The 236979-nt window shown below is 43.3% G+C and overlaps 6 protein-coding genes and 2 long non-coding RNA genes across 9 annotated transcripts; 3 read left to right on the forward strand and 5 right to left on the reverse strand.

The window, feature by feature from the left end:
• Positions 1-1893: 1893 nt before the first annotated feature.
• LOC116653977 (translation initiation factor IF-2-like) lies at positions 1894-9186 on the reverse strand. The gene is made up of 3 exons (XM_032447143.1): positions 9165-9186; positions 2872-3335; positions 1894-2798 (listed from the first exon to the last, which is right to left on the reverse strand). The coding sequence occupies exons 1-3, from the start codon at positions 9184-9186 to the stop codon at positions 2235-2237; spliced, it is 1050 nt and encodes a 349-aa protein (XP_032303034.1). The 3' UTR covers positions 1894-2234.
• Positions 9187-10803: 1617 nt separating this feature from the next.
• Positions 10804-16461, reverse strand: GCSH (glycine cleavage system protein H). Its single transcript, XM_015874133.2, has 5 exons — positions 16300-16461; positions 13741-13820; positions 12838-12901; positions 11529-11660; positions 10804-10939 (listed from the first exon to the last, which is right to left on the reverse strand). Exons 1-5 carry the CDS (start codon positions 16418-16420, stop codon positions 10842-10844), a joined length of 495 nt encoding a protein of 164 aa, XP_015729619.1. The 5' UTR covers positions 16421-16461; the 3' UTR covers positions 10804-10841.
• A 1-nt stretch (position 16462) lies between these two features.
• On the reverse strand, positions 16463-47553 carry PKD1L2 (polycystin 1 like 2). The gene is made up of 44 exons (XM_032447144.1): positions 46949-47553; positions 46232-46396; positions 43348-43533; positions 43082-43192; positions 42505-42652; positions 42061-42290; positions 41006-41410; positions 40313-40411; positions 39667-39716; positions 39275-39392; positions 38460-38667; positions 37642-37762; positions 37266-37407; positions 36588-36788; positions 36224-36369; positions 35185-35379; positions 34233-34358; positions 32771-32953; positions 31919-32043; positions 30959-31096; positions 30875-30884; positions 30214-30348; positions 29344-29569; positions 28780-28973; positions 28142-28372; positions 27842-27943; positions 27465-27643; positions 26850-26996; positions 26167-26366; positions 25808-26034; positions 25007-25223; positions 24119-24347; positions 23105-23333; positions 22590-22686; positions 22124-22264; positions 21548-21733; positions 20437-20764; positions 19901-20034; positions 19460-19587; positions 19004-19164; positions 18391-18601; positions 18054-18155; positions 17394-17525; positions 16463-16908 (listed from the first exon to the last, which is right to left on the reverse strand). Exons 1-44 carry the CDS (start codon positions 47391-47393, stop codon positions 16783-16785), a joined length of 7614 nt encoding a protein of 2537 aa, XP_032303035.1. The 5' UTR covers positions 47394-47553; the 3' UTR covers positions 16463-16782.
• A 4787-nt stretch (positions 47554-52340) lies between these two features.
• BCO1 (beta-carotene oxygenase 1) lies at positions 52341-65067 on the forward strand. 2 transcript variants are annotated; one of them, XM_032447000.1, is made up of 12 exons: positions 52341-52359; positions 52533-52689; positions 54235-54363; positions 55495-55624; positions 55995-56142; positions 57012-57159; positions 57283-57503; positions 58333-58590; positions 59675-59777; positions 60835-60929; positions 62724-62835; positions 63495-65067. In XM_032447000.1, exons 2-12 carry the CDS (start codon positions 52626-52628, stop codon positions 63665-63667), a joined length of 1581 nt encoding a protein of 526 aa, XP_032302891.1. In that variant the 5' UTR covers positions 52341-52359; positions 52533-52625; the 3' UTR covers positions 63668-65067. The 2 variants fall into 2 exon arrangements, with proteins under 2 accessions (XP_032302891.1, XP_015729615.1); XM_015874129.2 differs by lacking the exon at positions 52341-52359 and having other exon boundaries at positions 52517-52689.
• Positions 60925-65872, reverse strand: LOC107319386. The gene is made up of 3 exons (XR_001557799.2): positions 65783-65872; positions 65519-65695; positions 60925-61306 (listed from the first exon to the last, which is right to left on the reverse strand). It is a non-coding gene; the product is annotated as an uncharacterized LOC107319386 (long non-coding RNA).
• A 40-nt stretch (positions 65873-65912) lies between these two features.
• Positions 65913-98754, forward strand: GAN (gigaxonin). Its single transcript, XM_015874128.2, has 11 exons — positions 65913-66103; positions 75774-75888; positions 76728-77078; positions 77884-78101; positions 78420-78541; positions 79017-79129; positions 79762-79911; positions 80169-80305; positions 80692-80820; positions 84715-84824; positions 85757-98754. Exons 1-11 carry the CDS (start codon positions 65937-65939, stop codon positions 85936-85938), a joined length of 1794 nt encoding a protein of 597 aa, XP_015729614.1. The 5' UTR covers positions 65913-65936; the 3' UTR covers positions 85939-98754.
• LOC116653955 lies at positions 95470-116757 on the reverse strand. The gene is made up of 2 exons (XR_004308616.1): positions 115598-116757; positions 95470-99197 (listed from the first exon to the last, which is right to left on the reverse strand). It is a non-coding gene; the product is annotated as an uncharacterized LOC116653955 (long non-coding RNA).
• Positions 116758-117449: 692 nt separating this feature from the next.
• Positions 117450-232655, forward strand: CMIP (c-Maf inducing protein). The gene is made up of 21 exons (XM_015874155.2): positions 117450-118404; positions 179835-179960; positions 188316-188366; positions 202830-202991; positions 204131-204172; positions 206409-206471; positions 207497-207577; positions 210606-210709; positions 211270-211374; positions 212150-212503; positions 219855-219920; positions 220867-220893; positions 221369-221417; positions 222034-222141; positions 223929-224045; positions 225362-225502; positions 226337-226384; positions 227134-227280; positions 228717-228822; positions 229826-229896; positions 232295-232655. Exons 1-21 carry the CDS (start codon positions 118099-118101, stop codon positions 232346-232348), a joined length of 2328 nt encoding a protein of 775 aa, XP_015729641.1. The 5' UTR covers positions 117450-118098; the 3' UTR covers positions 232349-232655.
• The last annotated feature ends 4324 nt before the right edge of the window (positions 232656-236979 follow it).

Genomic DNA, 236979 nt, shown 5'->3' on the forward strand with positions numbered 1-236979 from the left:
AGTCAGGACAACAGCTAAATGCAACAGAAGAGAGCTCAGTTCATTGCCCTCAGTGATTTGGATCAGTTCTGCCTTTTTCCCTCTGAATTGTTTCAATGATAATAAAATAGAGGACTGAATGCAGTTGGGCTGGAAGCTCTCGGGCATTGGTCCGACTTGAAATGCAGCCTGGCACGGTAGAAGTGTCAGGGCCAGGCAATGCCATGCAGCAAAGCAGATGCTTTCTTTATCTGCTTGTGTCAGCTGGAAGGTCTCTAGAAAGTGAGTAGGACAGTGCTATTAGGAGAACATTTTTTTTCCTATGATTGTGCCCCTTAAATGTGTAAAAGGATGCCAACAGTGCCTGACTGATCGCTGTTCCCTATGTCTAACTGTAATGTAAAACCTTTTGCTTTTCTTACAGTATAATAGAGCAACACTGTGTAGCTCCAGCATTTACATGACAACTGGTTCCTGCTGGAACTTTCAAAACTGATTGTACAAATACTGTTTTCCAGCAGAAAAACGATAACTGAAGGGGCTGCAGCAGAACTAATCGTTTTGTTATCTGCTTGTTAACATTCCTATTGAAAGAAGAGCCTTGGCTACATCCGTGGTGTAACTAGCACCGTAAAACAGCAGACAGATCCAACTTCCAAACGTAAGTGTTTGTAACACTGTGAACTAAATTAAGGCACAGAGGGGGTGGTGTATGGCTGCCTACCACTGCATATATTAAGGCACAGTTTCTGTTCATGCTGTAGCACTTGCTCACTTCTAAGAGTTCAAGCGTGGTGCACAAATATTTACAGCAGGCAAAGCCGAAATCGTTTCCTGTTAGACATGAAGGTGTCTGCTGCTTCCCGTTACAAACCCTGAGCACACGTTCCACATCACAGCACAAGGCTGGCTGTACACGAGTGGTAAATTTCAGTGCCCAGCAGAGACAAGGCTGAGGTGTTGGTGAGAGAGCTGAGGTTTGTGGGGGGGGGAACTGCAGGTGAAAAGCTGAGCACTTGCAGGATTAGCTGCTACATGGAGCATGCATATTACATACGTACATTTACATATTCGTGTAATACACGACGTTCTGTTTGGTGGTTTTAAACTGAAATTAACGTTAGGCAATAATAATAATAATAATAACAATAATAATAATAATAATAACAATGGTGTCAAATTTAACACTGCAAGGCATAATTTTTCCTTGCTTACGTGTCATTAAGGAGACTTAGAACCCAGTGGAAGTAACATGGCAATTATTTTCACGCTTCCTAAGAAAGACATTTTAGCTGATAGTCCCGGTTTGAGCCAACAGGGCGCTCTGTCCTGCGTTCTGCTGCCTGTTTGGTTCCTGATGGAAGCAGGCTCGCTGTCCCATCGTTAACCTCATCACCGGACACAGAGCCGCGAGCAGGATGACGAAGGTGGAAAAGCTCAGGAGTTAAACGAGAATTACACGTCGACACAGTTCAGGCTCAGCCCCTGGCAGGATCACTGTTTTTAATGCAATTTACTAATTAAAAACGAGCTCCAGATTACGGAAAGACTGGAGCGAGGCGGCTTGGACGGGCAGGATTTCAGCTCCGTGCATCGCTGCGCCACTGACTGCGCTTCTCAATGCGGCTGCCATTCGTTGGAGCACGGTCCGGCCATGATCAAACCGAATCCCGCACATCTCACGGTTCGTGCCGCTCTTAACGGGGCCGCTCCTGCGCTGCGGCACGGCTGGATGCGTCCGTTCCCATCAGCAGATGCACCGTAACCGCATTATCGCGGATTAGCTCCTTTAAATGTACACTGCGAGAACCGAGCTGGCAGCCAGCTGTTTTCTTATCGGCCCCTTTAATCTGCCCGAGCCCGGCTCTGCTCCTTCCTTTCGCAGCTATTTCTGGCACCGCTCGATGCATCTCCGCGCCTCCACCGGGGAATCCCTGCGTGTGCCGCCTCCTCCATCTCCTCCTCCTCCTCCTCCTCCTCCTGGCTGAGCTCCTCGAGGAAAGACCCAGAAGGCGGCGGCGGAGACGCGGGGCTGGAAATAGGACAGCAACGGGGCGGGATGATTCGGGGCTCGCCCCAACCCGGCCCCGCCGCAGCGCCGCATGGCCCGAGGGGCAGAGCGGCTGCAGGACGGCCCCGAGCTGAGCGCTGAGCGCCGCAGCCCCCATGGATAAGGCGGCCTCGCTGCACAGCGCCGTGCCAGCGCCGCCGCCCCGGCTCTACCTACCGCGGAACTTCAGCTGCAGCGCCTGCCTCTATGGCAGCCTGGCCGAGCGCTGCAGGGGCGGCTGCAGCCCCGACGGCGACGCTCCTCCGCCGCTTCCACCGTCCGCCCCGCGGGACGCGGCCCCCGAGAAGCCGCCGCCTCCTCCCCGCGGCCGGGAGCCCACGGTGCCCGCAGTGCCGCCCAGCCCCACGCAGCGCCGCCGGGCCAAGTCGCTGCCCACGCCCGGGGATCGCAGCCTCCGCCCGGCCCCGCAGCACAGCCCCTCGCGCCGCAAGACCGTACGCTTCGCCGACTCGCTCGGCCTGGAGCTCATCTCCGTGCGGCATTTCTGCGACGCCGACCTGCCGCAGGTGCCGCCGCCCGCCCCTCCTCGCCCCGCCGACCTGTTCAAGACCAGGAAACCTCCGGCGCTGGGTGAGCTCAATCCGGTGCCGTTCGGGCCGCCGCCGCCGCCGCTGGAGCCGCTGTTCCAGCCGCATCCCGGTAACGGCCCCGGCTTCACGGAGCGAGTGCGGCAGCACAAGGTGAGGCTGGAGTGGGTGCGCTGCGAAGCCGCGGTGCTGCGCGGGGCCGTGCGGGTCCTCAACCTGGCCTACGAGAAAGCCGTGTCGGTGCGTTACACGCTGGACCGCTGGGCCAGCTGCAGCGAGGTGCCCGCCGCCTACCAGCCCGCCGGGACGGCCGACGGCATCACCGACCGCTTCGCCTTCCACCTGCCGCTGGGACCCGCCGCCGCCGGCTCCGACGCCGCGCTGGAGTTCGCCGTCCGGTACCGCGTGGCCGGGGCCGAGTATTGGGACAACAACGGCGGCTCCAATTACCGCCTGCGGAGCCGGGCGCGTTCCCCCTCCTCGGGGCCTCCGCAGGACCCCGACAGCAGCGCCTGGATCCACTTCATCTGACGGACGGAGCGGCCCCGGCCTCGCCCCGCTGCGCTGCGCCGTAAGTCGGCGGAGGATGCTCGGAATCGGTTCGCAGATGAGCGCTATGCGCTCTGCGTCCCGACCGCAGGCAGCGGGTGCGGGCTGTGCGTGGTCATTGAAAGGCAGCGCTGTGCGGTGAAGCTCCGTCACGCTGCGGTAGTGCTGCCCCGCACGGAGGCGGCAGGAGCTCAGCCGTGCCGGTGGCTCTCAGCCCTGCGGGTTGATTCCCATTTCCCGTCTGACTGAGGTTCCTGGGCTGAGCTGTGCACTGCTTGCAAAACACTCCTTTCGCCCCCCCCCCCCCCCAACTCCCTAACTCTGGAAAAAAGCAGGTTTCCCAAAGCTGGATGCACTCTGGCCAATTGAAGAAAAGCCATATCTTGCCGTTTAAAAATAAGTGTTCCAATAAAAGCATTGGGATGGCAGAGTTTGTGAGCTTCTGCCTTCAGAGCCGTGCTTTAGATTGGTGTGAGCAGTGAAGGGTTTCCCTTTTCTAGGTTGCTTTTTGAAGCAGTGGATGCGGGTTGTGCTGCTGCCTGGTGCTGCTCCCCGGGAGCTCAGCACGTGTCTGTCTGCAGGACAGGGACCTTCAAAGTGTCACTGCTCTGAGTGGCAACACTCATGTTGTTATCATAGAACACTTTGAGTTGGAATAGACCCTGAGAGGCCATTTGGTGCAGCTCCTCTGCAATGAACAGGGACACCTACAGCTCCAGAGCCCGTCCAGCCTGACCTTGGGTGACTCCAGGGACGGGGCGTTCGGCACCTCTCGGCACAACCTGTGCCATTACCTCACTGCCCTTACTGAGGAAACTTCCTTCTAATATACAGTCTAAATTCCCCCTCTTTTAGTATGAAACCAATTCCTCTTGTCCTGTCACAGCAGATCGTCCTACAGTCTGCCCCCTTCCTGTTTACAGCCCCTTTTAGGTACCAAAGGGCCGCTCTCAGGTCTCCCTGGAGCCTTCTCTTCCCCATGCTGAACAGCCCCAGCTCTCAGCCTGTCCCCATAGGAGAGTTGTCACATCCCTTGGATCATTTTTGTGGCCGTCCTCTGGTACCTGCTCTAACATGACCTCATGCAGGGCTGTGAGGTGACATTACATTGAACATTTTAGATCTCTGGTTTTTCAGGAATGACATTATTTCTGTTAATTCTGATGTGTTTTTGGGTCTCTCGTAAGTATCTTGGACAGCTTGGTTGGTGTCGAGTTCTCATGGAACCTTTTGAGTTTGATGGGAATTGGAAGCACTTTTGTCTCCTGGTTCTGCCAGAATAATTGAACTGAGGAATTCTGGAGAAAACAGTTTGGCAACATGATGGGAAAAGAGCATTTCCTTCAATTCTTCTGGACCTCCTGCTGGTCTAATAGAAAATGACAATGCCAGTAGCTGCTCTATTCTGTCATAGCTTGGTTTTAGCTCCAAGTTTTCCCATCCCTGTGATCTTAAAAGAAACACATTGCCAGGACCCACTGAGTATCTCATACATTAGAATATTAAGGCTTGTAATAACGTAACACTGTATTTGGTGCACATCTATAAAGGTATATCTATAAAGGAGCTAGGTCTTAGTTTGTGATAAAAGCACATTGAGTGGTGTATTTGCTCATGAAAGCCCAAGTGTCTTTTAGTTAACCCTAGCTTTTTGTAAGAGCCTTAATGCTGGAGAGAAGGGAAAGGACTTATCTCCATTTGGAAGCACTTTGAGATATGGTGGGAATACAGCCAAACATCTCTTCAGTTTTGCTGCACCTTTCCTAAATGCTTTTTCTTGGCCTTCTCTGCTCATGTACTGAACCAGCAACTTATTCTGGAGCATCCCAATGCTGTTGCTTGTGGGGAAAAAGCAATTTCCGTGCACTGTAGCTTAACCAGAGCTATAACTTTATTTATGAAGGTTTAACCCCTTTGTCAAATAAATATGTGAATATTAAACCTTTGTGGGATGTAGCGCAACAGAAGAGGGTTCTGCAGAGCAGAGCAGACTCAAGCTTTGAAGCAGCTCAGCCTGTCTTCAAGTCTCAATTTTGTGGGTAGCTTTATGGGCTTGAGTGTGAACAGAGGATATCAGCGGTGTTTGTGTAACTCCAGTAAAAGACCAGGTCTTCTGGAGGCACACGGGGACTTCTGAAAGGCCCAGAGGATGCTACTGGCAAAGTGTGTGTAACAAGTTGGAGGTGTTTAAATAGAAACTCCTCAGCAATATATGCCAAAGCTGCACTGCTTTGCTTGCACGTTTTCACCTCTGTCACATTAGTTTATTGTGAAGTCAGATTTCAAAAAGAAATGACTGCAGGTGACATAGAGATGTCCGTTGTTCATTGTGCAGAGTCGTAGCTTTATGGGATGTGCCATCTCATTTCATGTGCAATACGGTGATCCCATACGGTTGTACTGTATGATGTCCAGACACATTGATGTCTGCTGTTGCACACTTAGTTAAGCTGCTTGATTTTTTTCGCGTGCAATTCCATGCCTCTTACAGCAGTATTTCTGAAATCTACCCAATTAGTAGAAATCCTCACAAGAATCAATCCAATTAAGTGGCTGTAGGATGGATTTCAGCTCGCTGGCTGTATTAGCCTAACAACAAGAGTCAGAAGGTGGTACTCATTGTCAATACATGCAATTTGCAGGTAACTTCTTGATGCATATGCATGTGCCTCAGTGTATCATTCACTAGCAGAGTAAGTGCACACTGTTGTTCCAGCACATGAGGGGGAAGATGGGTCCCTGCAGTGAGCAGATGTCCATTCATGCAAGAGCACGATCTCTTTACACATACATGACGTGTTTCTCATTTGCACCAACAGGCCCACATCTGCTAATTGTGTGTTTTAACATCACCTACAGAAATACTCCAAATCTGCTTTTTAACATGTTATTAAATACCTGTATTGGAATCTTTACGTGCCTTTCTACATCTCCTAGGAAGAAATATTATTTGTTCCTTAACTATCCCACTGAATGTCCAGCCATTCTTATTACAATGAAATGAATACTAAAAATATGATAGTAATTCTATTTCCTGAAGCACTTTCAGCTGTTCTCTGTAGCAGCCAGCAGAATTTGATAGTATCTTCCTGTATGACCACGAAAGAATTTACTGTCTGAACCACATCTTCCTGCTATACCTCTACAATTACATCGTTGGGTAAAAATACTGTGACTAGTTAGTATAATAGAATAGATTTATTGTATATATTCACCACTTATATATTCTAAATATATATTCTGTCAGAGCAGAAGTTCTAGTTTTTTATGAAATGTGGTTGCGTAGACGTGATCATCTTTACAGCTTTTCCTGTGATGCCACGTAACGCTTATAGTTACAGCTTCTAGGTGGACTTAATCTCTGCACGCTCTGTACAATGGGATTTGAGTGCTCACTGTAAGGAGCAGCTGAAGAAAACAGCTTCTACCTTGTGATGCTGCGCTGCTTGGCCTTCCGGCAGACTACCCAGCTCTCTTCCCTTATACACTGTGTGTGCCCATGTGCTGGCTGTGGCAGGATTCCCTACTGCAATGGAAATATGGCTGAGTACCGAAGTTAAGGATCTACGGTCATGTACAGTTTGAGGTAGGAGTTTAATGGTGGCTCTTTCTTTACTCAGTTCTTGAAATTTGCTTTTAATTTATTTTGTGGAGAGTCTTTTTTAACCCCTTTTTTAATCCCATCTTTTCTGAATTATTTTCCATTCCATTCTGGAGGGAGGCAGAAAAACAGCTTTCCTTCCAGTTTTACTCTTTTAATATCAAATAATAGCATGCAGAATAAAAGATGCTTGAAATAACATATGCACTAGCAATTCCAAAGAATATAGCTAAGAAAAACATCACATGTGAGATATTCTTTTAAAAATGTATATGTTTTCGTTTAGCAAGGCAGGAAAAAAACCCCAAGTCCCAGTGCGTTCTACCAAGGAGTTCTTTCTATGCAATATTACGGTGCACTTGCTTTTTTTAGGGGTAAACCTGGTTGGTATCATTGCTGTGTTGGTGCGTTGTGTGTAGAGTATTCTGTTACAAGTGTCATTAGGGAAACTGGGTCTTAAGTAGTGTTGGATTTTGAGGCTCTTTTGTGTCCAATCTGACGTCACTAAACCATAAGCACAGCCTGAGGAGCAGCGGCAGGACAGTATTTCATAGACACGCAATGCTAACACATGTGGTTTTAAAGCCCTTCAACAGCAGTAGGCCCAACACTGTTAGGATTACTGTCAAGTCCCATCTCCAGACTGTAGTATCCCAGGCATTTGTGTGCACCATTAGAACTGGCTCAGTGGGCAGCACCCAGGCACTATATTCTATTACTTTCAGGGGGTCAGGACACCCCAGCTGTGCCTGGGTGCAGACACCTGTATGTGGGGGACAGGAAAACTGCCAGGACACAAAGTTCCTTTTCTTGAAGTGATTCAAACAAACCTGACTCCTCCAGTACAGTGTTAAAGTGCTGCTCTTGGTAACGGGGATGCTGTCTGTTCAGGACAGTGTGTGTAACGTGAAAGCTTCTGTTGTTTCCTTGATTTACACAGGCTTTGTTGACAAAAGAATTTGTTCTAAATGTAACAGCTCTGTTCCTTTTGGTTCCAGTTTCTTTCTGCAGCGTTGATACTTCACTAAGCAATGTTTGTTTCTAATGTTTGTAAAAATAACCTAATATCACCACAAGTTCAAAATCAACCTTTTCTAATAATGCCTTGTAACGTAGCCTTACAGCATTTCAGGTTGTTTTCCACCAAAACAACATCTAATCACTGGTTGTCACCTGTATTTATAAATCTGTAGCTTCTCGATGTCATTAAATGTTAACAAAACAAATTGTGAGCATGTGGTGAATACAAACCTCGTGTTTTAATGGACAGACTGTGAGTTCCTTTGGCTGAGGGTCTGAATTCTGTTCTGTTCTGTCCATGGTGTACGTGGAAAGCAGGGGGTGATGCATTGCCCACCCGGAGACAAGCAGCAATCTCTCCATTCAGAATGTTCTGTGTGTGGAGCTGGGCTGGCAGTCTGCTCTCCTGAAGTATAACCACTTCTCAAGAAGATAAGATGAGATTATCAGTTGGCATAAATGCGTGTAGCTATCTTTATAGTTCTGTATCTTTAGCAGTTGGCTGTAAAGGCATGAACATAAAGGCAGTGTAGCAGTCTGTAGTCCAGAAAGGGATGCCTGTGTTTTAACTGCTTGTGGCTTTAATTCTTCCTAGCTCAGGAAAGGAGGAGGAGGAACTGGCTGTGCCAGCTGTGAAGTCTCTTTTCAAGACTGTTAGATTCTCTATCAGAAAAATAACTTTAGATCACGCAGGATCACATAGGGATGACATGTTATCCTTACTACCACAGTATGGAAAGTAGACACATTCCTTCCACAGCATTAAACATCCTCATTCTCTTCTACATTGGCTAACATTTACACCAAACAGCCTGATTTAAGAAATGCCCCTTAGTCTCATGGAAGGCAGACAAAACATTTCAGTTGTAGCCGAGCTGACTTTGCTTTGGTAGCTGTGGCACAAGTGGGGCAGTTGGAACAGGCAGGAATGGCCAAGAATACAGAGTTCTCTGTCATTTTCTCTTGATCCAGCCCCCTGCGGTGAGGAAGGGAGGGGGTGATTGCTGAAAAGCAGAAGTACTCGTAGGTTCCAAGTGCAAACTCATCCTCCTAACTTGTGGATTGATTTTCATGGCTAGAGAAAGGTAGAAGTGCTGTACCTCCATTAAAATGCATCTCTGAGGGAAGGACACTCAATAGCATGAATAATTGAGCACTATAAACAAATAAAACAGCCTAACAGCAGGGGATGTAGGACAATTGTACTGCATTAAGATAGATTGGGTCTGAAGTGACTGAATTATGCTTTGTCAGGAAGAGAGGGATATCAATATTGTAAGGTAAACTATTCAGTGCAGGTACCACAGACTGCATTCCCCTGCCAAGGAGTGCTGTGTCCCAAGCAGCCTGGGGGAAGTGGAGCAGAATCACACTGAGAACACTCCTAGGCTGCTCTTACAGCTGTCACTGCAGTTACCTGCCCACTTGGAGGGGTCCATTGCCCCATCTCTAACATGCTGAGCGCCACCGTGTGGGTAAATTATACAATTACTTCTTTTAAAACGAGAAAAGATTGAAATCACCGTGTAACCATCTGATAACGTGGAACCCTCCATCTCACCCGCTGGAGAAGCTGTGCTGCCATTCCTCTAAGCACCATTCATAGTTGTCCTTCTCTTCGCCCAGGTTGGCCATGCAGGTGCTGACACTTCCATTAGCTCTTGCACTGCAACAGAAAAGCCTCACATTTTTGGTTGAGGAGCTGAGGGTCGCTCTGGATCAGCTTATTGGTACAGTTCTGAAGAGCCACTGCTACAGGAAGATCCCAATTCCTGATCCATCGGTACAAAACAGCAGCAAAGAGAGTCCTGACCCACCGGACATCAACTCTGGAGACTCCAGTTAAGGGGGAGCATTAGAAACTGAGATCTGCCACACTCCTAATCTAATCATGAGAGGCTTAGGTAATTGTCTTACAGCTAATTTAATGACAGTGAAGTTCACATTGTCCTTATTTTGTGTTCACAACAGGCTCCTGATAAACCAGAATGATATTTTCATAGAAACATGTTTCCAGTGCTTAGGTTAGCACTAGACCCAGCATATTATTTAATCTATCGTCTAAAATTGGATGATGGCTCACTAACAATGCATGATGGTGCTTTGATACATGTCTTTAACATTGCGTGATGTAAAGTCATGATTAACAATCTACACACACAGCAGTACTGGAACATCAACACCTCAAAACCCCAATTATTATTATTTATGTGGTTTTGTTCTTCCCAAATCTTGTTTTTAAGAAAAGCTGTATTCCAGGCCTCTGCCTTGCTATTGTGTTTCTGTAAGGTACAGCTCTATACCACTCAAACTTACCTTTAGATGTCATATCAACTTTGACTGCACGATTGTGGAGTCATTAAATGTCAGGTCTGATATAATCAGTTTATTGGTTTGTAAAATGGAAGTTTTAGTCTCATTCATTCTATGTCCTCATTACAGCAGCGTGCCTATGTGATCTTAAAGGCACACATGGCAACATTATGTACTAAAGTGTTGCTGCTCACATGATTTTCAAAGAGAATCATTCACAATTGCTAGGCACATGATGTAGAATCCTTACCCACCTGTGACACATGTGGTGATTATTTAGTCCAGACAAAAGAAAATACAGACTAAACAGTGCCCTAAAGAACCTCATTGAATGGTCAGGGCATGAGCTTTGCATAGTAAGAAAGCAAAACAAGGAGCATACCTTTATAAAGGCAGAATTATTTGAATTTATTAATTCTTTATGTTTTCCATCTCCATAATACTATGTAAAGAAGTAAAAAACCCAACATAATCATGCAAAGAGGTAGCTGATGTAGTTTTTCTTCTTTTGGTATCATCCTTGTGACTATAACTGAGGTTAGGAGATTAGGGAAGCACTGTTCTTTCGTATCCTAAAGTTATATAAGTCAGGCAGCCTAGAATAAAAATCCCTTACAAGTAGGCACATGTTAGACATTTTACCACTGCAATTATTTATGGCACGTGTATGTGAACATTAGTGATAATTTTCAGCTTGCCAAAACTCAATATTCCTTACTTCAAGTGATCAATGACAGACTGCATTGAAATATTTTATATGGGTTTATTTCATTATTCCAGCTCAGTCCTCAATGGATTTTATGTATTTCTCATAAGCATCTTCACTCATCAGTTCATCAAGTTCAGCAGGCTTTTCCACAGTCATCTTGATAAGCCAACCTGCAATTGGGAAGTTAAAAAGAACAACAGTTGCCAATAGCCTGCACCAAGGGTTCACTCATGTTACCTCCATAGAACAGCACTCAAACAGAGCTCTGTCACACTGTTAGAATTAAGGGCACTTCCTCTGCAGCAAAACAGCACTGCAATACTTTAAAAGCAAACACAAACAACAGCAAAACCAAACAAGTAACCTGAAGGAGCCTTCTGAGTCAGATGGGTTAGTTCAGCACTGTCTCTTACAGTGGCTTTAGGAAGGGACTGTCTAGGAAAAGATCCTGACCACCAGGATCGTGAGTTGTTACAGAATCAAGAATGAAAAATAACATCAGGGGAAAGAGATTCAAACTCAACCTCAGTGCATCTGAAAAGAACACACTGCGATGAAGTTGTCAGCAAAGATAAGACTATAATAGTATTATCATGCAATAAATTTTATTGGGCTTGGACTATGTTCAATATATTCAATTTTAAGCCTCCATACCATTAACTTGGAAGAACTAAGAATCACAGACCTAGATGTGATCATAAGCAACACTGCCAACATCCAGGTGCTGTTTTTTATTGAAAGATAAGAACATCATCTTACCATCTTGATAACAAGATTTATTGACGAGCCCCGGGTTGTCTGTAAGGGCAGCATTAATGTCAGTCACTTCTCCTGTGAGAGGAGAGTAGAGCTCACTGGCAGCTTTCACACTTTCCAGAGCCCCGAATTCATCTGAAATACAGAACAAGATTTCACACTCTTAAGAGGAATTCACAAAGCACTCGAGTTTCAATCAGACATTGTAGTGATGGCTGTAAAGCAGAGCCTTTATACTGAGGGAGGAAAACTATCAAAGAGTGGAAGTAACCATCTCTTCATCACTGACAGCAGCACTGAGCTCCTGCAGGGAAGTAGCACAGCACTGGCTATTACAGGAGGAACAGAAATTTCTTACGTTTGGCTAATCCATTGGCTGTGAGCTGACACAGTTAGGAATCCCATTCAGCTATTGCTGCAAGACTTCTAAATGAGCCTTCTATTTACAGTGTAGACCTTTTTTAGTGCCTAATTTGGTTACAAAATAGAACTTGAGGAGCTCCCTTGTTCTTCAGAAACACTATCAGCTGTTACATTTGCACTCACTGGAAAACACTCATTAGTATTCCAAAGCATCACCCAGCTGCTCTGCTCTCCTTTCTATTTCATATGCAGTTATGGAAACAGGGCCCCCAGCAACATTAGACAAGAGCAGCTCTAAACCATAAACAAACAAAGGGGCTGGGGAATGTGGAGTGGTCAGAAAAGCAGACAGGAGACAGAGAACAGCACGTTCTGAGAAAGCTTGGGATTAGAGCTGCAAGTGGTAGAAAAGAGAAGTGGAAATGAAATTCCTTCGGATAATGCTACAAGTTGGTTAATTAGAACCCGAAACACAAAACTTCTGTAAAGCATTCACCATTCAGTGTGATGTAACAGCTGTGGCCTGAGCAGCCTGATACAGAAGGATGGGGAGAAAAACTCCTGCTGCTTCACCTCAGTACATTTACACTCTTGTTCTGCAATGTGTGAAGCTAATGACAGTCTTTTCACACACCAGTGAGGCAGTGCTCTGTGTATATACAGGGACAGGTGTGCTTTAAAGCAGAATACAGATAGAAGTACCAAAAAACATACCTAAAAATGTTTGATTTTAAATAAAGGTCTTGAAAAGTAGGTACCTTCTACTATCACGCATAGTATACCAGACATGCATTCAGAGACTTGGCAATGAAAGCCATCATCTCCATTCATAGAAATACCTGCTTCTGTTTTGCATCCAGACGTGTAATGGTGTTAACAAACATAAAGATTACTTAATAGAATTTGACTTTGAAAAGAAGCTAGAAGTGGAACTAGAGCTGAAACTTACCATCTTTATTCAATTTTGTCCCAACTTCTGGAAGACTACAGTAAACAACATCTCCTAATGCTTCCTGAAAAGAAAAACAAATGCAAAGTTTACATTAAAGAAACTGTAAGTTGGAGTTATCTGACACAGTAACTCTAGAACCAGCATAAATGTGGTTCTAGAACCCTGTGTAAATGTAGATGTTATTTAAAGATTGTGCATTTTCTACTTTTTAAACACTTAACTTGAAATTAAAACAAAAATGTTAGGTTACCATGACCCAAATGCCAAATTAACTGTTATCCATTATGATGTTAATAACCCTCGGGCTGAGTTGTAAGGCATGTCATCTATAGATTTATTCAGGCAGAATGAGAAAGAGCATCTGCTTATCTTCTCAGCACCAGCCAGCACAGCTAACTGCACAGCCAACACTACTCCAAATCACATGCTTGTATCAGAGCAGAACAAAACTCCAAAGGGTTCCCCCCTACCTCCACTATTTTATATTGAGAAATATAGACTGTGTTACACTTCAGCATGGAATAGGTTTTTTTAGCCAAAGGAATTGCACCACATTCATGTTCAAGTGGAATCTGACTTCACCACAGCCACATACTCCCAAGGCCTACAGTACTGTGGTAATAAATGCAGTTTTGAATTCATTTGAACCATTAAGTTTCCATCACACTCAGCTCCCCACAGGCTCGATCTAAACCGATTAAGAATCTATCAGAATGCTGAAACAGCGCCCACTTCTCAAATAATGTGACGGTGCCAAGTCCAAAAACCTCATTCTGCGTGTATAGGATATGCAATTACAACCATAAAAAAACAGCAGCTATCCAAAGAGCAAGGACAGGAGCAGGTATCTGTAAGTAAATATTGCAGACTTGGGTAGGAAAAGAGAGAGTTGATCAATACCTGTGCAAAATTGCTGATTCCTACTGTTCCAATGCCATTTTCGACTGATATCCATTCATGCTTGTCTGTGAATTTGCGGGCTACAATGAAACAAACTTGATACTTCAGAAATCAGTGGCAAGTTGTTTAAACACAATACACTGGTTACAAACCCTGCTGCTTTGCTTTGCTTTCCCCTGAGGTTCGGTGCTTTGATTCCTCCCCAACCCCCCTTGGAAAATGCTACAAACAGCAAATACAATTTACAGAAGCACTTTGTTCAGCTCAGGACATGCTTAGTGACACAGCAGCAGCTCACTGCAGGGTTCTGCCCCACAGCCAGCCTTAGATCCTATGCAATCATCCAGAAACTTGTCAACCATGGGGGTAAAAGGAATAGTTCAAACGTAAAATACAAATCCAAAGCACACATCTTTACTTTGCTCACAGTAATAACCTTTTCTATGATGCCTTGAGGTCTTCCCAAGCATATTTAGTGTTTCCTTCCCAGGAATAACAAAGTTGCAGGCAGAAGGCCAGCATTAATAACATGATAGTGTCAGCATTGCAGCATCCCATTCAAAACATGAAGCAGAGTGACCAGGTGAAGCTGCAGCCTGCCTGCTCCGGGCAGCTGAATCCCTTCCCTCTCCTCACGTGTTCTCTACTGTCTATTTCTCCCATTCAATGTCATCACTGATATATGTAAAAACAGGCACAATCAATATAGGTAAAATTAATGGGGCCATTCAAACAGGCAAACGTTACTTAAGAGAATTTGATGTTAATACTCTTAGAACAACACAGTACTCATTCTGAATAGTTCTAAGATGTGCGTGTGTAAGACTGTTACATCTCTTCCACAGCAGCCCTAAAATTCCGCATATAGTGTAGGGCTGTGAGACTCAGGGCTGCTCATGTTCTTTTCCCAGCAGCAGTTATTTTTACATTCAAAAGAAGAAATTGAAGCAGTTTTCTTCCTGACATCAAAGCCTTATTTCCTTGGTTCACATATAACAGAAAGCAGAAATCCTCACTACAGGTCTGGTAAAATCCTCATGCTTAGTCAGTAATGTTCTGTTTCAGTTGCTGTGATTCATCTATATGGGCTGAACGTGTGGAAGAGGTCAAATAGTTTCTCTCTTATGGCAGCTCAAGTTTCACAGTTATATTTATTGTGGCAGCACAATATACAGAAGCAGAGCATACAAAACAGACCGAGTATAATGCAAATAAGGCATCTTTCCACACAGCATCACTCAAATAGAGCACAGAATTTCATCTAGCGCTATTAACATCTACATAAATCTCTCAGGACATGTTCTAATGAACAGAAGAAACCAAACTGCTTTAGGTCAATGCATTAACCCCCAGGTAATAGGGATTTCATAGGAAATGAGTAATGAACCATGAGAACAGAACAACGCAAGACCTCAAGCCCCCGCTGAACATTAACGTCATGCACATCACAGAGGAGCCAGCCAGTATCTTTCTATGTTGGACAATGATATTGTGCAAGATTTGTTTAAAAGGTGAGATTATGGGGAAGGAAAAGAGAAAACAAATTTCACTGCTTTGTTAGATACTGATATGTTCTTAATAGCCCCAAATGCTCGTATGCTTCTCATAGGATATATATAGTTTTATTTTTTTTACAAAGATTAAAATGAGAAATTCTAACCATGTGGTAAAGCCCACATATATAAAGTAAATAAAGTCCGGGTCAAATGAGAAGGAGTTAATGAGTAATCTCAAAATCTGAACTTTGAGCTTACATGACCTGCACGTGAAAGAGATCAAAATATAGGGATATCAGACATCAGAGCACAGCAAATCTCTGTGAGCGTCCTTTGCCACAATAGCAGCTTCATGTTCTCCAGCTTCATTCATTGCAGCATGGCTTTGGTTTCAGCTTAACGAGCACATCCTAAACTCACACCTCTAAATGGAACTAAATGGTTCATCCTGCCTCTGTTCAGTGTTTCAGAAATATAGACCTGAAGAGTGAAGGAACACTCACACCTCCACAATCAGCCATACCAAACTTTTTCCTCTCTGCCTAAAACGGAAGCACAGCTCGTGTTATTTCATCAGGTTACATCTAAAGCAGCGGGTACATTAAGCAACTCGATTAGTGATAGAAGCAAATAACGATGGATGCTGTTTCTTGCAGCAGGCATTGAACAGCGAGTTACTGGGCTGTATGGGAGCAAACTTGTCAGTGGTAGCCATCACTTATCCAGCATTTCTGTTGTGCACAGCAGCACATTGCACACACACACACCTTCACAACCTGCACATAACCCGGTCAGACCCATCGGTCCCCGGTGTCAGGGCTCCTCTTTGTGCCCCTGGAATCATACACAGCTCTCCAGCCATCTTGAGAGGCTGCAGCTCCCTACCCGGGCTTCTCAGCCCTTCCATCCTGCACGATGCAGCTCAAACACAACACAAAGCATTTCTGTGTTGTCATTCCTTCCTATTTAAACCTCAGCGCCGTGCCCGGTGCAGGGGATCCCTTGCAGCCCTCCCACCCTGCTGCACTGACACCGGGCCCATAGCGGCCCTTCCAACACTCACCGGACAGCAGCAGCGAGCCGGTGCTCAGCCTCCTCACCGCGGGGACCTGCGGGCGGACAGAGAGGCACGAACAGCGCGGTACCAAGGCCGGCCCGAGCCTCCACAACGCCAACCACGCCATCTTTACCGGGCGGCCTCGGCCGGGGGCGGCGCCGCGTTGAGCTCCCGCCTCTCGATGGAGGCGGCCATTGGAGCGCCGCCATGTCGGTGTGTGTGGTGAGGGTAGGAGCGGTTTGGATGCAGCTCCCTGTGTGCCCTGCTGAGGGAGATAACGCTGGGTGTTGATTAATAACACGTACTGATGCTCATGGGATGCTTTATTTCACGTTTCGTGCGAGTTTTTAGCTACAATTGCATCAATCAGGAAGAGTTTGCAAGGCTACGTACAGCATTCCAGTCAGAAGCACGATAGCCCAAGTCTGGCAGTTACAAAACACGATATTGAGCCAACAAACAAAGCAGCGTTTTCGTTACGGTTAGCCATTAATTGCTGACGGGTTGTTTTGGTTGATCGTTACAGCCCGTCTTCTCTTCCTGCTTGCATTTAATCCCAAAGAAACCAAAAAGTTTCATGAGCATTAAGTCCACGATTTCCTCCTCTTCCGAAGCCTGAAATAAAGACAAGGGACCAGTTAACAGATGAGCCAGGAGCAGATGTTCTTTAACACCTCCATGGTTGGTGACTCCTCCACCTCCCTGCACAGTTGTGCCACTAAATCACTGCTCCTTCTGACAAGGAATGTTTCCTAATGCCCAACGTGGATTTCACACAATGCCATCAATATCTGAACAGACCAGGTGCTCAGTGACACTGTTAAAAGGAGCTGTAAAGGCCTCATCGATTCTGTAGCCATTTTGGTACTGATTTCAATGGAGCTGGGGCTCTGGATTTAGTGTGTGAATGCCAGGCTATGGATCTGAACAGGAATGGACAGAGTAATTCTGGCAAATCTGAAACATGCTTTATGGGAATAGGTTGACTTCTTAAAAGTAATACTGAGTTTACATAGGTCTCATCAGGTGGTGGGATACCTATGTTGTGATTAAGTGCACGACTGATGTTAAAGAACAGCAGGAGAGCTGAGATAACACACCTGATAGTGCTTCTGCTCCTCGCTGAAAGCAACCAGAATCACTGAGATGAAGAGATTCAGCACCACAAACGTCATGAAAATGATGCAGGATCCAATTAAGAAGGAGCCTAAAATCGGGCTGTAGTCCAAGATCTGAAAGATCAATCAGGTAAGACATCACATTCTGATTTTAAAAGGGAGCTTACATACAAGCAGCTATCACGCCATTAGGAGTTTGTCCCTCTGAAAATCATTGTGCGTAATAAATTATGCTATATTTATATATCATACATTTATAAATAGATTTTCTCCTTTAGTTACTTTCGGGCTTTGATATAATATGGTGCAAAGAAGATGAAATATTTCATATAATGTGAAATATTAATATGGGCAATCTCTGTGTTTTGTTCTTGTTTTAAGTGTTTGCATTTGAATGTATTGGTATGGAAGTTTGAGGTGAAAACTGGCAAACCAGCTCAGTTGTGTCCCAGCTATCAAAGCAGACATAACATGTCTGTGGGCTTCTATTTAGGAGTGTCTTTACACAGACTGTCAGGGCACATATCAGGTAAGGGTTGTGTAGGAATTAAAGAGCAGAGGAGTACGTTTTGGGGATTAACTACTTGAATGGATGTAGAGCTGAAAAATATTATGCCAAAACTCAAAATCAAGAGGGAATACCTCCTCGTAGTTGAAGATTCCCAGCTGAAGACTGACCATGGTCTCTGCTGAATCAGAGAGAGTTTTGTAAGAGCAGAGCTTCCAGCCAAATATCAAGTTTGTCTGCAAAGGAAAGAAGACGTATCTTGCATCGTAGTCAGAGTCCTTGCTGCAAATCAACTGCCTTCACATATATGGAGGAATTAGTACCCAGTCTTTTAGCCTAATGTTTAGATGGGCAGCTTTATTCAGTTTTACTTTTCAAAGACACATTGCTTTCCCCATTCAGAAACAATTCATTTAACCTGTCAGTATCTCAGTGCTGACTGAAAACAAGAGAAACCACAGTCATACTCACAGCAATGGAATAGGCGAGGAACATGATTGCAATAACAGTGATGAATCCAGAGATATCACCCCATGCTCTCCTTAGAGTGGAGGTGATCATGTTTAACTTAGGGTTGAGCCTCAGTAGATGCCACAGTTTCACTGTGGAGAGAAGCACGAGGAAAGCAATCAGGTAGCCAAGAACTGCATCAGCTCTTGCTGTTTCATTAAAGCTCACAGAGCTGTTAGAAACAAAGAAAAGATGTATTAGACCATCTCACAGAAACCTGGGAACGCATACGTTCTGGGAAAGCCAGTCACTCTGAACTTGTTTTCAGTGGAGAGCTAACTTGAGTTTTTGCTTGGATGTTTCTGTCTCTGCTCCCTGCTGTGTGCACACAAAAAGCTCAGCTGTACACAACTATGTTTTGTTTCCATGATTTATCCCGTGATTCTGTGTGCTTGCTCTTGTGTGACCATTTTCCAGTAGATGCTATTATTTTCCATTCTGTGTTAAGTATTGCTGTCCTCTGCCCTATGCTTCTTGATGGGAAAGAACAAAGCAGATGATTTACTTGCTTGGATGTCCTGTAGCAGCCAGGGAACTGGGAGCTCAGTTAGTACTTCCTGGGCTTATTACTTACTCCTCTTTGTGTTCCTGGTAGTAGCTGATGTCTCGGCTCCCAAGGATTGTCCTCTTCACAAACACTGACAGTGCACTCCAGCTAATCAGTATAATGGCCATCTCCAGGAGATTCCACTTGCTGTGGAAATATCTCCATTTCAGAGTCTTCATCAGTTTTCCCTGTGGAAACAGGAGCCTTACTTTTCCAGTCCAACACCGTATCATACAGTAAACGTCTCAAGATTAGGGCTATGTCCTCCACAATAAAGCAGACACCATAATTTCTCATCATCTTTGATATTCCTGCCAAACAAAATGTGTCCTTCCTATCATTTAATGAAGATACATGATCTGATTCAGTTTTCCACCAGTGCAAGTCAGCAGCAGCACTACTGGAATCAAGTACCGTCCTAAAGCTTTCACAAGTGAAAGACAGAAGGTAATGCTGTCAGCAGGGTTTTCCAGTGTATCTCACCTGCACGATCATGTAGTACACAATAAAGAGGAAATAAATCACTTCTGCAGCAACAACAAAAATGTGAAGGCTGTTGGTGTATGGGTAGAGCCGGACACTCTGCAGCTCTGCGCTTGTGAAGAAGGCCCCTGGAAAATAGCAATTTTCAACTCAGTGCTGTAATAATTACATCCTTTTGTCTTCGTTCAAATAATTTAATTCGTTAATAAGACCTCCATACACACATCAGTGTCAGTCTGAATCCAGTTATTGTACTGAGATTTAAGCCTGACTGTAGGAGTAGCCCTGTAAGTGTTCTTTGAAAGTAATTTTGGACAGTCAGAGGCTTTGGGGCTGCGAATGCCCCTCTTTGTTGCAGTATGATAGTAATCCCAGCAAGGCTGAGTTTGGATTAGACTACAGATGTTAATTTTGTGCTTTGATACAGGCATAGGTTCTCACCTAAAGCGTTGGTTTCAAACATCAGGCTTACAATGAAGAACAGGTTCACATTGGCATTGTAGACTGTAAATTCAACAAACACTGCTCTTGTGAAGGTGTCTAGCCAAATGTTGTTGAAAAGGTACTGGAGAATTCTGCCAAAAAATATATAGTCAGTGAGATAACTCATACTGTATCATACGCTGTAGCACATGGAGGATGGAAGTGCATCATTTCATAGAGAAGGAGCACACCCAAGGTAAGATGTTTACTATTATTTTGGCATTCTGTATTTCTGCAGCTATGTAAATATGGAATCCATGCATGCAATTAGGAAAAAAAAAAACAGGTTGTAATTTTTGATCTGGTTGTTACCTAACATGGAGAAAAATTATAAGAATATAAAGTCTGAAGTCATCACCATCATATCTACAAATTCGGTGTAATCCACAGTAGCAAAATTCAGAATGCAATCTGATATGAATACTACATAGAGCAAAGAGGACCATTATTACTATAGTGTATTCACTAATATTCTACCAGGATGTAAGCTTTACCTGGAGGCATTCTGAGGGTCAGTTCCCAGGTGAATCACATATCCCCCTCCCCCATAGATGGCCAGTTTGCCCCAGACAGGCTGCCCTCTCAATTTGGACTGGCTCTGATAATGCCAGGCTGAGCTCAGGTCAGAGGAGTTATCAAAGCTCAAAGTGTTCCAGTGTTCTCCATAGTCTGATGTGTCTTCTGTTTGTAGGGAGTATGGAGCATGGCATTCCTCAATCACATGCTGGAGTGTGGGTGAAATAGGGCAGGTGTCTCCTTTCACTCTCACTTGGCGAATTCGAGCGCTGCCCACCAGCTTGGAGTTCCCATCTGTAATGAACCCTAAATGGGAAATGGAAGAGACAGAACTATGACTAATGTTTCTTCATCTCATTTATCATTCTGATATGCATTAATATTTTCCTATACATTAAAAAACCAAACCAAACTTGAATTGATTTAAACGGAATTCTTGGAAAACATCCATAGACAACAGTTTAGTATCATTACCTGTCTGTATGTCATAGAGAAGGAAACAGGTCTGCAGGAGAAAAGCGACCTGCCTGGAGCAGAGTAGCCATATACAGTGTTCACACTTGACCATAGCTGGTTAGTGCCATGTCCAAGCATCAACCACACCATTGTATGCTCATAAGTACTCTAAAACGTGAGTTTGAAAATGGCTAATATTTGTTAATGATTATGGCCAGATAGAAACATGATGTTGTGTAATTATCCTTCACGTTGACCTAAGGCGGAGTGCAGAGACAGAAAGCTTTATAGTGCCATCTATCTGCCGTTCTGCTTTTTTCCTCGGTGACAGAAAGAAGCTGAATTAAACCAGAATGGGCATAGAATGGGTAATGTAAAATGTGAAACATTAAAAAACTCAGTGCAAAACTTAAGCACTGTATTGAAGATAAATGTCAAGCCAGGTGGAACCTGAGGTCGGAATGCAGGAGCTTTTGTTATCCACTAGTATTCAGCTTATGAATATTCACATTAGTCTTACACACTCATAGCGTCTTCCTCCAGTCAAATACGCACATACAAGTTGGAGACAGGTATAAAAGGTCATGTTTCAGAATCTGGCAAGCTGAAGTGATATCAAAACAATCTCTGCACCTTTATATGATCCATAAAGATTTTTGACTAAGGTAGTTTTTGCCCATGTGAAAAAATCCTTATAACTGTAGACATCACGGAATCCTGCTGTAAAGCTGCTCTCAATATGCTTGTTTAAGTAGTAGGAATTGGGATCTCTTTGCCCATAGGCAACCAGTAACAGCATCCATAAAAACCCCAGATAGGCTGTAAAAAAAAAAAAGAAAAACCCACGAGAAGAATCAGTACACGTGACCTCAGAATTAGCACTGCTGTTCAAAATAGATTGTGCGAATGATTACTGCTGTCATCACTTATTAGGTTAAGGGGATGCTTTGCAAGAATCTGACTGACTAGTGCTAATGAATTTACACAACTTACGTCAAAGTGCTGCAGTTTAAGCACATCACATTTGAAATACAAGTAGGAATCTGAGAAGTGATTGAGAAAATAAGCATAGAGGCTGGCTGAACATTAACAGTAATGACAGCTCTAAACAGAAGGAGTAAATTAATTTTGTGTTTAATGTTTTCACTGATGTAAAAGTACTGATGAATACTGCTGAATAAAACAAGATAAACTACATATGAGTAATACCCAGGATTTCTCTGATTAGGGCAAATGCCTTCTGCTCCTTCATGCAGCTGATTTTCATTTTCTCAACATCAGCAGCAGGAGGTGGCCGGTAAATATTGCTTCTGCTGTCCCGTCGGGCTCCAAAGAGAGGATTTGAGTTGCCTGTGGGTGAGAGCAGTGATACCTGGAATCAGTCAATAGATTGTTTGTATCCTGCTTTTCACTTTGGCCATTGTGAGGAAATATTTCTAATTAATGCTTTCCCATAAGAAGTCAGGTGATGTCACTTAAAGAAGCATTGGGGAATGATTCAGGTCCTGAGCAGCACGTCGGGTTTAGGTACAGGTGCCTTTCTCTGCCCATTCAGGTGTATAAAGGTAACCAGTGAAGTCTTCACTGTGAATCACGTATCGGTGCATGAAGCATTCAAAAATCTTAGAGAACATTCCACTTTTTTTTAGTAATTTCTCACTTTACAGACAGTTACCTGGTGCAAGTAAAGGCCCATCAATGGCAGTGTTTTCTTCATCCTCATGTTCCACCTTCTTCAGAACCAGAGCAAAGAAAGCAGCAAACCCCAGCACCTGCAAGAATTAGCTGTAGACTCACTTTGTGCCCATTTAATATACAGGAGCTCAGGGTTTGATGTGTACCACTTTGGATACAGCTACTGCAGAAGAACAACTGTCCTTTGGCTTTGAGGAACTCGTGCAGCTAAAGCTTATAAACAGTGCACAAACCCTAACTCAACTGCTCTTGTTGTATGACTTATCTTCTTTGGTCACCTCATCAGCTATTAAACTGACAAAATGGGGGACGAAACTAATGTAGTTAATGCCAACAAATGACAACAGAACTCTAGTACGTGTTGGCTTTTGTTTTAAGAGCAATAACTCCAATTTTACATGTTAAATCTCATGGTTCTTTAAAAGATATTATTTTCATGTAATCATAGCAGAATAAGTTCATATTGTCCAGTGGTTCCATTTCTGAGGATCTCACCTTTAAGGGCTGTGTGATGAAAAGACTTTCAAAGAAGGAGATGGCCATGGAGATCAGCCATTTGATGGAGTTCTCCTTACCGTAATGCAGCCCATAGAGCATGGTAAAGAACCCAGATACACCACTGGTGGCTGCAACAAGGAACCAAGCAATAAACACAAACCACCAGGGCAGCCCTTTTGAAGAACTTTTCTTTCCATCACCAGAGGAGCTTGGAGTAAGAGACCACCTTCAGAATCAACCAGAAGAGAAAAAAAAAAATCATTCAGCACTGGAACAGAAACCAAATTCACATTCTTCAGGTTCCGTGATCATAGGCAACATTTTATGATTTAAATTCTTTTAGCTAATTTCTTCTTTTAGCTAATGTAACTACTAGTAATTTACATTACTAATGTAATGTAAATTACACAGAATATATGGATGGCAAAAAGTACAGCCATGTGCAGATGCCACCAAAAATAAAAAGAAATATGATGGTCTTACTTGCTTCTCAGTTCATGCATTATTGAACCTCCAGTAGAAACGCTGACCAAAAAACCCCATAACCATGAATGTCTTTTAGCTGCTGGATACGTCTCATGATCATCATAAAGGTCAGAGAGATAATTAGTGGTATTGTTTTCAATTCTTCCTACTTAATTAACGGGTTTCCCAGAAATATATTTTGTCTGCTTATTCATTTTATTTTCTTCATGCATTATTAGAGACCAGGGAGACTTTGGAGCTCAGTGATTATCTTCAGCATTTTATGGCCATGTGGTACTGCACTGTAACATTCAATTTTGGAAGTAAAAATGACAGAGTGAGGATCTGTCATTACTGCTTTTGTCTGTAGTTCACTGCATTGAAATTTCTTTGTTGCTCCAACAATAGAATAATAGTAAGGCATGTTTCTACATCTATTATAATGATTATCTACAACATATTAAGTAGTAATTATTTTCAACTCACCGCTTTAGAATTCATGACCTGAATTTACTTACACTGAAAATGGGGTAAGAATTAGATTACCTCTCACTGATGGACGCTGATGAGCAAATCTGGTTCTGCAGGAGGTTCTTCATGTGCTGAACCTGCCGAACTGCTCGAGTGTAACTCTGAGGCATCTGAAATTTATGGGGCCCCAGTAATTTGAGCTCCATTTCTACATGCTGGAGTTGCATGTACAAGCAACGGTTGTAATCACTGTGCTTCAGTCGCTCACGCATTCCCTTCTCAGGAGTTGGGCTTCTTGTTTTTGCTGCGGGTAAAGAATTTACCTTTGAACTCTGCATCTTGGGATGCTCATGGAAAAGACAAAAAGGAGTATGAAATCATGAAATCAGTGGGATTATTTGCTCATATATTATTATTTAATTGAAATTGAATCAATGCCTAAGTTAAGAGTTGGACTGAAAGGAACAGCACAAGGTCAAGAAGAAAATGGATGGGACAAAAAACTGATACTTATGGGTCTTGATAATAGATGGTAAATAATTAGATACTGATAAGGCTGTTAGCTAACATTCATTCTACAGCAACAGAAACAGAGATTTCAGTGTTTTTACTTAGTTGGGTGGCAGACGGTGCATAGTGAAAGGAGAAGGCAATGGGCACAAATTAAAACTCAGGAAATTCCATTTGAATACGAGAATAACTTTTCTATTGCAAGAGTGATTGGACACCTTGAAGGAGAAGCCATGGAGTTTCCATCCTTGGAGATACTCCACATTCAGCTGGATGTGGTCTTGGGCAACCTGCTGCAGCTGACTCTGCTGGAGGATCCCTTCCAACCTCAACTATTCTGTGATTCTGTAATTGCCTTGGAGTCAGAATGTAAAAACTTGGGTCATCCCATCCAGTGTTGCCATCAAATTCACTACAAAGGTTTCAGTAGGTGTGTCACATTAAACTGTTTACCTTGTATATCCATAGGGCCTAGTGTGACAGTTACAGGGTCATCCTTCTTTTTGTTTTCATCATAAAACTCTTGCCCAGCTCTATTCTGCTGGCAAATGATATCTTCAACCAATGCCAAAAGTGTGTTGATATTAGTTGATTTTCCAAGATCTGATACTGAGGTCAGTGATGGAGCTTTTAAGGCTTTAAAGAGCGAGTTAGCAATTCTTCTTATGTCCTGGAAAAGATAGCAGCAATATGACGGTGACTTGGACTGCAATAACTTAAGCTGATGTGGTCAGGAGGTGCCACTGGCTGGGAGCTGCACCTGTTGCTAAAACCCCTGGAATGGGTAAGTATAGAACATCCTATGGGGCTGGATATGACATCTGGATTTCAATGAATTCAGAAATTTGCTTTTCAAGATTCAGTAATGCAGCTTACCTGTCTGTGGACCTAAGCTGGGGAAGACAGGGTCTATGATACTTTTTCTCTTCACTGTCTTGCTTGATGCTTGCTTTTAACCCAATGGTGATTTGAATCACTGCGCAAGGGACTGAAATGTGCATAGGCTGATCTTGCTGAAGTTGAGGATTCCCTACGTGTGGAATATACTGTGAAAGTGGATAACCCTTTGTTCATCCCGTGACCTTATAGGTGGGTAACTGAGTGTTTACATGAAAGCACACTTGGATCATTGTATCAGACAATTTGAAAGACTTCAGACAGGGAAGGTTTCTGCTGTTAAACTGGAGGCGTCGAGTACTGCATGGCAGCAGAGGGCAGTGCAGGACCCACTGGGAAGCAGCCACATTCACTTACCTTTATCACAGCCTCTGGAGTGAGCGAGACGGCTGGGGTGACCTGTGGGGCAGGGTGTAGGCTTGGGGATACTCGGCCGTTCTTTCCAGGCTTCTTCTCTGTGCCCTGCCTGGCTGGCCGAGGTCGTGTGTTCCTGAAGATCTGCACAATGAGCAGGTTGATGGGGAACATGAGGAGTGAGCTTTCAAAGCCAATCATCACTTCCTGCCATGTGAACTCAATCTTGCCTGTGAAGATCAAACAGGGGAAACAAATAAAAAATAAACTCTGGAACCATCAAATCTGTCTCTCGTGAGAAAGCCCATTTGTTCAACTCTCCCTCTTCTAGATCCTGCCCAAGTAATGAAAACAATTGTTACCCAAATCCATTTTCTGCTCAGCTGGATCCTTTGGCACTCCCCAAAACATGATGCTGGTCAGCATGGTGCAGAGCAGCAGTGAGAAGCAGCATGACACGCGCTGAGCTCGTGTGAAGGAACTTCGTGGGGAGCGGCTGAAAACTGAGTACCAAATGTGCCCATCCTGGAAACCCTTGGAGGTCTTCATGAAAAACAGGTTGCTGGGAAGGAAGAGGAGGAAAACGAATGCTTAGGAAGGAGAGGAAAGAATAAAGCTGTATTTCAGGGTCCTGACCTGTTTGTGCTAGGCACTGTCAGAAGACGTATTAACTGTAAAAAAATATATCAAATATCATGGCTTGATTTACACAGAATGATCATAGCTTCCTATGTGCTTTCCTTCTTGCCACACCATAGTGTTGAACATAATCATGAGCAGTTTCTATATGCATTCTTAGGGAAATTACACTGGAGACAAGATGCTTGGGTTTCCATATGTCTCATCAAAGTATTATTTAACACCAGTATTTCCGGTCTGATGGAATCATTAAGGTAACAGTCAGGCTGCTTCTCCTCATTCAGAGCCCTTTAAGAGCAATGGAAAAACCTCACTGTTTTCTTTTTGTCTAGAGAGTTAATGTTTGCATACTTGCTTCTCTAGACTGATTGTTATTAGGAGCAAAAAGGCATAAAACAGAAGTTACCTGAACTGCTTCATGTCTTGCTCTGTAGCTACTGGGAACACTTTATCTAGCACACATTCTCCAATATCAACTGCTAACCAGGAGTTACAGAGGAAATACCATTTCTGGTCCCATGCAAGGTCATGTACCAATACTCGATTCACATACCTGGTGGGAAAACGTACAGGGCACAGTCATGTGTAACTGAGTGGTATGAAATTCAGGACTCAACAAAACTATGGAGGACAGACTCTGGCCTCTGACTCCTTTGGCTGTGCCCTAAGATAATGTTCTTCTGAGAGCTTAGGTTGGTGACCTGATCCAGAGCACGTTGCAGCTCTCATCTGATCACTGTGCCTTCATTTCATGTAATATTTCCCATAGTGTGTTTGAGGACAGTCTTGCACTAACTCAGAATCAACTTGTAGTATGGGTATAAACTGGATATGGGAAGTATTCCTTGCCCTGCAGTTTAGATTATGATATGATCTGTTCATCTAGGGAAAACAAAAAAAGGCAAAACTAACCCTTAATTTCTAGAACTGTAGGAAGAATAATTTCAAGTGCTAGAAAAGGAAAACAGTTGTCATTACAAACACATATTTGAATCTTTATTATTTCCTTGTGTATACTTACCAGGATGGATTGTCCCCTGAATTATCATGCCACAGTCGAATACTCTGCAATTCCCCTAGAGGAAAGAGGGTACAGAGTAGGAAAACATCCACTCCTCCACGCTCAAACACTGGTGTCTCAGGATCAGTTAGATGATGTGGCTCACTCTCTCCTTCAAGTCCATATAGAGTGAGCGTCACCTGCAGAGTAAGATAGCAAAATGAGGGATCTCTCGTCTCAGAATCTTATATGTGATTATTCCTTTGACATAACTCTGCCCACTTTCTAGCTTAGAAGTTGCATTTGAGCTGTGCTGTTTAAAAGCCTTGGGCGCTACTTTATTGCTCCGGTTCTCTAAATGAGTGCAAAGCTCTTTTACTGCACAGTACAGCTGATACCTTGGAGGTTGTGGCTGCCCCACGGCGATGTCCTGTGAAAACTGTCACAAGATAACGATACTGAGCAAAGGGGTCATTGTCTTCCAGCACTGTGATTTTTGCCTGCAGAGTGACATGATACAAACAGTGCATTAGCAGCCTTGTAAATATAGATACCTTAATGCTGTGGGTAGGAACATAGCATCTTATGAACAGTGAGGATGGAAGGGAGTAGGGCTAGCTGAAGGCTTCTATTAAAACAGGACAGTCAAAAAGGGAATTGGCCTAAATACTTTCACTCTTTATTAATGAAAGACTTACTTTGGCATCATCCTGGATGTCTTTCCTTCGGGCCCAAATAACTACAAGCACATATATCAGAAAGATACATCCTACTGTGGTCACCACCACAGGGTTGTCCACAAATGTAGCAAAGAGCTGTGCAGTTCTGCTAACATCAACAGCATTAGGTATGACAAAGAAGGAGCTCCCAAAGAAGGTCAGATGGTTGCAAAGACACTGAGTGCTTCTAGAATTTGTTTTCGGTCCCACCTGAAAGCCAGAAAAAAACCCAGATAGAACATTTTGCTTTGAAGTATTGGACATCTTACCAAGCAAATGAAAAGGCAGTGCTGAGAATGGTGAGTCAGTATGCAGAATTGCCTTACAGGAATAAATTGTTGTTGGGAATATTAATTCCAATGTCCAGACAGAAAAAGGCATTTACAATGTCATACAAACTTGTCTGAACAGCTCAGTTTCTCTTTATGTAGGAGTACATCCCATGAAGTGTAATGGAAATGCAATTTGAATTTTAGTCGTAGTGGATTAAATTTTGCCTCTTGATTTTACTAAAACATCTGATAATTATCTTATTTTGCGGTATGAATTCAATGGGGATCACAAGGGCTGGATTTGGCATATATACTATAAAGATTTCTCTATTTCTCTCTACTTACCTGACATCCATAGCTGTTCCAGTGCCCCTGCTGCTCATCCCAAAATACACAGCGGGATGCAAAGCAAGTGACAGCAATAGAGAGCTCGTTATAGACAGTGGAATCCATTTCTGTGTCTTGTGAAACCATGAAATAGTAAGTTCCCTCTCCAAAAATGAGTTCTTCAGGGCTAAGAACCCAGGTATTTGCTTCACCTCGAACAAAAATATGCAGAAGTGTGTATTTTGAATACAGCTATATTGCATATAATAAATAAACTGAACAAAATAAAAGAAAGGGGTACCAAATAATCCTTAGCAACTCATTGTTCAGTGCATCCCACTCTTTGCTCCTAAAGAACATTAAAATGAAACTCCTTTGAGAGGATTCTTTCCAATCAGATGTAAGGCTCATTCTGCAAATTTGTGGTCAAAATGACCCTGTAATTTTGGCAGTGAGCACTCCATGATATCCATACCAAATGCCCTTAACTTTCCATGAGTATTGAGCTTGTATAGAGCTAAGTCTTTTGGCTACATAAGCCCAGAATGCAAAAGTTAATTCATCACTAACAGGCTGTCTTACCTCCAGTAGTTTTCTTGTAGAACAGATGACTTTTCACGTCATAGTTAGTTTCATTTGGGCGATAACCATATCCTAAGTAGAGTATTAGTGGAATATCTTGTTCACATTCCAGCTGAATCACTATCGATGTGTCTTCTGAGGTGATGTTGACTTGGAAAATACTAAAATTGCCCAGGTTCAACTGAATCCGGTCTTCCTCAGGTGCAGAATGCCTTGGTAATATTATCTGGTTTTAAACAGAAAGACAAATACAAATACCAAAGAGCATCTTACTTATCTATAAGCACTATAAGTATCTATAGGTACAGCCACACACTAGACAATCTTTTTTATGACATAAGTATGGCTGTCAAAAATATTTTCCTTTAAATTATTTTCACGATACTGTCTTCTAACTTCTGAAAATTCCTTTTCTGGCCTGTATAGATTCACCACAAAATCTGTGATCTTCAGTGCATTATTTAACTGAAAGCTGAGATTATTACTGAAATAGTGGCCACATGAAGTACATAAATGAACTGTCTAGACATCAGTTTATAAATGGGTTAAGAATCCCAAGCAGAAGTAATATGAGCGTGCAGTTGTTGGGTATCAAATCAGACATTACACTGTTATTCAAGATCAATGTAATCTGGAATGGTTTTTCCCAACCATTATCACTGTCAGAACCACTTACATGTCATCTCCTTTCTAAGAAATATTTGTCATTTTCTTCCTCATATCACAAAAATATCCCCATCACAAATGCAGACGCTCATTATATCTTGAAATGAATACAGTACCACCATTTAAGTCAGAGAAGACAGTAATATACATGACAGCTTGTAAACAGAAGGAAGAGAGAAGAGGGATAGAAAATAGCGAGTTTACCTCAATGTTTTCTTTAATGTTGCTGACTGGTATGATCAAGCCATCCAGACCAGTAAGACTTAGACCTCCCACTGTTCCACTGATGTCAAAGCTGGTGTCACTGGAGAAAAAGGGATTCATGGCAAAGCTCACCATCTGTTAGCAAGACATTAATAATAATCTCTGAGTTATTGTTAATATTTCATTATCTTAAAAATTAAATTGGTGAATAGGCCAAATAAACTTGTTGACCTCAGACTCAAACAGTACTCAAAAGAAGTACAAATCCATTGCTCTGGGGGTTAAAAGCAAAATCTCCTAACTCGGATCACAGTTGTGCCATAATCAGGACATTTGCAGGCCTTCTCTGTCTCCTGCAGGATCTGAGTGCCTCAGAGTCATTTACTTCTAGCTGGGATGAAGGAGATCTGCTGTCTATCACTTTGAATGTTGATGAGCACTCTGAGCTGTTTCTTACCCCTCAGGGCATTAGATACAAACAAACAGCAAATAGGTTGGTAGAATTGATTCCATCACCTTCTCTAGCCATACAAGTAGAAAGCAAGAGTGTATGTGGGGGGCTGAGGGGATGGGGAATTTCAGCTTGCTCAGCCAACTTCATGCAATTAAGATAAGTGAAGACTTCTTTGACCAAAAATGAGTGGAGGGATGACTTGAATACTTGCATACTCCTTAAAAGTAAAAGGACTCTAAAATTGCTTGACCAAGAATGTAAGTGGTAGATCAGATTGAGTCAGATAAAAGCTGTTTACTTGCCCTTATATCCACTGTTTCATCATCAACTCCTGAAATACCAAGAGAAGAAGCAGTTGGGAGAGTGAAGCTGGCAGAGCTGGAGCTGGAGGTATTAATGGATGTACCATCCATATTTTCTGTTTGTAATCTATCCAGTCCAGTTGGACACAAATAAAACAGAAAGAAAAAAAAGAAGAAAAAAACAACAACAAAAAAACACAGAAAAACAAGCAAACAAACATACAAACAGTCAATAGTATGAACTTTAAGCATAGGGAAAAACTTCTCTCAATTTGTGAATATAACTTATCTGGAAAATTGTTTTTGACTGCCAGCAACTACCTGAGTACGTTGCCCCTGATGTAGTACTTCATACAACACTACCATGCAGTCATCAGGAAACGGGGTGGAATTGGCATATCTGTATATGAAGTTGCACCCAATTAGCTGTACTTATGCAAAAGGTGCACCTGGTCTTTGTGTGAACATGTTCTTGATTTCTACACACAGTTAAATGTGGATGAAAACCAGATTCTCAGGGAACAATGTGGGGGTGACTGCTGGAAATGCAGAATGCTCATCAGGCTCCTTATGATTATATTTGCTCTTGTCAATCTAGTTACAGCTTTGTATATCATGTCATTATTGGCAGCTTAGCAACTTGGAAAATAAAAAAGAACTTAACCTTTTAAAGGCAAGCAGCTACTAGTAAGTTCTTATTTGGTCAAAGGCGGCACAACATGAGATTTTTTAAGATGATATTACTGGACCTAACTGGGGTCAAAGCCGTTCTTATAATTAATTAGCAACTTCATCATGCTGCTGAAGTTGTCATTATGCTACAATATTAGAGTGGTTGGGTGGTTTCAAGGATAATGCAATGAATATTTGAGGAAAGTTTGAATGCCTATCAGGAACTGGGGAAGATAGACAGACAGACAGACAGAAAGCAGACATTTATTACTGTTACCTCTTTATATACATTGTGGCAGAATGAGTGGTAAGGACCATGGGTTCATCATCAGGCTCCTTCCCAAACAGGAGTGCGCTCTGCAGATTTTCAACTGTATTCAGGAGCTGGTGGGACACCAAACTCTGGACAAGGATTAGAGGAGGTAGCATCTAACAGAGCAGCTCAGAATCAGTAAGTTGCTCATTATTTGCCCTTAATTCCTTTCACTATGAGATACTGTTTTCATCGTGTCTTGTAGTGCTGGCAAACTTGGTGATGTTCTTGTTAATCTCAGAGAAAGTTATTCTTAACAGCAATTCAAGTTCTGTAATTCTCATGAAAACATACTGCAAATAAATATGTCTTACAGTAAATGGAAATCTACTATTTAGAACTTATATGCACTGAAAGACTACAAACACGGCATCAATTTCATGCAAGACATTTATTTATTTGTGTATGTTAATGCCCTTTCACTGCACATTTTAGTGTTTGAAAAGCAAGATCTAATTACCTACTGGTTGTGTAACTGTTGTGTTTTCCTGGGGATAGTCTGAACAGTTCATAACCTTTTTTCTCAGGTTAGATTTATATCATGCCCTACTCCTTCGCAGGGCTGACAGCTAAAGTGCATTCAGTCCAGGAATTACACAAAGGGAACTGTGACAATTCATATATAAATAGGAAGGCCTTGGACAAAATAAACACACTTATTAATCCTGAATTGAAAATCAGAGTGGGCTTTCTGAAAAAATGAAGAAACCTGAGCACTACAGTGCACTGCCCTGTGCTCCACCTGATGCCAATTTAAAAATGTGAGGTAGCAAAACTATTTAAAATCTTCTAAAGCAAATAGATAATCAAAATTACCTGTTCTGCCTCAGGCACTGTGGTGTTGATGTCTCTGTTCTGTATGGAGGCTTGAAGGACATTGCTCACTGCATTAAACAGGTAGCTGGCTGCATCCGTTAGTTTCTGATCATCTCTGTTGTCTTCTGTGTTTACAGTGAGCAAGGAAGCACTGACATCTTTCAGTGTATTGCTAGCTTCCACCTGCATGGGAAGGAAGGGGAAAAGTCTCTGTTTTGTTACTACCAATGACACCAGCCACACATTGTGCCATTGAGTCTTTTACTGAGTATTGCAACATAAGTAATTCCATAGGACTATTTGTGGCTAAAGCTGTTCTACTGTCATTACTTGTGCTGGACTAACACCTCAAACACTAATGAAGATGGTATACTACTAGATTATATACTAATGTGTAATACAGACCTGAAAAGTGCAGTCTGCTTCCACAAATTCAACCCATAAAAACAAGATGAATAATATGTGAAGGAAGCTTATCTTTCAAACACTGGGCCAGGGTACAGTTTAGATGTACAGTAATGCAGTAATGTAGTAATTCAGGTTATACTTTGGACTGGTGAGTCCAAAAATATAACCACAGTCAAATGCATGTGCATTGCAATCTTAATTTCCATAAAGCCTTTTGAGTTACCAGCAAGTCATACTTTTGGGCCTTGTGCTATGCTAAATGCCAAAGGAGAATGAATCTTACAGTTTCTGTTTTGTGCCCAAACACGGCTAATGATTGTTTTGTGATTGTGAAAGCACTGGCCAGCATAATAACCCAGGGTGAGAGAGCCAAGCAAATTCATTGCAAGCTTGTACATGTCCATTCCCACAGTCTACAAATGCATAGCAGCCTCACTGTACAGTGAATGCTGAATCTGAGCTATATTCTTGTCTTGTTGATGTTAACCACATACTGCTGAAATGCTCCCAGCCATTGTCTGGCTACAGCTGTATAACTTACCAGAAATCAGGACAACTCTTCTCATTGCCAGTTTATTTGTGACGTTTCCCTAGTGACAGTTTGTTCTGCCCTCCCATGTGCTTATTCCTTACTCCTTACACACAAATAGAATTATATGTCATATTGCATTCAACATTCAAGAAGCATTTTTGCAAGGCCAATCTAAACATTTGTGCTTGGTTCCTCTGGCTGTGCTGCCGTGTTCCTGCCTCACTGCTTGCTCACTGAAAGTTAAGGTTTCCATCTTAAAGATGTATCAGAGAATGTAACTGGCTGGCCCGTCATAGCCTGGATTGCAAAGGCTGCTGAGTCAGTGTTTGTTGTTTCAGATTTGCTTACTCACAATGGCAAAATGTATTCTCTTCTGGTCAAGATATATTCGCTGGTACAGTTAAAAAAAGAAATGAGCAAAGAACAGATAACTGTAAGGCACGGACACTCTTCCAAGGTTAGTAGGGTTCAAAAGAGTCTGTACTGCTAGTGTAAGGAGGCAGAGGATGAATTGCTCCTTACCTGTGCTGAGACAGACAGCTCTTCAGTCCTGTAAGTGATATCTTTCAGTACTTCTGACATCTTAAGAGCAGTTTGTACTGATGTTACATTAATAGCAGAGAGAGTTGTCAGCATTAGCCCTCGGAGCTTGGGATGGAAAAGGGTAATTAGCCAAAAGAATAAGATACTAATTAAGACTGTGCAAATAGTGCTGTATATTGACAGCCAGGCTTGCTGTGAAATATGTGGTAGAATAAAACTCCGCAAGGATTATGTGAGCTGATGTTAGGTCTGCTGACAAGGTGCCACTTGCCTTAGTAGATGTGTAACCAACTGCATGAGCTTTGTGTTTCCTTCCAACAGAGATAATTTTTACACTTAACATACATCATAAGTGAGCATAGTTACTTCTCTGTGCTAATGTGTGTGAATTACCATGTAAATGCCACTTCCTGAGAAAGCAGAGCCATGTTCAAATAACCAATCATAACTGAAGGATATGTTGCATTTCTCTAGATCTTTTCACTTGAGCATGCAAAGCACAGTACAAATATAAGCTTATAACTGAAACATAAGCTTGTAGCTGGAAGGAATAAATTATCTCATACTCTGGGGGATATTCTTAGAGGATATTTGTCCTGCAGGAAAGGCAATTTTATAAATATTTATTTCTCTTTTTCAAAATCAAATTAACTGTAAGTTTAAAAACACCATCCAAATTAGTTTAAGTGATTGCAGTAAGAATTGAGAATGTGTTCCTTTACTGATGGATGATAAAACAAATTTTTTGCTTGGGCAAGTAGTGAATAATAGCTGAAACCACTGCCAAACACTGAGATGGATACCAGAAACTTGAAACCTCCATTGATTTGAGGAGGTGATATATGAGTTTTTTGTTACTTAAGAGCTGCCAAAGAATAAGAAGAGTCCATTGTATTGCACTGTACTGCAAGAAAACAAGTGTCTGGCTCACCTCTTTTCGAGTGTCTGTCTGTAAAGATCCGTTAAAGTTTTCCTCTTGGGTCTCATGATTAAGTACTGAAGTCACTGACTTAAACAGCTGGAGAAGACTCATGCTGTTGTTCCCACCTTTTAGGATTGTGTTTGCCTTCTCAGATACAATGGTCTGTAGGGTCAGGTTCCCATCGATTGTATCTGCTTGTATTACCTGATGAGGAAATCAGATACGCTCTTAACACAGCTAACAATTATAGTTGTCTTTGAACAGTTTCTGCAATCATGTCATTGGCAGCCTAGATAGACTGGGACAAAAAAACTATGTTACCAGTTTTTCTTTGTGTTTTATTTTGAGTTAAATTCTCCAGACAGCTCTGCTGTCCTCTTGGGTCTTTTGGCTAAGTGCTGAAGTCATGGACTTGGACAGCTGGAACAGATTCATGCTGTTGTTATAACTCTATAGAATATTGTTTGCTTTCTAAAATACAATGGGACATCTTTAGAAATGTCCAAATGTAGGCAAACACCCCAGTTCCATCTCAATCTATGACAAATTTCTGTCATTTTAAGATGTCTGATCTCACCCACTTGGATGACGAATCTGTGCAGAAGACACAGAGCCTAATTCATCCCAGAGTTTTCTAAGCTCCAGTCCATGGATTGCCAAGAAAAATTTGCAGTGAAAAGAAGCTTCACTGAGTGTGAAGCATAGGGAAAGGCATGGACTTCTAGCAGCCTGATAGGAATCTGCTGGGCAGGCGGATAAAGGAATTTTCTGGGACCTACTGGAGAATAACTCCAGACTCTAAATACAGCTTTTGCTACCCAGTGTCCAAATAGGTCATCTTTTAAAATTCTATCCTAGAAAAAGAAGAGTGGAAGTGTTTCTTGACTACTTTGAGTCCACTGAGAATAGTCTGTGTTAGACAGGGAAATGGCGATTATCATACAGTCACAAGCACATAGTAAGTACAAAATGGGAAGAAGTTCCAAAAGAGATTCACAGGTTAACATCAACTTGGAACACCTTGAAATAAAGTATTTCTTGTGTGTACCTTCACCGAAGCATTGGTATGAACTGTATCACCAAAACTGTTGCTAACAGTAATTGTCATGTGTAAAATGAAATCATTTTCCTCTTCTCCAAGTGGAAGATAAACTGGGAAGAGTTCGGGGTCTGGGCCACAGTGCAGGAGAGAATCTGAAATAGGAAAGATGTTGTTACCTACCAGACATCATACAAACACCTCCTGCTATCTAAGAACAGCGCTCTGTGGGTTTGCATTGTGCAGACCTGACTGGCTTACATGTAGATGAAGAGCAGAAGCAGGCTGTGCCTTTGCTCTTACTAGCAGCAGTAAGAGTGCTTGCCAGAAATGTGAGGCAGCACTTAGCCAAACAGATCACCTCAGGACTTACTTGGGTTCAGATAGAAGCAGTAGTTGAGCTTTGTGCTATGACTCAATTGGCACGAATCCACCGAGCATGGAGTGCTGCAGGAGACTGTGAAAGTGGTGAGCACAGATCCCTGCTTGGGAGACACAATGCAGCTGGGGACCTGGGGCGGAGGCACGGTGCTGACAAGGTAGGTTTGTTCCCCGTAACCACGCTGAGTCAGTGCTGGGAGTGGAGGGAGCAGAACATCAGCAGTGATCATGCTGTGGCAGCACTGATCTGCAGACATCTTACTTATTGTGGCAATGGTGTGGTTTATTCAGGCACCACAAACCTAATGGTGGGCCTAATCAGAAGTGAAATCCCACTAGTGAATCAGCCATAAGAAGAGAAGAACTATAAGAGCACAATAGGTTTTGTATTGTTAAACCAAAATTGCATTATTTGATCAAGTATTCAACATAATGTTACTTTCAGATGAGCCTTAATAAAATTATTAAAAGCTTAGAGCAAGAGAGCTGAATTTGTCCTGCCGTGCAATAGCAAACTTAATTCTTAATTACTTTAAGGAACCCATATGTAAAGTAACAGCTCTAAACTTGTAGAATTGCTTGTCAGCAAGGCTATATGTACGTAACATCTGTATGATGTCATGGTGGCAGACTATCTCAAAGCAGCCTAACAAACCCTGCTTGCCCCTACCTGTTACTTTAATCTGGAAAGCTTCTCCATGTGTCTGCAAGAAGGAGCTGTTCATTATCAACCTAGATGTGTTGCTTTGAAGCAAATTCAAGGAGTTCTGACGGAAACCAGTCAGGCTGCAGGCTGGAGGGAGGGGTGTAGACTGGAAAACCAGACAGAAAAGAAAACATGATGACAGAGGCTCTTTGCTGTGATTTTGTTGCAGCTGGGCAGCAGAAGTGGGGTGGCAATTTGATGCTCTCTATTATAGCTGCTCCCAAACATGACACCCCCATGCCAAAGCTCCCCTGTGACAAAGCACCACTCTGAGGCTGTGTGGCTTTTCCTCATAATAGATGCTTATTGGTGGCATTTCTGACAAGCCTGTTGCTCTCACCTTGTTTTGGAATGTGTTATCTAAGTACCAGTTATAGTACATGTCCTGGGAGTCCTTCTGTCCAGAGACACTCAAAACAACTTCCTCACTAACATTCACTGGCTTGCAGTTTGCCTCGCACCTGTAGGGAAGTAAGACAGTAGCTACAGGTAGTAACTGGATGAGAAGTCACAGTCCTTGATGACAGTTGTTTTAACCTTTCTTAATGAACATTTGCAAAATCCCCTTGATATATGTACAAGTGAGCTGTGACTCACAAATACTGAAATAATTCATTTTACAAAAAGAGTATTAGAAACCTTTATCCTTATTTTCAGCACTGACTGAAGTGCAGAATCCACACACTATTTATGTGCAAATCCTACTTCTATTTAACCTCCTGAAAGGATCGTATTAACAAATCACTGAAATGCCACTGATCTTCAGTGAGGCCCCAGATTCCCAAGGACCAGATTTTTTAAAGCATTATAGTGTCTCTGGGTGCCTAGTAGGAATTTCAGACCTATTTTTTACTTTTATTCCCATCATTTCAATTAAGTTTGCATATGGAAATCTCCAGAGCTGATAAAAGGTAGAGGGGGTTAAAATGCCTAAGTGGTTTTGGGAAGAATATTATTCAGTTTATAAAGGGATTATGTTCAGAAATGCCGACTGGAGAATCACAGCTAGTCCCATTGTCTTTAATTACATTGATAGTAATAAATAAGTTTACAACAAACAGTCTATTATCATAATTGTAATTAATAATGATACACATGGTCCTGCACTAGGTTTGTGTAGTGATAATAAGTAGTGAATGCAAGTGCTTGAAAACAGACCTGATTTCTAACTGTAGATCTTGTTTTGCAGTCACATAGAGGCACTGTTCATCCTGCCTCTCTTCATTCCCATGGCTTCTCACTGTCACCCTCACAGTCACTGCTGACTTTGGAGGAGGAAGGCAGGAAGGTGGGATTTGCACCTCTTGTTGGCTGGTAAGGATTATCTGGCGCTGCACACATTCATCCCATTCAGGCCAGCAAGCTCCTGCACGAACATTTCATTTATAGCTTGAATCATTATAACATCCCATGTCACTTACAAAGGTCTTGCCTGGTACAGGTTTCCAATAGCTTTATAGAACCACAGGTTTCCTTAACGCAGTTTATAGAGAGGGTAACCAAAGTTCAGACTGATTTCTTTGAAATAATATATGAGATCAAGGAAAAATGTGAGAACAGAACACAGGTGTTCTAAATCCAGTTTTCCGCCATGAATATTTTTGCATCATGTCTGATGTTAACTACTGCTATTCTATTGAGACATATACCTTTCAAATACCTAACTATGTAAGTCACTTGGAATTAGCTCTTGGCTCTGAGAGTGAGGGCTTAGGATGGGTAGATCTTGACAAATTAAAACCTTTACCTTTGGGAAAAAGACAGAACTGTGTACCATGCAGTATTATATACCATGATTAGTTGGGTGTTAAAATCAGAATTAGGTAGAGGTTCATACACAGTGAATGGTGAACTTTAAAAGCCAGACAGAGACTAAACCATCAGTCAGAGTATGACAACTTGGTCTGGCCTGAATGTGAGTTTGTCACTCATGAAATAAGAACTGGTGGAAAAACTTCAGGAAATTCACATACCACAAGACCAGAGAAAACTGGAATTGTCCTTATTATCTGGCCAGCGAAGAATAATAGTTGTGAAAGGATCCACGTGGCGACTCGGCTTAATATGTATTTTGTTTTTTCTTTGGTGACCCTAAAAAATAAGTAAATGTACCAACTGGGACAGTGGCATGTATAAATACATATGTTATTTCATAAATAAATGAAAAAGGCCTGAAAACTTAGACACTGGATTACTCTATGCGCATCTGTAGTTTAAATGGTCTTTCCTTAACCAGTGGTAGTGTGTTAGTATCAGCTGTAGGAATAGCAACAGGTGGCCCAGAGGAATGATGTGTGGCTAAATATCCCCAAACTCTTATGTAATGCATTTCAATTTTAAAGAAAGATCTTTAAATAATACTTACTTTGGTCATTTGGGTATTTGTTTTAGTGGTGTCTTTTTCCTTAGCAGGGTCTGTTCAATACAAAAAACAATAACAGTGATAAGCAATTTGGTTTCATTAGGTGAAGGTCTAACTTGATAGTCACATACCATAATTAAGATCAGTGTTATTCTTCAGTCATAATGGTGTAAATCAAATTTACACGAAGTGACGAAGTTTAAGTGATATAAAGGGAAAAAAATGAGGGAAAGTACTGGAAAGGTTTCAAGGGGATTAATTCTAAAGTTGCTTTATTTCTGGTATATTTTGCTTTTGTAAATGTAAGGACTTACCATCTAGAAGTGCTTATTGACATCAATTTATGTGATTTGCTGTGATGCAGATATTTCCTAACTTCAGAACCATATCCCAGGACATACACATCGCTAATTAAACTTGAGGACAAACAGCAAATGTGCAATATGTAATACATAGAGAGTGATGCTAATTAATGAGCACTTCAAAGCCTGGGAATCTGCCATCATCAGGAAGAAGCCTCCTCAAATGATTTCAGCACTGTTGTTGGAAAGGAAGAAATTACTGGATGCAAACCATAAACACTCCATGAAAGTGCTCTGATTGCAAAAAGACGTGGTCAAATCCAGCACTGTCAGATTAATGCAATTACCTTCTTTATGAGAACTGTTTGACAGCACATCGATGAACCCAATATCCAGACTCATATTTGAGAAGGCATTCATGGCCATCACTTTCACTAGGAAGGTACCTAGAAATGACAAACGTCCATACGAGAATGTCAGTGGACCAGACCATCATGTTTGTGATATAAAATTCATAAAGAAAATTATATTATTTTCTCCTGGTTACTTTTGTTTGCACTTAGGAGAGCAGCTGTCTTGTTTGAGATTTTCTACCTGAGGGGATGGGATGTTCCAATGGTTATAGGGAGTCCCAATGAAGCTTCTAATGTTGAAAATCTTAAAACATGAAATGAAATCATAATTAGCTTCTGGTGTGTCAGCTTTTGCATGGGATGTGAATAATGCATTAAAGGAGACAATTTCTTTGTCTTCTGCCAGTGAATTATCTCTTAAAGGCAGTCTCGTTAGTCCCATGTTTTAAAGGCTTTGATTGCTTAATAATGGAAAGAAAAAATGCTAAAAAGCTGATTCCTAAGTCCAACACAAACTATGTGCTGGAAACTGATGTGCAGGTGAGGATGGAGCTCCCCTTTTCTTTGTCATCTGTGCTGAGAACTCAAAATTTCTATCACAGTAGTGTGAAATGGGGAATAAACTTGGATATTATATATATGAACAAACAGGAGCACCTTAGAAACACGGAAATCAGCACGCTGTACCTTCAGAGTGCATGGGAATGAGGTATGTTCGAGGCTCCCCTTGCGGACAGTCTTCCTGGTGAGAGTGAGTTTCATTCAATCCAACCACTTCAAACTTCATCTTAGCTGGGGCACCATGAGACACAGAGACATTTATCTCCAAATTCTCCCCCAGCTGCAGAGTGTGAGAAGCTAATACAGCCCAAAGACCAGACACTGGCTCAATCAACTCAATGGTGATGCTCTCCGAGATCTCTGATGCAGTTGTGTTGCTGGACACTCGGATTTCCAGCTGATGCACCCCGGGGCCTAGCAGCTCTTGAGCAGCACTGTCAAGCGTCAGGTTGTGAGAGGCAGTTCCTTCCCGTGCACTGGACTCAATGAGCGTCATGTTGTTTGCTAATACAATATAGATCACTCCACTGCCTGGAAGAAGACAGTTCAGAATTTCTCATAGCTTGCATAATAGGCATTTCCATTCTAGCTGTTTCATACCGCATTTAAGTATTTCTAGTCATAAAAATACTGCAGCAGTGCAGTTATTTTTAATAAAGTCACTTCCAATTGTTTTTGTGCCCATCTGGTCTCCCTATGAAAGTCTGTCACATGTTTTATGCTGTGAGCATTAAGGCAGTCAAGAGAACTCAAATGTATGCTACTGAATTTAACTTTTTAAATGTGCAGATTCCAGGAGCCTGAAGTGAGAACAAAATAGACAGTGGCAAACATGACTTGCTTAGTGTGAAATCCTCTTACCCTCAGCTGGAGAGGCATTTCTGTGGATTCCTAACTTCAAATGCAGAAACATTACTACTGGCTCCATGTAGATTCATATGACTAAAGTTGTGGTCGCGCCTTGTCAGATTTGTGGAGAGGGAAGAAGGGTTTATGTTTATGTTCAAAGTGGTGTAATCCCTCTGAGAAAGAACCCCTCCAATGGAGCTGGGATTGTTCAGTTGCAGAAAGGCAACAATTAGAGGGAAAAAAAATATTTGTTTTCTGTAATGAAAATCCTACTCCTGTTCCATGGGTAGGATAGTATCTAGATTGCTATTTAAACCACACAGACTAATTACCTCCACTGAGTTCAACTTGAATCCATAACAACTCTCCATACAGCGTTCGGCAGTGAGAGCTGTTCCCAGATTCGTGGCGGCTGTAGCACCCAGTAATGCTTAGTTCATCCATCTTGTCCTGAACCAGCACCCACTTCTGTGCTGTCACGTGCCATTCACTGGTGCTGCATTCAACAAATACAACAAACTCCCCGGGAGATGAGTATCTATGTGTGACATTGCTGAGCAGTCTAGAACAGAAAGAGAACGGCCACTTGTGGAAAACTGTCCTGGCAAATCTCCATCCTTATGTGATAACAGTGGTCACAGCTGTCAGATTTCGGACCTAACTCAGCTCTCCTGCAGTCAGGAGGTGAACAAGGCTCTTCACACTATAACAATGCCCTTGACTTTTCTGTTCTATAAAGGGAATTTGTCTAATGATGTATAAAGCAGATATCTTACGTTAGAGGGTAGTAAGGATCCACAGTGTGGCCATCTCCAGTGCTAATGATGCAGGAAAGGTTGCCGGAGTATGGAGAAAGCAGCCAGTTCAAAGTGACTGTGATGTTTTCAAGGACAAAACATGCGTCTGTTACAATCAGCTGCAGACCTGTAAAACACGACAGAATTCAGTGCCATCTTGTCTATATTTCTTGCTTAAGTCAATTGATTTTCATGCACTGGTGAGAACAGGCCTTCTTCAAATCAGGGTTGACACTGCTGTCAATTTAGATGCAGTAATGGAGTGATCACAAGCTGATTCTTCTCCATATCAGTTGGTCAGATTTCATGTTGGAATATAATTTGTGTGTTTTATGTGGATGGATTTCCTGGGTTCCTACCCTATAAAAAAGCCTCTGGAGCTGTCAGCAAGGACAGAGAAATTACACTGATATGTCTTCAATATTTAGAGCAATCACCACTCTTCCAGGTTCTTCCTTGAGGATGGAGCAGAGATTTTTGAGGAAAATATTACTCTCACAGTGTTACAGCCAAGCAAAGATTGGGCTGTTGATACTGACAGCCCTGTTGCACTTACCCTCCTTGCAGTGGTACTGAATAAACAAATAGCTTCCAGAAGCTGGGCATGGATCTCCAAAGAAAGTGCCATCTGCTGCCACCTGGCAGGCCTGAAGACCATGACACTGTCCTGGAAGGAAGTTTATATGGATTAGTGTGTTTGTATGCAGCTGTCATAACTCAGGTGAGAGACAATCACAGAAACAAGGGCAGAGATGCATTAGTATCTTGTTCCTGACTTCTAGACAAAATCCCACAGCAAACTCCCATGACATAAGACACTACCTGCCACTTCATCTGTGACACTAATCCAGCTACAGTCTTCCTCCGTGTCATTCTGGGGAGGAGTCTCCAGTACACAGTAGTGAGGGCTCTTCCGTCCATAGAACGACTCTCCAATTTGAATCACTTCTCCTGATCCACACTGTACGGTGGCATTGTAATTATCACAAGCAATGCTCCGGCCATTTTCTAATAGGGAAATAATAATCTGATTTAACTTTTTGAATTTCAGAAAAAAAACACTTCTAGAGTTCTCCTGCATATTCTTTTTTCCCCCTCTTGTTTCTTTTTCTCTCCTTCTCTCCCTCTTAAATTCACCAATACTGAAAATGGAAAAAAGAATTGCATCAGAGAAGTGTTTGTATATACAGTACAGAACCTGATCCCATTTCTGTTACAAAAACACCTTTATTCCCTTGTGATATTCAGTGGACTCCATTCATCAGGGCTGCTCAAATGAGTAAGGTCGTATTTCTAAAAGCAAACACCTCGTTCTTGGGTTAGTCTGAGGCAGTTCATTACCTTTCAGATTTCTTGGAATCCTTTAGCAATCAGGATATGCAGTACCTGAAGAGGACGATGAAAAGCTCTTGCATGAGATTGTTGCAAAAGAATGTTTTTGTTTCAGCTGCCTCAGGTTTAAAGACATTGTCCTTCAATTGCTGTTTTGATCATTCCCCTTAAGCACCTTGATTAACAGAGCCAGTATTTGCACACTGCAGTAATTGTATGCTACTGTTATTTAAAGCTAAATCTAAGCCTGGCTGTAGCTATAGCAACATGATCAGTTTACAGATTAGAGCTCTCTAAATAAGCTTGGAAAATAATTTGCTGTTAAATTATAATACAGGCTATCATCTCTTCCATTTGTTTGTTTATTACTTGGCATAGAGTGTTCTCATAGTATTTACTGTCTTAGTAAATTTGCATATGAAAATGCATAGAACCAGTTGTGTGTTCCTTTGTACTGGTTCAATACGTGTATTTTTACTACAGTAGTAGGTAAGACTCCTAATTTACAGAGCATCAATTGGTAGGATAAAATAATAAGAGCAGTAAATTGAACTAAGGAAAACCTTTGCTTAAGCTGAGAAGCACAAATCATTCTAGAGTAGAGTCAAAGAAAGGATGAATACAGAATGCTGTCTCTGGTTAGATGCTTCTACAAACATATCTCAGGTCATCAATTGTGCATAGTTATAGAGAATCAGAGAGATTCAGTTCAAATAGTGATATCACTTGGAGCTACCTATACGTTCCATACAAAGTTTCATGCTTGGTGTGAATCAAGCCTCACAGTGCCTGGGTGCGTGGGACTTAAATATCATATGCCCATTTTACGGAGGCAAACTGAAGCAGTGAGGCTGCACAAACTTCTAAACATTCAGCACACAGAGGGATTAATGAGTAGAATGTTGTCCCTGTTTCTTTAGGGTTGTGGTTCAAATTCCTTGCGTGCAAAGCTAGTAAAAGAGGAGTCTACATTATTATTGAAACATGTATGTGCATTAATGGACATGGGCTGTAGATACTATAAACAAGACTATAATTGCCTCAATCTGTTCTCAGTTTCCTGGGTAATGAAAAGATGGATGTAGGGCAGGGCATTGTTGCTCAATAATGCAAACTCTCATTGAATTTAATGGGCTTTAAGTCAGATCCTATGGTAACAGATGGTAGCTTCCTTAAAAACAGATAGTTGTCTACTGTGGTTGTAATGGAAAAAATAATTGTGATGTGTTTTTGCAAGGAAAATCAGCTGAAGGAATTGTACTGTCTGCCAATTCCCACTCCCCCGATCATTTTTAATGTTAGTCATCTTCAGCCAAATTTGATGTATAGATATAAACCTCAAAACACCCTAAAAATTCATGAAAATCAATAGCTAGGCAAAAGGGAAAGAACTACATCAGCACCTCTATTAGGAGTAGAGATTATACCCCAATTAATGACGAGGGCCAGCTTGTGCTTTGAAGCTGCTGCAGAGCCACGGGGATAGAGGGAGAAGGGTTTGGAGAGACAGAAAGTGCTGGGGATGTGAGAGTGAGCAGGGGGACTGAGGAGAAGGATGGAGAGGGGATGTGGAACAGAAGATCAGGACAGGAAACAAAACATTAATTTTGCTGGTTATGGAATGACTCATTTATTATGTCAGACCGTTGCAATAGCCCTGCTATGGCTTGTGGTAACCTGTACTTGTATATTGGATTTGAAGGCCACAGCTAGACTTGCCATCGAGTGCTTGTGACCTCAGTTTAAAATGCTTGGTTTATGTGCAAAATGCAAGGAACACAAATTCCCTTCTTATCTGTATGTCAAACGGGATAATACTGCCAGCATTCCTTTCCAGGACTGTTTGTTCCAAGCAGTTTAAGGGATGCAATGACTGTACTTTTCCTGTCTGAGCACAAGGAAGAACAGGCTCCTGTCTGTATCCTTGGCCCAGGGAAGCCCTTGAACTTCAACTGACGGAAGGATCTGAGAAGAAACAAGAAAAACTTGCTCTCACATTTGCTTACTCCAGACTGCTAGAACAAGTATCACTAGAAGCCTGGCTGTATTTTTGCTTCCTTGACGAATGGGAATTATTTTGATGGTCTTGCTTTGGCCCATATTTATGATTAAAAATTTAAGGGCAGTCATACAGGTAGATGATGTGAGAGTTCATATTTGTAACCATTCTGCAACCCAGTGATTTTAGGATTCTTCTTTCCTCCAGTTCAGATCACCAATGAAGTAGAAAAAGAGCACTGATTGGGCTTGCATGTTTTTTTTTTCTTGTTCACTTTTAATAAACTTCAGGTTATCGCTCAGCCACTTTGAAAGAAGCAAGACAATTTATGCACCATGGTGAATACAGTAAGCTCACTTCTTAGTTCCATCTTACCAAACTCACAAATGAAGTCAAATTCCTGGCTGCAGTTTTCAGTCACGCCCCACTGATACTTGGCATTCTTCAGGATGTATCCACATGTGGTTGAAAAAGGAGATGGCAGGTCCTTGTACCAGTTACTGTAGCTTACTTTTGAGGTGTCCAGCCACATCATTGACCCTGTCAACAAAATATACATTTCCTGAGTGTTTATTTCCCACAGGAAAACAACTAAAGGGTCAGAGCCTGCAGAACAAATCTGCATCCTTTCTCCTACTGAAGGAAAGGCAGTTTTGCCTGAATAGAGATCTTCAGTTTAGTTTTACGTTAAATCTGACATAACCACTAAAAAAGATGCTGCTCCTTCCCCCGAGACTCTCAGCCTCAAGATTCCATCATTTCCCTTGCATCAGATCTTGCAGCATTTCCCAGCATGATGCTTAGCTTGCTTGCCTACTGGAGAACCAGCCCAGCACATATTTCTCACTGGGTTAGCAAGCTGATCTAATGTGTGTTTACACAAGAGGAAGATCAAATGCAAATGGTGACAACATACAACTGAGAAGTGAAGCGGACAATTAAAACATCTTAATATAAATCTAAAGTTACAGCAACAAAAGTCTGTGGCTTTTCAGCAGATATCTATAGTGGGGTAGATTGCATTTGTTGTCATGGTAAGTAAGCATCACAGAATGATAGTTCTAAACAAGACAAGATTTTAAAATCACCTACCGTCAGTAGTTTCATTCAGCAAGGAGTCTGAAATCAGTCCTATCCACCATTCCTGATCCTCAGCAATGTGTTTCTGCAAGAATTCTTGAGTCTCCTCATTTTCAATGAAGACAAGGTGTCCCCCTCCCCTCTCACACCACCTCTGGGCACTTGTGAATGTACGCTGGAGTCTCACAAACTCATAGCATGAGTGGTTGAAAGCTAGCTGATGCTTTGAGCAAGGGATTCCTTCCTCATCAATTGCCTCCTCCATAGCCAAACACACAGCAAGAGAAATTAGAACTGTGATCCCAAGCCACATTCTCAGTTTAGTGCCCGGTGTGGCACTGATGTTGCTTATCACATCACCACTCTTTTTGCTGCCTTCTTCAAAAGCTGGAGTTGTCACATCATCAGTATTCCTCCTTATTCTATTCTGCTTGAAACGACAGCAGCAACAGTACATGGAACAAATGGCTTATATTATATAATGGTGATTGTGTCTGAGGACGCACACAGCAAACATTGATACTAAATCACTGCAATGGCCATTGTGAGGCCCATTGTATAAACGTGTCAATCCATGTGAAGCCAGTTTGAAGATTATAGTATTGCTTTCCTCTTGAGCAGAGAAGATAAAGTTGATGTATGCTGTTACTGGACACATGTGAAAGTGAGATAAAGCTCCTCCATCAAAGGCATCACTGTACGAACATTAAAGCTGGAGGTCTTTACAATGCCAACAAAGAGATATGATAGTAAGAATAAGGAAAATGAGAAACACAATTATTAGATGGGAAAACACACTGTGTTCCTCTAGATAGGTTGTTTTGAATTGCTTTGTTTTTAATCATTATTATTCTTTTAGTGTGATTATTTGAGGTGCTTCTTTTGGAGGCTAATGTGATGCCTATAATTATTGTATCACATTCATCCTGCCCACCTGTTTACATATACCAGGATTAATCTCATCTGTTCCAAGTAGACCTAATTGTGGTGCTTGTTTGGACTTCCACACCCATGTGAAATGTTTCCATCATCCCTTAAAAGCTACGCTGCTTAACTATACAGAGCTAAGTCATACCTGCTAGCAAGTAGATGAGAAGGTTGGAAGTTGATACAGTGATCTGGAAAAATACTGCCTTTATCATCAAAGATAGCTGGGAGCCTGATGTGAACATTGCACCGACTGCTGATGGACTTTGTGAAGCCAGCTCAGCAACACTTAGGAGTTACAATCCCTCAGAGTTCCTGGACTTCCTTACAAAAGATACCTATTGGGTTTATAAGCCCATTGGATTAGCAGAAACACAGCACAAATAAGGATCTTTAGCTATTGTGATCCTCTTGTCCTTGATATCAGCTCCACTGAATTTGATGCTTCTAATATTAATTTTTAACACAATAGCCTGACAGTGAAAGAACGCACACTTATATTTGGACTTAGGAGCTCTATAACAGAGAGCAGTAAGCAGTGATGTCTGTTAGAATTCCCACATTGCAGAAATGCCATCTGCATTGCATTGTCACCCTGAAGGCAATGCACGGATCGCACAGTGTGCCAGTCCAGCTCTATCTCTTACAGGTATCTTGCAGAGTAATGTATGCACACTGTGTCCAAGAAATGTTTAAGAATGATCTTCAGCTGGATCTCACATTAATCTCTGATTAATAAGGAGGGCTGTTTTGGCAGATGAGAAGGGAATATTCAGTCTGGGATTCCCACCTCTGAGGATGGCCTCTCTGCTCTCTGATTGTCTGATGTGTCTGGCCCAGTCACTGTCCACACATCCATCCCTTTTCCTGGGAGGGAAGTGAAATATATCACTACACATTTTCATGACGTTCCCTTTTAGAGTCCTTGATTCTCCTTGGGCCCTGCTGGCTTGCCTGGCTTTGGAGAAGCTGACAGATTGCCCTTCTGTTTTGGCCTCATGGGTGAGAAGCATAAAGATGAAGAAGGAGACTGTACTTAAATGTGTCTGACTCAGTGATACGGACTGCATTGCCAGTAAGCGCCTCTGACTCACATGTGTGGTGGATTAATTCTGTAGCATCATCCAATTCTCACTCTGCAACTGAAAACTTGAATACATGAACATACTGCTAAAAATGCCAGAGGTGTCACGGGCTGCCCCCTGTGGATCTGCTCCAAAGTAACTGAAGTTAATGGAAATCTTGTCTTCCTTAAGGAAAAGCAAGTAAATTTACTTTCTATAGGATATCCCATCTTTACATTCCTGAATATTACTGGGTGTAATGTATAGATTTTATCTGGAATAGAAATGTTTATCTGTTTTATGAACATCGTATTAATAGAAAACCATTTTACACTACCCTGCCATTTAGGTAGAAAAAAAGATGATTTTCAGGTATCACTAACTTGAGCTCAGACTGCGTGTCACATGCAGTTCTACTGTGTGCCAAACTGCTTCTTGAAAAGGTCTGTTTCGTTATTACCCAAGGAGGAAGTAACAAGTATGGAGCAGACTGCCTAGAAAGGTATGGAGAAAAGTACACATAGATCTTCCATATCTATGGAGTGCTTTAGGAAAAGCCATCTATTGACTGCTTTAAGAAGGTGGGTCACAATCAGGCCTCCTTCCTTGCTGCTCTTTGAGCTGCATGTCCTGATAGCAAGACCCACTTGTTTGGTGAATCAAAGGGATTTGTTTTTGTTGTGGTTCTAATGTCTAATTTTCCATGTGGCAACAGTGAACTTCCCAGTGAGCCATGCCAAGCTGCAATTGTGATCTTATCTTGTTAAGAAAAACAGAAAATAGTTCTTATCTTTATAGGGTGCAATAATTAATTTAGATATGCATACCTGGAATGATAGGGTCAGAGTGCAGATAAGCAGGACTACATTCAGGAGCTGCTGAGTCGGCCATAATTTCTGTTTATAGGATGTGTATGGTTACCTTCTGGCATAGCTGGTGTCTGGATAAGTCCTTGGAGATCTTCTGAGGAGGAGTGTCCTTACAGTTCTGTGCCTCAGCACTTGAAGTGGTTTAATGCTCAGTTACAGAATGCTCTTATCTGAATGATTAAATCAGTGTTTCTGCTTATATTTGTACACACTATTGTAAAAGAAAAAATGTTTTATTTATTACAAAAAGTATTGAAGTCTCACAAAAAAAACCTCACCAAAGCCACAACAAATAATTAGTTTGATCCAAACAAAGCCCAATCTGAACAATATATGGAGACTATTGTTGATTGAATTGACACAAACTATTTCAATTACAATTGGACTTGGACAGAACAAGAGGATTATTCCTTTGTGGTGCTGGCCATACGTCCTTTGAAATGAGATGATGTCAATAAGAGAATATTTAACAGAGATAAGTGTTGGAGCTCATGTCCCCTGGTACGGTGAGATAGCAGTCAATATGTTTTCAGCGAGAGCAGCTCTAAGTTCCTATCAGCTTTACTACTGGAGCCTTTATTTGGTAGTAATAGATAACAGTTGTTAGTTGGAAATTCTTAGCACAGCCTAAAGATGTATTCAGGTAACTTGATATTTGTTAATGGGCTTTAACTATAATCTGAATTTTATAATGGAAAGGTTGTGATTAATGTAAATTGAATTAGTACTTCTATTACAATATTGAGATAAGGAATAGGATCTGTCTCTCCCTGATTCAAAAGGCACTGGTTTGCTTCTTGTGTAAGTAAGCCGAAAGTTCAAAGGTAGACACGTGGCAATTACATTATTGTTATAAAATAAGCTTAATTAACTAGCAATTTGAGCTGTACAAAATGTTTAACTATTTGTACAGCCAGAAAATAAGCACTGCTCTCTTCTCACTTGTTTCCTTCAATGCAGACTATTCCATTAAGTGGCTTCAAAAACACGCCAAAAATCTCACACTACAGAAAACCATCTGTTCCTCACACAGACAGCACAGTCTGCCCAAAGTTATGATGGTCTGGAAAATACTGTATGTGTGAGTTATAATGTGTCTGGTAAGCCCAAGATCAGAGATAGTCAGGCAATAGTCAGGCAGTCTCTCCAAAATCCAGGAGGGCTTGTGGTTCTGTAGGCCCTCTAAAGGCAGCAGGTCCCTTTCTGACCTCTTCCTGTTGTTCTGTATAGCAGTTTAGAGCCAAAACCAAAAAGCAGACATGGAAGTATTAATAGCAAACAGTCTTTGATTCATCATAAGGATGCACAGTTTTGTGCTGACGAAGAACTTCAGCTCTTAGGGAAGTTGAACTGAACTTCTTTCTCGTTCAAAATAGATGTGAAGGGTAAGGAGAAGTGGAAAAGGTTTCTATGCTCCCTAGAGCATGGACTTCTATAACCTCCTCCATGCTCTCCCATCAAACACATCTCTGCAAAGGGAGAAGAAAGGCTGTGAAACAATGAAATTAGGGAAGTTGCCTAATCCACATCTACTTCCTCTGACAGTTACACATTATAACTGTAAATAAATACTTGGATATTAATCCATTTCAATGTAAAAAGAGGGAAATCACACAGTTAGCAGTTCTGATTTTTTTAATCACTTGTTTCCATCCGTGCTTTCCTAATGGAGACAAAGGCATGTTGTCCTGGTGATTTCTCAAGGTAAATTGGCAGACGCAGGGTAAGGATGGGATGAGCAATAGATGTGTGTAACAGGAGTCTGAGCAGTGACCTGTAGCAGAAATAGTGTTTTCAATAAAACGAGCACGGATATTTATAAATAATCAATTAGACTTAGGAATGGATGTTAAAACATTTTGGGAACAACGGTGATTTAGTAGGAAAAAAAATCGGATTTTAGGGTAACCTCATATAAAATTGCATAATATGTCATTGTGCAAGGAATCCTTTTATCCTTCATGTTCAATGGAGCCTGTGATTTCCTCTGCAGTCACATGCTTTATATTGAAATAAGTCTTTTCCTAGGGGATTTTAAAATTAACAACACTGAACTCAGTTAAGTACCTTAACTTGAAAGAAATGCATGAAGTTAAAAATCCCCCTTCTTCTTAATTATTCCTGCCATACTTTTGCAGAGACTTCAAGGAGCCGATATCCTGGTGGGATCAGGTCACATGTGGGAGAATGTATAATTGTGTCTATTTGTAAAAAGGTGTTTAATTCAAAGGTGTGCTGCTCAGTTCACTCTGGAACTGCTTGCGCCTAAAGAAAAAAAGCTCATCATTGTTCAGTGGTGAAGCTTTGTTAATAGAAAAGCCCAGGTTAAATTAGACAGAATGGAAAGAAACTGATGATGCTCCATCTGTCCGTCACTCCCAGCAAGAGAAATTCAGAATGGTATGTAGAGCTTTCTTCTGTTTTTCCCTCTGCTCCTGCCAAGTGGGGCAGGCACCCCTACCAACAGCTCCGATGTTCCCTGCAATGCTGAAGGTGATATTTCAGTTTCATTTTACCTTTGGTGTGCCTGGCTGCTTGAACTAACTTTGCACAGAGCAAACAGGTGAGCTATGCTTTTCTTACTCTAACATCAAATTAGTGAAAGAGTTAAAGGGAACGTGTGAGAATTATTGTGTATGTGTTAGGGATTAAAGATCAACTGTTATAAGTTGTCGATCTATAAGCCAGCAACCACTAGCTTGAGTTGCACTTTAACCTCATCCTTCTATGTAACAGGAAAGAGCTGTTCTTAGCCCAGAGAGGAGGGGACCGCTACGCCTGCAGGAGCAGCTGGGTAGAGGACACAGGAACTGTTCAGTTACGTGAACGATGGAAACAATATTTAGCAGAAACAAAGAAGAACATCCAGAGCCCATAAAAGCTGAGGTGCAAGGTAAGTGAATGACAAACTCTTCTGTTTTCAAATATATACAATATTGTGACACTTACTCACTCGAAGCAATGCAGAAGAGGGAAACAGAAAGTGAGAAACGTCAGTGAGTTTTGTTTAGAGGACTGAGCTCAGACCTTATTTGTGTCCCAGACTGTTGGATTTTTCTCATTTTATGGGTATTTCTATGTGCTTTTTCAGAATATCCATCTAAACAGGGTTCACTGAGGTTGGTGGTGAGGAACAGAACCCCAAGATCTAATCTGCTGGCACTCCCTCCCCCATGGCTCCGTACAGACTTTCGTTTTCTCCTCTCTGTAACCCTTCACTACCCTCTCTTGGGTATAAGGCACTCTAGCAAAAAATGCAGAGTGTACTCCAGTGAGACAGCCTGGAGTGGCTTTCTAGACATGAACACTTGATCAATTTAACCTTTTTTCTCCTTTTTTCACCTTGAAGAAGAGGGACTCGAGATTTTTGCTACAGCTACAGGAGAGGTTTGTTGTTGAGTACCTCTTTCTATTAAACATATATACATTATATATATATATAAGTATATAGCAGGCATCTAATACCAGTTTTAGAGTCAGTTCCCAGGTAAGTCATGTCAGGTACATAATTACATGACTGTGTTGTTGTTCAGTTTGGTGGCTGAACTGAAAAAGATTTTGAATTGTACGTGATTTTATACCTTTCAAATGTTTGTCACTCAAAATAAAAGCTTACCATTGACACATATGAATTTGTTTGCAAGCAACAACTTTTACTACAACTTATCTGTGTTATGGAATGATTTATTTGAACAAAAACTGAACAGTTGAGTAAATTAAATTAAGATATTACTTCATTGGTAATGGTTGTTCAGTATTTACCAGGAATGAAAATTAAAGAGGACCCTGACCTCTTTACATATTTAGCAATCCCTGAGTTTTGCCTGTATTTTGTCTCCTTATTACTCAATATGTGCACTGTAAATATGACCCCATAACGCCAACGTCAGACATAACTCTTGCTGTCTGAAAGACTGTACAGCCACATGAACATCTGATCCTCCTCAGCTGTGACAGTTAATAATCCTCCAAATATTTGCAGATTTTACTGGGTCATTTTCATGTCCTCATTTAGTACAGAAAAGCATTATTATTATTTTCACTTCAGATTAAAGCACAAGGAAAAAAAGAGATGCAGTCCAGATTTGTAAAGCTGTTTGTCACTTAAGAATGCTGACTGATACCTACTGTGATTTGCAGACATTGCAGGTTGAAAAGGGCCCAACTGAATTTACTTTCTGGCTTTAAGTAATTTCCAGCAGTCTTTTGCTCAGGTGATAATGTCCTATCACTACATTTATGCAGAGTATGACTAGCAACATTTTTGAGCAGGTTATGCTTTAGTTATCTGAAACTGAAATGTAATTATTTGCTATTACAAATGTGGACATGCACTCACGACCCATCTGCCTATGAAGCCTGTGTCCTTAGTAATATCATCCTGCAGCATGCCCCTTTCCTAAAGGAATGAATGCTGGAATGCTCCTTTCATTCTCAGGTCAGTTGCCCACTTGGTTGCAAGGAGTACTTCTCCGAAATGGCCCAGGGATGCACACAATAGGGGACACTAAATACAACCACTGGTTCGATGGCTTGGCACTGCTGCACAGCTTCACATTTAAAAATGGTAAGTCATTGCATGCCAGATCACAGATAAATGAGCAAACCAAGCATTGGTGTCTTATGTTGTCATTTCTGTTCTGAGTTTGATTAGCATTAAAATGTTCCAGGTGTCTGATTATAACCCGGCAAAAAACAAACAGCCATGTAGGTGCTGTGTGCAGTGAGTCTGTCACAGCCAGCAGTCAGAGCAGGTGAGCTGTTCCTTATAACTTCTTGGTGACAGAGGGCTGTGCACACATCAGAGAGGACAGTCTGCATTGCTGGATCCTGGTGCTGCTCTGGTTTGTGTGTGTCAGGTGTCCAGTCACACCACTGGGCTCTAGAGAGGCTGCTTGATGCCAGGATCTCAGATATAACTGCGTCCTCCAGCTACAGCCCTTCCCTCATGACATAAAAGGAGATGGAGAAGAAACTGTTGTGATGGTTCAGTAGGGCAGTCCTCTCTCTGGAACAATTACATGTTTTAAGACCAACTTCATGACCACAGTTCCTTGGCTGGGGTAACTGGGGGTAAAAGCCACACAGTGTGAGCAAGGGCCAATTTCTGCCTGTTGTCACCAGAACAAAGTGTGTGAAGTGATAACACGCTTTATGGTAAAGTGTCTCCAAACATACCCTCACACCTCACTCTCCATAGCAGCAGCAGAGGTATCTCTCCAGGCAGATTATGTTGTCCTTCCTTCTGAAGTGCCAAAGTTCAGCGCTGTCTGTGCTGTGGGATGGCATGCAGCCAGCTCTGAGCAGGTCACTTCAGGGCAGCAATTGCTTTCCACACACATCACGAGGGCCGTTTCTCATAAACACTGAAGTGAAAGCACTTTCTGTCGCTTCAGGTACTTTTCAGTGTGAGGCAGGATGTTTTACACCTATACTTCCTACAAAAAGTACGGTTCTGTAAAGGAACTGAAACCTCCCCTTGCCGTTATTCATCCTTGTGGTTCCTCTAGGCACCTAGACATCTGGAACAGCCTTCCAAAGCAGGGGTTTGGACAGCCCGACCCATTGCAAACCTTTCTTTGCTAAAGAACATCTGCTTAGCGGATTCTTTATCTTCTATGATTCTATGATTCTTTGTGCCAGTTCTCTAAAAGAACTTAGCATGAAATGTGATTGAAGTCCCTTTGACCTTTGTCAGGTGAAGTTTACTACAGAAGTAAGTACCTCCGAAGTGACACGTACAACTGCAATATAGAAGCAAACCGAATCGTGGTGTCTGAGTTTGGAACCATGGCTTATCCGGATCCATGCAAAAACATATTTGCCAAGTAAGCAATGCTTTTCCCAACAGGGTGCTGCTATCTACCTCTCTCTCCAGCACAGATATCTTTCTGTTTACACTTAACACTTGTATACAAATATGAATTTTGTTTTGTAAATTTACAATTGCCACACAGTGGTAAGGTCAGGAGTGATACCCAGTACTGTATGCTCTGTGGCTTAGTCTAGGGCAAACATTTCAATTCCACTTTGTCAGTAGTGCTGTCTGTTTAATTCACTTGTGCGAGGGGCACAGCAGGGCAGGGACAGAGCCAGCACAGCCTGCTCTGCATGGAGCCACTTCTGCTTTGCACAGGGTACACACAGGTACAGCTTCTGCTCCTCTAATGAGCCCATATGACATTTCTCTCCCCACAGGGCATTCTCATACTTATCTCACACCATTCCTGAGTTCACGGACAACTGCCTGATCAACATTATGAAAACTGGGGATGATTATTATGCTACAAGTGAGACTAACTTCATCAGAAAAATTGATCCACAGACTCTGGAGACACTAGAGAAGGTATAAATGTCTGTGTGTCGTTCTGGTTCCCTGCCTGCTGAGGAAGACAGTTTCAGACTGACTCAGATGAATCCCTTAAATCTGCAGTACACAGAACTGGAAGGGCATGTATTTTCTCCTATTTCCTGCCTAGCAGAGTAGGCTGTTTTGAAATGGTAATAAAATGAAATGGTGAAGATATCTCTTCATGGGAAAACTCAGGGGTTCAAAAGAAAATCCCAAGCAGTTCAGGGGAAAGTGGGGCTTTGGGCAATTGCACAACTGTACACAGTGTAGTGGGGTTGCGGGCATAATACCACATATTGTGCTTGTGATGTGATTATTTTGGATAGTTTCCATTATAATGCTCCTGTAGTTCTCAAGCGATTTACATAATTAACAGTTTAGTAGGCCATTTATATGATGACTTTTCAAGTTGTTTGTGCAAACTATTACTTAATTGTTAAAAGCAAGTGTGGACATATTGTATATTGAGTTTTTCTTGTTATACATTATAGTTTGAGTACAAACCCTTAAAACGAATAGAAATCATTTTGTTCCTGAAAATTGTTAGACTCACTGCCCTGTTAAATAACTGCTCTCAGAATGAGATGGGCATTTGCAGAGTAATGTTAGCCAACCTCCCTGCTCTATTGTGTGGCTGCAACAGAGAGGTGAATTCAGGTTCTGTAGTTTGTTTAGCCTTGAATTGGGAAATGATTTGAGTATCTGCATGAGTTATGTGACTTAAATGATGAATTTTCAAGACCTCTGGGGGGCCCAGTGGAAGGCTACCAGTGCAGAAGGGCTGGTGGATTTGTGGTGTTAAGCTGTGATCAGTTTTAATGTACCTACACATCTCTAAATTCTCCTACGGTATCATCTTCCAGGTAGACTACAGCAAATACGTAGCTGTAAACTTGGCAACTTCTCACCCACACTATGACAGTGCTGGAAATATTCTCAACATGGGTACTTCAATTGTTGATAAAGGGAGAACAAAGTATGTTCTCTTTAAGATCCCTTCCTCTGTACCAGGTAAGATATGGCTTTTATCAGTATTTCTTAGAAACTTGTCATCACTTTCTTTTCTTCTGACATTAAGGGGAGAAATCACAAGATTTTATAAATGTCATTTTACTTTTTCTTATTTCTGTTCAGAAAAAGAAAAGAAGAAATCTTGTTTTAAACAGCTGGAAGTAGTGTGTTCCATCCCTTCTCGCTCCCTGCTCCAACCAAGCTACTACCACAGCTTTGGAATCACAGAAAATTATATTGTGTTCATAGAGCAGCCATTCAAACTGGATATTGTCAAACTGGCAACTGCCTACATCCGAGGTGTGAACTGGGCTTCCTGCCTTTCCTTTCATAAGGAGGATAAGGTATTCTATCTAATGCCAAGCAATGGAGTCAGCCAGGCCAGTAACCTGTTGTTGCTCTTGCTGCTCTGTTTTTCGTCTTCATTAATTTCAGTAACAACCCTCCCTTTCTTTAAAAGCCCTTATTGTCATGTTGCACTTTTTATAAATTAATGTTGTATTTTTTAAATATTATCTCCAGAAAGTTCACAAATAAATACTGATGCTGAGGTAACAGCTCAGAACAGTTAAAATGTTGTGTGCCAGAAGAGAAAATAAAGCTGCTCTTAACATCCCAGCAGCTGCTCCTGCTCCATACAAAATGCTGTATAGTGTGTATGAAATCTGTTCTAGATCCATTTCATCAGATTAATTAGGGACAGGTTGGTGGAAAAAGCCTGAATCCAACAAAAGGACACTCTCTTCTGTTGATGCAATTAAGGGGGGGAAAAAATCCTGAGGACCTTATTTCCATGCTTTGTGGCCCTCAGAATGGAGACAGTGCTGTAGTAAAGGACACCAACAGAGAAGACAGCAGAGACTCTTCACTAGGGCAGAGTTATTTAAATTAAAAACAGTCCAGGGATTTTCCAGGTCTACTGGAAAACTTCAGCTTGGCCTGAACAGCAATTTGCAACAGTGAAGTGAGTTTGGAGCACTTCCACACTCATTTTGGACTGCATTTTTTGGTCTCAAAATTGTCTTCTCGCCTCCTAGTAGCAAATCCCGAGTCTGTAATGTGCTTCAGTAGAAACAGGCAGTGCTTTAGGATGTAATGGCTCTCTGTAGAAAAATAATTTCCTATGTAACTGCTGGTCATTAATGGCTTTACGTAATGTTTGCTGTCTTTCAGACGTGGTTTCACTTTGTAGACAGAAAGACAAAAAAAGAAGTATCCACCAAGTTTTACACTGATGCTCTGGTGCTTTATCACCACATCAATGCTTATGAAGAAGATGGACATGTTGTTTTTGATATCGTTGCCTACAGAGACAATAGCTTGTATGACATGTTTTACTTAAAAAAATTGGACAAAGACTTTGAAGAGAATAACAGACTTACCTCCATCCCAACCTGCAAGCGGTTCGTTGTGCCTCTGCAGCATGACAAGGTAGGAAGAAAAGGGCTTTTAAAACTGTTCTTTGATCAGTAATGTAAAAGTCTAATGAGAAAAGTGGGTGGATGAGCAGTTGCCAGCCCATTTGTGCAAATGTTTTCTTCTTTAAAAATAACATGTTCACAAAGTGTTCAGGAGTTTTGTTTTTTGTATGTGTTGTGAGAAATGGCAACGAGCAGTTGGACGTACTGTTACATGGGTTGAGGTTCTGATGCCATCATTGAGATTTACAGAGGGATACTGAGCATACATCATTTCCTTAACAGTGCAAGGTGCTGTAAGGTGCTGTACAATATGAGCAGATATATCAACTTGATGTTGGTTAGAAAGGTTTTCTTGAGGTTTTGCACAATCTAATTTTTCCACTTTACTGGAAACCTATATGAAATACATTCACACTCCCCACTGTTGCAATAGCTTTATTAAGATGAGACGATTTCAGTTAAGTACAAGATTTAATAGCAAGAGGAATGATCTTATCTTTCAATATAATTTAAAACATCATTTTACATCATTGTTTGCAGTAAAGATTATATACTGGCCAGCAACTTGGGCAAGTTCCTGCTTGATTCATTTGGAACGGATAATGCTTTTTCCTTCAACATCCCAGAATCTTGCTGGCTTTTCATGTCTCAAAAACTCATGCAGTAAGGGCAAAGGATGTGTTGGATCTCAACTATCCTACCTACACTGTAATGTTAAGCATTCAGCTATGGTATATTAAAAACAAGAATGCACCTTAACTTTGTGTGAATTTCATATTTTAAAGCCTGTCTCTGTTAATTAAATACACAAACTGTATCATGTATTTATTGTGCTTCTGGAACACAGCCATCTCTCTCTAAACCTTTCTAAATGCTCAGTGTGATTCAAAGCAGTTACACAATGATATATTCAAACCCTCTGAGTATAATGAGATTTCTAAGGAGAAGGTCAGAATCTAATGTTACAGGATAAATGGAGGAACTTTGTGAACCTGGAATATCTGCTCAATCCCAAATTTGTCAGTGTTAATATCAAGCCTGATGAAAGTTCTAAATTAGAAACACATTACATTTTCAGCATGCCTCTCTTTCAGGATGCAGAATTAGGTTCTAATTTAGTCAAGCTTCCAACTTCTGCAACTGCTGTAAAAGAAAAAGATGGCAGCATCTATTGCCAACCTGAAATATTATGTGAAGGTAAGAAATAGCTGTTATACAGATCTCAAATACGTTCTCTTACACACCTACATTTAGTTGTATTCTAACAATGCCTAGCAGCTGTTTGTGTACATCAGATCTTTATAAAGCTGAAAGTAACCAAAGCTTTAATTAATATGTTTTGCATAATATGGACAATATCTTTCTCTTCCTTATTTCACTCCTTGGAGCCCATCCATTAATATAAGACCCTGAGCCTGCACAGGAATGATTTCAGAGGCAATATTTGGAAGCTGAGTTGTAAAGTTAGGGAATAAGTGAATTATTGTTATTTATAGTGGTACCCTGGCTCTAGAATCATCTATATTTAGAAAGACCAAAATACCACTGTGTCAAAGACAAAGAGCTTCACTTTGCAAGTGTTAGACCTCTGCGTGCTTAATGGAGACCTGCACAGCTTTTTAAGAGGATTACAGAAGATCTCCTAGGTCAGGCACGTCCTGCTTCCCAAACAGCATCCCACAGGAAGGTGAGCATCACAGCAGTCTGAGGAATGGGTTGCTGTCATATTTATCAAGAATGAAGTCTTCTGATGTCTGCAGTTACATCAGTTTCATATTGCTCTAGGGTCCCAAGCCTGATCTTACAGCTATTAATGTGGCTTGCAAGTCTACCTGTTGTGAGGTATAAAATTGGCAACGTCAGTTATGCGCTGTATTTTATGAGTGTTACCTCTGAGGGTGGATAAATTGTATGAAGGGTCATAATAGGAATTTGTAAAGGGTGTGGATGTGCTTAAAGGGAAAGTCGCTTCTTAGAATGTTAACCTCCAGTTGTATCCCAAGAAGCTCACATGTCGTGTGTTTATGAAACAAATGAAGCGATACTTATTATTTCCATTTTGAACGAACTGCCTTGGCTTAATTGTGCTCTGTTAATACCCATCATCAGTGCTCTTTAGAAGTTCAAACATATAAAATCTGTTTTAAATGCTGTCATTTTTTTTTACAGGGTAGCATTAATTGACCTATGTAAATGTTTGCTTGGAATTGTATTTCTTCTTTTGTTCCTAAGTCTTTGGCTTTATTACACCTAGGGATAGAGCTGCCTCGTGTCAACTATGACTACAATGGCAAAAAATACAAGTATGTCTATGCAACAGAAGTCCAGTGGAGTCCAGTTCCTACAAAGGTATCACTAACATTTACAACATTGGGAACTGTGTATATCACACAAATCAGATGTAAGCAGTTATAAGTAGACCGTGCTTCAGTCTGTCCCAAAATACAATGTTGTCTGCAGTCACCAATCCAAACTGAAATGGGGGGTTCTGAGGCCAGAAGTGAAACTTTAGAAACTTAGAACCTTTCCCATATGTCATTCACACACAAAGCAATAGGAAATGGCTGAGTTCTCATGAGGGTAAACTTGTGTTGCATCATTTCCCTTGTGAAATATTGATAAAGTCAGGCTTCTTTATCCAGTTTTTTATTTCCTGTCTTCTGAACACAGCAGTTGCAGAGACCCTCCCTTTTCCATTTGATTGAACTTCCATCATGTGCCAAAACCTACAAAGGAGAGAGCAGCAGAAAGGAATAACATTGGGCAGACACGTATCTGTAATTCTTACTGTTTTTCTTTCCCCTCAGGAAACTCAACTAAAACAAGTAATTATTAAAAAAATACATATTTTTCCAGAAAGCTTTATCCTTTGCTAGTTCTGTGTAACAGGATGGCAAAGGCATCCTTTGTGCACGTGTGATGGCAGCTTCTCAGAAGACAGCCTAGAATTGCCAGCAGATTAAGATGAAAAGTGAAGGAGTATTGCACACACAGACTCCCACTTTATAATTGCTGTCCTGAGAGCAAATTGAGATCACTCTTGGCTCTATATAATTACCACCACTGATTACAAAATAAAGCTGCATTTCTTCACAATGCCAGAAAACATATTGCAGAACATTTGACAGTAGCTCAAGCAAATAAACACATTTGTGATTTCCAGTGCAGATAATTCCTGCCTGTCTTAAAATATAATCTGACAGCAGTTTATATTTATATTGCTGCTTATTCGTGTCAGTTTTTCTTTCATGAATGCAGTCACAGCAACAACCAGGTACAGTCCTTAGGTCAGTGGAGCTGCTGTCCTCTTGGATAGAAGGGAAAATTCTTCTTCCGGTGCTCGAATGCTTTCATTTTGTTTGAAGTTATTTCTCTGAGTGAACTTTGAAGGGGAAAAGAACAAAATTGCATCTGGATGTGTAGAAAAAGCACTTAACAGAACTGAGGTGGAAGTGTGTCCCCAGCGGAAGGTGGTTTGGGCAGGCACTTGAGCCATTAATGAGATGAAAAGCTGTGCCCTGTTCCTTTGGTTAATGCCACTGCCTATGTGGAATTCTTGCCCCATTGGTTTAACCTTTATATCACTATTAATAGCCCTTGTTCTGGCATATATACCCTAGTTAACAATAGAAGGCCTTGAGGAATATTGAGGTCACAACAAAAGGAAAATAATTCACAGGATTAGAAATGGGAAGGTTTAAGTCCTGTTTCCTGCTTTACAACAGAACTGCAGTCATTTGGGGCAAGTCACTTCAAAGTGCTGTGCTATGCACTCTTCTCTGTGGAGGGAGGATGTTATTTACCCATGATGGAGGGTAAGCAAATCTTACCACCTATTAGTACTTGTTAAATACTTCAAGCCCAACCAGGGAAGATGTAATTGCAGCATCATGGAGTGGTATCTCTGCCTTTTTTAACACTACTAGAGTAGTCTCTATAAAATTAAAGAACATCTTATGATTGTGCAGACACCAAATGTGACTCCTAGGTTAAACATTTCCCACGCGCTTCCTGTCTGCGATACCACTTGCCTCGTTGCTCCTTACCCCTCAGCACTGGTCCCCCATAGCAGCCTGTTCATGTCACAGCTTTGGGACTAACCACTGTCACTGACTCTTTTCTTTTCTGGTCACAACAACTTAGATTGCAAAACTGAACGTCCAAACAAAGGAAGTGCTGCACTGGGGAGAAGAGCACTGCTGGCCCTCAGAGCCCATCTTCGTTCCCAGTCCCGATGCAAGAGAAGAGGATGAAGGTAAAACAGTGACAACATTTTGAAAGCTGGGTTATGCATTAAGTCTTCAAAGTCTCACTGTTGTTAGTCAGAATGGGGAAGCCGGGTCAGTGTTTCTGCAGGTCAATTAAAGTTATTGCCAGCCATTTTACTCCTGCAGACTAAAGACAAATCAATGACAGAGCAACAGGAGCTTGAGTAAAGTCCCATGTTATTCATAAGCAGTAAAATCTATGCTTAGGACTTTCTGGATTGCCACTGGGAACTAGATTTATCAATTGAAGAAGCTGGGCTGTGGAAGTCAGTGTCATTACAAATGAGAACACAAAGTGGCATCTTAGGTCTCTCTGTAACCTGGTTCCAGTTCTGTTTTGAGGTGGCTCCTTGCAAAGACAGATGATAAATAGCTGAAAGGATTCATCCCAAGCTTCACTGCTCAGTTGCCCAACAAGACTGTCAGGGACACAACTCAGTGTTTGCTTGCTGCAGGCAGACCAGGTAAAGGAACAGAAGAGAAGCATTCATTAGTTCTTCAGTTCTCCCACTCAGACTTCACCTAGTAAGCACTTCCAGTTTGTGTCCTCAGATTCCTAGCAAACAAGACTCATTTCCTGACAGTGTTATATTTTCAGCTTGGTGTAACCAATGTGAGCTTCTAATTCTCGGCTTGTATGTCACAGGTGTTGTTTTGACCTGTGTTGTGGTGTCTGAGCCAAATAAAGCGCCCTTCCTACTCATCTTGGATGCTAAAACATTCAAAGAATTGGGCCGAGCCACAGTCAATGTAGAAATGCACCTGGACCTGCATGGAATGTTTATACAGCAGAAGGATTTGGAGGCCAAGATGGAATAAAACACTATTAATCCGATCACACAAACTGAGACAACTTTCTACTGAATGTGGGATAACATGCCTTTTATCATTCAAGAACAACCATGTTATGACACAAAATGACTATATGTAATCTTTTTAATAATAGATATAATACTTTTAAGACGCAGCAATGACTTTTACTGCAGGTAACAATATGCACAACTGGCATATAACTATTCCAAAAGAAGAATGATCGGTATTTCAGAAGTGCTAATGTTGTACATAACTGTGGTAGAGGGAACAGGAGAGGAAGGTAATGAGGATATTTAAGTAGAATATGGATTTCTGAGCCAATGAAGTACAGTATTTATAGTGTGATACATGGCATGAATCTCATGGGTCTGCAGCTCATGTATCTTTTAGAGATCATTTCAAGATTGCAGCTTGTGATGCAAGTTTTCTCCAGCCAGAAAACCTCATTTTAAACCACCTGCGACTGGTAATTCATGCCAATGCATTTTCTTGGTGCTTAATTTCCACTATAACCAAAGTTAAGTATTACATTCAGGTGCTACAACTTTCTAATTTACAACCGAAGCAAACAAGCAAACAAAACTTGCTTTGCTAAGAATCCCACAGTGTGTTTTTTCTTCCAAGTACATATGGTTTGATGTAGCATTCTAAATACTAGATAGTGCTCTTCTATCCTAATGCCATAAGCAATTTGTATTTAAATCAGTTTTCCTTGAGAATATCTGACATAATGCTTATTGTAATTAGATGAGTGTGTTGTCGAAAGATGAACAGAAATGTATCTCTTATTAATATTATTAATCGTGTTACTAATGCTATGCATATGAATGAGAGCAATATATTTATAGGAGAACTCAGATGTACATTCAACAGTTTCTTTAGTGTATTTACTGATGGAAGCTGAATCATTAACAAGGGAGAAACCTGGGTATCCATCCATCCATCCATCCATCCATCCATCCATCCATCCATCCATCCATCCGTCCATCCATCTATGCCAGGCGTTCACCCGGTCTGCACGTGTCACCACACCATCTGGGTATCTCCCACTTTAACATTCCTGTTCTCAGTGTTTCTGCTGCTCATTGTATTTTGCAGTAGAGAAACAAAATGAAGTCACTATCATTTACTATTGCCCTGTCACGTGAGAACAACTGGGCTTTGGTGCCTTGTTCTTGAGCAGCAATAGAACCAACGCCATCCACAGTTCTTGCTTGCTCTGTTACGACTCCCTTTGCTGTCTTTGTAGTTTGCTTGTATAAAGAATGCACTGCCTAATTTTAATGTTAAAAAGTCACTTGGGTCAGATCTGGAGCTTAAGTAAGCAGTTTGGGGCTTTCAAATGTTTATATGATCCATAAAATGGAAATAAACACCTCTGCAATATGTGTCTGCAGGAATAGTGACCATCAGTGTTCTCAAGGCGTATCACTACCACCCTGTATGAGAACTTTATAATCTAAAGAAGAAACTGAATTCCATTTCTGTATGTAACATAGAAGCATTACTGAAATGGCAGACAGACTTTTGGTGGTGGGAAAGTGCTCCAAAAGTAATACCTCCTCTATTGTTGGCCCACGACAACAATGTGACGTGTGTGGATGACTGTGAGTCTGGATCCAGGAGTTACAGGATTCTGGGGAGCGAACTCACAGCACAGAGAAGACATAAAAGGGGAATATTGGTCATAAAAACAGATCAGATTGGTTATCTACAGACTAAATCTGGATGTGCTGCTCTCAGCATTTGATCCAGGTCATCCCGCACCGCAGACAATACAGATCAGACCCTACAGCTAATCATACGCTTCTGAGACTATTCTTAGTGGTTGCAATACAGATCTGATGAAACATTTACCACAAGTACAGCAGCACGCAGTGTAATTCTGAGGCTGACAACAGCACGAGGGAATGCACGCGTGCTTTGCCAAGTGGCTGCAAGGCTCGGGGGTGTTTTGTTGTGGTAGCACAGCACATGGAAGGCAAGTCCTTCATTTGCTTTGATTCCCTGACGTCCTTCTCTGTGAATGAGACCCTGAGGGTTATGAGGGTGAAAGAGTCAGGCTGCTGGGACACACATCTCGTCACTCAAAACACATCGATGATGACATCCATCACTGACCGCTGTTATAACACATTACCGCTCCGCTCCACACGGGGCCGCTGTCGTTACCGGGTCTCTCCCTGCCGTCCCTCCGCCACTCCCACCCCGATGGGCGGCGCGGGGTGATGACGGTGCTCCCGGTGCTGGGCACTGATTGAGTTGGCCGTGCAGCATGGCGGCACCGAGCGCCGTGTCGGATCCACAACACCCGGCGCGGTTGCTGCGGGCTCTCAGCTCGTTCCGTGAGGAGAGTCGCTTCTGTGACGCTCACTTGGTGCTGGAAGGAGAAGAGATCCCGGTGCAGAAGAACATCCTGGCGGCCGCCAGCCCCTACATCAGGTGCGGGTTGTGTAACGGGGGGTGTCCCGGCTGTGGGCTCTTCATGCCGCTTTGGGCCGCTCTGTTTGTCCGCCCGCTGTTCGGTTCGGTTCCGGGTTGCGGTTGGGCCTGCTGGGTCCGGCCCATCGTCCGTGCCTGCCTCAATGCGGGTTTGGTGTGGAACATGGGCCGGGTCACCTCATGTCTCTATTTCTGTGCACTGTGGTGTTTTGTGGTACAACCTCGGTGTTTTCAAGTGTGAAAACAAGCGGAGTGTTGAGTTGGTGATTAACTTTGAGCTGGATGTTGGTCCAAAGGAGCAGTTCTCCCTCTCCCTTCCTCTCCCTGTCCCCTATCAGTGGAGACATAGAACTCACAGGGATAGAGGACCAGGAAAAGAACCTCAGACAGACAGAGGCTGCAAAACATCGTTCAAAGCTACTTTAAATATTCTATAGAAGGGCACCTTGTCACAGATGTTCATCTCAATGCATTGCATTTTATACATTTTATTCTTGACCTCTGAAACGCCTGCTGGGAAACACGAGTTTGGTGTTTGTGTGAGTCCTGGTGTTGGACAGAGCTGTATTAGCACCAACATAAACCTGCACTCATTGGAGTTGTGGGTATTTCTGCAACTCGGGGTTGCTCAGGCTCATGTGCATGAAGGAACTCATTAACTATGTGGAAAGTAGGTTACCTGCATTAATATATAAAGATGATGGAGTGTTGGTCATTTTGGTTCTTTTTGGTTGTTTTTTGAGCTTACTCATCTTTTCTCCTTGGGCTCACAAGAGGTGAGAATACATGTACCCAGTTCTGTAGCACATTAAGAAACACGTTTGCCATATCTGCCTTTGCAAAGCTACATTTGTACCCGTGATGCTCGTCTCATCACGGTGGGATCCCTTTTTTACTCCATCTGTTCTTTGTTTTGGGTAGAACAGGTCAGTAATGGCATCAGTACAGCAGGACTGTGCTTCCAGCTGACATGAATATCTCGGTGTCACTGTCTGGTGATAAAATGCAGCTCTATCCGTACCCAAATTCCTGCAAGTCCTCTTTATTCTGAGTGTTTTCCAAATGATTGATTTATGTTTCTATATAAAGAGTTACCAGGAGACGCAAGGATTCAATGTCATGTTATTGTAAAGCTGGCTGATTCCAAAGCATGCTCTGCTACCAGAGCCTGAAAGTCTCCAACTGTCAATTGATTTGAGTTACATTTATTCTAATACATAGCTCCAAAAATCCAATAACTAATTTCAGAAGAACATTTGGAAGAAAAACGAGTGGATACGTGGATCGTAGCAGTGGAAGCATTAGCTGGCGCTGCCTCTCCTGGCTCTGTCATTATATATTGTGGCTGTGGGCAAGTTCAGAAACTTCGTATGGTTTGCATGAATGCTGAATTTAGGGTGTGAGCAGGGAAATAAGTAGGCATGGATGTTCTGAGGGGGTGGTTGGGTGTGAGCAGAGTCTGTGCTGAAGGATTTGTGTAGCCACAGAGAGAGGAGCGTTACCTGTTTGTGAGTTTTGCATGGAAGTTGTTTGGCTGAGTGGTTGTGAGTAGGGCACTTATCCATTGCACTCATGTGGTTTCCCTGTTGTTACTTGGCAGCTTGGCTATCCGCGCAGCTCAGAAATGGCAGCTGAGAAGAGGCAGGAAGATGTGAAGGCAAAGCAGAGACACGTGGATGAGCTGTCAGCCTTTGGGCCAGTGTCACCATGTGTTCCTGTGGTACATTGAGCTCTTGCCCCAGCTGCTTAGTGCCAGGTTGCTCGTAGTGCTGTTATGGGCAGCAGGGCCATGTGTGGCTGTGTGAACTCCTGCAGGATGGCTGTGTTTGGTCAGCCTTATTTCATCCCTTAGTCTGTCCCGGAGCAAATCTTAACATCTATAAAACAAACAAACCCAAGAGTCTCCCTGCATATCTCTGACATCTCGTGGTGTGTTCCCGAGCCTGAGAAAAGGAGCGATCCTAATGAATCTGCCATAGGGTGAAGCACGGCTTTGGCTCGTGGGCACTGCTCTGCTCCCCGCAGAGCTTTGGTTTGAGCCAGGTTGGCTCCTGGATTTCTCTGCTGTCACAAAGCAGCCACAGCTCTGCACTGCTGCTTTTGTGCTTTATGCTTTTATCCTGGCAATTGCTGTAACACATATTGCCCAAGTCGGTTTCCTTTGGCTCAGTTTGTTTGATTTGAGAACCCAGAGTAAATGACGCCATCAGCAGAGTGCTTTAGACAGAATAAACTGCTTACACCAGTGCGGTGTAAGTTGTAGTGTTCATCCAGAACCCTTTTATAGGACAGGTTTGGTCCATGTATCCCTGGTATCCTCAGCAGCAGGTTTCTCATCCAGGCAGGTCTGTCTCCATCTGCCACGAGCAGTTTGAGGCCGGCTGGAACTTGCAGCTCTGCTCCCTGTGTGTCAGGGCGCAGCGAGAGCAAAGGGGATGTAGGAACTCAGTGTTGTGAATGAACTTTGCACTGTTCCGTGGTGATTGTTCTGCTATCTCAATTAAGAGCTGTATTTAACAAATTAGGACTTTTTTTTTTTTGTTATCTCGGCGTGTGTCGTGTTTGGTTTCACACATCTGTGTGAACAGATTGGAGATGGGTGTATGTACGCTGTGCTGTTCCTCAACATTTTTCTGACTCGGTAACAGAGCCGTAACCATCCTTGTGTGTTTTTCCAGATATGCATAAAATAACCAAAATACAAATGAAAGGTGAAGTTCCTGGTACTTTTCCTGTAGATCTGTTTTGACTGCAAGTAACACAACGGCTTTTCCACCTTCTGTGCTGTTCAGCCTTGTGACATCCCTAAAACAAGCAGACCCTGCAAGACCCTTCTACAACCCCCGAACCTCCATGGGCTGCGGTGTTGCTGTGCTGTGACATCCTCCATCACCAGCTCCCTTCCTCCCACTGCTGCTGCTGGTCCATTGGTGTTACCAGCAGGTCTGTGAGCAGGTGGCTGCTAAAACTTCTCCCTTCACAGAACAGCACAGAGTGGCTCCTGCTGCTTATTTCCTGATCCTCTTTTGGTTTCATCTGACATATGTGATGACTCCTTATAGTGTTTTGACCCTGCTGAAGCTGGTTGCTGCTTTAGTGCTGATGACTCTGTTTTCTTAAGCTGTGCTTTAGCTGAATTGCTCTGTGCTCGTTGCAGGTTGAAGGCACATGTCTGCCCATCCCTCTCCATCAGTCTGCTCCCTGCTGCATGCAGAGCGCTGCTGTAGTAAGTGCTGCTACAAGCAGGAGTTTCAAGCCATGCCATAGCCAGGCTTTCGTAGGAGAGATTTGTTTCTGTCGGTCTCCTGGGGGCTTTCAGAGGCTGCCCTGACAGTGTGAACTCTTGCGGTAAGGTAGGAACAGATTGTGACAGGTTTTCCTCACAGACTTTTAAAGCTGCTTTGCAAATTATGCAACACTTCTTTCCAAATGATGCTAAAATGTTACCAGTGATGCTTTAGTGATACCTCAGTTGTAAAGTCTCTGCAACTTTGAGGAACAATGAGTCAAAATTGTGGCTGCATCCAGAGATTCTTTATCTGACGCAGCCTAGAAGTGTCTAAACGTGGGTTGTGTTTGGATAAGGAGCTGAGGGGCAGCAGTGATGTAGTTATATTAAGAGCTTGTGCTTTAAAAAGGGCTACGCCAGCCTTGAGTGGGGAGTTACTAATTGCATTCCTGCTCCAACAAGCCCCTAACAACAGCCCAGAGGGAAGAAGCAATAAGGATCCTGCAGTTCAGTATAGGCAGCCAACACAGCTGGGACACTGCTCCATGTCAGGCAAGGGGGGAGCATGAAATCAGAGCATCCTGTTTACAGAGGAGATCTGGAGGTGGCACTTCGTGGTCTCTGTATTGAAGCAGGTGCTTGGTTTGAGGGAAGGAGGAGTGGCAGAATGCAGCAGTTCAGGATGTCTGGGTCAGTCCCACTGCAGGTTGTGTGTGTTAATTGCTGTTTGCCCAAAGTTTTGTTGTAAACAGGGCTTTTTATATTAACTGTTCTTCCTTACAGCATCCTTGGTGTGGAACAGGGCTGTTCTGATGGTGCTCCCGTGCCTGAGGGAAAAATCCAGAGCTGGGTCTGAACACCGTGTTCTGTTTGCTGTGAACGTGGTGTTCTGTTTGCATTGATCTCAGCTACAGGGAGAGAAGGAACTTTTTCTTCATGTGGGCCGACAGATAATGAAATGAGAAATAACTAATGATCTTAAAGCGTCTGTGTAGACCTTTTATGTCACACATGTACAAAGCTTTCCTTCTCGATCCTGCTTTGCCACATGTGTGTTTCCATGCTGGAGTCTCCCCTGTTCATCTTCCAGCAGTTCCAAGCAAACAAACAGAATTGCTGTTGTGGGCAGCTCTGAAACTACCTGCTGCCTATCAAGGAAATAGCTCTGTAATGCCATGTAGTTAGTGGCTGCCTTATGTCCTTGGGCATGTTGCTTTTACATCTCCTGTACAACAATAAGCTGCCGACTACAGCTCTTGCTATTCTTTATGAATGTGGTGCTTTGACTTGTAGACTTTTGGCTCCTTTTGCTGGCGGAGTCTTTACTTCACTTTCCTTTTTCCTCTTGGCTGTTGTTGCTTTTCATTTCAGCCTTGTACATTGTGGTTTTCCAGCTTCTGGTGTTTTCCAGAGCTCCACTAGGACAAGTGGGTTAAAAAACCCCACCTGAAAGAATCAGGTTTTCTCAGCAGATTCAGTGGTGTTCTCCCAATAAGACCGCACTAAGTCAGAGATATGCGTAGTTTTATTAGTATTTATATACAGAGACGTGTTTAGTTTATTGGTATTTATGTTTCATAAATGTTTTATTGGAAGTTGAATGGCGTGAGTGTGGTGCTGTTCTTGTTCCTCCTTACAAAAAGAAATTACAAGTTTAAAAGCAGAATTAATTTAAAAGAAAGCTGTTTTTTCTTTTTTTTAACTCAGGTAAAGTTCAGTTTGGTTTAAAGCTTTAGAAATGCCTTCCTTTGCTTTTCCAGGGAAACCCTGGCTCCAGGCTGCTTCCTGTTTGGTAGAAACTTAGTGCTGGTGTTCAGCTGATGCTGAATGGAAGTTTCATGAGTCATCTGTTCAGTGGGTGGACTTGAACATGCTCTGGAGTTCTGAAATGATACAGATGTGACACTGAAGTCGCTGAGGAAAAGCCTCGATGAGTGCTGCATGGAGTTCACCTGCTGTGGAGGCTGAATATTTCTTCCCACCTTTTCAATTGAACAAATGACCCATCTAAAACAAATGGCACGGAAATACAATGTTTTTAGAGGTATTTCTGTTATGGGATGGAATGTGATAATCATCTTCCTGTGAGGAGGTGGCAGCCAGGGCTGGTAAAGAGGTTCTTCATTGAGGGAAGCCCACCAGCTGTGATCATGCCCTGTGCTGCTGTTGAAGGATTCACTTTGTGTGTCATTTCATTCTGGTTTTTTTCATATAGAAGGGGAAAAAAGCCTTAAGTTTTTGCCTGACTGAATTTTTCTCTCTGTTGGGAAGTTCAGATTATTCCTCATTGTTCCCCTTTAAACCAAAAGAAGCAACTTGTGCAGATCTGTATGCTGAGCTGTTGGGTGGAATATCTCGCCTTGAGACCAGAAGTTGCAGTTACAGATGATCATAAAAAGAAAGACGTAGCCGAGGCACAGCCAAAACGCACCGAGAGCTGGCACCCATTGCAGGGTGTGGTGAAGACAGTCAGTCTTTTATGTGCACTGCTGAAGGCCAGGGCGCAACCTCCAGGAGAGCCTCTCATTTGGCTGCAAAGTGCCGTGTTGGAGGAGGGCAGTGGGTGGAGTGAACTGCTGCATCATGTTGTTGTGTGTGACCTATTTAACGGTGTAAATTATTATTAAGGTTCTTTGCATGCAAAAAGATCAGCTTAGGTGGAAGAAAAATGTTGCAGGTAGAATGCTTCACACAGAGGGTGGTGGCGCACTGGAACAGGTTGCCCAAGGAGGCTGTGGGTGCCCCATCCCTGCAGGCATTCAAGGCCAGGCTGGATGTGGCTCTGGGCAGCCTGGGCTGGTGGATGGAGACCCTGCACACAGCAGGGGGTTGGAGTTGGATGATCATTGTGGTCCATTTCAACACAGGCTTGTGCTCTCTGGTGTCCCATGGCCACCTCCTGGTGTCCAGGCCACAACTGGCCTGGGATGCAGCTGTGTCAGAGATACAGCTCCATTTGAAACTGCCTTCTCGAGAAGGTCACAGCGCTGGTGCAGATAAAGGATGTGTCAGCAAAAATGGCTTTTATTGTGCTTTGATTTGGAAGGATAGCCTTGTTACTTCAGTGCTGAGATGGAATAGCGTCCATTGGCAGAGGCTGTGCAGTGTAGGCTGGCCCTTGTGATTAATCTGGAGCTAAATCAGTAATTTGGAAAGGCAACTTTTAGAAAGAAGAGTGTTTCCCTCTTGCCTGCTGGGATCTGGCTGCTCACAGCTGTGTAAGCTGCTCTGCAGAGCTGCGTTGTTAACAGTGTGGTGATGTCCAAGTAGGCAAAAGCTTTGTTTTGTTATAACCTCCTATTGCAAAGCACCAAAACCAAACCAACTGGCTTTGTTTCCCAATTTCTAATTGTTCTTCACTACAAATGTCTTAAACCTACTCAAGTAACTGCAGTCTGGGGTGTTCTCTGTGGGGACTGCATTGCTCTCATTTAACTTGCTGGTCTTATTGCTCACATCTCAAGAAGAGGTATTGGGATGGTTTCCTTGCTGTGTGTTATGCAGTGACATCTGAGATGACTCATTAGGATTGTGCTCCTTAAGTGACGTGGACAAGTAGATTCTAAATCTGTCTATGACAGATACACAGCATCAAGCACAGTAGGGCTTGTTCGTATGCATGGAGTCAAGCTGTTCTGAACTGAATTAAGTGAGAAAATAAGGCTAAGAAATTCCCTTGCTTTGTTTTCTGTGCGCATCTGGGCTGTGCTCTGTGCCACGGGGTTTTATTTCCTTCCAAATCTGGATGGTCTGGTCGGTCTTCTGAGCTGAAGAAGAATGAGGCAGCTATTTATGCAATGGTTTGGCAAATCAGAGTGCTTTTAAAGTCATGAGAAATGTTGTCCTTAGCAGGAGGCTCTCACATGCATTGGAAGCAGCCATAGCGCGTTGCTGTCCATTGCTGGTTTCCAGATTTCATCCATGCAGATCATAGGAAGAATGAATCACTATGGAAAGGAGCATCGTGGCATATGGACAGACTGGAAACCTTTGTTCAAACATGGTTTGGAGCTTTTCTTTTAGACTGAGATTTGATGGAGAACCAAGCAGGTTGTGTGTTTTGCACACTGCCGTCTGCTCTGCACCTGAGCTTGGAACAAACATGTTTGGAAACATTCTGGTTCTGAGAGTGGGATGTGCTGTGACCAGGGCACTTGAGCTCTGTTTGCTGGTGAGGAGTGAGTGCAGGTGGTGCAAGAAGAGGAAAGTCCCCTTTCCTTCCTCTTATGTACCCCGTTTTTTTTCCTCTTCTTCCAGTTTTCTCTAAGCTGCTACACTCAGTTTTCTATCTTAGCCTATTCCAGCCCTATGAGCCATCCAGCTGCTGTTTGGGAGTGGTTCTTGTGTCACGGCTCAGACACCTTTGTGCCAAAACAGGGAACCCGGTAGTTCATTAGCGAGCAAATTAAGGCTCTGAGACAGATGGATAACTACTATTCTCAGATGATAGGAGCACAGCGTCGTTGGAAACTGAGTGGGAAGCATTTGCATACTGTGCGTGTTTGTCTGCATACAAGAGACTGTAACTGTACGACTTCTCTCAAGTTTATTTTCTCTCTGCTCTGTTTGTGTTTTGGGGAAGTATCTGCAATTGGTTTGTTTCTTTTCAGGTTAACAACTGTTGTGCCCTGAAGAAACACACAGGAAATAGAACACAGAGCCTGATAAGACCCCAAAGCTCTGGGCAATGCTTCCTTGTTACTAGGAGGTGTCAGTGTAAAGTCCATGCAACAAGGTGATTTAGCTTGGGTGTGGGCTGGTGATGCTGAGATGAAAGTTAGTGATAAGCAGTGCTAGTCCTTTCCCTAATCTCCTCATTAGTGCTGCTATGCAATGTGTTTATTATGTGCTTGCCCTTGGTTTAAAACCCACTGTGCATTGGCTGCCCTGGTTCGGTGTTGGTCCATAGCTGTTACCCGTAGGTTCTTGGTGTGGAATGGATCCCACCTGGCTGCTGTTCCAGGCACTGCTAACGTAGATCTGTTTGGTGTTAATAACAAAAATGCCATTTAATCCCAGGAGAGAAATGTATAGCTTTCATTATCAAACAAGAAACTCCAAACTTAAGTGTAACCAACGAACATGAAATTGAGGTAATTTGGATAGACTTGAAAATCTGCATCTAGAAACCTGACCCTGGAACTGGGAATGGATGTCTGTGTGTGCAGATTCTCCTTCCTTCATTTGGAGCTTGTAGGTTTGGGAAATGCCTGTTCCCCTTGGGCAGGATGGGGTGGGTTGGGATACGAGTTGCACAGCATTGCTTGAGCCCTATATTTGCTATAGAAGTTTCTAGCTGACAGTTCACAGATCAGTGTCTGTTCTTTCAACACACGTGGGCCATTTACAGAAGGTGTTTAATTTTCCTAATCTCATTCCAAGAGTTAGGAAATAAGCAATTTGCTCATCCAAATTATGTTGTTGTTCTGTTACATGCGCTGGGTGCTACACAAACACAGGGCACAGCAGCTTAATGTCAGTGCTGTTGCAGTGATGTGCATGGATTGGAGCAGTTATTGCTGACAGTTCTGCTCACAGCGTAGAAGAGCAGCATGAAAACAAGGCAGCAGATATGGTTGAGAGCTCAAACTGCCATCCTTGTTTGCTCTTCAGACTCTTTATAGACTCAGATTTTATTTGATGCGAGTTGTATGTTTTGAGAAAATGATTTATTCTGAGTGTCAGTGAAGCAGAATCTGGCCGTTGGCGAAGTCATATCTGCTTAGTGTGAGTGTGTGTAACAGAAGACAGTGACAATTTAAGGTGTTTTCCAGTTCTTCTCCATTCTATTCAAAAGCACATCCAAACTTTCCGGGGTTTTTAAAGAAACTTGCTCACCAGAAACGTGTCTGCTGATACAGGTGAATATTTACAGCTTGGCTGAGCAGAACATGGCCTGTTTCCTAGAACTGTGAGCACACAGTGCAGCTGCAGCCAGTCGTAACACCGGGCTGATAACATCATAACCCAGACAGAATGGTCGAGTTGTGCTGCTGGGGTACATTCAGTCACATATGCTCATTCCAGTGTGTTGTTTTGGGAAAGCAATGGGCGCTGTCTGTTAGTTTGTTTCACCTTTACCAAAGGAAATTCTTGTTTCACCTGTCAGCAGAAGTGCCCTTCTGTTTGAAGCTGTGAGTGATGTTTGTGAATGCTTGGGATGAATGAGCCAGGAGAAAATTGCTTTGGCTCTTCAGTGCCATAAGTAGTTTCCAAGGCTAAACCTGCTTTTGTTCGGTCTGCACGTGTGATGAGCAGTACCAGAGTCCACACATATAATCTCTTCGTGCCAATTTTCAGACTATACTGTAAGGTTTTACCATTCCTGTTTTAGCGAATGTGATCCACAGTTTCCTGCTGTCATTTTTCTTTAGAAAGAAATGCTGTGCCCAGCTCTTGAGTGCTGCTTATTTATTGATTCATCTTCCCTTCTTCTCTTAGAACGAAGTTGAATTACAACCCTCCAAAGGATGATGGCTCAACGTACAAGATTGAACTTGAAGGGATATCTGTTGATATCATGAAAGAGATACTAGATTACATCTTCAGTGGGCAGGTATGGTATTAAAAAGAACTAGATGGAAATTGAATTGTTTGACAAAACAACCTGGGTTTTAATGTTACTATAGCAGAAGATAAATCCATTGGGGATCACACTTTAAAGATTAGCGATGAAGAGACTGCAGAGTGGTACATCTCATATAGGTTCTGCCCGTGAAATAGAGGCAGCAAGTTCTGCAAGGAGTTCTCTCTTGTCACACTGTGGAAGAGGACTGAAAAATTCCATTTTAAATACTTGTATTAAACTGTCTTCAGTAGCCTGCTTTAATGTATGAATACTTTCACTACCAGAAAAGCAAACTGCATTGACAGCAGTGGAAGCTGAGACCCCATCACTGACCCCATATATTAAAGAACTGCAGGCATTCTGTCTGGTTCTCTGGCCTCCTGCTGGCCGTGTGCCCACTGTGTCTTTATTCCAGTAGCCTTAGCAGGAGTCAATGTGTGCAGTTCAGAGTGTGATGGCTGAACTACTTGAGCTTTAGGCAAAAGCAAAGAAGCAGATACATCCTGAGGTTCTTTCCTGGATGTGCTGCTTCTTGTTTAAAGGTAATTAATTTATTGCGGAAAAATCCATTGTAGGCTCTTGGATGAGAGCAGCAATTTCATGGTTCCCTCAGGTGCAAAATCCTGCTTTGACACCTTCTGTCAAGTCAATCCCTTCCCCTTCCTTGGTTAATTTATCAGTGTATAGTGGTTGTATTGATTTCTCTTAATTTTTGCAATGCTGTTAATATTCCATTTCCCAGCTGCTGCGAATGATTGTAGTGAATATGGACATGTCATGAAGCAAACGGGTGATAGTAGCGATAACTTCTAAATTAATTCTTGCAGATCAGGCTAAATGAAGAAACTATCCAAGATGTGGTACAGGCAGCTGATCTCCTGCTGCTTACAGACTTAAAAACTCTCTGCTGTGAGTTTTTAGAAGGTTGCATAGCTGCTGAGAACTGTATTGGTATTCGGGACTTTGCACTGCACTATTGTTTGCATCATGTTCACTACCTTGCCTCAGAGTATCTGGAAACTCATTTTCGAGATGTCAGCAGCACAGAGGAATTCTTGGAACTGACTCCTCAAAAACTGAAAGAAGTGCTGTCGATGGAAAAGCTCAACGTTGGAAATGAAAGATACGTCTTTGAAGCAGTGATTAGGTGGATTTCTCATGATTCAGAATCAAGAAAGGTCAGGATGCTAAAAGGGTTATTTTTTAATGTGACTTAAATTATTGTGCTTATTCTGATGGGTGGGAACTTCAGGTAGAACTGTAGAGTCATTTAGTCACGAGATCATTGAGTTCAGACATCATGTAACAGTACCAAGTCTTAAACCCCACCACCCAGCTTGATGTCCACATGACCCTGAAATACCTCCAGGGTTGGGGATGCCACCACCTCCTGGGGCAGCCCGCTCCAATGCCTCCCCACTCCTTTCATAGGAAATTCCTGCTAACATCCATCTCAACCTCCCTTTGAACAACCTCAGGTAGTTTCCTCGTGTCCTGTCGCTTCACTCCTCTTTGCTGTAACCTCTTTTCAGGTGGTTGTAGAGAGCAATGAGTTCTCCCCTCAGCCTCCTTTTCTCCAGACTAAACAGTCCCTGCTCCCTCAGCTGCTCCGTGTATATCTTGTGTTCTAGAAATGCTATTTTCAGAGCTAATCTAATAATAGTTGAATTTTGCCAGAAAAGCAGACCATGTCATTGTAGTAAGAGGGTGAATGAAAGCTGTGTTGATAAATCGTTTCTTGTCTTTATTATTTAATAGGCCTTAAGAGGAAAAAAGAAACCCATTGACACTCAATGATATAATGTTGATCTCAGAGAGAGAAAGCAAGTAGCACATTTGTAGTGAAACTTCAGAGAATTCTTAATTCCGTTCGATTTTGTTACTTATTCCAAACGCTGTGTAAAGTTTTTGTTAGTCTGTGTGTGAATGCATTGGCATCATCCCATGGAGTCTGGGGAATGTTGAGTTGGTCTCTTTCTCTAGGTTCACATGAAGGATGTCATGTCAGCAGTGTGGGTTTCAGGCTTAGATGCGGCGTATTTACGTGAGCAGATGATGAGCGAACCTCTGGTACGGGAGATTGTGAAAGAATGCAACAATATCCCACTCACGCCACCTCAGCAGGGAGAGGCCATGCTGGCCTCATTCAAGCCCCGCGGTTACTCGGAGTGTATCGTGACCGTTGGTGGAGAAGAAAGAGTGTAAGTATTGAGTGGCACTGCGGGTTGATATGAGTGGGCAGATAGAAACATCAGGGTGGAGCATCTGAGAACGCAGCATTTGCACCTCAGTCCTAAAAATAATGCAGGTCAATACAACGTGAATGAGGTGTGCCTGCTTTTTTATGTCTGGTGTGTAGAAAACTAAGCTTCCATTTGGTTTGGAGATTTTCTCCTTATCAGGGGAATGCTGTGCTCTATGAATGTGTGCTGTGGACAAATTGGCTTTAGATACAAGTAGTTAATGGTGAACTTGTAAAACTGTGTTTTGGTTTTGTTTGTTCCCCACCTTGTGTTCAGATCCCGGAAACCAACCTCAGTGATGCGGTGTATGTGTCCTCTTTATGATCCCAATAGACAGCTCTGGATTGAACTTGCTCCTATGAGTATTCCAAGGATCAATCATGGAGTATTGTCAGCAGGTAAAGGGGAACTTTGTTTTTGTAAAGGCAGCGTTATGGAAACATACCAATGCCTCAAAGTGTGAGATACAGTTTACGTATGTTTTTTCTTTAAGATTATGTTGCACTGGGCTTATTTCATGCTTCCCCTTTGTCTGCCCAAAACATCACTTTATTCTGTGAAAATCCCTGTCATATGAGTGTCTTATAGTCGCTATTCCCGCAGTCTCTGTGGGAATCTGCTCATCTGTTTCTCCAGGAGTATTTTGTGTTTTAAGTAAATTCTAGTTGCTGCATCACTGAATATGTTAAAGAGTATCTGTGGCGGTTGGCTTGAGTATGGGTTTGAACATGTGCTTTACTTCTTCCAGTCCCAAGTGTGACCTGTGACCGATCTGAAGCTCTTAGCAAAGCGTAGCGTACAGCTCACCATTCTGATTGCCTTGCTCTGTACATGAGTCCTGTTTTTAAGATCACGTTGCATTTTGTTTTACAGAAGGGTTTTTATTTGTGCTCGGTGGTCAGGATGAAAACAAGGGAACGTTGAGCTCGGGAGAGAAATATGATCCAGACACCAACTCCTGGAGTTCGTTGCCACCGATGAATGAGGTAAAGATCATTGTTTGACTCTTGGAGTTGGTTTTTCTTTTTCCTACTTCAGCAAAACATTCAGTTGTTTCTGCAGGATTATAGTCTGAATCTCTGATCATTTGCATCGTGTGCATTCAGAGTCATGGTAGGGTTTGCTTCCTGCTTATACCCTGTTGTTACCTGCAGCCTGCTAACAGCTGCAGGAGTGGCAAACACAAACTGTTACTGAAGAGCTGCTTCAAAGAGGAACTTGAGGAATTCCTTGCTGTCGAGGGCCTGTACTTGAGCTCAAAGGAAATCCACGTTTGTAGTTGTGATGCACTTTGAGAGTACAGACCTGAAAAGTTTCATTGTGGAGACCACTGCTGTGCAGACTGAAATACGGCCAAGCTCTGTTCTAAGGTTTCTGCAGGGTCTCTTTTGCTTTTGCTGCTCTGTTTGTTTGTTTTTAGTACCCTTTGTATTCTTTAATTGGAGAATATAATAATCTTATTTGTGAGATTCAGACTTCATTGTATTAAAAAATAACAGAAAAACCACTGTAGTAATTGATACCAGTATCACTTGTCTGACAGACACGAGAGAAGATTGTATTGACTGCTCAGTTAGCAGTTATGTTTTACAGTGCTGACCTCATTGATATCCCTTAGGCACGACATAATTTTGGTGTGGTGGAGATTGATGGAATTCTGTATATTCTGGGAGGTGAGGATGGTGAAAGGGAACTAATCTCTATGGAGAGTTACGATATCTATAACCGTACCTGGACCAAGCAGCCGGACTTGACCATGGTTAGAAAGGTAAGAGCTACATTGTATTTTACCACCTTCCTTGCTGTTAAACAGTTTCAACTATCCTGTGTATCATAAGGCTTTGTTTCAATTAGAAACTCTTAACAAGTGGCAGGGAAATGAGAGCAGGTCCCTTGTTAATGTGTATGTTAGAACCATGACTGAATGTTTATGTATAATATACATAAATGTGCAGAAGTGTGTGTATAATCAATTTTCAGCTCTGGATATCGCGTGTTTATGTGCAATTTTCTTTTTTCTTTGAGATTGGCTGCTATGCAGCTATGAAGAAGAAAATCTATGCAATGGGTGGAGGCTCCTATGGGAAGCTCTTTGAGTCTGTTGAATGTTACGACCCCAGGACTCAACAGTGGACAGCCATCTGTCCTCTGAAAGAGAGAAGGTGGGTGAAGGTGAAGCTTGGGGGGAGAGGGATGGATAGATTGCTGGAGTGTATCCAGTCTGAGCCCTCCAAAATGGTTCCTAAAGCACCATTATTATGGTGGCTGAGTAAAGAGAAGAATCCAACCCATCAAAATGTGCTTAGCATGTCACAAGCAATGCTATCCTGAAGCAAAATGAAGAGTAGAGGTTGTCATCCAATTGGAACTTCAGCTTTTTCTCTAGAGATAAATACATTACTGTAGTGGTAAATACATATATTTTTTTTCATCAATACATGTTATATCTAAAAATACATGTAAAAAATGAGAGAACTCAGAAGGATGGAATGTTTTATTTTATCTTCTGATTGTGTTTTTTGCTTCTTTTTCCTTTCTGGATTCCCAGGTTTGGGGCAGTGGCCTGTGGAGTTGCCTCTGAGCTTTATGTGTTTGGGGGGGTCAGGAGTCGTGATGACAGCCAAGCCAGCGAGATGGTGACGTGTAAATCTGAATTTTATCATGATGAATTTAAAAGGTAACTAATTACAGCTATAAACCTGGGGAATGCATACAGATCAGCAGTCACAGTTGGTTGGCTCTGGAAACAGTGTAGATTCTTGTCATAAGAAAAGGTGCTGTGGGTGCTGTTCAGTCCACAGTTGCCTCCAGATGCTACACGTGGCCGATCTCCTCTTGTTTGTTTTGAATTTGTTTCTGGTGATTTCATTTGTTATCTCTTGGCTTTTGTTTTAGAATCTGCTTCGCTGCATGTGGTAACTGCTTTAAACATAGCTTACATTAGGCTGAATTTTATGGATAGTTAATTCATGCTCCGGGTGTCACTGGGAAACTTTTGTACCTGCACTCTTTTCTTTTTGCATTCAACTATAAATGGGATTTCTTTGCTTTTTTTTTTTTTTCTTCTTAACTGAATTGAAATAAGACTCTGCTGTCAGATATCTCAAAGTGAGTTAAATATGGCAGAGAGAACTAAATCTGTTACAAGATTGCATCTTTGAATGTAGCCTATATAAAAGCACATAAAAATCGTATAGCAGTGGGGAATTTATTATATAACTTCAATCTCTGTATGAAATGGACTTTTAGTTGTTCTAAGTCACATCCATGTGAGCCCTGACCAAAAGAAGCTGGAGAGGAAATGCACGTCAAGGTGGTTATGGGAAGCAGACAGATAAGAGTTGCTACTGATCCTCCCTGGTGTTTTTTGTTTCTTTGGGGCCATGGGGAAATGTTATAAGCAAATAAGGCTCAGGACAGGAGGGTTTGCAGAAGAAAAATTCTGGAAATAAATGCTTTCCGACAAACTACCTCCTGGTTTTGGTTGACCTGACGGAAATGTTTCCAGACTGATGCTGTTCCTCAGAAGGTGCTTTGTGGCTCACAGTTCCTTACCAGTGACTGTAAACCTGTCTCACTGGTTGGTGCAGTTTGAGCGCAGGTGAGTTGGTGCCACCTGCTGTCTGTAGCACCGGTTCCTGCCAGGCCTGCGTTTCTCTGTTTTTGCTTAGTGGCATCCTAGGGAGTTACAGGATTCAAGTAAAGGTATGATGCAGTTCCAGTTCAGCTCTTGATTTTGTACCCCATCAGTCATGCGAGTGCCACAAGGGCTGTGCTGGCACAAGGTGAGATAGCAGTAGTCTGAATGTCCAGCTGCAGCTGGAGGCACCTGTAGGGAGCTGCTCAGATTGTCTCTTTGTCCTTCTGCCTTGCCAGTGTGTGTCATTTGTTTGGGAAATTCATCTTGATGTGAACCTGAGTTGGGGCTGTAGGCAGCTCCCGGGTGACCAGGACAGTCACCAGCAGTGCTACCTTTGCACTAAGCACTTCTTTGCTCTCTGGTTTGGGTAGAGCCCGTTTTCCCCCTCTGGAGCAAGAAGTGATGTTACTTACCAGGAGAGGGTGCTGTGATACCATGCTCTGTTACTACATCAGCCAGCAGGGACTGGCAGTTATCCCCAGATCCAGACACAGCCACACTTTGCAGGTTGAGTGCCATCTGTCACAGGCAGGGCAGGGCTTGAGGAGCCTGAGCTGTGTCTGCTTAGGGACAGTTCCTCCTTTTCATTAGTGCATGGCTAATGTGATACATACAGAGACTGATTCGTCATCTTAATGTTTCACAGTTACTACAGGTTATTAATTTATTATTGAAAAGCATGTATATTTCTACAGTGATAGTAGTTGCATATTGTTATCTCATTCTTCCTAACAAGCCACATCGTTTTCTGGCTGGGTTTAATTAACTTCAGAACTCCATTACGTTTGCTTTCTTTATGAGTATAAAAGCACTTCTGGTTGTTTGAGTTCAGCCTTCAGATATTGCTGGTTCACAGCTATGGGCAGCAATGGGCACATCTCATATATGTGTCATATCTCTCATTACCTGTGAGTAGAGGATGTAGCATCATCCTAGGAGCACGCAAGGAACTGAGTTACAAGTTTTGCTTAGTGTGTAAGAATAAGCATATGCAATTACATCAGTGCGTAAATCTGTTTTGGATTGGATGAAAGGAATGAGGCTTGACCTTATTCTGATGGCAACTGAGTCCAAAACAATTCACAGTGCATAGTCTTTCAGAATTGCAGTGCTTAAGTACAATAGAGACTCGTCCAAGGACTGGGAATGTGCGGAGCTCAAACATTGTGAGTCCTGCTACAGAATGCTACATAAACAAGTAGTGAAATAAATGAAGTGAGATGGAATAGTAACATAACATGGAATATAAGCAGAATGCTGTGGTAATTTATATTGTATTTGGCAATAACTGTAACTGAAATGTTTCTGTTAATAAATATTTTGTCAGTTTGTCTTTGGGATTACACGAGTGAGAGCAGGCAGGTAGATCCCAATTGGAGAGCAGCTTCCTTGAGGCTGGAGATGCGGACTTAAAGGCGATGGGTTGAGCTTTGTGTATGCTGTGCTCTTTTAAAATGCTACTCAAGATAGTAGTAGAAGGGTCTCCCATGCAGTATCCAGGAATCTCGTTACAAAGAAATGCTTGATATAAGGGGAAACCTGACCGCTATCAGTTGGCCAGTTAAGAGGAACACAGAAGAGGTTTTCCTTTGTTTGTAGGCTTCCTTTCACAGCTGGTGTGAGCTTATGGTGACGTGCATGGAATACACGGGCCCTGTTTTGTGCCTCTAAGTGCTTCCCATTTGGAAATAAAAGTTACCATCCTGCTTATTGCTTCCAGCAGTTCAGATGGATTTATTTGTCTGTACCGCTTTAAGACAGGGGGGAAAAAAAAAAAGAGGATTCCTTCCCTTTTTAAAAGGTTTCAGTGGAAGCATATTTCAGTTTGATAGTAATTGTTTTTGTCTCTAGTTAGGCGCCGTCTCCTCCGCTGCTCTCGGGTTGGGTTTGAGGAGAGCCATCCTGGAGGAGCATGTGAGAGTTACGTTCCGGAGAGTGTTTGTACATTCCTTTTTTATGGTGTTTTTTCCATACTGTTCCAGCAGTGGGCACAGCCCACATTGAGCTGGAGCTTCGTCAAGTGCTGATGAAATGTGACCCCTTGCCCTTCCTGTCTTTGTTCCTTCCTAGTTCTAACTGTGAAAACTGCTGTAAGCGTTCCTGAAAAGTTGTGGCTGTTCTTTTAAAGGACGTGCAGAGAAAGGTTGAGAGCGATTTTTCACAAGCAACTACAGATACTTTAATTTCTTCTCTTTATTCTGAAGTGCAGCAGTAGTGAAATGGTTGGGTCCCACACTTTTGTCCATTTAAACTGGAGCCCTGTGTTTCTAGTAGAGCCAACCCGTGGAGTTCATTTGATTTCTGAACTTGATGAGTATCTAAACTAACCCATCAAGTGCTGTATTTTTCCTTCCCTTGACACAGTATTTACCACTGAAAAGCAAAACGACCCCTTCTTCCCCAACAAACCTACAGTCTTCCTTCTCCATTTCTCTGCCTTTTATGCACCTTTCTTAGTTTGGGGTTACTTGGTGCTAAAGGTGAAAATACTGAATCTGTCCCCTTCCCATAGTGAGGGGAGCTACTGAAACTTGCTGAAGGGTGTTTTGTGGTGCAGCAGAGCCACAGTGATTGAGAAGAGGATTGCTTTCCTCTCATTATAGTTATGTTCTTGTCCTCTGCGACAGCTACAGAGGACAACATTCCCATGCTTTTCCCATTCCCTTGCTTTTCCTAGAACTCCAATCATTCCTTGTGCAGCACAGACAAAAAAATGGAGGGAGAAACTTTTAAAAGGCAAACTAAGGGATTAGCTGTCCCAAGGCAAATGGTGTGTAACAGCATCTCCTTCAGTGCCAGAAGGGAGACTTACTTCTGAATCATGAAGTAGGACATCATGGGGTTTTCAAAGGTCAGCTGTGAGAATATTTCTGAACTTTTCCCTCAAATTAGCCAGAAATCATATAGCAGTTCTTTGTTATTTTCTTACAGGTGGATTTATCTAAATGACCAGAACCTGTGTATCCCAACGAGCTCTTCTTTCGTGTATGGAGCTGTGCCTATTGGAGCCAGCATTTACGTGATTGGAGATCTTGATACAGGTCAGAATTAGAACTGATATTGTTGTTAGAACTAATTGTTGTTGTTGCTGGACCTCTTCAAAAAGAAATCGTGTACTGTAAACATTCGGTTGTTTAGCTGCTTGAAGACTGGAAGAAATCAAGACCAAGAGATTGTCAATGCTTTCATGTAAATATGAGAACAAAAGTTAGTGCCCGGGCTGTTCATCCTATCTGTATGGGAACTGTTGAGTCCCAGCCTGAACCACTGATTGAGCACCCGGTCAGCCCTGGGAGCACAAATGAAAGCAATTCAACTGTGGGACTGGAAGGGCTGCAGACCCCATATAAGGGCTGACTGCCCCTGGGGAAGGATCTCTGGTTGGAGATCCCTCCTTGGTGAAGCATTCTCTTGTGAACCTGGAATGTTCTGGTACAGGTGAGCTTCCCTTATAGCACCTTTCTATCATGCTGGTCCTTCTGTCATCACACCTTTGTTATAGTGCCTTTCCCACTGTGCTGATCTGTCCAGTTGCTGTACCATCCTTGCAGCGCTAAGCAGATGGTTCTGTGTTTTGGGCCCTCATCATGTGCTTCCCCTGGCTGTGGTGGTGGCCCTTACCTCTCTGTCTTAACCACACTCAGGTGTACTAACAAACACATTCAGTACTCCTCCTTCACAATTGCCAGCACTTGGCCCGACTGTAAAAGACGTGCGGGAGATGTTTTCATAGCTGTGTATCTGTAAAACTGGGCTTTCTAAGGAATATAGAACAGCAAAAGTCCAAGTGATGTGTATCAGAATAGAAGAAATGTCACAGTTTCCTTTTGAGAATGATTTCAGCAGTGTATCCAGAAGTTTTCAGTCCTGTGCATGCTCTTGTTCCCACATCTCCCTTACTAGAGGTGTAACATGCTGGTGGGTCCAACATGTCTTTAAGCATTCTTCTCTCTTTCTCCATGTGTGGGTTTAGGTACGAATTACGACTACGTTAGAGAATTTAAGAGGAGCACAGGGACGTGGCAGCGCACCAAGCCGCTGTTCCCGTCGGACCTTCGCCGTACTGGCTGTGCAGCCTTGCGGATTGCAAACTGCAAGCTCTTTCGACTGCAGCTCCAGCAGGGGTTATTCCGCATCCGCGTACCTTCCCCATGATCCGTGTGCTGACAGTGAGGAGACTGGAAAAGTTCTGCGCAGTCCACCATATGTAGCTCTATTTAAAGGAAAAAGCTGAGAAATTACAGCTGAAACTTACACTGTATGCTGTGCTTTGGTATGGTAACTGTTTTTGTTTTAAATGCTTAAAAAGCTTGAGTCTCAGTTCTTGTTTCGGGAACAAATAACTTACGTAAACATTAAAAAGAAGAGAGGGGGAAAACGAGGGGGGATCGAGGAAACGCCTTCAGTCGTAACCATTTGGACTTTACAGTGTGGGATTGAAGGAGATCAGCTCTGTCTGGAACTGGTGGGAACTGGTATTCCTATGGTGAAGTTTATTGGAAAGAGAGAAAGATTTAAGGTGCGTTTCCCTTGGGGGGGAACCGATAAGAATAAATGCGCTATCTTGGACCAGATAGCTCTAATATGCAGAAGCTCTATGAAAACCAACCTCCCTGGTGTACTGCAAAGACTGCTGCTTGACTGTGATGCCGCAGGAGGCGTTGGTTGTTGCACCTTTCACTTCTAGTCCTTCCTTAAAGCTAAGGTCTGTGCCTAAAAATGGTGGTGGTGTGTACATACGTTTTTTCATTCATTTGCAATGTTTTCATTCCTAAAAATATTTTTAATATATTTTAAATGGACTAATCTAAAATGGATGCAGTATACTACAGAGAAGTAAACTGTGCTGGTTTATTTTATGCTGACATTTGGATAGCCTGATGGACTGGTATATAGGTGGGTGGCATGTGTTTCTGCATGGGGTTTTAGAGGTCATTTCCTTGCAGTCAGAGGAAATGGTTTTTTGGAATGGTTTGGGACAATTGCTGCTCTCAGTAAAAGACAGCAACAAGTAAAGAGAGTAGGTTGTGTTCCTTCTTACTTCGAGGTGCTTGAAAACTAGGAGGATGTTGGGGTTTTTTTTTGTTTATTTTATGTCTGAGGGTTATGGAAAGAAACATTTTATCTCTGGAGCAAAGACAGAATATGGTAAGAATACGTTTGTTTCACAGATATCAGATTTTTGGATTATCACCTGCAGGAAATTTGTACGGCTGTTTTAAACTGGGATCAAAAGTTGGTTTGCTAATGATTTCCATGCTAGGGCACAGAGTCTTGTTTACTGCTGTTTGTCTTTGAGAGCTGGGCTGTGGTTATAGTGAGGAATTCAGTATCTGGCATTTTATTTCCTGTTGAGTCGTGTTCATGTCAGCTGTGATGTTCGACTGACTTCTGTTCTTGGTAGAGATGGGCTGGTAGGACACTTTACCTCACTTCTTGATTTCGCTGTTGTTTGTGATGGGTGGGATGTAACCTGTGGTTATTTAGAAGTTATTTAAAAGGAATAAAATGAGAGAGGTAGAAATAGAAATGAGGCCTCCTGCCCTTCAACAAAAGAGATTTTGTATAATCAGTATTATAACTAAGTACAGTACTTTCCACGCTGCAACTTCATGGACCTCAGACAAGCCAATCTCTGCCCTCGGTTGTGTTAGCATCAACCTTTGTCATAGTTACTGAACCTTCTTAGATCTGCTGCAATGCAATCCTGAACCAGAGTTGTATTCAACTAAACATTCCCCAAGGAGGTGTTCTGAAACTTGCTGTTGCTCAGTCCTTCCACAGTGCTGATGCGTAGTGGGAATTACTCGGATTCTGAGAAAAGGGGTGGGGAAAAAAAGGCCACAAAAGAGGGCAGCAGTCGATCCATTAGCCGTTATTTATTTATTCTTATTTCTTACAGTGCTGAATTGCTGCGAAACTTGAACTATTGACATCAATTTTCTGACCTCTCTTAGTCGGCGTATTAAAAAGTTTATATAATATTTATGCATTGCGGTAAACTTGATGCGTGTGTATATATGTGTCTTTAGGTTTAAAATTTATATATAATGCTTTACTACGGAAATGTGAACCACTATTTCCATCTTCAGCCATCTTGTGAAATAAATCAAGCACTGTTGGCTCATCTATAAAACCTCCCCTTTTCAGAAATTTCATGTTAATTTTGACTCTTAGACAAAGTGCTGAGATCCTGCATTCAAAAGTGATGAGACTGAATGTTTCTAAGTATCTGAACTTTGTCTTCTAAGTGCTTGGAAAACTCTCAGATCCTGTATGCAGACTATTGCAGGCTGCTATCTCCTGAGTCCCTGTAGCTCCCCAGTACACTTGAGGGCATTTAGTGTCCAGAAGGCCTAAGTAATAAATGCACATAATTAATCCAAATCACGTATACATTAGCAGTGTTTTGCAGTTAAAGATATTAAACGGATGTTTACAGTTAAAGTAGAATTAACAGTAGGTATTCTTACGTGTTTTGTTGTTGTTTTTTTTTTAAGGGCAAGTAAAGCAAGCAGTTCTGCTCCAACCGAAGTGTATTGCAAATGTGCTCAGTTAGATTTGGCCAAGAAACTTAAGCCTCTTCACCTGAAGCAGTTAACAGTTGGTCAGGGACCAGCCCTCTGCCAACACCTGTACCTTGAGTTTCAGGTACGTTCTCAAGGCAGAAATGTAGGTGCTCCTGAGATCTCAACATCGTCTTTGTTGGCCTCACCTGAAGATGTTTGTGTTGTGGTTTTGTGTTATGTTAGTGAGCGGCTCCTGGAGAGCTGCTGGGTGCAGGGGAAGGTGGGAGGTGTCAGTTGGGGTCTGTCTGCATGATGAGTGACCAGTGCCTCTCTGGGAATGTGAAATTCCACTCCAGGCTGGAGCTGGGCCTGGAAGACAAGGCCCTGCTTTCCAAGAGAGAGCCCTGCTGTACTGCTAATGGTGTGTGAGATGGATGGCTGGTCTCCGTGCAAGGTGGTTGTCTTGATAGGGAGGATTTGATTCCAGAGGTGCTGAATGGAAGGCACTGACCAGCTTCCTGAGTTATAGGGTTGAATTGGGTTCACTGGTAGGTGCTGTCTCGCAGCTCCCCTTGCTGCCCTGGCATCTGCCTCCCCCTGCACGGGATGACCAAACCACGCCTGAAGCAGCTCCTGCATTTTTTCAGCTTCCAATCCAGGAGTTTTCGAATATCTGTCAGTTTAGTAACTATTGAAGTTGTCCTTGCTTGGCATGGTGCTCTTGATAGCCAGTCCAGCTCAGTTCCTTCCAGCTTGAATCAGCCTTCATAAATCCAGCTGGTTCCCCCACAGGTAACTTGTTGAGTGTGAGCTGCCTGTGCACTGTGCTGCTTTCTAGGGATCAGGGCAGCAGGCAGCTGTAGTGCCAAGGTTCCTGAGGCCAGGATCTGTGTCCCAGAAGTGCCACAGATGCAATGCTCACACTGCGGGTTTGGGGTGGCCATATCCTGGGCTGAACCCTGCACGGTCCTGCACATCCTGCTGGTGTGGCCTTTCCTCCTCGCTGTGATGGGATTGGACAAACTGGTATGGAGTGGAAACTGCAGAAGACAGGAATCATGGTGATGGGTTCTTTCTTTTACCCCTCACTCCAACTTCTACCGCAGTCCCCTCCCGAAAAGTCTTTTATTCTTTTTCCCATGTATAAGAGATTGTTTTTGGAAAGCACAACTCCTGGCCTGGTCCCTGTTCCTCCCCTGTCCTGTGTGGGATGCTCTCCAGAGGGGCCAGCCCTGGGGTTCCAACTCTCGTCCTCTTCCTAAGCTGAAAAAGGGACGTCCTGTGTAGGGCCTTGTGTTCAGCGGTACTGCAGCAAGGTCTGCACATCTTTAGATAATTCATCAGCTGTTCCTCAAGTTTTCTTTGTTGTGGAAATGATGTATCAACTCGACTGCTTGGGTCAAGTGGCTTTCAGTAGCTTTGACAGTGCCTCATCTTTCAATTAAACTCAATGTGAGGTTACATGATAGGCAAACTTAACCAAGCCAGCTCAATGGTGAGTGCAGGCAGGCTTGCATCTCTTGTGTTTGACAGCACAGGACTTGAGTGTCACAGCATCTGCCTTCTGAGTCAGACTGCTTGCAGAAGGCACAAGTGTTTCCATCAGAGCTCCCAAGTGCCTGGCTTCCTTACCAACTCTCCTTCCAGAGAACATCAGGCAGCTTAATTCATTTTTTTTTTGTGCAGTATTTTTTGTGCCTGCATGACTCGGTAAATGCAGAACAAAAAGTGAGGGATATAGGGGCTGTTTTCCCTGCTTTGGCTGCAGCATCTCCGGTGAGCTCAGTAACAGCAGTGTCTGTACTGCCTGCCTGGCTGTTGGTGATGCACGTTTGCCATGCCAAGCGCAGGATGCAATAACAAACAGTAGTTGTTACAAGTGCCAAACTTCTGTTTCCTCTGTATGTAGCAGTAATTCAACTCTTCTGTTATATACGGAGGTGCTGAAAACTCACTGTGCTCCACAAGAGAGTAGCAATTCTTTTCTTTTTTTTTAACGAATGTTACTCAAAACACTAAATCTTTATTTTTTTTAATACTGTTTCTCAGTTTAGTGTTTTTCTCCTCACAGCTGCCTTCAGCCATCACTCCGTGTGGTGCATGAGGACACTGCTCTCTATTAGAGCACCAGTGCCATGCAAGTGCATCATAAATGGCAGCTGACGATAGGTAATAATAAAGTTAGAAATACTTGGATGAAGTACAATTCATTTGAGTTAATCTCATCTGCAGGAGGAAGGGTGTCTCTGGAGCTGTGTGGATATGGCCAAGGACACGGGCGTATCTAAGATTATAACTAAGGAGTGATTTTGTGCTGCTCAGTGATGCCTTTGGAAGACTTCTATTTGGAGTAGGGTATGGATCCTTTCTGCAATAAGCATCAAGGTTTTAGGGTTTGTGTTCTTGTTGCTCCTTGGAGTAGTTAAACAGCCTTTTCAGAGTGTGCTGTTAATTATGTGCATACTTGTTTTTTGAGGCAGAGGCTACTTATTCGGTGTTAACTTAGAGTACTTCCCTGCTGAGGACTGAGCTGGGGCCTGCGCTGCAGTCACTGGTGCTGTGGTGTTTGATGTTTGCTGTCTGCTGTTCTTGTTTGTTATTGGAGCCTAGAGCTGGGTTGGGTGGCACGCTGCTTTGGAAAGAAAAGGAAGGAGAGTTGTCTGAAGGTGGAGAAGCTGGGCCAGTGAAGTTGACTGGGACATATCAGTGTGCAGCCAGCGAGATATGGGTGAAGCACTGCTATGAAGATGACATCTGTGTGCCCTGAATGTTATGGATAGGTCACCGTATGGTTTGGTTCTTTCTTTTTACATTTATTCCAATGGGAGGAATTGCAACCAGGCTTTAAAGCAGCAACTCCAGTCAGCTTTGTCCTGTAAGACACTGCAGCCTGACCATGGCTGTGCTCCGGTAACCAGTTTTCTCAGTTCCTCGTTAACAGATAACCTGAAACAATGCATTAAAACCATTCTAAGTGCCTAATGAATCGGATGAGCATCTGCTAGAAGGTGTTAATGGTAATGGGGGCATCAAACAATAACCTGCTGCCAACAGCTGATTGCGCTGTACAGTGATACAGAATCTTAAAGGATTCTTTAAAATAGCTTATTCTGGGTAGCGGCTCCATTGTTCCAGAGATTATCATCTGTGTGTCAGACTTGTTTCGGAGGAGCTTCTGAAGGTTATTGGAAATAATGCCTTGAAAAATGAGCTGGAAGGCTGGAACTTCTCAGTGCAGACAGTTAAACCTCGCTGCTGCCCAGTATTTGTGCAGGATTTGCGTGTGGCTGATGCACACCTGCCCAGCACATCAGTAAATGAACTTCTCAATGCCATTGCCAACCTGTGCCCTTGAATTTTTGTAATGAAATGAGACTGTACCATACGCTCGTCTAAGCTGATGGATTTGATTACAGTGATAGACAGAAGCATCCCTGCCGTAAGTAACATCTATTATGTTGCTGATAAAAGTCAAAGATGTAATTTTTGTAATGCTCGGTGCTTTTGAATCACCACATGTTGCCCTTAGTTTTTCTTTGCCTTTCTTTTTTCCTGTCTTTTCACTTGCTGCCACGATGTCCTCTGGTTTTGTCAAGGGCGAGTTTCTTCTCTCCGTACTCCTAGCCCCAGTCACAACCCAAGGGATGTCATAAAGGCGGGCTGTACTGCAGGCTGCCTTTACAGACATCATTCCTGCCTGTCTGAATTGTGTCTATGCGCTGCCACCTGCGTGCATTTCAGAACAGAAAACAAAAGCACTGTGGAACAAAATTGCACTCGATTAAAAAGCAAGAGCCACTTTGGAAAGCCTTCTTTTTTTGCATGGGATGGGCAGTATGCTCTAAAGACTTATCACTGTGACTCTTCTTGGTTTTCTCAGCTTAATGATCTCACATGCTACAGCTTCAGCCTGGCAGCATCTGTTCAATTAATTTATGTATGAAAACAGGAAAGCGTTATCATCTGTCACGTGTTTCACCATTTCTTAAAAAGCCAAGTCTGTTTTGATCTTGGAATCAGTGGGACAGTACAGCAGAGGGTATGGCAGGGTGGTTGTGTCGAACAGCCATTCCCTGAAGCTATGTGTAAGTTCTGTTCTGATAGGAAGCCAAGGAGTAGCCCCGCAAGTGGCGCTTTCTCATAAACTCTTTGAGAACTGGTCTTAAATTGCTCCAAAGAACTCTTCAGGATCTCTCACAGTGGCTGTTCAAGCTTCTGTTTGCATGGGCAAGCACCTGCTGAGCTAATTTGGAGCATTTCTTTCCCCTCTCTGGCTCCTCAAACCTCATGTTTTGCTTCTCACAGTTGAAGCTTTCTGTATTTAAGGGTTGGAGGTGACATTTTGCAATTTCAGTCAGTACCTCAGTTTAGTTGATTTAAACAGCGAGCTGTGTTCTTGTGGACATCTGGGGTAGCATTAATACTGCATGGTAAGCAGTGAGGAAAACAAACAATAAAACAGCAAGATTCTTTTTTTAATTGTGCACAGCATTAGCTGTTCTCAGCCGATGGGACAAGAGGCTCTTTGTGGCACAGAGCTGGGGTGGTGCTGCCCAATGCTGCCTCTGGTGCTGGGAAGCGATGCTGGGATGTGGCAGACCTGGTGCCCAGCTGAAGCCTTAACCCAAAACACGTGTGTTCCTGTGCCTGCCCTGCGGTGCAGTTCTGCTTTCTGGCCTCGGTTGTTTTGTCTTTCTGTCTCACTAACATGGCTTTGATTTCACCCTTGTCCCAAATTTCCATCCGAGTCCATTGCTTTTGCTGCTGATCACTCAAATGCTTCTGTGGGTCAGAGAAAAGCTCTGCACAAACTCAGTGTCGCCGTGTGCTGCTTTTTGCACATCTTGGTGTCTTTTGAGGACTGCGCTCAGTGTTGGTGGGGATTGTGCTTAACAGATGATGAAATGGCTTTTCATCAAGCTGGTGCTGTCTGCAGGTTGAACATCACCTGAGCTGCTGTGAGCAACCCTTGATGTGGATCACATGTATCACACCCTGCGCACCCTGTTCCTTCGGGCTGACTTTTACCTTTGGTCCATGGGGGGAAGCCCCCATTCCCAGCTACCTCATTTTTTTGTTCCTGCACTTTGTCATATCTTTCTTTTTTTTACATTGCGTTTTGTCCTTCAATGAAAACCTGGAACCAAACATAAAGAAGCAGAGCTGAGTGATGCCGTTGTCCAAGGACAGTTTACTTTAATTTCATTTTAAATGCATGTTTCTGTAACGAAGAGACCAAGGTTGACCTGCAGCTGCTGTATAAGTAAATAACAATTATGTGACTTGAAAGCAACTATTATACTTGTAAATGGGAGAAGCAATTGAAAGTCCGACCTGGTGATTTTTGTAAAGAGAAAACTCAAAAATAGAGCTGTCAGCTTCTTTTTGGATTGGGTTTTTGCCATGCTGTGCTGATCTGCCTCTGAGCTGGAGCCTCTGTTTTCCTAACAGAGATTCAGGGATTGTTCTGTAACGTCACACGTGGGTTTACATGGAGCTTCCCATTTACTGATCCACAGAGGAAAACTGCCCAAGTGAACACCAAGCTGCCATACCCGAGATTGTATTTTTGTCCATTTCTTTGGGACCTTTTTTGCTTAGCTTGAAGAGTTTTAGGGGGGAAAAAAAACTTCCCCCCCCTCCACCTCCAGCCTTTTGCCTCTGTTTTGACATAGTTTTGAATTCATTATGCTGTGCTTGACTCCGTAAAGCAACAATGTAAGCTGATTTCAGCTTTTGTTTGTGCTGTTATTTTTTGTGTGTATTCAGTGCTTTCTTAACACATAATCGTTTTTCATAGACAGCTTCCTAACTGTAAAAGGCCTTATTAATGCGAGATGTAATGGAAGCTTTGCCTTTCTTTCCTTTCTGTCAAGGCAGAAGGACAAAATGCTTCACAGGATCTCTTCCTGTAGGAATGTTTTGTGGCAGCTCATCCTAACACTGAGTTGAATGTAGCAAGTATTGTACTGAGCACACACAAATAAGCAAAAAGACGGGGCTGTTTGTGCCTCTGACAAATGTGCCAATTAGAAAGCTCTGGAATTAGCAGCTGTTGATGTTGTGCTGGCTGTTCAATAACTTGCAGAATCACAAAGGTTGGGAAAGACCTCCAAGATCCCCCAGTCCAACCATCCACCAGTATTTCCTCACTAACCCATGTCTCTTAGTAATGCAACTGAACGTTTCTTGGACACAAATATGAGGGTTTTTAGGCTGGATCCCGGGAGCTGCGTGCTGCTCTGGCTGGGACACACTGACTCACATGGCCATGGGTGTTGGGCCAGGCCTGAGGCTGGTTTTGGTGCAAACCCAGCAGGCTGGATGGGGTGCCCACGCTGCCCCCACATCACAGGAAGATGGGAAGGCTTTTAGGCTGTGTTAGCAGGGATCCATTGAGTTATCTTAGCTTGCTGAAAGCTGGGAGGCTCTGGAGCCATTCCTGCAGGGTGGATAAGTACAGATCTCAGTAGCCTGGGAGCGCCTGGCTCCCTGTTTTGGTTTTTTTTTTCCTTTTTCTTTTTTAATTAAGTAAACAGAAATGTGTAATTGCTTCCCTCTTTGTATACTTAGCGTTTAATGGCCTGAAGCGGGAGCCTTGACAGCTCGAGATTTTTCTTTTGAAGGCAGAATTAAAACAAAGTAACATTATTCAGATCAGTGCTCTGCCTTCAGAGTTTTGCTTCTGTACTTGGCTTTATTGGGCACTAGGAATCTTGCAGGTTTGGGCTAACAAATTAAAATGCACAGGTGAATGCTGACTAATGCATTCAGTAAAATTTTGTACTGTAAAAATATTTTTATTCTAGCATAGGAGAATGAAATAACCACCTTGATTGATGACTAATGATGCCTGTATTCCATGAGCCAGGCAATAGGAGCATGTTGGGCTGTAATGCTGTTCCAAGCACGTTGCTGCTGCTTGTGGAGGCTCAGCCTTCTGTCAGATCTAAGATATTAGTGACTGTCAGGATGCTGTCAGCATTTACGGCTGCCTTTTCTACAAGAATGTGAGTGTGTTGTGGTTGAAGCTCTCACTTGTTGTTCGCCATTGCTGGCGTGCAGTGGGACGGCTCGGTTTACTGCCATCATCCAGCCGTCACAATTTGATTTCTGTATGATAGATGTTTACTATTACAGGCTTTCTGTATGCATGTTTTCTGTGTGTCTTTCTGTCCTGTGTGGGAACTGAGCTTTTGCTTTTGTTTTTTGTTGTTTATTTTTTACATGCCTACTCCTAAATCTTTACGTTACCTCAAAAATGAACTCATTGATTGCTGAGGGCCAGGCCTTGGGATGCTCTGACCTGAGCATGCAGTGTCTCTTCTGCAAAAAACTGGGGGAAAATAAGAAGTGCTCTTTGGCTTCAGTCAAACTATGCAACATAGAGCACCAGAGAGCGGGATTCCTTATGGTACAGAAGAAGCACGGCTCTTGTGTCCTTCCTAATCCAGTCCTTGGTCCAAGGTTAGAAGAACTTGTACTAAATGGCTGCCCAAGAATCCTTTGTTGCAATCAACTTGTGTTCGCTGGTTTTCCTCCTTCTCCCCTGCCTCTCTCTGTCTGGTTTGTTGGATGTTCTGAATTTGAATGATGTGGTGTCAAAGTGTACCTTCCCCCTTGTCAGTCTTGTGTTGTTGGCAGTTGGAGCTTGTCTTGTGAATCCACCAGTGCATTTTACCCGCTGGGTCAGTTGGGGCCACTTCACAATGTTTGCATCTCTTTGCTGTAGGATTTTTGGTATGCTGCACCCCTCTGGGTAGGTCTGACTTGCTCGTGTCCCCACATTGTCCTGCTGTGGCTCTGGTGCTTATAGTGACAAAGAGCTGTTATGTCTCAAATCCAGTTTAAGTTTTTGTTTCCACTGTTTGTGCATGTAACTGTGCATTAGATTTTGCTGCTTGCGTCACCGTTCAGGGATAAATGCCCGTATGGTCAGGACTGTTGAAAATTCATTGTTCTCCCATTGCATCCATTTTCCAGTGAAGACTGTTCCTTGTGTTCCTCTTCTTCCCCCTGTTAAGTCAATATGTTGTTCCCCTGGTTCTGCATCCCATGAGTCGCTCTTCTCTCTCAGTTGTTCCTCTCTTCTCACCTCTACATGCCTTCTTCTGAGTAGTTCACCTACACGTGTCATTTACTCACCCTACAATGTACTTCATACAGCTTCTCCTTCTTATCTCCACTTACTTTGTCTCTCTCTAATTCAGGTTAACCTCTATTTATTTCACTGATTTCCATCTCTTCCATAACTCGGGAGAGAAAACAGCAAATCTCCCTTCAGACATCTGTGTGTATTCCCTCCCCAGCACATACGGTGTTGAAGGGTCCAGATCTCTCCATCCCTAACCCCAGGCTCTTCATAGCGCTAGGAAGTACCAAGTCTGAAGGTGGTGTTTTATTTCTTTGGGTAACTAAGAATACGTAGAGATTTTCTTCTTTGGAGGTAGCCAATGCAGTGAGCGGTTGGTCTGCGAGAAGTTTGTTATGCTTCCATACTCAGTATTCTTAATTGAGAAACAAATTATTTATTTTGGGGAGGGGGAAAAAAATGTAAATTTTTTTGTATTTGTACGTCAAAGTGGCCTTTATAGGAAAAGCACATAAAATATTTAGATTAAAATTGCTTAGTTGTGTAATTTTAGCGGGGATTTTTGTATTGACAGGGTTTCTATGCATTTTTGAAAATCTGTTTGCTGTTCTGTGTTGAAATAATTGGAAATATTTTTAAAACGTGTATTCCCGCATTTCCCATGGTTGATCCCTTCACAACCATTCCTTTCGAAAATTTTAATTAACCCCATACATTAATTTTTGCCCCATAACTATTTGCGTTAAGTCGATGTAAGGAGTTACAGCATGAGTATGTAGCTGTAAGGGAATAATCCCAGTAACGTAGCTTAATTACGGAGAGACTTTTTTGAGAAGGGCAGCATGTAGTGTTTCGGTTGCACTTAAAAGACCAAGTTTGCAAATCAAGTTCTTGCTGTACCTCACTCGTTTGTTTTTAATTACTGTTATTTTTCCATCCTGTGGTGTTTACACAAGCGTTATTAAATATGCGCTGTTTTATGCAGTATGCAATTCTCCTTCGTTTTGCTGGGATAAAACTGATGTTAATGGATAGGAATAAGTTCTGAATGTGTATGTACCTGATGGATATGGTGTGAGCTTGGGGGCGGGAGGAGGCAAAAGTAGATCCATCAGTATGTTTTTTCATTGAAACTAAAGTAATTAAACTTATAATGGAGTTGTAAGTAATGTTAGTGTATTAACGTGGGGGGAGGGTAGGGGATGAACGAGGGATTTGAGGGTCTGTGGGCAAAAATACCTGTTGAGTTGCACTATGGTGTTTGTGCAATTGCCTTGGCTGCCTATGCAAATCTAGCCTGAGTTGGACACATCAGACCCTCCCATTAGTGCTCTGATTTTACTTTCTTTTCTCGAGGTGTGATTGTAAGGCTCGCTAAGTAGGAACTTCCCAGGAATGTTTGTCATCTGATGCCTCCATTCTGTCATTCTCAATGTGTGTTTTGATTTTTGCTCACTTTAGTTTAATACGGGATCCCACATTGCTCATAGGTGAGCATAAGCGCAAGCTTCTGGGCATAGTTGCAAACAAACACTGCACGCTACTGTATATTTTCATAATTGAAAAAAAAATGTGCAATTTTGATGGCACTTTGACTATTGCTGAAACACTGGGTCTTGAAATGGAACAAACTCAGCAATTGAAAACACTCTGTGTCTATATTAGATGTCATGAAAATGAAGAAAAAGGCAGCTGCTCAAATTGTACCCACTGATAATTCGGCATTGATTTTGGTTTTTTAAGAGATCTATGATTTGTTCTTACAGAAAACAAACAAATAATAAAAAAAAAGCATGTTTATTGATTTGCCTTAGTTGCCATAAATTGCCCATTGCAGAGTCTGGTCCACCTCCACCCGTTTATTTTCATGGAGTGGTCTCACATAAAGCTGTAACAGCAAAGCAGAAAGCTGTTTGGTTACACACCCGTAACATGACTTGCAGAATTGCTTTGTGGCTCAAACATACAAAAAAGGGACGTGAGAATTTTCCTGGATTAAGTAGCACTCGCTTTGTTTACGTGTTCAGTATAATGTTGGGTGACTAAAGGGAGGCTCCCTTTTTAAAGTTTGAATTGTGCTTTGGAGACTTAGTGGCCACTGTGCAAATTGTGCTGTAATATTGTACCAAGGATCAGTGGAAGTGTTTTATCTTTTTTAATGTCGTTTGTATTTGACCGGGTTTTATAAATGTAAGAAAACAGAGTGCTGTATTTTGATCTGAAATTTGCGTATGGTAAAGTAACTTTGCTTTATGTATTGGAGGTTTGTTCAGAACTTGAATTATTTTATAGAAGGGTACAGACCAAAATTAATTGTCTTAAAGGTGTTTAATAAACTAACCAAATAAAACAGTGATGGTTTGAAAAACTTGTCAGCTGCTCATCTGATTTCTTTTTTTCTTTCTATTTTTAAAAGAAAGGAAACAGGTAGTTCAGGATTGTCTCTCGAGGTCTGACGAAGAACGAAAGAAATGCAATAGATCTTATAAATATCATCCATCTCCCATGAGTTATCTGTTTTATTATTAAGTGTGCCTACATACCAGAAATTTAATCAAAGAGGAAAACCCACAGGAAATAAATGAAGGAGGAAAGGCGAGGGAAACAAAGTAGGAGGTGGGAGTGGTTCCTCTGGGTTCTGTGTGGGTAATGAGTGCTCCTGGCTGTGGGTCCTGATGGCTGTTCCAGGGGGAATGCCCGAGGGCAGAGGCTTCTGCTCACCTGTAAAAGCTTGGACAATTGCTTGAAGGTCTTCATCCTCCTCTGCAGTCGCCTTTGTTAGTCCTCTGCCAGCACCGCTGCTTTCATGAGACCTGTGGAAAGCAGAGGAGAAAAATATTTGAAGCAGAACAGCTCCCAAGGACAGGTACAGAGCGCTCATTGCAGGGCTGCCAGATACTTAGCAGCCATCAGTTGTGCTACGGCATGAGTACATAGCCTCATCAAACCTGGAGAGCTGAGCTTTATGAGATGCCAAGAAGCTTCCTGGAAGAACAGAGCCAGAGCAAAGGCTTTGGGCTGAGTAAGAGGGGCACAGCTGTGGTGGCTACAAGTGGAATTGCAATAGAACCAGCAAAATCAGCACTGCAATAACACTGAACTTCAGGAAAAATCACAGCTTTATCAAGAGCTCCACCTGCTTTTTCTTAAATGAAGGGACACTGAGGTAAGGCCAAACATGAGGTAGGTAGGATGGTAGGTCTGAGGTGTGGGGCTGGCTGAGTGGAGGGGAGTGGGAAGGCTCCAAAACACTGCAAAAATGGGTGCTCTACACACTAAAAGGTGGCGAGTGGTTTAGGATAGGGAAGGAAAAGCAAATAGGTTTGCTTTGTGGAAACCTGCTTCTTCTTAGTTCAATAGCCATAGCAAAATGAAGCACAAGTTCTGATGCCACATTGGTTCAGGGAGCCCAAGGCCTCCCATGCAAATTTGATAGGGAAGCTGGTGTTGGTTTATTACTTTTGCTGGTGTTCCTATGGTTATGGCTGTGTAAATGGGCTCTGCCATATCTTGGATTCTTGGAAACAGAGGCTGAACTTGGATTCTGCAGCCTGGAATGCTGTCTGGGTTAGGAAGGGTTCTTGGTTTCCTTTAATTTCTGTGCACAGTGCAAATATGAGATGAAATTTCTCTTTATCCCCATGGACTTTCTTCCTAAAATAACACAAAGCAAATCCAGAAAAACTTCCTTTATCAAAATATTCTCAGAATATTTAGCTGAAGTTGCCAATGCAGGGGAACGAGGCCTCTCTGTACTTCCTCACCTACAAAATATGTTGCAACAGGACCTGGGACTAAGCTGTGTTTCTTATTCAGCCCTATGGCATGATGACCACTGGAAACTGTCGTCTAACCAAAGAATTAATTGCTGTTCAGAATTTATCTCCTTTGCCTTTTGTTAGGAAAAGCTGTTGTAAAGTCAGTCAAAACTAATGCAGATTCCACAGGGAGGGAGGAGGTAACTTGAATGAGTTGCTGCTCCAGGTGAAGGCAATGGCCACTGGATCAGACCTATTATTTTTGCTTTTTCTCCAGTCTGTTTGGACTTACGCAAGCTGGGCTCTGTCACATGCGGCCTCCAAGGCATTGTGAACCCCAACACCATGGGCTGGGCTGAAGGAATTGGCTGATGGAGGATTTACGGTAAGAGCAAATGTATTTTTAACCACCAGGATATGCTTATCGTCAGGAAAGGGCAAGCAGCACTCCTATCTCTCCAGGGAAGGGGAAGTGTTGAGCATGGCTTTAGTTTTTTTTCCAACCCTTTCCAAACTCTGAAAGGTTTTTTCTTCCTGAGACATGTTGTCGGATTAAATCAGGGAGTTAAACAGACATTAGTCTTGGGTCACAGGTGAAAAATGCTAAATGCCGGGCATGCAGTGTTTTTTTCCATTGCATATAATGTGTCTTTATCCCTTTTGTGTTCAGGAAAGACCTTTGGAAAGACTGCTTTGAAACCGATCTTTTATTTATTATTTTTTTTTAACACAGTGTCTGTCCAGAAGCTTTTCAGTTTTTAGGGCAACTTTGATGTTTTTTGACTTAGAGAGGAAAACAGGCTGCCCTCCTTGCAGCCTTCCACCTCACCCTGCGGCCTCTGCAGTGAGCAGTGCACCAGGCAGCCATGATTTCAAGCTGCTTTTTGGCTTGGTTGCTAGACCTGAGCGGGGCTGCTTGCACTCCCCTCACTATGGCTGGGTGTGCCCTGTCCTGTGGCACTCTATTCCTGTGTTTGAGCTTTGCCACCTGGGAAAGCAGCAGCTGTGTGCAGGTGGCTGTGTGTGACACTGTGCTTGGCTCCCTTCCTACCTGCACACAGGGACATGTGGCCCAGCTCGGGGCTCATCTCTCAGCAGTGAGGCCCTGACATTTCCCACTGCTTGTGTTGCTCTCACCAGCCCTAATCCTGCCTCGGGAATAGAAAAGCCTTTAACATGCAATATAATTTACTGTCAGGACCGATGACAATAATGATCCCTTTCAGAGCACCTGGGCAGGAGGGGTATTTATAGCATCAGCAAAACATCAGGTTGGGGTAGGAAGTCACAAAAGGAAGACAGGCTTTGAAGTGCTAAATGCTGCCTGCCTACCAGGTGCCTGGTGCTGCTACTGCCTGTGTTGAGCACTGCTGCCCACCTCCTTGGGGGAGAAATCCAGTCTCATCTCCTACAGTCTGCAGCCTTCACCAGCTCCATGTCCTTCTCCCATCCTACCTACAGCATCCTGCTTTTATTTAGGAGAAGTTCAGGTTGATTGTAAAAAAGAATTTCTTTGAAAGAGCAGTGATGCGGTGGTACAGCTGCCCAGGGAGGTGGTGGAGTCACTGTAGCTGGAGGTGTTAAAGAACCATGGGGATGTGGGTAGCTGGGGGTGGGTTGGGGTTGGACTTGGTGAACACAGCGGTCTTTTCCAACCTTAATGATTCTGTGACATGAGTGAGTGCTGATGGAGGCCTGCGCAATGAAATGAAGGATGACTTCATGGCCTGCTGTCAGTGCCCAGTGTGGTTACACCTGTGTTTTTTCCTTCATGTAGTGACCTCTTAGGGACAGGGAGGGCTGTGCTGCTGCTTGTGAGCAAGTCCTGGAGTGTCTTTGACCTTTATCTCTTGCTAGTAATACCCTTGTGTTGGAGGATCCTTTCAATAGGCAAAGGGCCTGGACACCAGGCGGAGCTGTTCTCTTAGTGCAGGGCTCACTAGATTGCTGTTGAATTTTCTTTCTCATTGGTTTAATTGCCCTTTCAGTTCCCCATCCTACTGAATAATAATACTGCAGAGTCCATTTTCTGCCTCTCAGTCCATCTCTTTGTTTCAGTTATGCCTGTGCTGTTCTCCTTGCTATTGTAGCGTGAATTATTCAGGGAGAAATGTAAAATTCCCTCATCTGAAAGTCTCATACCACATCTTAGAGCTTGCCATGAGGCACAGAACATTCCTGGTTCTACCTGCTTTGAAGAGGAAAGGAGAACTACAAGCATAACGCTGTTTGGTCTCAGCAGAAGCTTTGGAGACTGGCCTGTTTTCATGGAAACTGGGTTGTTACTATTAGCTTGGTTTTATGTCAGGACTTGATTCCTAAATCGTTCTTCTTTTCATAAAGTGGTTTGTGAATCACACAGATGAAGTGACACAGTAAGCAAATCCTGCTTCCCTTTGATGCACAGTCACCTAACCTCGTTTTTGTAACTGTTCCCTGAATTTTCTGGCTTATTATTAATATTTCAATGAAAGTTATTAAAAAAAACAACAACACTGCTACCTTGTTTTCTTGTTTAAAGAGAACAAGAAAGTTGTGTAAGCTAAAATGAAAACAAAACTGGTTTGCAGCTGAGTAATTGTGTAACCAACGCGTTAAGAAATGAGATGAGGAAAGGGCTGAGGAGAAACAGACTGACATGAACCCTGCAGGTACAGGGCATTGGCTGAGGTTAAACAATTGCAGCTCTTTGCTGAACTCGCTACAGCTCGGTTTGGTAACAACGTTATGCCATCGTAATACTTCTTGTAAGTTAGACAGGAGGCTTTAAGTGCAGAAGTGTTCCATCTGTCTCCATTCAGACCTGCAGGGTCGGAACCAAGTTCCCCACGACTTGACAACTTTAATGTCCTTGCAGAAATGATGAAGAACGGTGCATTATGTCCTGCAGGTATTGGTCTGGTGACTGACACAGAAGGAAATCATTACATTTCTCTTTACCCACTTTACCCAGATCTATCTGGACTCTTTTTTCCCCCTTAAGCTAACCTGTTCAGTGAAGCTGATGTAATAGCAATGGCACTGGATCTTGCTTTGAGATGAGAGAGGCTCTTCAGATTTGCACTTTGTTGTGCAAAGATGTATTGTTATGAAGGCCCTGAAGATTAGTGTTTTCTTGCCTTATTAGCTGCTGTGAACAGTTTGGGGGTATTGGAACTGTTGCCTACTTTTGCTTTGAGTTTGTAAAGGAAGGTATAGCATTATCCTGAATGTCTTGCTATCTGTAGAAGCGAGTTGAGCTGAAGTCTTTGCTTTTTCCATTTTTTATTTTATTTTGTACTACCATTAGCAGCACGTTGAGACAACATCTTCCTGTGGGATTTCTTTGGGACATTCAGTTCTGTGGATATAATGTGGATTTGTGATTAAGTAAATAAATGTCCTTTCTCTGCGATTGAATTCGACTCAGTTATCTGAGTTGAAGAGCATCAGAATAGTGTAGTTTAACCGAGAGCTGCCATCATCACAGCTGCAGGCATCTGCACCCCTGTGCTGCTTTCTAGAGAAGGAAGGATTCTTCCTTAAAAGTTCTCATTGTGTTTCCAGCACACAATGCAAGCATTGCTCTTGGGTCTGATTCTGGGTTTGACATGTGGGAGTAGCATTAAATTTGCAAAGCAAAGAGAGGCTCCAGCCCAGCAGATACCTGGGGCTATGGTTAGGTTTTGTATTTGCAGAACTTTTGGTCTGACTTGCAAAGGCCCCTGTGAATGTAGAGGGCTGCTGGGCAAGCAAATGTTGTGTAGACCTGGAATGGCACTCAATTAAAGTCAGTAGAGTTCAGGAAATCTGCAAATTTAGAGAACAAGGGGGAGAGTCTTGTCAGCAGAATTTCCCACAGACTTTACCACCACGCTCCCACTGTACCAGTTCATTAAAGAGACCTGAAAAAAAAACTTACTTCTTGCCAGCCTGGGTGACTCCTATCACAGTTATGACAGGTTTATTCCATTTGCAAGTCAAAACAAGTTTCTGCTCTCTCTTGGAGGTACACAATAATCAAGATAATCCTTATTGCTACACCAGCTACCAATGCCTATAGTGTTTGGTATTCACACTTTCCTGGCACCATCCTGACTGGCAAAGCAAAGCTTGCTTGGGTGATAAGTTTAGCATAAGAGATTCTCCTCATTAGCTTTGGGTGCCATGAATCAGAATGATTAAGTGGTTTGTCCAAAGCAGAAAACAGATTTAGTGTTTCTGCACTGCAGTCTTAATAAATCATGAGTGTCACCAAAAAAAATCATCTGTCAACAGATTCACAAATATTACCTGAAAATATTGCATCCTATCCCATAAATATGATCTGTTTCTATTTATACTATGGGCCTCAGACCTTTACCATTTATTAATTTTTTCTACAGAATGCCTAGGAACTTGAAATTATGGTAGTTTAAATCTTCTGCATGTTGAGCAAATGTCACTGGTGGCCTGAGCTCTGGTCCTTGCTCTTGTCTGCAGTGAGTGACTTGCAGGATAGAGGACAGATCCTTTGAGGTGCCAGACAGTCACTGAAGATTGTCACCTGTCCTCATGACTTCAAAGTCAGTTCATGCCTTGGAGGACTTGCTTTGCTTGTTCCCTGCTTATAGACAGGAGAAACTGCCACACTATAGGCTGCTTGATCTGAGGCGCTAATCCTCTTGGCTGAAACTCTCCCCCTCCTTAGCAGTTTGTGTGGTAAAGAGTTGCTTGGGGAGCTGAGCCCTGTGATGGAGTGTAGAGCAGGGGAAGGAGGAAAGGCTGTCCATGCAGGTGGATTGGAAGGACTCTGTTTAGAGCTTCTTGTATATAGAAGTGCTTGTTGTCAGCTGACTTCAGTGAGGTGAGCTTAACTTTTACTCTATTCCTGCTCAGAAACTTGCTTGGAGTTGCCCCATCCTACCATGCACCAATGCTGAAGTATACCCAAGGCAGCCCACAGACAAGCCATGCAACTCACAAAGTTTGCTGGGCTCAGGCCGACACTCTAAAATCCCTCCCATCTGACTTCCCACCAAGTAGCTGCTGGGTTTCCCAGCATCTGGGGTCAGGGTGACTCCTTTCTGGACAGAGCCATGATGCTAATGTGACAGAACTAATCTTGGTGTGGCTGCTGGCAGAAGTGGCCCTGTTTGCACAGTTTCTGGTAGGCAACATCATTAAGTGGTGCTGACCAAAGCTTAGCCAGGACCAGACGTTCTTAGGGGAGGCAGCTTGCAAACAAGCATGGCCTTGGTCATGTACTGTGGACCAAGCTCATCAGGCTCCCTGCTGCTTGCACACTGTGCCAAATCCTACTTCCTCCAACGCTCTTTCAGTATTAGTACACCAGGTCATATGTCTGATGGGTGCAGGGACAGGGAAGTCTCACCAGAATTTTAAGGTTTGTGGGCATCTGCCTGGGGCCAATTTGGTTCTGTCTCTCCTGGCCCCTGTACACATTATATTATTCTTTTCTCCTTTTTTGAATTCCCTTGAAATGGCTCAACAAAGCCATATCTCCAAACCCACTGTTTACACTGTGTTTGAGCAGATTTACACTCTGTGCATTCAAACCTCAGTTTACTTTGCGCTAACCTCCCTGTGCAGGCAATCCCCAGTCTTGCCCAAAGCAACTTGCCCACTTGAAATGGGATAAGTACGTGCTTCCCAGCTGGTCCATTGTTCTGCTGCTCGGTTACCCTACCATGCCAAGCCTGATTTGTAACTGTGGATTCTGCAAGGCGGGCTGTGGAATGCAAATTATTCCAGTGTATTTGCAGGTCTGCACTGAGGAGGAGTACAGGAGCTCGATCCTTCTATTTCTCAATGGCTCGTTTTTGTTATGTAACTCGTGTTGCCCCACCACTTTGAGATACATTGCTGGGGGTTTGCAGGTCACTATTCTTTTGTCAGAGAGCCCAGGATCACAAAAATGGTGTGCTTATCTAGCAGGGAGCTGGCATTCCAGTGGTGATCACAGCACTTGTATGCAAACCTTTCTTCCAAAATCTCACCCGGAATCTATCTCCAGGCAAAGGTGGTGTCTCCTCAAGCACTTCACAGTGCTCAGTTGCTTAGAGAAGGAACTCTGACAGCAGATAATGCTGTTAGCATAGCAAAGTCTAATGGAAGGCAGGCTGCTTTCCACAAGCTCTTTTATCTCAGGTAAGCAATATAATTTTTTGCTTTCACTTAATAACCCCATCTACCAAGAAGTAGAGGAATAATTTGGTAATTATATGTTCATTTGATGGAGTGCACGTAAATGGCTGCAAATGCTTGCAGATTTTAATAACTCTACGAAGTTACATTCCAGTCATTCTGGTTAGTTGTCCTTTCTGCTCTACTTCTGAACAAAAGAAGCAATTTTATCAGCTGCCCAAGTGAGAGTTTTGGGGGACTTTCTTACACAGAACAAGGCAAGAGTAGGTTAAAAATCCTCCCCCTCACACACACTTGCTCCCTCTCCAGCAGCTATCCCTGTTCTTACAGGCAGGCTGAGTGGATTAGCTGCAGTGCCAGGAAAGAATGATGATCCCACTCAGCACTAAATCGCCCTGTGGGAAGGGATGACCTAGAAGGGAGCTGTGAGGAGGTTTGGGAGAGTGGTGAGAGGAGGCACTTCTGCCTTATGTGTGAATTAAAATGTGTTTGATTACTGGATGGATCTAGGGCATCAGTGTGGCTCCGAGTCCTGCACGTAATGTCTCACAGATGAAAGGACTGTCTGGGTGCAGGGATCTCAGCACTTGTGGCAATCTCATCCTTGCTTTGAGTTAGCTCCTGGGTTAACGCGCACCGCTGCATTGAAACCACTGCTCTGATATCCAGGCCGGTTTTATCACAAGCTTTGGTTTCTAAAGGAAACTCACCTCCGAGTTTCCTCTCTCAGCAGCACTCCATCCCACCTGCCCTCCAGCTGCTGCATGGGGCACGATGGCTGTGCTTTCCTGCAGATATCCAGGCCAGGTTGTTTAGGTGATCTCTGCACCACAGAGACAGGAGCTGATTGTGGATCCCTTTGCTTGCATTTAGGGCTTGTATTATAAAATGCTGGTGCTAGACAACTGAATGCTATCCACTTGAGCAAAGCCAAGGCTCATTTGAATAGGTGCTTTCTCTTCTGTAGTTTTGTGCTCTGAGTGGTTTCTGACTGACTTCCAGCAAGGTAATGGTCAACCTGACTGCTGTTTGTCACCTCCTATCAGCTAAATATAATTTGGATTTTATTTATCTTATGTCTTTAACAAGCTCTCTGATGTGACTTCTTCCTGGAAGAAAAAATTCCACATGTTGCTGTCCTTACACAAAATAAATAAAATCTGTCTGTGTTCTTGCCACGTTTAGCTCTATATATATCCCTGGTACACAGAGGAGATAACAGCTTGGGAATTGGCATGCTGAGAGTAAATAAATGAATTTACAGTAAAGCCTGGTTATTGTTTTTAAAGACCTATTGAAAGGAGAAGACTGTTCTTAATTTTCTCTCGTAATCTCATTTCAAGATGTGCAGCCTCCAACGGTCTGTCGGAGTGGGCCTGTGCTGTTATCTTTGCTCTCCAGTTGGAAACCCAAAGGACGTGGTGGTGCTGGGTCCTGGCTGTGCTCACCAGCAGAAGCCCTTTCTACCATGGGACGGGATCCTGAGGGGTGGTGAAAAGAGCTGTTAATCCCGTGCTGTTTGCTTTGCACACCACACCCCTGCTTATTGCCCACAATCTAAATTACAGGGGCGGCCAAACTTGCTTCCTGTTAAAAACAATAGCCCTGGCTGACACATCGCATTGTAATGCACAGAGTGCGAGGGAATGGTTGGGTGGGTTTTATGGGCAGATGGGTCCTGGCCCTGCTGGGGTCTGTCAACAGGGTTACCACATTGCTGGACAGATAGACGGCAGCTGGGGAAGTATGTAGGGGATATTGCTGGTGGTCCGCCATAACGGGAAGTTGCTTGGAGAATGTTAATCAGAGGAAACGTAGCTGGGAATGTGGGGGAAGCTTCCTGAAAAGGATCATCCAAAGTTTATGAATTCAGTGGGAATTTCTGTAGGGAAGTTAGTGAGTGTCCAGCTGCCTTAAAATCTCAGACGAGCTCTTCTCTGTAAGAAGAAGGGTGCTATTTAAGTGCAGGAAATATTTTCACTAGGCAGCTTTCATCTGAAATATGTTACATGGGGATATTAGACCTAATTTCCTCTGTTTCTTCTACCTCCTCTAGGAAATGTGTGTAACAGTTGGAGCTGATGTTCTTTGTGTCTAACAGCACAATGGGGGAGAGCTGCACGGAGCAGGAGCTGGTCCCTCTGCAAACAGGGGATTTACAGCAGGTCCCAGGTACTTCCCAGGTAACTGTGCTGAATCACAGCCAAAATGTCACAGAGGACATAGGTAACATACCCAGCTCGTTGCGTGCAAACATTTTGCATTCACAATATTTGGCTCACAAAGGCCAGGACAGGCTGGGTGTGATCAGGACTGCTGGCCTTTGAACACTTGGCCACCAGTGCTCAAAAACTGTGGCTTTTTTTCTTTTTTTTTTTTTTCCTGATATATCGAGACACTCCTTGTGAATGTGCTGAAAATCCTTCAGTTTCGTACAGACTTAAGATGTACAGCGCTTTTGGAAATAGGAATTGCATTTTTCTTCTTTGAAATGGACAACATCACTGTCTTGCACACAGGGCCGGGTCACTGCTGCTGCCCCCATGTTTACTCTGGTGAGGAGCCACCGAGGTCGGCTGTTTTTGCTGCAGCTGAGCTGGCCCAGCACCACAGCAAAGGGGCGGTGAGTCAGGCCCACAATTGTTTAAGTGCAGGAAAACGAGTCGTATGTGCAATGAGATCTGGGCACCGGAGCTGGAAAATCCGTAGGAACCCTTTTGCTGTTGGTTGGAGGAGACTTATGTTATGAAAGCGTTCCTGAGCCATTATTGAGGCTTATTTTTCAAGGGATGCTGGCATGTTGGGAAACTGTGCTTATTTTGATTTTAATGTTCTTTTGTTCTTCATTCTGACTCGGAATAATACCTTTCCCCTATGAGCCAGAATTACAGCTGGAACCAGGTTAGGGGTTCAAGATGAATCCAGTTTTCCAGAGATCTGCCTGATTTCTTCCTTAGAAAGGATTTTTCCCTATCTCCACCCACAGTTTCCAAGGGAAAATCCTGAGTATACGCTGGGAATCCTGGGTGTACTTTGGGAAGGTTCTCTCTCCCTGCTTTTATTCTTGCTGTGGGATCAGATGACATCTGGCTCCATTGCTTTGTCAGCCTTTAGGTAATTTACTCTTTCTATCTCTCATCTACCATGATCTATACGATCCTCCCCTGAGACATTCTAATGTCTGGAATGAACTCCCCCTTCTTCTCTGGTGAACACTAAGGCAGATGATGAACTGTACCCAAGTCTACCCCTTTTTCTCTGTAAATTATTCTTCACTGTCTTCCTCCTTCCTTTCCTTGGCTTTCACTAACAACCTCATGAAACGTCTGACTCCTTGGGTTTTTTTTTTCAAGGGAAAAAATTTAAACAAAACCACATTCAGGCACACAGACATACACACGCAGAATACGAACAATGAGCATTCACAGACAACCAACAGCGTGCTCACAGAGATGTGCTTATATAGAGATACGATGACGTAAATCAACACCCAGCAGCATTTATTAAATTACCCAGTTATATACACAGAGGCACAGGCAGATGGGTAAAGGCTGCATTTTTCCTGGTGGATGAATGGAAACATTGCTTCAGTGCCCACAGGAGGATATTTTGGAAAGCAGTGGCAGCACCACATATTGAAGGTGATACTTCTTTATTCACTCTTTTTGGACTAATTGGCTTATCCTAAGACATGGCAGCTCCAGCTGCATAGCAAGTGTGAACCCACACAGTTTCATAATCAAAGTCAGTGTGAAAACAGGGCAGCAGACTTTCCTGAAACCCTCCCTTCTTCCCAGGCATGACTGATACCAGAGACTGCATCCTGAATTCCCTCCTTTGATTGCTCTGGGCAGCCTACCTCTTCCTTTTTTCTTTCTGAAGAACTATGAAAGGAAACTAATGAGACTGCCATGATTTCCATAACTCTCATTTGGATACTCATTTACAGGTGCTAGTAACAGAAAGCTAGTTCTTTGACCCTAAAATGGCTCCCTTCCCAGCTGCTTGTGTGTTGGTGCTTTATGGTACAGGGTTGCTGTAGGCCCTGTGTACAATCAAGGGGAGATTTATTCCCAAAACACAGCTGTACAGTTCCAAATAGGTTTCTTCCTGCATGCCCATTCTTCTCAGAGTGCAGGGCACTGGGAAACACTGAAGTTCATTAATGGCTCATACCTGGCTACCCCCACACCCACTTAAAGAGAGAAGTTAATTCAAACAGCTGCCTGGTGTAAGCTGGTTCTCTAGCTGGATTTTTTTCTTTATGTCTCCCATACAGATATATATTTTTCATTTAAAGATGCTGCTCTGCTGGCTGTAATCTCATTAGATGTCCTTGAACCATGAGATCCACCTGCATCCTCAGTCTATCATTTATATATTATGATGCCTCCAAACATTCCATTAAACCACCCCTATGATCCCTACTTACACTTTCCTGTGCAGTTCACCTCCTGCTAACATCACAAGTGCTATTTCTTGTTTCACTGTCAAAATTCAGATAGCCTTTAGAACTGCTGATGCTCTTTTCTTTTGACAACAGAACTAAAAAGAGGCCCAACTCACACTGTCTGTGCTCACAAACAAGACCTGCTCCACACAATGCCTTTATTCTGCTGCTGTTGATGACAACCCAGCCCAGCTGCACAGTTCCATGGACCACCTCCTGCAGCTCCTCCCTCCCATCACCTGTGTGGATGTGATATGAATTGATATCTCTGTTGCTACAATGTGCTAATGGGGTTAACCAATTTGCAAGTTGTTTTTCAGCTGTGCTCTCCATAGTACTCCCAAGGTCATACCAAAGGATTCAAATGCTGGTGCTAAATAGGTGAATTTTTCCTACAATACCCTTCTTTACCTGTCTTTTAAAACATGCTAGAGCATTAACAAAAACCTCCAACAGTATGTTATAAAAAATAACCTTTTACACTGATAAGACATTGAGAATGCCTCCCTTTTGCAATAGTGGGGTTTCTCAGAATCTCTGATTTCTGTGGTCAGCCTTAGGCACTACAAAATCCATATGCATTGTTATTCTTTTCTATGCTCTTTTCCTTTTTTCCTTCCCCCCCTAGATGTGATATCTGATGCATTTCTTTTAGGTGTATAGTACAGTTTGTCTACGTGGGTGAATCCTACCATTACTGACCATCTGTTCTTTTCATATAAATCTCTGGATTTGTCATCGTGTTGCTCTGTTGCATGTCAGCTGGGGACTGACCTAAGCACATCATTGCTATTCTCTCCTTTTCCCCTTAGATTACCAAGACTACAAGGATATTATGCTTTCAAGAAACCAGCTGATAAAAATAAAAAGGTGTGTAATTACCAAAGCACGCCCCGACAGCTGATTTCATTACTTGTATCTGGGAACCTGTAAATCATGAAAAAATCCAAGTGCATTAAATTGATGCTTGTCTCTGCCCTTTGTATTTGTTTTCATAGAATTCATGGTCCAAGGACAGCCTTTATGTGTATTCAGAAAGTGCTCAGCACAACAAAGGCACCAGCACCAGGTGTGCACTGTTATCAGGTGAGAGTTCATACTTCACATCAGAACCCTGTTCATATGAACGTCACATTAAGAAAGGACTGAGGACCGGTGGGAGAGTTTCAGCTGCATTCTGTGTAACATTGCATTTAAACAGCTGAAACACACTATTTAGTAATAAAAAGATAATAAAAAGAACAATTAAGAACATTTTTTAATCTTTTCTTCCAAGAAACGATTCTCTTCACCAGAGAATCCATGGATACTAATCCTGCTGATACTCTTTTACACTCTGCTTTTTGTTTTATTTTTTCTCATGTCTTTTGAAAACATCCAAGACTTTCAGCATTTCTTCCACTTCTCATTTCACTTCCCCCGTGTGTTGGTTCAGTGACTGAATATACACTTCCCTAATCTGTGAACTACCTTTTTCTTTCTTAGTTGTTCTTCCTCTGTTTTGGGGAAACTTCACCTTACTGTGGCCAGCCCACAGCTCTGCATCATATCCCATTTCCTTTGGACTTTTAATGCTTATTCTGTGTTACAGTGATGTTTTATGGGTGTTAATACCCAACAGTGCATTTTGGATTGATGAGCACTCACAGCTTGGAATAGCTGCTAGGATGTGACCTATTGATGGAATAGGAAGTATTAGCTGGAGGTGGGAAGACGAGGTAACGATAATGCAGTTTAAAGGAAATAGTGACTTTTCACCAAGTCCTGCCAAATAAAAGCTTTTACGTACATCTTAAAGGAAAAAGGCAACAGCCTGATGAATTCTGTTGGAAGCTTTTCTTTTTTTTTCCAGGGCTTTTTCCATGCCTAGATATGCGGGTGACCCTAAAAGAAGGTAGTGAGAAATGAGTAAGGGAGAAGTTTACCACTTAAGGCTGCTGTCACTTAGAATGGTGATGTGGGAGGACAGTAGCTGGTACCTTATTTGTGCTCTCTAATTGGGTGCAGCAAAGCAGAGAAGAAACTTTAGGCTCTTACCTCTTCCTCTGTATCTTCTGCTGATTTCCTTCCTATCTACTTGTCGGTTTATTTTAGTTGCCTTTTTGTTTCTGTTTGTCCCATTCAGACTTAGACTTGAGAATATAGACTTGAGACTTCCTCTTTCCACTTAAATAAATCCCTCACCACAGCAAGTCTGTTAATGCTGGTTCAGCTCAGACAGTTTTTAGCCTTCTTTGTATAGTGCTCCATCCTACTAATACCAGGTAAAAGTCAGACTGGAGCACTGTTCAGATCAGCAGATGGCAGGCTCCTTCTAGCAATTGATACCACCAGCTTCATCCTACATACAGAACGTCTGATGGTGACAGGCAGTAAAAAAGCCATGATTTCTGCAGCATGCACTCAGAAGTGTGTGTTGTGTCAGAGAGGAATCAAAGATACGTTTGTAACCAGAGTCTGCCTGGCACACTGTTAGCCCCATACTGTTATTTGCATCTGCTGGGAAAGCAAGAACACAGTGATGGAGTAAACTTGAGAGAAGCAGAAATGTGAATGGCAGGGATGTCACACTGGACTCTGATTTCCCTCTTATGACTTCACCTGTGGAGGTGTCTCCCAAAATTGACGCTAGGCTTAGAAGTGAGTGCTGAGAAATTAGGGTAAGACATGCTTGTAAATGCAATCTTGATTTTATGCGCTTGTGATTGATGGTGCCTTAATCAAGCCCGTCCTTCCCTCAGAGGCAAATACAGAACTGCTCCTTGCAGGGTGGTTTCTTTTATCGTTATCTAGATAGGTTTTAAATGTCCATCACTCCTTTTGGGAAACAATTCTGTTTTATGACTCGCTGTACCTTCCTAAGGAGCCACTGCAGTGATTAACTCAAACTTCAAATGCAGGATTTCTAGCATTATTGATACAGCATCTCTTTTATGTTTTATATGTTTGCCTGAATGTATTGTATTCCCCAGTTTCACCGAAGAGTGGTTTAAAAGTATTTTTAACAATACAGCATTGTTATGAAAATGAGCTGACTACCGAGTCTGATAGCAGGAATTTGCTCTGAGTCAACAGTGGCAATTTACAAGCATTGACTAACGAATTCCATAATCCACACAGCACCTCTGTGAATAAGGGAAGAAAGCTCCATTATCTCTAGTGTGCATCAAGGATTAAAATATGAGAAGGACAGCTGCTGTGTAAGAGTCTAAATGGATACTGAATACAAGTTGGGAATTCCTGGTGCTTCTCTGTTTGGCAAAAAAAACCAAAACACTTTGCATTTCTGTACTGATATCTCTCAGGGACTTGTTGAGCCTACAATAGCAGTGGGGTTCTTGTTTTGTTTTATTGTGGTTTTTGTTTTCCTATAGCAAGTATGAACGTAGTAGGCCCTTCCAGCCTCCAACAGAAAATTTCAGTGAAACAACAGAAGCAGATTTGATTTCTTTCCTCTTTGACTGGGCTGCAGGAAGATTTTGCCTGATATCATGATATTCTGTAAAACAAATCAGGAATCATGCAAAGGTGGAATAAAGACTTACCTTATTCACCTTTCTAGCTTTCCCTTTGAAATCATAATACGAACCCAGCTAATCCTTTTGGGGAGAGTGCTCTGGCCCCCATTGCAATTGCTTCCTGACTCCCCTCATTTAGCTTGTCACACAGTGCTACTGCATGGGTATACTCTCATACAAGGTGCCTTTAGGCAACAGCTTTTTTCCCTGCTTACATTTTGGCATCTTAAATGTTTTCTCATGGGTTTTCCAGCCCCCCCACTGCTCTACAGCCTGTGTTATTGGCACTGAACAGTATTCACAAATTACCCATCTTCTTTTCCTTCAGAATCACATTGTTTTTGTTCTAACACATTGATGTATCTGCTCATAAAAATTAGATTCCTGAAAGAAAATTTAAAAAACTCCAAACCACAATGACCCCCAAATATCACTTTGCAATACTGTGGTACATGTAAAGCTGAGGTGTCTGCTGGGCTGCATAGAGCCAAAATCATACAGTCACCAAGGTTGGAAAAGACCCCCAAGATCATCCAGTCCATCTGTCCACATACCACCACCATTTCCCCAGTAAATCATGTCACTCAGTACCACATCCAAATGCTTACTGAACACTTTCAAGGATGGTGACTCCACCACTTCCCCTGAGCAGCCTGTTCCATCTCCTGAATACTCTTTTGGAGAATAAATTTTTCCTGATATCCAACATGAACCTCCCCTGGTGTGACTTGAGGCCGTTCCCTCTTGTCCTGTCACTATTACATAGGAGAAGAGGCTAATGCCCCTGGCCACAACCTCTTTTTGGGTAGTTATAGAGCTATAAGGTCTCCCCCGAGCCTCCTCTTCTCCAGACTGAACAATCCCAGCTCCTTCAGCCACTCCACATACAACTTGTGCTCCAGACCCCTCACCAGCTCCATTGCCCTTCTCTGAACACACTGCGGGGCCTTGATGTCTTTTATGTAGTGAGGGGCACACAAGTGAATACAGTTTTGAAGCGTGGCCTTATCATGTACATGTGGACAATCACCTGCCTAGTCCTGATGGCTACACTATTTTTTACATAAGCCAGGATGCCATTGACCTACCTGGGCACGCTGCTATGGCTTGTGTTCAACCGAGTGTTGACCAACACTCCCAGATCTATTTTGTTCACACAGGGAAGGCAAGACATCCAGCTTCTGCTTTGTATAATTTATATGGAATATGAGAAAGGGGTTCAAGTTTTAATGTGCTCAGCTTTGGCTCACATTTGCTTCAGGTTGAATGGCTGAAGCACATTTCAGCGAGCAGCGTGTTTTGATTTCACTCATCAGGGCTTTTGGTTGCCCCATGCTGGCATGCAATGTGAGATTTCCTACCTTGATCTTACTGTTCTGTGCTGAATTTCCTTCAGAGATCACCTGCAGCGTAGGAGCATGGATTCAATGAGCTGCAGACGTGTAGCACCACTGAGTCCTGGAGCTGTGTCCTTGACTTGCTAGCAGTGGTGCTGCCTGATGCGCTGCCCTTTTGCAATATATCTCAGTGAATTTCAACATCAAGCTGCAGATTTTAAGCAAAAGCCTGGATCTTGCCAGCTAAGTCATGCGTTGGCTGCTGTAGACCAGTTGCTTTTTTTGTTTCCTCCCGTAAAACACGAGTTGAAAAACCTCTGCTCTGAATTGCAAGGAAATTCACAGACTCTTTGCATAGTGCCCTTCTATTGGCAGACAGCTGCCAGGGTTGACAATTCTGGTAGATTTAAAGCAGTGGTTTGAGCAGGTGGCTCGTTTGCACGAACCTGCACCAAAATAGTCACATTGGTTACAGTTCTGACTGACAGAAGCGTTGCTGTAGGTGAGTGTATGCAAGTTGTGCAGTTCTGTGCATGGTTCTAGAGCCTGGTACTTAGAATTGCCCTGGTAACTTCCTAGACTTTTCTAGATCATTTCAACACAGACATTCAACAAAAGTATTCATAGAGTTTGCTAGTATCGATAGGTTACAAAACCCTTCCCTGCTGAAAGCGTTTACCCAGCAATTCTGCCGTCAGACGCAAGCCTATTTCAACACAATGGCTTTATAGCAACACTCATGATGGACACACTCAGAACTGTGCACCATGCAGTCAGGAGTTGTCTCTGACAGTCGCCAGCAAAAAAAGGCTGATGGCAAAAGCTCCCAACCCTTCCAGTCACAGCTCGTCTCTCCAGTTTGTAACCGTGTGGCTCCTGATGTGAGTTTCAGATGGGAGTTTTCTCTTGGGCAGGTGATGTGTCTGCTGGAATCACACACCTCCATTAGCAGGGAGTTTCAATGTTTAAGATTTAGATTTCCATTAGCAGGGAGTTTCAACCTTTAAGATTAATATTGACTCTTGTGCTGAAGCAGCCCAGTGCATTTCTCCTCAAGTCCTGACTTTAGATGTTCCCAATGCGATGCATCCCAACATTGAGTAATGCGTGTATTGTTTGAAACACACATGTTACTAGTCATGGTGTGGTGGTTCATTAGATTTCCATTAGCAGGGAGTTTCAACCTTTAAGATTTAGATTTCCTCTGACTGTTGTGCTGAAGCAGCCCAGTGCATTTCTCCTCAAGTCCTGACTTTAGCTGTGCCCAATGTGAAGCATCTCAACATTGAGTAATGTGTGTGTATTGCTTGATACATGTTACTGGTCACGGTGTGGTGGTTCATTAGATTTCCATTAGCAGGGAGTTTCAACCTTTAATATTGACTCTAGCTGAAGCAGCCCAGTGCATTTCTCCTGTCATGACTTCAGCTGTGCCCAATGTGATGCATCCCAACATTGAGTAACACATGTGTATTGCTTGATACATGTTCCTGGTCACAGTGTGGTGGTTCAGGACAGGAATCTGGAAGCAAGATCCACAGCCTGACACTACACTGGCCTTTGGACCGCTGGCTCATCGCACAGCCCCAAGGCTCCATAGGACTGAAGGAGCCGGACGCCTCACCTCGATTAAACACAACACCAGCCTTTCCCTCAGGGCAGAGGGCAGTTCCCAGTCATCCAGGTGTGCCCGCACATCCCCTCCCTTCCCTGGGCGGTTCCCTCATGTCCGCCCCGCCTCGCTCGGTCCCTCTGTGGAGAACAGTGGAGGGAGGGTTGCGCGGGAAGCGCCGCCACCGCCGCTGCCCTCGGCGGCTCCGCAGCCATTGACGTCAGGGAGGGCGGCACGTGATATCGGCGGAACCAATCGGTTCCTCCCGGAGCGGCTTCGGGGAGAGGAGAGAGGCGGTGGGTGGGCAGCGCTCCGTCCTCTCAGCGCCTCCTCCCGCGGTGTCGGCGAGCGGGGACACCACACACACACACACACATACATACATACATACATACATACAACACACATACAACACATAGAGAAACACACGAACACACACACACAGAAAGCCGCCCCTCCTCACATACATACACACACACACGCTCGGGCACCCACGCACCCACCTACATGCACACGCGCACACGCCCCGGTTGGAAGGAAGGAGCCGCGGCCGATCGCCCCGCAGCCCCGCGCCGAGCTCCCACCGCCGCCTCCTTTTGTCTGCAGCCCCCGCCGGGATCCGGCCGTGGATGTGGCGCTGCGGGAGCAACGCGGGGCCCCGCCACGGGGCGGAGGGGGAAGTTTGAATTGGGGTTCTGATCGCTTCCCCTTTACAACCCGCTCCCTCTCCCTGCCCGGCGGGTCGTGTTGCTTCTCTTTTTATTATTATTATTTTTTTTGGTTTAATTTTTTAATTTTTTTATTATTTTTTTTTTCTCGATTTAAATTTCTGAGCCCGCCGCGTGGGGTCGGATCTCGTTTCTTTTTTTTTTTCCTCTCCCCGCCTCCGCCCGCCGCCATCCCCTCAGCCGCGATGGATCGTAGCGGCGGCGGCGGCGGCGGCTCCGGAGACCGCGGTCAACGCGCAGAGGACGGCAGAGCTCTCCCCGCTGAACCGCCGCCGGGCCCCGAGGGCACCCGCCCCGCAGCCGCCCCGTGTCGCCGGGCCCTGCTGCATTGCAACGGCATGAGATACAAACTGCTGCAGGAGGGGGACATCCAGGTGTGCGTCATCCGGCACCCCCGGACGTTTCTCAGCAAGATCCTCACCTCCAAGTTCCTACGGAGGTGGGAGCCGCACCATTTGACCCTGGCGGACAGCGCCGTCGCTTCGGCCACGGTGAGTTAGAACGGAGATTCGGGGTGAAAACGCGATTGCCCACGGCAATCAATGGGCCCGGGGCTCCGTGTCGGTGGGGATGGAGCCCCCGATTCGTGCTATGGCCCTTAGCGCAGCGTTACGCAGGTTCTGACCTGGGGCCGCTTCCATCGTGCCCCCCTCCTGCCTTTTTATTCTTTTCCTTCTTTATTTATTTTTTATTTTTTTTACACGCCTCGTTTTTTCTCAATGGTTTCCTTCTGGCCTTCCTATAGGACACTCGCGGTATCAATGTGCATTGGCTTTTGTGTGGGTTCGCAGGAAGGGTGAATGGAGATAGGCTTCATCTAGTGCAATAAGGATTTTTTCACGTCAATGAATGGTCCCTCTGCATCCCTCTGCAAATTACACATCCCTCATGCATTGCTTTGCAAACGCAGATCCCTTCTGCATCGCTCTGCAATCACAATTCCTTCTGCATCACCCTTACATACACTTCCCCTCCTGCATTGCACTTCAAACAGACGTTCCTTCTGCATCACCCTACAAACACGCGTCCTCCCGCACCTCCTTGCAAATAAATGTCCCTTCTGCATCGCCCTGTAGATGCACATCCTTCCTTCATCACCCTGTAAATACACATCCCTCCTGCCTGGCCCTGCAGACACGCTGTGCCATGCCCACAGTTAGGCCAGCTGCCTGTATTCACTATGGCTCCTCGTGCCATATTGACACCTCCATACAGCCTGCACCGTGCTGCTGAGGCTGTCTGCAAGGGAATGTGGTTCTCTGCTCTGTAGAAGTGCTGTGTGAAGGAGAAGGAAGCCTTGAGTGAGTGTTGCAGGAGGAAGGCCCCAAAAGATGCGGGCATGAGTAGTTCTTTGCAGTTCCTTGTTTTAAGGAGGTTCCGTTTACACTAGGGGAAGTTGGATATGGTGGGGACGGGGTGATTGCCCAGCAGCATCCCCAGCTGGTGGCTGTGTCTGAGCATCTGAGCAAAGAAGTGTGATGGTGCTCCAGCCACAGATCTCTGCGGTGTAGCAATACTTAGGCATGAAGTTGTGTTTGTGCAGGAGACGCCAAGCTCTGCTCGCTGGCACAGCTGCCACCCAAGAAATCATCCCCCAAAAAGATTTCTCAAGTCCTTCAGGGTGGTGCTTTAATTAATGCGATGGCATTGCTAATTGTTGTAGGCGAAGAAGGAGCGAGTAGATAGCAGAGCATTGCGTGTACCATCTCAGGCTCCATTTTGTTGAGCAGGGCTCTCTGTGCTTGGTGTTACGCCTTATCAATTCTATTTTTCCAGTGCTGGGTCTCTGAGTAAGCGCTGCGGTTCACAGGGATATCTGAGCTTTGATATTTGAAATGCTGTGTTTTATAGGAAGTAATTGAGGGAACTGGGGTGCGGTTTGTGTTCACTTGTTACCTGAACGTGTGCATGGTGTGCTCAGCAGGTGGCTTGGTTCCACGCTATCTCCATCTTCCTCTTTTTTGGAGATGGAAAGATGTGACTAAAGCAAAGCGTGTGGAAATGAGGGACAAGACATGGAAATGGGACAAAACGTGTGTTCCCCCTGCAGAAGTGGGGGATGGGCACAAGGCCAGAACCTCCCACAGCCCTTGGTAGATATCACGATTCAATTGATTTGGTCTTAGAGGGCTGAAGAAAAATATCCATCCCTTCCATTGATGCGAGCACAGAGAGCAGCTCTGATAACAAGGTCATTTTTACACATAGGGCTTTCCATAGCCGGGGTGTTTTATGAGCAGCTGCTAATTAATCTTCACATCGTCTCTCTCTGCAAATCCTCTGGCACGACGAGTTTTACTGCATTCCCTATAACATGAATAAAATCGAACAGGAAAATAACATCACTTTGTTTTGCATTTGAAAGCTAGAGCGGTGATGACACCTAAATCCAGATCTGGGAGGTGATGTCTGTGAGTACAGTGAATGGGTGGTTGGGTGATGCCAGGCGTTCTCAGTATCACCTGAAACGTGTGTTTGAATGGAGGTCTCCACGCAGCCTCCTACATGTCAGTGTTAGCTCAAGGGCTGTGGAGCTGCCTCTCGTTTGTGTATGGATTGTTCACTGCTGCTTTTTCTGGTGGATGCAATATATTCCCACATCTCAACATGAATATTGAGACTCTACCTACAGCTTTTTTGGCAAGAGGTGGCTACTTCCCAGCCTCGATTCAGCAGCGACTTGTTTTGTGCCTGACAAAATAGCATTCTTTAAAGGAAGCACCATGCAAGAATGCAGCGGAACAAATGTTTGGGACATCACATTTTAGCAAAGCATTGACAGGAGAAATGAATTTTCTTTACAAAACGTTTTTTTTCTGGTGTTATTACAAGTGTCTTTCAATTAAAATAAGCCCATGCTCATCTACAAGCAGCGCTGACAGTGGATTCTGAATTAGCGGAGGGTTCAGTTACATGGGAACAAATGAGTATGTGGAGTTGAGCAGTGTAGGTGCTGCTACTTGATGTGATTTACATTGTTTCCTTCAGGTTTCTCTTTACTCAAAGAACTGGTTACTTAAAGGCAGGACGGTTTCACCAGCAGCCTTCCATCCTGGCCAAGCTTTCATTCCTGTACTGTTTAAGGGTATTTCTCAGTGTAGGTCAATACAAATCTGCATTGCTTTCTTTTGTCTTGTGCTTTTCTTTTTAAGCCCAGTAGGAAATCTTGATACTTACAAACTTTACGTGCTTGCTTAGGGATGAATCTGACTTTCTTCTCCATGGGACGAATAACGTTTATTTTATAAACACTTCCCAAACCTAAAAGTGTTGCCCTTGCTAATTTTTTTTCCACAAAGATCTGTCCTTGCGCAGCTTGAAGGGCAACGATAATAAAAACAAAGGAATAAAATCCAATTGAATATTTCTTCAGTGCTTTTTTGTTGTTGTTGTTGTAGAAGAGCAAACTACTGCTATCTTCAGCAGCGACGTTAAAATTTAACGTTCACTGGTTTAAAGGTGGCAGGTGAAGCTGAACGTGTGATATCCTTCTGCCCCGTCCCTTTCACGCCTCTCTTCTGTTCTTTTCCATGCTTCTTCTTGTCCCGGCAGGGAAAGATGTTGAGAAAAGATGTTGAGGATGGTGGGTTTTAAGGTGCTGGATTAGCAGGAGGCCCTGAGGTGTGTTTGTATGTGCGGCAGACGAGGAAGGAATAAATAAGCAATTCGCTTTTGCTGGCTAGGGATGACCTCTCTAATTCCCAGCTGGGAAGATAAGACATAATTAAAACCATGAAGTTACTCATTAATGTCCCTCAAGGAGGTGGAAACTTTGGCTTTTCACACTCATTTCAGATTTCCAGGTTTCCCCTTGGCAGGTAAGTTCAGTGTCATGTTCAAAGCTGGTGGCAAACCTGAAAAGACTGGAGTGCCTCTTATATTATTTCCAGGGCAAAGATGATCTATGAGAACAATAGTTTATTGACACGAAACGTACTTGACACAAGAGCATGAGTTAGGGAGCTGCATTTAATGTTTTCTTCTAGAGAAAAGAACACACGCAATTAATATTCAATGAGGCAGGGCAGGATGATCTGTTTCAAATAGGAGAAGTGGAGTAGAAAATCGTCTTCTAATTGTTTTTTAAAATGCAATGATTTTGCTGCTGCCTGCGTTTCATTGTGCTGGTCCACGGCTTTCCTTCCTTCTGTTACAAAGAGAGAGCGAAAATTCCTATCAAGCCCGACTCATTGTTTACTTTAGTGCAGGTTCCCATTAGTTAGAAAAACACGCTTTTTGAAATTAAATTTCCCTTGAAAAACAATTAGCTCAAGTGGGAAGCATTGTGCACAACTCCCGAGTTTCAAAACAGTCTTATAAGGAGAATTCTTTTAAATCTTTCCTGGAAAGGGAATATCGACTATTATCCAGACTGAAAACAGAATGATAATGAATAAGGCAGGGTAAGAATAAAACAAGTAAATGGTCTGTTCTGTAAAGCAAGTGCTGATCTCAGTCATGAGCTATTAATGAGGCTCTGACTTAAAGTGAGCCTGATGGGCCTGCCGTCATTGTAGCAAATATGAGTGCATCAATAACCAAACAGTTTAAAATACTTCATTGCAATCCAGTATAACAATGGAACATTAATTAATATTCTAAGATAATATTTATCGTTGTTTTATACTGGTGGCCGTGTTTGTATTCAATAAGAAGTGGTAGCTGTAGGTTTGGGGTGTAGGTGCTTCTGCCCGATGAGGTTTACCCCGTTGCCATTGCATTGCATTAGCAAACCCCGTGTTTCTCTTGGTGACTTAATGGGGTCTGCTGTGAGAACTCAGTCTACAGCTGGGCATGAGAAAACCTAAAATGGCATTTCTTCAAAGCTGTTTAATGCCTATCAAACACACCTTTGAATGTATCGTTCCTACAGTGGTTAAAAAGCATATTTACATGTCAGTAGTGTTAAGGTTTGTGTTTAAATGTTATAGAACGTATATAAAACATGAAAACAGAAGCTACATTCATTCATAGAGTGAGAGCTCTTGAGGCTGTTGGTGTTAATACACAGCCAGTAAATTTTATGTGTTTAGGGGCATAAATAGAAGGGATACTCAGAAATACTTCTGCCTCACTTTTCTTTATGGCTGGGGAGCAAAGATGTGGTGCTCAGCACCGTGTGGGGTAATGCTGCACACTGGGGACCTCATCCTGCATCTGCAGGGACCAGCAGAGCTCAGCATCCCGCTGTGGGGCTGGGAGATCAGCTTTGCTTGTTTTGTGGTAGCCAGAGGTGGAAAGAGCCTGTGGGATCATCAGAGACTGGGAACGGTCCTTCTAGGAATGGATGTGCAAAGCACCAAAACAGCATGGAGTTTTGCAGAGGTCATAGGCTCAGCCAAGTGCCTGGTCTGTACCAGGCTCCCAAGAGACACTCAGGTTTGTGTTGTTAGAGGCTGAAGCCTTGGTCCCTGTCAAAGTCATGGGTAGAACTGTGTATATTGAGGGAGATTTCAGAGGAAAAAGGTGGCAGGCTTAGTACACAGGGAGGAGTGCTTCTTGGAACTGTTTAATTTACTGTACACTGTGTGTTTATACATCTGAGTTTCCTAAATAACAGGTGAGTTTTAACGTGATACAGTAAAATGGCTTCTCTCATTTCCTTGTGTCTTCTGTGTTAGTAAGCATAACTGGATGAATAGGATTTGCTCAACTTCCCACATAGGATTTATGGAAGACGTGATCTACCTCAAATAGTTCAAGTGTTTTGGATTCTTTAGAAGCAATTAGATTGTGGGTAGGCTGTGGCTTGTTTGTTAGTGTTTTGAGCATTGCCAGTTGCATTGGTTTTGTTCTGCGTCTGTATGTTTATAGATAAGTGTGCTTAGTTCCAGAAGCAATTGCATATCGGAAGATGATTGATACCTTAGTGTGTATAATCCATGTGGAGCACTACTGTACATGTATGCTCCCAGTAAAATAACCATTCCTTGGGGTCATGTCACAGAAATACTGTGAACTGGGTTGGGGAACACTTGCTCTATGGGAACACTTGCTCTATGGGAACTGTTGGGGATTTTCATGTCTTTCTATTTTTTAACTGGGCTGGGGAACTGATCTTTTTCAGTGCAGAGTTCCACTAAACTGCTGAGGAAGAAGAGGGGGAAACATGGCAGGCTGCGGTTGCTGCCAAAAACAATGTATTATTAAATCATTGTGTAAAATGTTCCTGTTTTGCACAATATTTAAGAATGCAGGGGCAATACCAGGAAAAGGAAAAGACAATTGAAAAGCATACATTATAACCGAGCACGTCAGTGGTGAGTGAAGTTTAGCTCTTGTGGTTGCAGAAAAAAACATGAAGTCAGAACCAGATGCTAAACTAAAAGGCCTTCACTTCATGGGCTTAAAAAGAAAAAAAAGAGAATTTAAAAATACCCTCCGTATATGGGAAAAGGGGGGTCCTGTGTCAAAGCTTGGGGACACTTGGAGTTACCAGAGCTGACTTTCCCATATTTACAGTCATTTCTTGACTTTGCCCTTGGGCTGTCTCATGACGGATGGGACAGAGCCATAGAGTGTGAAGTGCAAAAGCAGATGAGATGCCAGACAGCAGATTAAAGTGTGGAGTTTAAAGTGTGTCTAGTAGACATGTACCTGTTTTTAATGGAACATAAGAAGCACAAGAGGTTGTAAGTGACTCAGATCTGAACTGGAAGTATGCTCAGTGATGTACGTTCTTGTCATGCTCTGTTGACTTTGGTGGGGCAACGTGAGGAGGGGGATCAGCTCTCACTGCTTGTAACATCTGTAGTATGATGTAGGGTCCAGGCAGTGTGAGGGACTTAATGAAGTCCATGTGTGACTGTCACATTAAGCTGACTGGGCCAGTGTAGCTCTACAAAATGGAACCCCAGTTCTTTGGCTGATGGATCTGTAGGTGCTGAGCAACTGGAACTTGGGTGGATGGCTCTTTTACAGGAGACAGGCTTACTGCTGATACCTTTGTGAGATAGATCCGTATGGAAACTGCTGCTGTATGAGCCATTTCATGCCACCAACGCTGTCCTGGAGGGAAGCTGGTAACGTGACTCCCTTCTATGGGGAAAAAAATGTGGCTGAGGACATGAGGACTGCTCACTACAATCTAATAGCCCTGACAAGGACAGTAACTGAACACCTCCCTCAAGGTGTAGATCAGAGATTTGTTTTGGACCTTGCAAAGCTGGGGAAGAAAAACATGGAATCTGCTGCAGTGTGTTAACAATTAATTAGTAGGGTTGTGGTGCAATAAACATTGCCTGGAGAAAGGTGAATTTAAGACTTTTTTGAGAATTCATGATTATCTATATATATTTAAGCCTTGAAGTTGTGTCTGCAAGGTATAATTAGAAATGTTTTTTCTCTTATCCATCAGATATCCTCATTCTTGAAGTGTATGTGTATACAAGTAGGTATGCAGATATTCTGGATCAGGTTTCTAGTGATGTCAACCCAAATATAAGGCAAGAATTTTGCCAACAAAGAAGTCATCTCATACTTTATTTGTTTATAAGCATATAAATTAGCTAAATGCATGTGCAGGATGGTTTGAAAGATACTCTTTGTTTGCCTAAAAACTGCTTGAAGTTACCCATGGTGTGTTCCCAACAATACATTTGGAATGATACGGAGCAGAATTTTCTCAGCACTGAAGCTGTGATTTTGCTGTGTTTTGGAAGGCACAGTGCCTTTCCTCCCAGCCTATTTCTGTTTTGGCTATTTAAATATAAGCTTTGGAGGTCACCAGGTGTCTCTTACCAGTCTGGTTCCTGTTGTAATGGGGTTCTGTTGCACCACAAAGGTTTTTGTTTGCTGCTTTAACAGAGTCTGTATTGTGAGCAGGCTGTGTTCTTGCTTTATCTGTACAAGCACCTAAAATAAGACTAGAATGACTTTGTTATCCATTTTCGGGCATGGACATTAATGGTGAAGTAGAAACTGCTATTAAAAAAAAAAAAAGAAAGCACTTCTTTGGATATTGCCCAATGAAATCCAAATCTTCAATCAAAATACGAAGGGTGTGTAAGTTTTCTTTCCCCAAAATATGAATGTTTGACTATCTGTGAACAACGAAAATAAAAAGTAAGGCTTATTTTTGGCCTTTGAAACAATCAGAATATATGATTTTTGGATGTGGTGTAACACTTCAATTCTGCAGATCCTTGCATTTTGGCTTTGCTGTGATTGAATTGTCTCAAAAGGTGTTCTGGTCAATGGGGAAAACAAAGAGTCAAAGATGACACTTCTCAGACATGTCTGCTGCTATCATGCTTATCCTGCAGCTCCTTTGGAGAGGTCCACCTATGGTTGGTCCTGTAGCATCCAAGGTGGGACAACAGGAAAACTGTGGCACCTCCTGCCAGCTTTGACTCAAGAGCCTTGACGTAATGTTTATGATAAATCGGGTGGGGTAGGAACAGCAATGAGGAGTCTTTGGCCACAAGGCCACGTTGTCTTTTCTGATGCTGAAGCCACTCATATTCTTAATGGTTGTAAATGTCATAAAAAAATCAATGGAGGTGAGGGAGAGTGACACCAGAATGTGGCCTACAGGGCTGTGCTTTTCTTAGTGCCTTTCAGGTTTCCTGCAGAGAAAGTACCTGCTGGGGAGCCAGCAGCAATCAGTTCAAGGCTCTTGCTGTGTGTGTGCTTCAGACATTATTGTAGTAGTCTCTTCTGGCAACCTTTTACTTTAGGGGATATTAAGGTTGATTTCAGAAGAGTAAAGAGTAAGTCAGGGAAGCCTCAATTACGCTGATGTTTTTATCATGAGAGTGATCTTGCAAAGTTGCCACAGAATCAGTGTTGTGATCTGTTTGTGACAATGATCAACAGTTTGCCCTCCTGCTCATGCCTAGCATTTAATACACAAACATCCTGAGGTTGAGCTCTTATATCTGGGAGTTGTTTGAGTAGAATATGATTGCGGAGGCATCTCAAAATGTGTTTCCATCTACCATGCTGTAAGCTGGCAACAGATAGGAAACTGAAAGTAGAAAGTTGTGTGGCCTCTTACCTACTGGGTCTATGCACTGGGCTCAGATGGTGCAAACTGATGCAAGTCCGTAGGCTTTTCCCCTCGAGCTGGGGTCTGTTATTCCAGCTGGGGATCTGAGCATTGAGTTGTTCCTGGCAGCTTGGAGGGACTGCTGGACAAGGAAGGCTTTCTTTGCCCTGGTTGTTACGATGCCAAAGCAGGCATTGGTTGTTGGTGACAGAGAGCTGCGAGTGTGTGGCTCCTTAGGATGCTCCATGCCCAGGATGCCCCAATGGTGTCCTGCTATCTGAGCATTCCTTCAGTGTCCCAGCTCTGAGAGACAGTGGGAGGAGGGAACTGACTTTCAAGAACAGCAGCATTTGCTTTTGCAGCAGATTTCCATCTGTTTCGATGGACTTTATTGAAGGAACTCCACCACTGTCTTTGCTGTAGTGCTCAATAGCCAAATGTCTGTATTTTGGGTACGAACTGACTGTTGATGGCTTTTGGAAGATGTAGCAAGTACAGTGTTCCTTATCTGAGAACAACATAGACCAGGGAGGGCTATTTGTATGTCTGGGGAAAGAGAAAGAAGCATCGTGTTACAGACAGAATTCTGTCATTGTTTAAACCAGAAGAAAATCCACGCGGTTGCTGTGAACTGCTGCCTTTAGTGAAGATGTTATGGTGGAATAACAGGATTGAAAAAGGAGCTGCAGCTCATTTATTTTCAGTGCAGGCGGACTGATGTTTCTTCACATCCTTCTTACAAAAGGGCCAGCTGCTCCAGCTGTGTACTAAGGGCTCCACGGACAATTCCTAGTCCTTTCTGTTTCGAAACACAAGCGGGATATTTTCCTTCCCAGTGTGTGGAACTGAGGAGCACTGATGAAAGACGTTATAAAAGAATAAATTGCTAGTCATTACTTTGTTTAGTTCTTCTTTCAGCTCTTTGTTGTTATCTCAGATCCATCTTTTTTTGTCCCTGCTATTGAATGACTTTTGAGGAAAGTTTTAACATTTTTAGTGAAAGACCCTCTGATGTCTATAGGCACAGAAGGGGCTCTTTTTCCTCTCCCAAGGCACAAGAGGCTTGAGTGGAGCCCTGGTGCTGAAAATCACTTCTACTTTGCACCAAAATGATGTGGACGTTGAAAAGAACATATGCTGGCACAGAACTTTGATACTGAAGGTGAAAGTACGGACACAGTCAGCATGTCTGGTCGGACTGAAAATACATTTTCTAAGGTTGGGTAATTAATCTTTTGTGATTGCAGTGAATGAAGCAGGAAATAATGCTGGAAAAGCTTGAAATGAGGAGCAGTGTGCAGGACCAGACATGCACTTTGGTATTAAATATTGACATACCCCTTCTAGGTAACCGCTTTTCCTCTGGAACCCAGCATTTGTCTGAAGACCATAATGGCTTCTTGTCACACGTCTATGGAGAGCAAGTTACTGGCATTTAGAAATATTCCTAATGTCTTCTAATGCTAACGTATGCTTCTTTCAGTGCTACGTCACTGCCTCCCTTGAAATTAATCTCGTCTGATTTATTGCAAGTTATTTCGAATGTCCCCAGTGACTCGGATTGACTAATGTACTTTAAATCTCGGGAAATCAAATCTGCCGTGGGAGTTGACCATGTATGAAGCTGCTTGCTCATGGAGATGGATGACATGGGAAAACACCGAGCCCTTCCTGGTGCTCTCCTGAATAGGGTCATCCTCTGTTGGTTTGAACCCGAGCTTTTTCTAGGACAAGGCCTGGGCTGGTGGGTTTCATACCCAGGCTGAGCTGGGATTGGGACAGTGCTAGCTCTTGTGTAATACCTGTACATTTGCTATGTCCAAGTGGGTTGAAGGTGGAAGAGAATGCAAGGAAAGGTTGATGTGAAGAGGCTTGAAGTAGGGCTGTGATCTGTGCACTCCTGCTGAGAAGCCTCCGAGGTGGTGGCTTTGCCTGGCTGTGGTGGTGGTTGTGACTCACCGTGTGGGGCTGAAGTCCATAGCCCAACTCCTTCCCCTGCTGCACAGCCTGCAGTCTGTGAGGCTCCTACTGTCTGCCAGCCCTTCTGAATGCTGCTGGAAAAATGATGGAAACACTTAAATGTAGTGGATTATGCATTTCCTAGTGCCTCTTCACTTATCGTGCTCACTCCGACTGAGATAAAGATGCAGTGTTGTGTTACATTATCTAGCTTTAACGTCAAGCGTTTGGGAGGTTGTGTCTCTTTACTTGTCAGACTTTCTTAGCAGAAATAGGAAAAATAAAGCACCCTGTGCATCTTCCTGCCTGTACAGCGTGTACCTGCAGATCTTATGAGAGCTTCTGTCTTGAGACCCTTGTGTCTGCTCTGAGGCTCTTGCTGTGCTCAGATTTCATGTTGCCAGATTTTTTTTGCATTGGTAAGAAAATCCTGTACAAACAATGCTCTGCTGTTTCCAAACACTGCAAAGTTTTCCCCTTTGCTTCCTGTTTTTGTAGCGTGTTTGTGAGAAGACCTTGTCTTTGCATTGGAGTTAACATTAATGTAGATGCATTCAGCGTTAGCTACTGTGTTCCAGCACGCGGGGGCCCGAGCTTCTCTTCAGCAAATGTTATTACTCTTTGTTAATGGTAAGACTGGATTAAGAAAGATTCATGCATGTAAAAGTGAAAGCACAGGCAGTGTTAAGTTGTGCAGTCATGAGCTTGTTATTTTCCCCTCCCCCCGAGCGTGCAAGCCAGTTAGTAACCTAGTGATCTATACATGAGGCTTTAATTGGATGTATGCCCAGAGTGCAGATTAATATGGAAAAGCTATAAAGGCATGGGTTCACAAACTTTATTTGACCACATGAGGACCGTCTGCCTGATCCCATGTGGAATGTGCGAGGGATTCTCAAAACAAAGAAATACCTTCATGTACTTGGGCAGAGCTGCATGCGAACCACAGGGTACGGTGGTGATGTCTTGATGTGGAAGTGAATAGGCTGTTGATGAAATAGCGCTTCATCAGCACAGTATTCACTGTGTGCTTCATGCTTTAAACAGGCCAGAGGTGCATCTGGGACCTCGGGACCTCTGTGTCGCTTACCTGCCTTCGCTTTTCAAATTGCTGACGTTTTCTTTTTATGATTGGATATAATCTTGGCCTCCTTTGGAGGCGAGGGGGAGAATCTCCCTGCAGTGAAGCGAAAGCAAGCAGATGTCTTGACTGCAGCTGGCTGGAGATGAATCATTTTGTGTAAACTTGCCTGGAGAACATGATCTTTTTCCTCTGTAAACCTACGCTCCAGAGGGAAGGGAGAATCCTCATTAGTCAGTGACACCCTCCTGGCCTAAAATTCCAGTGATTCTAGTTTGCAGATCACATGCGCAGACTACCAGCTGTATTCAGCGAAGACTTTCTTCAAGTCGTAACACAGATTTTCTGCCTCTTCTGGCAAAAATACTTCTAGGTGAGAATTATGGTATCCTTATGTGTGTGAAAGCGGTGACAGTCCACCTCTGTGACTCCTAGAGCAGTTCAGTAATGAAGAAGCCTGTTTTAAACTGGCATAGCATTGCAGTGAGGAGTTGAGTTGCGTGGGAGAGCCCTGACGTGTGAGTAGCTGATGTTCTGCCCTTCTGTGTGACTGATCAGTAAGATGCATATCGCATATCTCAAAGCTCGCTTCCTCCCTTTTTCCATTTCCCCACGACTTTATGGAAAGGACTGACGTGTTCAGAAACAGCAGCAGTGCCCAGGGTCTCGCTGCAGGATGGTGCTGAGCTTGACTGTGCGTTGGACTCTCAGGATGAATTGGTGATGCTGTCTTCTTCAGCCTTTGCTGTTCCATTTCTCCTTCATCTTAGGATTCATTCTATTCCCTATTCCTGGGCCAGGACAGCTTTGCTGCTGGTTTGAAATGCAGCTGGGTGCTGGGGGTGTGCTGCTCACAGGCCTCCTGCCGTTCAGGAGCCACAGGTTATCTCAGTACTGTTTGTTATTCTCTTTGCCATACTCCCATGCGAAGGACGACACGCTGTTCAGTTGCTCCCTGAAGAAGGTGGGATGGGAGCATTATCTCCTGCTGCGTAAGCCCTAATCAACACAAGGAGTGGAGAGCTGGAGATAACTGTGCTCAAATAGTTGCAGAAAATAAAGTAGCCCTACTTAATGTTGTGTGCAAGTAGTTTCAGCCTTTGATTCCAGCCACTGCCTGACCAACAAAGATTGGGAAGAGTCCTTTGCACTCTGCCCACAGCGAGAGTGTGGGAATTGATCTGATTCATTCTCAGGGACACGGTGGTGGGAATGAGGTGCTGCCGTGGTTGCAGATAATTCCCTGGGAGGCTCCGTTATGCATAACACATTAATTGAAGAGACTCATGAGTTGCCTGATGTCACATCACTTTGTTTCCTCACCCATATAGGTAAAAATGGCTTTGTGTGAGTCTTAAGTTATGTAAAAAGTTCTGTATATTGTCCTCCAAGTGGTTCCATGCTGAACCTGTTGCTTTGCAGCCTGAGTTGTTTCTTGCTGTGCTGCCAGCTAGAAGGGCAGAGGCAGCAGCAGCACAAAGACATGCACTTCTGAGTGGAGATGAGGAGGGAACTGTTTGCTGCTGGTTGCTTCAGTGATGAGCATCAGAAGGTTGGGTGCTTCCTGTTTATAGCCGATAAACATCTGTGACGATTGCACTGGTCTCACAAGTGACATATCTCTATATTCATGTGAGCCTATGTGGCACAGGATACCCATACAGAGTGTGGTCCTTGCCTGTTCTGGGGTGGATAGCAGCATATGTATCACTGGGTAACGCGTTCCTGTAGGTAGTAACGTGTCCCTAGCAGGCAGATCTGACACGTTGTGTAGGCAGCAGAAAACAAACAGTGCAGCCCAGCGCTTGCAGATTTACACTGGAGAAGGGGGGAAGTGGTACATGTTTACAGCCATCAGCCTAGAAAGTGAATCAAAGACTGAGTTTCCGTATGGTGGCTGAGTTTTCCAAGTGTGTTGCTCTGAAGCTGATGACATCTTTTGACTGTTGATCTGATTCTTGACCAAGAGGAGCTGGCTGAGCAGGATATGCCTTTTTTTGTCAGCTATGTGCTTTGAGGCAATGGGAGAACCAGAACATTAGAGCTGGACTCAGACACTAGATGCTTGCTGGCATCTAATTCCACCAGGAGCTCACGGTGGTTTTGGTTGTGTGTCTCAACACTGCGCTTACCAGGAACAGCTGTAACACCCTAGCTACATTCTTTGTGGCATGCTGCTTAAGTAATGAGGAGTACCTTTCAGATCCACTAATAAATGAGTTTTCCTTCATCTATGCCTTTTGGAACATTTCAGTGCTTTCCCTGGCAGTGTATCGCTGCTCTGAATCGTGTGTGGAAAAATAGCTGAGGCAAATTAAACAGAATGACTTGTGAGTAAAAGATGAAGTCAAAACATTGTCAAGACAGAGATCATGGAGGTGATGGCTACGGTCTGTGTGTGACTGGGAAATGCTTAATAATGCCAGGAGGAAAAAGCTGACCGTTGTAGACAAAGTTGTGCTTGAGGTTCCTGTGAGTTTCCAAAACCCTTCTTTATTCCTGTGATTTATTATTTCTATGGTCACGTGGCACATTGTGAACACAAAGAGGCTTAGTGGATGGTCCAGTGAGTTCCCAAGTGCAGCAGAGCCAGCATTAGGACCAGGTCTAAAAAAATAAAGGTGGAGAGAGTGGGAATTGAAAGAAATAAATGTATTTTTCTGGCATTATTTGTGGGTTGGAACATCAACAACCTGGGAGTCTGTTGTGTTTTTAGTCATAGCATCCTTCTCTTTGTTCGGAATCACCAGGAGTGATTTGGTGTTCATACCCTACTAGTAAAAGCAATTATAACTACTTACAATTAATGTGTTCTGTAAGCTGATTTGAGAGGATGGAATAACAAGTCCAGTGTGAATTCTGCATCGACTGGCAGCGTGTGTCAGAGAAAAGAGCTGCTTTATTTATCTGATGCTGAATTGCTTAAATGTGTGGACTTAAAGTGCTGTAAGAAAGTGTATCTTCTTGGGAGTTGAAGCCTGGATCTTCACTGAAAATTTGGCATGATATTCTATCATGTGTGCATCAGGTTATGAAATCTTCATTTCATATCATGCTCTCATTTTTGCCCTGGTGATTTTAGTCGGGGTTTCATCAGAAGGAGGATAAACCATCGGCCACAGCTGCCTATGCTGAAATAACCTTCCTGGGCCTCTCTTTTTCTCTCTCCCCAGTTAGGGAGCTTTAGTGTAAAAACAAAACCACCAGATTGAGATCCAGCAAATGAAAGAGTGATGGTTTTTAAGAGCAGGCATTTGGTTTTGAGTTTTTGTTGTTCTTGATGGCAAGAAAACAGTACTTGTACAGTTCCTTATCAGTAGTTAATCCACAGCAAAGCTTTGAAACACAAACAAAAAAAAAGCTGTTTGGATTCATTTTTGCAAAAAGGGATTTATTTTTATTTTTGGCAGACTTGGTTGGTTCATTCTCTCATGGGTTGGTCATCTCTGAACTGCCTCTTTGGGATGGATGTGTCTGCTTTCTTCAGTCAAGAATGAGGATGATATTGCCTTCAATTCATTTAATTTGTGTTTTGCTTTTCCTTTTTGAGAGCACTCCTCCTTGCTTTGGGATCTTAGAAAAGGCCTCTTCCTCTGTGGGGAGAGGAGCCTTTGGTGCTGAGCTGATGTTGTGGGCATTGCAGCCGGGATGACTGGAGATGGTGGAGCAGGAGAGAGCAGCCTTGGGAACAATGGAGAGGCTGTAAAAAGCTGTTAGATTTGTGCCAAGCTGCTCCTTTTTTTTATTTTTTTGGTTGTCATAGAAATGTGCCAGTCCGTGTCTCTCACAGATGAGCTCACTAAATGAATGGCTGTGCAGGATGAGTCTGGTTTCAATGAAGATGTTTATACTTGAGGGACACAGATGGACTTAAACCACAGCCCAGAATCTAAACACCCCTGAGCTCTTGGGGGAGGGGAGCGATCGGAAATGAAATCTGGGTTTCAGAGCTCGGGCCTGCATCTGTCTTCCTCAGTTTGGCTTTTTTGCTTTCCCAGCATAACTCAAAAAGGAATATTGTCTGCAATAAGGATGTCTTGATGGATGGTGGATGGGGGAGATGATTTTCTTGTGGGCCCAGCTCCTTTGGGTTGGAAGAACTTCACCTCCTGGGTCTGTTGGCAGGAGACTGGTTGGATGCTCTTGTGTGCAATCTTTAGCAGGTATCTGCTTGGTCAAATCTGTACTCCTAGAGCTCTTTGTCTTTTGAAGTAAAATCTTTTGAACGAGAGCTGACAGTTTTAGCTCCTGCACCACGTGTAAAGTGCTCTGATGAGGTCAGGAGGAAGTTTGCATTTAAATTTCACTGTCGCAAATGACTGCAAATGGTAGAAGCAGCATCAGACCTACAAAGGACTACAGAATTTTTAGACGACACAGCTAACAGTGTTCAGTGGGATGTGTCACCGAGTGATGAACAAATGTAATGCCGTCACCACGGGGTGCTGTGTTGGATGGGGTGCTGCTCTGTGTAGGCAAAAATGTCTTTTGCAGGATTTAGTCTCCGTGCTGCTTGCGTATGAGCATAATTCTGTGATTTATCCTTACTTCCAAGAAGCCCATTAATTCTTGATTTTAATCTACATTTGGTATCATAAGAATGCCTCAAAGGAGGTTAGGTGTAAATTGACAATAGCTGCAGTATCTCCAGGGTTTCCAGGTATCCCAGTGATCTGTTTATCTGGCTGCCTTGCTTTCCTTGCTTTTCTATTCCTGGAGCCGGGCTGCCGGAAATGATGCACACAGCTGAATGCAGTGTAGCCCTCGCTGTGCCAAGGCTTGTGCTTGGAAGAATGGGAGACTCTGTCCTATTAATTGGTATAAACAATCAAAGAGTATGGAGCAAAATAAATGCTGGCTAGCTAAAAAAATATACCCCCGACAAGAGGCAGGTAGTATTGAAACCACCCCAGCAGGAGCTTTGACAGTGGGAGAGTCCTTGAAGGATTTTGCACTCAAATCTGGTGTGAGCTGCCATGCAGCGGGGTGGGGAGCTACAGGTGTGCACAGCTGCGTTGTGGTGCATAAACCCAAGCAGCTGATTTATGCAAGGTAACGAAAAGGGCCGGAATGACAGCATCCGCTTTTGCAGTCTGTGGAGCTGTATTTAGGGAGCTCGAAAACGATCAGTGCCACTCCTGCCAAACGCATGCAATTGAGGCGGGAATAGGGAAAGAATCACTCTGCAATGAGATTTGTCATTTATATCCTAGAACCGTGACTGGTATTTCAGCCAGAAGGGAGCCTTTCTGCTAATACCGCTGTTCTTGGTGTTTTCTGGATAGGCCAAACACCGTTCTCAGAGGAAGAATAGCAATGAGCAGAGGCCACGCTTTGCAGCACGCTTGCTATCCTGGCAGCAGAAGCTTGCAGTGGTGCATTATTAGTGGAAATTACCACTTTCACTGCAGGATTTCATCTGAGATCATTACAACCTTGTTTTTAGTTTTGGTAATTGGCTTAGGTCGCCCTTCTTGGGGGAGGGGAGGCTTTGAGGGTTTTGTTGGTTTTATTTTTTAACTTTTAATTTGAAACAGTTTTAGCATTTGGATTGTTTGAAACAAAAACAAGAGAAGTCCCAACACGAAGAGAATATTTTTAAAGGTCTTTATGGCTCTAAGTTCCTAACGCAGTCCAGATGTCTCCTATCTCTGCTCTTTCTGTAGTGTTTTCTGGCTCGGTGTCATTGCGTGCTGAACTTGGTCCAAGCTGCGTGCCAAGTTCTGAAATAAAGTAAATCAGTGAATTGTTCTTGGACGTTTCTCCTTAATCCAAACCAACCCAAATCAAACTTTAGCTCTGACCTCAGGACTGCACATTCAAATATTTTCCTTTGCCTCCTCAGTTTCAAAGTAGCAAAAGCAGGAGATTACCACTTTGCAATATTTAAACAGACGGCTCGTGTGACATCCGTGCAGCTGAAGCAACTGCGTTACTTGGGACCCGGTGCCTCTTAAACACCAGTTGATGTTTGCCAGCGCTGTGATTCTTCGCTGTGATTCCCATTGTTGGGTCAGGATGCACTCGATGGCCACAGTGGAAAAGCATTTCTTCGGAGGCATGCATCATGTCAACAGATAGTAACCAAAGGAACTGTTTTGCAGTGCTCTTCCTTGTGAATGTCTTAGAAATTATTAATAGGAAAAGAAACATCAGAAGTGAGTTTTAAGATAACTGACTGCCATTTATCTTCCCTTATGCAAGCAAGCATCTCCACTGTAATTAAGCACCCTGCTGAAGTTGGCCTGTCATGCACATAAGCTGAATTGGTCACCTATTGTTGTTCTAGTGATTACAAGGCAGCTTGTGCAGAGAGAAAGTAATGGGCAGTAATGTTATCTTTAACAGCGGTACAGTTGCTGGGCATGAGGAGATTAAACTATGTGACACATTTGTGGCAGAACATTGTCAAGTTTGAGATTTGCTAGTTTAATTCTTAGCAGGTTTGAGGTTTGCTACTTTAATTCTTAGCTTTTGTCATCTGGTTGGCCAGGTTCAGGTCACTTAAACTAAACCATATCTGTTGCCCAACCCTTTGTTAAACCCAACTTCCACTGAAAGAAATGTGAAGCTTTCCTTTGACTTAGTATGCCTTGCAGTGGGTCCTCAAGTGTGTGTGATCTACCAGGCCATCTGGTGCGGCAGATACCCTCAGCATGGGTGGTGCTCCCAGGCAGGATGCCATACTGGGGGTGTTCTTCCAGCATGCTCTATGTGGGCCTCCCTTGTTTCCTGCTCTCTGGTCTGTCCCATGCAGGATGCTTTAGGAAGCCTGTCCTGGGCAGAGCCTTCTCCTGCACACATATGTTGGAATCATCATAATTACTTTAATTGCTTCTACCGGTACAAGCTTGCCCCCAGCCATTGGTGGATCAGAGCCTGTGGTGTGGGTGTAGAATACGTGTTCTTTGCCTTCCTGCTGCAGTTGTCCATCATATTTATGAAGGAAATAATAACATAAAGCTTTTCTGTAGAGTAGAATAAAGCTCTTTTTAACAAGGGAGTAGCAATGACTTCATTTGATAGAAATACAGTTAGGAATGTTTGCTTGCCTGATTGCATTGCATATTATCTGGGCTACTGTGATTACTTCCTTTGTTTTTATTAATCAGCTTTGTTCCCTCTGGTCTTCAAGCCTGTATGTGTCTCTCTGGCCAGATTCTGTATAAACATGAACTGGGCAAGTAACAGAACCTGCCTTGGGACCAGACGGCACAAAATTGACCCCTGAGGAGTAGCCTGGACGGCCACGTGCAGAGAAATAATCCATAATTTTTGTGATGAACTCTCTAATCTGAGGTAAATGTTCACCAGCGCTTTCGCTTGCTCTGTGGCAGTAATTGGACACGCAATTATGAAGTTATTATACAGCAGCGAATACCAGGGATGGTAGTAAATGAGATCTTCACAGAGAAATGCCGTAGAAAAGACTGATTTCTGCCCTGGTATGTCTTGTAATTCTTTCATCATTTAGCAGAGCTTTTGTAGACAAATGACTTTATGTTTTCTGTGCACTGCCGTGTTTGGTGCTCGTCTCTTGTTGCTCAGGACTATTTTGCTCCCTCTCTGGGACATAAAGCATGGAGTGACCAGTCACTCTTAGTTTCCCTTGTTTGTGCACTGAGCAAAGGCTTTTCCCCCTGAGCATGGACCTCATCTGAACTCCATGTCAGGGCTTCTCTGCTCTGTTTATTGGCTCCTTGTGCAGGGGTTAGACCTGGTGTTTTGCAGAGTGACCTTTCTGTAAGGCTGGACCATGCAAGCTCACATGGTGCAGGACCAGAAAACTGATTCCATCCAGCCTTCTGCTGCTGGTAACTTCTTGTAGCAACCTCGTCTTAAACTCTGGGAGCTCATAATTGACTCTACATAAGAGATGTCAAAGATATCAAGACAAATGTGAAGGTGGGTTTTGTGCTGTCTGGGGCTGGGCAGCAGTCTGCAGGAGCAGGAGGTGTGTGCCAGGCTCACCAGCAGTTTCTGTCCTTGCTTGGAGCTTCTCACTGCAGACAGCTGAGCAGAGATGCTGGGAGAAAGGCTTCAGCGGGTGCAACCTTTGTGTGTTTGCAGATAGATAAAAACTGCTTAGGACATCTTAAAGGCTTTGGAAAAGGGGTGGTTGGAGATAAAGCTCTGTCAAGGGACAACAATGAAAGAGCTGAGACTGAAAATGAAAGAGCTGCTGGGTGATAAGAGGAAGCTCCTGTGTTTTGAGAGCTGGACTTCAACTAGATAAAAATCTTAAAAGCCCTGTGCAGATCGGCAGAATAATGGACTCGCGGAGGCTTTGCTTAATTTTCCTTCTGCCACCCAGGCTGTAGGAAGCAGTTTTTGAGCGTCCCTGGCAGTGAGATTTTTTGAATGTGGGAAACCTGATAGTGTGTCTGCTTAACTACCAGACGCTGGCCTGGTGCCCTTTCTGGTTTCCTTATGGAGTAAGTGCAGTGATGGGAAGAATGTGCTTCTTACACATGTAGTCATCTCGGTGATAGTAAACTGTAACAGATACCTTGCTTAGCCTACCTCTGCCGTGGTGCCTGGGGTACTGACACGGTAACGAGGATCTGCTCCAGGCTTTGAGTGCAAGACAGAAACCAAAAGGGAAATTAATGCTCTTTTATGTTTTCTTTCTGTGTGATTTTTTTTGGAGAAGTTGCAGATGTTTGAGCTAACCTTCCAGCCCCAAAGCACATCAGTCCGAACTACTACATTGACAGTTCTGCAGTGACTATATGCAATTTGCTTGATTTGATTCAGCATAAACAAGTGAATGTCTTGCTTGTTGGTAAGACACCAACAAAAGGCCTCACTTTACACTAACAGGCTCTAATGTGACCGGTTTGTCTGCAGAAGATAATGTGCTTGGATGTTTAAAAAACTGTGCTACCACTGTGTGAATGACTCGTAGTAGACAAAAAAGCCCAGCAATCTTGGAGGGTTTCACTTGCAGCTTTACTAATGCAATATTGTTTCAATATCATTTTGTGTGATTTTCAGGTCAAATAGGAAGGAATTTAAATAGTAGGAGTAAGGACAGCAACCCACTAGGAAGTCCCAGCCTGCGTATGTGACTGCTGGCGTATCAAATTGAATTTGTAAAGCCTGCCAAGCAAAAGCAAAATGTTTTGAGTTGCAGAAATACAAAGTGAAAATAGGAAGGCGATGAGTTTACAAGGGAGACAAAGGCTCTTCTGAAATAATGAGAAAATGATTTTATTTTGTTTGAATTTTAATGTTCATGTATATACTTTTTACTTCTTTTGGGGTGGGGGATACGTGTTTAGAGCATCTGCTCGCTGTATATGCGTGTTAAATTCAGCCTTGGCTTTCCAGCAGTCCCAAATGGAAATTAAACTGCAGGTATCAAGCGTTCTAAAAATGAGTTTAAGATCCCAAGGAACCAACAGCTGGGACACTTAGCACTTGTCAGTGCAGAATAGGGCATACTCTGAAATCTTGTTGGAAATGCAATGCTCTGCAGTGTGCAGAATCGGAGCCAAAGGAGCTTTCAAGCCAGGTAGGTATGCAGTTGGAAGTGGTTTGGCAAACATGCTTTTCTGTGTGGTTGATGTTCTGCCAGGAATTGGAAGCACCCTCTGGAAGTGCTGTTCCATCCCAGAAGGAGTCTGTTGGCCTGGAAGGGGTCAGTCTTCCAGCAGAACGCCTCAAATGAGATAGTGCTCATCTAGAAGGAGAGCTTCACAAAGATTCTCTTTTCCTTACGACACACTCTGTGATTGGGCAGAAGTACCCATGTAACTGGGGGGGGGGAAATTAAACTCTGTGTTCTCATCCAGAAACAAATCCAAATGTGTGGCAAAGCAAAACGTGGACAAATGGTGATGTCCAAGTTAAACATTATAACTGAGAGAATATTTAAAACAAAGAAACAAACGATATAAAGCTGTATGAACAGGGTGAGCCATTTGTCTTTCTTACAGACACCTTTGGTGATAAAGAGTTTTCAAGCTGAATTACCTTTTAGTTGTACAAAGATTTAAAAAGGAAAAAAAAAAAAAAGCTGATGAGATATTCTGAAAGCAAATTCCATCCTGGGAAGTGGGAAGGCTCAGGGAGTTTTCCTCAATTGTTCCAAATCTCCCCCATGATCCTGAGGGGTTTTTTGAAAACTTAGGTTTCTAATACTTAGTGACAGGTTTATATCTTCAAATCCATGAGCAAACACCAAATGTTTAAGTACGTGCTGGTGGAAAATAAGGGTTGGTGTTTAACTGTAGTGTCTCACTCAGCCTTTTCTCTTTTCGGTTTCACTGACCAAAACACGTTAATAACAGCGTGTTTCTTCTGTTCTGCAGTGGTGAAGGTGTTCTGTGATGCTGTTTGTGTCTTACATGGCATTATTGTTTTCCCACTGTAAAGGTCAGAAAAGTAGGTCTGCCTCAGTCAGCATCTCCGTCTGACGGCTGCTAGCACACCTCAAGTTGTGTAACTTTCTTGTTGCTGCCTGTTCCTTGTTTCTTGATCTCTGGAGATCAGAGATGAATTTCAGAAAGCGGGTTCTTAGCTTACTTGATGAACACGTTGCCACTAGCTTCCATATGGTACTAGGCAAGCGTTGCTTTCATTAACATCGCCATTGCCTGTTTCCTAAAGAGTTGTACTGCTAAGTCAGGGTTTCTGTCCTTCAGGGAATGAGTGAAAGCACCCCTCATAATGGCTAAGTGGAAATGAATAGCATCCAGCACTGAAGGGAGAGCAAGTGTTGCATGTCTACCTGAAATTGCCCAGCTAGGATCAACCACTGCAAGGGATGCAAGAGGCTGGAGCTGTTCTTCGTCTGGTTGGAGAAGTTCTCTAACTCACAGGATAAACATCAAAGTCTATTTCAGTGAGTCAGATTTTAGTTCTGTTTGTCTGGATCTTTCAAACAGATGCAGAGGAATGATAAACATCAGGACTGGGGCTTTCTGAAAACGAAGCCGTTTTTTCTTTGGGAGGAGTTGTACTGCACGGGTAACTGGCTCTGCCCAGAACTGCAGGCACTCATTGGCACTGCATTATTTGAAGAATCGAGGGCATTCATTCTCTTTCACCCTGAACAGGGTTTTGCTGTACTTGTGGTCATCTTGAGCCATTCCATGTGCCTTTATTTGTGTTGTGTATGTATGCTTCTCTGTTTTGCTCCATTAGGCCACTAGCGTTCTAATAAACAATATTAGCTTCATGTAGCTGTTAAATACACTGACCTTTAGTATTGGTTTGCACAAACTGTACACAATGCGGGTCCCACTGAAATATCAAGACTGATTTAAGCAAGTCTCTCTGCTGCAATCAAAATAGGACATTTTTATTACTGAACAGATGCTTCGTCAGCCCCATCTCTAGCATTTCCCAGAACTAGTTCTGTCTTTCCATCTTTTGATGCTTTGATGTGGTACCGTTTTCCTTTCAGCCTCCGTTTCCTCACCTGAAAAACAGAAATAAAAATTCTGCGTCCTCGGGAATAACCAGGTTAATGTTTGCTGAGTGCTTTGAAGCAGTATGGTCCCATGATACGCTGTACGGGGTCAACGTGACTATTGCTAAATCACACTCTAGTCAGAATTACAGTCATTAATAGCTCTGAGTCTGGGGAAAGAGTCACTGCAAATACTGTAACAGCTACTTTAACTGTTTCCTTTTGAGCAAACAAAACCTCTTGACGTTTCTGCTGAGCAAGTTGTAATGGCTTAACTTATTAAAATGCTGCAGAGCGTTTCTCTTTGCTGGCCACGGTGGCCTCTTTTCCTTTTCACTGAACCAACTGATTAGTGAAATTCCACCAAAAATGATGGCAGTTCTTCAGCTCAGTGGATTTGGAGAAGGTCTTTTATGCTGCTACTCAAGTTTTTGCCCTGAAAACATGCAAGCTGCAGTAATTCAACAACAGGAGAAAAGGGGAACCTAAATTCAGTGACGCACGTTTGGTAATTCCACTTCCCACTCTGACTGTCTTGGCTTTGGGTTTTCAGCACATTAATCAGCTTTACAGGGGGGAATGTCCTGTTTCCACAGGATTTAACTCTGTAATTGCCAATGGCTTGGTGCTGCTGCACGTGGTATCCTTTAGGGATCACGATGGGATGCTTCCAAGTGAGTGCTTCCCTGTGGGACCCAACGAGAGCTGCACTAAGGTCTCATGGTTCCACTGTGACTGATATGGCAGAAGTCGTATTTCTGGATTTGGGGTGTTTTGTGCTTCCTCTGGTATGTACTGTGCCTCCTTGAGGTGAGAAGAATGAGAGAGACAGCAGCAGAGCAACCTGGCAGCTCCTAGGTCCGAGTTCTTGGCTATAAACTGACTTAACATAAATTACTGGTATCTTGATTTTGCCATCTCTGAAATGGAGGCATTTTCTCCATGCTTAATTATTACATACTATTAATTTAGTAATAGATAGCAGTGGAAAAACAAAACAAAACCCCTCCCAAAACAAATAGAGGAAAATGAGGTTGGAGAGGCTATGAAGCTTCTTCAAACTGGTTCCAGGTTCCTCAGTCATCCTTTGCATTTGTTTTTGCAAAACAGAAAGTATTTCCATAGGGTGAATGAATGAAAACGAGATAAATAAAAGATACAGCTCTATAGAGGAGAACTGAGAATTTAGAGACAAAAGCTGTAGAAGTGTGGGATTGTGTTCTCAGCGGATGACTGAGAAAACCGTCGAGTGGTGACGAGCTGAAGGGTTGTTTGTTTGGTGAGCATATTTTGCAAGCGAGCGCTGCTGGGACAGGGGGAAGTGGGTTAGCCCTGCTGGCCAGTTCTCATTTTGTGGGGCCCCCGCTTTCTGTTCTGCAAGCTGCTGTGTGAGATTTGCAAGGTGAAAGGTTTGGTGGGCAGGAGAGCCAGGAAGCAGATTCAAACCGAGAGGAAATGCTGATCTCTTTTCCACAAGCTTCATCATCCCCAGGGTTGAGGCAACTCCATTTTGTTAGGCCTTTTCTCTCAGCTGGAAACCCGGTAGTGCTCAGGACCATAATTAGGAGGACTTAATTAGGAGGACTTTTCTCACAAATTGGTTGGGACTACAGTGAGCTTGGAGATAGCAGGCTGAATTACATCCTTTTCATTCATTCTGCTAGGCGGTCAGAACCAGGCCCAAATACTTGGTTTTTAGGGTTAGCGCCACCTTCCATTCTCTCCTTTTCCACCCCATTGGGATGAATCTGAGACAACACTTGAATAGAAGCTGGCACAAACCTTGTCACTTAAGTTTTCTTGCAGAGCTGGGTGTTGTCACACTGTAAGGGCTGGTGAACAGCAGTTCTGAGGGTGCAGCTCCATGGTCTGGGCCTCCATCCCTGCAGCTTGCTGCATTGCCACCTCTCTCTGCACACCTCACACAGCTGCTTAGTTGCATGAAGGACGTGGCTGATACAAGGGATCTTTATTACTTTGTGTACTATAGGGTTAATTCTTAGCCAGATCTGTTCTTGATTTAAACTGCAAAATGTAAGTCTCTCAAATTCCTTGGTGAGTGGGAAGGAGCTGAGGGTACTCAGCCCTTACAAGAAGCCCTCGGTGTTCTGCAGGATGAGACCACAAAGTGCTGTGGTGATTCGCATCATGTTCATATTTAGATCAGTCTGAGATATTTTGGATCGAAGTTTATTTGGGGAAAAGTGGGGGAGTTCCTGCTTTTCTGGTACAGGAAAAATTCATTTCTCAGAAATCCAGGCTGTGAAGGTTTTGTTTTAGCAGCGTGTGTGTGATGGGTGTACCCAGAGAGGAAAGAAATGGTGTTTGTCTACGATGCAAGGCAGCGAATGACAGGACAAAGGTTAGGTGTGCGTTGAAAGGCTGGGCATCGATTTCCTAAAGAGGCTTTTTGAAGGCTTTCGCTACCTGGGAGCGTGAGATCTCAGTCTACACAGCAAGGCATGTTTTGATGGAAAAAAAGATCGCTGAAAAGGATGCGTCAGTCTCACTGCTGATCTCTTTTGCAGAGATGACAATACTGTCAGCTTCCTGATACTTTGCTGAAATGAAGTGTTGTGTTAAAGTCTGCCTCAGTGATTTTGCATGGACTTCACCCCATATTTAAGATAATTGCTGCAATACATTTCTTCCCGAGACTAAATTGATTTCTGAATGACATAATTATTTCTTCAATGCTTATCAGGCTGGTCTCTCCAGGCAGTCTGTTTAAAGATCAGATCCTGTATGCTTGTGGGGGCACTGCAGGAAGCTTTGTTGATGGACTGGTAGACTATTAACAAATCCAAGATGAGAAAACACCAGGCTTCTTCAAGTAGAGCCTGGTCGGAATTTGAGTGTCAGGTTTAACTCAGCTTTGAGTTCCCTCTATTCTTGAGAGCAGCGCGTGTTTAAGTGGAACCTTCAAGGTATTTAACATGCCTATAGCAGCACTGTCTGCAACATCTGTGTGTGTGCCTGTTCCATTCCAGGCATACTGAGCTGCCTTTGAAAAAAACAAAAGCAAGGGAGAAGCGAGAAGTGGATCTGTTGACAGCGATGACAGAGATCAAATTCCAAGCCAGGCCATGGGATTCCTGAGAAGGGGCTACTTAAACAGGACTCTCCTTTGATTAATTGGAGATAGGGTGACACCTTGGACGTCAGAACTGTATTTGAGTTTGGAATCAGACACAGAGGGTCAATGAGATGAGATGCTTAAGGGCTGAAATGTGATCCCCACCTCTTCCCTCCCTCCCTCTTTCTGGCTGTTGCAGAGACCTGCAGGTCCTACTCCTGTGGCATCAGTTTGTGTTCAGTGCTAGTTCTGTTAATCATGGTTTTGTAAGTCTGCAGCAGAATCAGTTGCTTTTCCCCACTACGTGATGTTTTCTAGAATTGTCAGTCTGAAAGGCAAACTTCCTTGCAGCCTCCTTGGTGCAGGCTTTGCAAGCTTCCCCCTGTTGCCATAAAGATTGGCTTATTTTGCCCTAAACATGTTTCTCATGGAGGGCGATGTTTTTTTGGTGGTTAGTGACTGCTGCTTATCTGCCCCAGTAGCAGGTTCCTTTTTTTGAGTGGTGATTGCCAGTATTAAAGAGAAAAAAGGAAGGAAGGAAGGGAAGGTTGATGGAAATCAAGACTTACTGTGTTCATTGCTTTGTTAGTAGAAACTTCAGGGCAGTGCAAGAAAACAACCTGCAGTATAAATCTCAGAGTTTATTCTTGCTATCTCCTCTGGAAGAGTATTTGGTCTTTTCTTCTTGCCCTCGTTCTTTCCTTGAGATGTGGACTTTAGCCAGACTGTTGGTCCGACATGAAGAACTCAGGATGGTGTTCAGCTTACTTGACTTGAATAGTTGAAAGCGAGGCAACTAATTAAACTGGTCTGCTGAAGTGCTGTTGCTGTCAGCTGACTTCAGTGACTGCTAAAAGTAATTCATACTCCACAGATTTAATTGTTTTGTGTCCAAAGGGCAGTCAGCCATTTTGTAGGGACTGAAGTCAGTCTTCAATGCAATAATACTCTCAGGCAATACTGATTACAGAGACTGCCTTCCTATGTAAGGATTTGGGGTCTAGCTGGTGGGGTGCAGAAATTACTGCATATTCCCCAAGCTATTTTGGAGCAGTGTCTTATGAGCCTTGTGTTTTTGTTAATTGAAGAAATACAAGTCCAGTTCTACATTGAACTTAGTCAGAAGGCTGATGAGTGATTTAATGCGGGCAATGGTGCGGTTGGTGTCAGTAGATGATGGACTGCTCTCAATAAATTTGCCTGACTTTGCTTTTAAAGTAAGTGAATTAATTGAAGTGATCCTGGTGGATGACCTGCATTGAAAACTGGTGAAGATGAAAACTCTCTTTTGGAAAAAAGAGGCAAACAACACTTAGTTGTGGCCAGAAGGGCTCTGTGTGGTAGCGTACCCTCCACAGAAGAAATAAGCATGCAAAGACACATGCCAAAAACAACATAGTTTAGGAATTTGATTTATTACCTGATTCTAATGACCGAAGTTTGAACCCAACATGAAACCAAGAGGCTGCTTAAAATAATTACATATTTTAAATGGGGAGACATAAAAGGCAGCAGAAGTGAAACTTGTAGTTTACCTGTGTCCAAAGGCCATTTCAGCTCTCTGCATGCTGTAAGCGAAGCATCATGAAAGTTGCACAGGGTTCACCCAGTCATTGCCTGTCTTCAGGAGCACACTGCAAGACCCCGGACATTCACTAGCCAGCATAAAGCCTTCATTAAGGTAGGATTCAAAACTCAGGGATGACAGGATGAAGTCCCGAGCGTTATGTGGCATAGCCATCCTGCTGCTATCCTCCTACATGCAGTAGATGACCTAGGACCTTAGCAGCAGGCTGTATCTGTATGTATTGACTGTTGGAAGGGAAGAGATAATTAACTCCATCAGCCCATTTACAGATGTTTTGAGCATTACAGGTTCAATTGATAATGCTGAGCAAAGTAAAGACAGTATTAAGTTGCCTGGATCATAGCTTTTGAGATTGGCCTTAGACTAAGCTTCAAGTGGCTGCTCTTTTTGTGGCTGGATCATTATATCTGGAAATGAGCAGTACTGCAGAGTTACCATGGAAGCTGTGCAGATGGGATTTGTAGCTCACAAGTTGCAGTGAGAGGGAGACAGGACTTTTAAAATAACCCCCTCTTTTTAGCTGTAAATGGCATATGTTGTTGTTTACATAAGTGATCTATGAATATAATAATTAATGTTTGTTCTGTACATCGGGCAGCCTCTCCTATGGTTAAAAATCTGAATATTTGTTAAACGGTTTTGAGGTTGTTGGGAAGATCTCAAAACTGGAATTGTTTCATAATCCCTCAGCCTCCCACAAATGGATTTGGCTGAGACTTCGGCAGTCTCTAGTGTGTTCTGTTTCTCAGATCTGGCAGCACTGTAGTGCTGTTGTTCAACTAATGCAACAATAGATTAATGTGAGGCAAACCTGCATGCTACAAATAACTAATTTAGTTGTCACTGAAGCCCTTGAGATTTCCATATGCATCTGAGACGTGGCTACTTGTCTTCGGTGCAGTGCTGTCAGTGGGAATGTTTCATTGGTTCATGTTTGAGCCCCGTCTTGGAGTGATTCTATTGTGCCCCATTGGCTGTGCAGATAAGGAGCACGAGGGTGTCCTCTCTCAGAAGCTTTGCAGTCAGTATAAGGGGTCACCTGCTCAGTTCAGCCAGGAGCCATAGGGAAATTTTTTTCCTAGCCCTCTGTGATGGATCAGGCCAATACAATGGCCTTGTGTAGTATTTTCACTGTTATTTTAACCTTGGTTCTTTTCCAGAGTGTGTTTTTTTTTTGATGCCATCAGATATAGCTTTTCTTTCACGTTCGCTTCTAAACTGTGAGTGCTTGCCATTTGCTTGAGTCATTATATTTATGGTAAGTCATGAAAAAGCCGTGAGGATGGTAGTGGTGTTGGATGAGTGCCTGCCCTTTTCTTACCTTCATCTTGGAACAGCAATAGACCTTGGGTGGGCGTCTTCCCATTTTTAGGCGAGATATTGTGGTCATTACACAGTTTAGGTATCCAAGATGAAAATAACGTATTACCTAATATAGAACAGTCCAGGAAACAATATGATGCTGATGCTGCATTTTCTCAGTTGTGTTTTGAGGTCGGTTGTTTCCTTGTAGATGAATATGTGTCCTTGGATAAGGTTGTTTGTGCCACGTAAATAACCGAGCATTTCAACTTGTAGGATAATTCCCTGATCAGAACAGAAGATAGTCCCGCTTGTTCCAATTTTAACAGGAAAAGCCACACTATCTTACGCTGCTCCAGGATACAGTTACAGACAGCAAACCAACCTTTGAAATAAAACAGAGCAACTTATTTCTTTATTTTTTTTCTGATAACGAATAAACACAAGGTTGCTAAATCATTTTCAGGAGTAACCTATTCCTCTGTAGCATTGATTACTGAAAGGGTCTTATGTGACATCTCAGAATGTGATTCATCCATATTGACTCGCACGGTAACTTGGCAGGAGGCTGAGAAACAAACAAACAGCATTGCCCTACCCCTCCACCCCTGCAGTCCCAGATTTGTTCCTCTGCCATCCTAATCCTGACTTGTTGAAGCTGAGTGAGACACAGCACTGTGGTCTCCTCCAAAATGAGCAGTTGTACAAGCCATGCTTGGGCAGAGGGGGGTCTGTTCCCCAAGCCTTCAGCCTTGCTGGTTGCTTTAGACTCCAATTCATACTCCTCAGGCACTGAAGGGTCTATAACAGACACACATGTTCATTATTTTCTGTTTGATTTAATTTCAGATGAACCAGAAATTGGGAATGAATTCAATGAAAACCAATGCCGGGGGGTAGAGAAAGACTTGTTGAGATGCGTGAGGAAAAATAAATGTGTCAAAATCCTCAGCACATAAGAAGGATTAATCATAGTTCCTCCAAAAGAGGCAGTTCTCTGTTCACCTTTCTGCTGAATCGATTTGCAGTTAATCAGTTATCAGTTTTGCTCAAACACGAACCCTTTGGGTGGGTGTTTACTTTTGGGCACTTGCAGCAGATCCGTTGTGACACAAGTAACGTTCAGATGTCGTACGATAACGCGTTTCTGTTTGGCTGAGTGATACGTGAGGAATTTGCTTTGCAGCCTACCCTATGAGTAGTCTGAAGAAACGTTTATTTTCCCTACCTTCCTTTCTTTCCTTATAAAACACTATTAATCTTTAACACTTTGCACAATAGCTTATGAAAGTATTAATCATCGGATGCTGTCGCAGTGCCTTTTCGGGCTTGCCTTCTATGCAGTCGTCACTGAGTGAGTGTATGATGCCGTAGTGCTGGAGCTGAGCAGTGAGTGAGTGCAGTGTGAAACACGGGGAGCGGGCAGGGAGCCGGCCGAGCGGAGCGGCTGGCTCAGCAGGAAGTGGTTGATGAGTTACCAGCATTACGGGCTTAGGATGAAACTGGAGTTACGTCTTGAGCTCGCGAGTATGACAAAGAAAAGCCTTCACAGGTGGAACTGCAGCTTTATTGCTGTTTGCTTTACAGAGCTTGGCTTGTTCCTGTGTTCAGAAAACAGAGTCCTAGCCTGAATGTAATAATGTAGTCAGCTGTTCCTAAGTTGATTTCAGGGAGGAAAAGGCAATTAAGAAAAAACAACAACAACAACAAAGCAGCAATAAATAACAATTTGTATTAAAAACAGCTTCTTTTGGTCAACCTTGCCGTATTCATTTGAAACCTGCCATTTTTTTTTCCCAAATGAAAACTTCATGCTGGGAATAGAAATATAAAAACAAAATGATACGTTTTCATTCTACTGCCTGAACTCTTTCAGTAGCTGCTGGGAGCTGTGGGTGCTTCTCTGCACCATGCCCAGGTTATGCCACGGGAATTGTAATTCTGGCCTTAAAGAGAAGGATCTGCAGCTGAAGGAGGAAAAAGGACCTTACAAATGGAGTGAGATACTGAAAAGCAGCTTTTTGTACTTTGATTTTTATTGTCAGTTCCTTGTGGGCTTTGGTTTTTTTTAGGAATTTGGAGGAATCTTGCAGTGGAACTGATTTTAAATGGTTTTTCTTTCCAGAAAAGCTGGAAAATTATTATAGGAAATATCAGCATTTCCCTGTTTTCTTCTCCAGAAGTTCATAAGGGCAATGCTGGAGGCAGTGGCTGATTATACGGACATCAGATTGGATTCCTTATGTTCCCTCTGAGTAATGGAGGGCAGTTCCAGCAGCAGCTACTTGGAAAGATGACGATGTAGTTTGGTCAGGGTACTTTGCTGAGCCTGGGCTTTGATCCTCTTTCTTCTGAGGACATTTCTACATAGATAAGTTTCTGCAGGGTGACTGGTGCTGGAAAAGTACAGTTAAATAGCTGCATGATCTCATTCATGAACTATTAAGACGTTTATCAGAGAGAGAGCAAGAAAGCAACCCTTGAACCCAAATCTCTGCATTTTCACCTGGAAGTTCTGATTTTAAAGACGTGTGTGGATTGCCTCTGTACTTTTCATCAAGGTCTAGGGGAAGGAAGCCAAGATCATATTTGTTTTACAACAAAACGTTGCCCCCACACAGTCTATCTTTCATGGGTCTGAACATATGGAGGTCAGAAGGTGCCAAATCAGGACTATATGATGGATGTGGTAGGGCAGTCCGGATGGATTGGCAGTGTGCTCTGCAGTCTTCAAGCTAATATGGGGCCTGGTGTTATCACATTGCAAGAGAAAGGTTTGTCTTCTGCTCTCACTTGGCACTGGAAGTTTGAGCCTTTAGTTTAGTCAGTATTGCAAAGTGGGGTTATTTGTGTTAGCAAGAATACTGTTTGCACCTCTTAATTAAACATCCTTGGGTGAATTAGAATTCTTTTGAGTGAGAACAAGAACCAAGCAGGCACCATTAAACCAGAGCTGGGTTTGCATAGGAAGGAGAAAGGAAAATTTCAGGGAGGTACTGGCTCAAAACCCACAATCCAGTTTTAACTTGGAGATTCTTTTGCTAGTAAAACAGTCATCAAACTCCTGATCCAGATGGAGTCCTGACAGTAATTACTTGTACGTATGGTGCAGTCACTGCTACTACTTGCACAGCTATTCTTGAAGAGTTGGGTGGTTTTGTGTTAAATATCTGCTGCTCCCTCTGCTTTCTAGGCATAGCATAACAGTGTTTTGTGGGAGTATTGATCTCTACTGGCATTGATATCGCCTGTCTGGCTTCTAGCACAGCTCAGGATCCGGTGGAATTGGTTGTTGTTTTCTATGACAGAATCACACATTTTGGATATTTTTTTCCCCTTTTTTAACATCTTTCTCTGTAACCACCCAGAATACTTTAAAGGATCAGGGGTGCAAGTGGATTAATGGATTTCACAGCTGGAATACTGTTGTGTTCTCAAACTGTGCTCATCGGGTCACACTGATGTAGGATTTATTCTCTCCAGGAATGCACACAGACACCACTTGATTAGTGATTTCTGAATCTCTGCTGTTCTATTGCCTGGTGAAGGCCTGAACCAGTAAGTGAGTGGGCGCAGTGTCTGGAAGCTGGGTGCTGCAGGGCCCCATTGTGTATCTGTCCCCCAGTGTATATGCTGTGTAAAACAAAATGCCACGTAACTGTGGTTCCACAGCAACTATCAGTGTGCTTGTTGGAGGACTTGGATCAGAGACCAAAGAGCAAAATACCACTGATCCTTGGAAACAAGACTTGGTCCTGCCTTGACTGAAGGCCATGAGCTGTACTGCTATTTTGTTGGGTCTTGGGTGGTGAAATAGGGTGGTGACATCACCACGATGCCTTTTACCTGCTCGTATCTGCTGCTCAAGTTCACCTTTGGAACCAGGCTTCCAGTCTGAGTTTTGCTGTGACAACCAGGGTACAATCAGCCCTTGTTAATCTCTGCTCAGCAGCAATGCCGGATGGCTCTGTTATGTCAAAAGTGATGGTTTAAGAGCCTCTCTTTTTTTCAAGTGTGGCACAACAAAGTTCATAAGTAGTTCAGCAGCTGCAGGGGCCAGAGGAAGAGCCTACATGGGCCAGGGGAAGAGCCTACGTGACAAGAGTTTCAGGTGCCCTCCCAGTCCAGTGTTGCTGGTGGAGCCTGTCCCATGGAGAGAATACCAGCATCTTGCCCTGGGCTGCATTGGTGAACACTGGGGCCAAGAGCTTACAGAGTTCTGGGACTGTGCCTATAAGGTGGGGAGGGAGCAGTGTAAGCCAAAGAATGTGGATGGAAAACCACAGCTAGGAGAAGCATTCTATCTTACTATCGGATAAGGAAAGTACCAGTCTCTCATCTATGCGGTGGAGAGGTTATTGCTTTAAATCCAAACACTAAAACGAGTTTATAGAGTTACGTGCCAGCAGAAATTGAAACAGTGATTTGCTGCTGGTGTGGTATTTGCAGCTAATTGAATTGTGGAGACAAAGAAATGAGTAGCTCAGTTTGACTTCTTGGCACTCCAGAATTTTTACCCTGGTTAGTAATTTTGAAGACTTGCTTGCAAACAGTGGTTCGATGGGGCACACTCACAGAACTGTGTGGGTAGCGATGTCAAAAAACATTTACCAGCTGCATGTTACCCAAAAGCCTGAATCTTCTGCCTCAGAAACGTTGGGTGAATGGGAATGAGAGCTGAAGTAATCGGTGTGCTTCGTAAGTGTGGAGTGGCTGAAGGAGATCCTAATTAGATTTCTTGCTAACAGAAAGCTAATGATAGAAATCTGAATGATTGGATGTATTTTTAATAGTTCTCTGTATCTTGACCAGTACATTATATTCAATGAAAGGTGCATTTGAAATGATTTGGCCATTACGTTCTATAAATTAGAGTAAGCACAGTAGCAGCTAGCTAACACAAATAAAATAGATAACATGGTAATACTGGCTAATGGAAGCATTGCCAGCAGGAAAAACACAAGGAAAAAGGAAAAACGTAGAAGTGAATATCTTTAAAGTTGTACTAAGAGCTGCTATCTGCTGCCCTTATTGACTGCTTTGCTTTTCCCCCTATTTGTAGGTGTCTTACCTCAAAGGTAACTTGTTTCATGCTCATCCAACATTAATGGTATTCATTTTTAATGAATTTAACAGTAGCATTGTCCATCTGTCAGTGCAAACCTAATCTGTTAAACAGATAAAATCTACATGTCTGTGAGTTCATTGTGGGTCGAGGGGTAGCAGTTGTGTAGATGCATTCAGGGTGCTCTGTTTAATAATGCAAAGGTTTCCATACAAACAGACAAGGGAAGAGACTTTTGAAGCCAAATGTGCCCCAATATGCTAATATAAAATGGCAGATAAAGTGTCCGAGGTCATGGTTTGAACATCCCTAAAGCTGGTTAATCTTCTTGGCCAAAATCTGAGGTTGGTCTCTACAAACATCTGTTTTTTCAGCAGCCTTCTGCCCTTTGGAGATGCTTGTGAAGAACGCTACAGAGTGCTCAGTGTTTCTTCTATGTGGCTTCTAGTTCAGAATCTGTGTTTGGAAACCCCATCTACTCCATCCTCCTTCCCTTCCCCCCCCGGTTTGGATCACAAAAGACATTTTGAATGGAAACAATTGCTGGATGTGCTTTTATTTTGCGCTGTTTGAAGGTGGCTGGCTGTTTGTGAGCAGGGAAGCGTGTGTGTGGATCTGCGAGAGCACTCAGCTTCTGTGGACATATAACTTGTGCTGCTGGAGGCTGAGAGCTGCTCTCTGTTAAAACAGTTTGAAGGAAGACAAGCATTTAAAAACTATTCCAGTTTCCTTTTGGGATGCTAAAACGTGCTTCTGAGCACCAGTTTAATATAACAGTGTGCTTTTGGTTTGGACAGAGATAAGCATCAGCAGCATGAGGAGAGCTGTTTCCTTTTGCTACTCTTGAAGCTGTCCTTATGAAATGCCAGGCAGCCTGCTGCTGTGCACACAGGTGCTGGTGGGGCTGTGTCTACAAGTGGGCAGGGATTATATTCTACAGGAGCTCTAACTTGCACAAGAACCTACTCCAGCAGCCACTGAAGTGGGGCCTTGCATCTCGCTGTGCTGTTGGAGGTTTGAACTGTGCTGACTGACCCAGAGAGCCTTGGGCAGAGTTTTCACTTGCCTTCATTACTTGTGTAGCACAGGTCCTGTGCTCTCGGCTTTTGCTGCATTTAGGAAGGATGAAACACATCATTGCTACTTGAAATTCTTTCACAGCCAGGCCTGGCCATAGAGAAAAACAGAAAAACAGCTGCTTTCCCATGTGGCTTCCACAGCCTCCTCACAAAGATCATTTTGCGTGAACTCTGGGCTCTGGTTGTGGCTTTGACTTGCTCTTCATCATTGGCCCAAGCAGAGCTCATCAGAGCTGTGAGCAGGTTACTGGTGCTGAGTGGTGTGGGATGTCCTGGTGCTCATTTCCTGACTGTGCTTCTGGAGCTGGGCTTATTGCATTTGCATTTATTCCCAGTTTTTAAACTGGAACTCATTAAAAAAAAGAAAGACAAAATGGAGGGAGAAGGGAATTGGTAGGATTGGGATTATTCCGTGTTTTGGGAAGTGTGGAAGTGAAGCTGAAATTACTCATTGGACTTGCTGCATTGGATCAGTCAGTTTGAGGAGGGATGAAAACTTTAGTGAACTTCACAGATGCCATCAAAGTTGGTTTTAAATATGAAAAGTATGGAACAAATCTTGCCCCAAAGTGCTTGTTTTAATTTGGGTCAGAGTAGCTGAGTAATTAGTTGAAACCGGTGTCCATAACGCTGCCATTGGCTAACCAGCTCAGTATGCCTCATGGAGACAAATCAGTGCCTGAAAGTTGTAAAAGAATACTAGACTATAAATAGAGATAGGTCCTCTCTAGTGTAAATATGTGCAAAGAAATGAGTTTAAAGCAGAATAAATCTTTTGAAGAGTACACACGCCAGTCTATCAGTTCTGTTCCTCCCGAGCAGAGGACATTGCAGTAGGAGCTGGGTGCAGCTGAGCTGGTACAGAGCTGGTGCGGAGCTCATTCATGGTTGTGCTGGTAGAAGCCAATTAGTTGTCCCTTTAAGTGCAGGCTGGAGCTCTTTGTGCGCCATGTCCAGTCATTCCTGCCTTCACCCCTCCTTAGCTTGGGTGGTCCAGCTGTTTGCAGGCAGCCTGGCGAGTGAGATCAAGAAATTCATCAGAGCTGAAAAAAAAAAGAAAAAAAGAGGGAGATTATTTTTGGCCTGGATCAGTTCCCTGATCCCATTTACCTTCCAGGCCTGTGAAGGATTGAACTAACCCAGCTGAGCGGGTTGTGGTAAGTCTGAAATGGGATGGAGGAGGAGAGAAGGCGTTAGGTTATGACTCTGCCTTGGAGAACCAGCCCATTTTCACTGGTTGTAGGTTAAGTAAAGAACTTCAAGGTTGGCTTCTCAGCCAGGGGTTTATTTTATGCTGTGCTGGCTCATGTAATCCAGAGAAGCAGCTCTATCACATTCATTTTCCAAGCACCAAATTCTCTTTCAAAATAAAACTCATTTAATCATCCTGGTGAATTTCAGCCCTAAGCCCTTCAGCAGGGATGAGGCTTTGATTACCCCCACATTCATCCTGTTCTGGCAGCATTATTACAAATTCAACCTTAGGAACTTCGGTGTATGTATATCTTCTTGCCACGCTGTTCCCGTAAAGATTACAGATTAACTAGAGTGCTGTGATAACTGCAATTTTATTTTATTATTGGGGATTTTTAGAATGAAAACTCGATTCTCCCTTAAAAAAGAAAAGAACAGAAAAGAAAAAGATCAAATCTAACAAAAGGAAGAGGGGTTTCTGCTCCTTGCTCTGTGATTTATACCACCCATTGCCAGCGGGGCATACATAGCAAGGAATGGGGTGGTACTGGCAGGTTACCTACAAGGGTGCTGCAGGGAGGCATGCCTCTTCCATTGCATGCTGACATTCCAGGTATGTTAAAATGTACGTCTCCTCCCAGCACCCTGCTGCTGGGAAAGGTGTGGTGCAATCTTGAGTGTATGTGAGAAGGATTTTGTTTTCTTTTTTCTTTTTTTTTTTTTTTCCCTTTGTCAGGTAATATACTAATTCTGGAGGCAACACTGCAATTATAGAAGATTAACTTTGTGATGTCAGTTTGGCTTCCTGGGTTGCCATTTCGCCAAGTCTTGAGTTATGAAAATAAAATGCAAAGGCAGGTCAGTGACCTTGTATCCTAGGGAAACTCTCCCTACCTAAAGCTGAGCTCGTATCAGGCCAAGAACTCAGGGGTGCAGAGGCGAAATTAAGATGTCCTTACCAAGTATATTGCCAGGCCCTGCTAACCAGTTCTACTTCTTTTTCAAAAGAAATGGCACTTCTTTTTCAAATGGCGCTTCCAGTTCTATTACAGAGCCAGGAGCCATTGCTTTTATCAGGAAGAATTGCTTTCTACCATGCATTGTTTGGAAACAAATTTCTTGTCATCAGATTCCACTGCAACTGCCTCCACTGAGACCAGCAAACCTTCACTGATATGCAGGTCTCACACAGGCAAGATGATATTTGAGCTCACTCTCTTGCTAATGTAGATATAGTGTTACATGTCTAAGCCTAAGGTCATGTTCTACACAAGGGTATGCGAAGTTATACTCTAAGCAGGTAAATGGTTGGCCAGTAAGCACATGTTGAGAAGGAAAATGTCATTGTTCTGCCTTGTCCTATCACTATCAAGCCATGTAAAAAGTTGGTCTCGATCCTGATTATAAGCTCCCTTTTAATGCTGGAAGGCCACAAGGAGGTTTTACCAGAGCCTTTTCCCAGATGAACAAGCTCAGCTCCCTCAGCCTTTTTTCATTACAGAGGTGCTCCAGCTCTCTGATAATCCTTCTGGCCTCCTCTGGACCTCCTCCACCATCTCTGCATCCTTCCTGTGCTGGGGGGTGCAAACTTAGATGCAGGAGGAGAGCCTGTGAGCGTGATGCTTCTCATAGCAGAAGCAAGAAGGCCTCATCTGGAGGCTCCCCTAGGCTAGGAGGCCTGTAGGAGACCCTGATCACAGGGTGACCTTTATCACTCCACACAAAAAGAGAACACATGATAGATCTCAGTCCTTCGTCCAATGCCTGTGATGAAACAGTGTTGTGAAGCCGAGTCCTCGATGAAGTGATTTTACTTATTTTCTATAAGTACTTTGCTCAGGCTTGCTTGGTGGCTGTAAGAGGCCTCACACTGGAACACTGCTGGAGAGGCAGCTCGATTTATCTGGCTTTACTCATCTTGTCTTTCACTGAGCTGAGAAACTGGCATCTGTATTTTTGCTTTTGGTGCCAGCATCAGCTGCCAGGAACTGCTGCTTCACTGGGCAAGGCCCTCCGATGAGTGGAAAACCAAAGGAGCAGAGAAAAGCTGTTAATTGCTGCAGATAGACAAATCAGCTTCTGAAGGACCACCCATAGCCTAAGCACACCAGTAAAGATAAACTTGGGCAGGGAGTATTTTATGGTGTCTTTGACCTTATCTGGGCAAGTGAATAAACTTCTCAGGCTTCTTTGACACAGTGCTGCGTATGTCTGATTCCTCCCTTGGGAACTGTGGGGAATCTTTTCATTGAAATACGAGCAGAACATTTGTTTTCCATTTTTCCAGTATCTGCTACCCTCTAGAAGTGTTCATTGTCTTAGAGTTATGGAATATCCTGAGTTGGAAGGGACCCATAAGGATCGAGTCTTTTCAATACTGAATGAAGTTTTCAAGTGCCTTGCTTCTTTCTCTCAAAGAGAAACGATGTGAATGCTGCAATGTGGTGTGGCGTTCTGTCATTCTTGTAAAATGGATTTTGATAAAAGTCTGGGCTGATGAAGGTCACAAGCTGCGTAACTGATCTGCCAGCAAACTCATGTACCGGGACTATGAAACTCCTCCATCAGTTACATTCCAAATACCACTCTGCATCACTGTCTTTGTTTCAGCAGTGACTTCAGCTTCAAAAGTAAATCAGTTTAATGATGATTTTACTTCTGGGTTACCCATTGAAAAGAAAATATCTTGGAAAACTTTGAGGGAGAGTCAGTGTTCTCTGCCTTTGTGGTATGAACTACTCAATGACTGAATACGTTGTCCTTTCTCTACAGGATGCCCTTGGAAGTGTTGCAGGGTCCTGGCTTGTTTTTTCTCGATCATTGCTGTATTTCTCCTGTAGCTTATTATTAGGCCTGCCAGCTCCTTGCCATTCTCATATAGGCCGTGAGTTCAGCACCCAACCAATTGCAGAGCAGCAAGCGAAGAGTAAAGAATGTGGAAGCAAGTGAACAGAAATACCCTTTGATTGCTAGAGACATCATTTGCTCAAGTTAATCTGAGATTTGATGGTAGAATACATCATCATGTAAGTTCTACCTTGTAACATACACTTGTTCCCCCAAATGTCTGTACCACTTCCTCTAAATTTATTGGGGTCACGGTGTTGATTCTGGATGAAGTATGTGAGAAATAAGTTTAGGAAGAGTCAGTATTTTACTCACACTTGGGGTGTGTGGCCTCTGTTATGACATGTGTTACTGGTACAGATGGGTGGGGATGTTATCATCATTTTACTATTTGACATATAAATAGTAATTACAAGTAGAAGTTGAACAAATAATCACTTCTAATAGTATTGTCAGAGTGGAAGGATAAAAATTACGCTGAAGATCTCTCTTCTACCAGAATCCTCTGTGTGTGTGTATGTCTATATGCATGAACACTTGGGCTGTATAAGTAGGAGAGAAAATCGCTTGCTGAGATCTAATCTCGTGTTCTTGGTGTAAATATTCTTGTAGTCTGGTTTCCCTCATTGTTTTGCTAACAGCTGCCATCTTCTGCAGAGGGAGCGCTGGGGCATGAAAAGAGGAGGGAAGAGAGGGAATCTCCCATGCTATGTGCAAATGTATCTAATCGTTTACATTCATGTTTAGTTTGATTGTGAGTGCAAATCCTGTAATGCCGCACATCTGCTTTGGGCACTTTCATCCAAGGTTGTGACAAAACTTTAATGAATAGCTCCATTCACAGTTTAGATTTAATTGCCTGGCTTAATTGAGGGGAAACCGATACACTGAAAGATAAGCTCTTAAAGTGGCTGGTTGGTTGGGCGCCTCAAGTTTTGGGTGACTGGGTTAAGATAACCAGTGAGCCTTATTCAGACGGGCCGTGTTTCTGCTGCTAAACTGCAGGCATCTGGATCCTGTATGGCTGCTACTGTAGGCTGCAGTGAGCACAGATGTCACCAAGAATTAATGGGAAATTCCAGAAGTGTTTGATTGTAAGAAACTTGGTCATATCTCAAATATTTGGGAGATCGGAGAGTGGAACACAGCTTTGTGCATGCAATACAAATGAGCCTTTTTGCTTTCTGTTGGAGTTGTTATTATTTGTTTGAAAGGATTGAATGAACAAAGTAACTAGCTGTTTACCCTGAGTATTCTAGCTTCTTCATGTGCATACGTGTTATACTTCTTCTCTTTCTTTTTCTTCTCTCTCATTTTCTTCTTGTTTTCTTCTCTTTTGTTTTCCTCTCTTTCATTCTTTTCTTTCTTTAGAAGCTATTTTCTAATGGAAGTTAATTCTAAAAGTTGAGGTTTTGGTTAATCGCAGGCCTAGGAAGCTGATGTCCTGAGATGTCTAATATCTCTCTTTGTCACACTTGTTACTCTTTTGATTGTCTTCGTCCACATCCCGCGTTCCTACTGAGATTTTTAACATATGGAATTTGAACCTGTTTATCTCTCACACAGAAAAGTTAGTTACATTTTGCTAGAGGCTGACAGCAAGGGCGACAACAAAAATAATCTCCAATCAACAACTTCTGTGACGAGTGGAACAGGAAGCAACACCCATGCTGTGCATTTACTGACTAGCCCTCAAATTAGAGACGCAGCCGTTTCCCATCAGCGATTGATTTTGCTTCGAGGCAGTGGCTGTGTGTGAGCGGGAATCCTCCCGTGTGTCCCTGCCTGTGGTGCGGGTCTCTCTTCAGTTGTTTGCAAGGCAGCGCTGGCCTTTGGATAATTGATGCTGAACTCTTAGGATGGCCACATTTTGTGATAGAAGCAACCCAAAAATGTCGAGCTGGACCCAAATGTATATCACCAGTGTGTTGGGCCTGAACTTTTGCAGGAAGTGGGTTCTATCTCACAGTGGGTGGATGGGATGTGGGACATGGTCAGACCTCCAGGCCTGGCTCTGCTCATTCTGCCCTGCCTGCTCTCCTTTGGTGGACAGGAGTAGTTCTTCACAAGCTTTGCTTTGGGTTTCCATTTATTTATTTAATCTATCTTTGCTGTAGTGCTCCTACCTCTGGGTACTTTGTACTTTTTAAAACCGAGGCAAACACACCTTGTTAACTACAGTAGATAAAGCAACTGTGTAAATACACAGTGGCCACACTTTTGAGGCCCTTTATTGGAACAGCCACATTTACGAACGATGCCTGTGTTCCTCAGCAACCAGCTGGGGATGTCTGTCTGTGGGTCTGCTTGTGGGCTGCCCTCTGCCCCTCTGATTCTACTTTCTGGCATTGAGTGGAGGAGGGCAAGGCTTCTGCTTTTTAGGTTTTTTGTTTGCTTGTTTGTTTTTTAAATTGATTCTCTATTTCCATAGTGTGCCTGGGACAGGCTGATGTTGGCTGGTCTTTGTACGCCTGAGCTGAGTGGTGGGAAGTGCTCATCCTCATATGGTACAGAATGGAATCCAGCAGCTGAGGTGTGCATGGAGCTGATCAGATTGGGTTTCTTGCTGCTCCTCACCAGTTCTGCTTTTTGGATTGATTTTCTTCATAGAGAAGTAGAGCTCTTAAGAAGCTGGAGTCCTGGATGTGAGTCCTGGAGGCTCTGCTGTGAGGATTTGCATTAATGCAAGAAGCTTTTTCTGATGTGTTCTTTTCCTTGAACTAAAATCAGTGTTTATGACTTAGGGTAATTTTCCTAAGTAACTCATCAGGGTGTGACAGCAGTGTTCCTATGAACTTCCCTGATGTGATGTACTGAAGCCCTGCCTCCATCTTGACCAGCCAGCCACCAGTCTAAGTGCAATACATCAAGGTGGCTGACTTAAGTCCAGTCAGAGCGATACTTAGCATTTCTGGCCAGTGTGTAGGATAGAGATCACCTTTATTGCCCACTGGCTTCTGGGAGCAGCAGTGGGCTGTGCCATGTGTGGGAGCTCCTGTGGGGCAGCAGGGACGTCCTGATGTCTGAGTGCTGTGTGGCAGCTGCTCATGCATGGTGCAGTTGGGTTGCTGCCGGCTGCCTTTTCATCTCCTCCGCAAAGAATGTGTAAGTTGCCCACAGTCACACACATGATAATGTCTTGGTTACCCATGTTTGCAAGAGCTGCAGATTTTTTGTTGTTGTTTCTTGTCTAAACACTAGCAGATGTAACCAGTGGACTCCATGAAAGATCAACACGAGTAAGGGAGCATTTACGTTTAAAGCTCATCTAAATATATCAATGCAAGTAAACATTTAAACAAGAGTCAGTCCGTAGACAGTATTGGGAGAGCACTCTGCCCTTTTATGTGTCTGCTTTTCTATTTTCCCTATTTTCTTCTCTGACAGAAGCCAAATGTACAAAAGGAGTATTGCACTGATGGATATTGCTGTCTCTAACAAGTTATTTTTCATTTCCCTTTGGCCAACCCTTTGAGGAAAGCCTTTTCTGTCAGCTTCATTTTGGTTTAATGTTCACTGGAGTTTGATAGAATTCAAATAAGGAGGAGAAAGGAGAGGGCAGCAGTTTTACATAGTTGTATAACCTTTTGTTTTACAGGATGTGGTTTGGTTACATGAGTGTGATATGTAGGGCCATTTATATACTTTAAGGAATGTAGGATGTACAGAATGGGCTGGCAAGTGGGACAGCTCGCCACAGACCTGTGCCCTTCAGGATCCTGCCATTTGCCAGACAGCACTGGACATCTGGGTTTTGGGGAAAAAAAAGTCTGGGACAAGTTCAGTGGTAGAAACTGCAGCATCTTGGGCACCTTTAGGCAAAGCATTCTTTTAGTCTTTCTCCTGGCTTGCTATGTAAGCACAGAGGACTAGTTTGTGCCTTATTTCCCAGGCAGGGAGGAGACCATAACTCATCAGAGGGAAGGTTCTTGTCGACCAGAAGTGAGACAGATCTTTTCTGTTTGTTATGAATTTATAGACTCTCCATCCTTTCAGTGAAGGGAAATTAGGTTTGCTCTGATTGTTTAAAGTGGTTGGCAGGATTTGCACCTCGTTGCAAATCATAAAGTAAATTCACTTGTGGTTATGTTGCTCTTTTTTTACTTAAATGGTCTTCTGCTGCCATTTCACCAATAAATTCCAGTAACAGCTGACATATGTGAGATAGAGGAGGAAAAAACCCTTAACATTTAGGGCTCCGATAGAGACTTTTCATTTTGAGTGTATCATCTTGATGTGACTGGAGATCTTCCAGGCTAGCATTAACCCTTTGGGTAGCAGAGAAGATTGGGCAATTACCTGCATCTACTTTCCCTCATTTTCGGTATAAAATGTCCTTTCCTATGTTTTTGCCTATGGACTGGACCAGAAGAGCTCTGGATGGTGGCATCAATCTTTGCTCTATTTGTTGCATACTGGGGAGCAGAAAGGAGAAACGGGAGGAGTCTGTCTCATCATAGGTGACAGCAGCTCTGAGAGCATCTGCAGTTTTCTATCTCTTCCCTCCAGGAAGTTGCCAGTCTGAGTGCAGTGAGCAGCCAGAGCCCTCTGCAAACACACCAGCTCTGTCCTGCACAGAGGTATGCAAATAGGAGGGATGGAGTGCCCAGATGAATCAAATGCCAGCCGTGCTCTGCTTCCCGCACTCCTTCCCCTCTTCCAGGAGCCAGCCAGGGATCCCTGTGTTTACCCGCACTGTACTTATACAGTGAAAAAGCTCTGGGCTTCGGTTTCCACTTCAAAGGCAGCGTTGGCTGCCGCGTTGGAGATGAAGCCTGATAATTTTGGTTACGAGTGGCTGGTATGTTCCTGAGGCTGAAATTACTGCTGATGGAGGAGCTGCACGGATGGCCTCACAGGGTGATGTCATCTGCACAGACAGGGAGAAACCTGAGCTGTGGCTGGACCACCTCTAAGCAGTCCCGTGCCAGGCATTCTGGGCTCCTCCACCAATGTTCTTTGAAAAGGAGCCAGCTGCTGCCAAGTGGGATGGCGGTTTGTGTGCTGCGCCGGCTACTCATTGAAATGGGGAATAAAAATGTGGGATGCGGTTCCATAAGAAGAAAAAGGAAGAAATGCGTACGTTGCGTTATCATTGCATTCCATTCCAAAGCCAGCAGATTGCTTGTGCTGTTTGAGGGCGGCCATTTGAAGTGACTGGCTGTATCTCTGGATATGGTGAAGTAGCACTGGAAGAAACCCACAGCTTGGGTTTTGGTTTGGGTGCAGTATGCAGTGGCTTGAGCAATAGCACAGCTAAATACTTAGAGGATCTCTTGAAGCGTAACTGTGCTTGCTCATGCAGTGGTTAGAATGCAGGAAGTTTGTGTCGGTGTTGTTTTTTTGTTGCTGTTTTTTTAAGGGGTTTTGGTAAAGTAATGGGTCATAGGAAATGACGCCACTGCTGCTAATCCCTAGATTTGTCCTCTGCTTTCTTCTAAACTACAGCGTTTACTTGAAAAGCCTTTGCACGACTGCAAATCAAAGTGTAAATGTACCACCCTGTCTGATTTTGAACAGAATCTTTGAGAAAAGCAATCTAGATTTTTAATTACACTTTCCAGTCATGTAAATTGCAGAGATAATTGTACACATCACTGTCTGACCTAGTTCTGCTGTCATGCCTTTCATCTGCGGATCTCAAAGTGCCTCACAAAGAAAATTCCTTCGTATTTGAAGATGAGGAACCTGGGGCGTAGAGCAGCAAAGTGAATATCCAGCCCGACAGGGAGCGCACCTCGAGGGGGGAAGCAAGTCCCAGTGCATGGAGAGCCCTTGCTCCTTGTACAAGCACCCACTGCTTGGTATCACTCCCCCTCTTGCATGCTGTGTTGTCACTGCATGCCTGTGTTTTTCTAGATGCACCTTGTGTTTTTTCTCCTAGCTGAATGAATGTTGCATGTAATTTCCTTTCTAAGTTTCTGGAGAAGAGTTCATAGTTGTGGAGTTTGCTGCTTTACTGTAGGGTTTTCTATTTCCTTCCCAGCTTTCTCCAGAGTTGGCAGTATCATAGTGAGGGGAGCAAAGATAGTCAAGTTGCAGTGAATTTTCTGCAGCGGTGGCTTTCTGACGCCTTTTTTTTTCAGACAAGGGCTGGTGGAACAGTGGCTTTGCTGCCCTACAGCCATGTGACGTAGGTAGATAATCCCACATATGGTTAGGCAAGGCTTTGCTTGTCTAACAGGAGGGTGGTTTTTAGCTGCAATGCAATTTTGCAGCATCTAAGCTGATCTTCTGCAATTGAAATCAGAAGGGGGCTTTCTGATAAGGATCAGTGCCATTTGCACACTGCTCTGAAATGTGTCTGTTTTAGTCCTGATGAAAGATGTTTGCTTATCAGCTTCCAGAAGTAAATCTTTTGTTTATCTACAGAACTGAACTACCAACATCTCCCACTGCAGCACATCCCACCCCTTGCTCCCTAAGGACAGTGGGTGAGGTCAGAGGTGCTTTAACACTCTGGACCCAATTTATTTTTGCCTTTGTTTCCACTTTGCTCGTCATTAGCACATCATGCCAAGTGCAGTTGAGTTGGACACTAGTTATTACCAGCCTCTTTCCTACAAAGGCAGATCTGCGTTCGCTTTGTCTTTGCTGTTTTCCACGCCTTTAGCACAAAGAAATTAAGGGGGATAGACAAAGAGATTTTGAGGCTGGATGACGTTGCTTCCCTTGCGTTCGCTGACAGCCAGCTGTCACCTCGCAAAGCCTCAGCACTGTGTTGCAACAGGCGTGCTCAGCTCGGGAGCAGGAGTGGTGCTCCATCCCATGCGGTTTGTTTTTCCCCTATTCTTGCAGCCCTGTGTGTAATAGGGAAACATCCTTTGTGCTCTTGTGTGTGATTTTAGCCCAGGAGTTTGGGGTCAGCTGCTGGGTAGGTTGGCTGCTGCTTTCTGAGTCAGGTCTGTAGCATAACCTTGTACTGCACTGCATGCGAGTGGTGCTGGCCAGGCTTCTGCCAACTTAATTGGGAGGTTTTAGAAAGCAAACTGAACTCAGCTGTTGTGAGCTGCTTTGTGATAAAGCATCTTCTGGGCAGAATGATTTTACTTGGACAGACTCTTCTGATTTGAGGCTGTGCTCTTTCCACTGTTCGTGCAAAATAATAGCAAAGCTAATGCCTCTGTGTGACAGCACATGGGTTTGGGTTGTCTGTTTTTATTCATTGCTTTGTTGAACTTGGCTTCCTTTGGCCAAGAATGAAGGAAACACTGAAGAGAAAAGGCAGGTTGTGTCTGAGATGTCTCAGCATGAGCTGAGCTGGGGCTGTGGGCCTGGAAGAAGGTGATGGAACATAGAAACCATCAAGAGCTTCAAAAGTCAGAGCAACCTGGTAGCTGGAAGTTGGGCAAAGCTACCAGAAAGTCAGAATCGTGCTGACTGGTTCCTCTTGGTTACTGTGCAATTATTTGTTGGGTTTGGTGGTTCACAAGGCCTGACTCTCTCCCCACCCCAGCCAGGAAATGGCTTGCTGCATGCAAGGTCGGCCCTTATCTCAGTCAATTGCATGGCCAGCGGCAATCGAGCAGCATTTAACACACAACCGGCAACAGGGCACTTGCTCTCAGCAGATTTTCTTGGTTTTCCCAGAGAATAAGCGGCAGAAAGTCCTGTTGCTGACGTCTGTCAGCCCCTGCTGAAGCAATCAGGGAGCACTTGGTGCAGGGCTTGCAGTGCCCCGAACCTGGAAGGCCACGCAAGGGAAGAAGCCGCTGGGTTACCGGTGATTTCTTAATCTTTGATGGGAAGGCAGACGGCGTCACGGCCGAGAAACAGCTCCTGGAGCCAGCATCACCCTGCTGATACCACGTAGTAAACACAGTCTCTGCCCATGTGCTGCCACATGGGGCCAGTGCTGCAGGAAAGTGGTGGGGGAAATCTCACTTTTGCCTGTGGTTGGGATGTGTGCCCCTCAGGCAGAGATGCAGCTGCCCCACATCCATTGCTGGAGATGCACCAGAGCATCCACCTGATTGCCTTCACCTTATGCAGGGTGCTTAAAGGGCAGAGACCTGCACTGCCTTCAGGGGAGACATGTAGGGAAATCATAGAATTGAAATCCTGCTACCTACTCTCATGGATCTTGTAGAACTTAGCACAGAAAATTGAAGGAGAGGACAAATGAGAGCTGGTAAATCAGAACGGCAAGGGCAAAATGCTGCTTCTGAAGGTGATGGGTGTCAGTTGTAAAATCATTTTGTTCCTCGTGCTAAAAAAGAGAAATAAAAGTCGGGATTCAGAATAAAAAAAGCTTTTATTTAACAAAATTAAAGCTACTGTTTAAGTGTTAGTTTTAAATGGGAAGCAAAGCATGAAACCACAGGCCATTTGTGTGTGTGCAGTGTTGCAAAAGACACAAAAGAGACTGCCAAGCACAGCAAACTCCAGCTGAAGGAGTGAGTGTTCAGAAAGACTGTCCAAAACAGTGCAGTGAAATCTGACGAGCACGCTGCATTTCTTTTCCTATTCTTTTTAAGCATATAGAGAGTGGGTGTTAATCTCCCCTGCATGTATTTAAGGTCACCATCTCAGGCTCCCAGCCCTGTGTACAGGCATGTCCTGGGTTGAAGCAGCATCACTTACTGGAGTGTGTTCAGAGTTGAGGCCCTGCCTGAGTGTTGCTGAAGTTTTCCTTGCTGGTTTGAAGCATTTGTTCATCTGCACAAATTAAGTTCTGCAGTTACTTGTCTTCTGACATTGTAGACATCGTGCTTCAAAGGCTTTCTTGAGTGCCAGGTAAAATACTGGCATCCTTTTATTTCTAATAGGACCTAAAATAAAAGAGCGTTAGAGGTTTGGAGCTGGAAGGGGGTAAGTTTTGGTCACACTGGACTACCACTGAAATGAGAAATCTCATTTGCTCTTTGAGAATAATTTATAAAGAAGTTTAGCAGAGCTGGAAAGGCAACTTGGTTTTCTGTTTTGCAGCACTGAAATAATTAGCTGGTAATTGAAATGGGAGCCTGATTGTGCAGACCCATCATTGCTTCGTAGCATAATACAAGCACACTGTTTGAACAGAAGAGGACTCAAAGAATAAGCAGGGGCTGTGTTCAGTGCTGCTCCTGCACGTCATACAGCGACTTCTCAGTTTCTGCAAACACGGGTGAGGACCTTCGGTGCAGCGAGAGCACAAAGACCTGCTGTTACGTTTGCCAGATCAGTGATTGGGGTTTTTTGGTGTTCTTGCCCTGCTCAGGAATTTGAGGCTTGTGTTTGAACAGCAGCTGGAGAGAGTTGTCCTAGATTACCTTCCTCTGCGAGTTTCTGATGAATTCCTGCCAGCATTTAGGAAGGTGTAATTTCTGATCAGTCCCACCGGATTTCCAACTGCACTCGTCTGTTTGCTGGTGATGCACGTTGCTAGGAAAGAAAAACAGCGGGGAGATTTTTTAATTTGATTCTTTATTTGATTCTTTTGGTTGGCTTGATTGTTTGTTTTGATCTCTTACCATTTCTGTTGGGTGGTGCTGGTCTCGTCTCTCGGTATTGTTTCATAGAAAGGCAGTGGAAGAAGAAACCTGTACCAATGGACAGGGTTTTGTGTGTTGTGAGCTGTAGAGCCTTAATGAGAGCAGCCGAGTGACCTCTGCTGTGGCTACCATTAGCTTTGGGCCTCCAGTGCATTGCACAGCACTAATTAATATTAAATACCAATAATCATCTGTTGCATTTCAGTTTTTCAGTGAGGCTGAGAACACAAGCACAGAAGGAGGTTTGGGCCAGCAGGTTGTGTGCAGGCCTGGCCAGCTGAGCAGGTTGGGTCAGAAGGGCAGCTTTCCCACCTGGATGTCTGCTTTCTGGACAGTGATTTTGCTGGGCAGGGTGAAACACAGGGACTGGGACATCCTGCAAAACCAGGGCACTCGATTGCAAGGCTAAGCAGCTGGTTCACTGTAGGCTGTGTTTCCCTGGGCGTGGTGGGGTTGCTCGTGGGAACTGGGAAAACAAGGGCTCACTTCATCAGGCTTAATTCTCAGGTTTTGTGTGTGGTTTAAATGATATTCCTAGAGCACTTTGGGGTCATCCAGGAGAATAAGGAAGATGCAGGATTATGTGCTTCTCGCAGTTGCATGTGGCTGTACTGGATTTACTCTGCTCATATGGTTACATAACTCAGAAGGATGTCTTTTAGCCTCTTGAGCTCTGTTTGCAGTCACACCTCTGATGCTTTGCTTTGTGGAGGGCATTAGAGCTGGTAACAGCTCAAGGCAAAAATGGCAGCCTCTGATAAGTCACATCCAACGCCATGGAGATAACTCTTCCTTGGCCTGCTTCAGTCTGCGCCTTCTCAAAGATGTTCATGCTTGAGCTGCTGATTCCTGTGTCCCCAGATGACGTCAGTGCATATTAATGAGCGTTGTAAATTGATTAAAATAGTTCATGAGACAATTAAGATCTTGAGGAGGCCCAACCTTGAGTATAATGGCTTAAGAACTGCTGATGGTGGGTGTGTGACTTGGATGGCAACTGGAATCGCCTCTGAGAGCAGTTGTGTGATGTAGATTGTTAGGGAGAAGTAAATTCCACAGAGCTTCCATCACTGTGGGGCTGCTGCTTTTCTTTTTTTTCCCCTACAGACGTCATCAAATGTGAACTGGATCAGAGTACTCAAAACTGATGTCAGTGCCGTTAAGAGGTCCAACCAAGTCAAGGGTAGCACTCCTCCTGCAGCTAGTGATGAAATGTATGACTCCTTTTTCCAGTGTGTGCTTCATGTCTTCAGCCCTTCTCACTCATCGCTGTAGAGGGCTGACATGGCTATTTATGCTTTTGTGTCTCAGAAGGCTGACGGGCAGTTCTGGTAACATGCCTTGTCGATAGCTGTGTGCACTGTGGCTGTGCTTAGTGCTCAGGAGAGACAATGCAGTTGCCATTCCTCATCCTGTTGTGATATTTTTTTTTGCTACTAGGAAAACAGAATGGATGCAGCACGTAGTCAAAGACCCTAGCTTGTATCGAGCACTGTGACTGTCTGCTCTCAGGTCTTCAGAACCTCCTCCAAGGAGTTTTGCATTGACTGGGAGCTGACAGCTTTTCTTTCTGTTCAAGACAGTCTGAAGGAGCAGTTGACGAGTTTACGGGCTGAATCTGAGTTCTGTGCTTGTTTGACGAAGGTTGTTGCAACCACCAGTTGCTTGACTCAGAATGCGTCTGCAGGGTCTGGGCTTCTAAATGAAGTGCGCCAATAATTTGCCTAATGACTTACTCAGGCTATTGAAGGGCACGGTCAAGTCTCACTTTGTTGACATCAGTGAAGCCAAAGAAATAACCAATTTGGCTCTTCACAATGCAGTCTGTTGTTGAAAGTACATAGGCTGGTATTCATCCTGAAAACAGAACTCTATGTGCAATGCTATTTAATACTGTGTGCGTATCCAACTGTATATTTAGAGGCCTATAATACTTCTCGACTGACAACAATGCATTTAATCTAGCACTAGATTACTGCCAGGATTACATGGCAGGCCGTGTTTCAAGAAGTGCTGTTAGAATTCAGTGACATCTACAGTACATGTGCTGCCACTGAGGCATGACCGCTGTGCCGTGGGCTCTTGCAGAGGTCACAGCAGCAGACTGGAACATTGTGTATCCAGCTCCCTGTAAGAACCCCCTGAATGAAGGATATGCTGGAAAGCAACTGAAAATATTGATGGAAATATTGCTGCAAATACAAGAATACAGAGCTTGGTGACTAGTTATTGCTCCTTTGTAACCGGGCGTGTAGAGACAGTGTGCTCAGGGAGATGAGATAAAAATGAAAATGGGAGACAGGACAAGAATTTCAGAGGTGTGGCATGTCTGGCACTGGTGGTTGTGGCTGTGCCTGTAATGCTCTGATATGCAGAAGATACGCGTCTAGGCAGTTGCACCTTTGAAAATCTGATGCTCTCTTTCTCCATGTCTAATCCTTGCATCACGGGAGGGACTCTGAACGTACAGTAAAGCCTTTGATCTGCTTTCAGAGGGGTATTGGCAGAAACTTTTTAGGCCTGGCTGTAGAGCTGTTAGGGATGTGGGTCACAGCAGAATGCTGTATTGATACCCTGGAGGAGAGTCTGAACTTTTTATTCTGCACAGAGCAGAACCTGAGGTTGTGTCTGCCTTATGTCTGGGTCAGAAAAGTGTATTTCCCTGTTGTTCTCTGAGTTTTTGAGTTGGGTTTAATAATCCAAGGTCTTGCAAGATGTTGCAGTATTTGGAAATATGGTGCTGTGATGCTTAGACTCCAGGTATTGAATTTGATTTTGCTTTCTGTTTTATGCATTTCCAGTAAGAACTGGTCTTTTTTTGCAAGGAAGCAAGAAAAGGGTTAGGTTTGGAATTCAAGGGTATGTATTTTTAAGATTAAATATGTTTGAGAACCCGAAAGAAACAAGCTCAACATGATGAGGGCTAGAGAAAAAGGCAGATTTCATTATGCAAGCTTTATGTTTTCCTTCTATTAATGATTCTTCCTAAAATGTCTCGATAAGTTCAAGTTGGAGCCTGCCAGTCACCGGAGCCTTTTTCAAAGGGTAAAACGGGTGCTGTACCTTATTTTCAGATGCTTTATATTTAACCTGTTTATCTCTGAGGAAACAATTGATAAACAATCTCTATGTTAAGCATTCTTCTGTAAATGTCACCGGGGAAAGTGCAGGTAGGAAAATGAAGCTAATGCATTCTCAGTGCTCTACCCTTCCTACTAAGTCTGCCCTGGTGGTTTTTCTGATAAGCCATTTTTTTTTGCCATAGCTGGAAACACAACAGTGCTGTGACATTGTGTTAATGCTGCAGTAATGTGTAGCCAAAGCAATTAGAAGGAAGAAAGCTGATACCGACAGTAAGTTCATATATACTTTTTGTTCAGACATGGTTTAGCTGGAGTTGAATTTAACAAATGAAATGTTTAGAAAGTAAGAAGTGAGAAATAAGCCCATGTGTGGCTCAGTGCAGGTGGCTGGCTGTTCCTTAGGGCCCATCTATTGTGTCTTTGCTCCTTTGCTTAAGACAAAGCTGCTCTGGCCTGGAGAGAGCCCAATCTGTGGAGCACAGACATGCAGGACGATTCCTGTGTCACCGTTATGCTGTGTCTGCAGTGGGGATGACATACAGTGATATGGTGGCATTTGTGGATTTCAATTACAGCGAGGAGGCAGGAATGGTTATCTTTGTTTCCATTGCTGCTGTGGGTAGAGCTGATGCAAACGGAAGTGGTCAAAAACCTTCGTGTGTGTTCAGGTACAGAGTTCAAACATAGCTCTGATTTGGAAGCTTTTGTATTCTGCTGAACCCAAAATGCCGTAGAGGAGAAACAAGTCATGTTTTCATCAAGGTTTGGAGCCCAAGCCATAACACTCAGTGGTAGCTGCAATCCATGGTGGTTTGGCTTCAGATACACCAGTACATGCTAAAGCACTTTGGCAGTATTGGCTTTATGAGGGTTTTCTGCTGGAAAATCTGCAGCTGGTTTAATTCTGGGCACACGGTTTGCTGAAAACAGTTCAGATTTTCTTGGTAGAGGTTTCTTGGACTCACAATCGTGATTCTTTGGTTGTTGAGGTCAGAGCTCAGAAGCAACACACTTAACTTGCCCATTCCTCCCTGGGTGGAAAACTCAATGTACAAAGTTGTGGTTGCAATATTTAAGGATTTATAAAAATGAGCTATTTCCTTTGGAGACAACAAATAAATTAATAAAGTAATCTTGACAGAGGGCAAGGAGATTGCTGCAGAAATGTGGACAGGAAAGCTGACTCGACAGCTTATTTGAACTTAGAAAACCAAAACGTGATTTCCAAGGGTGGGGGTGAGATCTGCAGCCCTTATGCCAGCACTGCCTGGTTTAGCTTGTTGAAAAGGTTAGAATTGCTTTAAAGGAATTCCTTTTTTAGTTAATGAAATGGGAAAGTGGAATGTCAGGGGAGACAATTAACCTGTTGTAGTATGCCAGCCTGTTCTGTTGGGAAGGTATTTCTTTCATGGATCACCTAACACACCTAAGGGGTATTGTATAAGCCATCTCTGTGTTGGTGTATAGCGTGCTATGTAATGTTTCCCTTTTAAGTGGTAGTGCTGTGGTCTGAGGATATAAGTAAGGCCAAGTAAATAGGGAGAGGAAATCAAGAATGCTATGTGAGTCCTGCAGCCTTAATACCCTCGTGTTGCATCTCACCTTTAGATGTGCAGCAGCAGCTGCTGGCTGGGCATGGGAATATTTCTTCCACACAGAGAAGTGGGGAAAGCCCTGCTGGTGTTCAGGAGCAGCAGCTTGGAGCATGTGAGCCTCATTGCCTGTGTGTGAGCCAGCTATCAGGGAGTGCAGAGGAAGTGAGTGAGTGCATTTAGTTGAGGGCTGAAGCATTTAGTGCAGATGGAAAGCATGTTGGAGGACTCGGGCAGCTTAGTCTTCCGAAAAACAGCGTAAGATAGAATACGATGGATTAGTTTCTAGTAAACAAGGCTTCTCTGGAAACATGTCTCATTGGAGCTGTGGTCATCACGATCCCTTGGGGAGGAGACTATTGCAATTCCTTGGAATTCTTCTTTGGCCCTTATAGAGCAGCCTGGATGAGAGGGTTTGCCAGTTTCACAGGAGATGATGGCAGCGTTGCTCTGTGTTTTTCCTTTCCAAGTTTGCCTGCTGAGATGACAATAGCAGGTGCTCCCGCTTTGTTTTAGGCACTCTCATCTTAAGAAGTCGTGTGCTGGGCTAGTTAAGTATTGCATCCAAACAGAACAATGACCAGCTGAGCATGCAGCTTCATACTGCTGCATCCTTCATGAGCACAATGTCATGATGATTTGAGCTGAATATTTGGTTCATTTATTTATTTTTAAACAAAAGAGAAAGTATCACTTTAAATTCTTCAGGGTATTCTTCACAGTCAAGGAGCTTATGGAGGTAATTCATGTTCTCGCCAGTGCGCTGCGTCCTCTCCATTACGTGTTTACCAGTCAACTGACACTTTCCTCAAATATTTGCTCTGCTGTTTCACTGCAGTTGCCCTCTCCTTCTCCATTCCATCACCATCTTTTTTCCATGGAGGTATCGGCGCATATTTCATTCACCCTATATTTAAATAGCAGCACTCCCTCCCAGTGCAAACAGGCAGTCGTTAAAACAATGAGGAAGACCAACGGTGAAGGAGGCTGTGGGTGAGGCCAGGAGTGTGCAAGAGCAGTTTTGCAAGAGGCCTCCTGAAGAAAAGAAACTTTCTGTTATTGCCAGGGTGTCAGCCTGTATTGCTTGGAGAGACAAAGCAAAGAGGAAATCGGTGCTGCAGAGAGCTGGGCATCACTTAAACTTATGGAGAGTTGTGTAAATTATCGCTAGAGGTGAGACATAAAGCAAAGCACTGGGACCACCATGTTTTCCTACCTCTGCCTGGAGAAGGATGGAGGAAGGGAGGAGAATGGGATTTCACGCAGCCCTTGGTTGTCCTCAGGAGGTCCCTGCTTCTTTCCCTTGAACAGCAGAGAGCTTAGTGAGACTACAATAGAGCACCTGTGGCTTTTTTGAGGGATCCTGCGTGTATCAATTCTCTTCTGTAATGCAGAGCAGAGAGCTGTACTCATACTTTGCTGGAGACTCCAGACCTGTGCGTCCTTTCCCTGAAAGGGGAATCCCTTGTTGAGAATTAAGCAGCACAGTTGGGTTACTGCAATCCCTGTCAAACCATCAGGTTGAGGTTGGATGTGGTGTCCTGGGAGCTATGGGGCTAGAAGTGCATTCAAAAATAAAGGAAAAAAGCACAAATTGAAACTATTTCAGTTTTAGCTTTTCAACTGTTGTGGTATTTGATGGTTTTGTGGCATGGATGTGAGAAGTAGTGTTGGAGAATGCTTGTTTAATCAAAAAACGAGAATGTAATATATGACACATTTATGCTTTGTTTAGTTTTGCAGTTGTTTAATTTGTAAATAAAAACCAGTGAGAAAGGAGCTAGGATGTGCATGCTGAAGGCAATGTGAGCTGGCAGGGTTGTGCTCTCTAAGTCCTGCTCTTCTAATGGGATGTGTGATCTTGGGTTCATTTCGCTTCTCTGCCATTCAGTGTTTCATACTTGGAGCACCTTCCAGGTTAGCCTTTGTACTGACAGACAGTGGAGATGAATGCCTTGCTTCCCTTGCAGTTGCCTGAGGCCTTTTGAGTTTTCAGCTAAAATTTTCCATGGGAGGTGCAGATCCTTATGCAGCGGATGTGACCTTACTGATAACAGATGTGGTTTCCTTCTTAACCTTCTGCTGACCTACTAGAGGCAATGAACAGCAGACCCTTAGAGATCTGCAAACCAGCAGTGAAAACCACTGTGTTTACAAGGTGCAATGAAAACATGCTGCAGTGCTGTTACCTACACCAGTGATTTCTGATTGTTGAGACCAGTCCTGGGCAGAGCTTTTCCTTGTGTAGTACAGATCAATATGGTTACTTAGCAGGCTGATTGTTTCCCAGGTGCCAACTTGATATCTGAAATCAACTGATAGTCTTGCATTCCTGACTCTAAGGGCTGTCCCTGGTTAAAATAGTCATCAAAGGGTGACTTTTTGTTTTAGAGTGGATCATGCCTGTTTTGGTCCATTCTCCTCTCTCTGGCTTGTCGGTGTTTGTTGCATTTCATAGCCTGCAACAAGGCTGATGCATTGAAAGAGGATTGAAAATAGAGAGTGGCCTCGACTTGTGAACAGTTTGTGGATGCAGTTTTGTTTTCTGTCACATTATAGTTGCTATGGTGACTTAGCAAATATCTCCTCAGCAGTCAGTAGATGCTTCGTATTCCGGGCAAAAGTCAGAGTTTTGCCTGTATTTTCCAGTGTTCTACTATCAGTTGTTCTGCAGAAGAATGTGTGCATATAAACCTATGCAATAAGTCTGTACAGCTCCCATTGCTTATTCCTGCTGCTGTAGGATGGTATGTACCTGCTGTGCTGCGCCTGTTCCTTCCTGAAGTAACTTCAAGAAAGGCAGAAAAACAACCTATCCATCTTGTCAAAGTCATTGAGTATTTCTTCCACAGGAGGGCAAAACTGCTGTAAGTGACAGATGAAAGGGAACATGAACCCTGATAGAGAAGGGTCCTTCTCAGGAGTCGGTTGTGCAATTTTGGAGGAGGAGGAGGATGCATTCGGGGCTGATTCACATGGTTAGATTCAGGAAGTCTGAGCTGTGTTCCCACATCTCCCCGAATTCTCATGTCACCTAGGGCATGATCAAGAACACGATGCCGCTGCAGTCTTCACTGAGATTTCTTCTGGGTTGATAGGTGGGGGATAATAATCCTTCTTTCTGTTTTTCTAGGTGGGGGATAATAATTCATCTTTTCAATTTCTCTGAGTTCACTGGGAGGCTAAGATTTGGAGTTCTTCATGCTTCTCTCTCCTTTGATGGTGGATTCTGTGCAATTACAGAGTACTTCAGAAATACGATCTGTGCAATATAAGAGTACATTCCTAGGTGATGAGCAATCTGTTTTTGTCACTGTGCCCTTCTGATCTGCAAAATGCTCTGCCCCCAGCACTGAAATCAGCAAAGACTGCAACAGATGCTCACAGAGCAGAGGTGTTCCACCTGGTGCCTATGGAAGCCATGCTGTGCCAATAGGTCGCATCAACCAGCTCTGTCCCCTTTCTGACCTGGTCAGGTGCAGCTCACAGCAATCCTCATCGCTGTTAGCAGAGGTTTTGGACTCCAGTACCATTTCTGCTGAGCACCCAGCATTGCTGTGAGCCCCATCTGCGTTCCCTTTGTTACATGGGGCTTGTCACAAAAACAAACTACTAATCTTTTGTGGATTCTCAGATCTGGCCCTCTTGACGCTGGGCATCTTCAGAAAGTCTTGAAGATACAGGTCTTGTTTTACTCCCAGAAATTCAAATAGTTCTGTTGGCATAATAACTGAACACGTTGAAGTGCTTCTTCAGCTGGTTTTGACAGTATAAGAGAAGAATCTCCTCATTAAAAAAAATTCCACATGCATTTCAAGGAGTATAATTAATACTTTTTTCCTGCTTATTTGACTCTCTTGTCATGGTACATACCCCATAATACGACCCTATTTTCTCATCTTCTTAATGACGAACTCCTATTCAATACTTTAAGAGTATTTCAGACCTGAATTAATTTGTAGCTCTCTCCGCCAACGCCTCATGCATGGATGTCTCAGGTTTTGGCACCTGTATGTCTTAGCATGGAGAGTGGTTCTTTCCCACCAGCCCTTTGATGAATGGGTTTGTCTTGTCCCTTTCCTGTAGCTCTACAGAACTGATCAGCCCACTACAAATCGCTTTTTCTTTTCCTGCACGGCCTGGGATAATCTGCTTCTTCCTGGCAGCAGTTCCATTTTTATCAGTTTCGTAAGGTTAATTAATGTAACAGCCTTCAGTCCCAGTCCTCTTAAATATGTAGAGGAAAGAAGCTGTAGCAAGCTAGCTGCAAAGCCTGACAAGGTTGAATTGCTGTTGAAGTTCTCAGTCACATTCTCAGCTTGTATAAGTCAGTGAGGTTTTCCTCCATTGTGCTCCTGCTCACTATACATAGGACAAAGTGAAGTCTCTTCTTATTGTGAAACACATGAGACCTCCAACTCAGCAGCAGGACCAGGAGGCTGATGGTGATGATGAGCAGGACGGGGGCTGGGAAGAGTTTAGAAGTGGGAATGTTGCTTCAAGGGAGCTCAGAAATTCCTTTATGCAGCTCTGGGATGGAGCTGGGTGTCTCACTGCTGTTAGTCTTTCTGTCTGTTTTCTTATCACGTTAATCTCCATGAGATTAACATTGACTTTAAACTCTTTCAAGTCATTATGACAAGTGTACACGGCAGTAAATTCTTCCATATCAAGGAGTGAAACAAATTGCCCTGCACTGCATATTATGGTGTAGTACTGCTAATTGCTTAACTTGATAAATGCCTTCTGATAGGTTATATAGTTAATGAATAAAGATGTTAATTGCTCTTATCAGAAACAGCTACATTTGCAGGGCCGTTCTCTGGAGCCAGGGATGTCTCCTAAGAGAGATTTATTTCAAATTGTCCATTGTTTGCAGCAGTTTCAGAGTCCAGGCTGAATAGTCTCCACCCCCATCAAAGTTTCCAGAGCACTCAACTCTTCCTACACGTTGTTCAGCAAGGCTAAATCTTAGTTAGGTATGGCAAACTTATTGCTAGTACAGCATGCTCGTGTTCTCACTGTACAGCAGCATGACTGTTAAGAGCAGCCTGGGGAGAACTAAGCACCTGAGAGTGGAAGAACAAGGGCCTGGAACATCCCTATTTCCTCCCACCAGCTGGAGTGTTTAATTGGGAAAATCATTCTTTATTGTTGTTGTGTTGGTGGAAGTTGTCAGTCCAAATACACTTGAATACAAATAACCATCTATATTTGTAGAATTCATATTTTCTAGATGCTCTTTTTAGAAAATATGTAGCTGAAGGTTTAGTACATGATTATATGAGTAAGTGCCTACAAACATCATATTAACAATGGACGTCATGTTTATTCTTTCCCTTTTAGAATTTCCCATGGAAACAAGTGGGCAGATTTTTGCATTATTGAGCAGTCTGCTGCTGACTTTTCCCAGAAACACTAAGAGAAAGCTTGCCTTACACGTGAGCCTGAATGTTCTTCCAATTTTGGGAGCACTGAATCCCCCAAGATTTGATTTATAATGGGTTTTGGTGTGCGGCTATTCTGGAACCAAGTTGTTTCAAAGCTGTATGATTAATAAATCTTTGCAGAACTGAATAAAAAAAAGCAAAGTTCTCACCGAGTTTAAAGCATACCTGATTTCCCAATGGAAAAATTGCATGTTTTGGTAGGAGGCTGAAGGCTTTAACATGGAGGGAAAAATGATTCCGTGACTTTGGGTTTTTGTTTGTCTTTATACATTTCTTCCTCATTTACAAGTCTCATAGAGTTCTTCAGGACTTGTTCAGCAGCAGTTTGTTAGCCAGAAGTTTGGTTTGGGATTCCCATGGAGTGAGCTGTGGGTGAGGATGCAGCTCCTGGGTTCATGTGAGACCTGCTGGCAAATGGGAAGGTTGAGGACTTGTTCTGCTTCTTTGTCAACTGCAGTGATTCAGTGATTGACATGCACATACCTGAGCATCAGAATTGCCTGTGTTTTAAGACGAACTGATGACTCAAGCTGCGGTTTTACCTCAGGCCATTTCCTGATAAATGGCTGAACTGTGTTTGGTCTTGTGAAAGCACAAGGAACACCACTCTGTCCTCCTTCTGTGCAAGCCCGAGGCTTCTGGAAGGGACCTTTGGCCTCTGCACCCAGCATCTTCTCAAGCCCCTGGAGCTCCTCATGCTCCATTGCAGTTCCTTTTCAGGTTCCTTTAGAGCGTTTCTGCATGGCCCTAGTGTGGTTGCATGGTCCTCAGCATTTATTGCATCTGCAAGCACCATCCTGGGAGCTCTGCACAGTAACAAGTCACTTTGCATTGGGCTCTTTCTTTTGCAAAATAGAGGCAAAGCTCTCTGTAGTGTGTTTCAACTCTGGAAACACCAGTTCAGAAAATATTTGTTTTTTATAGAGCACGGTGTTTTTAATGCCTACAGAAACAATGCATGTGACATCACTTAATGGGATTAAAGTTGGTTTGGGCTACTCGGTTTTTGAGTATAGGACAGCAAACAATTGTTGCAAGGCTTTGTGTGAGGTGTAGCTGGATACAGAGGATGGAGATCACAGAATCATAGAGTCACTACGGTTGGTAAAGACCTCCAAGGTGATCCAGTCCAACCATCCACCTACCACCAATGTTTTTCACTAAACCGTGTCCCTCAGTATAGTATCTACACATCTCTTGAACGAGTGCTATACAGAGGACTCCATTGGCATGGTGCTTCCACCTGGAGAAAGGAGCCATCTGTGTAGAACTTGTTTATAGCTCAAATTCTATGAGAATTCATATCTTTGAAGGTAATGGAGGGTACTAAGGGCAGTCAGCACCTTCTTATGAGAGAAATTTAAATTGCCTTGATTCATCTTAGTTTATGTTTGCATCGCTCGATCAGGGATTTCTCCCTTCTCCAGTCTTTCAGAGCATGTTTTTGCTATCTTTCCCTCCTGAGCATACTAGATTTTCTGCTGGCTGTTTTCATATTTCTCCCTGAGTGTTGTAATGCTGATTACCAAAGGATCTTGGGCCTTTGGCTTCCTGTGAGAACAAGATAATTACTCTCCAGTAGGCAACGCGTGACGTACAGTATCAGCATTAAGCCACTGGGATTCCAGTTACTAGTGTAGAACAATATTGCGGGTAATGAATAAGCAGAAGTTTATCATACTTCCTGCATAACAAGGTTTTTGTTAAAGAGACAGTGAAAATTGTTTTCGGCGAGGGCTGAAGCAAAAGAAGCCCTCCTGTAGCAAGTGTTGTTTAAAATGGTATTGAAGTTCAGTTCCTAGACTTGCTGACTGGCTCTGTGGCAGCTGTGTTGCTTGGTGGGGTCACCAGGTATGTTGTGAACAGAGCAATTCACGGCCTTATGACCATCTATGAAATGAACTTAAAAGTCTGATTTCCAGCTCCTCCACCCACGTAACTTAGAGAAGAAAGCCATACCAACAAAGCGTAGGGACCTTCCAAATGCAGCTTGCTGATTTCACACTCGCCCCCAGAATCATGTTGTGATGCTCAGAGTTGGCCCCATTTGCCCCTAAAGAAGATGTACTTTTTTCCCTCGTCTTCTTATTTTGAGACCATCAATTAAAAATAATCTGGGCGCAGAGGGAATAAGTTTATGAAGGTTCGGTTAGATGTAAACTGGCAACAGTGAGAACATAATTCATAAGCATAATCAGCTCCATTCACTTGCAAGATGTGACCAACACAAGGGCTGGTCCACGTGGGGGATTATTCAGCATTTCTGCAGAAGAGCAGTTAACTCTGCCATAGCAGTATTGATCAGTTTGCTTACACTGTAGCACAGCAACACAAAGTGCAGTGTATGTATGTGTACCCAGTACATACACACCTGTATCTCTGTGTGCTTACTCACGTGTAGGACATAACTTTACGTGGGCTTGTGTATATACATTATTTCAGCTTATCTCTATCTCAGATATAATTGTACTTCTATAATGCTGAAGAGCTATCAGGATGCTAATAAGGAGTCTCCTTATTTCCTTGCTGCTATCAATATATGTTGTACATGTAATTGAAAAGAGTGGTTACTTATGTTTTGATTGTGACTTTTGCTTGAAATTGGGGGTCAGCAGTATCTGCTATTTTCATCATCAAAAATAATTCTAATAGTATTGTTCTTTCTTGGAGATTGTGGAACTTCTGATGACTAAGTAAATGTTTTTTTTTCCCCTTTCCTTGCAGCCAACTGGGTACATGGAAAACTCCATTTCCTACAGTGCTATTGAAGATGTTCAACTGCTGTCCTGGGAGAATGCCCCTAAGTACTGTTTACAGCTCACGATCCCGGGGGGTACTGTCTTACTACAGGTACAGTAAACACAAAAGTACAATTCTCTTTCTTTACCTATGAATCTTCTTGATTTTTATTTGCTGTTCATGAAACGTAGTCCTGATTAGCTGGGCTCAGAAAAGGCAGAGCACTCCATGCTGTGAAGTTATCTTCCTGCCAGCAAAGTAGCTCAGTGATAGCTCTGTAACGGTCCATGTTGGTTGATGGTCAGAGTGAGATTTGTGAGGCACAATGACTTAATCTTCTTGGTGATTGCATGAATCAAAATAGCATTCTGTGAATGCTGAGATGCCGCTGATTTGAGCCTGGGACCATCGAAAGTCAAAAAACGATCAGTTTGTATAGGAAACTCATATCTTGCAGTGGAGCAAACGCATATCAGTTTTTTAAAGATAACCGATCTTCACCAAAAGATTTCAGATGAGGCTGTGTATTGCAGCCTGCAGCTTTCTCATGGGAGGGAGCAGAGGGGCAGACACTGATCTCCGCTGTCTGATGACAGCAATCAAACCTGAGCAAACAATGTGGAGCTGCATCAGGAGTGGGTCAGGTTGGATATCAGGAAAAGGTTCTTCACCAGAGAGTACTAAGGCACTGGAACAGCCTTTTCGGGGCAGTGGGCATAGCACCGAGCTGCAGGAGTTCAAGAAGCTGCTGGTGTTCAAGATTTTTGCTCTGAGATTTTTGGCTGTTTAGTTTGATTTTTGGGTGGTTCCATGTGGAGCCAGGTGTTGGACTCAATGATCTTTATAGGTTTCTTCCAACTTGGGTTGTTCAATGATTCTATGGTTTGCATGGGGCAATGCATTTTCTTTATTCCAGGTATCTTCATCCTCTGGTGAGGGCTTATAGGGCTCCTTAGGTCACTCTAAGTTGTAGTGACAGAAGAGCATTCCACAGCTTTGGCCTTTGGAATTACTTTAGATTAAGGAAAGGAAAGTAACTGAAGACTCAACTGATGGACCCCCAAAGAATTAAAAGCAGTTATAACTTGAAAAAGACTGAAGTGATTCCAGCTTGGCTTATAGAGTAGTTCTCAGCATTGTCACAGAGACAAATTGTTCTGTTACCCTTTGTTTTTTCAGTTGGATATACAGTCATGATTGTGTATATGTATTTCATGTGGCTAGGATTGTAAGCAGACTGGTTGAGTGATTTCTGCAGAAATTGGGTAGAAAAGATGAGTTTAAACTGTGGGAAACCAATACGAGTAAGACTTGGTAGTGCCAAGATGACTCCAGCTCTCCTCTGCCTTTGTTTTGAATGGCTGGGCGGCCCATTCATTCCCAGAGCTGTTTCCCAGTAGCTCAAGGGAGCACAGAGCTTGACCTCAGCCCTCCATGGGGGGATTGGGATTGTTTTGGAGAGTCATAAAAATATCATCAGGTTGTGATGATTTTCAACATGGCAAACACACAGTCACTCAGAAATGGCTACGTGTGTATGTGGAAGGCCACATCCGTTGTGGAGGATGTTTCTGGAGCTCCTTTTTCCTTTACCTCACTGGTGTAATCATGGAATTGTTTGAGTTGGAAGGGCCCTTTAAAGGTCATCTGGTCCTACTTCCCTACAATGAACAGGGACACCTGTAGCTCTGTCAGGTTGCTCAGAGCCCCATCCAGGCTGACACTGCATGTTTCCAGGGTTGGGGCACCCACCACCTCTCTGTGCTAGTGCCTCACTGCCTCTCTTTTTCCTCATATCCAGTCTAAATCTCCCCTCTTTTAGTTGGAAAACATTTTCCCTTATCCTGTCAGAACAGACCCTACTAAACAGTCTGTACCTTTCATTCTTATAGCCCCCTATAATCATGGGGTTCTGCAGCCCTGCAAATCGGGGATACAGTCCTTCTCCTACTGCATCTCCAGTGGGTTTGGGATGACCTAAGGATGTCTAATCCTGTGGGCTCTCCTGTTGCCTGAGTAGCATTTGCACAACTTTTACATTATCCTTGGAGCACAGATGAGTGTCCAGTTGCACACAGTGCATGCACACATGCCTCTGCTTGATGCCAGTGCATTGCTGTGTCTCAGAACGACTTGCTGATCTGAGGTGTTTCCAGGGAGTGTATGGAGCCAAATTTCAGACAGGCTGCTGCAAGTCCACCTAAGTCCTGATTCTGTGGTAGGAAAAGCCTATACGGTGCGTGACACTGGGGAAGGCAGACAGACAAACCATGGTTTCCCAACAGCTAGATTAGGGTCCTCATTGTTGACAAAATCTTCCTTGCTCAATGTGTTAATTGAATTAATTAGAGAGAAACTTATTTGTCAAGGCGGACAATTTTGATTTTTTTTTTCCTGAAATAATTCTGATTCCTATTCACCATAAGTTTGCTTACTGATGTTTGTGTTTATATCCATTTCAACAGCTGGAATGGTTGAATTTGCCTTTTGAAATTCTCTTTGTAAGTCTTTATTCCATAGCTTATGGTGGCTGCCTTTACCGTCCTGCTTAATAGAAAAGAAGATTAAGTGTGAACCCACAGCTCCCTGCTGAGTTTTAAGGCACTGTGTTGGGGCATACAGAATTGGAACTGGAGTGGCCTGCTCTGTGACCTCCTAGGAACTGACACAGAGGTGCAGTCAGCTCTTCTTTTGTGGCCTGTCCGTGTAGAATAGATGGGTCACGTTACACTATGACTCTGTGGGAATTTCAACAGAACTGAAAACACAGGCTTTGAAAATGTTTTTAGTATGATTTAGTCCCCAATAGTGTTTGGGTTCATCAAACATGACCGGATCAGAGGGAATGTCAAAATAGATTCTTCATATACAGCCGTAATGTGTATTCACAAATCTAAAATACTATTGAAAACTATACAAAGTGTCCTTCAGAAAGTGCAAGAATGGGTTTCTCTAGTAGTTACATTCAGCAGCCATGCCCTGCTATATGTGACACACAGCCCTGAGTATCCAAAGGAACTGTTCAGTGAGGCATTGGGAAATTGAGATGTTGAGAAATCAGCTCTTTCATGCTTCGGTTATTTTCAGATTTCTGAGACACTTCAATATATTTATGGGAAATTGGGACTTCAGATCTTTTTTGAAACCATTCAGCCCTGCTAGTCGGAGCAGCAGCGCTCTGATGTAATGGCAGGCAGTGCTGTCAGGAAGTGCCTAATGGAGGAACAAGTCAGACTGGTCCAAAGAGTGTTCCCAGGGTTGCTTCTGAAGTGCGCTTGTGGTGAAATCTGTTTGCTGGTTTTGTTCTTGTTTCCCCTCAAATGCTCAATCTAAATGAGATTTGTGTGTAAGAAAATGTTTAAATGAATTCTTTTGACTTCTACTCCATGATTTATTTCATATTTCTGATTAATTCTGTGCTATGTGTTTGTATGTGCTATGTTTTATTAATCCGTTAATACCACGGGACATTACTGGTATAATCTGACATAAAATGAAGCACTTCAGTAGTTGTGAATCACACATTTTCCAGATTGCAGAGAAGTCTAGAATTTCACCTTCTGTCTCACTGGTTTGAAGCAGAAGCAAACTTCAGGTAGCTGGAAATTCCCTTAGAGTGGAAGTTCATTCCCAGCAGTTCTCCTGGGAGGGTGTCATTGTGTGGCATTGGGACATCCTCCGTGTATGTCTGCGGTAGGCATGAGAAATGCCACCAGAGAGACTCGAATCTGTGTTGGATCCCTCCATCTGCTATCACCAGGGCCTATTTCTGGCTTATTACTGCACACCAATGAGTCAGAGAAGGAGGAGTGCCATTACCTTTCCTTACATCATCCTGATGTCCTCCCCAAGCATACTGACCTATCCCAACCCACCTGAACACGTGAGATCTGACAAATAGCGCCAGAGGTGATGCAGCTCTTGGGAAATCAGATCATGATAATGGGATGCATCTATCTGGGTTTCAGGGGAGGATTTGGTTCTCAGGCAGCACGTGGCTTCATCTGGGCTGGGCTGGTATTGGAATGTCATTGTGGTGGGTGTGCTTTCTGCTTGGGGTTGCCTGAGCATCCATGCAAGCCACAGGTTGGCAACACAGCTAGGGAGCTCAGCACATCTATTGTGTGTGCTGGGACAGCAGGGACAAGCAGGGATGGCCAGGGATGACTTCTTCACCAGAATGTCATGCTCTCCTTCCTCTGGCCCTGGTTTGGTCCCTGGTTCTCCCAACACGAAGCTATCAGCTCTCGTGGACTTTTCTTTTTGCTTTTCTGCAAAGAAGATAGCAGGCGTGACAGGGCTGGAGCTAGTTTGTCGCACACAAGCTTTTTTGGCCAAGAAATAAGAGCGAAATAAGCGTGAGCTCTTCAGTATCAGTAATAGACTGTCCTCTTCGTGCTGTTTACTTGCTTTCCATTTGTAAGGCACGATGTGCTTTGTTGTGCTGTGTGGATGTGGATGAAGGCGATGCTGCTATTGACAGTGAAATAGCTGCAGCAACCTACTGAAAGTGATTGAGGTGGGGAGAAGCTTATAATTTTATGAGCTGTTTAGCAGCAAATGTAGGAAGAGTCTCAGGAAAGAGGCTTTGGTATTTTGGTTGTGATGGTGCTCTCCCATGGTGTCATCTCTTTTTGGATGGGTTTCAGTCTCCTTGGAGGACCCCTCATCTTTTTAGATGTGACGAGGAAAGCATGACAAAAAAAACTCATCCAGTGATGAAAAGCCATAGAGCCAGGACATCATGCTGACCAGAGAGCAAGCAAGGGAGAGAAATAGAAATATAGAATAAACCCTGTGAGAACGAAAAACAGAATCTGGATCCCCAAATCCTAATTATTGCCACATCTCTTCAGGTGGCAGAATCCCATAGAAGATTATGCTGTTGCAGGGAGAAACATGGGAACTTTCTGCTGTGTGGACAAGCCTGTTCTTGCATTCTGAGTAATGCGCATGCCTGTAGTGAATGATGCTGCTTAGTGCTGACTTGCTGTTAGAGAGGCTTGGTAGCGTGGCACATGTACTGTGATGGACGTGATGTTTTCTGCTGTTGCTGGTTGCTGCAGGCACGTTGGTGTCAGCAGAGCTGTGAATATCTATATTGGCTTCAGGTCTTCACCATTGTTCCTCTAGTGCTTGCTTTCTCGCACAGGTTCAGGTGCTCTGTTTCTCAGCCCTGCACAAGTTCCTTCTTTGCCTGCTCTCTGGATCAAAATTTGGAGCAGGAGTGGGCTCTAAAACACACATGGTGCCCAAAGTGTCATTTTATGTAGATAGGAATGAAATACATTGTATGGTTTGGAGCTCATTGCCTTCAGCCTCTGAAATATACTGTAACCTGGACCCCTGGGATCAGTGTGTGTGCTGTGGTGGCCATTGAGACCTGAGATTCTTCCAGTAATAAAGAAATATGTCTGAATGCTCCCTTTGTTGGTACAGACCTGGAAAAGAGGGAGGAATGTGAGATGCTGTGCTGGAACATATTGTTGGCTGAGCCCTGCTGAGGTCGGGTACTCCCTGCAGCCAGCTGTGGTTTTGTGGCTGGCCAGGCGGAAAGGTGTGCAGCAGGATTAGTGCTTGTGGAGGGAGCTGCTGCCTGGCTGCTCCATCCTGATAGTGCTGCTGAGGTTAAAGGAGCTCTGCCTATCTGTGCTGAACACTGTGGAAAGAGCCGCTGACGGAACAACTGGCGTTCTAGGTTCCTCATCGACTCCTGATCGCTAATAGAAAAGGGAATTCCATACAGGTTTGGTTTTTTTTGTGTTCGCTTTGTCTTCTTTATCTTTGTTTTCCTTGGAAGTGATCTTGAAAAGAGGCTTGAACTCTGGAAGCTTCTAGTTTGAGAGTTGTTTGAGTTGTAACTGGTGCAAACTTCCTTGGTCAGTTCTCCTTTCCAATAGCCGACATGTAGTCTAACTGTAGAGGATGCACTGTCACTTTCCTGATTTTTTCTTTTAAAATGCTATTTGAAGGCCATTACTTTCAAGTTTCAACTCTTTACTGGTTTGCTTTTGTCTTTCACACTGTGTTTTCTTGGTTTTCTCTGTATTTGCATTCCACTGATGTCTCTGGCTGATGCTGTTGTCCTCTGTAACAGTTTTGGTCAGCCCATTTAAAGCTCCCATTGGATGCAAAATCTATCTACACATATCGACACATTCTATTTCTTTATGGCATACTTACAATCTGCAGTTAATGACATCCCAAAAGTATAAGGGTAACTAACAGTTCTCAGCAGTTCCCATTATAGGGCTCTAGCATTTGCTCTTTCTTCAAGAGGCTTGAGTGGTTGTTGGCTTCAAGGCTTGTAATGGTCAGACCAGGGATTAAGGCAGGGTGGCATCTTGCCTGATTGAGAGAAGTACTGCTGGAATACGAAGCTTGGGGCAGGAGTGGGGCCTGGAGGGGGAGGAATTTGTTTCTTAGCTTCACCCTGGCCAAAAAGACAAGAATTTCTTTCAGAGCAGAACATTTCTGGCTTCCTAGAGGAGCGTGGCTTAGTCTGGCGGCAGGAGCAAGTCACTAGAAGTCACTCGCCCAGTGGTTTGTGGGCTTCTGGCCTTGCTTGGGTTACTGTGCTTAGAAATACTTATATATATATCCTGACAAAGTTGTTAATGGACTTAAAGTTCCGGACAGAGCACTACAAATACCAGCTGTTGCAGTTCTTGAGAGTTTTACTGGCAGTGACGATGGTTCCAGCTGACACTCTGTACTTCAGCTGTGGCCACTTCTGTTCCTCCTCTTCTCCCTGCGGGCTGACAGGTTTTTCCCATGGGTAACGATATTCAAAACTTGAATTAGCATCATCATGAGCACTTGCTTTGACAGGGATGTTTGTCCAGAAAACATTGCTGGAGTTTTTGTCCCCCTCCAAGAAGGGTTATTTTTTTTTTTTCCAGAGAAAATGAAAGTGTGTTTTGTCCAAAAATGACCTTCATGTCCTATTGCGTTAAATTATTTTGGACCTTTTTATTATATTAAGATAGAGCAAGAGTCATATTAAATGAAGTTAAATTCTATAACATATTTAGGTAAAAGATCTATCTTGAATATATATAAGTGATAGCAAATTCGTATTCTGAAGTGTTGATGTTCTGCACAAGATGGAAGTTCTGTGATGGATAAATGCTGTGATCAACCCAGACCATGGCAGATGAATTCTGCTGTACTGCCTAGAGATCTGCTGGAGGAGCAATTGATTGCCATCTATATATAAAAATAAGTAACGTGTAATACAGATGTAAAAGGAGCGTTACTGCATTTAGTCCCGAGAAATCGGTCCAAATTTGTGTCACTGTGAGATCAGTATCTGACCTTGGGATTAAACACAGGTTTGGTAACCACGCAACGTTTTTCCTTCTAGTATTCTTGACGTTATCAGTGAACTTTGTCAGGAAGCGAAATCCATTCTGCAGAGAATACTTATCTAAAAAGGTGTTGGAGAGTAAAATCGTTGAAGGATGCTTTAAATTGCTGGAAGCATGTGGCTTTTCTCTGGCGAAGAAACCATACCCTTTTAATACAGACAGACAGGCTGTTCTTTAATTCTCACTGATTGTGTAAAGCGTTTTGATTTGCAAGTGAAACTTGCCCACTGGCAGGGACAAGATAGAGCTGGAAAAGCCAAAGGGCATCTCTACCCACTCAAATATTTCAAACTTATGTCACCTTGTTAAGGCATGCGTATTTACGTCACTGTGGACGCTTTTATATTTTTTGATACCGAGCCTTTTGACCTTTGGGAGTGCTGAACTGTTCCTTGGTTGGCTACGAACACTGGGAATTTCTGGCAGCTCTTCTTAATACGGACAAAAACGGGTGATCCCTGGGAGCGATTGTTGCAACGTTTGTGCAGTTGCTGCGAGCAGCCCATGCGTGTATGTGCATGTCTGTCCGTGCTGTGCTTTTCTCTCTGTTCTAATATCACTCAAAGAGCTGAGGTGTGATGGAAGCACACTGTGGCCAGCTGGGGAGCAGCACGAGAAGGGAGGCTGCGAATGGAAAAAAACAGTATGTCCCCAGTAAAATGTCAGCTTGTCTTTTTCCTCTGCTCTCCAGTGATTAATGGAGAAAGTGAATGTCCTGCAGATATTAAAGAGCTGATCAAAACCTGATTGAAATCAGTGAGGTTTTTTCACAGTCTTTGGACTGGACACTCTTTCAAGGAGGTTAATGTTTCATACGGTTTTGGTTCAGCATTTTATATTTGCAGCAAGGTCTTCATGTCATTGCTTTCTATGAAAATAAATTGGTTATAATGTAAAACTGGAGCTCTGAGCAGAGTTTCCCTCACTCCAATTAGGCCGGGGTTGGAGTTGGCCAAGGTCATATAGTTCAGAAGAACACGGTGAGCAAAACCTTGCCGCTTTTAGGGCACACATGGGTGACTTGCTCAGCTTTGGCTCAGTGATCTGAAACACTGATAGAAACTAATGATTCTATTTGTAACTTTTTTTATTGCAGGCTGCAAACAGTTACCTGAGGGATCAGTGGTTCCATTCTTTGCAGTGGAAGGTAAGTTCTGCACTTTAAAGATTTCCTTGTAAATCTTTAAGAATACATTTTAACATTTCTCTTTCCTTGGTTGCAAGAGCCATGAGTGTTTCTTTCCCTCCACAAACACAAAATCAGAAAGTCTGTGAGTCTCACAGTTCTGTGATGAAGTGGACACATTCAGTTGTTACAAAGCTTGATGTTATCAAGGTATGATCTCATAGATAGTGAGTAAATTCATATAGAAGCAGAATAGCTATTGAATGGTTTTGGGTTTGCACTGTGAAATGTGACATGTTATGGAATGACTGCAGCCCTGGCGTACGTTCGGGGCTCTTGGTACACTTGGATTTATTTTATGTTTTTTTGGTTCTTGTTTGTTTGTTTTGAGAAATTTTGGAGAAAGAGCATCTCTTAGAGTTGCTTGTTGTAAGTAACATCAGTTACTTACTGTTATGCTGCAGTCTGTGTCCATGCTTTGGAATTATTTAGTTCTCAAGGCAGTTTCCATTGCAGAGGTCTCAGCTCTTTCTTGCGCTCCACCAGAACAATGAGCTGCTTGCTCTGAGCAGGGGCAGCGGGTCACAGTGACAGTGTTGTGTCTCAAAGCAGAACATTCCTCATCACAAGCTGAAGCTGCTGACCTTTGGATGGAATCTGTATGGATGTGAGATGCAGCTGGAAATCAGCTGTGGCCAGATGCTGAGCATGGCTGTCTCCGCTGTCCTGTGGTGCGATGCTAAAGTGCAGCTCTGCAGCTCAGGCCTTCTCCTTTCGGGGTTTCAGTGAAGTCAGCCAGGTTAGCTGTGCAGTTTATCAAAACTTCAGCCTGCTGACAGCAACCACATGTGAAAATAGAAGGAAGTCCCTCCCACCAAATCGGTTTTGCTGTGGGTGTTTCTGATACTCCTGTTGTTGGAAAATAGCTGGGTGACAAAAGTGCAGTGTTTGTGTGCTTTGCATAGCCGTCGGTGTCTGTCAGAACTGTGTTCTGAGCGGGCCCAGGTTCTTATCAGCAGGAGCCAAGCGTCGACAACTCCTTTTCCAGACCACTGGCAAATTCTGCAACCTGTTTCCCCAGTTGCTGAAATGAGCACGTAACAGTGGTGCTGATAGCAGAAGGCTGGGCTGCAGTGTGGCACTGTATTTTGGCTTCTTGACAGTATCATTAACACGGTGCTCTTCTGGTCTTGCTTTCTTTGCAACTCCTGAGGATAACAAAGAGGCAGTGCAGCTTAAAGCACACAGGCAGTATCTCCATTTATTCCCTCCTATTTCAGCAGGCAGAGGTGATCAGGAAAAGGCAGAATTTCTTATTCTACATGGTCATCAAGCAGGACATGTGAGGCACTGATGTGCTGCCAGCACACACTGTCCTCATACAACAAGGCAAAAATCAGGCTTGGAAACGCAGCTCTGAAAAACATGAAGAGCTTGAGCACCCCCTGCCCACTCCCCCCATCAATGTAATGATGAAGAAAACGTCTGGGCAATGACCTGGCTTGCTCACATGCCTCTTGGTTGTTGAGAGGGAGCACTGCTCTGTGGGAGTTGTTTTTAAAGGAGTATTTCTTAAACTTTCCAATGCTTCTGACCAAGCCTCTAATTTTGGGAAACTCTGAGTGATTTGACTTGTTGCAAAGTAGATTTTATTTTTGCTTCCTTGCTTCCCTCCCCACCCCCAGTAAGTTCACTTCTGAAAAACAAGTGAAACATTATCTTGATTTGAAAGACCTTCCCTTTACCAAGAATAGCAAGTAGCTTTTTCCCATAAGAACAAGGACAGGGTTTAGTCACTGCTCAGGTACTTTACACTAACAAATTCCTCTTTGCAAGCACGGAGGTAGTTTTGATGGGTTTTGTTGCTTAGCAGTTGAGAGAAGGAACACCTGATAATGTTCTGCTCTGTACTTTGGAGGACACTGGGCAACCTTAAGTAAAACCACAGCAGAACTAAGAGGCACGACAAATGTTGTGCCTAGGGAGAGACCAGAGGAGTGCGGTTACGTGAGCTGCCCTTGAGAAGCTTGCTGCTTTGAGCCTGTGGCTGTAGGAGCCAGGTGCCCATGAAATTTGCATGTTTTGATGATTAAGCAGGTAGTGAGGGAACCCACACAAAACTACGAAGCCTATTCTGTTGGAATGAGTCTATTTGCACAAAGCACCAGCTGGCACAGAGATCGCCGCAGCTGTATTATAATTGGGCGGTTGTGCTGATGAATGATATATTTGTCCAGTGGTCTTGCAAATAATAGGTCAAAGCATTTCTGCGGGGATGTAGAACACAGATGCAAAACGGTGCAGATAACTGTAGCATAGTTACTTGGGGGAAAACAAATACTCAGCAGAGATGAGCTTGCTGTTGTTTGTATTCCTGGGGTGAAAGCATCCAGTGGGTCCGGCTGAGCCCAGCGTCGCTCCCTGCGCCCTGTGTAAACAAGGCTGGAAGAACCCACTTCATAGCTGGCAAACCCATATGCAGAGTTCCCAGCAGTGGGGACTAGCCTCAAGCATACCCGTCTGATCTCACAACAGGAATACTTGTGTTACAGCTGTGGGAGCAGACTGGCGTTCTGTCAATATCTTTCTGCCTCCTTTTCCTATGTGTCAAGGCTTTGGAGCTGGTTGTGGTTTGCATGTTGTCTGAGCGACCAGGAAAATGGCTGGGTCCAGTGAATAGCTGTATTGTTACACGTTTGGGGAAGTTCCTTATGATCAGGCATTTTCTGTGTATCCTTCGGCCTCGTATGAAGGTGCCAAGGTCTGTGAGAGCTTTCTTGTGGCAGTTGTAAGGATTGTGGGACTCTGTGGGATTTGCCAGCCCGCACTCTGGAAATCATTTTTGTTCCAGAAACAAACATTGAAATAAAAACGAAGAACAATTTCTTTCTGAAGCTTAGGGAATAATAAAAGAGATGCTTCAGATAAACAGAACTAAAAGAAAGCCCAACATGTAATTATCTGTGTTTTAGATCCAGTTCCAAGAGGTTTTATGTGTCATCCAGCTAACTAGCTGTCAAGATGCTTACACAGCTTTTTAGGTGTGACTCTCTTTGAATGCTGCGCTCATTGAAGAGAATCTTGATGTCGGGGCAGTCTGTTCCTCATCAGCTCATTTTCTCTTTGTGTTTTTCATTTCGAACCCTCCCACTAAGAGCCATGGATAATTCCTTGTTTAATCTGAGTATCAACAACTCCTAGAGGGTTTTTGGCCACCTCAGCCTATTTTTAGAAGTACCGATTTCCTTTGGGTCATAGCTAAGCCAAACTGTCTTTGTCCTCCAGAGGATAAACAGAACACTTTAGCAACTGTCCAGATCCTGAAATACAAACAAATCATTAATCTGTTGTGTCAGAAGTATTCCTTTCAACCAGGGAGGTTGGTTTGAAACCATGATAAGTAATCTTTGGTACTTGGAAGCTGATAAGTCATAACAGTGTATCAATAAAGATAACAACATTTTCTGTGGATATACAACAGAGAGTAACACATGCAATTCTCTGCCCCTTCTGATCTAGGCTTAGGTATGGTGGCAACCAGCCATTGCTGTAGGGGATGACTATGGCCAAGCTTGGCTTTGCTGGGTGCTGTTGTAATTTTGTGACGCACACAGATACCCGGTATGTACCCTGGTGTTTTCCCAGGCAGTATCCATCTAATTTGTCGGCCATTTATATTTTGCTGTCTTTGGGGTAGGGTCTGTTTCTATGTACTTGTTTAACATGTAGCACACAGAGGTGCTGTCCCCTGAAGAAGCCATAGAATGCTCCTACAAGGTGCTTCAAGTACTGATCATGGAAAGATCTGCCTTACTGTTTTAGTACCATGTTGCACTTGGGTTCAAAACAACAGTCTTGAGGTCTTCTCATGTTGGGTCTGGTCTTATGGTAGGCAGCACAAGTCTAGACTTACATTTGTTGGGAGTGCACCTGCAGGTTCTTTTTAGCGTGCTGGATAGTAAACTCTGAACACAACCTGCTCTATGAGATGTGGGTTGCTGGTGTTTCCTAGTTAGCTGAATGATGCAGCAATGAAACACGTCAGTTGGAGGCCTTGGAGGAATGTCCCGAGCTGACACAAGACACAGAGCCTAGACCTGGGGCTGAAGTATGACTCAAGCTGGGAGCTCTGTGTGCCCGTGACCTGGATCTTCTAGAAAGGCTTGCCTATGTCTTCTTGACTTTTCTGCACAGACTCCATGTTTTGATTCCCAGGAATTAGGAACTGGAACAATGCTGTCATCTGGGATTTGCAAACATTTTGCATCGAATGCTAAAACGAGAATCATTGGCCCTCATTCAAAAACTTTAATTTTGATTTCATATTTCTCTGGTTCCCTTAGGTATTGTTTGATCTGTGTCTTCAGGAAATAGATACTTCAATGCACAAGCGGCCCTATTAATTGCAGAAGGATTGCTTGTCATGTAAAATCATACTTGACCTGTATAACGATACCCTCTCTGGTTTTTACTGTGCGCAGGTTATGAATTCCCTATCCATTAACACAGAATATTTTTATACAGTAGGTGATTTACTCTGCTATGTGTGAGTATCAGTGTCTGTATCTAACAGGGAAAGTTCAGGGGGGGTATTTTTCTGTGCTTTAAACCTACAGAAAATGAAGAGAAACTGTTCTTGAAAGTGTGGTAAAGCTTTCCTTGTGTAGAAGCACCTTTATGGTTTTGTCACCATGGTAATGATTAAAAATAGGGCTGATACAGGAGTGGGGCTTATATAGAATTTAAATTATGACATTAAAGAAATTTATAGCCTTAAATCTCAGTAAATCATGCCTTAAAACTATGAGATCAGGAAAAAAAATCACATCAGTTATGGCTAAAAATGCCCACATCTGTCATTTGTATTTAATCACCTGATTTACGATCTGAGAGAGGAAGCCTTGATACACTGCAGCAACTCAGTAGCTCTGTGCTGTACTTCATACTGAAAATATTATTCATCAGCACGCACTCAGAGCAGTGGCTGCTGCACTTTAGACCCTCTCTGTGGTGGCTGCACAGCACACACAACCCCTGTTGTCTCAACCATAACTTTGCTTTCTTTAACCAAAAACCCCGAGGTATTTTAGTAGAGCACAAAATTTCCCATTTTCTGTTATTGGGAGGTGAAACAATAAATCATTCTTATACAATTAGGGTGAAGAATGCTTCTCCCTCCGCTCTTCTATGTCTGCGTATGATTCAATGACAAATTGGTGGGAACCCAAGCTGTGGAATTCAGTTTTGTTTCTGAACGCCTCAGGGCACTAGAGAGATGAAAGGAGGCCACAGGTGTGTGCTGGTGGTTTTATGCTTCCTGTGGAAAGGCGGCATGAAGGGCCATCATTCCTACAGCCTTTTGTTTACCTCCTGGTTGGGGTTTGCTGTTAGGTGCTCTCCCCCACTGCTTTTGGCTGAGGGCATTTACATGAGTGCATGAAGCCTGTTGGCTCTCTTACTTTCCTGTGCAGGTTTGGCCAGTTTCAAGCTGTGTGTTATCAGGTGTCACTCGAAAAATCTTGGCCTGGCTTCTCATTGCTGAGATCTTGCTTTGCTAGAGGTGCTGTCAGCAGCTGAAGAGCATCACCCACACTTTGGGATGTGAGAATTATAGAATCATCAAGGTTGGAAAAGACCAGTAAGATCACTTAGAACAGCCATCAACCCATCCCCACCATGCCTACTAGCCATGTCCCTCAGTGCCATATCCACCCTTTTCTTAAACTCCAGACTGTTTTTGGAGGAGGCAGAGCTCAGGGCAGCTCATCAGCTAGCAGTGAAATTCAAGTAGAAGCTAAATAGTTATTTTCTGTCTTGCTTTAGCAAAGTCAGGATCAGCTCTAAATTTTCACCTCCAGACTTGGATGCTATCCTATTCAAACTAATATTAGGTCTGAAGATAGAAGGGTGTCAAAAACAGCTGAATAAACAGGCCAGGTTGTTATTGTGTACTTAAGTCTCAGCTCTGAAGAGGAGTAAATACAATTGTTGCTTCTCAGGAATGCTGAACTACCAGCCATGGGGATTCTCATTTTTGTCCTGGCAAGTCACTCTTCCGCATTATTGCAGGGCTGCCCATACGGCTGATTCTTTGCAGTTCAAGATTTCCAGGTCAGCGTGACCACTGGTTTCACTGAATCACAGCTTCTCCTCTATAGCTGCCATAATGCAGCGCTGCACCAGAATTAATCTCTCGCTCAGGTTCCAAACTGCAGAGGAAAGGTAAAAATTGGGTGTTTAGCAGGTGTCTTACAAACACAGCACTGGCAGTCTTTCCCAGGAGTGTAATTAGCCTGCTCACACGATGCACTGGGTGTGAAAGCCTGACTCTGGGAGCTGGCATGCACTAAGTGCCTTGTTAAGCTGCTGTATTGGGACCCAGTTCTGCATTATTGATGTTTTGAGGACTCTTGCCAATTACTTCATGGATATCTGGAGAAGACTTAAAGGAGCCCAAAGCAGCAAAGGAGATCTAGGTGTTGTTTTAGATTTCTCTTTCCTGTCTTGCATATTTGTTTCTTGTTTGTGTATCTGCTGCATACACATATGTCTCTTTACTGTAATATTTGATATGGGAAGCTTCCATTATTAGTCTGCGTTAAAGTCAGTGGGTGGTTGTCTGACTTGTTTGCATCAGCCCTGCTCTGAAGTGGTGGCACCCCACAATCTGGAGTCCCCTGTGAGGATGCTGGCCTTAGGGTCACACACGCTAACCACACACTTGGTTGGGTCTTGCACGTCACACAGTATTCGTATGAAGTAGAATTAAGAATGCAAATAGAAGATCCGGTGGCACTTTAGTAGGCTGAAGGACTGCAGTAGATTTGGTGATTTGTGCTGATTTGGTGCAGTGAGATGGGATATAAAAATGTGGAATGAGATGCTGGGAGTGTCTCAGATGCAGGTGCTGCTCTGAAACCTGGTATTTCCCTGTGAGAAAATGGGAAATTCAGAGCTCTGAAGCCTAGGGATCTGAAGCCAGAAATACCCTGTTTTTTTCAAGGTCCTTTTAAGATGCTTGCAAGCATCAAATCAGTATCCAGTATCCGTGCTCTCCCTAAGGCTCTGCAGCAGCTCTCTGACACAAACACGCTCCTCAAGCCGTGCACATCTCTCTTGCTGACGACATTGATGATGCAGGTGCACATGAGAGAGAAGCCAATCTCAAAGCCATTTATGGTGCTGGAGTGCTAGAAACTCAGTAAAATAATGCATTTGTCAAGGAGGAGAGAGTGAAAAAGGTGGGTAAGTGTCCATTTGGAAGGCTTTGCTGACTGGTGAGCGGGGAGGAGGGCAGGAAAAGGTGAGGGTGCCCACTTCTACCAGCAGAAAGTAATAACGGAAGGGGATGACGTGGCTTTTTAATCTGGTTTGCAGGAATTTGTAGAAATAATTTCTCTGTGTGCTCCTTGGTGCTACCACAGCTTACCAGCATTTCCCAGAAAGCAGAACTGGGATTCTCTTCCAGAGCTGATGTATTGTTAAGAATTCCTACCACATGCAGCATTAGTGGCTGCCTAATCCTAATTTGAGGTGGTTTCTCAAGTGGCAAGTTCCCCTGATCAGAGTCCCTTTATGCCCAAAAGCACTGGCATACACTCTGCAGCAGTGCAGTAAGGCAGTGCCGTGCTTTCCCATTGACGAACAGCATTTATGCTGCATGGGATGGGAAGGGTGCTGGTCAGTGGGGTGGTTCTGCACAGCAGGTATGTGCCTGGCTGTTCTCCACGGTGGCCTTGTGCACAGCTTTTTCTCTGGCAGACCTGGTCAAAGTGCAACGATAAGATTGTGCATGTTGGTTTTTTTCCTATTCACTATCTCTTCTCTCCAGTGACAAAGTCGTTTATTCCCACCGCAGCCTGGGTGCTGGTGGATGTCAAGGACCAGGCTCCACAGACCCAGCCATCATGAGTGGAATATAAAGCGCACAAATAGGTATTAGAAACCTGGAGCAGTTCTGTTTGGTGTCAGGGGTGTTCTGTAACACAGCTGGTTGCGTTAGGTCTGTGCACAGCAAGTGCTGCACCTGCATAGCAGTCTTAATGTCACAGTGCTTTGTGACTTCTGCTTTCTTTGATTCGTGCTAAGCTCCACAGTCAGGCAGTGCCTGCTGTAGTTGAATGCTATTTGTTTTCCACACGCACTGCATTGCAGTTAGTCCACTGCAGGTTTGGGGAGGTGTGTGTGGTACACACATAGTCCTGCCTTTCATCCAATAGCTTGTTTTATTCTTCTTTTTTTTTTCTTCTTTTTTTTGGTGGAATGTGATTTTGCTGACTGCAGTGTGCGCTGCAGAATCTCAAGTGCAGAAACATGTCAGACTTACCCTCTCTGCAAGCTGTGGGTTGTGCCCACAGCGATCCTGATGCCCAAACAGGGTACAAACCAAGCAGTTACTGCTCTGGAAAAGAAAGGGCCCAAAATGCTGCAGCAGGGAGCAGTGGGGTCCTGCAAAGGAGGAGATATCTGTGCCTCAGCGCAACTGAACCTTCCCCCTGCTGATGAGTCAGAGGCTGTCGGAGAGCTGCAGATGAAGCAGGTGTCTGGTTCCTGCCCTGTGCGACTCCTGCAGCCTCTGCCTGGGGGATTTTCTCACTCTTTCTCCTTAGGAGTTTAAAGCAGCCCAGGAGGAGTTTGTGAACCCCACCAGCCTGCAGCAGAGCAGAGCTCTCCAGTACAGGAGGGACAGCGGTAGTGGTCAGTTATAATTAAGTTTTTCATCCTGCCCAAGACTAGGAAGAAAGAAACAGTGTGACTTAAGCTTAAAGACAAAAGAATGACCACTATAAACCTCACATATTAAAACATTTATTCTTTTGGGGTGATGTTGCATGGGATTTGCAACCCAAGACCACAGCACTGTCTCTACACTGATGTTTTTTTGCAAGGGAGGAGCAGCTTCTGCTAGAAACCTATCTGCAGTCATAGTGAAATTCTGCATAGCCAAAGCAACATTAAAAACAAACCGTAGCTTGGCTCCAGTATGAAAAATACGGAACAGCAGTTGCTGTGTGCAGGATGAAAGCTGATGTTTTGCCAACCTGAAGTGTAAAGCTGATGCTGGAACCGCGGCCTGAAGAATGGAAGTGTTTGCCAAAAGGAAATGGAAGCAGGGATGGAGGGTTTCGGGGAATGCATCAAAGTGGGCCCTGCCAAAAGCGTCTCCCATGTGGACAGGTCTGCTTTACAAGAGTAAGTGCATTAGTCCATGCAAAGTACAGCTGGAGCTGCATTTGGAGTTTTGCATTTTCTAGCTGGGGAACAGCATCTCAAATACACAGCTACAGGACCTGCTTTGGGACCTGCCAGCTGTGTTCCTGCGTCTTTGTGACAAAAGGCTGCAGGGATTTGAGAGAAAGGCAAGAGACCAATGAAAGCAAAGCTCAGGTCCTGTGCTTGCTTGCTGGCGAGAAGCTCAGCACTGGCACGCTTTTCCTTCCCCATGTGGGGCTAGAAGGAAGCCACAACTTTTAAGTTGACTTCAGTTTTTGGAAGCACATGAACTATATTCACATGCAAATTTGTTTTCAGTGGAGTCTATAAATTTGAGATCTTCTATCCCTTTAGTAGGCTATCCTTTCCTTCTCATCCTTTCATCCCTCTTTGTTGCTGAAGGGTATCTTTGCAGTGGTCTTGAACACATCAAAGAGCAGAAATCCAGGAGGATGGTCAAGCAGGGGACAATTCTGATCAAAGGAGGTGGGTGTGTATGTAATGCAAACATAATACGCTTTGGGAATGAGTTCTTCAGCACATGAACATCACAGTTGCAGTGAGGAGCTGCCCTGTGAACCCCTCGGTCCTCTTCTCCCATTCCTCCAAGCTGAAATGGGATCTGCGTCTCATCCTTTTAAAATTCTGTTTATTTCAGCATTCTTTTACTCCTGCAGTGTATTGTCCCAGTGGTATCTGAGCAAAGGACAAGCTCTGTGCCTGTGGCAAGTGCCCGTTCAGTTGTTCCAGCCTGTGTATTAGTAACAACTCGACCCACGTCACTGCTTGCTGAACCCATTGAACTCTGGTAGCTTTGAAACAGTGCTGATTTGAGTGTCCCGGGTTTCGTGCCTGGGTTAGCTGAGGTCTGGAGCAAGGTGGTAGACACCAGCAGTGGGGGGGGGGAGGGTGAAATAGGGAAAAAAAGAAGAGGTTAATGAATATAGGCTGAAAAGAGGTTTGCGGCGGGATGTTGCAATTGGGAAACACAGCAAGGGGATATCAGCTTTCAGCTTTCTCTCTGCTGCCCAACGCTTTTGGTGGTGCTTTTATTTAGATGTAAGTTAGTGATTAGCGGGGAGGCCTGAGAGCCAGAAGACTTCAGTCTTGTTCTGGTCCCTGCTTGTCAAATAAGCACAAGGAAATCATCTCAGTGTACTTGCGCTGCTTCTCCTTCCTACCTTTAATCATCTAGACCATGAGCTGCTCAGGGCAGAGACTGCCACTTGGTGTATTTATTCAGGGTCTAGATTCATGGGTGCCAGTCTCAGTGCCATAAATAATGTCAAGTTTTTTCAAGAATACTTAATGTGAATCGGCAGAAACTGAAAGTTATGTAGACCTTCACCGAGTGAAGATCAGGAAGTGTCCAGCTTATGTAATTTCAGCTGCGGCAGGGAGTGTTGCTGTGCAAAACCTTCAGAAAGTCGGGAGTTTGCTGCAATATGAGCAGTCCAAGCTCCCTGATTTGTGAGGCTCTATGTAAATAGCCTCAGCCCTTCGCCTGGAATGGAACTTTTGTGAACTTAGTCAAGTAAGTTGCTTTTCTTCATAACATATGGTAGATCTACCTGCTGATTTGAGCCTATTCCTGGATAATGGAGAAGCACAAGTTAGCAACAGATCATTCTTATGTAGCATCAGGATGTCGATCTGGCTGAGAGCTGGGGATGTTGTCCTCAAGGTGTTGGGTTAATAGCCAGGATGCCAGCAGGTGGTGCTCAAGAGTACTTGGTATGGCTCCTGGTTTTTGTAGGATAAGCCAAAATGCGTGTTGAACATTGCAAGCAAGTTTTCCCATTTCTTATTATACAGCATTTTAACAAAGTGTTCTGCAGCAGTTCCAGTTCTCTGTGCTTTTTGTTCCTCTGTACGCTTGTGTCCAGCAAGAGACACCTGCATTTCACATAAGCTCCATCCAAATAAAGCTATAGCACCAGCTTGGCTCTTCCACCCCTCACTGTGCCAGGGGACCTCCGTGCAGGAGGGTGACCTTTTCCCTTCTGCTGGAACTGCCCTCGTTGCCCAGCAAGAAATAAACAATTGCTGGCACACGTGGCCCTCAGAGCCGTGTACGTCCCTGCTGTAGCTCCTGCTTGGCCATAAAATAAGTGATTAGTTGGGTGCTGTTGTGTGGAAAAGGGCTGAAGAACAGGGAACTAAAATGTAACTGGCTATTGAGGATTAGGGTTAGTTATTTTTTCTAATGTAATGTATAAGCTGACAGGAAGACTGGATGTCAAGACTACAGAATGCAGCAAAGCAGGGATGAAGTTTGGTCATCAAGAAGGCCGACTTCATCTTGGCTCAAGCGTGCTGGCTGCTTTAAGGTATTCTTTACATGAAAGGTCTTGTTGGGGTCAAGAAAGGCAGCTGTGCCATGCCTCACATTTTTGTGCATTAGAGTTCATATTTCTTACTCCTCAGCAATACCAGTGCTATCGTCCCTGTGTGGGGAAGCGATGAATGAGCAGGGGCTATAGATGAGGCCATTATGGGATGGAAAAGCATATGAAGATGTCATTTAAAGAAGCTGAAAGTTTCCTGTGCCGTAGACTCTACTGAGCTTTATGTTCATAGCAGCGTTCAAAAGCCACTGCCTACAGATTTTTGTCACATGCTTGCTTAATAACACTGGAAAAGTAATTTTTCTCATGTGGGCTTCAATTCCTCCTCCTCTAATAGAGGATTGAGACTTAGCTCCTTGGGTTTCTGCAAGTCTTAATTAATTAGAGTGATCTGAGAATGAAGGATGCCCTGTCAGTGTCCTATTCCCTATGCTGCTTATTCTGGATACTTATTAAATTCAGTGGTTTTGTTTTAAGAGTGAGCTTAGCAAGGTTTTTGGAATGACGTTAGCTGTGTGGTTCTGGCTGGTCAGTAACTAGAAGGGTCAAATTCCAAGCTGGCGTGTGTTATTTTTACTCACATAAATGGTCTCAGGAGCTGCTGCTTTTAGCAAAATCCGTGTGAAGCTGGATTCCCAGCCCAGGATTTTTCTTGTACACATTAATCTTGTGATGAATGCCGTGTGAGCAAGTGAAGGCATCTTTCACACTGTGTCCAGGGGAACAGGCTCCCTGCGCATGTCCACATGCCTTCTTCTCCACTACAGGTCTTTGCCTGGCAGCTTTGTTTTGAAACACACGAGCAATTGTTTCTCCTCACTCCCGAATCAGAGCAGGTAGAATAGAGCAGATGGTTCAGTGTTGGCCAAGTGCTCGCTGATACAAAGCAAATTGCTTCTGTATCTGACTGATAGGCTTCGAGCTTTAATTGAGGCTTTCAGCAAGGCACTCAACAGTGAAAAGCGTTCTGCTGAGAAAAACAGTGGTGTAACCGTGGGCAGAGGTTCAGGACAGCAGAGTTCAACCCTCCTCAGGACAGCATCCCTGTTTCTTTATTAATTTCCAGCTGCTTTCCCACCATCACTCAGAACTCCTTTGCTGTCCCCTCAGGGCTGTGGCTTGGTGATGCACCCTGATGTGCTGAGGTCTGCAAGCAGAGGCTGTGAAGTGTGTGATACTTTATGCTGGTGTGCACGCAAAGGTGGTTTGCCCTGAGTGTTGCCTGTAAGTGGCTGCCTGCTTTTGTAGGTCTCCCTGGCGCAGCAGGGAGCACAGCTCCTTCTGTCTTCTCTCTTACGTGCGTCAGCATCAGCAGAGCTTTAATTTTTCATGGCTGTCTCTTAAGAGGAAAGGAAGCCTCCCTTGCCTTGGATGCTTGGCTTTCTTTTGTGCTGGAGTGGATCCAACAAAAAGACCCTAAAAAGAGACACTGTGGATAAGCAAAAAGGGGTGCTCTGTGATTCAGGTTTCCTAAAGACTCCAAGAAATCTGTGGTGATATGGAGGTAGTGCTGGCAGCTTAAAGCCATAGGTGCATTCTCCCTGCCCCAAGGAGCTTGGAAGTACAAAGGTTTTTGCTCTGTTCTAAAATACAAAACACATTCGATAGTGTCCACAGCATGTTTTGCTGTTCCTCTATTTTGTCGGTGGCTTAAAATGTGCTGGAAGTGTGAACTGCTGCCAGCATGCTTTTGTGCTTGCCTGAATTCAATTAAAAAGATAATTGGATTGCTTTATTAGCCTTTACGTGTCAGCCCAGTGCCACTCTCTTCTCCCCTCTCCAACAGTGCAGAAAAACCCAGAGCATCTGAAATCTGTTTTTCTGCATTGTTCTCTTTTCTTGTGTTTCTGATAGGGCACAGAGGTGGCTGTGCTCTGTGTTGAGCATTCTTACAGCTGCTGCTGTAGCAGGGAAGCACTGAGCATCCTGCTGGGATGGGCCCGGCAGCTAGAAGAAGGGAAAATGCACGTAGCAAAGCCCCAACCCAAAACTGAACAAAGCAGCTCAACCCCTTTGCAAAGTCCACTTGATCACATTGATTATTCAAGCTCAGCCAAATCTTCAAAGCTGCATGAAATGGGCAGTTTTGTGAACTGGGGCTTAGGCAGCCAACGCAGCCCTGCAGGCCTTGAGGCCTGTGCCTTGGCAAGTCCTGCTCCATGTGCTTTGTGCTGTCATCAGGAGCAGTGTTTGGACTCCAGTCATTGCTTCCTTGAACTTCTACAGTTTCATCAAGTCACCTCTGGGGATTTGGGTGGGTGGACTTCCTCTGGGAAGCGCTATTTATAAGAACCAGAAGCCCGCGGTGCAGTTGTGTGGCAGTGTGGCTGCTGAGGAGCTGGTGGGAGCTGCCTGGAGCTCAAAGCAGCCAGCAAAGAGTGAGGAACGATGTTGGGCAGCCCAACTGTGGAAGTGCTGAAATGCTGCTGCAGGGAGGGCTTAAAGACCCAGCCAGTGCATTGCTGTCACCACCAGAGACACACAGCTCCTCAGGAGCCTTCAAGGAAAGGATGGAAAAAACACCTGCGGATCAGTGGGAATTCATCATAATGAACTTGATTTTTCTTCGTTCTGAATGCAAATTCATCAATGAGCAGCACAGAATAAAACATCTCTGGACTGATATTTTGACCTCCTCACCCCTGTGACTAACTCCCTTTCAAAGGTCCTGCAGCTTTGGAACCAGTGCAGTAGGAAGTACCTGTGTTTAGGCTGAGGAGTAAGGTGTTTTGGGGAGAAAATGGTGGAAAGAAATGCTGTGGAGTTTAAAAACTTGTTTCAAAATAAAAGGAAACAATTGGTTTTCTTTTCCATTTAAATGTGTTTAAATACAGCCTTCTAGCAAACAGGAAAGGCAAAACTCAGAATATCTAAATCAGCTTCTCAAGATGCCGTTAACGTGACCCTTTCCTTTTCCTTGCAGAAGAAGATATACAAATACAAGAAGGTGCTCAGCAACCCCAGCCGCTGGGAGGTGGTGCTGAAGGAGATCAGGACGCTGGTGGACATGGCGCTGACATCTCCGCTCCAGGATGATTCTATTCACCAAGCACCACTGGAAATCGTCTCAAAACTGCTCTCAGAGGTATGACCGTGCTCCTGCAAGACACTGTCACCTTTAGATGAGGGACAAGTACTTTAAAAGCTCACGCTTGGGTTTTGATTTAACTTGGTCATTCAAAACTCTTCTGCTCATCATTTGAGTGGAATTTGTACTTGTTGGAGGAAAAGAGAATTTGATCCATGTTAGGTTTATTTCCAGAAACAAAATGTGTTTTCTCTTGAGGCTATGGGGTTTTGTTTGGTTATTCATGGTGAATTTGTTATGGATCTGATTCAAGCCTTATTTCAAGTCAGTGGTAAAACTCCCTTTGACTTCTATTCCACTGGCTTTTTTTGCATGGCTGATCATCCTTGCACAAGGCCAACAATATGTATCTGCTAATAAATTCATCGTGCAGCTTTCTATTATTACCACTTATCTCAAAGAAAAGAATCCTCCTTCTTCAAAGGCATCTATCCTCCTTATTTACATTTATTTCAAATAATTAACTTCTCATGGATTGGAAGTACAATGCCAGGCAGGTTTTTGGTGTCCCAGTTCTGATGCGCAAAGATTTGAGATAACCATAAAAGTTGCTTGCTGGCGTTCTTGCAGTCAGTTAAGATCTTAATAGCTTAAAACTTCGTGACCTCTGAATGGATCATGCTGCTGTGGGAGCCAAAACCACTGCATTAGTCAAAACCAATGACTTCCAGTAGGTTTATTGGCTTGTATCAGGTCCATTTTAGAAGAAGGAACTTCTGGAAAACTGTAGCAGTTATTTTACTACCAAAAATGGTATGCAACAATTCTTTTACTAATTGTCTTAGAAATGTACAGCCTGGTGGCAGAAAACAGCTTTAAGAAGTTTATCACTAGCTTTAGTTTTCCATTTAATTGAATCCTGCTCTGGGATCCTGCTGCCTGCTCAGCTTTCATGGCTGTGGAGCCTTGAATCAAATGGTGCTTAGGAAGAAGTGGAAACTTGTACAGCCCCTCGTACCAGATGGTATAAGACCTTCTTTAAGAGAATGATTTTAATAGGATTAATTCTATTCTAAAATAAACAATTGCAGCCTTGAGCCTTTCTTCTGATGCCTGATGGTATCTGAGTTCAGGGTATGCTGGTGTACCAGCTCAGTACTGTTTGCTCACTCCTTTCTTCTGTTTAATCCCTTCAGAACAACAACTTAACCACTCAAGACCATGAGAGCATTATTGTGGTGAGTAACTCTGTCCAAATCTGAGGATGAATCTGTATTGGTTGATAACACTTCTCTTACTGCTTAAGCCTCTATCCTAGAGAAGCAAGGGAAATATGAAAGCACTTCTATCAATGTTGGTGAATTTAGGGTGGGTCAAACCCCACTTGGACTATCAGTTTTCATGTGGCTTGTTGTTTCTCTTTCCATGTTTCACGGTAGTTTCCTTGTTTGAAACAGCACAGCATGTGAAGGGTTAATCCTCTCTCAAAATGGTCTCCTTCCTGGGCTACAGAGTGCTATGTTTGTATCTGTATACGTACTTTAAATAGTCAAAACAACATCATTTCCAGATGTGCCCTATAAAACCCTTAGGCTTAGTAGTTTCCTGAGGGGCTAATGCTGCCATATACAGAATGTCTCAATTTCTGATGGTATGTGAGCAAGTGCTTGATTTTTGCAAGTATGGTTATGTGTGTCTGCCACTGCAGTTTAACCCCCTGTTCACTCGGTCTATAGTAATACCCTCCTCAACTTTCATCTATTCTTTAAGTTGTGTTTATTTAGGCATAGAAAAAAAAGTGAATCAAATGGCAACCTCGGTGTAACAAAATACAGAATCTCAACAATTTATCAGAGAGGTGGAAATTGCTTCCCCATCACCATAATTTAATTTCAGTCACTGGCAATTTCCAGGAGATTTTCCCAGTAATCAAATCTAGAACTTCTACCGCCTGATGGTATCACATCTCCTTGGATCTTTCTGCAAAGCGACAAGGCAGCGTGTCACTGCCAGGAGGTGTGAATTGTGTTTAGCTGCTGCTTAAGATACCATTTTAGCTGGGATCAGTCACTGAGATGTTTCTGAAGCAGCATTTACTTCTCTTTGTCATCTGCTGTAACTTTCATTTTCCTCTAGTTCAGACTTCCAGTTAGAACTGTGTTTTGGGGGAAGGACTTTTTAAGTAAAGATGTTGGGTAACCCTGCTGTGAGCAGAGAGTTTTGACTAGGTGGCCTCTGAAGGTTCTTACAGCTGACATTTATCATTGGTTCCAAGGGCTGGCTGCTTCATTCAGTCATGCCCTGCTGCAGGTTGTGCCCAGCCATGAAGGAGTTGGTGTTTTCTGCCACTGTACAGCTAAACTGTGTTATTATTAGGAAGTACTGCTGTTATCGGTATATGTGTCATGTCATAGAGGTACACGGTGATTTGCTGTGTAGATGGAAGCATCTTTCCTTCTCTATATGATGCTGGAACAGATCAATATTAATACTCATCCCTTCCTGGTAAGTGATATTGCCCACAGCTGGGTGATGTGAGACGTGATCTAGTCTCATTGCATAGCATTGCCTTCTCCAGCAGGCCACTGTTGCTGGGCCAGCAGTAGAGGAAGTGAGGAAGTGACTAGTTACACGTGGTTGGCGCACCAGAATGAACAGAAGCTTCACAAATATTACGTGGTTGCCCAGACAGGTCTTTGCAGGTCCATATGGGTTTCACTGTTGAAATTCACATTAATCTTAACCTGTTTGCTTGTGAAAGTGGCTGTTGTGAGACACATTTCAAGCAAACTCACTGAGGCTGAAATACACAGGAAAGCACAAAGTGAAATAGTCCACTATGGTAGAACTCCACACGCCATCCAGATAAAATATCTGGTGTTTGGTTGCTCGATACAAAATGTCCTAGCTGCTATGTTTGGAGTCTTTTAAATGGGTATTGGGAATCCCTTTAGCTCAAGATCGGAAAAGCCCGAAGGCACCATCATGTAGAGAGAATACGTTGTTCTAGTACTGTTTTCTAATTTAGAAAGGAAGCAACAACAACATAAGATCATTATTCTCTCAGTGCCAGGTATGACCTCCAATGCATTTGCTAAGCGTAGCCACATTGGTTTGCATAGCAGTAAAAAAGGAATAGTTGTTCTCAACTTTCAGAAAGTTTGGTGCTTGATTTTGATAAAAAAGGGTCTTTCCAAGTAAGAAGAGTGCTACATTTCTTTTCATGGTTTATTGGCTTTGTGTGAGTTGAACTATAAGAGGTGTGTGTTTGCTTGATGTTTTTCTGCTCTATCTTTTAGAGAGATGTTATTACTGAAACAGTGAGGCAGAGTTGTCCTTACTGTGTTACACACCTGAACAATGGATCTGCTCTTGTTTTCATGTAAACCATAAAAAAAAAAAAAATTAAAAAAAAGTGTTGTGGGTTTGCACTGATGTATTTAAATTAATTTACTTCTCTCTCTTTTTCTGAAGGCAATTGCACCTTTGCTGGAAAACAACCATCCTCCTCCTGACCTCTGTGAATTCTTTTGCAAGGTATCAGAACAGCTTTCTTCTACCTGTATCTGAGTTTAGTTCTTAAAGGGGGCTTTGTTTTCTTCTTTAAATCCTTACCTTGTGCCCAAATCTTTCGGTCAACAATTGGTGATATTGAAATAGCTGACAGCATCGTTCTGATAAATGGATCCATATTCTTACTACATCTGCCTGCATAGTACTGATGATTTATGAAAGTTCAGATCTTCAGACTCCTCCACCTCCATCTGGGAACATGAGTTGTCCTACTCTGTGTTCTATTTAGTTAATGCAAAATCTTTGGAGTCAGTGGGTTGGTAATCTGGTGTATAACTGAGGCATAATGGTATTATGTCATTGGGTAATGTCAGTAGAATGATCGTAAGGACTCATCCTCTTTCCTGGTAAATCCATGCTTCTGCTTGCACCCATTCTCTACAGTTTGGCGTACTTTGAATTGCAAAGATTTGAGATTTATTTAATATTACTTTTCTTCTAGGTTTCTTTGTGTTTCAGTTTTAAGTCTGCTTTAATCTGCTTGCTGATGAGTGGATGTACATTTGTCAGACTGTCTGGATCTTGCTTAAATTTCCAATCCAGTTACTTGTCAGCAGTCACACCTGTGGAAATTAGGTCAAATTTCAAGAAACAACACTGACTTTGTTTCACTTTTGTAAGTCAGCCTTAGAGCTATTTCTAGACACAAACTCCAACCTACGTGGGCACTTTCATATTTTTTCATGCCTTTGGTCTCCCTGCAGAGATGGGAACTTAATTATCTTTAAATGTGTGGGACAGGCTTTGTACAGTTGCAGCAAGGGAAATTTTGATTACAGACTATGAACTCTCGTTCCTCAGAGATAGTCAGAACTTGAGTGGGCAAGTTTAATGAGCAGGCTCACTGTATCTTCAGAACTGGCCCTGCCTTGAGCAGAAGTTTGGACCAGATGACCTCCAAGAGTCCTTTCCAGCCCAAATTATTTGGACTGAGAGAGACCCACGTTGCTAATTCTGCAGCTCACGAAATGACTTGTTGCTCCTTACAGCACTGCCGAGAGCGCCCACGGTCAATGGTTGTGATAGAAGTGTTCACACCGGTGGTACAGCGGATTCTCAAACACAACATGGTGAGTGTGTGCTTTACAGGAACCTGGTTGAGTTAGAGAAATCTTTCTGTGACATCTTGTGTAATGAGCAAGTGCTCTTTTGTCCATAAAGTACAATGCAATGTGACACCAAAAATCAAAACCCCCAGTGTGAGTGTGGCATGTAACCACGTACCACTTTGCAATACAGAACAATCTTTGGGACAGTACTAACTCTCTGCAATTCCATTTCTCTTTAGACTCATGTCCAGTATGTTTATACGTAAATTTCCCAAGTTTCCTTGTGTTTTCCTACTTGTTCTCCATACTTCTCATTCCAGGCATTATGAGCTCATGTCATTTAAGACTATTCTTTCCTAGGCTGCTTTCCCTCTTCATATTGCCAATCAGTTCCATGGTAGTGATTGGAATAAATGCTAGGGGACTGCCCTACCAGCCTCTCTTACTGCCCTTTATGCCAAATTTTCTCCCTAAACTGAGTATGTTCTTGCAAGATCTGTGTTCCTTTCCAAAGGAAAGTTGGTGTGTTTACTGGTCCTCCATCCTTTGAGGCATATTAAATTTCTTGCCTTGGTTTTTATGTTATGTGAATAATTTTTACTTCACAATGCTGTAACCAAATAAATAAATAAATAAATAAATAGATTAACAAATAAATAAAATATTTAAGGCAGTCAGCTTAGCTGTGATGTCAAGGATAGGTCTCATCCCTCTGTAACTACAGAAGCAACTTCATTTCACTGACTGGTATAATTTTGGAACCCATCCGCTGTCTTCCTGTGTACAACATGGATCCAGTATGAAAACAGTTCTTATTCCTTATTTTTATAATGGTATTATTTAACTCCTTGAGTTTACAGAACTAGCTGGGAAGCCTAAGATGGCGAAAAGGTCAAATTCCTGGCTCTGTGCCTGCCCTCTCCAGACATGTAAACATTTTTGAATATTCTGTAGCGTTCAATGAAATATTCTGTAAATGTTATTCTTGGATTTCAGGCTGATTTTTTTTTAAAGAATCCAGAGCTCTTGAGGGGTCTCAAATAAAATCTAAATGCATAGCGTAATGCTTGTATTTGGTTAGCTTCAGAGAATTGGGTATATTTACTGTACTTAACATTTGCAGATTGAAAATCAACATGTCTGTACCGCAGTGTGTAGTCAGAGAATTTACGGTGTCATATATTAATTGGAGTGGATTTGGGCACTTTACTACTCTCTGGGGATTTCTGTACTGAATAGTCTTTTAAAGAATGTGTGTGTGCGCATGTAAATAAAGTAATCCTTCAGGGAGACAGTGCTGTTGGCAGTAAACTTCATAACCTTAGGAGGCCACGTGCAATTTAGTGCGCTTAGAGCAGGAAAGCTCGCTGTCTGCTCCAACCTTTGCCACTGCTTTCCTTTGTGGTCTTTGGTAAGTTCATGGCAAATTCTGCTCCATATCTTCACACTTAGAAAACAGAGAAAGAATGCTTTATTTGTCTATCATGTTGAAATCCCAAAAGAGTAAGGATAGCATTTGCCATTCTGATGCCCACTAGTAGGTGTAGGCTGGGGATATGCTGAGTTGTTCTGGGAGTGCTTGGAGCCTCTCTGCCTTCTGAGTCCAGCTATTTGAGGGCTCAACCCATATGTTTGAATACAACCACTATTGCTTTATATCTTAAGAGTGAACAATATTGATACTGTACATTGTTTAGCACCTGATGTGGTGAAAGAGCATCATATTATTTTTGGAGGTATTTTAGAGCTGCCAGCAGTGACATCCTCTTTGTAATCTCTTGGGCTTTTGTTCTAATTTCAGTTATAGGGCACTTATGGGGTTGAAAATATTCATAAACTGTAACTTCATGAGCTATCGTGTAAGGAGTTTCCATGAAGTTAAATGGCACCAGGGGAGGTATGAAGTCTGTGTGGTCTCGTGCTGTGGAACCAAGCGTGTTTGCACTGCCAGGAGGAGCTGTTAGATGTTCAGTGGATTTAATTGTAATACCAACTGTGAAATCACTGGCAGTCCTTTTCTCGTGTGGAGTTACCGTGTATTCAACACTGGAAAAGAGTGACTTGGAGACTTGAAGGGATCACTGTTCCTTCTAGGCTTGCAATCACATTTTTGGTAATTTTCTCTAGTTGTAAAGCCTATCAGATGTTACGCTCTAGAAGTGCCTGAAACCAAGATAAGTAATGGAAGGTTGGGAGTATGTCTTCTCATTCGCAGTGCCCTGATTTGTTAACAAAGGTGCCATTTAGTTTTTCATATTGACTCCTCTTCCCCATCCAGGTGCTGGAGGGATAACTAGGAGGTACGCAGTGGGCCCTGCTCAACGCTTAGAAATTTAATTCTGCAGCTTTGTATAACCTGTATCATAAGGTTACAACTGCAAAAATGTGAAGAAATGTGCTGAGGAATAACACTTACCAGACAGCAGATTGTACTCCTTTCACATCTCAAAATAGCATGGAAGGTGTGGAGATGTGGGATTTCAGTTAGCAGGTGCCTTGCTGACTGCAGGACAGGAAGCAAGCAACTGTTGAGCTCACCTGTCAAAATCATGTTGTACCTGAGGTAGAGATCCCTAGAGAGAGAACTGATCTGTGTTTTATACTTGATCGCTTAAAGGTCATGTGTCAAACAAGATTCTCACTTAAAACAGAATAGACAGGATGTCAAATATTGGAGTAAAAATTCATACGTGAGTTGCCTTTTTAAGAAAGCAGTCATAAGTGGAAGTGAAAATGAAAAGCAATAAAATGTGCATTTCAAAATGAAGGTTAAAAAAGAAGTATTTGGTCCACATCCTTCCCGTATTGTAGCCCTGGGCTTGGGCTCAGTACTCCAGTAGATCTGGGTGGAAGGAGATTTGCAAAGCATGCCGTTATTAGTGAGCAGTGCATTACTTCAGCATGCAGTGGTACCGTGCTCCTGAAGTGTCAGCATAGCAACAGAGTGAACTCAGTTGTGTTTGAATGGATTTCTTTTGAAAACCCACAATTTCAATGTACATTGCAGGCATGTTTCACCGTCTTCACTGAGTCTCTCCTTTTTGGACAGGATTTTGGGAAATGCCCTCGATTGCGTCTGTTTACTCAGGAGTATATTCTGGCTTTGAATGAGCTGAATGCTGGAATGGAGGTGGTGAAGAAGTTTATTCATAGGTTAGTTACATTTAATATTATGGTGTATTTTCCAGCCCCGTGTGCATGCTTATTTCCATTACTTCTCTCAACCCTGCTCATCTCCGTGCTTACCTGTGAGTAGCTGGTGCTTTCGGTACTGGCTAACAGCAAATAAGTGAGAGGTGTCCATAAGGAAATCTTGTTGCAAACCTTTTCTAGCTTATTCTTAAATATATGACTGGGGTTTTCTGACTGTATACACACTGGAGGTGAACGGACACCACTGTATGTATGTTCCCACTATACACTGGGACTCAAAGCCTTTATAGAGAGATTCCCATCCATTGTAGACCCCATAATGCTCAGTCATGTGTGAGCTTTCAGATAACTGTAGAGATACCACACTGAATGAACTGAAGAAGCAACGCAGCCTTCTTCTAAAGTAGACTGTTTGATGGTGCTTTGCAATGTTAAAATAACTGTTATGATCTTTCTTAAGATTTCCCAAGGCTGCCTATTCCAGCACCTCCTTCTGTTTGACTCTTTTTGCCCACGGAAGTCTCCATTGCAGTGATGTCATCTCGGCTTTTGTTTTTCAGCATGCACGGTCCAACTGGACAATGCCCCCATCCGAGGGTCCTGCCAAATCTTGTAGCTGTCTGCTTAGCAGCAATTTATTCATGTTATGAGGAGTTTATCAACAGGTCAGTATGAATTCTCAGCTCACCCTTTGTTCCTCCCTCCTGAACCTGTGGCATCAAAGAGTTTTCATTCAGGCTGTAAAGAAGATTGGTGTGAGCATGGGTGTGGGTGTGTGGGAGTGTGCCTTCGTTCTCACTCCACCCATTGCTAGAAGGGGCTGCTTGTAAATCCCTGTGTATCCACAGCTTTGAACCTGAGCTGGTTTCATGATACTGTCTCCGTTACTGTGGAAAATCTGATTCCTGACTTACCACAAGATAGGTGCTGCAGCTCCTGACACACGAGCCAATTTCCAGTAGACACGAAGGGTTCCTGTCTGCTGTGTTTCCTGTTTGTTTATGGCTATCTGACTTTCCTCATGGTAGAGCACGGACAGGGGCTGCGTAGTGTCCAACAGAAATTCCAGACGCGAGGGCTGCAGACAAGTGTCTGGGCATGTACTGTAGCCAGATACAGACTTGGGCATGGATCCTGTTACAGCTTTGCACAACTTTGATGGGAAGGTTCACCTTTATACTAAACCGGCATGTCCACTGGGCTAAGGAAAAGCTGAAATCTTTCTAGCGTAGGGGCTGCAGAATAGTCCCGTTGCAGCATTTTGCTATTTTTAGTTGATTTCAACAATCCAGTCACAAAGGAGAAAGCAATACGGTGGGCTAGGGTGAAAAGCAATGGGAAATTGCGACAGATCTTGGCTTCTCCATGTTTCTCTGTCTGTCCCGCTCTCTCTCTGTTATGTCTGGCTATTGAAATTATTTGTTTATTTTTAAAATCCAGTCGAGACAATTCGCCAAGCCTGAAGGAAATTCGGAATGGCTGCCAGCAGCAGTGCGACCGAAAGCCTAATCTCCCCCTCCGCCTTCTTCACACGAGTCCTGACCTGGTCTCTCAGGAGGCTACCTTGACTGAATCCCGGCTCAAGCCTGTCATTGTCACTTCAAATGAGATCCACGTGGAAGTGGAACGCAACAACACGGCTAATCAGAAGATGACAGCCAACGTGGGCAATGACAGCGAGCCCAACCTGATTGACTGCTTGATGGTCAGTCCCACCTGCAGCACCATGAGCATTGAGCTGAGCGCCCAGGCAGACAGGATCCTTGGCTGCTATGTGGAAATACTCAAGATGCTGTGAGTAACTATTTTAAACAGCTTTTTGAACAATGTCATCTTAGCAATGGGGGAGCTTTTCCCACAGGCCTCTCATCTTCAACATCTGTGGCCAGCGAGCACACAGTTATAAATCTAACTCCAGCACTGGAGTCTAGTCTCCGAAAGAGACATCTGGCACTGCCAATATGTTCTAAAAATAGCATTAAGAAGATGAAAAGGGAAAGCTTATTTGTACAGTGAGCCTCACGCATGTTACAGAAAACAGGACATTGTTGCCAGTGGTTTCTGCTTTTGTTCTTAGCCAAAATAAAAGATCCATTTATCTCCTCCAAGGCTCTTGGGATTGCCCAAGACAAAGCTCAGAAATACAGACCCGTGTTAGGCGTGTGGCTTGTGCAGTGATATGCAGCACTGCTGCCTTGGCTTCTTCAGGAGCTGGATGAGGACAGTGTTTGTCATTTAGGTATTCTCCTTGCATGTTTGTAGGAGTTTTATGGCCTGCTCAAATTTACTTCTGTTATAATAGATCCTCTGTTTGTTGATCGATTGCTTTGGTATAGCAAACCTGTACAATGAATTCTCAAATGACCTTTAGTGTATGATGGCTCCATAGTTTCCTGGGAGACAAATCCTCTGAATATGTTCAAAAGGAATGTAAAATACAAAGTTCTCTGAGAAATGCTTGTTTATCTCCTGGATAAATAAATAGATGAAATGAAGGAGTAACACAGAAGGTGGACTGCAGAATAGAAACTTGTAATAGAACATATGTTCATGCAGGAAAACAACCCGAAACAGTTTTGTTGGCTTTGATATACAGCCTTCCTACTGTGTTGCAGTATGTCTATAGGCAAACCTTAATGATTTTTAAACAATGTAAGTCTTAATGAAGTAATAGTTGCTGTTTTTTTTTAATATGTATTACACAACAGCGGGTAGAATTCAGACTCCTCTGTGAGCTGTGAGCATTTGGCTACACTGAAGTCAAGTGCTAGCCGGGGTGTACATACTCTAGGAACTGTGTGAAGTCCAAATGCCATAATGAAGGGTTTTGTGAGAGTTTTTTCCTACATTTTCAGTATTTTCAAAATATCTAGCACCAATTATAAAGTAATTACTTCACTCACTGCTGAGCTGTCTTGCAAATACATTTGTAAGCACACAAAGAGATGGAGATTGGAAAGTGAATCCACGATACTGTTCCCATTAGATTCCTGAGCAGGAAGCTGCTGAAGGATAGTTTTTGTTTCCTTACCCTATATTCTACCTTCGAAAATGTTAGCTTTTAGAATTGTACGGCATCTGTCTTTCCTCTGTTTAATGGTTTCTAAGTCTTCATGCACTGAGACCCAGGTGCTGCATGATACATGCTGTGTATTTATTCCTGTCCCCATGACTCTAGATGTTTTCCATAAACACTACGAACTCTTTCAGTCCTGATGCTGGCTTGGATGCTGACTCATTAAGCATCGACGGTTTTGGTTTCATCATGCAGCTGACACACACTTATAAACAAATTCGCTAACAGGCACCTTCGTCCTCACAGTCTCTCTAAATTCTAAAAGTTTGATATGCCAGATCTCCATTCCCATATTACTTTACACAAAGGACACTTTATTTCATTCTGTACCTTGAAACAGTTTTTAATCTGTTATTTTCACAATCACAATTGATGCAACTTCCCTTAGACTGCCTTGCTGGAGCCCACACCCTCCTTAAGAAATCACAACCTGTGAAAATACAAGGCAGTGTCTAAGCCAGAACCATGGCTGGTACATATTGTCACAGTTCCACTGATTTAGGTTCCCTTTCCATTCCTGTTCATCCTGTGGCTTGGTTTAGTTCCGTTTTTTGGTCCCACAAACATTGATGCAGAATTGAGTTCTACTCGTGACTCTACTGCTGGCTTACTGGGAGGTCTTAGATGAGTTGCTTTTTGCATGTGCATCATTTTCTTTATTTGTAATATAACGGTAAACTAAATATAGTGTTGGAAAAGCGCTGCAGAAGGGCTAGTACTTACTAACAGAAATGCCAGACAATCCTGTTGTGATGCTGAGTTTTTTGCATGCCCAAGCTCTTCCCGATCAAAGCCTTTCTGAGGTGTTAAATACTGTTACTGTACTTTGAAAAATGGAGAATTTGAAGAGAGTTGGAGATCATGCCAATAGGAAGAAAACATTCATTATGAAAACAACAGCTATCCAGGAGCTGAGCTCTCAGCGGGCAGCCACTAAAATAATGTTCTTATTAATAACAGTGGTAAGCCAAACATAAATAAGTTGCTTAGCATTGAATTTAATTGTTCTTTTAGGTGTCTGACTCAATATCATCATTAAAACAAGAGAGTCACCAACAATGGTATCTTTTTTGCATAATTAACTTAGGGCAGCAGGGAGTAATTTATTTAGGCAGATTTTAATTATTGAAAGTCTAGCAAATGAGAATTCTTAACAGTTTTCTTCATCAGAGGACTTTTTATTGTTCACCTGACGCCTACGCGATGCATACTTTGGAATAAAAAGCTTCTAATAGTGATTAAAATGTAACAGCAATTATTTAATAGCCAATGTAAGACCTCACTTCATGCACAGGCGGCTAAGTGTGCAGGTTAGAGAATTCAGCTGTTTGGCTGTTTTTGCAGCACTGGAAATATCTTTGAACCTTTTGTAATGTGGTTGAGTAACGATACACAACTATTGCATACTACAGGAAAACATGAAATCATGGATTGAAAGATGTTGGCAGAGGAGGGACAGTCTTTAGTATTTTTGTCCTGCACTCAAAAGGAGATAAAACTCCTGTGTCAATATCCCCTAATGCAGTCTGGACTCTGATAAGGTTATTGATGCCAGCCCAAATGCTACGGTCTTAAATTGGTGCTTAGGAAATGCACTAAATTAATTGAAATCTTTCTGTTCATCATATTGAATCTGGGGATCTGAGAGCTGCTTAGCATTGCCCAGCTCCTTACTTGAATGTTAATGTGTCTGTGTATTAGGGAGTTTTCTCTACAGTTGAACTTAGACTTGAACATCACATCTGTGCTTAGAGAAGTTTATGGTAAACGAGGCTGTGTCCTCTTCTATGGAGTGATAGCATCAAAACCTGCATGTGGTCTGAAAAGCTCTGCAGAAGGCACTCGGTGCTGTAACTAACAGAGGGCCTGAGGGGCTGTTGGAGGTCATGGCCATCTTCTTACTGCCAGGTTACAAAGAAGTTGCCTGAAAGATGTTTGATCTTGCCAAGCCATTTGGTCTAGAGAAACGAGCTATTTCTGCGTAGTTGCTCCTCGTCTCCTTATTATACACTAAAAACAAAGAGGATTTGGGGCTTGCCGTCTCTGGGCGATAAGACCGACAGCTTTCCAAATGCAAGAGTCTGCCGGAGCTTCCCCTGCCTTCTCCGCATTCCCCAATAGGTCAGGGGCATGCTCTGCATATCCCAAGTGGATTCTCTTATGTCATGTTTATCAGGGTTGCCCTGGGCTGCTAATATGTTTTGGATTGTTTGTGCCGCACATGACATATGGGCAGGTTTTCATTTTGGTGAAAGGTGATCCCTGGCAAAGAAAATGTATTATGTCGACAGGCCAATATCAGTGATGGCCTGAAGGCAAATTCACTGTGGAGGGGGATTAAGCCGTGACAGGTTGGCCAAGACTGCAGCCTGTCCCTTCAGAAGGGCTGTTTGTAAGCTCAGTCATGGGGTTTGAGCTCTGTGTCAGCACACAACTTGGCACCCACTGAGGGGCTGTAAGGGGGTTTTGTCCTCCAAGCCTTCCCCATATCTCTGTGCTCCTTCCCCTCCTGCACAACCTTTGGGCCAGGCTCCTCAGCTGGGGCAAACCCATGGCCCTCCCCTCGCTGCTTCCAACTCCTCTGCTGTGTGCAGGAGCTCTGGATGAGCCCGAAAAGAAGACAAAAGAGGCAGCTGTCTGAAATGAAAGGAGAAGTCAGATGAGATGAGCGCAGACAGAAAGAAAGTGTTTTTGAAAAGGGAATAGGTGGGAGGAGGAGAAACACCGTAGGCTTTTAATAAGTAGTTTAGTTTTATTCTTGTGCTGTGTTTGTTTCATGTTTCCTAGCACAGATTGAAGGGATTACAGGTTGTGTAGATTTGTCATTCAGGTCCCACTCATGTGACCAAGTTCTGTATTTTTCACAAGAGACAGCTTTCCTCCTTTCTTCTGCTAGGAAGATACGCAGTGGTTGGATCTCACAGGCTTTGCTCTGCGAATGGATGTAGCACGTAACTCCCGGTTCTCATCAGAGCGATGCTTTCCAATTCCATCAGCAGCGTTTTGCTCAGCGTTGGTCTATTACAAAGCAGCTTTTTTTTTAATTCTCATTGCAATTTCTTTTGAAGAGCAGCCAGGAAAAATTGATTGGTTCCCATTATTACTAATCACGGTTCTTCAGATTGCTCAGGGAGGAATTTTAGTGGTGTAACACTTAAACTGAGATGTCGCAGGAGCTAAGCCTCAGAGTGCATCTCAGGAGAGATTTTGGATGCTTTATTTCATGTGATGCGAAACACTTTGAGCACCTATTGAATTTTCTCACACAACCTTTTGATGTTTGGGTTTCTCCTGCACAAAATTCTGCCCATGAAGCTATTTGCACCGCATCAAACCAAAAAAACTGTCGCTTTTGGAGGCAAATCAGGGGCTATTTTAGGAGAAATATTCATGCGATAACGATAATAATAGAATGGGTTCATTAGATTTGTCAGTCCTTTGAGGACACAAACTCAGGAGCTGAGGTCCATTCCCAAGAGAGCTCATCATAGAGGTGGTAGCTCAGCACTTCTGCAGGTGTTTCATGACATTCACTTTACACAGGCAGAGTGGGAAAAATGGCCCCATGTATTGAAGTCCTGCCTTGTGTTGTGCTGCTTGGAGGCACCAAACAAAATTGGTCATCTTTAGTGTTGGTGTAGTCCAGCCAATGGTGGTTGGACTAGATGATCTTAGTGGTCTTCTCCAACCTTAATGATTCAGCAATTTAAGCTGGTAATGGGGTTTTTTGCCTCTGGAAAGAACTATGTTCAGAGATCAGTGCTCACTGTAGGTTAGTGTAATTCAGAGTTACTCCTAATTTCTACCAGAGGACAAAATTTTTGATGGAGGAGAAAATTAGGCTCAAATGGCTTTTAGAGCGACCGACATGGTCATGAAGTTTCTTTTTTTGGATTACTGTAGCTTGACGTGCAATATGCTTTGGTCCCTGCAGTGCTAAAGATAACAAGAGGAAAATAAACAAGTTGTTTTTATCAGGGGACATAGCCAAGACTCTCAGATGTTATTTGTTCGGTGTTTTGAGGATAAGCAGCACTGAGATTTTTGCCTCACCAGTGCCTCCTCAGCTGCTGGCCCAACTGCCTTAAAGCTCCAGCCTTGTCCCTAAACTCATTTCTGGTCATTTAACCAGTGCAGCTGAAGGAAGAGACAACCCCTCAACTCAACAGGATGTTGTTGTTCTTCACCTGTTGGCAGAGGAGTTTCAGGAGGAGGGTGGGAAATTACATGCTAGAATTGTCTCAGAAAGCACCTGTGAAAAGGGCAGGGCTGTTGGCTACAGATAGCAACTGAAAGGCAGTCAGTTGCAAATGGCATTGGAAATAAAAGGGCATGCATCAAACTTAGAACTTCTGCAGAGTAGCGGGAGCAAAAAGCTAACTCGTCCCACAGTGCTTTTGTACAGCATTCATCTCCTTTTTAATATAATAAGCTACTAAGAGATCCTGGTTCTTGTGAATTAGTTACTTGCATGAGGTATTATATATTTTTGTAACCTGGAGTCATACCACTCTTGGGCAAGCGATAATTGCTTCTCTGACTGACTTCTTAAATGCCAGTTATTCCTTCAAATAAAATTTCTCTGTATGTCACTTCATAAGAATGCAATACTTGGGCACATAAATTGTCTTTGTGTCCATGGACATGACTTGGTGAACTGTCCAACATTGTGTGAATTAACCTGTTTTAGTTTATGGAAATCACTGTTTCATGTGATTAAAAAAGTGGATGAGACTTTTGGAAATGCATCCATCTAGAACCTTCTCTTTGCAAAAAATGCATCTTTTTGGAACAGTTCCTGTGCATATGTTGTCTGTTTCTAACGTTATCAGTTGTACCGTCCATTTGAGAACATTACGCTTCGTTCCTTCCTAAAGAAACATCATACTTCTGTGCCAAGTTTGCAGCAAGCTGGCAGCCAATTAGCTCGCTTTGGAAGCTGAAATCCAAAGGGTAACAGCCGTGAGAGGAGACTATAGGATCTACTGAACTACCTTCTACAGCCATTCCAAATCAGAGATGGCATGCTAGCAGGTCATTCCGCACTGTCCAGTGTGTGCTGTAAAACTGGATGTTCTCTTTGCCCTATGTCAGACAAGCATCCCCTTAGGGGTAGTTCCTCCTAGAAGGGCAACCCTGTATATTGAAAGCAGAGAATAATACACAGTGCGTCAGCTGGCTGCTATGGTGCTAACACACTAGAGATGTCCCTTCTGGGCTCCTTTGGCCTGAGCCCTCTGCAGTGGTTATGCCCATCTGTCCTCTTTCACTCTTAATTTCAGCAGTGCTTCCTTCTCTAATACCCTCTCAGCTGAGCAAAGGGTTCTATCCTGTTTAAACGGACCTGTTCTCTTGTGCCACATTCTCTCCCCTCTTCCTATCTTTCCCTTCTCCCATCTTACTCTTTTCCCATGCTCTGGTTCCTGTAACAGGGATGCTGCCCATTTTTTTCTTGTGTAATGCTGTGCAGGAATATAGTACTAGTGCTTTTGAAGCAGGAGGAGAAAAAAGTTACTGGGTTGTGAATGTGCACAGCAATCTTTAGTGAAGTTCTGTGTAAAAGCATACAAAAGAATGTAGTACCAGATGTGTGTCATGCAATTATTTTATAAATCAGACCGTAAAATTGTGTTTGGTGTGTGTAGGTCAAAAATGAGGGATTATCTTTGTTTCGACAACTGGACTTATGCCTTCTAGCAAAAGAAAATAAATTCCCATTAAATGCAGAGCAGAGCTGTAAATAGCAATGGCCTGGTAATTACTGCACCGACTTAGATGAAAGTATTACTTAGTGATTAAATGCCAACAGGTTTCATAAACAGCAAATGTCTTTAAGTTGACATAAAGAAGACCTCTCTGGAGGTCATTGTAAATACCAGATTTATTTTGCCTCGGTGGGCAATGTGCTGAAAATGGAAAGGAAAATGTCACTGTAGATCTTTGGAGTGTCTCACTACAGCAGGAGAGTTGTTAGTGCCTGCAATAAGATGATTTTTGCTCTTCAAACCAACTGTTGACAAGCCATATTCCATACATGCTGTCTTATTAAGAAAAATGTTCCTTTTTCAGGTCAGACTATGATGACTGGAGACCAGCCCTGGCCAGCTTGCTTCAACCTATCCCATTTCCTAAGGAGTAAGTTTGTTCTGTCTTAGCGTTTACTGGATTATTCTCATTCCTGTTGTTTTATAGTGAAACACGGTGTGAAACATGATGGTAATAAGAACTTTGTGCCCGAAGTATCGGTTTAGAATATAGAGTTGAGTTTACCGATGTGGAGATACTTGAAGTCTTCCCCATCCTCATTTCTCTGAGAGCAAAATGGTTAACAGACAAGGAAGGAAGGAGAGATGGTGAGCAGGAGAGCTAAGTGAAGGGTGTAGCAGAGGAAGATGCTTTACTGGCATCACAGAGACTTGTATCATTTATACTTTGCATTACATGAAGAAGCTACCCTATGGATCAGCCTGGCTCCCTCAGAAACCTATTAATGAGCAGTAGTGTTCATAAAATGCAGACCTCCACGGACAAACATTACAACCTATAATTGTACAATTTGCTGGCTTATCACATCCCCTAATGACCTAATGTCTTGAATCAGAGAGGTCTAATCTTCTGTGCTAGGTTACCTGGGCTACAGTGAGAGCTTGAAAGTAGGCAACAGAGGCATGATTTACCTAAGTTAAATTTGAGCCCTGGGAGAGCTGTAAGCCACACCATGAGCAAAACACTTCACAGAATGCCCATTAATTGTTTTCCTGATGTATGATGTTGATTAGGTGTGACCATACCTTAATTGCATTGCAACTTAAGTATTCACCTGGCTGTTGGAGGTAACCACAATTCTGTTTATAATTATATAGCTGTTTAGTTAGTTTTTGTTTGATTCCTTCTGACCCTGAGGTCCCACTGATGTTAATGGAAGGACACTTTACCTGATCTTTTCAGGAAAGATTCTTCTTTTTGCCCTTTGTGTTGTGGTTGCCTAGTAAATCCTCTTATTATCTGGAATGAACTGAAAAGTGTGTTTTGTTTTGTTTTTTCTTCCCAAATCCTCACACCTTTCTGTTTTAAATTTCAGGGCGCTTGCACATGAGAAATTCACAAAGTAAGTTGATGCTTGTTTGTTCTGTTAAGGGGAGCAATTATTTAAAAAAACTTGTTCTAGTCAACAACAGTAGTGATGTATTATTCAATATTGTATCTCTGAGCTTTTTTATCTGTGTGGTGCTGTGAGCACGTTCTGTTAGCAATAAAAAGATGTACTTTTCTTTGTAATTTACTGTGACAGCAGGAGCCCAAGGACTAAAGACACTGGATTCTGATAGAATTTACAAACCAGTTCGTCACTGTGCATCTCTGAAAGCCTTTCTAGACTATTTTGAATAGACTCTCTTCTTGGTAATCACTTTCAGACTTCATATTTCCTTCCTGTGGAAGCAGTTTGACTTTCATCTCTCCAAAGTACATGAATATATATCGTGTAAAGAGTAATCCAAGGGAGCTTTGACACTTGTGTGAATACTGCAAGCAACAGCTGCCTATACTTGTCCTTTTACAGTTTTTTCTTTTCTCTTTTGCAGAGAGCTGAAATACGTGATTCAGAGATTTGCAGAAGACCCAAGACAAGAAGTACGTTTATTGCCCATTTACCCAGAGCATTAATTGGAGGGATCTCATACAGAAGATCCTTCCTTAAGTAGTCTGTTTCTAAACATGTGTGGATTTGCTGTGCTTGAGGCTCTCAGCAGTACCCACTCAGGAGATACTGTTCTATGAATGCTTTCTTGTCTTATGTGTAAACGTACATTTGTGACTTTCTTGCCTGAACTCAGTTAACGTCCATGCTCTGCAATAAACTACAGCCATTCTCTTGATTCTCTCCCCGTTTTTCATCTTCCATACAAAAAGAGAGAAGCAAAATGCTTGGGTCCATGCAGCTCAAAAAACGACAGGTTTTACTTAGCTGTTTTTATGTTACACTGTGTGCAGATGACCGTAATTCTCACAAATCAGCAGGAGAAAGAGGGTAGGAGGCATGTTACTGGGATGAGTGTGTAGCTGTAGCCTCTTGGTGGCTAAAGGAAGAAAGCTTCATGGTGATACTTCTGTAAAAATGTGAGAGCAGATATAGTAATCATTCTAGTGGACCCCGGGTTGGCAGGGTTACCTTTATTGGTACAGTGTGGGAGATACTGGTGATTACTGACAGGTCTGTAACCTTCCCAGTGTCTTTGCTTTTTGGCAGGTCCACTCATGTTTGCTGAGCGTGCGGGCTGGCAAAGATGGCTGGTTCCAGCTCTACAGCCCTGGAGGAGTGGCATGTGATGATGATGGGGAGCTGTTTGCCAGTATGGTACGTGTCTGCGATAACATGGGCTTAGTAACTTCTTTGCAGTAAGCAGGTAATGCATAGCTGGCAAGAAAAAGTTTTACTTGCATTTAAAAAAAAAAAAAACCAACAAGAAGTGTAAGTCCTACTGAACATTTTAGGATGTGTCTGTCTGTCCTCTTAAATTCACACTGATCTGTTACCTATGAAAGAGTGGGCAATGACTGTTCACAAAAGGATTCATCTGTTTTCACTGATTCTATGTCTTCTTATGTTCAGGGTGGAAAAAAAAAGTCTCCAGAACTAAATCAATTCTCCTGAGAGCTTTTGTGGTCCATGATATTTATAAGCATCAGGAGGTGGTGTGCATGAGAAAGCACAATGCTAACATACATTAATATACAGTATTCTGTGCCCTTTGCAGAGATGCTGATAAATACTTAAAGAGCTGATAGTGACTAACCATAAAATTAGAAAAACATCCTGTTCTGAGATGGGCCTTCTATTAATCTTACCATCAGTATTTTCCATCACTTAAGAAAACCTCTAAAAATCTTAATGATGATGACTGCATAAAATAAAATCTCTTTTAGCTTGAAGCTCACCTTCTTAAAGGTGTTCTTCTAAAGCCCTTATTGGTAATGTTGTTAGTGAAGCCAAAGGAAGGAGAATTGCGTGATAGCACTTGAGAATTTTACATCTTTAGAATTAACCTCGTCATGGAATGACTGTGGTGTTTTCAGTTGTATTGAACATAGCTCAGGCAATACTGTGGACCAAGGAACATGACTTACCTGCTTTTTGTAGAGGGGTACTGGTATGTAGTCTATGTGGTGGACCTCTTAGTGCCCAGGTTACCTCTAACTACACTTTGTGTTCTGCCAGCAAGCTGGTGAATCAGCCACCTTGGCCATAAAATGAAACTTTTCAGCTGGGAACCCAAAATCTTCTGAAATTAATCTCTAGGGTTTTGAAATGGGAAAGGACGTTGCCATCCTCTTGTGAGATGAGACTTTGATTTGTATGAGAGGTTTGCATTTCAGCCATAGGTGTCACTATGCGATATCTTCCAGTGCTTTCTGGAGCTAGGAGAGTGTCTGCAGAACACTTTTGTCAGCTAGGAGTCTTCCTGAGGAGGGTTTCTCAGTATGTCTTTTTTTTCAGGGCTAATAAAGCAAAACGGAAAGGTAGATAATGACCCAGGAAAAGCAAATGAAGTTTTGCCTTATAGGAACATAGGGCTGAGGATTGCTGGATTTTCACTGGGCACTTCTTCCTTTTTTTCACCAGCTCATTTTTGTTCACTCTGAGAGATGAGATGATCCATCACCACTCCTTACCCAAAGCTAGTGCTCAGCGTGCAGATTGCCAGCACCATTTTTACATACAGCCCGTACTACCCTTCATTTCCAGCTGGCATTTCCAGAGAAACTGAGCTGCAAACAGCTAGGAAAACAAATTCTCCTGTGGTTCCCCTGGAGCTGGGGTCATCGTGTTGCTAGGGATGGGATGGGGACAGTTGCACAGCTGCTCCGATGCTTCCTGCAGAGATTTTATCAGGCTGTCAGCTGGGCTGCTTTGCAGAGGAAAGCTACCCACCCCCTCCCATCATTCCAGGCATTACCTTGTTCAAAAGCTGACTTCCAGTTAGATATACAGCTACCAGGAAACTGCAGCCCTAAATAACAGTGGAGACCTCTTTTTCATTTGTCACAAACACTTGTGTTTGAGTGCGTAACAGCATCCGTTCTAGATGCATATGTGTTTCTTAGGCTCACAACTCTAATTTAAGCTATTTGTTTCTCAAATAGGTTCATATTCTAATGGGATCTTGCTATAAAACAAAGAAGTTTCTGCTTTCACTGGCTGAAAATAAATTAGGACCTTGCATGCTGCTGGCCTTGAGGGGTAACCAGACGATGGTAGAGGTAAGCCCATAATATACGTAATCATATGGTTTATGAGCAGTGTTCGGATTCAGTTTCACGCTGCCTTTCCCAGAATTAGATCCCATGGAACTAGAGAAGCTGAGTTCAACTCTGTCATATCAAACACCAGTAGCAGGCAGTTGTGTTGTGAAACATTGTTGCTCTACATATATGTGTGAATTACATGAGAGGCGGGTGCAAGAATTTTTGGACAGAAGGGTTGTTTACTGTAGTTCAGTTGGAGATACAACGATGGGAAATAAATGGCAATGAATACACAGGCTGCAGCAAGGGGTCAGAATTCAGAGCAGTGAGACCTTTCTGCAGCTAAATCCTCAATGCTTGTCCTGCCACCTGCAGAATCAGCACAGAAAGAAGGTGCATTTATCAAAACTATTTGCTTGTATTTTTTAGTGTTTACGATATGTTATTTTTCTTGCATTAATAGCAAATGCTGTTTTTTGCATTCCTTCAGATGAGTTTTACCGTAATGCCAAAGGGAAAAAGAAACTGATTAACTAGGTGGAAGAAGTCATATTTTTTTTTGCAATTTAACGTTACTTATCTTCATCAAAAAATAACTGCCACTGAAATGGAAAGTTTTTATTCCCTCCATAGCTTCAATGACATAAATAGCTGAAAATGAAGGGCAGCATGGAGAGTGCAGGCTGTGTCCCACTGCAGCCATCCGCTGGGGTCTGCCTTGCTTCTGGAGCGTCAGGCATGGTCCCTGTGATGGAGGGTGTCTGACTGTGGCGTTCAGCTCCCCGTGTCATTTTCACTCAGCCTCTCCAACCCCTCTCCATCGTAGGTTGGATGCATTTCACATGCACTCTGCGGGTACAGAAAGCTGAGCACTTAGGGACAGAAAATCCAGCACTTGGCTGGCTGCTTGGCTCTACTGCTCATGCATAATATCCCAAATCTGCCACTTGCCAGTCCAGCCAGTGTACCTGGGAAATACCAAATCGATTGTACCTGTTCTGATGAGGGCTGTGGCATGAAGCCATCTTCCAGCACTGATGCAAAGTAATTGCACCTCTTGGTCAGAAGGAATGAGCACTAATGGAAGCCAGAATAGATAGGGTGACTTTCAGAGACTGGAGGTCATTCTTTACAATAAAAGATGTGTTTCTTGTATTGGGAAATTGGTAAATGTTGCTGAGATCCCTCCCAGTCTAGCCTGTATAATGCATCCCCTAAAAACGTACACAGTAATTTCAGCTATCATTCCCAAGTTAATTAGGATATTTGGAAAAAAAAAAAAAAAGGATGGAAGCATTGCAGTGACTGCTTTTCTTTCATTCTGCTACTAGATCTTGTGTTTGATGCTGGAATACAACATCATCGATAATAATGACACCCAGCTCCAGATCATCTCTACTCTGGAAAGCACAGACGTGGGAAAGAGAATGTATGAACAGCTGTGTGACAGGCAGAGGGAGTTAAAAGAGCTGGTATGTCACCCTGCATACAGTATTGCCATAGCACACTGTGGTCCGTACTCTCCAGAAATGGAGGCACAAAAGAAAGACAAGCAGGGTGTGAAATTCCTGGTTAAGAACAGGATGGGAGCAGTGTTCAGGGGATCCTATTGTGAATGTATATGCTGTGTGATATTTGCTAGAGTGTCTGATCCCATACTGAGTTTCTGAATGATATTCAGTAAGCTACTTGGAATCTGCATGAAAGAAAAGGGGTGAAATCCTGCTGTCTTAAAATCTTATAAGTCAGCTTGTCAAATTCTGCCACCTTTTGACACGTGAGTAGCAAATGGTCCTAGTGCTGTCCAGCATTTCTTAATGCTTTGACATTCAGAACGTTTCACTGAGGTCTAGTTCACATCAGAAATTTTTCCTAATTTAAAAGACGGGGTCTACAGACAGGAGATAAATCTGCTCTCATTAGCACTTCATCTGCAAACGTACCCATGGTCTTCCTTTTTTCTTGTTTGTATTTCTCCTCTTCGACCCCCTGCTTTCAGCCTGTAAAGAATGTGGTTTTTATCCTGAAGTAGATGATTTTGTCAGCTGCACAATCAGAGGCTGAAGCAGAGATGCTGACCCATGGCATGAAGACCACTGGCTGTGGTTAGTGGCAGTCCCCTGGGAAGCATCTGGCATGCACAGGAAAAGTCTGTTGGTGCAGAAAAAGCAGGGAAGGGGTGGAAGGGCTGACAGGGAGCTTCGAAATCAGAGCAGGGTTTGTTGTAGGGAAAAGCTCACTCTGCTTCAGTTGGCTTGAAATGTAGCTTGGCAATCTCTTTGACCAAAATATCTTCTCTCTTGCAGCAAAGAAAAGGTGGTCCCACGAGGTTAACACTGCCATCCAAGTCCACAGTAAGTTAATCTTGCCAATAAAAAACAACAAGCTTTGTCTTTCCGTATTTAAACACTTGATTTATGTTTGCCATGTGGCACAGTGGTTTTGGTCAGTCAAGAGAGGAGCCCTTCCACTTGCTCTGTCAACATTACTGGGGTTTACACAAGCAAGGGCACGTTGCTGTTCTTGCAGCAGCAGTACAATGCCAGTACAGGCAGCAGGACATCAGGTTTACACCGGTGCATGGGCTTGGAATGTGTAGTTCAATCAAAATATAGATCTGAAAACCAGATTTTCTCTTTGAAAATCAGACAATAACGTGCAATTCTACATTTTACACGCTGACTCTGATCTCTGGTGCAGTTTAAGGGCATTGTAAACCCAGAGCAACATCAGCGAAACCCAGATAGCACGTCAGAGCAGTGTGGGTCTAGGATGTGCAGAGACATCTGCATTAAGCTAAGAAGCTCATCTTTGGGATTAGTTCTGAAACTCATGCCTTGGTGTCTCATAAGGACTCACATTCCAAGAAGATTTCTGTCCTTCTGTCTGGGTGCATTTTTCCTGGGCTGTGTGGAGCAATGCTGCCACAGGAGCCCAGCTGCTTGCCAACAAACAGAAACTTCTCTGTGTGGTTCTCTGTTACCATAAACAAGTGGTAGAACTGTGCAGCCCATGCTGGTTAGCAGGAGCAGTGACAGCACTGCAGATGGTTGCAGGCTGAGGAGTTGGTAATCTTGCTCATAGATCTGATGTTTGCTTTCAGGATGCAGACCTGGCCCGTTTGCTAAGCTCGGGATCTTTTGGAAATCTGGAAAATCTCAGCCTGGCCTTTACCAATGTAACAAGTGCTTGTGCTGAGCACCTCATTAAACTGCCTTCACTCAAGCAGCTGAACCTGTGGTCAACCCAGGTAAGTGTTTTGCAGACTGAAACTCAGAGCGGGAACCCATGGTGATTAATTCTGAAATTTCACATTACATCAACGTGAGACAAATGTGTGAAGAGCTTTGCTTGGGATGAGTTTGCCTTCATGCTGTTTTTACAGGGCCTATAAAAAATGGTCTTATCCCTTTGTTTTATTTTAATTTTAATTTAGTTTGATTTATTAAATGATTACATTTGTCTTGGGTTGGAAGCTCCAGTTAGGCATTGCTGGTGCTGTGTACTTACGGTACATCTACTGCTGTTTGTTTCAGGAGAGTTTATGCTTTCACCCATTCAGGATGCAAAAAAAAACCAACACAAAAAATCAGTGTGCAGCTTAACTGGTCAAACAAAGCAAGCAGTCTGTGTGTTGTACTGAATGAATGGCCCTGAATGCTGATCAACTAAAATTTCTTTAAACACAGCAAGAAAATAAACTCAAATAACGAATAAATACAAGGTGATTATAATGAGGATGTAGTTATTCTGTAAAAACAGGGCAGCTTAACTGAATAAATCATTGAGCAGTTAATAGAAAGAGTTCTTAAAGTAAATTTGTTCCCCTGCAATTCCCTGCTGGTTTTGGTCTCTGAGATCTCCCCTCAAGAGCTGTTCCCCGTTTTCTGTTAGCACCTATTTGTAGTGCTTACTGAAAACACGAACGTTCCCAGCACAGCCACAACAGGCAGTGCTTTTTTTCACTGAAATGTCATGTAAATATCTTGCCTTGTTTTCCTTACTATTTTTGTACCTCAGAAATTTCCCCTTTTTGTCCGGGGAGTAAGAAGCAGAATCTGATCCCTTGCAAGTTTTCAGACTATCTTGTATCTGTCTCCTCTGGATTCATAGCAGTGTAACTTCTGCATCTGGAAGCTGAGTTTGATTTTGCTCGGCACAGAACTGCATTTTGTATGATAAAAAGTGTTGAAATTCCATTTTATTTTGTGATATCCTGGTTTCCATTAATCAAGAGTTTAGAACTGGCAGAAATGAAGTGGGTCAGTAGAACAATTACTAATCAATAGGACATTGTTCTTGAGACCAAAATAGCTAATTAATACCACTTGCCTTTTCTGCTTTTTGTGATGTGGTTGGGAACTGGCTGGGACTGCCATAGCCATCTTGTATAGCCTGGGTGGGAGCCCTCTCATACAAAGTCCTGACTTCAGAGGCTCTAATTAAATGGTGTCCTGTGGTTAAGCTCTGGGTAGCGACTAAGTAGACTTGTATTCAAACCCACAACAATTATTTGCAGTTAATTTTTCTATTCCCCATCCACAAATACAAATAGAACTATTTGCTTTCTCTCCTGTTGCTGGAGATTCAGGTGAACCACCTGAGCTCAGCCCCAGTTCTTAGTGTGTATTGTCTGCACGGTGATGTCTGTGCGCTGTTTGAACACAACTTTCTTTGCCCCTGCAGTTTGGAGACGCAGGGCTGCGGCTCCTGTCTGAACACCTCACGATGCTGCAAGTGCTCAACCTGTGCGAGACGCCTGTCACGGATGCTGGTCTGCTGGCCCTTAGTTGTAAGTGACCAAAGCGAGCTGAGGATGAAAGCCATGTGGGTGGGGGGGAATTGGCGTGGTTCAGACAGCAGCTTTAGTTCTTGGCTGCAGGCAAGGAAAGGAGCGCTGCTGTCTGAGCCTGCTGTGGTGCTTTGTGGTTTTGTTTTTTCTGTCCCAGAGTGTACTCTCCATCTTGCTTCTAGCTGTATTGATGTCATTTGGTCTCGATCTCACAACATGACCTGTTGCCCTGGGACTTCCCAGCCATTTGCATGCTCCCTGCTCTGGGCAGGAGCCACGGACCATCTTTTTAATGAGTTTAGCAACTGTGTGCAGCAGGTTCCACATCTCTGACATGTTTTGCTCCTTATTTTTGAGGAGGTGAGGCTCAGGCTGTTCTCATGTGGTTTAATATCAGAGCTAAGTAGGGCAAGGCAGAGTGGGGTCATCTAAGCAACATTCAGGATTCCCCTCTGTACCAAGTGCTGCGTCATGTGCCAGAATAAAACTCTTTCCTATGTCTAGCAGTGAATTATAAACCTCTCCTACTGGGTTCAAAGGCCTTCTTTAATAGGATTGATCTTACGCAGACATGCCAGACAGGCCAGTAGTTACAGCTTCTCTTAGGAAACTATTCCGCTGAGTACTGGAGCTCAAAATGGAAGTAGGTCGGGGGGAGAAGGGCTGCTGGACCAGCGTGCCCCCTGTGCACAGCAAGCAGAGCACTGAGAACGGGTACTGCTCAGAATAATGTGCAGGAAACTGATGATGAGAAGTTCCTTGAACTCCTTTGAAGTCAGCAGACTTAAGCATATGCTTAATAGCCCTTCCTACTTAGGGACTTTTTCCTGGATGAGGGCCCAAGCAGCTGCTTATCCATTTGTAGTTCTGTGTTTTACACTATTCAGCTTTTTCTGAGACTGCTGCACATAGTCGTGTTTTGTTTATGCTTTGGTCTACTGTAAAACTAGTATTTTAAGAAAACGCAGCTTGATCCTAAATATCTGTGTATTTTCTCTTTTAGCCATGAAGAGCCTGTGTAGTTTAAACATGAACAGCACCAAACTTTCAGCAGACACCTATGAAGATCTCAAGGTATTTCTGACTTCTGTTTGCTAAAGATGAGCAGTAGCTTGCCCAGGAGACTTGACAAGTGTGTGTCAGTAGTACCTAGCACAGAGCACTGGTCTGGTTGCATGGGTTGTGTGGCCACCATCTGAAGAGGAAGGAGTGGATTATTTTGGGGGGGATAACGACTGAAAGCTGCATCCTGGGGTTGCTGGCTTCAATGGACTCAGAGAGTGTTTAGTCTGTTGAGTCAATGGGTATTATGTAGAATCAGGAGCAAAAGCCAAGTTCTGTTTTTTGCCAGAGCTATGAATCTTGATAAGTAAGAGCATAATGCTCGATTCCAGTGAGGATGCATAAAGAGGGAAATCTGGTGCACACCTCCAAAGTCATCTTCTGCACTATTAGCAGGAACAGAAGTAATGTTGATGAACAGCATTGCTGAGCTTAGATTCACAATGCAAAGAGGGAATGAAAGACATTGGGAAAGGTGCAAGTTAATCTTGACACCTCTCTTGGACTAGAACTGTGCTTTAAACAGAAACGTCTACACAAGTGCCTGGTTCCTTTGGGTGTGACATGTAAGAAGTCTGGTGTTATCATTTGTACTATGAATTTGCAGCTGCTTCAATGAGATGGTAAAGAACGAGAATATAGCTGTGGGAGGGGAACGGCCCCAGGTGGTTTCAGGCAAAGACTGACTGAGATGTGTTGGCTTTCGTGACTTCCCATGGACTTTTTCTTCACTCTGGTGTTACATGAGTCACATCTCTCAGCTTACCAACCTGAGTGCTCAAGATGAAACTCTACATTATATTGTCTTGTGTGTTGAAACCTGAGATTGTGCCAGGTTTACTGAAAAAGGTCACAGTGCTGGGTCGAGCTTCAAACTTGTGGCAAGTCCTGAAACTGCTCTGCTTTCAAAATCCACTGCAAATGTTTGCCTTCAGTGCTGGCTGTGGAGCCCAGCCTTCCTCAGAGACTCAGTTGCAATGTTGCTAGCGCTGATTTTTCAAGAGGAAGTTTTCAAAACTTGTGTCACAATTGTATATGCAAAGAAATCCTTGGAATTAACAGCTGGCCTGCAGATGGGTTCACACAATGGAGCTTGTATGGGGCGCCAGGCTCTTGCAGACAATCAAGGTCAATACTGAGTTCTGCCCAGGACTTTAGAGGGAAGTCTATTGAAATGCTGCCTCAAGCCTAGCCTGCTTCTGAGCCCCTCTGCTGCTCACTGGAGGCTGAAGCTCTCATTTTCCAAATGCTTCCCTCTGCTCTGGTACTGTGTGACCCAGTCCTCATAGCAATGTAAGAAAGTGACTGCCAGGGCAAGCGGCAAAACTGACTAGGAGCAAAGCCCTGACGATTGCACAGATTTAACAAAGCTGAGAGAAAAGGCATGCATCACATTTTCCCCTCTCACTTCTTTCACTGAGGTTAATATTAGTGGTGTGCATGCTCAGAGGGAGGGGAATAGCATTTCTCCCTGGGCCATGTGGTTACAGGTCTGTCGAGAGCAAGTTGGCCTTCAAAGAACGCATTTTAATACAAATCTTCCCTTCTTCTCCCTTTGGACTATGGGAGCACTGGGCCATGAGCTGGGGTTGACATTTCCCCCCCTCCCCACCACACACACAGACACCCCCGTATGTACCAGGCGGGCTGAAACAGACAATAAATAAACACCCACCACTGAAGTCATTATTGCCTAACTGAAAAATTATTTGCTGGCAGTGTCTGTAGGTTTATGACTAGCTCTTATCAAAATATGTGTGCACATAAATCACGGAGTGAGGTAATAACGACTCCTAGAAACTTCCAACTCCTCAATTATGCCCCAGCATAATTAAACGTGTTTGTTTGGTTTTGGAGATTTAGCTGTATGGTTCTGGACAGGGAGCAAGGAAGTGGCACTGGCACGTAGGGGGAGAACAAATAGCCAATGGCCACCCAGCAATAAGCCCAAGTGCTTTGGAGGTGTGGAAGGGAGACCGTGATCTACTAGTGATAGGACAAGGGGGAATGGCTTTGAACTGGGAGGGGGGGGATATTTTAGGTGAGATTTAGGGAAGAAACTCTTTACTCAGAGCAGTGAGGTGCTGGCACTGCTGCCCAGAGTGATGGCTGCCCATCCCTGGAGGAGCCCAACACTGTTGATGGGCCCTGGGCAGCCTGAGCTGGTGGATATCAGCCAGCCCCATGGCAGTGGTTGGAACTGGATGATCATTAAGGTCCCTTCTTCCAACCTAAGCCATTCTATGATTCCATGGCACCAAAAATTGTTAGCGTTTGTGCACTTCAGGTCCACTGTGGGCACAGCTGCAGCTGAGTGCTGCTATTAGAAGTACAGGCTGGGCTCTGCTCATTGCTGCTGTTGTAGCATCACACATCATTAACTCTGACTTTTTCTTCCTGCCCCACACAGGCCAAACTGCCCAACCTGAAAGAAGTGGACGTTCGTTACACCGAAGCCTGGTGAACTCTGCCTGCCTCTGGCTCTCTTTTGCTTCTGGTGGGAAGGAGAAGATTTTTAAAGCAAACAAAAGAAAAGCAAAGCGGAGAAAAAAAACTTTTTTTTTTTGGCTGATTCCTGTAGAGCAGCGAGCGCTGGGACGTGGTGGGAAGGGCACGTTGTGAGCAGGAGGAGTTGTGTTTGCTGGGACAGAGCAGGCCTGGACCCGAATCCTTGCAGCTTTGTGATTTCGGAATCAACATCATTTAAATTGAAAAGGAGAAAATTTAAAAAATTTAAAAATTAAAAAAAAAAAAATTAAAAAAAAATTACGGAAAAAAAAAGCAACAAAAAGAAAGAAAAATAAAAGGACTTTGTAGCAGCAGCAAAGAGGATCATAAAGAGGAAAAAAAAAACAACCACCTTTGTGGATTTTATTTGCCTTTGTGTTTTATGCCGTGTGGAGGAAAAATATATATATATATTCCGTGGTCATTATTTACCTGGGTTTCCTTGGCTGGCAGCCATCCGGCCGAACTCCTCTGAGACCAATTTTGCTCCAGAAAATCAAACATAACAAAAAATCTCCAGAGAAGAAAAACCAAACGCCATCCGATTTCCAGCCCCGCGTCCTCGCAGTTGTTATGCAAAGTAATTTTGTTGTACATAAGATTTACATAATGCACCTATTTAAGAAAATGGTTCACAAACAGCAGGTCTGGGACCTGTCTTTTATTTATGAATTGTTAATTCTTTTACCCTTTTTTTTTTGGCGTATAGTACTGTATAAACTAGTTTGCTGTCTCGTTGTTATTATTATTGTTTTTTAAAGGAAGCGTCCTCCTCGAAGAATTGCCTTTTAGTAACGCAGACTGTATTATAGTCCCTCTGTCACCACATCCATCGCTTGTCTTTTTGATTTCCAAATGCCTCCGATGTTATCAGACAGGAAGGATGATGCCCACCGAGGGGATGCTGTTGGGAGGGAACGCAGGGATTAATAAAGTCAGCTTTCCTTCCCAAATCCGGACCGCTTTCTTTAGTTTCCTCAACCACGTCAGGTTTAGACACACGGGCGGTAGGGAAATTCCGCCGTTCATTTTGCTGTTGGGGTATTTGCAGAGCTCTGCTGACTTTACACAACTCTGCTGTTTTCTGTTGGTGTCCAGTATTTCAAATCGAGGACAGGAAAAGCTCCCTCCATGCTGAGCAGCAGCGTTTCGGTTCCGTGTTTTCCCCTCTCCTCCCTCTCACCCCGCTCTGCATTTCCCATCTCGATGCCCCATGTGGCCCCCACAGCTCTGCCCCCTCTGCAGGTGGGACGGCCACATCTTTGGCATTTCCTTCCTGTTCCTTAGCAGATGATTTTTGTGCTTTAATGGGGGTTTTCTTTTATAATGACGCTGTTTTGGTTTGTGTTGGGTTTTATTTTCCATAATGAGCCTTGGTTGTACAGAGCTGCTTATTTAAAAAAAGAAAATCCCAAACACAGATTTTTTTTCCTCTGTTTAACACCTTTGTTTTATTCTTCTGCACCTCCAGGTTTCACATACAGCCAATGTAATTTTTTATATATAAATATAGATAGATTTAATCTTATTCAACGGAAGCCAAGCTTTTTTTTCCCCTGTTTTATTGCTGTGTAGACGATGACCCAAAAATTATGTCTTTTTCCCTCCCCCCCCTTTTTTTTTTGTCCTTTTTTAAATAAACAAAACAGAAGCTGAGTCTTAACTCACGTAGTGTGCCAGGCTTTTTTTTTTCCCCTTCAGATCCCAAACTGTACGCGGATACAGTATGGGGAGAAAGAAGAAGACAAATATCTATAAAAAGGAAGAAAAACGACGCCAACGTTTTCCTTAGCACTGTTGCTTTTACCAATGGTTTACTACTACTGTTCTGTAGCTGTGTACAAAGAGATGTGAAATAATTTCAGGCGAAAATAAACTGTAAGCGAGTATCTTTTAGCTGCGTGCTTCGTGCTTTCTTTGAAGGAAGCTTGGAGCTCTTAGGTTCCAGTTGGAACTCCTGGGGCTGGTTTCAAGAGCAACCCGTGTTACACGGTCCATATTCTCATCCATATTTCTGTGTTTCCAGACAAGGTAAGAAGTGGTCAGCTCATGATAGTTAACTGTGCCTTCAGCCTTCCTGCTAAATGCTGTAGCTGAGGCACTTGAGGCAGATGGTGGTTCTGCTCTTAACACGATAAAGGCTGGAGCGTATCTCCTATGGAGAAAGGTCTAAGAAGTTAAGCTCACGGATGCCCTATCCCTGGAGGCATTGAAGGCTGGGCTGGATGGGCCCTGGGCAGCCTGATGTGGGGCGGGCAGTCCACAGTTTAGGACTGGAACTGGAAGGGCTTGTCCAAACCATTCTGTGGTTCTCTGGTGCCTGTGTCTGTCTCACTTTGCTAAGTGATCATTGCTGTGCCCTGCCAGGTGCCTTTATCATCTAGCCAGCACCAATTACTGAGCAACATCATTAGAAATTTCTAATGATTGCACCAGACAAGGGGTTCTCATATCAGTTACAAAATGGGAGTATTAGAGGGGTATAATAGGAGATGCTGTGTCTCAGCTTGTGCTCAGAAGGGTTTTTCTGAGTTCTATAGTAGAGCGCCTGGGCTTGTAGGGCGCCCTGGCAGTTCCTCCTGGATAATGATGCCTTTCTGCCTTCCTTTCAGCTGTAGCTTGTTGAAAATAGGAGCCATTATAAAGTGCCCAATTTCATTTGGGAGGTGACTGCAGCGCATCTTCCCGAGGACTGTGAGTACCGAGGCTTTCGCTTTCAACCCAAACTACCACGGTAGCTTTGATGCAAGTCCAAAAAGCACAAAGCAGCAGCACTGCTTTGTTTCAGGGGCAATTTTCTCACATCCTCATTAAAATCCTGCAGTTGCGCTGCTTTCCTATGGCTTCCCCCACTGCTCTCAGCTATGTGTGGAGTTCTAGAAGGCCAAACACAGAAGGATCTCAGAGAGCGCTGGTTGCTTCCAGTTTCCGAAGTGAGTGGATGCTAGTTTGGCACTCAGAAGCCTAAAATCCTGATAATTCGTGGCTGCTTTGCTTGGTGAGAGGTGCAGGCATCCCAATAGCTGGGGACATGGAGAGCTGCCCTGTGTTTGTACCAGGTAAGGGCTTGGTGTGCCATGTTTGTGTGGTTCTCTTGTACCAGGCTGAGCCTGGCCATCTTCTTTTGTCTTAAGGATTGTCCCTCCCATGGTGACCCACATCTCATATACATATGTAGAGAGAGGTATATATATATGTCTCATCTGGAAAAGAGCTCCTTGAAACCTTCCACAAATCTGTATGCAGTGAAGGCCGTAGAGCATCTGCCGTTCTCACACTGTGGGCAGTGCTGACCTCTCTAAGGCTCAATGAAGCCAGATGTACCTACTGGAACACGTCAGTCAGCTACATTGCAGTCTCGAATTTGTAATGATTTTTGCCAGCTCAGTGTAGTACTTGCTTCAGAATATCCATTTCAAGTGGATGTTAACATCCAGTTTTTTTCCATTCTCTTTTCTTTTGACTGGGGAAAGTATCTTAAGTAAACAGTTGAGATGAACCATTTTTATTAAGAACAGATCCTGGGATATCCCTTTTTTTGCCAGTAGAATTAAATATATGGGTGTTTTTCTTGCTAATCCAGTGCCTGGGTTTGTTTTCTGGGTGATGTCACTTCTCTGCTTTTCATCTGCCAGGTGGGACAACTACTGTCATATATTTGTCCTTATAAAATAGATCTGGATCAGATCTGGAATATATTGGTACACAAATCTCTCCATGGCACATTGGTTGTGAAAGACCTTGGTCAGTGTAGTGCTGTCAGTGTAAATACGTGTCCTCTTTCTACATGGACAGAACCAAAGGTCTGTGTAAGGGGTACAGCTCACAGCTCATTTCCAGTTCATTACCATCGCTCACTATCATAGAATCGCCAAGGTTGGAATAGACCTCCAAGTTCATCCAGTCCAACCCTCCACCTACCACCAATATTCCCCACTGAACCACGTCCCAAACTGTTGAGTTTGCTCCACACATCCAGCAGTTGGTACAGCAACCAGCTTCTCCTCAATTCCTGTTCCAACTGGGTAGGCTATCAGAGCAATAATCCCTTATTTGTATCACAGTACACGCTTTGAAGTTGAATTGTTCACAGTAGCTAAATGAGATGCTTTAAAAACCCCCCACAAAGCTCCCATTCTTACATATACTTTTACTGTAAACTCAGTGCTTTTGTGTAGTTACATGCAGCTCTTTGTGGGGGGGCAAAAAGAAACTAAAACACCAAAGAAAAGTTTGCTTTGAATGTGGGTCAGAAATGTGCTAACTGTCTCACTTTTATTCCTAGTGTCTTTGGAATGCCCTGTGTCTCATACTTAATATACAAAAACCTCTCTTTCGGGATACTTTTATTGCCACATTTTACCAATTATGAGGACATTAAGGATAATTAATGTTACTGACTCATTCTCCAGGTGTTTTGAGATCTCGGAGCAAGGTTTTGTTGTTTATTGCTGAGCTAAGAGTCAGTGTGAACCTTGGAGGCTGTATGAGCACATTTATCTGGAATGCTTTGAATTTGGGTCTAAGCACCATAATGCCAGAAGGATGCGAGTTCCACTTCATTGTTATTTACTTGCAGAAGAGAAG

The sequence above is a fragment of the Coturnix japonica genome, chromosome 11 (assembly GCF_001577835.2).
Source record: "Coturnix japonica isolate 7356 chromosome 11, Coturnix japonica 2.1, whole genome shotgun sequence".
NCBI lineage: Eukaryota > Metazoa > Chordata > Aves > Galliformes > Phasianidae > Coturnix > Coturnix japonica.

Bases quoted from the DNA above. Each gene is read 5' to 3' on its own strand.
- LOC116653977 (XM_032447143.1), bottom strand. From the start codon at position 9,186: ATGGACCCCTCCAAGTGGGCAG. The intron at 3,336-9,164 runs GTAACTGCAGTG...CGCAGGGCTGAG, and splicing joins GGACCCCTCCAAGTGGGCAG to AGCCACCGGCACGGCTGAGC. The intron at 2,799-2,871 runs GTAGGCGGCGGG...GCTTTCTCGTAG, and splicing joins TCGGCCGTCCCGGCGGGCTG to GCCAGGTTGAGGACCCGCAC.
- PKD1L2 (XM_032447144.1), bottom strand. From the start codon at position 47,393: ATGTACTGTTGCTGCTGTCGTTTCAAGCAGAATAGAATAAGGAGGAAT. The intron at 43,534-46,231 runs GTAAGATGGAAC...TTTCCCTATTAG, and splicing joins TGACTTCATTTGTGAGTTTG to AAAATGGCCGGAGCATTGCT. The intron at 18,602-19,003 runs GTAAGTAATAAG...TGTTTCTAACAG, and splicing joins TACCAGGAACACAAAGAGGA to CTCTGTGAGCTTTAATGAAA.
- BCO1 (XM_032447000.1), top strand. From the start codon at position 52,626: ATGGAAACAATATTTAGCAGAAACAAAGAAGAACATCCAGAGCCCATA. The intron at 52,690-54,234 runs GTAAGTGAATGA...TTTCATTCTCAG, and splicing joins CATAAAAGCTGAGGTGCAAG to GTCAGTTGCCCACTTGGTTG. The intron at 54,364-55,494 runs GTAAGTCATTGC...GACCTTTGTCAG, and splicing joins CAGCTTCACATTTAAAAATG to GTGAAGTTTACTACAGAAGT.
- GAN (XM_015874128.2), top strand. From the start codon at position 65,937: ATGGCGGCACCGAGCGCCGTGTCGGATCCACAACACCCGGCGCGGTTG. The intron at 75,889-76,727 runs GTATGGTATTAA...TAATTCTTGCAG, and splicing joins ATTACATCTTCAGTGGGCAG to ATCAGGCTAAATGAAGAAAC. The intron at 84,825-85,756 runs GTCAGAATTAGA...GTGTGGGTTTAG, and splicing joins GATTGGAGATCTTGATACAG to GTACGAATTACGACTACGTT.
- GCSH (XM_015874133.2), bottom strand. From the start codon at position 16,420: ATGGCGTGGTTGGCGTTGTGGAGGCTCGGGCCGGCCTTGGTACCGCGC. The intron at 13,821-16,299 runs GTGAGTGTTGGA...GTTTCATTGTAG, and splicing joins CGGCTCGCTGCTGCTGTCCG to CCCGCAAATTCACAGACAAG. The intron at 11,661-12,837 runs GTAAGTTTCAGC...TCTGTATTTCAG, and splicing joins GACAAAATTGAATAAAGATG to ATGAATTCGGGGCTCTGGAA.
- CMIP (XM_015874155.2), top strand. From the start codon at position 118,099: ATGGATCGTAGCGGCGGCGGCGGCGGCGGCTCCGGAGACCGCGGTCAA. The intron at 210,710-211,269 runs GTTAGTTACATT...TTTGTTTTTCAG, and splicing joins GTGAAGAAGTTTATTCATAG to CATGCACGGTCCAACTGGAC. The intron at 224,046-225,361 runs GTAAGCCCATAA...TTCTGCTACTAG, and splicing joins GTAACCAGACGATGGTAGAG to ATCTTGTGTTTGATGCTGGA.